Consider the following 201,897-nt stretch of genomic DNA (forward strand, 5'->3'; position numbering starts at 1 on the left):
CACACCTCAAGAACAAAACTCACGGAACACTCTCTTATAAAAAATAACGCAATAGATCAAATTGCCTGCCCCACTTCTTTTTCCCGGGTATCGAAGTTTGGTAGGTAGAAATCTGAAATCACACGGAACAACAAAACACGCATGCGCAAGTGGTATTATGAAAAACGGACGTTTCATGTCACGCCGTTTGCGTATTTTTGTTGTCATCATATATAGCTACTTAAAGCTATAATGATATTTGCATCGTAATATATTACTTCCTTGACGGCTAAACAAGTAATCAAACACTTGCCAGTAATTGGTATTTGATTCTATATTCTAAAGAAAATCAACGCCAATATAGATATTTACTCTGGCTTTACTCTGATTTTCTTTTCTTTTGTTTTCTTTAAAGTTGTGTTGAAGTAATAACGGAAGTTATTATCTTGAAAACTTCCAACGAGCTGTTTATCTAATGACATATGCAGGCTTAATGTGCAACTGGCTAATAGCCTTATGACCATTCGACCAACAAACTATCAAGTTCCTGTGGTCTGTATAGGTTCAGTTGTCATATGTAGGCGACAAAAAAAAAGTTGGTTTGTGTTTGATTGAATCTACTCCCCTTGTTAACTGAAACCGATATTCCAGTATCTGACAATGACTAATTAATAGCAACAAAAATACCGGAAATTTTCTGCATCTATTGGTCAAACCCACATCCTTATAGCATATTTTATGGTGAAGATATGATTTTTTTTCTTCAATTTTGGTAGTATTTCGTGATTTCATCTGGCAACAGCAGTGTGAATGATGTCATCGCAGTAATTCAGTTGAAAATGATTTTGTAGTTCATTATAATATTTATCTAACTTATACGTGAAAAGTCAATTTTATGAACACTTTCGAGCATAGCTTTAAATCTATACAGCCAAATCTACACGGCCAATTTGATACATACAGTGAAAAGAAAACATCAATTTATATATTTCTGGGGTAATTTCATGAATTATTATGTGCACCCATTTACCGGGATTATGTAATCAACTTTAACGCATGCAAAATTGGATGATCCGTATATTTCTTTATATTTATTGTTGGCTGCAACCTATGGTGAGTCCCCTTGGGACAGGGCCGGATTTACCAATGGGCAACGTGGGCAGCTGCCCACGGGTCTCCACAACAAGGGGCCTCCACATACTTCATGAAAAAATATATATATAAGGGGAAATTTGAAGGAAAAAAAATTAAATGTAGGCTGACAAACATCATCAATCAAAATCATATTGCGCGCGGCTTACGCCATGCATATATACGCTTGAAGTCATATTCAATTTTAATTGTATCTCTTTGTGAATGGTAGAAACAGCTAAGTGGTTGTTTTCCCGTTATTACAAATCACACGTCGGCAGACAAACATGATTGGCCTAATATGTATGTATGTATGTATGTATGTATGTATGTATATGTGATCTTCCCGCAAGCAGGAACTCGCGAAAGAAGCCATGGAGGCTTATAGACTCGCAAGCTGACCGAAGCCAATCTCTCGGCACACATTCATTTAACGTCCATGTCAGGAAGTTGTTATTGAACAACACCATTGCCAGACGACACACATTGCTGTCGGCGGGGAATCGAACCGGGGATCTCATGACTGGGAGACGCCGGCGTTAACCACTAGGCTATACACTCCGCCTTATATCCAAAGTCATCAATCTCAACGTCTATTTTCTTTAGAACTAGGTTAATGGTTTTGGTTGAAACATTTCAGTACACCCTGACAGTGCGAGCTGATCGGCATAGCCAAGACTACACTCCGCAAGTGCAAGTACCTCCGAAGCCCACACCTCTCCGTTGCGACTAAGCTTCTCGTCATCAGAGCCCTAGTAATGTCTAGGTTGACCTATGGCTCTACTACATGGTCGATTAAGAATTCGGATGCAGCCAAACTGGATGCTTTTGGTCGTACCGTCTGGAGATGGCTGCTAGGTGTCAATTGGAGCGACCACGTTACCAACGAGTCACTTATGCGAATGATAGACGGTAGATGGCTATTCACCTATGACACTATTGTGCAGAGAAAAATGGACTGGTTCAGCCACCTCGCCCGTCAACAGGGTCTCCAGTGGGACCTCTTGTCAGGTGCCGTTCTGGGCACAGTGAGTAGTCGTGGGCGGCGTCGGATGACCTGGTATGATAACATCAGAGCCTCAACCGGTCTCACCTTGGAGGAAGCAAAACAGCAGGCTCTTTCCCGGATTCATCTGCGGATACGTGGTCACCAACCAGCTCCACTTCGCCGGTCATCTCGCATCGCTTTGAGACAGTTAGAGCAGACGACGTCGGCCTGTATCGGGTTGTTATGTTATATTGGATTTCGTTTTGTATTGCACTATCGTGGGTTAGGGTTAGGGTTAACCCTAACCCTAAGAACAGACTCCGTACTGCAATGGGTCATGATAGGCTCAGTCATCTGACCTTGATGAGTATTGAATATGACATTCTCAGAGAGACTGACTTCGACAAATTGATCCAAGATTTTGCAAGGGTCAAGTCTCGAAAAAATGCCTGGTCTGTAAATATACGTATTGTAAGTATTATATCAAGGTTTATATGATTGATCATGATTGCTCGTTCGTACTGAGAGTGAGAGAGGTTGTAGCAACCTTTTTACTTGTACTGAAAATTTTGCAGGCAAACAGGCCTACATACCGTAATGAAAATTCTTCAGAAATCACAAAATTTACTTCAGAAATCACAAAATACTGCACCATTTCGCATCCAAGAACCCTTAATTATTGGAAAAAATATACCCCTCCCCTTACACACCTCCCACAGGACGGCGATCACTGGAGGGGGGGGCCTCCACCACTGAAGGTTGCCCACGGGCCTCCACATGTCTAAATCCGGCCCGGCCTTGGGAGTTTACCTACGGAGGCAGGGACTTGGAGTATACTCAGATATAGTTGGCGAATATCCTACTTAGATGATTTATCACCATCCGCCCCACCTCCACCCTCCCAACCACCAGTCCCCCACCCCCTCCCCAATGAAGATAGAGATGGAGTAGTACTGCGCCTGAATACGTGTATATAAGCACAGGGTAACCGAGGGCCAACTGTATGAACCGATAAAGGGATTCCATTGTTCTTCTTGTTTCCCAAACCGACAGACATACGCAATAGCTCGGCTAGCATACAGTTTTATTGTTATTTTATTATTTTTATTTTTACTGTTATTGGTAAATGTTTTTATTTGGGTGTTCAGGAATTTTGTTTAGACTTTTTGGCACTTTCTCATCTGCTCAATCCGCATAGACCGTCATACACTAATGGTGACCTCAATGCGGCTAAGGCCAAAATACTCTTGAAAAAAAGAAAGAAAGAAAGAAAGAAAGATTTGAAATATTACGGAGCAACATCGACATAAACATAATTTATTACTTTATTTTGCTTTATGAAGAGAGGGAGAGAGAGAGGTGAAGAGAGTGAGTGAGTGAGTGAGTCGTAAACAGTTGGTCGACCTCGGTTATATGTTGCTTCGCGTCCTTTTTCATGTTTCTTCTAAAGAATGATTTCAGAGAGATCTTTAGTATATGTTGATATGCTAAAGTGACACAAAGAGATGGAAACGTTGAGTGTTAATGAAAATGTTGATATAGCTACTTTCAAACTATATGAAATATATTTAAATTAGGACATCGATTTCTAAGTTCTGGTCTAGATGTTTATTTTCAACGCATTGTTTATTTTCATAGAAATCAAATAACTCAATGAATAATGTGATGAATATAATCATCTCATCGTCATCGCCATCGTTATAATCATAGGCATCATCACCGAACAGCGAATTGAGTCGTCATGCTCATCGGCACCTTCTTTGTCAGCGTCATCCTTGGCGACACCACCGAACACCGATTGGAGTCGACATACCCATCGGCACCTTCCTTGTCATCGTCATCCTTGGCGACACCACCGAACACCGATTGGAGTCGACATGCTCATCGGCACCTTCCTTGTTATCGTCATCCTTGGCAACACCACCGAACACCGATTGGAGTCGACATGCTCATTGGCACCCTCCTTGTTATCGTCATCCTTCGCGACACCACCGAACACCGATTGAAGCCGTCTTCTTCACCTTGATAGTCATCTACATCATCTTCGCTGCCGTCCTGTCCAGATTCATCGCCTTTGTTATCGTCGTCACCACCGAACACCGATTAGAGTCGTCATGGTCATCGGACACCTTCCTTATCATCGTCATCGTCATCCTCGGCCGCAATCATGACATTTTCGAAAATACCTTCCTCGAAGTTTTGTCGCTCCTTATCATTCTCAATTCAATTAGACAGATACAACCGCAAATTTCTTGGAGTGGCTCGCCTTAAAATGGTTGTTGAAGCTTGACCATAGGTGACCATGTTTCCCATACTTTCTATCATATTTTAGGTCAATGCTGAAGACAGTGAAGACAGAAAGACAAATGGATTTGACCAGCCTTAAATGATATATAACTTGTGTCTTGAATTGCCTTGAACAATACTTGTGACTTCGGTGCATTTTAACCCTTTTCCATTTGTATGTATGTATGTGTGTATGTATGTATGTATTTTAGATCCTCCTCAGTGCAAGCAGGAACTCGCGAAGACTCATTGGCTTATCAAAGCCGCAAGCTGACCGAAGTCAGTCTCTTAGATTCACATTTAACGTCCATGATTATGAATTGTCGTTAACCACTGAGCTAACACTCCTTGTTTCGGATGGCGGGGGGGGGGGGGGGGGGGCTGGTGGGTGGGTGGATAATATGGTATCGCCCTGAATATATATATGCCGCCAAGTGGCTATAGTTTAATTCGAACGGTGGCCCCAGATTTCTGATCAAGTTATATAGCATGACAGTTTTAACAAGTAAGCCTACAGCAGTTTTCCCTAACTTAGCATCAAGTGTGGTTGTGTCGACCATTAGACTTTCGGACGGATACCACACCGGCTTCCCAAGGCCATGATGATAGAGCTAATCTTACCGCTGATTTCCTTCCTGACCAGCAAATGATATGATGTTTCACATGTTATCAATACTTCACGGTTGCCTCTGAACTTTTACTACTACCGCTTCGCTGTGTGAATCACTTGGAAATCACATGCATGCGAAAATATAGTACTTGGTAAGCTGTTTGCAAACCTGCACAAAGTCTATTCAGCCTTATACAACATGCCCTTCACTGCGAACAGTTTTTGCAGGTACTTTTCTAAGAGAGCCTTGTACTCATACGTACTCATTCCAAAGGGAATTATGCTTGTATTCGTATACTCACCGGTTCGTACTCATACTGGTACTCCATACACTTTTAGAAATCTAGTATTGATATTAGTGTACGATTATGTACTCGTACACCGCTACGAGAGCCTTGTACTCATATGTACTCATACCAAAGGAAATTCTACTTGTATTCGTATTCACGGATTTGTACTCGCATTGGCACTCCATACACTTTTAGAAATATAGTATTGATATTAGTGTACGATTCAGTACTCTAAACCGTTAATAGAGCCGTGTACTTATACGTACTCATACCAAATAGAATTCTATTTGTACTCATATTCATGATGCTATGATAGTACTCGCACTGAATGATGGAAAGTCCCATGACAGATAGACAAGGCATGGCTAGTATCATATTTTATAAGTCATTCATTCTTAACTAATTTGGTCCCACAAAATTGAACTTTGAACTTCTTCTCAATTTAACGAAAGACGTAACGCCGCGGAACAATTAATAAAACCACTCGATGAAAAGTTGGCCCCCGATTCCAATCAAACCGTTTTCCCCTTTTCTCTTTCAGATATTAAAAGGATAAGAACAACGGTCAAAGATTTGAAGGAGGGGTTGAAAGATCTACAAATGAACCCTTTTGATGGAAATAAAAAAACCCAGAAGATACGAATTAGTAGCGTCCTGCTGATCGACTGATTTAATTTACTATAAGGTACCTTTTTCGACGGAATTGTTTTTAAGGTCAAATATACTGTCGCGAGGTGTGTCTGTGTGAACTGTACGTGTCCGTGTGTGTATATGCAGTCCCTCCATGCAAACGCATATATAACACGTTATACAATGATTTGGTATGGGGAAAACTGCATGATAGATATAGTGGTACTCAGGGTAATACACTGCTAGTACATGTATCTATTAAGTATTAGGTACATATGTGTAACATTTGTATGATAAAGTGGTTGGAATACACCGATTCACACAATAGATTACAGTAACTATACTGTAAATCTTAAAGCTTTGTATACCACACTAAAAACTGGATCGTGCTGATCAATATGATAAATCGGTAACATGTGCTATTAGGTTTACAGTAAGAACTGAGGATATGTGTAATCCCAACAAATGCATCAAACTGGATTTGTTGGAGTTAAACATAGCCTATCCTCAGTTCTTACTGTAATCCTAATAGCACATATGCTACCGATTTATAGCACGAATCCAGCTTTTTTTTTTCTTCGGCACAAAACTTTAAGATTTACAGTAGTTTACATGCATGACGTTCTCTGTGTGGATCGGGTGTTTGAATACTTATGGATGTTATTGCTATATTTCAAAGTTTAAATGTGAAATGTCAAAACGAAATTAAACTTAATAGGTTGCATTGTTTAATGTCATTACGGTTTTGGAAAGCAAATCATCCAATTAAAAAAAAAGGTTGATTAAGGATGAGGATCTTCTTTAGAATCGTTCCGTTCACTCATAAGCCTATTGTCAGAAATAGCTTGAAAACCTATTAATTTAGCTATACCTAAATATCTTAATATATATATATTTATATATATATATATATATATATATATATATATATATATACACATATATATATATATATATTATATATATTATATATATATATATATATATATATATATATATATATATATATATATATATATATATATATATATATATATATACTTTCTGCAGTTTAATTTAAACCACCCCATGTAGTGATACAAATTAAATCTTCAACATTTTCTAAGAAATTAATCATGTGGGAATATCCATCACTTAATGTAATAATGTCAAATTCAAGAGTCACTGAGAGCACCTTTAGGAATGTGTTCTTTTTTCCCCTCCACCCCCCCCCCCGTGCCTATTCCTTTTTCCCTGAGGCTGTACCGTATCACCTGGGTCTATAACATTGGTCCAACAAATATGGCCTTTGCCAGACTAGCTTGAAGGATAGCGTCATACTTATTGGCACTTCTTTCCGCTAAAAAAAACGAAGAGAAAGAAGAGGAACCTTTTTGTACGAATTAATTGAACTTATCGCACCCTGTCGACCTCAATTCGACATCGTAACCATGAGAAATATATGTCGTCTCTCGGTTTAGGGGCCAAAAAAAATGGAATTTTAACTCATAACAAAGTCAGTTGCATCAAACTTGAAATGGAATCGACATATTCTTGGAATATATATATAGGCTATTTCAAAGGTTGCCTTACATTTTTTTCTGATTTACTATGATGCAGGTTATAATAAAATATTATACAAACCACATGTTACCACTTACACCACAATCTCACACCAAATGTAACCTGCAAACAGTTCGATAGCAGTACCCAGGACTACGAGGAACAAAAGGGCCGATCAATTTCCGCCCTCTATAGAGCAGACGATTATACCTCGACCCCCCCCTCCTTCCATCAGTTCCACCATCAAGTGTTAAAAGAAAAGAAATCGTTATAAAGTGATAAGAAACGATCCTTGCCCCCCCCCCACCCCCGCTCCTAAACATTGTGAATGCTCCTTCATGAATTCGTGATGCTCCTTCATAAATCTTGTTAATCCCCCAGGCCTCCACAAATCAGTTGGTGCCCCTCCATCTTACAGTTTCTTGGCTAAGGGCCTGCCCGCACTTAGCCTACTGTTGCATAAAATAATCAAATAGTTGTAAATATTCTACGCTCTGCAGCACAGACAATCTAAACCAAGGTCTAGCGCTAACGTAACAATCCGATGAAGTTGGCCTCTGAAAAAGATATCGCGACAGGGGAGAAAAAGAACCTATCCCATAATAGTCTGTATAAAGCACAACGTCGCACGGCGTTGGTGCCATTATTTGGAACACTAACACGCACGCACAGACTATATATATAAATATATATATATATATAGATCTAACTGTCAGAAGTACAACCACTTTACTCTGAGATATTAACAACAATTATGATTTCTGTTTGACAATATATAATATCCATTTGAAAGAGGGAGGAAAAAGAGATACGTTTTCTGGACAGTTAAGCCGTATTTATTAAAATATCGCGGCAATGGGGGACCGCACGGTTAACCTGCATCGCTTATTGGTTGTTACCGTTGCAACATGTGTAATATTACTTTGTCTCAGTGGGACAGTTTCATCTCAGAGATCAAACCCTCTTGATGTCGATTCCGTTGTGGGAGGAAATGGCGAATCGTTGTTGTCCTTCTCCGACTATTCAGGTTAGTTCATCTTTTATCTGCCTTCTTTTCAAACTATAGTGTTGAAACATATGTAAGACGCAAGGAATGGGGGAGGGGTGAGGAGATGAAAGGGTAGGATCTGTTTTAATGAATATTTATTGCGTATAGGCAAAGCTCGTGACAAAAAAAAGCAAGAAACACGAACAAAATGAATCATTTATTCTCGTCTTACAAACATTATTCATTTGTGCGCATTCTAGCTGCTGACGGCACATGATGGTCTTTTAACGCGATGCTTGTCTTTCACACTCCCCGACCTTTCCCCATCACTGTTTTGTCTTGTCCATGCACACTCCTGTTCAAACAATTGAGATCCATTTGACAAGCTTCGTGGAGTCATTTATTGCCTCCATGATCACAAGCTAGAAGTGTAATTGAATCCAGCGGACAACAAACTTGTAGGCCCTACAACACAGAAGCTTTCATGAGGACTGAGCTACGACCCATTAGACACCCACGCAGGCTCAGAACTGATGCTCGGAGTACAAACAAACATAAAGTGTTTATTATGTATATATTATAGATAAATTTCCATAATTCTTGAATGATCAAGCGACCCACCGTAAATTGTTCGCGATCCATATTTGGGCGGCGCCCCATATATAGTCTGCGGACAGTCGCTTTAGGCAAAGTACCAACCTGAACCGTGGAACGTAAACCATGGAGAATTGTTTAGGAGAAAAAGGCAGGGAAACATGTATTAAGTATGAGGGTATATAGGGACCATGTGGACCATGCAGTTTGTACTGAGATCAGACTGAACAGAAACCACAAGTACTTAAAAACAATGGCACGTTTTCCCCAAAACTATAGATATAGCAACAGACAGTATTTAGTCTTGTGTGTCACCATAAGATAGGGTGACCATATTTTCCTGACTAGAATCGGGGACATTTATTGCGTGACTGATATGGGGGAGGGGTCTAATGGGAGGGGGTGTCCCCCTCCCCTTTGGAAAATTTTCAAGTGCCTAAGGTGCTTAGATGTAAAATGGTGATACTTAGAACCTTTTTTTAAATCAATTTTATTTTCAAAAATGTACCTTTTTTTAGATGAAATTCACTTACTTTACGTGGTTCTTTGAGAGCTTGTGAGTTGCTCATGCTCACACTATAAGTGTCGTTGTGTCGCCGTAGTTGCCAATTATACGGTCGAAAGAGTGCTAGGCTAGATCGATCTAGCATATTTTTAACAGTGCTCCACTTTACACTGCCCCACCTGTTCCGTTCGGCGCCTGCACACTTGACTAAATTTTGTTTTACAATTATTTTACTAATAATGTGGGATATTTTCAAAATTCCTGAAGATTTAGACGAGTCGGGGACATTTTCGGGGACACTTGTTCATCGGGGACAGCACACTGTAATCGAGGACTGTCCCCGAGAATCGGGGACGTCTGGTCACCTTACCATAAAACTATCCTTGATGATGGGCAAAGATTTAGAGGTTGTTCTTTCAGCATTTGTGTATATTTGATCCTTGATCGTTACTGCTTCCGGCATGGAGGGAAGATATGGGTAATAGAAAAAATCACAACAATCAACTTTTACTTTTTTTTTTACTTTTACTTCATAGCAAAGATCTTGCTACGAATTGGCTTAGGATACTAAATTTAACAGTTCCAACTTTTTTGACAGTATGAGTTTCACACCACGCGTGGAGAATCAAAAGTGATGGCGCTAAGGCAGAATAAATTTAGGATGAAATTTCATGAATGACGATCTACGTCCCTTCACTTATAAATATGGTATATGTTGCGGTATATGTTCTGCATGGCAAACATGCCCATTGTGGTAAACTGAGATAACTGGGATAGGCACCTTACAGTCACGTGACCAAATTACCATACCCCCCACCCACTTGTTCGTCCTTCGCATGTAATCCGCTCAGTGAATACGCGTACGCCGTTGGTGGGGTCCGGGTGGTTAAAAAAAATTCATCCCCCTGTTTGATCATGAATGTCTTAAACAATATCTGTGTGGTTTTGGTACATTCTCAATGCTTTTCAATGTTAAAACCATCTAACGATATAAATAATTTGTTGAAGTTTCTTTTCAATTATGCGCTTCTATCTAGGCGACGAAATGTTGAGGATCAAAGCCTGCTCATTACTTTCTCGCTGATTCATTAAGCTTCGATTTGGAAATAAATGTTTGACTTATACAGTTTGAGCAAATAGTATAATCGTAGGTTTTGGTAAACTTATGAGCAACCAAAAAGTGCTCCTTTCAGTTATTCTGTTTTGCTACTTTACATCGAAGTCGTCATGGGTTGATGTTTTCTTTCTGCCTTTTATCTAACATTTGCATATGTGTGTTTTTTTTTATTCTGTTGTTTTACAGTGTCTGCTTCATCGAGTGACATCGGCGATAGGATACCGTGTGTGTTTAGAGGCGATTTGAAATTAAATAATGACCAATGGACTATCGACTCTTGTACATTGTGTACTTGTCGCAACGGTACCACAGATTGTGACATTATCAGTTGTGGAACAGCAAAATGTGCCAATCCTGTCAAAATACCCGGAGAGTGCTGTCCACTGTGTCCTTACAGTAAGTAATATTTTCTTTACCTCCTCCTTCTTAACCCCTCCTACGTCACCAACTCCTTTTCTTTCCTTCTCCGCCATCTCCTCCTCCTCCTACGTCACCTCCTCCTACTTCATCTTCTTCTTTCTCCTCCTCCCCTTCTCCTTCTTTTCCTCCGTCAAATCTTATTACGTCACCTCCCCCTCGATCTCCTCCTTGCACTTTCTTCTCCTGCGTCACCTCCTCCTTCTCATTTTCCATCTCCTTCATTCTCCTTGCCTGCTCCTGCTACACCTCCGTCTCTCATCCGACTCTTCTCTTTCATCTCATCCGCCTGCTCACTGCCTCCTCCTTCTCCTTCTTCCTGCCTCCCCTTCTCGTTCTCCTCCCCCCCCCCCTCTTTCTTCTCCCTTCTCTCCTTACTCCTTAAATATGTCTGTGTATAAATACATACTTACTCTTGACTATTTGTTTTTTCTTTCACCCAGCAATGGAATTATATGACTTGTTCAACCAATTCACGGCAGGTACAAGGGTTACCGAGGGCAAAATAAACAAGTTCAAATTCGCGGCAGACGTAGAAATATTCAAAGGACGGACGTCAAGGAAAATTCGAGGAGAAAATATGTGGAGGATAGGCGCTTGGGTCAGTAGAAACAGCGATGGTTCTGGAGAAAAATTTTCGTATAATGCTAACGTGCTATCAGAAAAAGAGAGAGCTCATGAATTTTCAAAAGCCAAATCAGATTACGCACCTCCGGACAAGAGATGGAATTTCAAGAAACTGCGTTATTCATTTGACGCTACGGAGGGAGTTTGTGCTGACTTCAAATACTTTTGTATCAAGTTTAATATGACGGATGACCCAGAACCTAAGTTTGATTTGGATTTTACTTACACAGTTTACCGGGATGAGTACGAGAGGCAAACAAAATGCGTTCGTCTGGGGACCTGTAAAGGTAATTCAATCCAGATATCATATGTATTCGTTTGAATTTATACTGTATTTACGGTATTATTTTGATTTACGTGGATACATGTTTGTCGTATAGCTGATTTGTGTCTTAACATCAGATTTGTAAAGGAAGTTTCCCTTTCTAAATTGTGGGTTAAGGTTAAGAATGGCCGACGGCGTTGGGTGGGTGCTACAGAAAAATCCGTACTCCATTTCACACGCACATGAGATTTCGGAGGTGGACTTAATGATTTACACCAGTGAAGAAAATTCTATTAAAAAAAAACCCGATCCTGCATATGGTGACCTCAGATACATACTAAACAGTAGCCTATATACGCTGTTGCTTGAATCAGACTGGGTTCAAAACAACATATTTATAGCGCATTCTGCAATATCGTGATCAGCCATGTGTCCTACAAAATCGTAGGGTCATGTGACGTAATGACTTACGTCCTTAGATTCTTAATTCCAGAGAGTGGCATTTCAATTTTTGAGTACCTAGGACATGATCACTCTTAATAGAGGAGTGGTATTCACTCTTATAACCGAAGAGTGACGTCACGTATAGCTCTATTTGGAGCTGCATTTTAGTTGGTTTGCATTCTCAGAATGCATGATAATTTAATCCGCAAAGAAAGGCGCCATAATGGGACACTCTCAAAGAATGAAATTTCAATCTCTGCATTTCAGAGTTTAATCTTGGTCTAAATTCGTTACTAAAATTGTACATTTAACCATCCCTCGATCCAAGATATCATTTTCGTCACTACTACATTTAAAGACAATACGCCATACATGGGAAGCCCACTGATTATGGGGTTAACATTACACCCCCTACCGCCCCCCTCTTTCCCCTCACCAACGCACTCCCCACTTCAAAACCAACACAAACACACACGTACTTAATTCCTGCTAAATTTCATGGTTAAGATATGTTGCCAGCTCCTTCCGTTTGCATTAGTATTGTAAAAAAAATGTTTTACAGCGAGTCTTTTACATTGATATCAATAAAACTGTAGTATATACTTTGCATGTAAAATAATTGAGTACTGCAGGGATTTTATTCAAAGGGCTTACAACTGATTATATCCTTGTTGAGGGTGGGGTGGGGTGGGGTGGGGTGGGGTGGGAGTGGAGGGGATGGGATGGGATGGGTGGTGAATTGGGGTGGGGATGGACTGGTAGGCGTAGTGGAGGGGTTGTAAAGAACATCAGAGGAGTTATACTTGCATATACGGGTGTCCCAATCTCAGCGGAATGGACGATAGAAGGAAATTCAATATTTTAACAGAATATTCTGGAGGAATTTTGTCCATTGAACTATTGTTTACTTCAGTATCAAAAACAATAACAATAACTAAAAAAAAGCAAAAATCAGCAGAGAGAAAACCAGTTATAACATAAATGGTAAAACTTTATAGAACAGACTATTTATTTGTTTTAACGACGTTCGTCGATGTTTTTTTTTCTGTTTTTCTTTTTCGTATTTAATGAATATTGATGTTCTTTTTTGTCTCTTAAACTACAGTGCTGAGATTCGGTTACCACTGCCTTTTTCAACTGGTCCTGACCAAATATTTTAACATTGTTTTTATCCTCTTGTTACTAATGAAAGAATAATCTTAAACCGCCCACTAAGCATATTTGATGCAGTGTGTTACACATTTGTGTGTAAGGCAGTACATGTAGAGTCAAACCAATGATAATATTTGAGTGTATGTATGCGTGTATGTGTATATGTATATGTGTCAATGTGTTTGTGTGTCTTCCATTGAAAGACGTTCTATGTTTCAATACGAATGACATTCCATGTTTTTCTTTGTTTCCTTTCAAGCTGATGTTTTTTTTTCTTTGCTTATTTTCATCATTTCGATTTTCTATGTCAAACAAACTCATTTCATTTATGTGTTTATTCATTTACAAGCAAACAAACAAAACAAAACAAGAATGATATTTTCAATGTGTTTCTCTTAACAAGAAGGTGCAAATGCGATATTTGCCGGTAGCCTCGTGATCTGAAAACATTTTTCAGACTAATAGCCGGTTGGCCTCATTTTGTGTTCTTCATCTTTTGTGTGTATATGTTATAGGGCCGGTTTCCATTCACACGCGTTTTACATTGTACAAGAAACATACAATACTTAATAACATGTCATACATATATGTATATATCTTATACTATACTATAGGCATAAGCGTATATATAGCTGTTTGGTTTTAACGAAGAAAATAGAGCAAATATCTGTATAATAGCTCACGAATCTTAAGTATAGAACGAGCGAAATAGTCTTTACGTTATAGTACCCAAATCTAGACATGAAAAGGCGATTTTAAAAACGAGCAGACTATCAATAGCCGATATATAGCAGTAACATTTACGAACAACGCCTGTGTCGATATATTTGGTATGGCTTAGAAGAAAGTATTAGAAACTTTAAGTTAGTAAGTTAAACCTATCTAGGTAATAATATAGAAAGCTTTTCTCGTACTAAGTCATAACATTTAGATCAAGTGTTTTCATGCCTTGTTTTGTTTTCCAATCCCAATTTATCTCTTTTAGGAGTGTTTGCCGAGACATTCGACTGGGAACTGACTGGAGAGAATCCAATTCCAGGCCAAGAGACTCCTGTATCTATCGACATTGACGTCACATTCAGGGATGACACACGTGACCTAGAGGGTGACGATCTTTGGCGCGTATCACTCTTTGGTAGTAGCAATCCTTTGGGTGATGGTCCTCGCTTTGGAGAAGTGGCCCAAATCCTCAATGACGCGGAAGGTTCCACTGACATTACCAATGGTGACCCTCTCGATATTGATGGTATTGAGACAGAATTTGAATATGGAACTATTGGATGTATTGATGACGTGAACTACATTTGCATGGAATTCTTGAAAGGGGACGCTCCTGATCCAGAATTTACACTTATTGTGGAAGGAGGGCGTGGTGATGTTTCTCGAGATTCATTGGTGCTTTGCAAGCCACAAGAATGTCAGTCAAGTAAGTACTAGTTTAACCGATGGGGGCATGATGGGGGATGAGGGCAAGAAAAGAGGGAGTTTAAAGATGGTTCATGTGGAAAGGATCATCGGTTGGTAGAATGATGGTCGTTTTGCCACTGTATATGTCAGACATCTGTGTTTAATATATTTATACTTTTTGTAAGGGGGTAATTAAAGATATATTGTAAACAAAAGACGAGAAACAAAATCGGATCATTGTAAGCAAATTCTGAAAAATTCCAAGGATTTGGTTAGAGTTGCAAATCTCAATCTATGCTTTTCCTATCTTGTTACAGGAGTTGTCTTTACTGATCTAGAAGCAACACTGATCAGTCCTGACATTATTGTGGAGAATACCGACAACACCGACACGACAGTCAAACTGAAGGCTACCACAGATAAATTACTGACGACAACGGTAGCTGGAGAGGACTTATGGCAAGTCAAAACTTTCTTCTCTACAAACACCAACGGGAGAGGAAGACGTGTTAACGAGCAGCCACAGATCTTGACAGCTGTACAAGATGACCAAACTCTAAATACTGGTGAGAATCTCGCCTTCAAAGAGATGGACTTCCAGGTGGATTTATCTAGCCTCATCTGTGATGAGGTTCCATTCATGTGCTTCGAATTGGCGAAAAATCCTGCTTCCAGTATTGACTATACATTTGAGACACAGCCAGTACAAGATCCATTTGTGGACTGCCTTAGCATGGAAGATGTTTGCAAAGGTAAGAGTTATTTTTTGGACTTTCAACAGACCCAACCAAATTCCATTTGCGTTATTCCAACTCGCCAATGTTAGCGTACGTAAAATTGCTAAATGTGTTTCAAAAAGTGATTCCCTGTTTTCTTTTTTAAACCTATCAAATAAATGCCGGAGATCGAAAAGTGTGGAAACTTGGATATTCTGGCATGCCCATGTCATAGTTTAAAAGCACATACCGTTAGATTCTATCTTCTAATGAGATTTTACATAAAAAGATGCGTGATGATAAACAAAAGCTTAGAGTTGAAAAAAATTGCTCTTTTTTTGAAGTACGGTGACCTACTCATAAAAATGACTGCCATCACTTCTTGATTTTCTACAGTTATTGCCAAACACTTAACTGTACTTATGAATATCTTCTTCATCTTTATTTTTCCATTCAGGTGTTGTCTTCACCGAGTTAGAATGGTCTCGAGAAATCCCAGAAGATCACGTACCTGGAACTGACTCCCCTCTCTTCATTGAAGCAAGTGTTGACGTTGAACCTTACAGCCGAGAGGTGACAGGTGTAGATCTGTGGCAAGTCTCCGTATTTGCAAGCCGCGACATGTTAGGAAACGAGCGCCGTGATCCTATCTATTCCGACGTATTGACCCCCATCGACGCCGCGACCACCCTACCGCAGGGTGGACCTCTTACATTCCCCACCTTGGAGACCCCTCCCTTTGCTGTAGATAAAATGGGTTGTGGAGAATTCCGGTATCTTTGCGTAGAATTCCAAAAGGGTGATAGCCCTATCCCCGACTTCACCTATGAAACCATATCAGGTGAAGACACCATCGTAAAATGTCGTCCCGAAGATTGTGCAGGTATGTAGTCAAGTTCACGGCTAGTGCAGTGGGGGAAGACACATTGGAAGTGGCAATCCAACTAAATTAGCGATGGTATTCATGAATATTCAAAATTCTGCCAATAAAGAGCAATACAAGCCAAAACAAAATAGTGTTTGCCGATTTCTGAGGGAGGAAAGTGGGATGATTTGAAAGTAACAAGAAACTTGCAATTATAAAACAATGGAAAGAATGAAGAGAATAGAAAATGAGGTTCTTTCTGATTTGGTGGTGGGATGTTGGCAGAGACGATTGGTTAGCCCCAAAAGGAGCATATGAAAAGAATATTCAACGGGTTTTGGTACTGAGAAGTGATATGTATTTATTATAGGTAAATGCAAATAAAGTCTTTTGGAAGGGGTTAAAAGGAAATGGAAGGGCAAAAACGGGTTACGAAAACTGGAAGTTTTAAGGCTCTATTTTCATAATTATGTACCTCCGACGAGAATATGGACGAGTCCATTCAGGTATGGGTGTCATGTTTTTTTGTTTTTTTTTAGTTTACAGAGTTTAAGCTAAGTCTTTCAAATCAGTATTTAAGATAAGATAGGCTTATATTTCTATGAAATACACAACACAAATATACACACACGGATTGAAATGAAAGAGTAAATACAACAAATCCGTGCCTTTAAGAAGGAAAAATACGACAATTACAACAACAACAAAAACACCTTCCGGAACTCTGCGATTAAAGCTGAAGATGAACTCGTGACCTCGCGACGAATCCACTGTTTTGTATCGTCCTTGTATCGTCCCGTTTTTACCATTCAGTCCTTTTTTTTCTCTCTCTCGAGGCTACCGGCAGATCTAACGCATGCATTTCTTTCCCTCACATTTCATTTTCTTGTTTTGTCCAACTGTGATCAAACTGTATCGTCTTGTAACTTTTGTCTTCTGCATGATGATGCACAGATATGGCGAGTGTAGTTGCTGAATGATGATGTAACGGTGTGAAAGGTCACTGGTGCTTATGCACTGGCTTGAGTGTTGGTTTGCTGATGGGAATGAGTGACATTATCGCATAAAACAATTGCGCATTTTTCCTTTCCATTAATGAGTATATAAATCATTAATTAACTGATTTTAATATTAATTATTCAAGGTTTGCAGCTCTTTCTGTGACAGGTAAAGATTAACCAAGCTTGATGAGTATTCATAATATATGTATCCCTCAACATGTGAGTAACTCTTTCTACTTCAGTTTTATTTATTCATTGTATACTCAATCAAATATTTGCGAATTATATTAATACAAAACTGTAACTAATGGATACATGTTCACTCTATTATAAAAAAAAAATGTATAACTCACGAATAATATTATTTATTTTAAAATGCATTCTCAAATATTTGCTATTTTCACACGGCCGCTGGTTTCAATAAAAATGCATTATTGGGGTATTGGTATTATTCAAATGTTAAACGCATGATACATATGAATAACAGCTGGTACTAATACTAACACCATTAATCAACCGTTTCTTTCTTTACACATAAAAACCAAAACAATTGCTAAACGGCCAGAAACGCACGGCTGGCAGCGGGACCCGGAACAAGATATGGCGGCGCTCACAGAAGCTGTGTATATTTAATAGGTTGGTTAAGTAACAACGCGTTTCAACGCATTATATATATTCTTCCTGTTTTAATCAGTATTTTTAACAACGCTGTGATTATCTCATTTCTATTTTTCCCTTTCTTCTTTGTGCTTTACAAATCAAGTATTGTATGACTATATGTGTGCCTACGCACAAAGTCTACTCGCGTTGCATACACAAGTCAGTTCTGCGAAATGCAGAGAAACAAAAAACCGATCGCAAGCTAGTTTTTGCAAGCACATACAAAACTCTTGATAGGCTTCAAAGCCTATGATATGGCTTCAATGCCTTGATAGGCTTCAAAGCCTAGCCTCTCTATCTCTCTCTCTCTCTCTCACGTGTATTCAAAAATACAACTTTGTAAACTTATTCTTTTTTATGTATTAAGTGAGGGGAAAATACCACTGTGAACATTAAATGACGCACAGCACTTTTATTCCGCTCTTTCCTTCCGTAATATCATAATATTTGTGCAGTCAGGTCGTTATTTCATGATTTACAGCGCAGGGGGATTTGTTTTCACAGTGACGGAGGAGATCAAGATTCAACTCGAGATGGGTAGATGTACGACGAAAAAGAAGAAGAGGAACTTCCTGGGAAAGAGGAAGTTCACTTAAATTCATTTCGAACTCAGTAAGTAAGGGTCAATATCAAATGATCGGTGTTACTCCTTGTGGTTTTCTAATTAAATTAATCACAAGAAAACGAAATCGCCATTCTGTTTTGCAACTTTGTAGCTGATTTGGTTTTGCTTTTTACATTATAATATATTTTCTTCCAGATTCCACCTTTATTCACAGATACTGTTTCAAGAGAATTGTTTTTTCTCTAAGGTGTGTATGATAATTGTTTGTATTATAGCCTATACAAACCATTGTATTTGTCTGATTCTCTCTCTCTCTCCCACGTATAATATACGATATATAAACCCGCGTTTTGACGTTATCGTTTCGCGCAACCCGTACCACTCGAAAATATCAAACGAATTACTACCGGTTAAATCTTCTGGATTCTTTTTTCATTCGTTGTTTTGTTTTCTTCGTGACATTTAAAAAAAAAGGTTCTGGGAATATGACCCAATATGATGTACCAGAAGAGGTATACCTACGCCTTTCTTTAAATTTCATATTGCCACTGTAATAATTACATATCATTTCTTGCTTCCTTACCATTGATATTACTTCAGCAGACTATAGGCGATCGGCAATTAACCAAAATTGTGACGTCATGACTTGACTATTCCATTTCCTCGTGGTGAACGAAATGATGTACTCCTGTGACTGTCTCCTACACTACCAAAGCTTTCGGTACCCGAGTATTCTATGAACTACCAGAAGAAAAAGATAGATTTAATATCATTGCGCAAGCCATTTGTTTTATGTTCTACCCTCCTTCCATCCAGGCTATATCGACAAGATATAGGACCAAATCATACCTCTTCACCAACTCTCCATTCCACCTTTGGGATGCCAGTTAAAGTGCGATCGGACAAATGGGGAGAATTCTCTGGTCTGTTTACTTGTATGATGGGTCACCACCCACTGCGTGGCGCAGAAGGAACATTTTCATAACCGGGAGAAGTGTACAAAACCACTGAGAGGAAGGAACGGTTCGGGCGAGATATGTGCACAGTATGTATTTTAAGTGAAATGATAATACTCACAATATCGTTCAATGACATTGCTTTATTTACAATTATTACAGAATATACTCTTAAATGTTGAGATTTTATTGGTCGCCAAAATTTCATCATTTAATTCGAAATTGGTTAATAAAGGGAATCAAATTAAAAAGCTGTACAATACTACATACCTAGCTAGCTGGAACAATGTTGTTAGCACCACCCGACCCCCACCCAACCCCCTCATTGAGTTAGTATGTGCATGGCAGCAATATATGACGTGACGAACAACCTTGTAAACATGGTAACTCAAATAGTATAGGCATACATCTTGATTGACGTTCGTACAGGTATCGTGCACACTACAAGTTAGAGCAGTGCACATCCGACTGAGAGGTTAACCATTGCCGGAAAATAGCCCTAAAGTGACCTACTGTATTGTTTTGTTGTTGTTGTTTTTTTTTGGCATTTTCTGAGTCATCACCATTCTTTTTCATTGCTTGAATGTTAAAGAGGATGAAATAAATGGTCTAAAAATCAAGAGGATTTGAAGGTGATTTAAGGTATTTTAGAACATCTTGGTGGAGACAAGAAGATTACACAGCGACAGCTGGCAGATGGGTTATAGGGAGTACTATGATAAACTTTGAGCTCTTCTCTAACCATGGATCTGTTTTACCTCCATGTTCTAACTAAATATCTAAACGTTCATGATGCCAAAAGTGGAATGTGTTTTGATAGCCCGCGGCCTGCAGCTATCATATAGTGGGTAGGACATGTCAGTTGAATACTTCTATCTATGCTCTAGGGGCCTTGGCAAAGTGACGAGTTTAGTGTGTAAGTCAATGGGAGCAATTCATTGTGGTATGAAACCTATACATGGTATGTACAACGTCACTGTGCCTTAGTTCAACCATCGTATTGAACTCGGTGGAGGGCAACGGTAACTATAGGTGCCCAAAATGTGAATTCTTTGTGAAAAAAAGTAAAGCTTTGGTTAAGCTTCATACTTGGTATCATATAGATCCACATAAGAATGCTTTATGTTTTCTGTGCAGTTCAAGGTCATTGAGGTCAACAGAAGACAACGTCTAAAATCATTGTAAACACGCAAACTCGTGAAGTTAATCATGAATGAACTTGATAATTGATCTGTTGGTTCGGTGTTGCTGATCACTTGAAGTCAATGATGTCACCCCTTAAAATTTCTGTGTGTAGTGTTACTGTAGAAATGTTCTCAATTAAATTTCAAGGCTTTCGCTAAGCCCAAACTGGCTTTCTGTCTTTTTTCCCCAGGGATGAATCAGTAAATTCTACAATCTCTTTTGCAAGATAGGAAGACACGGGGGTGCTAGATTGCAGTAATGACATTCATTTGGTAGCTCGTCACTACGTGTTTCTTCCAATTATTCAACAACGACTAGATGCTTGTTAAGCCGAGTTTTATCCAGCAGGAAATCCGTACAGAACACAACAGATCACCATTGCAGCTATGGCACACTGGGGTAGTAGATCGCGGGCATCCTTTAGAGGTTATTTACAAAGGTGATTGGTCTTTTTTCTGTTCGAGACGTTTGCTGTTGTGTGTGCCAGGTCAATATAACATAGATTCCTAAACTGTATTGCTATAGAACAACTTGTTAAAGTAAGATTCCAAATTTCAGTTAAAATGTTGAATTGGAAGCCACCCGACGTGTAAGTTGTATTCCATAAGCCCTTGCGGGTTTCTCCCACATTTTTGGTCGCTTAAGCGTCGTAAAAATAACAACTGATTATTATTATTATTATTAAGTACATAAGGGTCCTATAAAAGAGTACAAAAAAGCCATAGTCAGGTGGCGATATGTTACTGTATGGAATAATTGGAATTTCAACCCAATATTACTACCCCATTTAGTGTTGGTATTTTTGGTCTTGATTGTGGCTATGGGTATGAACTATGAACTCAATGTGTTTGGGTTTTTTTTATTAATATAGATACATTTAATGTGAACTTAAACATATTCTTGATAAAGGCTCGATTGCATGGAAGTCAGTAGTACCTCTTAATGACTCCATCTCTTGACTGACCTCAAGGTCATATTCCAGCTCGCAGTGACTCTAGATTTCTCAATAATGGCTAATTTCATCAAATGTTTCATTTTTTATCCTACTAGGAGGATGTGGATACACGTGCCGCTCTTGCAAGCTGCTGGGTCTAGTCAAGACAATCCAAGTGTCAATGTCCTACTGGGGGAGGGGAGGGGAGGGGTGGGGTGGGGTGGGGGTGGGGTGGGGTGGGGTAAAGTTGACAGATGAACAACAGAACTTCTTATGAGTTTACCATTGGGGGTTTAACATGCAGTTTATCGAAGAAGACCAAATGATCTATTATATCTCGATGTTAAAGAATGTTTTGTAGAAGAAGCTGTATAGAATCTGATCTGGAGTCAATGAACTACTAAAACAAACTGATCAAATCACAATGATATAAAAGAAACGTAGCACAGTGTAGTGTAACATCCTCGTCATTTTTCAGTGACTGACAAGGAACAATCATTGAGGGGAGGGTTGCTTTCTCCCACTTCTCCCACCCCACCCCCATCCTGTACCATGATAACAATGAAGTTCTTAAAAGGAAACTGTCATATGCATGGGTATTTCAAGGAGAGTGTTGTGCTCCGTGGACAAGTATATTCAAGCTGCATGTTTTCATTCAATAATTTCTTTCACAAATACGCGGTTGCCAAAGTCATATTGAAAGCAGCCGATTGTATATCATTATGCTAAGTGTTATGACCCATTACCACCAGAGTTTACTACTGATTACTTCTGATGATTCAAAGTACATTTATGGAGTAATCAATTGCAACCAGATGTTACAGTGCGATATATAGCTGATCACGTAGACATGCTATATGTCCTCTGGGTAAATACTTCCTGTGGAACGCTAAATGAGCCAATTTATGGACTAATGAAATGCTGATATCTGTGGAGTCCTATAGCTGTCTACTAAGCAAACCAGAAACATTATGGATCATACTTTTGCAACATATAACAAAGAGTCAATATTAGTATTCTATATTTAGGTAGTATGAAAGAAATGACACATGGAAATGGCGAGTTCAAGTTGTTTTTCCTTTAAAATTTCAAGTTTTTAAGAAGCTGAGCCCATATAGGCCTTATTATTCACGCATTACATTGACTCCCTTTCTCCCATATTTTCAAACTCTTCAAAACGAACAAGTTGGAAACTATGAATTGAACAGTTCTGCTGGGAATTTCACTTGTTTTTGGAGGGTTTTATTTCACATGTTAAATGATATTAACAGTCACATCATTGTCAAATCCGGAAGAACAAAACCATGCCTCTAACGTTATCGATTGGAACTCCTGTTAACTCTGATATCCCGCTAGGAAGGTGCACTTCGAGTCCACATGAATGTGCTGTAGGATATGACTTCTTATTTTCCTTGGTGGTGAAGAACATCATACAAATCTGCTTACTTTTCTGACGGAAGGGGCCAAGTGGATAAAGGCGGCCATGGCATTTGAAGCAATGAGGCTTAGCAATCGGGAGGGTTCGATTCACCGGGCCGGGTCATAGTAAGGTGGGTTTTTCATCCAAGAAGCAATCTACGGTTTTCCCATCTGAAATAACTTTCTGAATTGAAAAGGATTCCAAATTTGATTTAAAATGTTGAATTGGAAGCCACCCGACATGTTAGTTATAATCCATAAGCCCTCGCGTGTTTCTCCCACATTTGTGATCGCTTGAGAGTCGTAAAATTAACTGCGTATTATTATGATGATTATTATTATTATTATTAATTTATTATGATAAGCTGCTCCCTTAATCTGTCCCCATCGGTGCAACGAACCTTTTTTTCTGAGCTGGAGGGAGCGACACATATTTTTCCAATTTAACTATAAGAAAGAAAAGTGTTAGAGAGTTGCAGAACGTACACGGGGGAAAGAAAAACCAATTATATTTTAATATATGTGAGAAAAAAAAATTCTTATTAAAAGTTTGAACTTTCATAAACTTTGGTGTCGTCATTTGTCATGTTATTTTCCGTTGCTCGTATCTCCAAATCACTTTTAAAGTGTCAAATTGTTCCGGTTGAGGCCATGGTAGTCTACCGCGGTTTGGAAAACTAAAGGTGAGTAATTTTTTTTTTTATTTTCGTAATCGCCACAAAAATTGGACCTTTATTAATACTCTCCTCAGTTATATGACATTATAATGTAACTGATGGTGGGTTAAGAACCGCCATGGTATGTACTTTAGATTGTTTGATTTTTTCTAGAAACTTTTAATATATCTCAGTCATTATTTGAAAGAAATGTTTGATGAAAAATTTCAAACTGTTTTTTGCGAAATCTATACGGGTAATCTGACATTAAGACATTACCGTACATCCTGTCAATTAAATGAAAAAGGGGAGAGGATGGGAGAGGGTGGGAGAGGAGAGAATCAAACACAATGATCTAAGCACAGATCCCATCAGATTAATATGTATAATTATGGCATGAAAATTAACCAACTGATTATTGTCATTGAAAGCTCAGCAGGTTATGAATATGCAGATATATGAAATATCATATAAGATAAGGTCTACATCAATGAAACGAGCAATGTAAGGTCAAGTTATTTTAGGCGAATTTAATATATATCTACAGAAAGACACCAAATGTGCACTGATAATCAGCACCTATAACACTCTCCTAACACCCCCCCCCCCCCTTCCTACCCCCAATTGGCTCTCATATGTTACCGGAGGACAGTTACAGAGGGAGGGCAGTTACAGAGGGAGGGAGTAATAGCTACGGAACAGCGGTAGGTTCTGAGCGTATACAGGAAGTTAGTCCAATGCCGGTGTTTGTACTTTCGTTGATCTGATGAGTAGTTAAGGTAAGAGTAAATGCAACACTTATATATGGTTTAATGAGTAAGGAGGGTCAAGATGGGTCAAATGAATATTCAGTGAGATGACATCATCGTCAAAAATCATGACGAAACTATGCATAAAAATATTTTTCTTTAAAAAATAAATAAGATACTTTAAATTTTAACATACTTATGAAATATTAAAATTCAGGTCATGTTTAAAGAACTATAGCTAAATACTATATAATAGTGCCATAAAATACCATAAAATAAGTTGTTACGGTGCCTCCCCCCCCCCCCTAAACAAGTTAAGGACTGTAATATAAGAAACAACCACTACACGTATATGGAAACGGTTACCTCCCAATGGTTAGCATATCAGCACAAGCTTAAAGGGTAATAATGATGAAGGAATTAATAGTAGGTTTTTGTGATAAAGCGTTGAATGTAGCCTGAGAAAGAGCAAAATAAAGTAACGAATTCTTTACTGTAGCATTCAGGCAGTTATAAATCGAAATACTCGATCAAAGGAAATTATATACACTAACCTTTGATAAAATGGGAAGGTTAAGGAGTCATAATGTATACGAATTAAAAGGTGAGGAGAAAAAAGACAGTTATAATTTAGCATCTGCAAAGTTGCGCTTTGTGTCAGTTATGGCCACCAAAGAGATTTTACTGTATATTAGTAAGTGTTTTAAAGTCGAGCTAGAACATGCTTAAAGGTCTGTTGTATAGACCCCAACTATAGCACGCTATCATGGTAAAGTTTCTTGAGATTACGTAATCGACCTGCCTTGGTCATAAAATGACCTCTTTTTACCAATTAGTCTGCAACGCCTGCCACATATTTTTTCTTGTATGAGGGTCTTTGTGTGAAGGCTGTATGATTAACTACACTGTAGACATGAACATGTTTCCACACAATCTTGACACAAAGAGCCGAATGGTGTTAAGAAGCTACGCAGGCTAATTGTAGAGTCAGAGGTCGATTTACGACCGTGGCAGGTCGATTACGTAATCACAAGACTATCCTAGCTATAGCGTGCTATAATTGGAGCCAATAAAGCAGATCTTTAACAAAACAAGAAGGATTAGAAACAACTAAAGCAACAAGACAAAAAGCAGAAAGAAAGGAACTATAACGTTTAGTATGAAATGTCTGTAGAAATGTCGTGGGAAATTGAATAAGTGAATTCTTTGTCAGTATAAAGATTATAAACAGGTGTACAGAAGAAATGGTAATACAGTAATCCCAGACTATAGATGATATATCGGCACAGAGTGATATATATATCATGTCCTAATGTTGAGCATGAAATATCTACAGAAAACACCGTATTATTCAATTAATGACTACAGGTTACCTTCTCTGTCTGTTTCTCTTTCCTCCAATCCAGTCCCTTCATAGAATTAAGCGGTATAGGTCCTGTGATATAATGCTTATAATGTACAGCTAGTAAATTGTTAATCTATATACAGTGACTTAGGCGGTTATGAATGTTGGTAAATTTTAACAGTGGAAATAATATGAGTCATGTAGTGGGTGTGTCTCGTGTTCAGCTTCAAAAGTAATGCATATTCATCCCCCTAATGCCGATATTCTAAGTTCACCAGACAGACACCCAAAACTAGGCTTACAATCATTTCTTCGCATTGTTGCATGTCAAAACTGTTTGAAGTTACACAAATACACGTGCAGTACCCAAACTGTATGAGCTAAACTGACATATTTTCCGTAAGTTATAAACCCTTTTAGCATGTCAACGTTTCTTGTAGATTCAGTGTGCACCGAGAGACTTTCTTAGCTAATCATTCATCAAAACCAGGGTTTCCCTAACTTTATCCCCCACGAACCCCCTGTGGATGTCAGAGTTGTCCACGAACCCCCAACTTTTCGAGACACGATCTGAGTCATTATTATGTTATAATACGCTAAACAGTGCTTCGTAAAAGATCAAGTACAAAGTGTAATATTGAAATGGAAAAAAAAAAGAAGAGATGAACAAATATTTATTTGGAAACTTCAAGATCAGATCAGCTCTTTATCTTCACGACGTACTGTCATGCGTACACCAACTTCACCAAAGTCATGCGGCCTGTGTCTGTTTCATAATTCAGTTATTTATCACATAAACGGTACGGTACAACTATATGGCAACATATGCGTATGGAACGCGAAAGAGTTTGTAAATAGGTACCGGTATACGACTTTTGTACATTACTAAATTATATGATATATCAGGTTTTAGTTCAAAAGAAGTACTCTAGTTTTGACTTTCGTCTCACGAACCCCCTGGGATGGACTCACGCAACCCCTGGGGGTTCATGCACCCCAGTTAGGGAACCCCTGATCTAAACCATATTAAAGTACTGAAATATAGTTCGATATGACCTCATTTCAAATCGTTAGGCTATATCTGTAAGTGTCAGTGTATACTATGTGATTGAAAAGCCTTTTGGGTGACAACTATATAGTACTTGTTACTTTAATCACGCGTTCTGCAAATCCTATCGTTAAGTTCAGATTGTAAATCTACTGAAATATATTTTCGTTGCTTTACAAAAGCTTACCTTACCTTACCTATATGAAAGAAGCTAAAACTATCCATTCCTTTAAATATCGCCTAAGCATAATCTTATTTGCCTATCTATTACTTGTTCGTTGTTGGTATTAACCTTTCCCTTTGCCATTCATTCCTGTTTGTCATTTTTTTCTCTTCATTTCTGAGTGACATTTTCAGTGATATTATCTAATACTTATTGTCATTGGTACACGATATCCGGCTTTAAGTTCTTTTAACTTAAATGTAACTAGTATACTTTTATAAAAAACAAAACATAAATACCTAGATATACTTTGACAATATGTATGTTTACTTTTATACATGTTATCAAAATCAATTACTGACCGTAATGACAAAATGGGGGGGGGGGGGACGCTGCTAACTCTTTTGATTTTCCCACCACAAAATGGTTCGAAAACCACATACTATACTACTCGAACAGATTTACAAAATGACTCCACCCCACCCCCTCCCCCCCCCATTCCCCAGACGCGACTTTTAAACTAGAATATCTCCCAAACGAAGCAACTATATTTTCTAGCTAATTTGGGCAGGTAGTTGTTCACTGACAAAAACTGATAGGCTATGTCATATATAACTCACCCAAAAAAGATAGTTGGTTTGTGTTCCCTTCAAGTTTCACTGCATTTCATAATTGGCAACATGTTTAATTTAATTTAACTGAATACAAGATAGCTACAAAGAGTTCTCCGTGGGTTCATCAATAAAATAATATCAACAAAGATCTATAAATTATGTGGGAAGACGGGCAAGGTTTAATAGAACAAACATTAATGTAAGGAAACCCAATGGTACAGCTTGGATCAAGTAATATTGGAACGGTCTATATCTTTGACATACTTGGTTAAAAACTTGGCGTGGCCAGAACCACATATCGTAACCTATTCACGTGAAATACGTCCTACGTCACAGTGACGTCGACAGACATTTGGGGAAGGGGGTTGCTAGCAGAATGAGGGAAGCATTTGGGGCACTGAATACCGGGAATCATGTCGGCGTGCGATCCGAGGGGACCGACGGTGGATTACTGAGGGGGGGGCGGAGGCCGTCCTCCCGGGTACCAGCCAAGGGAGGTGCCAAGCCATAGCATCCCCCGGCCCCCACAATAAAATAAGAGGAGTCGGCTTGCCCAGGTACCGTTACAAATGAGGGGGTAGCCTCTTGGAAATGGGGCTCTCGATTCTCATTATTGATAATTTTTTGGCCCAAAAATTACAGGAAAAATTTTTTTGGCTGAAATGTAGCCGTTTAGAAGTATAGTCTGTTTGGCCGTATTTTGAGCAAACAACCGGAAATATCAAGACACATTCACTAAAGAATGATAATTCCTAATAAACATAGACCCAGTTCAAAGCTTTGCCAACGATAACACCATTTTGCATCTAAGCCACCCTACATAAAAAGAATTATTTAACTTGGAGAGGATCCCCCACCTCTTAGACCCCTCCATCAGGATGGCATTTCCTACACGGGGTGACAAATGAAGGATCCGCCCGGGGTGCCAAATATTCTAGGTAAGCCCACTGGGGACCGACATAGGACCAAGTTGTGGTGGTGATGGGACAGACACAGGGCCTGAAGTTTACCGGTTGCGATCATTTCTATAAATTATATCAGCTTCAAAGTCAGCAGAAATTATGGTTATTAGAAGTCATAGATTTTTTTTGCATGCTCTTTTCTTCCATTTGGGGGCACAATGCATGACAGGGAGCACCAACCATTTATGTGGAATGTCCCCCCCCCCACCCCACCCCTTACGGTATGGTCACATGCAGATATCAACAAATTATTACCATGTAGGGATAATTTGGAGTGTCAGATCCTCCATGGAGCCTGTATTTTAGAAGGCTTTTGCATGCTAAAGTATGGAGGTACAATTCTGAAGCCCTTATAGTTTAACCTATATCCTAACTTGCTGTGAACATTTTACGATGTCAGTGTGTGACTTATTCCACTTCTCAACAATAAGCATTCAGCCGGGAAAGAACTGGACCACTGAGCCAGGGTCTACCCTCACGCCTATCCTGTAATAACCTCACAACAAGTACTAGTAGTTATTTGCAAAAACCTTGCGTTTCGGCCTAATTTGAAGTCTAAATAAGTTTTTTTTTCTTTACTTTCCTCCCCAGCATGGGAGATGGCTTTAGTGACCTCCATTCAGCCCCCATCATTTACAACATCCTTGACTCGCCTTTGATAATATTCAATATATATGTTCAGGCCTCTACCTAAATCAGTCCGGAGGATTTTAAAAATTATGTTTATTTATAAGCACAACATCCGTTTAGAGATATCTATATTTAGCTAAATTATAGTCCAAATACGTCTTAGAATGAGCCGTTTAACTTGGGGGAGGGGTGAGGGGTTAACCCCAGACCACCCATACACGGGTTTGGTTTCAAAGACCCCACGGCAGCACCCCTCCCACAACGCTTCATTCCTATCAGTCAGCTGGACGATTTTTAAAAGCGAAAATTGACAGCCTGTACTTATATGCAAGCTTTTGAGTATGTGTCTTTCTATTGGAGAGTTATCTATTTTCCTAATTAAAACTCATACCGTTTTGGAATCACTGTAGCTAATAGTAGATACACGTGTGCTAACCTCACGACATGATCATGTGTGTAATGCATAATCTACAATCAATCTGCTACCGGTAGCGTAAATACACGAGTAAACTTTGGCACAATCGACCAATGAAATTACAAGACGTGTTTAACAACATGGCGACGTCCCTAGCCGGTGTATGCTTTTTCGTTCTACAAGTTTGTGTGTTGGTGTTTGCAGGGTACGTCCATATAAGTTGCTAAGAAATACGACCTAGTAATTGATATCTGCAATTTGATTTTATAAGTTGACATAAAAATAGTATTCAATGCCCCATGAAAAAGAAACTTGCGATTTTAAAAATTCATGTGTCTTTCGTACATTGCCTAACGTGAAGTATCTACGCAAAGCAACGCTATTTGTAACGCTAGGCCTGTAGCGCTATTCCGTACACAATGTAGGCGTATACAAGTTATCATTACAAGTACTGTACTAGTCTGTAGGATAGATAGTCTATGCCTACGTTGCAAGTATATGGATACCATCCTCATAAAGTAATGATGCAAGTTTATTTAGGTCTAACCGTAAGCAGACAACCTTAAAATAAGTTCTTTGTTTCTTGAAATTTCTGGCTAGGAGTAGGACAGTGCACTGATTTGGTTTGTTTACTCATATTTCATAAGTGTCATAATATTCAAAGCATTTGCTAACTGTGACACTGTAAGTCACACTGGCGTAGGCCGCCGTTAACTTAGGCTAGCACTAAATGAAGTGGAATGACTGGATAACTTTAGTGAGTATTGTACAATCTTACTTCTTAGAAAAGATTGCTAGGCCAAGGTTCAGGGATGAAATGATGAAATACGTAGGCCAACCATATAACTTAATGCACAGTTATGAACAGAGAGTCCAATACAGATCTGCCCACCCAAGTGTCTGATTAATGTTTTCATCTCCACCAAAATAATAGCAAAGTACATACACAGTATTTAGGTTTGAATTCTCCATTTACTAAGTCTCAAAGAAAGGAGCAACATTTTTAGATGAAAAGTAAATGGTCATGATTGTGTGATTTTTACTACACAAACGTACCAAAAATGATTGTAGAGTTAGGAATCATTTTGTGCCTATAATGGACTAAATAGTGGGACTTAAATGGCCATTACATTTGTTATGGGAACTTTTCCTTTACCACATCTGTACTGCTCAACATCCAGTAATCTGTTGACCAATATTCTCCCAACTTGTGACAAATCATGATAACTAGGACATCAATCAGAAACTGTACACATCACTTACTAAGAGATTCAAGGCAACAGCTGTAACATGTCTGTATTACGTACATACATTTCACATCAGAAGGAATTGTTTAGATGTTTAAGAAGGGTTTGTGTCTAGAAAACAACATTTAATGTATACAAGTGTCTTCAAACAGAACCCTTTTCATGAGTTTGTCACTAGTTTGTGGAACATTTTACTGATGTTAACAGAGAGCCAAGTTAACCCGTCTTTTTCGTTTCTCATTCTGGGTATGAAAAATGTTGCAAATTTGCTGGTCCCACATCAGCAATAATTAACGTGTCAAAAACACTTTGTAAATAGAACAAGAGTAACCCATATTATGAGATTAATATTAAATAAATCATTGAAAACAGTATATTGTGTAATCTTATTTATTTACTCATTCTCCTTGATACGCTTGTCCCTTAGGCTTACTGTAATGACCATGAAAAATGTGTCTCTTTGATATATATATATATATTTTTTGCTATGAGAGTTCTCAATGGAACTATACCTTTCTTACTTTCCAGGAGGGATTTTTACAAGATATTGGGAGTTTCAAAAAATGCATCCAAGAGGGAAATTAAGAAAGCTTACCGAAAGCTGGCTATGCAATACCATCCCGACAAAAATCCTGGCAACCCGGAGGCGGAGGAGATGTTCAAAGATCTAGGAGCTGCATATGAGGTATATAGAGAGCTGCAGGAAAACTTAGTTGTATGTATGTATGTATTTTAGATCCTCCTGCAAGCAGGAACTCGCGAAGAAGCCTCATTGGCTTATCAAAGCTGCAAGCTGACCGAAGTCAGTCTCTTACATTTATATTTAACGTCCATGATTATGAATTGTCAATTGTCAACAACTATGTAACTGGACGACATACATTAATCTTGGAGTGACTCGAACCAGGGACTTTATGATTGGAAGGCATCGGCGTTAACCACTGAGCTAACACTCCATGAGTGTTCCTAGTTGTGTACCTCCATGAGTGTTCCTAGTGTTCCTAGTTCCTAGTTTTTCATAAGAAGTGCTATGTATTTAGGACCAACAATCTTCCTCGTAAGGAAAAAAAATATTGAAATTATGTGTCAAGGAATGCTTCCGAATTCTGCGATAGTCTGTGCCAACAATGTTGGGTAATATTTAGGACTAACAACCTTCCTGGTAACAAAGAATATTGAAATTCTGTGTCGATGAATGTTTACCAAATTCTGTGATTGCCTGTGCCAACAATGTTACATTTTGTATTCTGACATTTTTACTCTTTTTGCCCAATAACTAACTGTTAAATTGTGTGTAATGGTAATACCTTATGTTGACATGTGTGTTAGGATACACTCCCTAGCCTAGCCACCTAAAAGACCTTTAAATTCAATGAAAGCACACTTCTGGGGATATAGTATGTGAAGGTTGTGACATTCACTATTTCAGTACAGTGTGTAAAGATTACATTTCTTGCAAACTTCTATCAGCTGGTAATTAAGCTTCTCTGTTACATTTGCAGTCATAGGCGTAGGAGCCCAATTTGATTTGGGGGGGGGGGGGGCTGTAACGACTTGCCCGAAAAATATAACCAAAATTTTTCGCGTGTTCGACATCTTAATGTGCATATCATATAGGCATGCATCGGTTGTTACACCGCATAGTGCATACCAATAACATACTATCATTTGCCGGGTTATTACCCTTCCATATTGGTTAGAATTATTGGGGGAGTCGTTACAATAATAAAGATAATAATAATATCACTTTAACCATTGAAAAACACATTGCAAATTATTTTTCTTTCAGTAGGTGCCTGAAAAATTCTCAGCATATTGCCCAAATTTTCACAAAAATTTTGGGTTGGGGGGCTGCAGCTCCCCCCCCCCCCCCGCCTCCTACGCCTATTTTTGCAGTGACAATGAGAGTATATTCCGACTATTATAATTTCCACGAGTTTCCTGTGATGATATCAATGTTTTGTGATCTGTGCCAATTTCCATGATTACAGAAAATCTGTGGCCCCAAAACAATTACATGACACTGCTTCAAATCTTGAAAAGACACCAAAGGATGAACAAGTTGGTGAAGTGCAAAAAGCAAATCCCCACAGTTTAATGCAGTCTCATATTACCATTCTAAGCCATTGTCAAGGAAGATATGGAACTACAGCTCTAACATCATATTATTCATGTTTTGTTGGAAACTTCTAGTAAAAATGCCATGCCCCTTCTTCTGCTTTGTCACGATAACACAAGGTGTCTCTGCCTTTGTACTTCACAATTAAATTTTTTGTTGTCAACCAGGTCTTATCAGATGAAGATCAGAGAAAAATATACGATAGGCATGGTGAAGACGGACTGAAGGAACGTGGAGGCGGAAATCATGACCCTTTCTCTAGGTAAGATTGTAGAACTTTGCAACAAAAAGCAATGTAATGTGACACAAATTTACAATCATGCATGGTGACATATGCATAGTTTCATATATTCTATTCGTAGTTCCTTGACTTCCATTCCGGTTTTTTTTTTCCAATTTTATTGATTTCATATTTGGTGGAGGGAAGGGCCCCTCCCCTTCTATGGCTATTTGTTTTCATCTGAATAAGTGGTATAGAGTTACATTTGTCTCCATTGAATATCCATTCAGGTCATACTGTGTCAAATCATGGATGGCTGTGGCTGGACCTCTTCATAAAATTACCAAATTTATTGTGTGCTTAGACCATCATAAAAAAGCAATAGATTTTGAGCAATTTATACCAAAAAATAGCAATTTGTTCAAGGTCAAAAATACCCAAAATAAATATTTTGGCACTTTTTGACTTGACCTAAATCGTCCACAAGTATATACTTTTAAAGCCTAAAATTGTTTATTACCCATTTTATGGGATAAACTGTAATCTATGAACTTCTGGAATACGAAGGTAGTAGGATGGTTTAACTGCTGATAAGTCAGACCTCCAAAATCAAGAAAATTATTGATGCCAAAATGTCACGGTGGCAACAAAATTTCAAAGTGTGATAATTTGGCCAAGTTTGAAGCAATATAGCTCAATTTTTTTAGAATATGCTTATTTTATTATGGTCCAAGCACATATTTAATTTGGTAATTTTTAGAAGAGGTCAAACCACAAGAACATACTCCAAAATCTGCTGATTTATATGGAAATGACTCATTCATCTTCTGTCACTCACAAGAAAGCTGAATGTGATTACCTCAAGTATTACAAACAAGTTTTCTTTCTTATCCTGTCAGTTTCTTTGGGGACTTCCATTTTCCATTTGGGGGTGGCCATCAAAGAGATCCCGAAATTCCGACAGGCGATTCTATCGTCATGGACCTGTTTGTGTCTTTAGAAGAATTATATACCGGAGACTTTGTCGAGGTGAGATTCAGAAATTATAATTAAATAAAAAAATTCAAAATTAATTTAAATTTGCCTTGCTTGTTTCATAATCGACTAAATATTCTGCAGCCGTAATTTCATAGTGTAACCAAAGTCATAGGATTCGGTGTTGTTGAAAGGTGTGATATTCCAATCTTGTAGAATGCAAGAAAGTTGTTTAATTAGCTGGGAAGGGATTACAGACCGTATCAGGTTGACAAGCTATGTTGTGCTTAACATAATTAGATTAATTATCATAAATGATAAATATATATTTTATATAGTGCTTTACATAAGGGAATATCCGGAAGCAAATTACATTGAACTAGAGTAAAATCTAAAGAAGTACAAATGTAAGTAAGATACGTATCCAGAGTAATAAAAGGAATAAAGTCATTTCAAATCAAAATCAGCAACAAAAACATGTCAATCAGTCAATCAATTAATGTAGTGTTTTCTTTATTTTTCGTTATTCTTTGTGTTTTTCAAATCTTGCAGGTGGTAAGGTACCGTCCAGTGGCCAAGGAAGCACAAGGTACCAGGCAGTGTAATTGCCGCCAGGAGATGAAGACCATGCAGCTCGGTCCGGGCCGATTTCAGATGACTCAACAGCAAGTGTGTGATGAATGTCCTAACGTCCAGTGAGTACACAAACTCATCCTCAAGGTTTCCATCGCTGCTATGGTCATTTTTTTCCCCAGTCGTTTGTACAATTGAATATTTGAAATCGACATTTCAAAAATGCCAAAACATTGATTTACTGTGAAATTTCTTGAAAGTATTCATCTCATTCGTGAGGATATTGAACAATGCGATAATGGACATTTATACATTTTCTAATTGATTTCATATGAATATTCATGTTTGATATATGAATATTTCGAGTTGAAACTATCATCGATACCCAGTTATCCACGACTCTGCTTGCCAATATTCTCAACGAGTGTCGTCCTTTGTGAAATGATGTAAGCAAAGCAACCGTCTTTCGCTCGTTCATGAAAATTTGATAAACCCTTTAATTTATAACCTACTGGTAGGTCTGTGGCATCGATTTCTTGCATCGCACAATACAGTATTCTCATCTGTCACTAGCAGTTTACTACTTTTGCCATTAGGCATGGTTTGTAGCACTTCTATTCTGGATGTCGGTTGAGAGTTTTGTGAACACATAACATTATATGGCTCTTCATTTGGAACTTTGTGTTTATGGCTTCTCAATCTCTGATGACAAGGGGTGACACTGTTTCTCCTGAAATATAAACGCACCCTTTGATTCTATCATAAACAACTTCTTAAAAAATAATATCATTTGAACAGATTGAAAATTGTAAACAGTCGGGAAAGAAAAGACAGATCATGTTGAATTCATAATCATGTTTTGTTTGATTAATAAAAGCAAACATGTAGGATTGCCCTTTTGTGGTCATCAATGTAGAAATTGATAAAAAAAATTGTCAGATGTGCTGTTGCAAGTACATGATACCAAGCTGGATAGATTGCAACCAATATCAGAGGAGAAAAAAAATTGCAGTTTGTGAGGGAAACACTATATTACATTGCAACATGAAATATCACCACCAAAGTCACTATATAAGTACAATTACAACTTCCCAAGGTTTGACAAAATTTCTATTTAGAATCAAAAGTGGACATTTTCAGTGATTAATTATCCTTCGAGAAGATGAAATTATATTTGTACTAACGCCCCTTTTTTTTTATGTTGTATGCAATTTTTCAATCAGATTTGTTAATGAAGAGAAACTGTTAGAAATAGAGATTGAGCCAGGAATGAGAGATTATCAAGAATATCCGTTCATAGGAGAAGGTGAGTACGAACAGGTCACGTTTAACGATCATATTTAATCGGGGAAAAGAAAACTCACTTTTTTATCCGATTCTCCGTTAGGTTGGAACTTGAGTGACTCAAGGCATGACTTGTTGAATACAACACTGTCATAAATTTCTACATTGCTCAATAGTTGTGTGACTTGTTGCAGGGTTCATAAAACTTCCTGTTTAGCCTGTTTGGACGGTTGTAGCTGATTGGATGATACTAAGGTGCATTGCCGATGACCTCTAAGAACAATTTCTGGCAAGCCACCATCATGGTGTAAGGCCCCAGTTTTCAGTTACAGGAAAATATATGCCACAACAGTTACCTTAAATTAGAATGCCTTAGTGAACCATTTAAGCAGGAGAAGTCCCGTCCTTTGTTCCCTCTCATCTCTTCTTCAGATCAACAAAGGTGGATAGTTCACTAGTTTAGTATCTTACCTTATTGTAGTAGCATGTTTCAATAGCCCGGAAGATCATAACTAATTTTAACTTTAAAAGTATCTCTGGCTAAAATGTTGCCAAAAAAAAACAACCTTGATTTGATGTAACTATTGTCCTAATCTTCAGCGGGAGGACTAAGACACTAAAAATGGGGATATTCTTGCGGTTTTACAAAAGTCTGTGAATGCGATAGTTTTGTAACATGTTTGTATTTATGTTTATGTATTTATTGTATTAATAACCACGTATCCACTTTTGCCTTATCCGCCAGGTGAACCCCATATAGACGGTGAATCGGGAGACCTTACATTTAGGATTATAACTCAAAAGTGAGTACACTGTATTACTATAAATAGGCACAGCATCGATGAGGAAAGCTGCGGCAGCTGCAAAATGCCCTGCAGCCAGGCTGCTGAATCGATATCAAAGAGTGCTGGCGATTACCTCTGCAGGCCGACTGTGTCCCTACTGTGTGAGACTGCACAGCACAAATGATTTCAGCCTATGCAGCATGGCTGCTGAATCAATATCAAAGGGTGCTTGCGATTACCTCTGCAGGCCAACTGTGTCCCTACTGTGTGAGACTGCACAGCACAAATGATTTCACCCTATGCAGCATGGCTGCAGTCCCCTCAGCATCCTACTGTTGGGGCACAGTGCAACATTGTCAATGTCTTTCAAAGTTACCACCCATCGACATCTTCTGAGTACTTCTGCAGTACTGAGGATGGGAGGGTGGGGGGGGGGGCGGGGAGGGGCATCTACTTGCAAGCATTGTTGCCTCGCAGATTATGCTGAAATAATTTTCATATCCCTTGAGGAAAATTGGAACCATTATCTCTCCTGTACGCCTTAGTAGACAATGGTATCATATATATATAGGTGGTGTCCCAATGACCGTTTACCTCTACTATCGAAATCAGTCCGAAAGTTCTTTCTGGTGTTTTTTATTCAATGCTAAACAGCAGGGATGGCTACTACCTACCAAGATTGCATGCAGCAGTAACAGATCTGTGCTATGCAGTAGAGACAGATATAAGGAACAGATTACTGATGAGACATGAGCACAAAGTATGAGAGGGGGTGCGAGGGGGAGGGGGGAGTTAAGGGTTAAAATATGAAACTAAGTGCTGACAGTCGCAGGGATTAAGTGATATGATATTAAATGAGACAAAACAGCAGCACATTAACCTGGGACAAGGTCAGTCACTTCATGTTGGGCCAAATGTTCCTCTCCTAACCTTTTTATTCTTTTCCTTTCCATTTTGCAAAACAGACATCCTTTATTTGAGAGAAAAGGTGATGATCTTTATACCAATATAACAATAACCCTTCAGGATGCCTTGACTGGATTCGAGACAGAAATCACTCACTTGGATGGGCACAAGGTTTGTTACCACAGATCTGAATAAGTAGATCACAGGGGAGGGTGGGAGAGGGGGAGGGGTGGGAGAGGGGGAGGGTGGGAGAGGGGGGAGGGTGGGAGAGCAGGGAGGGGGATACTGTAAAGTTTGCTTCAATTTGAAAGGGTTTTTTTTTTGTCGTCATTCATGAAGATCTGTGCTCCGTAAATGCAACTGATGTAAAAAAATCGATCAGATGAGACAAGTAGATTGGCATAAAATTGCTCAAGATGCAAATGTTTTAAATGCTGTGTTGGTCATAGATGGGAGATTGGTGGCTGGAGGGGGGATGGGCAGGGAGAGACTGTTCTGTATATCAACTACATCTGATTTGGTATTTTACCAAGTAAAACCCCAGGCCATTAGATTTTTGGGCTCATGAGAAAAAGGCGTTCCTCATACAAAAATTTCTCAACAAGAATTTAGTTCCCTAAGAAGGGCAAGCGGGCATAAATTAACCCATCGTTGGTATCTGGTCGATCTGCAGGTAACCGTTATGCGAGATAAAATAACCTGGCCGGGGGCCAGAATGCGTAAAAAAGGCGAGGGCATGCCCAACTACGACAACAACCAGCAGTTAGGAACGCTTATAGTCACATTCGACGTAGAATTTCCCAAAGGAGCTCTTTCAGAAGAAGAAAAAGAAAGTAAGTACTGCTTGCCTGCCTATTTGTAATGAATGAAATTATCAGATATTGATTAAGTGCCTATATTTAATTCTATAAGCATAATTTGAGAATGAAGGAATTGTTTTTATCTGAGGTCAGTTGTTCACTTGTGGTTCTAACCAATAAGTTGTGTCCAACTTTCTTTTTTTTCTTTTCTTTTTTTTTATTAATTTTTTTTAAAATAATTTTCCAGCCAAATTATTATTTTTTTCTCATGATGATAATTTAATTTTTTTTTCAAGTACAGTGATTCCCATAATGATACAAAAATTAAAAAACAGAATTTTTTGAAACCTTCAACTGTTGTCAAGTTTGATGTGTGTGATTCTGTTGACCTTTATGTCTAGGCTTTAAAGGTGCTTTGTTTTATGCAAAAAGGACAAAGAAATTGACTGTAAAGTTTGCAAGTAATTTTAATGTTTGCAACCCGGAGGACAACCGGATAATCTGCACTAAAGGTTATCGTCAGGTCTTTTTAGTTCTGCCATCCATTCCAACAGCCAACTTCATGGCTGGGGGTGTACCAATATAATATATTAGGGTTTTCAGAGTTGCTACACAGGTTCTACATACATACAGAATTTGGGGTCGATATTTCATGTTCCATTAAAACCAAAAATATCTCGGACGGATTGTCATTGCTCTATTGGACGATCAAGATTTTTCTCTATTTTATGGAATCAATGTCTGAAAATGTTTATTTATTGATTTTGTTTGTTTATTTGTTTGTTTATTTATCTTTTCAAGTTAACTTTATTGTTTTTATTTCTTTAAGTTACCGTTTAGAGTAAGAATATTACCAGCCCCATGTTATCTCTTTATATTATTTTATCATCTTTTTTTCCTCGTCACTTTTCAGCTTACAGAAATTTATTAAAAATGGACGCGAAGCCCAAGCTTTACAACGGACTTCAGGGTTATTGATGAGAACCAGTCGTAGGTATTATTTGTATCTGTTTAGATGGTCGCGTTTATGTTTGTGAGGGCACTTTTATGCACCGGCTTTTCTCTGAAGAGGGAAAGTCTGAATGAGAGAGGCACGGCTGTGGATCTCCTGTCTGCCGACGGTGGGACCAAGCTGAACGGAATGCCCAGGTCCCAGTGGAGAGCAAGCAGTCGCCATTTAACATAGATAGATGTCACTGACTTTCGTGATAACATTTGACATGTCAGGGAGTGCAAATGGGATATCTTTATCGGTCAGCGTTTTGTATTGTGGAAGGAAAAAAAACTCTATATTAGAAAATATTTTCTTGTAAACCTACTTGTTTATCTTTCTTTGTTTCATTTTTTATCAAAATTGATAGTGAATAAATTTTAATGTTTCAAGGAGAATTTGATATACCTTGTAATTTGAATGAATGATCTTAGATACTCTAAATGGGAAATTGGGGGGGGGGGGGATGGGGATGGGGGGAGGCTGTTCTGCCAGAAGGCTATTTGCAAGCAAAGCAGTTCCTGGCAATTAATTAAATAAAGGGGGTCAAGGGTCGATTGCATCGTAGGGTGTAAATGTGTTCTTCTTGTAGGTATGGTCGGTGTTTGGGGATAAAAACCTGAGTATGAATAATCAAACAGCATGAATGACTGAATGCACGCACCTTTTAAAGTTGAAAATGTTAGCAGTAGAAATATTTTTTCCGCACTTAAATCTCTCTCATGGCAGTCGTAATTGCCATCTAAGTCGTCAAGACAAATGTCAGCCGATGTTGTGACATTTTGTCGGAGAATATGAAGTCGGAACTTGTAAGGGTTATGTTGGTTTTAATTAGTGCAGTTTTTAATATGCAGATTATTTACATTAGTGGGATTTCTTTAATTATGGATTCGATGTATGAAAACAATGGGTCGTGTGGAGTACTTACAGAAATCAAGCTTTATATCACACCACCACATTCCAGGAGGTGGCATTATTATTTTTTTTTTTCGAAAGGTGCAAAGGAAAATGTATGTCGATGGCGATGATGGCAACATGGCAGCCTACTTTGGAGTTCTGTTTTCCTTTGTTTTTCTCCCTAAGAAGCAATCAAACTCCACCCACTTCCTCCTACTCCCCCATCCCATTCCCCATACCCCTCCCTTGTTTTATGATGAGGTACTTTTTTCGTACAAGATTGTTGTCCTTTTAACACACACACACACAAAAAAAGCAAAGTGAGGTTATTTAAGTCCAAAGTATTGACACAGACCAATGGTTTAATTAAGTAATTACACCAGCTGTTTAGATTAAGACAAAAAAATATGATTTTAGGTAATTTCTTGAGCAGACAGATGGGATACTTTTCTCATGCTAAGACCACTGTATACTGTCCTCTCATGTCATGCTTCGAAGCAGTCATGCTGACAGTATGAACAGTTCCCTAACCTTGATCTAAAAAGAGACATGATACTTTGTACTGTCAGAAGAAGTGTTTTGAAGCGTGGTAGAGAAGTACCACTGCTGAATATTCATGTAATTGAGGAAACATAATTTTTAAGTAAAAACAGTTAAAAAAAAAAGTAAAAAAAAATTTTAAGTAACAAAAAAAAAGTTTGATCTAGTACTATCACAGGTTCGATCAATACATTCCATTATTGGTACGGTAGGATTTTATAAAGGAAGATGTAGTCATGAGGTTATTGATGCCACCTTATGTAGGGTGTCTGGAAGCATCCCCCCCCCCCCATCATCCGCACACCCATATAATATTAAGATAAAGAAATTGCCCAGCACCACAAATGAGGCATGCATAGTGCAAACTGGGGTCTGGGCTTGTTCGATTAAACCTAGCTTCTAAATTAAACGCCTACACATAAATTCCTTCCCTTTCTTTTACTTAATTAGATAATTATAACAAGATAAAAACAAATGGCAAGAAGTGGATAGGTCTTTCAAAATGTGTTCTTCATATTTTTTGATGACTCATAATATGGTGTCACCATATATATGTTCATAACATTTCATAACATAGCTCTTAGTATGTGTTACAATATCCTCAAACATCCTTGTCATGCAGTGAGTGGTTTAAATATTTGTCGACTTCCCCTTCTGTCTGTGATACCTTGGTCCCAAATCGTTGTATGTCAAAGTTATGTCAACCAGACAACCAACTCATAGTACTTTTAAGAAAGGTGTTAAGTTACGTGGATGTTCGCCTAACATATAAATTGTACACTGTTCACACAATATGTACATGGCTGCTATACAAGGTACAGTTTATGCTGCTTTCGTTCAACGGAGCCTTCTTGCAAGAAGTAGTTGATGAAGGGGAGAGGGGCGGGTATCAAAAGGCGAAACGTGGAAGGCCCCAGATGAAAACCCATCGACACAACCGTGCAATAATAAGTAGGTATGCGAGCCCTTAAAACTTTGATCATGCCTATGTAACGCGAAATGCGACAAAAAGTTTTTTTTTCCCTTTTCGCGTTCCATACATGCCTACCCCACATATTGCTCAATGTAAATAGGCCTACAATGGGATTATTTTGGTTCTATCTGGACTTTCACTCCATAGAACATTTTTTTTTCTGTACCTCATTAAAAAGGTGACATTCCCTGATTTAGATTTTTTCGTATCGGTTATTACCTCTAAATACATCCCTTCTCCCCCTTTTGTTGTGATAGGTTCATGGGCGTTCACCAAATATTGACCCCCCCCCTCCTTTTTTTAATCTGGAGTGATTTAACCAAGTAAAGAAGAATACTTCATATAAATGCAATTTTGCCACTAGGATGAAGTATTTAACATGACCATAGCAGGTTTCATTGAAAGTAATATCAATATTTATGAATTCGAGAAAGCCCAGCCGTTTTTACTTGTGGAATGACCTAAAATCTGGCAAAATAGTGGATAAGGTACTTGCATTCTTCGCAATACATGAAGAGTCGTTTATGCAGTTATGTGGTGGGAATAAAGGATTTGAATGGCTAGAGTAGTTATTTACCAGGCACTTGTTATTAAAGAGAAAGGGGCATAAATATGAATGTTTTATACATCTTACATTTCGAAGCGGATCTGTGGTACTGTTTTTTTAATACTAATAAAATGATAAGAATATATGACACATTGCAATCTACACTGTTCATAGTATTTATTAGTTTATTTCATGTCTATTTGAACCAAGGGCGGCGGAACCGGGGGCACAGGGGGCACGTGCCCCCCACTTTTCCTCAGATTAAAAATGTGCCCTTTCTCTACATAAAAATTTCTAAATAAAAAAGAGTTTAAAAAGCGAAACCCACGTCGAATGAAATATTTCGGGAAGTTTTAAATGTTAACTACCACAGGCGTAGGAACCCAATTTGATTTGGGGGGCTGTAACGACTTGCCCGAAAAATATTACCAAAGTTTTTCGCGCGCTAAGCGCGCGTTCAACATGCTAATGTGCATATCATATAGGCATGCGTTGGTTATTACATCGCATGCCAATAACATACAATCATTTGCCGTGTTATAACCCTTCCAAATTGGTTATAATTATTCGGAAAGTCGTTACAATAATAATGATCATAATAATATCAGTATAACCATTGAAAAACACATAGAAAATTACTTTTCTATCAGTATTTTGACATATTTCATTTGCTTTCATGCATGTATCGATCGCGTGTGCAGGGACTTGGACTTTATAATGATTTCACCTCATTTTGTCTTTTTTTCCTTGTTTCCCAATTTGCACATTAGATACTGCAGTGCTAGTATGTATTGTTTCCTTGAGGGGGGGGGGGGGGGGGGGTGGCGTTGATGGAGTGATGTGTATACGCAAATATGATAATACAATAAGAGTTATAAAGGGTACTAAATATCAGGCTGCATCAGTCCAATCGAATTTCTGCAAAGTGCCCTTCGACGTTGGTGCCCCCCCCCCCCAGATTAAAAGTGCTTCCGCCGCCCTTGATTTGAACGTTATTTCTCCACTTTCTGTAATTAATGATGGACACCTTGAAGCAAATTAGGACGAGTATAACCACTGGCGGATCCAGGGCCTTTGTTTGGGAGGGGCCAAAGTGGCATTAGAGTGATATGGGGAGGGGTCTAAGGGGAGGGGTTCCCCCTCCCCTTTGGAAAATTTTCTATTGCTGAATGCCCTCAGATGCAATTTGGTGCGACAAAAGTGTACAATGGTGATGTTAATTTACTTCTAAAAAAATGTTTCCCAGGTGTAATTTTCTAAAATATTTATCAAACAAAGTTGGGATCATCTTTCTCAAGAAATTTTATTTCTCATAGGTTATAAATTTCTTACAACCAGCCTGTAACTGCAAAATGGTGTTAAACTGTAAATCCTCATGCTCATACATTTACATAGCTCCCAACTCTTGAGAAGGCAAATGCCGGTCTATGCCACGAATCGCCGTCCTGGGGGAGGGGTATAAGGGGAGGGGGTGTCCCTCTCCCCTGTTGAATTTTTTTTGAAACCTGGTGATGCCTACATGTAAAATGGTGGCACTTAGAAAGGCTTTTGTCACACAAAATTTTCTGAGAAATATGCATAAATATGTGTGAAACATCAATAAATTGAATAGAAGGTGATAATTCATTCTTTCCCGTGGCATGAAAATGTTCGCTGCTCTCCCCAATGAAAAGAAATATAGGCTAATTTGAGGTTCAAATGATGCTGTAAAGGAGGTTTTATACTCTATCAAGGGCGGCGGAAGCACTTTTAATCTGGGGGGCACCGACATCAAAGGACACTTTGAAGAAATTCGATTGGACTGATGCAGCCTTATATTTAGTACCCTTTATAACTCTTATTGTATTAACTTATTTGCGTATACACATCACTCCATCAACGTCCCGCCCCCCCCCACCCCCCCCCCCAAGGAAAATATGCATACTAGCACTGCAATATCCAATGTGCAAATTGGGAAACAAGGAACAAGTTTTTTTTGAGACAAAATGAGGTGAAATCATGGTAGTTGCTAATGGAGGAATCTTTCGAATTAGAGTTTATTTCTTGTTAATATCTTAACAAATGATTTTCATTAGAAATAGCTTTGAGTTTGACCCACAGAAATTCATTAAAAGTCAGGGGCTTAGCCAGGATTTGCAAAGATGTATGCAGGACTATCTGAGCGGAACGCCACCATCGGTTGGCGCGGAGCTTACAAGAAAATTTTTGGTTTTACAAATCCCTCAGATGGCCGGAAACGGCCCTTCCCGAGTGTTCATTCTGGTTCCCTGGCCTCTTGCTAACTTGAGACACCTCAATTTTTATGTAGAAAAAGGGCACATTTTTAACCTGAGGAAAAGTGGGGGCACGTGCCCCCTGTGCCCCCCGGTTCGCCGCCCTTGTACTCTATTATGCTAAATGCTAAAGAAATGATAGTTGCTAAGGCAATATTTGATGCAAATTTTTTTATGTATACTTGACAATTACAATGCGGTTTTTTCGGACGCTTGTGCGGGTCAGCGGGTTTGGGTGTTAGAATGCGGGTCTAATTCCCGCGAATTGCGGGTCAGTTGGGAGCTCTGCATTTAATTTTAAACCAGAAAACGAAAAGGTTTAGACTAGTCTACCACTGCTATTCCTCTCGATTTTTTAAATTTCCAATCATATGATTTAGCGGATGTTCGGAAACACTTTTTGGCTCACTTTTGGGGGGGGGGCTATGGCCCCCTTGCCCCCCCCCCCCTTGGATCCGCCAGTGAGTACAACATGTATATAGACGTTCTCAAATGTGAACAAGGCCGTAGTTTTAACGGTCTCCGTCGCGTTTGAATAAGCGGATGTTTCCAGAAGTTGAAAACCCGAAAGCATATACGTTGACTGTACATGGCGTAGGAACAGTTGGCACAGCCCCCCCCCCCCCCCCCCGCCGCTGACTTCCAACTGTGGACAGGAGTGTGTTTCTGCCCTCACTTTTTCAACTACTAGGGGCAGAGCTGAATCCTTCCACTGGATTCTTTGTATTATCATACGGATTTCAGGCAAATAAATGGTTAATTTTTCGTTTCATGTATCTCGTAATAAACCAAATTATCCATTTTGGGTTATTTGCCATAAGTAGGGACGCGCGTAACTTATGCAGTCAAATTAGGGTGTGTGTGTGACCCTATCGCTTGTAAACACAATATCAAAATATAGGTAACCCCTGCAGTACTCATATTCGGCATGTGGATTCTCCATAATTATTACAAGAATCATATTGTTTTGGGTGGGAGGTCGTAGGTCATTTGTTGATCAACAGCGTTCAAAATGTGAAAATCTCAAAAACGAACCTAAACATAGGAGCTCATATATGGATAGCCTTACGTAGTATAAAGTTTTCACACAATTTGGTGTAGGTCAGAGTTCATCCAAGGTCACCATTGGTCAAAACTTGAAATCCTTGTAGCCACGATATATCTAGATAGGAACTTTAGTGACTCTCATATTTCACATGTGGCTTCCCTATAATGAGTACAAGATACTTACTGTTTTTGGTGGAGGTCAAAGTTCATGTGGGGTCATCATAGGTTACATTTCTGTAAAACCTTGTAAAAAAATGTATATATAACACGATATTCCAAGATAGGTTACATCACATAGCTCATGTTTGGGCACGTGTCTTTCTTGAACCCTATTATTTTGGGTGGAGGTCAAAGGTCATTGGAGTCAGCAGCAATCCGAATGTCAAAATATGAAATGGATGTGATCAGGTTAACTATATTAGAAATGCAAATTCAGCTCTTTGTTGTTCGAGTGAGCATGCAAAATAAATAACCAACAACAACAAACAATGTCCCTCTGTATTTCTTTCATCATTGTGGTATTATTGTCACAAAGTTCCCAGTCATGAAACCATGTAAGCACTGACTCAGTTTAGATTTATACTGCCCTCCATCTGCAGTATAAACTTTAGCCAGGGTTAGCTTGTAAACTACTCTTGTGCTGCATATGTAATATATTAAACATCTATATTTATAAACTCGAGAAAGACCAAAGGCAGTGTTATTGTACCCTGTGGAATGAGAATGGGAATGTGCTAAATTGTAGCAAAATAGTCGATGTGGTATCTGGTTACGTACTTAACATTCTTCGCAATGGTTGAAGAGCATTTGATGCTATGTGGTGGGAATAAACGATTGCATAGTTAGATTAAGTATTTACCACACTCTCCAATCTGTAATCCTCCAAGCTATTTTAACCACGGTAGTAGCGCCATGGCTTTAGGTGCCATGTATGTAAAACATGATCTATCAAACCTACCAATCCAGCCAATTGGGTGCTTCTGTCTACATCACGTGACCCTGACCCGGACCTGTGATACGTGCAATTGCACACGCCCAGGAAAATTTGAAAACGACGCTATAAGTTAAGTGTCAACTCAGTCGTCAGAAGCTGTGGTTTTGTTCTTCTTTAAACTGATGACACTTTGAGAATATTTTTGGAAGACAGTGCGGGTTCATTTTCTGCAATTCGAGGTTCTAATTCTTTCGTCGGTGACTGCTGTTCCGATACGTTGCGAGATGTGAAGATCTTGCGTACTAAGATGATAATGGACGAGCCTATTATGATGACCATACCAGCGACGCTTAGCAACGTAGGTTTAAACCCGAGGAAGATTATAGATAACAGGAACACTATAAAGAAGTCATTCATAGACACTAATGAAACATAAAGCGTATTTTCGACGCTTAACCCGTAACTTAGCCCAACGTAACCTAGGCAACTACAAACAGCGGCAAGAACCATACGAAACCTCCCCCACGTACAATCTGGAATCGACCATTGACCTAATGGGGTGATAGGAATAGCCAAAATTATCGCCGAAAATGTCATTGTATAGAAAAGTGTTTTCATAACGGGAACACTCGTCCTTCCCATAGCTCTTAATGTGACGATATTTAAGCTTATTGCTTGAATGCCAGCGAAGGCAACTAAAGGCGGGAATAGTCCATCAGAGGTGGCTTCAAATATTCCACTTTCAAATAGTTGAAACAAAAATGGAGGTCTGGCGATCATCAATATCCCTGTAAAAGTAAGTATGACCATTATAATGCCGAATAAACCGAAAGGCTCCTTTAATAACAAACGTCCATATAATCCAGCGAACGCAACGTACCCGTATATGATGGCGGAAGCGTCTGCGGCCGGCATGTGTTGGTACGCGTAAAACTGACAGAGCGTTGCGGCTGCTGTGAAAACGGTATTTACAGTATGGAACTTAAACTCTGCCATAGAGGATATTCTAATTCTCGTACCTTGTTGACACATCGCAATCAAACCTAGAAGAGAGGAAATTAAGGCGCGGGAGAACGCCAAAGTGATAGAGCTTATTTCGTCGGCTAGGCTCGATACTAACAGAGCCATGCATGCATAGGCGCATGCGCAACCAAATGTAGCGATAAGACCACGGTAGCGATGTATCACCATAGCAACGTTAAAGGACCATCGTTTACTGGTGACGGCCTCCGGTTTTTCACTGTTCTTCAAACTCTGCGATTCCATGATCAAAGTAAAATCGGTTTTGGTCCTTTTTCTTTAATTCTTAAATTTCTTATTGAGATAGAGCTGGGGCGTATACATGCACAGCGGAACTTGCATTACAACCTTCTCAAATTGGTAAGCAGAAATTTCTCTTGAAGGACTTATCGAAGATAAAGAGGGCGATAAACTTCCATGTTCAACTCCGCGCTTCGCATTTGAAACGTATCTTCTGACTGAACCAGAAGGTCTTAAAGTTAGTTTGTTGGTAAGATTGCCGTCTCTATCGCCATGGAGTATCCCATCATATCGACCGTACAGTCGGCTGTATCTCATTGGTATCATCTAGCTTAATCTGTGACATCAAAGTAAGTTATACCAATGACCACCAGTCACCTTCGTCATATTCTATGAAAAGGAATTAAAAGAGAAAAGCAAATGATCAATTTCAATTTACCTAAACAGTTCACGTTCACGTCTACACAATATACAGTTTTACCAGGGAGTTGTTCCATAACAACCCATTGGTTATACAGTACGTTCCGAACACTTTCTTTATAGAGATTTCATTATAAATGCAAATTGATGACATACAGAAGGAAACTACATTATGACACAACAAACTCCTTGTTAAAAACAAATCCCCCACCCCACCCTCCCCCCCCCCCTCACGCACAGACACAAACTCACTCCCTCACTATATCCAACCATTGGAACCTTAATCATTTAAGCCATAATAATTAAAGTCTATATCTTTTGGCTATGAAACGCAGAAGATCCTGTTAGTTGGACTCGTGCCAACTGTCTGCCGACAGCAAATTTCATGTAAGTTTATAAGCTATACTAACTATAACAACATCAGTTATGTACTGTGCATATATGTACGGCGCTTATAGCACTAACTATAGTACAGTACTGTGTTGTGCATATGTATGAGTTGCTATTATCATGCCAAGCACGGCGACAAATTTTCCTTCCCATATATATATATATATATATATATATATATATATATATATATATATATATATATATATATATATATATATATATATATATATATATATATATATATATATATATATATATATATATATATATATATATATATATATATATATATATATATATATATATATATATATATATATATATATATATATATATATATATATATATATATATATATATATATATATATATATATATATATATATATATATATATATATATATATATATATATATATATATATAAAATAAAACTGTTAGCAAACTGCTTGTCCACTAGAGAGCCTGTGTAATAGAATGTGTAAAAGTAAGTTGGCCTGACGTTTCGATCCTAGCAGGATCTTCTTCAGAGGCTAAATGACAAGTACAGTAACAGAAGGGACAAAAACACGCACAGAATACAGACAGGTTAATGAGCACGGTGAACACAATGAGATGGATGAAAGGGGATTGTAAGTAGACAAAGGATGGTGAGAAGAAAGCAACAGGGAAAGAGGAGAGGTAGGAGATAAACAGTGGAGGGACAAAGAGAGGATTAAAGGAACAGGGTAGGGAATATACTGGAGAGGGACAAAGACAGAAAGGTGTGGAGAAAAAAGGAGTGGAAGAGAGCTGTGGGAGGATGAGTGAAAGTGGGGGGGGGGAGGGCACAAGGGGAGAAGGAGTGGGGGACAGAAGAAAAGTTAGTCATGTCCTTCCTGAATATATATATATATATATATATATATATATATATATATATAAAATCATGCACGGTCAAAGAGTAGGCCTATATAGCCTACCGCAAGAGATAAACAGCCTTGGATACAAATCCTTCAAAACTTCAGTGTCCAACGGTGGTTTCAATAAGATTTAGTGCAAAGCTTACATGTACAAATTATACGAGCGAAGAAGAACCACTGACCTCTACCGGTCCCTACAGTGTTCACATCAATACATAGTTAGTCACAGATCGGTAAATTACGGCGGATGGCCTGCCCAGCATTCCATTGTAGGACTGAAATGTCAGTGCTATGCATCTGGCCACAGTTCAGTGCAAACTGTGCTGTTGGGCCTAGGGTTGTATTTTAGGCTTTTCAAGAAACTTCACTCAAAGACAGACCCTGGACACGAAACACCAAACAAGTTGATCCACTCTCAATAACCAGTCCCGTACATCGATATTGTCAGGCGCTATTTCTTGCCTGAAGGTAGCACACGCCTATTAAAGGTCCCATTGACTTACACACTAAATCACAAAAGTCACAATGTGGTCTCTAATTCTATACATAATTTCTAACTAGCTAAACGCTACCCATCACTGGATGACTGACAATTAGTTGGCCATTCCATCAGTAGTAAACAATGTTCGTACGCTGCTCCTAGGAGGCCTAAAGGGGTCTAAAAATTGTCTCAATTCAAATTTAAGCTGTAAATAGAATTCTTTGTTCACCTTTGGTCAACTTTAAAATTACAACCTTGTGCACGATTTCCTTCCATATTTCAGTTTGACACAGCATATATTCATTATTTACCAAATTATAAGAATGGTAAATATACCAATTAGCCTATATCGAAACATTTATCATAATAAAACAGCGAAGGGGGGGGGGGGGGTGAAGGTGAAATGATGAAAAGCTCCCTCGAAGATCTTCACATGAAGTTTCGTTAGAAATATAAATGTTAAAAGATTTACCTCGTGATAGTCAGTTAATGATAATTTCCGATCGTCCGATCCATTTAAGACAACACTGAAGTGAACTAGTAGTTGTGTGACTGCTTGCTAGATAAATGATAGTAGTCCTACACAGCAGTAACGGTATGGATTAACCATCAGCTGTGTGTACAATTAGTACCTGCATACATCTATTATGCAGTAGGCTACACTCTAGTGACCCTGAGACGAGACTCGAATATTGTATCGGTCAGTACGGTTATTGTGTATGATATAGCCAAGGTATTCGTTTGCCACGAATGAATGGACATCGATAAATGAAATAACAGATGTGTAGTAGGTACACGTATATGGTAGGCCATACGGGAAATAGTTGTCGATTTAATGTCCGTATGAACTAACATTATTACAATAGGGAGGCATACCTTGGAAGTAGAAAGTAGGTTAATTACTATATACTTGTGTATAACGTTTCTGTTGAATGTTGAGCTTGGAAAAATATTTACAACTCAAACACACCAAGATATTACTAGAACAACATAGATATATATGTTATAAATATAGTTTCAATGTCATGGTGGGATTATACACTATTTCATAATAAATCGTAAACTTACTTTGTTACAGTTCACACACCGACGTGATGAAGAACTGATTAGTAACCAAACTGCATGTTAATAATGACTTCGACGACAAGCCAATTTGACAGTGTCATTTGACATTGACATTTGAAATTGACATTGTCAACAGCCATTGTTTCATTAGATATTATAATCCGAAATAGATAGCTGTCTGCTCCAAACGCCCAATGAATAACTAATTATGCAATATAAGGTTTGATTGTAACAGATATACTATAAATGTATTATGTAGCTCTAAGAGACTAAGGATTTAATTGGACGATACAAATGTTAACATTAGTACCAAGAGACTAATGACTTATTGATCATGTTTTATCAGCATGTCGTGCAGTAGTCCTGATAATAAGCCAACGAAGAATAGAACAATCCAAAGGTTGCATTGTGAAATTAAGATAATAAAGATACCAGAAAAGGATAAGTTCAGTCAACCAAGCATGATGAACAAATAAGCGATTAAGACCTATCGTGTATATATATATATGTGATTCGCGTTTCCTTTATAGGAATATCATGTTCACATCTTAACTGTAACATTTAACGAAAATATGTTGTTAGCAGAGAAAATGATTTCCCTGCACTTGTTTCAGGAAGAAAGATAAGGCAAATAAAAACAGTTATGTTACCGTAGTCTACATAGATCGTATACCTGTGTCGATACATTGGCAATGTTGACCAACTTTAATTTCAAGGTATTATAATGTTAGTGCTTTAACGTATGCAAAGTTCGTAGATTTGATTATCATATTAAATGACTTTGTCATGTTTATACAAAACTAACAACCCGCACAATTGTTTAAAATAAATTTCCTTAGATTTGGATTTATGTACTTTCAAATCTTGAAAATTTACATTGCAAATTAAACAAACAAAAAACTGCGAAATAGAATTAATACCGGCATTAATGGAATTAATACCGGCATTAAATAGAATTAATACCGGCATTAAATAGAATTAATACCGGCATTAAATATAATTAAAACCGGCATTAAATAGAATTAATACCGCCATTAAATAGATTAATACCGGCATTAAGTAGACCAATCACATTAGCGAAGCTGTTATCATGCTCTGAGCTAGTGTTAATCCCTCTTGCTGTAGCGTGAAAGCAGCGCGCAGTTATTGCTGCTGTATAAAGCAAAGCACAACGCAAAGGCACGCATGATAGACAGAGTACAATATCTGTGTGATTTTCGTCGAGAAGCGAACGATACTTGTAGGTTATTGACAAATGTTGACTCCCAATCCCACACAATCTGATGTTTTACCAGTTCGCAATGCTTTGAACCGGTTTGTTAATCTTCGAAGAGCATTACGCCATGCAAAGCTTGGAAGACTCCTGAATGAAGACGAGTACAATGTCGCATCAGTGTCTCTGGATGAACTAACGGGGGAAGTTTCACGCCGGACACAAGAGGCTGGAAACTTGTTAATAACATTGCATACGGTAGCGCAACTTAAGTTGCAGTGCTAACTAAACAAAGATGATCTACTTAATGCCGGTATTAATTATGTTTAATACCGGCATATGAAGCTACATGGTAATTGGATGGGATTTAATGCCGGTATTAAATAGAATTATTACCGGTAATAATGTTAGTTCATACGGTAATTAAATCAGCAATTATTTCCCGTATGGTCTACCATATACACGTAGTCTAAGTTCCTCTTGCTTATATGTAACTGGAATAGCGGTACAGGTTATCATAAGTATATTCTTCTGGCTCAATTAATGCTTTTCCTCAAGATTTGAAAAAATGATAAGGGTATATAAAGCCTTACAAAATGATCATATTTGGGCCAAAAATTAGGGGCTCAAATTTGTGTCAGGATACTCATACGTATTCTTACGTCTCAATGATTGCTTTTCCTCGAGATTAAAGTGGAGATTGTGGAGTTTTAAGCGTCAATCCGCATATCAATATAGTCAAATTATGAATCATAATTATATTCAAAAGACGGTCCAATGGAAACGATTTATCACAAAATATATTCCTGATTTATAAAGAGAAGATCGCTCTACTCCATGTACATCAGTTTGGGAAGATTTGAAAAAGTCGCGATTTTGGTCAAAATTTGAAAAAATGATAGGGGTATAGCCTTGCAAGATTATCATATTTGGGCCAAAATGAAGCTTCTCAAGTTTGTGTCAGGATACTCATACGTATTCTTCCGGCTCAATTTTTGCTTTTCCTCGAGATTAAAGTGTAGATTGTGGAATTTTAAGCGTCATTCCGCATATCAATATAGTCAAATTATGAATCATAATTATATTCAAAAGACGGTCCAATGGGAACGATTTATCACCAAAGATATGCCTAATTTATAAAGAGAAGATCGCTCTACTCCATTTACATCAGTTTGGGAAGATTTGAAAAAAATCGCGATTTTGGTCAAAATTTGAAAAAATGATAGGGGTATAGCCTTGCAAGATTATCATATTTGGGCCAAAATGAAGCTTCTCAAATTTGTGTCAGGTTACTCATACGTATTCTTCCGGCTCAATTTTTGCTTTTCCTCGAGATTAAAGTGTAGATTGTGGAATTTTAAGCGTCATTCCGCATATCAATATAGTCAAATTATGAATCATAATTATATTCAAAAGACGGTCCAATGGGAACGATTTATCACCAAAGATATGCCTGATTTATAAAGAGAAGATCGCTCTACTCCATTTACATCAGTTTGGGAAGATTTGAAAAAGTCGCGATTTTGGTCAAAATTTGAAAAAATGAGAAGTGTATAGCCTTACATAATTGTCATATTTGGGTCAAAAAATGAAGCTTCTCAAAATTGGGTCAGGATACTCATACGTTTTCATCCGGCTCAATTTTTGCTTTTCCTCGAGATTTAAAGTAGAGATTGTGGAATTTTAAGCGTCAATCCGCATATCAAAATAGTCAAATTATGAATCAAAATTATATTCAAAAGACGGTCCAATGGAAACGATTTATTACCAAAGATATGCCTAATTTATAAAGAGAAGATCGCTCTACTCCATTTACATCAGTTTGGGAAGATTTGAAAAAAATCGCGATTTTGGTCAAAATTTAAAAAAATGATAAGGGTATAGCCTTACAAAATTATCATATTTGGGCCAAAAATGGAGCTTCTCAAATTTTTGTCAGGATACTCATACGTACTCTTACGGCTCAATTATTGCTTTTCCTCGAGATTAAAGTGGAGATTATGGAGTTTTAAGCGTCAATCCGCATATCAATATATATAACAGTTAACCTAGTGCAACAGACTCACTGGAATAGTTATGGATAGAGTGTATGTGTATGAATAGAGTATGTGCAGTGACCCGTGCAGTCTATAGTATACCGTACTGTAATGAATATACTCCGCTATATGCCTATATTAAACACATACATTGTAGAATACGTGTAAATTCTTGATTTCATACTTAATGACGATCACATCAAACCACTAAATATCATTTAGAGAATTGAGTTTCTGGCGGTCTCTCGTGACTCTCTGATATAATTTTAGATTGGAAGATGGTGAGTAAAGTTTCTAGAACATACCAAGTCTCGTTTTGTTTCATGTAAATATTTCGTTGAACTCAGTGATGCCTTTTTACTTGTGTTCATGTTTCTTGCTAAACGTTATTACACCGTATTGTACTCGTTTATAGCTCAATTAGATAATGCTTTTCTACCGGTACACTATGCACAACGTTGTTTTTAACTTCGGCATGTTTTATATGAAGATCATTCTTCGCCGGCATGCAGTCGGCTCCAGGCGCGTAGCCAAGGGGGGGGGGGCGAAGGGGCAGCCGCCCCTCCCCCTTGAGCATATTTAGAATTTTGTTTTAATGTTTTTATGATATCGCTAGTAATTTCAAAGAGAAAATGCTAAGATGCAACTTACAAGGTCTGGGAAGTGCTATTTCCAGCGATCTGGGAGGCATTTTCAGCCAAAATTTTCTTGTACACTTCGCGCCAATCATGGTGGCGCTACGCTTAGATAGTTTGCAATGCCGTTTCTACGGCTCTGATAGTTTGCCTACACTTTCGCCCCTCCCTTGGCTAATTCCTGGCTACGCGCCTGGTCGGCTCTACCCTATGGGGTGAGGGGGTGTTGGGTACCGTGTCACCTGGGTCCCGCCAGGCCGACCTGGTTCAGCAGATTATGCGCGACACATAGTGGTAATAGCATAAACGTCATGTTTTGTGTTTCTTGTTTTTTCCCCCGCCTGTTTCGCAGGTCGATAACATCTGGTCATCAATCAGTGGTCGGAAACTGCTATTAATATTTCTAGGAATCGGTTTGCTCTCATTTTGTGCAAATTTCCTCCTTCTGTATTATAGCAACTATACAAATATAAATTTTAGAAGTCTCGCGATCACAAGGAAATTCTTCACTGACCTGCGAGTTGTTGACGGAACTCTTAAAGAAACCGCCGAGCGAAATGAATCGAAGGAAAATAACAGCCAGCAGTATCGCATAAACTCTGGTTTCCAGGATACAGAAACTTATCTGTCGAGAGGGGAGGAACATATCAATCTCTCTCAACCAGAAATATTTGAAGCCTCGAATTCGATTTCGAAACTGAACAACTTGCAGCCAATAAGGGTCGCGTTTTATGAAGGATTTCGAGGAGACAGCTGGATTTTCGAGAGATATTTTAAGCCATTTTACTCAGAAATTAGTTGCCAATGTTCGACAGATATTTCAGAGGTCGTCATAAAGCAAATGGTTACCAAGAGATACGAAACCAAAAATTTCGATATTGTCGTCTTTCCCTATGACGTCACAGTATTACGCGGTGATAAATTATTTTGGGACAGACTTCACGAACTGCGTAGCCAGTACAGACCGAATCAGAGGTGGGTGTATGCAACAAGAGAGACTCCCATTAAGCTCAAGAGAACACTCATCCCTACACGTTTTACTAAGAATTCTTTCCACTGGTCATCGACATACAGATCAATCTCAGATTTCCCATCACCGTACGGTTATTACCGGACTCGCGGAATATCTGTCAATGAGACCAGCGTAACCAACTGGGCTCTTCTAAAGTCTGGTCTGATAGCGTGGATGTCCAGTAATAACCAAACAACTTGGCATCGGCAAAAATTTGTCACAGCTCTAAATTCTCATATAAAGATCGATATTTTTGGTAAAGCCGGAGTACCTTGTGGGAGAAACTCAACAGAATGCGAAGAAAAGATCAGAGGTTATAAATTTTATCTGGCGTTAGAAAATAGCTGCTGTGCAGAATACATCAGTGAAAAATTTTGGCGCACGTTAAGCTGGGACTGCGTGCCTATCGTGATCGGACCGTCTAAGAGAGATTATAATAGAGTAGCGCCACCGGATTCATTCATATACGTCGACGATTTCGAATCAATGGATGATTTTGTTCGCTATCTTCAAGCTGTGGATAAGAACGATACAGAGTACAACAGCTTCTTCAAATGGAAACAGAAAGGAGCCGTGGTGAATTCTTTTCCAGATGCAGGCAAAGATAAATCCGATGCAAACAATGAACCGCCAGATCAATTGTATTATTCTTGTAAGAAGGTCTGTGAAATGGCCCAGAGATACCGAATTGAAAAGAAACCCAATTCAAGAATGCACAGATACTTTAATCCTAGAGCTGGTTACTGGGACGGATCGTGTGGATCATGTGCTAATCATGCTTGGCTTCAACAATTTCAAAAAGGCGACAATTCAAATTAAAATAAAGAAGAAAAATGATATATAGTTTTAACTGTCTATCAATTTACGCTCAACTTATGCTTATTGTTGATATATAACGTGCAAGCGAACAAGAAAATGCAATACTCTTACGCAGAAATAATCTAATTTACTTCAATATCTTTCCTTATCAAAATTCCTGTTATTAAAATCCTTGATATGGAATGTGTGACCATTTGGGAAAAAATGGTACTTAGCATGCTGCCTACATCACCCCACCCCCACCCATCCCCACCCCTTGTGACACTGAATTGAAAATTGATGGGTTAATTTGGAATTTATAGAGTGAAGTCACATGCTCCACTTCCCCCACCCTCTCCACTTCGCCACACCCTCCCCCCTTCGCCACACCCTCCCCTTCCCCTTCTACACCCCTTCGTCACACCTCCCCTTCCCATTCGCCACCCCTTCCCCACCCCTCCCCCATCCCTTCCCACTCTCCTTTCATCGATAAAAACTTATTTCTGCCATCCCTGGTATATAAGACAAAGAAATGAAAGAATCAGAAACAAATTGATTTATAAAATGAAATTGTAATTTTTTCTTCTTTCACTCTGATGATCATGGACACGTATGTTACGAGAACCAAAAGGGAATAATACAACAAGTCTATACACTAATAAAAATGTAAATATACAATAAAAGATATGCAGCATTCGTGTAAAACACTCGTTTTGAAGTAATTTTACTTAATTCAAAGCCTACCATCGTCAATCATATTTATATTAGACCACATAGAGACGACACACTATAGACAAGACATATCAATGCTGACGTGTGCAAATCTTAATGAGCCTAGCTAGGCTTAGCTAAGCTAGTTAGGCTTAGCTAGGCTTAATGAGCCTAGTTAAAAACAAAAAGCTAGGTAGAAAATATATCAAATAAACTCGTGTGGGATGGGAATTTGCCAGAGACGTGACTGGCCAGCAAAAGACAGTATTAGTTCCTTTCTTCTAAAGGGGGCAGGGGGAGGCAAAGGACTTTGAGAATAACCTACGACTGATAACATAGTAACGTGATTTGATCCTACTCAGCTTTAAAGATGAAATTTAAATTAATTCTTGGTAAACATTATTTTTTATCTTCTTTTTCTGCCAAGATGATTTTGTTGAAAGAGTGATAATATTTCCTAAATTGTGTTTTTTTGCTACCAAATGTTAATCTGCTACTATTAAGCTGCAAATGTTGTCCCCCTTACCCCCCCCCCCCTCCAACATCTACTTCCTCTGTCATATTTCTCATACCATCTTCTCATCTTTGATATTTATATTGTAGTGCACAATAACAGAAATTATTAAAACGTTCCCCTCGTCACAACCAAGAACAACCAAGAAAAGCTGGAACTCAAAAAAGCCCAATAACTTTGAATAAATATGTTGTATCGCCATTAGAAAACTTCAGTTCATGGACAATGGGTGGAATCCTATAGGCAACTATTATGACTTACATCACCCCCATGTATTCAAACTTCTATACAAGATCCTAAAAACAAAAAACGATAAAACATTTTTTTCAAAAGATAATAAAAAAAATATAGCAAACCCCCAAAAACCAACGACACTTTTGTTGTTTACATAAAGTTACAAAAGTTCATAATTTTTCATTTTGTAAAACATGTTCCGTGCTTTTACATATTACATGATTTTTAAATTAAGAAGCAACCATACTCAAGTTAACAGCTGTGCGGGCAAAGCTTGGAACTTGACAGGGGTGGGGTGGGGGGGGGGAGAAGAAAAGATGGAAGAAATCATTTAAAAAAACAATGTGAATAGAATACAAAGACTCCACAAGTCCAGTCTTTGGTACAAGATACATCTATCTACATATCTAAACAAAATAATATTTAATAAAATGATTTTTTTTTTTCAAAAACATTTATACCTTCCTTTTTTTGTGGTTATTTTTGTTGTTTTTTTTTCTCTTATACTTATGGTTTCTCATGTCCGAACTTTCTGTATTATTATTTTTGCCTGGATTAAAGTTAAAATGTTATAAAAAAAAAAGAACGATTGCTTATCCGTTTATGAAAAAAGGAAATGAAACATTAATAAAAATTAATAATTTATTGATGGTGGCAGGGAATTTTATCAGCGAATCCTGATGGTACTGTTAAGTACAATACAGTCAAACACTGTTACAATATTCTATCAATATTTTATAACCAAACCTTGAATGTACATGTCCTAGTGGAAGACGAAAATGTCCAATTAAGAAATATAACAACCAATTGTTTTTCCCGCAGATTAAATCACAGGGCGGAGTAAAATTGTTCTTTCAAATAAAAATACAGTTTTGTATGAGTTTATTATCTCATATGTAATAAAAACAAGCTATGATTATAGGGTTTCCTATATCAGGAGTTTTCAAAGACCAGGCAGGCCCATGGGACATAAATCACATGCAAAGGAGTTCAATTCTGGCCAGTGAAACAGATTTTTCCAGTTGTTTTCTTGGGGGTGCGGTATGCAGGTCCTCAAGTGCTTAGGCCTGAACACCCTAGCTACCAAACCCCTTTACATTTCTCAACCTTAGTATAGTGAGAATTTGGTTATCTCTTGAACATTTGCTTCCGGCATTCGAGAACCCTTGGCTTAAGATTCTCTACTAAAATTCCTTGTTATTCTATTTCCATCAGAATGCTAAGATGTCATAAAATGTTAAGATCTTTTTCTGAAACCTTGCTACACTTCATAATTTTACTGCAAAAATGTTGACATTTGTGATGGGAGAGTAAATTTCAACATTTTGTTTGCAAAGTGTTGAAATTTACGAGATTTTCAATTCATCAATCTGTCATTTTGATAATCATTGTTGAAACGACATTTTTCTGATCGTATTAAACTCATCATTTTGTTGTCAAAATGTTGAATTGCTTAAAATATACTAAGTGATCAAGTTTGCTGAAAATTGCAATAAAGTCATAACTTTATCATTTTGTCATTTAGCAGCAATATGTTGAAATTCTACACTTATTAAATTTAACAAATTTGTCATTTTGTTGCAACCTCTTAACAGACAAACTGAACAATTTCATCATTTTGTCGAATATTGCTACAACCTTCCACCAAAAAAAATCTTAATATTTTGTCGGCACCTTAACACTTCCCCGAATATACTCGATATATATTGGAATGAGCAAAGAACCAGTACGTTCAAGAGGGTCGACTATATATTTTTTCAATAGAATGTCATAGCAACGTCTATCATATTTGACATAAATGTTAACAGATACCAAAAGTGAACATACTGCTATGAAGAAGTAAAAATAACAGACATCTGGTGTCGAGAGACCCTTCGTTCTTATTGTCTAGGCCAACCGGCCCATAATAGCACCTTAAAACAGAGCTTCCTTTGAAAGGTACAAAAGTCCTTTTGTTTTTAACTTTAAAAATGACATAATTTAAACAAATATTATTGTCCAAAACAAAGTGACAAATGAAATACTCGAACAGCCACATTTCAGCGCTCGAGGCTTGTACCAAACGACGGAACTTGGAATTGGAAACCAGACAACAGAAGACTCAGTGAGTGACTTAATTAATTAAAGATATTAAATAAATTTAATTGACACCACAATCTCATTCACAAAGGATTTCATTAGCTTCATTTGGCAATTTTCATTGAAAATGATGAAAACAGACTTCACAGCTTGCGAACATTCTCAATTTATATTTTGTGAAAGTGGGTGGGTGACAAAATTGTTGCAGAATGATCGAAATTATTGATACTTTCTAATTGTTTTAAGTTCAATTGATCACAAAACACCATCGTACGCTGTTTTTTCTCCCGATAAAATTTAACCTTCTTTCCAGGCATAAAAACAGGTTTTTATTTATGCCATTGGTGTCCAAAAATGCAGAAGGCTAATTTACCATACCATGTGTGAATTTAATCAAAAAGACCTTCTCATCTTAATGTCGGTGTTTGAATTTTATTAATCAGAAACACTTATCTTGCCACTATAGGAAACGGCAAGAACTGCACTAGGCCTTTTACAAAATGCTACCTTATCAGACAAAAACAAATTTTGGAATTTCAATAAATAATGAAAAAATGAAAACACAAACAGAGAAGGAAAACAAATTAAACGGCATGAGAGAAAGGGAGACAAATCATGAGAGAGAAACCAAATGAAAAAAAAAGAAGTATTTTTCTATTTTTTCCCTCTTTCTTCAGAAGACTTATGAAAAGTACTTGTCTGAAAGTTTTTTTGATAAAACACAAACATTTTTTTTTAAAAGATTATTACACTCTTAGTCTCGCAGCCTGAATGCAGAGAACAGCTAAAGGCTTTTTACATTTATGTTTCTTCTGTCCTAGAAGTTGATGTTGGTGGAGGTTGCTGGCCTGACCACTGGCTCGCTTGTTCCTGGTCCTCCACTCGTCGCAGTAACTGTTTGGCATTCTGGTTCCGTCCGAGTACGAGCCGTGCCAAACAAACTTTTCAGGCCTGAATTTTGTTCAAACGAAAAGAGAAAACAAAGAATATGGATGCTCCTTGCATGCGTGATGAGGCTTTTGTAAATCGATGCTAGAATTCCGCAGGGTGTGGACAATGGTTTGATAGGGGGCAGCGGGTGCACGATGCTATCCATAGTCATAGTTCATGAACTTTGAAAATCCTTGAAATTTATGGTTTGACACTAATAATTGAAAAAGTACCAAACTTTCTTTGAAGTATTAAACACTATATATGATATATGTAAAATTTACTGGTTACGTCCCATCTGTCAATTCGAACACGTTTCCCTATAAGCTTCAAGGCTACCTCTGAAGACGAAATTAAATTTTACAATTACCATTTTACCTACAGAGGGGCTGGCTGTCGGTGGTCGGGACGCAGAGTACGTCGAAGAGGTATTTACATAGACGTCTTTGCTGTCTTTAGTATGACCTTGAAGAATATCTTGCTAGGATTCAAAACGACGATAGATGCCACCCATAACGTTCCCCCACTCCCCTCCCTCCACAATACTTTCACTCTAAAGCTAAGATGTTTTTCCTAATAACCACCTGCTGTCAATAGTAACTTCCCTGACCATCAATAAGCCTTCCCTTCCCTGACCATCAATAAGCCTTCCCAACCGTACCCAATATTCATCCACATTTCTCCACCACATCCCACTCCCCCCCCCCACCCCACCAAAACACTTCAATCCAAAGTTAAGATTGTTTTCCTTACCACCTGCTGTCGGCCATGATGTCTCTACCATCGAATGAGAAGATATGTATGGTATCGTTTAGAATCAGGCCGTTGTTGTCAAAGACCTCTGACCAAGACCAATACAGGACTTCATTCTGTGAGAGCAAGAAAAGATGGGTAGCATTTTGTGTTCCTTTTAACAGCAGAGATAACAACAGTGAACACCTTGTGTTACTTATCTAATAATAATTTTATGGTACATTCTTTCGATCTTAAAATACAGATCTATAGATGTGACTGATATCCTACAATATCAATCTGATATTTTAATGATACAACATTACATGTTTCTGGTATCTTAAAATATCAATCTGATATCTTATGATACCACATTGCATGTATCTGGTATCTTAAAATATCAATCTGATATCTTATGATACCACATTGCATGTTTCTGGTATCTTAAAATATCAATCTGATATCTTATGATACCACATTGCATGTATCTGGTATCTTAAAATATCAATCTGATATCTTATGATACCACATTGCATGTCTCTGGTATCTTAAAATATCAATCTGATATCTTATGATAACACATTGCATGTATCTGGTATCTTACAATATCAATCTGATATCTTATGATACCACATTGCATGTTTCTGGTATCTTACAATATTAATCTGATATCTTATCATATCACATTGCATGTTTCTGATATCTTACAATATCAATGTACATGTTTCTGATATCCTACAATATGGATACACATGTTTCTGGTATCTTACAATATCAATCTGATATCTTATGATACCACATTGCATGTTTCTGGTATCTAACAATATTAATCTGATATCTTATCATATCACATTGCATGTTTCTGATATCTTACAATATCAATGTACATGTTTCTGATATCCTACAATATCGATACACATGTTTCTGATATCTTACAATATCAATCTGATATCTTATGATATCACATGGCATGTTTCTGATATCTTACAATATCAATCTGATATCCTATGATACCACTATGCATGTTTCTGATATCATACGTTAGCAATGTACATCTTTCTGATATCCTATGATATCCATATAGATGTTTTCTGATATCTTTCAATAACGATACACGTTTCTGATATCCGACAATATTGATACGTTTCTGATATCTTACAATATCAATCTGATATCCTATGATACCAATATGCATGTTTCTGGTATCCTACAATATCGATATGTATGTTTCTGATATCCTACAATATGTATACAAAGTTTACAAATGTTTCTGATATCTACAATATTAATCTGATATCCTATGATACCACACTGCATGTTTCTGATATCATAAGATATCAAATTTACACGTTTCTGATATCCTATGAGTGTAGCGAAATACTTTTTTTTAATATCCTACATATATTAATAAAACAAGTTTCTGGTATTCTACAATATCAATCTGATATCCTATGATATCAGTTGGCACGTTTCTGATATCATGAGATAGCAATATTCACGTTTCTGATATCCTACGATAGCGACGTACATGTTTCTCATATCCTACAATATTGATACACGTTTCTACATGTTTCTCATATCCTATTGATGATACACATATTTCTTACATGTTTCTACACAAATTTTGCAACTTACGTTATAATTCATGATAGGTAGCATCCTATCTTCCTCTCTGACGATAGATTTGACATCTTGTACCCTGGAAGAGAGGAATGCCCTAAAGGTGCCATTGAGTCCCGCCTCTTTGGACTGGCGATAACATTCGTAGTCGGCACCATTTAAGCCGTTGAGGCTCTCGGAGCCCTCTACCAAACCCTTCAGAGGATAGTTCAGGGCGTACATGTACAACTAAAGAGAGGAAAAAAGAAGGTTTTCCACCAAAAAATCAAATCAAATCAAATCAATCCTGGATGATTTTTCATTCATGAGAGATGAAGGGCCAACATTAATCAATTTTAATCTTTCTTACTTATTTTCATCATTCTTTTCTCAATCATTCTTTAATCATTCTTCTACCGTTTTGGTTTTATTTCACTACTGAGTCCCTTCTGGCTCGAATAATCCCTTCCTCTTTTTGTTTTATTTTCATTTTTATTATTATCAATTTTTCTACATTTGTTCCAAGTATTTCTGCTGACACGTTGCATCCAAATATCAAACTTCAAGAAACCAATCTGTGTACCCAACAGTTCTCTCTCTCCACTATTTCCTCTGTATGGTAATGCCAAGCAACAGTACATCTTACTTGCAATGTAAGACAGTGACCTCAGAAATTTTTGATTACTCAGAAATTTCAGGTTGGATTCAACTTTGTCTATTCGACTTGGAAATTTCACAACTAGAATATCTTTCGATATCAATAAGTAATTAAACACAGAGTAGTAATACTTCAGCCATATGGAGGAGGTAGGTAGGTATCGGAAATGCATTCTGCACAGCAAGGGGAGGGAAGGAGGACCGACCCAAAGAGTCATTTCGTTTTTCTGCAAGGGATCCAAAAAGGAGTAATAGGGCATGGTACTCCCAAATTTTCCCCCTGTCCCAACACTCCTCCTCCATATCCCCCTCCTCCTCTTCCTCAAAAAGGAAAAACAAGGCCCTGTGGAACCGTAAAAGATTCGACCGCTTACCGACGGCTGATCAGCCGGAAGTAGATCGACGCCGAGGTCAGCCTCAAAGGGACGGACGGACTGTGACGTCTGAGAAGAGGATAGGCAAATTAAAAAGTTTTACAGAAAAAACTGGAGGGATTGAGAAAGTGGATGAAAGAACCTGCACCTTTTTCAAATGAAATAAAATGGCCAACGATCTCACTCATTTACTGGTAGAACTGAGAAACGATTCCACCACATCTTTTACAGTGAGACGTTTACCTTTAATTTGTAAACGGCAGAGGAACTCAAGGTCTAATCAACAGGAGTCCAGGATTGGATCCTTATTTTTTACAAAATCTTTCCAAAATTATACTTGTCAAAATTCAGTTAAAGTTTGACCAAAACCTAGGTCAAGAAAACAGTCCAAATTGCATCCAAAATCATGATACAACTTTTTTACGGTAATTTCCATCCGTATTTTCAAGCCATTCAACGGCAATTATATTTGGCCCAATTCAGGGAGAATTTGACAAGTGAAGAACAAAACTAGGATTCTCAAAATTTAAAGAAACAAATGTTCACATTATGATGATAATTGATAATAATAAATATATATTTATAATTCATCCATCATATGAACAAAATTTTGAGTGGTTATCATTTCTTATTTCATTCCATCTATTTTAATCCAGATTGAAATATCTTCAAAATAATGTTTTTCAAAAAATTTTCCATAAAAAAGTTTTCAAAGCAAAACTCCTATCATGTCTCTAAATACTGTATTTATCATATTTAGAATTTTAAATAACCATACATGGTTGAAAGGATGATTTTTTTTTTTCGGTGACAGGATTTAGGAAATCATAACAATGTTAGTAACAACACAGAAAGTCTCGAGTTAAACAATGATATCGTGCACATGCAGTTTTGCATGGCGCAAACGATCATAACAGTTTGACAAGTTTTCACTTGGCATAACTAAACTTAACAAGCTGTCCAAAAATGGGAGATAAAACTCTGGATTTTAAAACAAATCACAAATTTCACACAACTATGCCACTTCCACGTAAATGGATTTAGATAATGCAAAAAGTAGAATTTTGTCCTTTAAATGTATACATATAGATTCATATGCATATATATGATAGGCATAGCTATTAATAGCACTGATATGAAGGCACTGTAACATCATTAATAGCAAAGATATATAGAGAGTAGTAAAAAATAATATTTTCATAGCATCTACATAAATAGATATCTGCATTGTTAATAGCTCAAAGGAGTAATAGAAGATATGTCCTTGATATTATGAATACATCAGAGAAAACACTTCAGTTCTATGTGGATTATTGGTTCACTGCAAAAATTGGTTCCAAAATAGAAACTGCAAAATGCTCACATAATCATGGAATACACAGCAAGTCAGGCCTATCATAATGCTCATGAATAAACATCAAGTCAGCCTGTTAAAATGCTCATGAATAAACATCAAGTCAGCCTGTTTAGATGCAATGCTCATGAATTAAACATCGATTGAACTTGTCAGGGCAAATTAGAAATAAAACAAAAGCTATGCAGAAAATAATAAAACGGAGAATTTTCTAATCTCTAAGATGCCAGTTCAGAACACGATGACAATAAAATCACTGCTCATCGACCTCTCTAAAAAATATTGTTATTTTTATTTTCTTTCTTTTTTCTGCATTTGGTTGTTGTTGAGACTTTCAAAAGAAAAAAAAAACATTTAAATTGATGAATAAACCTGATTGGTTCATTCAAGATCATGCATGTTTATTTATCTAACCACCCACCCCATCTTCCATCCATCCACCCATAGGGGATGTGATCCCGGCACGAAATAGCCCTAAAGGTTTGGGTGCATTCAATTTACATAAAAATAAATAAAAATATGGTGCAAATTTCTATGCAAACTCTTTTGTGCACAAGTGCATGATGATGGTTTAGAGATAAATATTTTGGGTGCAATATGACAGTGGTTGCCTAGGTGATCTCTGGTGCCATTTTTTGTTTACTGTTTTTTTTTTTTAAAGTGGCATATTTCTTACACTATAAACTGCTGTGGAGGTGGGTGATTGGGAAGTTACTTCTGTGGTTGCTAAGGAGGTAGGCGGAGCCGGTGTGGTTATCTTAGGAATGAAGACAGCCTCCGTTGTATCTTGCACTGAAGGTTTGGCCTTCTCCGTCGTCGGGACACTATGAGTGTAGCCGGGCCCTACCGTGGTTACCTTCCTACCTGACGTGGCTTCCTCGATGGTCACTTTTCCGGATGATGGTTGCACAGGGGGGCTGGGTGGGGTAGGAGGGGGTGGGGTATCCTCTAACCTAAAGATAGAACCAAGCTAAATGGGCAAAAAAAAAAAGAAGAAAACGGAAACAAAAAGAAGGCGTGCAGATGCAGTTAGTCTAGAAGCAACGATAGATAAACTGATCTGTTGCTCAAAGAACAAGTAATTCATCGGCCGAAAGAGAATAAAATAAGATCAGAAAAAGATCAGAAAAACTAGAACAAAATAAACAAAGTCACTAGATTATATCTATATTAAGACGATTAAAAAACAAAATTAGTCAAAAATGAAGGAACGTATTAAAGCAGCTACTCTCTAAAATGGGATTTTTTTTTTTTGGCCCCTCAGAATTTGTTTTTCACTTTTGCTTTTTTCATATTTGTTTTTGTCTACAACATTATATTGAAAGATAATTTCTGAATTCTTTGAAGTAATTTTAATTACAATTGTTTCTTGGGGGAAAAAATACTTCAATTGAAAAACTGAAAAAGTTCTCAAAATATTGCTAAATAATTAGACTTAGTAGGAGGAGGAGAAGAGAAAGTTCTTTTTTTCGATCGATTTGTTATAGACAAAAGGAAAAACAACTTGTCATTTGTGGTTGTGTTTCCCGACACCAGATTTTGGCCTGTTTTTGTTTTGTTTTGTTTTTTCCTTCCAAGACAAATGACCGGAAAAGTGATCAACATTAACGAGAGAAATGGAATCAGCAGGAGGGATACGAGGAAGAATTTTATGATAAAAACTGAAGGATCATAATTATAAAACAAAAAGTAAATATACAGGCAAAAAGTCACTAACATCTATACAGGTACACAGAAGATGAGCTACAGGTAATCATTAGAGTTTGTAAGAAGGATGGTAGCAACAGAAACATTTAAAAGGAAATATATATATATATTTATTAAAACAATTAAGGAAACGCTTCTCATCAAATGTTGAATATTCATAAAGATGCATGCAAAATACTCTACAGTGACAAGCAACAGTTATTAATATTCATCATTAAAATAAATATTCATAAGGGACACATTAAACTTTCAGTAAAACGAGAGATAAAATCCAGTTATTCAGATCAAAAGTTATTTGTTATTTAACTCATTAGACAGGAAATATGTAACCACATACTGGTCTACCCAAAAAATTGCAACAGGAAACAATAAAACTAGACATACATTTGCATGGAAATATTAAAAACATATTCTGGAATTTGGGACACAAATTTTCACAAAAAAACAAACGCATATGCACAGAGTACTCAACAAAAGTTATTTCTAGAACACATCAAATCAAGATTGAGTATCAATAGTGTTATGATTAATAATGAGAGACTCAAAAATTCCTCTTCTTTATGACCAACACTACAGGAGCATGACTCATTATAACTTAAAAGGCACTACTGTAAATGATTTTCCTGTTCCTGTAACCAAACAATATAACTCTAGATTTTTGCTACTCATTTGTCAAAGATTGAGTGGTTCAACATTATTAGCTTATTATCACTGGTAAAAGGACACCATGCCTCTTTTGCAACCACGGCGGTTCACCCATTTCCTTATCGGCAAACACAACATAATGTTACCACATCATCGGCAAAAGGCACTAAAGCCCTCTATTATGGACACCACACCTCATACAGATCCTAATCGGCAAAACACACACACAATAAAGTATTAGCACATCTTCAGCGGAAGGCACTCAAATGTCTCTTTATTACGAACACAACAGCTCATTTATAACCTGATCAGCAAACAATAAAAACAAAAAAATATTAGCACACCTTCAGCAGCAGGTACTAAAATGCCTCTGTATTATTACAAACACAACAGCTCACTTATATCCTGATCGGCAAACAAAAAACAAAAAATATTAGCACATCTTCAGCAGAAGGCACTAAAATGCCTCTTTATTATTACAAACACAACAGCTCATTTATATCCTGATCCGAAAACAAAACAAAAAAATATTAGCACATCTTCAGCAGAAGGCACTAAAATGCCTCTTTATTATTACAAACACAACAGCTCACTGATATCCTGATCTACAAAAAACAAAAAAAATATTAGCACACCTTCAGCAGCAGAAGGCACTAAAATGCCTCTTTATTATTACAAACACAACAGCTCATTTATATCCTGATCGGCAAACAACACAAAAAAATATTAGCACACCTTCAGCAGCAGAAGGCACTAAAATGCCTTTATTACCAACACTTCGGCTCAGGTACCTCCTTATTGACAAGTTCTACACAGTATTAGCATATGATCGGCAAAAGGCACTAAATGCCTCTTTATTACTACAGACACTACAGCTCCATTCTCTACTTATCACCAAAACGCTACATGGGTATTAGTAGTCTACCAGCAGAAGGCACTACAAATGCCTCTGATTATAAACATCTACAGCTCTATGGTCTGCCTATCACCAAACACAACATGCTATTAACAAATGATCAGAAGGGGCACTAAGTGCCTCTAAATCACTACTAAAACCCTATGGTCTGTTCATCATCGAAACAATATCAGCAGCAGCAAGGGGAATCAATGCATCTTATTAAACAGTATTTGCATTTGATTTCTTTCGATTTTAACAAAAGGACCTTAATTATGCAAATCATCGTCTAAGAGCAAAATTGTTTTGTCACTTAATAACCAATTATCTGCCATCTACCGAATAATAAATATTTTGTTTTAATTGTAGCAGAAAATCAAACACAACTTCCTTCTCCCAAATTTTTGGACAATTTGTTTTCGTTGTTTTTTTGGTCGTTTATGTTCAATTTTGAAAGAAAGGCACTTTACTTTCATATTTCCCACATTAAGAAAGATATCTTAAGGCTTTTAAATTTTCAAAAATTGTCTGAGATAATTTGACAAGGGTTAGAACCTCCAAGAAGAGTATATTTGGTTTCAGAAGACTTTAAATTTTTACAAGAAAACACAAAGATGGGATTTTTAACTCACTCCCAGACCCTTTTTTTCCCCCCAAATGTTTACAAAAATCATTTCGGAAGAGGTTGTCTAATTAACGGCATTCTCTGCCATATATATCATACATAATATTATTAAGGCCATGGGTAACTTTTTTACTACCATGAAGTTATCTCGTCTTGAACACATTTATCTCTACTTGTTGTCAAGCAAGGGTGCACTCATGCTTTATTAATACTACCTACATACTTACCATCACCTGCTGCATACCACCGTCTACCCTAAGGTAAAGTTCTTGGACGTTTTCAATGAAGATAAATGTCCCAGGACTTAGCGAGGCTGCCCCTCTCACCATGTGGCGAATCGAGGAAAACTTCACTACGCCCTGCAAAACAAAACAAATAATATTACCTTTCATATCTTTACTACTAATGTTACTGTAAGACTGTAGTTACCATTTTCAGGAAATATAAAGTTTCAAAATCAAACCAAATCAGAATACAGTTAAATTTAAATCCAATCATATAAAGCAAGTAAATCCATACTGAACAGCCTTCAATGCAAACTACTGTTTGATTTCATCAGGGATGTACAGTATCAAGGTTTAAAAACAAAAATAGCTTTACAACCAACTCACAGTTTCTTTACCATCACCAGAGGATCCGGTGGGTCCAGGCAGACCAGGAGGACCTTGTGGACCCGGTTCTCCTTGTTTACCGATGCCTGGTGGACCCTCAGGGCCCGGAAGTCCAGGCCTCCCTGGTATACTCTCTCCCGGAGGGCCCTGTTGACAATGGAAAGAAGAAGTTGTAATCTGTCTTATTTGTTACTTAACACCACTTTACCTTGTAGATGTAAGAGGAATGAAGGTCTTTTTAGCATTTTCTTCTTTTCTTTTTGTATACATTACAACCAAACAGGATGGGCTCTTGTTAGTAGATTCACTAGTAGAGTCACAACATATATAAATATATATATTCCACCTACCTTTATTAATTAATCATTATTGGCAAACTGGTAATTATACCTAGAAACTGGGTAGCAATAAATCTTTTTCTTACATAGTAGTACAAGTTACATTCTGTTCTTCAATTCCACTTGACCCCTTCCCTCATCTCTTCCCCCCTGGTCCCACCCCACCCCCACCAAACACCTCTTCATAACAGACTAATATCAAAGCACACATAAATTCTTGTCATCATACACTGGACCCTGACAGAGCATGTATGTGTGTGCTGATAGACTTTACCTTGATCCCTGAGGGTGATCTGGTGGTTGCTTACTCCTCTACGTTATTTTTCCCTCACCCATTAATTCCACTCCTGGTAACCCTTAGTACTGACTACAAGAGTGGTCGGGTTGGGAGGGGGGGGGGGGGGGGGTTGGGCATCTAAGGGCCTCAAACCTGCAAGTTTGCTTCATACCTAACATTGTAAGTTGCCAATGGACTTGCATGCTTTATTCTTGATCGATTCTCAAAAAACAAACAAAAATGCACATTTGTCCCTAAATCTTTTACATATCTTTGGTAACTACCGGTTACCGACTGACCTGTGGTCCCGGTAGACCCTGTGCGCCAACAAAGTCTTCTTTTGTTAGTAAATATTCAGCAGCATCACCCTGACAACAACAAAAAATAATCATAATATTTCAAATCTTACAATTTTTTTTTTTACAGTTTCTATTAATATATTAAGAAAGATGAAAACAATATGGAAATATTAAGATTGGATCATCCATATCACAGGCCCCATTCCCTCCCTCACCCTCCATAAATGATAAATTGTTGTTTTTTAACTTTTTTTGTAACTTTGACCAAACCATGTAACGTCTACACCGTCATTAGACAAAACATAATTAGCAACTTAAATCCCTTCATCATTAAAATATAAAAAAATTTCACCTGGATTTTGCCTTTCAATAATTTTTTTTTACTTATGAAATGATGGGTGGATACTCTACATTATCGAGAAAACAATAACGCTTTGTGTTTTATTACCTTCTGTCCTTTTTGACCGGGGGCACCAACTGGACCACTTACGCCAGGAACTCCCGCGAAGCCTTGCTGACCCTAGAGTGACCAATGTGAAAGAAAATAAAAATTAAAAATAAAATAAAAAAAGGACAGAATAGATTATTTCAATGAAATATGAAGCAACTTCCAAGGAGAAGGTGACCTTCATAATTCAGCGATGGCTCCATAACAAAGCAAAACGAGTCAATTTCTCGGACATAAACAGTCTTGAACTTGGAAACTCTGAATATTCCTTGGGGATGTTTGTAACCATTAGCAATGTCGGGAAGAAATAAGCTCCCTTCTAACATTTGAATTTTTGCAGACCTTCATCGGGCATCTTCACACCTTTAGGACATTTTCGGTGACTAGAAGGATGTTAGAACATGTAACTAACTCTCAAAACTAATTCTCCAATTCTCAAAACTATCAAATTTGATGCTGTTTTTGTGCAAAACTGAGACCTCGCACAGTCTTCCTCTAGGAAATTAATAAAGTTTTACTCCTTTAATACGAGCCCTCGACAAATACACCTGCTATTAGACATGCCACTGTCAATTAAAAACATTTGGCGTTTGAACCGCTTGAAACTAAAATATGAAACTATGCTCAACAGGTTTTTGCGATTCAAGCCTTGACTTGATACAAAACTGCAACTATTACTACAATGGGTGAGGGGAGGAGTAGAGGAGGGGGGGATTTACATTTTGGTGGGTAGAACTTCATGTCATGCTGTTAGGACAGTTTTGTAACGTTTCGTTGAAACTCCCACTTCATACATTTTCTGTATCTGTAAACTAAATTTTTTTTAACCCAAAAACAAAAGCATACCATTTTTGGGTTGTTTCATTCTACAAAATTCTATAATTCTATAAAAAAAGAACTTCAGGACTTACATCCAATCCATCTACACCATCACGTCCATCTCTACCAGGTTCACCTTTAAGACAGAGAGAGAGATGGAAATTAATCAACCAGGATATCGAAGTGTAAAATCAATGTTTTGTCTACTATAAAGGCAAAATTGAATAAAGAGGCAACTTTCATCAAAGATGTCGATTAAACCGATTCTACACAGACCATACAACTTTTGAGAAAAAAAAATTAATGCAAGATATTTCTTCTTTTAATATACAAGAATGTGACCAACAGAAAACTGGCAAGGAAAAGAAACACAAGCTGAAAATGGTTTAGAAATTTTTGGCTAGAAAGAGTTTCCATTCTACCTGAAATAAATTGTTTGCTCTTCTTAGAGTTTTATATTACTTCTTTATTACCAAACCCAGTGTAAATAAAATAAATTGAGTAGCTGTCAATTATTAAAGTGGCACTTATTCCATTTGCAATAACGCCCCAGAAATGTAAATACATTTGAGCACGAGTAAGATTGTCAAAATGTTCCGTTATGTCTTGTTTCTTCAGATAGGGCTAAAGTTCAAAAATGGGGATGCTGTGAGTGGCACGCTTAGACAATAACGGAGTGAGAATATACTAAGTTTAGGTCAGAAACAGGATTTATTCTTCCTCTATGAAATTAACCAGTTACAAGCTTAATGCCAAAGATTTCACACACAACAAGCCAAGCTGAATGCAAACTCCGATACAGAGTTAATCGTATGAGGATTAAGCCTGTGCTTGCTTCAGGACAGATCTGTAAGTAGTTAATCATTGCAAAGGCCTCTTTGCTCTCCCAACCCAACAACATTGAGTCTAATCTTACCTGGATCTCCCTGCATTCCCTTTGCGCCGATCTGATAAAACCAAAAAAAAATTTGATCAATGTCCATTCTTAATCATAAAGATATAAAACAGTTGTAAAATGTCTACCAATACGGTGGCAGATTGGCGTACACCGACTTTGCAGGTACAGAACCAAAGTGCGACTGGGTCCTAGATGCCTGCATGCCTTCACTACCAATTTTTTATTGGTATACTGGTGGCAGTTTTGTCAGAGGAACACCAATGCTGGTTTCGTGGGCTAAGCACTGCCGGTTGGATTACTAAGCCCATAGCAAGTTACAGCCCCCCCCCACCCCCACCCCTTCCACTACGTCAAAGAAATAGGCGAGAAAAAAAGTATTCCCTTGATAAACAAAGAAGGTAATTGAGACTGTTGAAATGTCACTTACCACTGATGTGGCCGCACCGCTAGGACCAGGTGGACCTTGTTCTCCTTTATCACCCTACATGGTAAAAACAAAAAGAATAAAAAGTAAAAATCTTACTTTATAATTTATCAAATGATATCATTTCTCTCCCCCTGTAAATGTTATATGTGTATTCCTTCATGTACATATTATTTCTGTAACGTTTGCATTGTAATCTTTTTTTTCAAATTGATCCACACATAAGCTATTCAAATTTTTACAGGGATTTCAATAAATTTGTGTGTGCTAATGCCTCTACATCTCCATGCTGTACAAAAAAAAAAAATCTCTCCAAAAGTTAACTTGCAGAACCCTGCAGGTATTTGAACACCAGCAGGAATTCACCGCAGAGATATAATTTATTTATTCAACCGTCAAAGTACACCAATTTTTACTATAGTGATGTTAGTACGAACGAACAGTGGTTAATCGCATTTACCTTGAAGTTTTCTGGAGCAAATCCCTGGCAAGAAATTAAAGAGGGAAAAAATATAATATTGATATTAAATATCGTTTCTAAATTACCCAGTTTTAATACATTGCTTTGCCAGAAGAACATAACGCAAAATACAAGCAGTGAACTAGAAAGAATGTGGATCTAGAATCAAACTAAAATGAAAATTAAGATTTTTTTATTTGCTTAAAATGCATTGTGATTAATAATAATTACAGGTGTTGTCTGGGTGTCAACAGCTAGAACCAGCAACTTATAACTTCCTTCCTTATTTTAAACCATTTCACAATTGATGAAGGAATCAAGTGAGCTGTTCACATAGTCTGACAAATATATAAGATACAGAATAAAGTATTGTCTTTTTTAATATACTTATTAAAGAAAAAATGAAGGCTTTCAAAAATGCACCCCCCCCGACTCACAGGGGTGAAATTATTGTCCCTGGGTCCCAAACTGACCCTAGAAACCAAAGAAGATGTCCACTCTCACATGACAAAAAGTTGGAAAAAAATGAGAATACTTTAATGCTTTATCTCATAGATTGGTGAGACTATGCGAAAAGTTTTCCTTGATTTCTTCGTCAAATGAAACTTTTTCTTTGTTCTGTGGTGCTGGAATTAAATGACAAGAGTTCGCTCTTACCTCTCCCTTTGGACCTTGCGGTCCAATCGGGCCCTCTGGTCCTGTCTCACCTGGAGGTCCCTGACGGCCCTAGGGTCACAAAAAGATGATAGTCAACAATAAGGTCATGACATTCTCACTTTAATCTACCCAGCTGCAACCAGGCATAATGTGACAAGTACTAATCAACTGGTTCCTCTCCTCCCCCTCCTCAACCCGTCCCCCCACCTCCCCTCCTCTTGCACTCCCCCCCCCAACAACAACTCCTTTTCCTCTTCAAACACAATCAGTGATGACCATTCTCTGCAGAGTTTACTTGATATATTTTCTGCAAAAACTGAATTTCTTAATACAGGGAAACATTTCACGAGATAATCATGAAACAAATAATGCACACAAAATATTCATGCAAAGGAAAAGAAAAAAGCAGAAAACTTGCTTATCCCAACCATTTGCAAATCCTTTAACCTCATTTCTCTTCTAGACAATTACTTTTTATCTGTTAAAACATGTGATGATAGAAAATGGTTGCAGGCCACTAACTTTAGTCCCAGCGTTGATAAGGGCCCATTGGAATTCTGGGCACACACTGGATTGAATTTGTTAATACGGGTAAACATTTCATGAGATAATCATGAAACATATAATGCACACAAAAATATTCATGGAAGGAAAAAGAAAAAAAACTTGCTAATCTCAGCCATTTTGCAAGATCTATAACTGGGCCTGTCGGAATGCTGGGCACACACTGGCGGTACTTACAGGGTATCCAGAGATACCAAAGTGGCCCTTTGGTCCTCTCTTGCCCCGCTTTCCTTGTTCCCCTCGGTCTCCTTTGTAGGGTATCAACTGCGACGTATCAGCGACATATAGATCTCCTTTCACACCCTAGAATTAAAAAACAACAGAAAGAGAGAGAAAAAACTCATTGAATCTGTCAAATGAATTGTTATATCGTTGACATTTTTAAATTATTTTAATATTTTATTCTGTTCTTTTATTAGTTTTAAACCTATATATAGAATTCCTTTCAATATGGAGTTGGGGCTTCTGAAGAAGTTCCTGCTAGGATAGAACAGTCAGGCCTCTCTAACTTTCAACAAATTGTTAACATGTTTATTTTCCTCAGTGGATAAACAATTTCTAGAAAAGAAAACATTTTTATTTACTAGCTCAATTGCCATCGATGACAACAACAACTCGGTTGTTTGCCAGATGCAATCATAACCATTTATGAAAAAGTTCCAATATTTGTTTCTCAATGATACAAAATGCTATTAGGACGTGGCTTTGACCTACAGATTAGAAATAACAAAAATCCCAACGATTTCGTTAAACAGATCAGATCAGCAAACTGAATATCCTGTCGCGACGCCTCTTGCCGTTTATTCAAACTCGCACACTTCGTTCCTCCAACAAACTGTATTTAACTGTTCCTAAACAACACTTGATGACCTATGGTTACAGAAGCTTTGAATACTCTGGCTCTTATCTATGGAACAAGTTACCAGATCACATTCGAACATGCTCTAAACTTTCTACTTTCAAAAGTTTTCTTTAAGACCCATCTTTTCACTTGTTCTTCTGTAAATTAATTTGCTCACTTTGTAAAGCGCCTTGAGCAGTGACTTTTGTCTACCGATTTGGCCCGATATAAGTCTCATTTATTATTATTAGCATCCTCAAGGGTTACCAAACATTCGCCCCTTGGGTAATTTTGTTAAGTACCGAGAGATGAAGGACCTGGTCACAATAACTTACTTGAGGACCCTGCGGTCCTGGTAGCCCGGGCAACCCATCTGTACCGGCCAAACCTCTGTCGCCTTTCACTCCTTTTTGACCCTATGATGACAAAATAGAATATATTTGCTTAAATAATGGAAAAACGTGGAAAGATTAGGAATTTTTGGTTCCTTTTTTCTGATATATTCAAGTGTCATACTGTATCGCAGAGATACAAACTTGAGAAATATATCGAAACAGACGTTAAAACAGCAAGCTCTTGATGACGACCAATCAAAAAAAAAAAAAAATTCAGGCAAGACTAGATATTTTTTGTAGGTATCAATTGTACAATCACTATTCTAAAACATTTTTCAAATATATTCAATTTCAAATGCATAAATTTGCTCTCTCCCCGTCCCCCAACAGCAATTTGGTCTTTAACAAAAGACTCTGACAAAAAAAAAAAAAACATTTTTTACAGTAATGTATTGTATATAATGCAAGACCAACAACAGGACTAGTTTCGACAATCTCCAGTAGAAACTTACCCGTGGACCGGGGTATCCTATTGGGCCCATGCTTCCTGTCGGCCCGGTCTTACCCCGCGGGCCTGTTTTACCATCCTTACCTGGTACGCCATCCTTGCTCTAGGGAGCGTATACGAGCAGACAGACACAGATGGGGAGGTGGGGGGGCATGATGGTACACACAGAATTGAGATGAAGGTGCAGGGAAAGGATTAAAGATAAAGAGAAGAGATGATGGTGTTTAGTGATTGGGATAAACAGGATTAAGGGATAAACAGGATTAATGAAAGAGGAGAATGCACAAAGGGAAAAAAGGAAGGGTCAGTGATAAATGAATGTTGGGAAACAACAATGATAAACTCATGACTGATAAAATAGAGAAGGGGGAAACAATCTCAGAAGGTTCTTGACGAATAAAGTGAGAAAAGAATACGTCTGAATATATCATGAGGGGCGACAGAGGTAAAGGTAGACGATAAACGATAAAAGACGTTAAGGACAATAGCTGTCTGTTTTGTCATCGATGAGTAAGTGTTAGTATTATCCTGGCTCTGAGGAAATCTCGGTAAGAAAAGAATACGTCTGAATACGTAATGAGGGGCGACAAAGGTAAGGTAGGTGATAAATGATGAAGGACGTTAACAACAATAATAGCAACGATGCATGGTACAGGAAGAAATCAGGAGGACAAAAGGGAGCGTGGAGGGTGGGAGGAGGAAAAATGATGCTTACAAATCCATGTTAACCAATATGTCATTTGTTGCCACTCTACATTCATGTATCACAGAATTTGCAAGGTGTGACAGGGCCAATAGGTCTTGTGTAGCTTCCCTCCTCCCCCCCCCAGCCCTCCCTTTCACCCCCTGTATTTGAGGTCGCATTGCATTCCAGTGAAACAGAAATCAATTGCTTAACAATATTCTCGAAAACTTGTGGACCGCTTACATTGCAACCACCTATATTTCTAATATCAGAAAGGAGTCATATTTTTAGTTTAACATTTTTTTTTTATGAAAATGTAATATTCTGAGCATCTTTTGGCTGGAATGATGATACTATTTTGCTAACTGTCCCTTCTCAGTTCTATTGAAAAAGAAAAAAGGGAGGGGATGTCGTCCCACAACCAATTGCCAAAATGTTCTGAAAAAAATCAGCAGAATTGTATCCATTAGGTCTCAAGCCCCTTAAGGTGGGAGACATTTAATAACCAAGACCAGAGATGAAGGATTTGATGAGTGCCACCAATGAAATTATGGAGAGAAGAAAAGAAAAGGGAAAATAACATGAAATTTACAAGAAAAATCCACCTTACCTGACCCGCTATTATTCCACCGGTCTGGTTGATCAAATGTTTTGCTTCGCTCACGAACTCAAAGGTCTCTTCGAGTTTCTGATAAAAGGTAGCAAAATGAAGTTACGTTTAGAGATGAATTGAACATTTATAAAAAAATTCTTAATCTCTGCTTATTACCTACGATAAAATATTTGTAGTCCTTCTGGCTCCGAGGAAATCTCATTTAACCATTTGTTTTCAAAATGATGTCATGATAGCAACTTGCCATTAACATAAAGGCAGCAAATTGTCAACCAGGACAGGATCTGAGTGAGGTGCAAAGCCAGGCTAGGCCTGGTACTTTATAATGATATGCCATTGATAGGCAATGTGAAATTATCTGGAAGAGAAAAAAACCTATTCTACATTGGTAGCTAAATATAGCCTCATCTCAATATTTTGCCACTATATCAAGATATGGGTTGTTGGAATGGAGCACATGTTTACCAGATAACCTCCCCCACCCCCTACTTCCTTACTCCAGTACATGGATTAAAACGGGTGAGTTGTCTGCGACTTCATCACATCATTTTCGCAAGCTTAACTTTCCTATTATGATGTCGTCCTTGATTTGTACTTGAAATTTGATACATTTTGAATGCTTGCTCGGTTGTCAATATTCGCTTCATTTCGAAAAATTCATCAAAATGCGAATTTGTGCCAAAGAACATATTCCTCGATGGCTAGAAGTTTTTTGGTTACGTTCTAACTAGAAACAAAGACTTTCTTGAGCGCCATTGCCACGATGACGTCATTAAATCTTGCAGTTAAATCTATAAGCTGAGAATCTGGATACGACGTAGCTTCACTAAGACAGCCTTGTGTGCCACCCACACAGTAAAAAGAATTATTATAATAATAATAGTAATATTGCAAACTGCTTTTCTTACCTGTAAAACCTCTACTGTGATATTTCCGCCTTGACCTGGTGGGCCCATGGGACCATCATTTCCCTGTATGCCTTTAAGACCTCTGGGCCCATTCAGCCCGGGGCGGCCTGGAGGTCCATTGATACTGATGCCGGGCTCACCGTTCTCTCCCTACAGGGAAAAAACAAAACAAGATGAACTTGATATGATGAGCTTGTACAGAAACCTCTAACTCTCTTTCCAAAAAAAAAAAAATTGCCTTTGAAAAACATCCTTGTAGAATGTCTTTTCTTTATGCAGACTGTGGCACATCGATGTATTGGATCTCACGAGCAAGAATAAGAGATGAAAATGTACGAAAGAGAATAACCGAGAAAAGTAGAGGGCAGCACTCACCTTAGGTCCTCTAGGCCCGTGCATACCCGTTGAACCATCAGCTCCCTAGGTAAGAAAAGAAGAATAACACATAGTTTACACCAATAGTCATAGCAGCAACTGTCAAAAAACAAAAAAAATCATCTTCTCCCAATTATAAGACTCACTTCTTTTTTTAAACTTAGCACCCCAAAAATTTTCCCATAAGTATATAGAAGGCTCGTTGCCAATTTGCACTGCCCAATTTTTCATTGAAGATTTGTGAAAAATCAATTTCAAGATTTTTTTAACATTCGAGTGATTAGCCATGTATGTAGTCAATTCATTAGGGTAAGGCAAAGGCATTCAACCATACTGCTACAGCAGGTTTCATCGAATGCTGTACATTAATTACAAATAATCAAATAATGTGACATATTAATGTTCTCTCCAATTACTGCCTCAATAACACCCCCAGCCCCCTTTTCTCTTTCTTTCTTTTGAATGTGACATGAAAAATGAGAGACTTCTTTACTTATAGCACAACAGATTGGCTATGATGAGATGACTAAAAACGAAAGAGTTTAATACTTTACAGCAGAAATTACAAATTTTCACCAAGAGAAAATAACCCAAAGATTTCTATCCTCACATTTTCATACAATGTCATACAATGGAAAGGGGCGGGGGGGGGGGGGGGGGAGGGGAGGGAATCCTGGATTTCTCCAAATTTATATTCCTGTTGAACCCAGTTTTGAAAATTCCCCTTTCCAACATGCGTGCAAACCCGATGTGTCGTTAAAGAAGCGAAATTTATTAAAAGGTAAACCGCAACTTTTGAAAGCAGTCAAAATCAAAAGACTTACCAACGTACAGGGCATGAGAACTTACTTCTACAATGTTATTTATATTACCAAATATTACTTCCTTATGACCCTCCTTTACTATCCTCTCCTTTTAAATTGATTTTCCTACGAAGGCAACTAATGGCCTTCCATTCTAGTGAGGGAGTTTACCTGCCAGGCATGACTAAAAGACATAAGATAACAAGAGCCCAAGGGCACTGTGGTTCCTTGCTTGGGGTATATGACAATACACATAATATTATCAAGCAAGATTGGGCTCAAATAGTCCAAGTAATTGTGGTCCTACATGTTCCCATAAAGTAACCAACACTATAGCCAACACTTTTGTGATCACAAAATGTGATCGGATTTTTTATCAAAAGGCACTTTTGAGATCTAAATATGGCGTCGAAAATGTAAGAAATATAAGAGACCTACAAGCGTGTCAACAGATATGATAACAATGGTGACCTCAGATGACATGACCTTTAAGTTTCAAAATGTTCCACCACCCCATTCACAACTTGTCCCAAAATATCAGCCATGTCACACCTTGGCATTGAGATTTAATTGCATTAAATGTCAAAAAATTAACTTTGAACTTGTATGTAACTTCACACACAAAGGTCACCCGGAGGTCAACCAATTGACATTTTTGATCGGTGAGACCTAAATAGAGCATGAATGTAAAAATTCAAACATTTTTTCTTAGCCCATTTTCTCCCCCCATAATACTACTTTTTTTAACATTAGCTGACCTTTGGTGACCTTGGATCACATGACGGTTAAGTTTGAAAATATTCCCCTATACCATTTGCAACTTGTCCAAAAAAATCAACCTTGTTCACCTTGGCACTGGGAGTTGTTGCATTAAATGTGTGAAAATTAACTTTGACCTCAAATAACTTCGCACACGAAGGTCACACGGGGGTCAACCCATTGACATTTATGATCAGAAGGTACCTTTAACATCTGAAAATAGAATCGAAACTGTAAAAATCCACAAAACACGAAAAGGTCACCAGAGGTCAAATTGAGGTCAAGGATTTCCCAGATGCGGGTCAACAATTGGATTACATCGAAGCAACTCCCAACCCTAACGGACAATTTGTTCTCAAGTTGTCGCAAAAATACTAGTTTTTTATCATTAATTGACCTTTGGTGACCTTGTATCACATGACCATTAAGTTTGCAAATATTCCCCTATACCATTTGCAACTACTCCAAAAATATCAACCTTGTCACACCTTGGAACTGGGAATTATTGCATTAAATGTCTGAAAATTAACTTTGAACTCATATAACTTCGCACACGAAGGTCACACGGGGGTCAACCCATTGACATTTATGATCAGAAGTTACCTTTAACATCTGAAAATAGCATCGAAACTGTAAAAATCCACAAAACACTAAAAAGGTCACCAGAGGTCAAATTGAGGTCAAGGGTCACCCAGATGCGGGTCGACAATTGGATTACATCGAAGCAACTCCCAACCCTAACGGACAATTTGTTCTCACGTTATCGCAAAAATACTAGTTTTTTATCATTAATTGACCTTTGGTGACCTCGGATCACATGACCGTTAAGTTTGAAAATATTTCCCTATACCATTTGCAACTTGTCTCAAAATATCAACTGTGTAACACCTTGACACTGGGAGTTATTACACTAAATGTCTGAAAATTAACTTTGAACTCATATAACTTAACATACAAAGGTCACCTTGGGTCAACTTATTGACATTTTTGATTGATGAGACCTAAATTAGAGCATCAAACTATAAAAATTCAAACATTTTTTTCTTTGCCCATTTTCTACCCCCAAAATACCAGTTTTTTGACATTAATTGACCTTTGGTGACCTCGGATCACATGACCGTTAAGTTTGAAAATATTCCCCTATACCATTTGCAACTTGTCCAAAAATATCAACCATGTCACACCTTGGAACTGGGAGTTGTTGCATTAAATGTCTGAAAATTAACTTTGACCTTGTATAACTTCGCACACGAAGGTCACACGGGTGTCAACCAATTGATATTTTTGATCGGAAGGTACATATGATATCCAAATCTAGCATCAAAACCAAACATTTTCTTTTTTGCTGGTTTCCTCCCAAAATAAGCACGTTTTTTCTAATGTGACCTTTGACCTTTTGACCTTGGTTTCAGATGTAGTTTAATCTCCTGATTCCAAAAAACAAAACGAAAAGTCTGTACAACCATCCTAACTCCGACCGAAAAACTTTGACCCCATATAACTTCGCACATAAAGGTCACATGGGGTCAACTTATTGACATTTATGATCAGAAGGTACCTTTGACATCTGAAAATAGCATCGAAACTGTAAAAATCCCAAAAACATTCGTTCATATCTCTGGTTTCGTGAAATGGGTGGTAATTGCGTTTGGTTCTGTTCTTTGTAACGATTTTCAAACAACTTTTGGTTGCCGTGGCTACACTATGGTGATGATGGACAAGGATGGGGAGGGGGATGTTGAATGGGGAAGGAAAGTGGTGATCTCTGGAGCATCAATTGTTGGGACAAGTTCACACAAATGCCTCCTCCTATGGCTAGGATCATCATCAGACAACAAAAATTAAAAAATTGAACAATGTAAAGTTTTAGACCGTTCTACTTACCGGAAGACCCATCAATCCTCTCATCCCTTCCAATCCTGGTTGACCCTGTACATGCAAAAGTAAAAAAATAAAATAAAAAATGTACAAAATTGCTAAATCTCACTAAAAAAAAAATTGAATAATTTACAAAACAAAGCCATGAAATGATTGAAAAAGAATGAAGAAAGCAAGAACCAAAGCTGGCTGAAAAACCTAAAACCTCCCCCCCCCCCTCCACCACTAAAAAACAGCTAAGAGCAACGAAATATTGAGCTGGACCAAGATTTGGAGCAGCAACCACAGGATTACAAGTCCTGTTCATGCCGAGCCGAGGAAAGCCGAGGCAATCCCTATGTCATATTCTTTGCGGGGGTACCTGGGATCACCACGCCAACTTCATTTGATACATCCCAGCAAAAAAGCATCGGGGAAAAGATTTCAAGAGAAAAATTCAGCTTACGTGATGTGTAAAACTCGTCAGAGACATAACCAAAGAGTCTTTAAGAGTTTGTGGATGTCAAACGGAAATAATAAAATAAATATGAAAAAAAAAGTCAACGTACCATATCTCCTTGAGGACCTTGGACTCCCCTCTCGCCCTAAAACATGAAAACAAAAATAACAATAAAAATGTAAATCAATGGTGAAAAAGACAGTGCCTAGAATTAAAACCTTTTTTTTTGTTGCTTCATGACCAGAAGTTTCATCTTCTTCATGTCCGTGATGCTCCAGTGGCCTGTGGGTTGCGTTCTACCGGGTGAAAGTACCCCCCCCCACCCCCTTCCCTTTTGAGAAACGTTTTTTATCATTAGGATGATTAGGGGTGCTCTGATGTACAATGGTGTTATATTTTGCAACATTTGAAAGATATATTTATGTCCAAGAGTTTTCCAATCAGCAGTTTCTTCCAAATACTTTGGTGACCATCTCAAAACCATTTTTGGCAACTCTAGAAAGGGTTGCAACAACCCACTTTGATATACCAGGGAACCAACTTAATATACAACACATTTGGATTTAACTTTTTACTAAGACTAAGTAAACCTCCCTTAGATAGGTCCACAGTTGCCCAATGGCATAGAGAGTTATTACTTGGGTAAATATCGAACCTCACAGGGAGGGATGGGATTTGGGTGAAGTTGTGCTTGGGAGAGAGGTGTCGGATTTTACTACCCAGAATCTGTTAATAAGTCTGCATATTGGATGAGATTCTCAAACGCGCAGGACAAATGTACATGGATAGATGGTAAATTTAGTATAGAATGGACCTTGTCATATAACATAATTTGCAAGGATATCAAATGTATGGCTTTTGAAACTCCAGCACTCTAATCAAAAACTTTATCACATTGTTTCTGCGCTCATTAAGTGGAGGGCAAGCATTTGCACACAACAAGCTAATGAACTTATTTTATGGTCTAAGGTCAAAATCTTTACATTACATTTCTTAAAAATATGTTAATAATTTGTTCTGAGAATATTTGTTACACCCTTTCTTTTTCAGGAAATGCAATACAGAACCATACGGTTAAAGGCATTGAAGACTCGCCCCAAACCACGTGCCGCGATCTGAAAAAGTTAACTTTCCGTTGCTAGCAAATGAAGTTTTCTTCTTGTCGCTACAAAATGCAGACAGTAATGAAACATGATACCTTGTTATATTTTATCTGGACCTGAGCTGTCCACGCTGCTATGTACACTGTGTTGTGGGTATTGAACGTAGCTGTTTGTATTGACGGTACACTAGTGTCTAATTACCGACGGTAGCAAGCTGTGTGTGTATTTTCTGGGATCAATGGTGGTGTCTAACACTTCTGTTACACCTCATTCCAAACTAGGTCAGATTACTGGCATCAGACATTTCTTTGAGCGCGAGTCTTCACACCCTTTAATTAACTGCAGTACAGAACCATACAAATAAGGCTATAATATCCAAATGTACCTGGACTCCTCTGGGACCCACCATCCCCATAGAACCTTTCTCTCCCCTCGGTCCTTCGGGGCCCATGGGCCCACGCGGTCCCGGCATACCGGTTTCACCATCTAGCCCAGGCAATCCATCTTGACCCGGCGGACCAGGCAAGCCTTCAACCATCTGCAGAGAAGAAGAAATAATAAATCGTCAAAAAGCAAATCAAAAGCATTTTCATCAATAAATGTCAGACAAATACAGCTTTTAAGTTTCTAAACCAATCACATCTTTCTGATTTCACTTTCAAAAACTTTTTTTTTTTTTTTTTCACAATTTTACTATGTCAGCATAAACTTTGGCAATCATTAGCCTTCCAATGTTTATTTTTTCAGATGCCTTAATATAACCTTAAAGATTACCCACTCAAAAGTGAGTCAGGTAGGAGGAGTATGTTTTATAAACATAATAACAGTACAAACAGATGCAACTCTTCTCTTGGGACGTATTAAAATAGTCCTCCATTTCAGCTTTAATATATCTGTGGTGTTTCACCGTATGATTCTAAGGATTTCTAGTTAGTACCGGACAATGTAACAGTGTGGCTGGATACAAAGGCCTCAGTAAGAACAAGTAGCAACTTTCAAAAGATCATAAATTTTAAATATTACGGATAAAACTTCTCCATCAAAGATGACAAATATATACACAAAAAAAAGAACCAAATTTGGGATGTCGCTTGTAACGTACCACAGGCATATCTTCCGTGACAAGGTCACCTCCGCTTCCACCCTATTGGGAAAACAATAGCAAAATGAAATAGTATGATTATTACAATTATCATTTTCATTCAAAAGAAAACATTAAACAGTAACTCTTTTTCCATCAGAACCTTTCCTTTAAATCAAGAGTGACATAATTTGATGTGTTCATTGTTTTCCTCCATTTTCTGACATATTTTTATTTTAAGAACCAAATTTAGCCTCTGCAGAAGATCCTGCTAGGATCGAAACGTCAGGCCAACTTACTTTCGATATTTTTAAGGATTGATATTTCACAAATGATGCAACTTAACACAAATTACCAATTTGAATTGCTTTTGATAGAAACTTTGAAGACATTTAATGCTAAATATCTTGTAACAATCTCCAGTTTTGTTCCAGAAAAGAGGTAATACTTCCAAATATTGATATATTTATTTTATCTTTCAATTTGTAATTTACAGTGCATGTCATATTTTTAAACAATTATTTAGAAAGTACCAAGTACACAAAATGTTGAATGGATTCATTAACTAGCTGATCATTAACTTTAATTAGGTCACAAAAATCTACCAGTCTGTCTGTAGTCTGATAAATAGGACTGTTCATTTGAGTAATATTTATTAGTTATTAATAAATAAATAAAAATTAATTTAATTTAAAAATTTAATTCTTTTTTAAAAATGGACAAACTGCAAAAAGCTACTGAAGTTCTTTTTGAGATAAACATCACTTTCTTTATAACAAAAGATAGAGACTAGGTAAGTACAACCAAACAGCTTGATCGACTCACAACCGCAGTCCCCCCTTACATCAAGACTGTAACTGTGATTCTTTTTTAAAATTGGACAAAATGCAAAAAGCTACTTTAAGTTCTTTTTGAGATAAAACAAAACTTTCTTAACAAAAGATAGAGGCCAGGTAAGTAAAACCAAACAGCTTGATCGACTCACAGGCCCAGTCCCCTTACATCTAGACTGTAACCGTGCGATCACAAAGGGGTTACATCAAGTGAGGTACATACATGTCCCTTCAAAGGGGAATATATACCGCAAATGATCTCAGTTCATATTACACTGATGGGTGAGCGATTTACTGTGTAATGTGTATTATAACAGATACTAAACTATTATTACTGTTATTACCAAGAGGCCAGAAAACATTCCATCTTTGATAAATTGAATGCTGTGTTTACTGAAAATAAGCAGGGAAATATATTTCCCTTCCTTTGATCGTCCTGAACGCCAGACTTGTTTGGACAAACCTAGATTCCATTTGGTGTATTGATTTATCCCAGACACTTTCCACAGAAAGAAAAAAGCAAAACAAGTTCAACTCCAGATAACCCCCAAAGCCAATGTTTTCTGCATGTAGGTTTGCACCTACAACAAAACCATATGAACTTATCCTGTTTTGAACTTAAATGCTTTTGAAACATGAAATGATGTCACGTTTTTCGACTTTTCAAACAGACACTGGGGAAAGCCTGAAGGATAGAAAGCGGATACACCCTGTTTGCTGTTAGAAGGGTAACGAACAATAGGTGTAAAACCAGATGACTAAAAAAAGGAATTCAACTAAATATCTCTCTTGATGTTACGGTGTCAGACGTCTTACGTTCCAAATCCCACCCAGATTTATATATTTTTGTATGCTTTAATATTTTTTAGGTACATTTTATATTTTTGTTCATCTTTATATTGTGAGGAGTACATTTTCATATTTTTGTACATTTTATAGGAACGTTTTCATATCTATGTATATTATTTTACCTCTTATATGTTGTTTACAATTTTTAATATTTTCAAGCTCTTGTTATCAACCAATTTCCGTTGTATTTTTAATACGATTGTTGTTTACAATTTAAAAATTGTATTTAAATTTATACGATGTTGTTTACAATTTTTAATGTTTTGAGTTCTTGATATCAACCAATTTCCATTGTAATTTTTATATGATTGGCTGAATAAATAACATATCTAAAAAAAATCAAGTCCTAGAAGAATAATCAGTCGAGAAATGAGACGAAATCAAGCAGGAAGTCTGGATTTTAATAAAAGTAAATCCTTTCAGCTGCCAGCTTACCATAAAAAGATGAGGCGGTAAGGTAGGTACTGGACCGGGAGGACCAGGCGGGCCCGGGGGACCCTGTAGGCCTCGTTCACCGTGGACGCCGTGTCTTCCATCCAGCCCAGGATGGCCCATGGGGCCCTGTTCACCCTGAATACCCTACACAGAGTAAGAAAGAGCAGGATTGAAGATGGTTCTCTAAATGTTAACACATCTTAACACAGGTGCTAAGTGATTCTTGTACATTTTCGTAAAAAAAAGTAAAACCTGAGGACAAAGAGGATCAGCAATTTTGTTCAAACATTTTAAGCTCAGCTAGAAAGGGGGGAAAGCATATGCTAAGAGTTTCTGAAAAGTAATTTACTGAAGCAGGGAACTTTCCAAATTATTCTCTGACACTGAGGAAAGTGAAATTAATCAAAAGAAAACAATGCTCTGAAGAGGGGTAGTGACAGTCAATCATTGGGGGAGGAAGGGGGAGGAAGGGGGAGGAAAGGAAGGAGGGGGGCACTGATGACCATACAAGCAAGGTAACCCTTGTTATACCAGCTACAATTCTGATAAAGTATGGTCTTTTATGCCACAATGTTTACAGTCTTACTTGCCAGTAGCACTATTGAAAGTAGAAGTTAAGTATCAAAGAGGACTTTGTAATTCCTTAATACCTATTCCCTTAGTAACCCCCCATCCATTTTATGGTTCAAATCTTCAACAAATCAATAGTTTGAAGGGAAAAAATTGAAATATTTGACTAAATCCCTTTAAAGGAGTGGTACAAACTCTTTGATGTGTTCATTGACCAAAAAGAAAAAAGTCATTTTTCAAATTAAGAAAACCTCATTTAACTAATTATGATTATGATTAATTGTTTAATAATGTAAATATTAACTGTCATGATAAATATATTAACCTTAAACAAACTTACCTGGTCGCCTTGATCACCCTTAATGCCTTGAAGTCCCTACAGATTAAAATAGACATGATAATGTAAATATGTAAATTTGTAAATATGTAAAATATGTAAATATGTAAAAATATGTAAAAATATGTAAAATATGTAGAATAAGTTCTATTTTTATTCAAATCAAGTTCAGTTGGAACTGCTACATTTTCTTTCAAAAAGCAAATGAAAGATTTACAAATATTTACAACTATTTATAGTTTGTCTGAATACTGTGGAACTTCAAAGTCCAAATGGCTGCACAATCTCTTTCAAACACACAGGGCACAAAAAAGCAACATACAAAGTAAACCTTTCCTTAAATAGTCCACCCCAAGGTATTTCTTGATTAAGACCTGTGTTTTGCAGTGTGCTGACTTTCTGTCCCTCTTCAAGCTTCCTCACCTCACCTTCCTTCCTCCCTCCCACCCCTACCCTTCCCCTCTTTCACCCCTATTTATTTTCAACAGACAAATTACATTTAGTGACTTTTGGTGACTTTTTGGGCATTTAACCAGTTTGCCAGTGACATAGCTGGGCATCTTATTCAGTGAATCCCATTCAAAAATCAAATTTACTAATTAAACCCTGAAGAATATTTCCAAATGTCTCTAGGTAGGGTTTTCACCCATTTTTCCATTTTTAGTTTTTTTCACAAATAGCTGATATATTTTCCAAAGTTATCATTATTCACCATAAATTTTCCACATCGACAAAAGTTTCAAAATCACTTTTGACATCAATTATGATTGACACTTGCTACTGAAACTTTTAATGCAGAGAAACCCTTACTGAAATGAAACGTTAAGGTTGAAACTTTTAATGTTTTCTTTGAAAAAGAATGACATTGACTATGTAGCCTGGTGTCGTCGTTGTCGTCAAGGCAACATATTTCCTGGTCGTTTATGAACCGTTTGGGAAGAAAGAAGAATATGGAAATTAATCACTGTTGTGACATGATGGATCACTTCGAAGACGATTGTCTACGCCGTGCCGACCGATGGTGGAAAAGACATTACCGTGGGGAAAAGCGACACACAAGCCTGGTGATGCATTACCAAGCGAGAACAGTCGTTAATTAATAATGAGACACGCGTAGTTATACCCACGAAGTAAGACTTGTCCCGAAGGGTACATAAAAATAGATTATAGTCATGTTGTTATGAGGAACCTCACTTTCCAAATGTGATCTTTTTTAAAGCGACAGGCTTGATATTATCATGAAAATATACATTTTCTGAAATCATAATCATCTTCCTGTGCATCTGTTTTGTAATATCACGTTCATCTCTAGCAGAGTGCTTTTAGGCCCCGAGTTTTAACCCCCAAGAAAAAAACATGATATGTGGTGTTGAGGTCCACGCTCGAGGTCAGATTTTGCATCGTAAAACACCGTTCAGAAAACACTTAATATTGGAACAAAACGATCTTCTTCTCCGTATATCAGAATCTGTCATAATTCGATATCTCAATATTTCCTTGTACAAAAATATCAACGTTATTTAAGCTAAATACTATATATTGTTAACAACATCGGCACCTTTGGGCGCTGTGCCAAGTAAGACCAAGCTGCAGCAGCAGCTGCATCCAGCTCAGCTAGGATGAATCGATATCAAAGAACAGCCTGGGTTACCTCTGCAGACCTGCAATACTGTACCTATTGACACTGTGGAGTGGAACAGAGCATGTCCTGCACAGCCCACACCTACCCCCCCACCTCCCCAGTGCTTTACTTTCGACATGGTACCTTAATAATAATAAATAATAATAATAAGCCATTTATATAGCGCCATAACTAAAATGATATTCTATGGCGCTTTACAAGGAAAAAATAAAACATACAAATGAACAAAAACAGCAACAAGACAGGAAAAGAGAAAAAAAAAGAGGATTACTGAAAGACCTCATTAAAGAGAACTGTCTTCAGAACTGTCTTGAAAGAGAGAAATGTGGATTGATTAGCAACCGAAGACGGCAAGTTGTTCCACACCTTACTGTTGTTGAGAGAACTCAGTATTAAAAAGCTCACATTTAACATGTCAAAAATATTCAAACAATGAGACATTCAGGAATAAAAAAATTGTTTATGAAAAGCAATCAATAAACGTGAAACTGGTCTAACTCACCTGCAATCCCATCTGTCCTTTGACGCCAGCGAGACCGGTGTGACCGATCGGACCCATGGGACCCTGAGAAAAATGTTGAGAAAAGGTTCAACTTATTAACTATATAAAGAACTAGATATAGATTACCATCGCATCAAACATCTCTTTTATGTTTGAAAGGGTGCACACCCTTCTCGGTGTAATTTTAAATTTGGGAAAGAAGGACGATATCAGACTTTTTTGAAAAAGATTGAAAAAAACAAAAAAACAATGACAGCTCTCAAGGCTACGAATCTTGGGGTACATCCCTTTTGGTGGCCGAGTCAGCTGTTTTATAAACGGTACTTTAAATTCGACGGGGATTGTCCCCAGGAAATGTGGGACGTGGGGTGGGGGAGGGGACCATCTATCTACCTTTAATTCAATCACATCGAACATATTAATAATTTTCAATATTTCGAAAAATCAATGTCAAAGTTCTGCTAAATTTGAGATCAATTTAGTTTCTTTCGTATAAAATTCAAGAGGAAATAAATACTAACCGGAGGTCCAGGAGGGCCCATGCTGCCGTTGAAACCGTCCCTTCCGGGTATCCCCTCGGAACAGCTGCAGTTGGTACCGTCCCTTCCAGAGGGGCCCATTGGACCTATGATACCCATGACCCCCTGGAGACCTGTTGGTCCTCTGCTTCCTCTGACTCCTTTCTGTCCTTTCATACCCTTAGGGCCGATGACACCTCTGGCTCCTTTAGCACCGGGACGTCCCTCTGGGCCCTAGACAGAAAGGTGATGAAGATTTCCAGATTTGGAACTTTTTTTGTTTTAATGTTTTCAAATTTTTTAACAAATTTAAAAAAAAATAATAATTAATTTTTTTTAAAAATTTAAATTTATAAAAAAAAATAATTTCTGTATTACGAGGACATTGCGGAGAGAGATTTCTTTGTCTCCTTTTGCACTTCTTGTTGATATGTAACTATCGATACAGATGAAAAGTTCCCCATATCTCACAAGATTCTCCCGTTTAATCAATGATATATATCACTGAAGTACACATTTTGATTATGATTGCAAATGAAAGGAAAATATGTAGTTAAGGCTATGAGACAACTGAAAAAAAAGGAGATGGAAAAATGAAAAAATAATCCACATTATTGATTTCTATTTGCCTTAATTTCAAATTCTCTTTGTGTATTCTCCCCCCCCCCACCCCCTCATCCAAACCATAGTCTGCTGCCATCAATTTTATGCAAACACGGTGCTTTCTTGTTGCCATGTGAAACTAGACCAAATGGAAATAGCAAAGCAAATTAAAATTCAAAGGGAGGGATGAAAATGACAAAAATAAATGTACATATATCTATATATAATATAGGTTTTTCCATGCCGTGGACCAAGTCGATGCAAACATGTTGTTTTCAGAAAATTGTCACGTAAAAAAATACCAAATGAAAATCTAAAGCATTACAGACTTAAACCAAGGATTGAAAAATGAAAAAAAAGAAATATATTGAACCAAAAATTCATCATTTCAACTTAATAGCGTCTAGTTCTCCCATTCTGCAGGCTACTTACTGTAAACAGACCTTCACCAGAGCCGCCCAAATCAAAGACGCTCTGTAAAATGTAAATTAGTTCATGAATATTAATGAAGCGAGAGTACATATATAGTGACCACACTGAAGCAAAGGTATATTGTTGATATATGAATGATCAATGAGGTGAGAATGTTCATTTAACATAATATATTCAGCATTCTCCGAGCCAAAAATAAATTTGGACATGCAAACATGGTGGTTACTGTCGGGGCCGGTACAATCGGCTATTTATGACTTTAGGTGCTAAGTTCTGGGTTTTCTGGCGTCAAAAGTTAATTTAGTACGTGTCTTTGACTCTTTGTTTGATGTTTTCAAACGTGCCCAGTGTTATCTGCGACAGATACTGGAAGGAATCGAGACGAGTTGCAAAAGGTGGAAACGAAAATAAAATACTGAAGGAGTACAAATTTCGTAGACAGACATCTACGTATTATTTGATCGTAGAAGACAATGTCAAGCATTGTTGTCTGTTGTATTCTCCCATTAATTAAAATATTTTCCACAATTTACTCCCATCTTTTCAATACTTTATCATTTATGAATTAAATTCCGTGACAGGGCAGAGTGGTATGGCTTCAACAGTAAAGTTCTCTTAAAATCAAACACACATCGACCCATTAAGACAGAGCTGTAAATAGTTGATAAATTATTTCATGCAAAAATTCGTTATGAGGAATGCATGCTCGAGTTAAACAAACTTTATAAGAAACAAAACATAAAATGTATTCTGCAACAATATCTAGGATGTGAAATTTTGAAACACCCAGAACATAGAAAGTAAAGTTTAATAGCATAAGAATATATTTTCCAAAAAAAAAAAAACATCAGTTAATTCTGCAAATAATCTACAAACCGTTATAGATAGGAAAGGGGGGGGGTGGGGGTATAGAAGATTTTCAACAGTATCAAGGTAGGTGGAGGAAGGTAAAAGAGGAAGGGGGAGTGGATGGGACATTTTGTGGTCAAGTCATAGTAAAACTTACAACAGCATAAAAGTATATGACATGAGACATACATACTTCAGATGGAAATGTTTTGAGTGGGTCTGTTCAGGATGAAACTTTGGTTTGGGTCCTGACTAACTTTGGGGGCGGGGAGGGAGGGAGGGAGGGAGGGAGGGAGGGAGGGAGGGAGGGAGGGAGGGAGGGAGGGAGGGAGGGAGGGAGGGAGGGAGGGAGGGAGGGAGGGAGGGAGGGAGGGAGGGAGGGAGGGAGGGAGGGAGGGAGGGAGGGAGGGAGGGAGGGAGGGAGGGAGGGAGGGAGGGAGGGAGGGAGGGAGGGAGGGAGGGAGGGAGGGAGGGAGGGAGGGAGGGAGGGAGGGAGGGAGGGAGGGAGGGAGGGAGGGAGGGAGGGAGGGAGGGAGGGAGGGAGGGAGGGAGGGAGGGAGGGAGGGAGGGAGGGAGGGAGGGAGGGAGGGAGGGAGGGAGGGAGGGAGGGAGGGAGGGAGGGAGGGAGGGAGGGAGGGAGGGAGGGAGGGAGGGAGGGAGGGAGGGAGGGAGGGAGGGAGGGAGGGAGGGAGGGAGGGAGGGAGGGAGGGAGGGAGGGAGGGAGGGAGGGAGGGAGGGAGGGAGGGAGGGAGGGAGGGAGGGAGGGAGGGAGGGAGGGAGGGAGGGAGGGAGGGAGGGAGGGAGGGAGGGAGGGAGGGAGGGAGGGAGGGAGGGAGGGAGGGAGGGAGGGAGGGACACATGCCAAGACCCCATCCCTCTGATCATGCAATTATTTCCAATACTGATCCAATGTGATTTTCTCAAGGTGTGAATGACATGCAGTTTTATGTAGGAGGTGTTACAAAGAAGGATATAGGATCGGACACACCAACGAACTAGCTTCTCTATTTTTTTTTTCTCCGATTCTTAAATCTCATTGGCTGTTGTGCATTTCTCGTATATTGTGAGTCTCCCGATACACAAGATTACAACAGAAGTTTCTATTTTGTCATTGTAAGTAAGATTGTCTAACATGAACAAAAGCCATAAAATATCACTCTCTAGTATTCAAATGATCAATTGTTGAAAATTTGTTATTTTTGGCAGAAAAAAGGGTCTTTTTGCATACTTTTCTTTCGGCCAATTTTGACATGTTATTTTTAAGTCTCCAAAGCTATATCCATCTTTAACATTGTCCTCTAGTAAAAAGCTGACAAAAATTTTTGTTTACAAAACCGGGGCTGACATGCAAACATGCAAAAAGTTAATCAAACTTGATATATATTAATGGATTCTGTATGTGTTCTTCGGGACATTGGCTGTGTCCATCCAAACTTTGACTCACAATGCCAGGCTGTCCGGGTGGACCCTCTGGCCCTTGTGGACCAACAGGACCCTCAGGACCGACAAGCACTTGAGCTGGTTCTCCCTGAAAATAAATAACAAAATAATACAATCAATAAAAATTGATGGCTACGTTCAAAAACTCTTTACCGTTGGTTCTAAATGTTGAAGGCAAGCTTTCTGGAAATAACCAGAATCAAACAGTTTAATTCCTTGTTTCAGAGACCCTGAACAGATTACAATTTTAAGTATGTTATGTATATCCCATTTATCCCATTTATCTCAAATTACATAGATGATATTTTCTTGTTATGGAAAAATATCAATCTCCCTGTCAAAAAAAAATTGAAAAAAATTTGAAACCAAGGTCAAATCACTGATCAGATTATTATTAAAATAAAGTATTCCAAAAAAATTATGATATTTTTTTTTAAATCAATTTGAATCATATATTAAAATGTATTATAAAATAAAATAAACTGTTAGCAAACTCCTTATCCACTAGAGAGCCTGTGTAAGTTGGCCTGATGTTTCGATCCTAGTAGGATCTTCTTCGAAGGCTACATTTTACACAGCAGTACACTAATCCTTTATTTCGTCTTGTTTCTGTTTATCTAACAGAAAGTTTTCGACTTTGTTATTTGACCTTCAAGAACGAACGAACGAAACTGATATGAGATGAGATGAATGAACCTTTTCTCCCTTGATTCCTTGTTCTCCTTGTTCGCCTCGTTTCCCTGGCAACCCTCTGGGTCCATCAGGTCCCTGAATAAGGGTTAAAACACAAATATAAATATATGAGAGCAAAAAAGCTAAGGTGAAATTAAATATCTCTAAATGCAACTCTTAAACAATTCTACACTTACCATTTTACAGTCCTAGGCAGGGAATCGTTGTGGTCAAGTGGTCAAATTGCTATATAAGTTCGCAGATGAATAGCAGGGTGTTTTGTTTTCCTTTAACATAGGAACTTAACATTAACATAACTTAACACTGGAATATATCATTTTTTTTTCCTTCTAAATTATATTTCACTGTATGATGTGAAAAATGGATTAGCCAAGCTTAGGAACTAAATTATTTTTGGGGTTAAATTATATCAACCAGCATCGAATATCATTTTTTTTTGGGGTGGGGGGGCAAAATCAACTAAAAACAAGGTGCATTTACTCATTAATGCCTTTGCATCAACATCATTCTTCTCTTTAATTCTTTCCTCATTCACTTAGGCCTTCACTTACCGTACCTTTAACAGACAAATATAATGATATTACCAAATAACAGAATGTTTTACTTTCAACTTCAAACAGAACCCTGCAAACATATATAAGATGAACTCAACAAGATTAAAACATGGAAATATTTAAAGAAGTTTAAAAAACTTTGTAATTCGGTTAAAAAATTCCCATGTTAATTTAGCGAAATACGACGATACAAAACGAGCCACACTGTAACCAAGTGTCACTACGAAGAGACAGTATCGATGTTATAAGAGGCAGCTGCACCCTAATAAGACCCTTCGACAAAAAAGTCGCCAGTCGACGACAAGATCTGAACTAACTTTCCCGAAGAGTTGATTAATGTTACTGTTTGTTTAAAGAGAGGAGGATGTTATTCGTTAACCCAGACGACGGCTCGTAAAATTCAGAAAACTCGTGAATCAACTTCCGTCTTGGAAAAAAACATAATCGAGAGGGAAAAAAATATATATTAACAAATGGTTAAAGGCTCAGTTGTCCTAGCAGTCTAGCTGAAGATCAAAATTAAGAGGTTGGCAGCGATGTTATTATTAGCTGATAGAATTTACAAAGAGGAAAAAAAAAAAGTAGAAAAATATATTGACTATAAACAACTCTCATCTTTTCTTGGATATCGTTAAATCGTCATCGAGGAATTGTTTAGATTAAATATATAACCCTTTAGAAGATGGAAGACTTCTGCCTCCCTTAACAAAATGTATCAAAGTTTGGGCAGTACTTTGAAAATAAATCTGGATCCCCTCCTAATCCCCCTCCCTTCCCCCTTCCCCTCATATTGCTAAATAAAGGCTTCATTCACAAGTTTTAAACAAAGGCCACATCCATCATCATTATTATGGATACAGTACTTACAGTAAATCTCTCCCTCCCTCCCCCCACCCATATCCCCTTCCACCCCTCTCCCCCCCCTCTCCCTCTGCCCTCAGCTACTAAAGAAAGAAGTTAAAGCAACCGCCATATCTACGGCAAGGATTTTAAACTTGTGGCATAGAAAGCACCGTCTGTCGCAAGAAGAGAAAGACCCTACAGAGAAAGCAGTAGCATATTAAAAGCCAGCTGTAATAAGACCAGTCTTCCCGCTAATCCCAAAAGTCGCTGGTTTAGACTACAGAGATCGTGAGGGTGCCGAATAGGCTGTGTCCGCCGCACACCGCGCATACCAAACTGACCCAACCACTAATCCCTGGCCCCTATATACCATCAAGATAATTAATGCCCATGCCCTTACAATTAGGCACCATGTCAAAAAGCTGGTAGGGTGTGGATCTAGCTGCAGCCCAGGCTTTCATTGTACAACATACTCTTTGTGTGCTTGACATTTTCACACAATGGACACAATATGTAATCTAGATTGTTTTGATATTCGTTCAGCCTAGCTGCAGGATACATTGCAGCTGCCTGTTCTTTATGACAAGGTGTTGTAGCTACTATCAAACTTTATCATAACTACTAAACTGACCCACCACCAGGAAGGTCAATAATAACATTGACCGTACAAACATATCCCATTAACACCCCCTCCTGGGATCCTTGTTTAAACGCCAGGACGATCGGACAACATTTTGAGATTTTAAACTGACCCCGATTCTTAGCATGATTATATCCTCAAAGTGATCTTGTGCCTCAACTGTGTGGTGTCCGTTTCAGATACAACTCTTAAGAGATCATATTCACACTTCACCAGAGCTAATAGTGCGAACAGGGCCCTCCCCCCCCCCCCACCCAGACATCAGGGAAGCCTGGAAGGGCTCTGGTTCTCCCTTCCACAACCCCAATCCCTCCAATAAATTTCAACACATATATATGTAGTATAATATGATAATGTAAAAGTAGATTTATGTCAGGCATAATGAAAATATATCAATCACAGCAAACTCTCGATTATACAGCACAGTGATATCATGTATCCCAATGAGGACATTTATAATCATATATAAACTTGCAAACAATTGATTTACATGCAGCCATGAGAGTGTAATAATGACTGCAGAGATTGAAATTATATGTGAATTCATGAAAATAAGGGTCAAAACATCCACAGAAAGAGGTCACAATTACCACATGATCGTTACCTTTCCTTAACCGATTTAAAGGTCAAATGTCTACCATTCCCCAACCCACTAATCTCTCACACCCTTCCCCTTACCCCCACACCAAACTTTGAGCTTGCAAGATTTTGCTAAAATCTTCCCAGAACATTAAAACAGGATCCAAATACACAAATTTATTCCTATGAAAGCAGAATGAAATGAATTTTGGGTGGTGTAAAAATTTCACCAGAGAGTGACTGCTCCTTTTTTTTCTTTTTTTTTAACACTTTCTTGCATTAACAAAGAAATAATTTCTCTGAGTCACTTCATAGCAGTATATAGTCATACACTACATCCAGTGACATGAATGTTCGAATAATTTCTTTCCAGACTGTTGTCTATGACATTTCAAATGACTCATGAATTGGGGCACGCTGATTAATTTCGCAGCTACGAACATTTAATGAATTTTCAGGGCGCAGGCATTCACGGAGTGTATCCTTGATGGATTGGTCGGTAAACAGCATGTAGCACAAAGTTTATGTACAGAGGAATCATTTTATTTGACTACTCCATCAAAATGCCAAATAAATTGTCGTAGACCCTCAAACTAGCCACCAACCCCCCCCCCCCAGTACTTGAAGCTAGCTACCCTATTTCAAACATGCTCCTGCATATTTTGAGTTCCCTGTACACACATCCAATTTCGAGACGCCCGCCCGCCCGCACAACAATGTTGAAACAGCTTTTGATTGATTCATGACATCGTTTCACACAATTTTTTTCCCTATGCTGAACTGCCAAAAAAAGCAATACATATTGGGTCATGTTGGCGAAGCTTTTTCTGAATGACACTTTTTTTCTTGGTAATAATATTTGTTTTATTCACAGAGTTAACAAAAAAACTTCATTTCACTTTGTTAAACTAAAATAAAGAAATGACAAGAGGAGTGATCAAAAATACTTTTTGGCAGGAAATTGAAGAAACTCTCTGAACGTTATAATCAATGACTTTAAGTACAGTAGTGTTCACATTCAGACAGTTAAATGTCTCAATGAGGGTCTTATGGGATGGGGTGGGGGGTGGGGAGGGAACTATGGGTGGCAGTAAATTGCTTATTGCAATTTGAGAACATTAGTGAACATTATGGGGCTTTTTAGAAAAATATTGCAGTAGCTACATAAATGACAATTTCCAACTTCTTTAAGGAAAACCAAGCTAGCAATGTGAACTCCCATGGGGTGAGGAGGAGGGGAAGGGGATTACATTCTTCTTTTATATGTTACTTTCATAACTTTTATATCAACTATACCTTTCCAATGTTTCGATTCAGCCTGTGACTGTATTTATTGAAACAGGACGCTGATTATTAAAGTACAGTGGGTTAGTATTACCGAACTTTGTAAAAACATGTTTAACTACAGAATTCTCATCTGAGGGGTTAAACTAGCTATCTATCAATAGCACTTACCAATTAATTTTAAAAAATCTATCTAGGTTAGGTTTATTGAAGTAGGATGGATGACTCAGGAAGTGTCAATTTTTTGCTATAGGGAAATGAGAACAATTGAATGATAAAATACAGAAAAGGTAAAATAAGCAAAGCGCATGAATGTAGGACATTAGGACATGCAAAGCGGGGGTGGGGTTCGGCCTTTTCATTTAAACAAACAATCCAAATGAATTGTAGGTCAGAAGTTGCTTTTTGTTTTTATTATTATTATTATTATTTTCGATACTGTAGGTCAACGATAAAGGGTTAGGCTAGATGGAGGGGAAAGTGAAACAAACTTACAACTGGAGTGTCAGTGGTAAATATTGTCTATATGATATTAATTATGAGTTTACTGTAGACACTGGCTTTTTGTTTAAATCTATTGAAAATTTGCTTTCATGTATTTGTAATAAATTTCGATAAAACTTCTGTCTTGAGGAAACGAACATTCGTGTGCAACTTGAAATGCCTTTTGGAAATACCTATGACGACAATACTGTTTTCTGTTGAAGATTTTTTGGATGTCTATCTTGACATTGAAGAAGGTTTAGCTATGGATTACAGTTTTACTGTCAAAGCAAAAAACAAAAACTATGTATATATCTCTTTCTTTGGCATTGCATGAAATATTCCACACAAAAAAAGACATGCAACATTTTCAGAAATGATTGTTTAATAAAATATTCTGTTAATCTATGGAAGTATCTTTCAACATTTTCAACCCCCCCCCCCATTGTTTCCTTTTCTTTTTCAAAATAGGCAACATCATTTGTTTCCATGGTTACTTAATGCAAAACACCAAACACACCACCAAGATCATCCATGTGTGATAGAGCTATATACAATTGGCAATGAACCACATCCCTAATGGTCCACATGTGCTGCCAAAAGTTTGTCACAAACTTAGATACAATTATCATTAATTTGAGATAAAAGTGAATACATATTTCCTCTATTTTTTCTGTCAAGAATTATGGATATCTTGCGAAGGTCCAGAGCTGAACCCAAACATATACTGTTAACGAATAGGCCAGCTACACTGTAAGAAATGTTTTTTTCTCAAAAAGAGAGTTAGAAAATTGAAGATGGCTCTATTTGTAAGTTGCAAAGCAGACATTTGAACGAGAAAGACAAAAACGGTAGGGGATAGAGAAAAGCTGAATTTATGCATATTCATAGCTCCAACAGAATTCATCTGCATACATGTGGTAAAGCCTTTTTGTGTCGGTGACCAAAAATGCTCGCCCAAAGCATGATTTGGATATCAGGCCATATGTATATATATCGTAACTGAACAGATATTGATTATTACAATATCAACTTCGCAAACCATGTGCAAAACAAACATGCAAAATACATGAATGAAAAGCTCATTTAATTAGCTCCCAGAGAAACAGAATACGAATATTCAGTGGGATGGCAAAACTTTCATAATTTTACACTGCAGGTGTGTGTCGGATGCCGAATAAAAATGGTGGATTTTATGATGGTGGGTATTTCGGTAGGTATACCATGATGTAAATGTTCATATGAATATAAAATCACGACACATAAAAGCAAAGCATACAAGAGGCTATATAAACTTTGCTGCGGAACGTTTCATATGAATAACTGAATATGCAAAACTCATGAATATGTAAACATTGGAAATGACCACGAGGAAAAAAAAATGAATAGGATTAGGAAGATGTCATTGGTTATATTATAAACAAAGGAAATGTGAAACACGTTTCTTTGTTATGCATGGACCTGTTTCTTACCTCAGGGCCAAATTTTCCACGGTCACCTTTCTCACCCTGCAAGATAATTGGGGGGTGTATGTGACAAAGACAGAACCCTAAGACATGCAAAAAAAAAACACATGCACTGTTCGACTACTTTCCCTATTAAATATGTATCTATATCTGCTACAAACAAACTAAAAACAAAACAAAACAAAAACAAACAAAAATAAGAAACTTTTAAAGGGGGCTACGGCAAAACAAGATTTAAATTAATTTACAAATTTGAAGCGGGATCAACCTTTCCCATCATATGGCTCACTTTACCAAAATTCAACAACAATAATAACAAACATTCTTTTTTCATTTTTTTTTTTTATCTTCTTTGTTAAATTTGTAATTTGGCTATTTTTTTTTTTTTAATTATGCCATAATCACAACTTTTTTGGTTTGGAACTTTTGCGTACAAAGTTAAGGAGGAAGCAGATATTACGTCACTCAATTTTCAGTGAACACAAAAGCTGCTGCATTCATTCAAAAGAACAGTTGCTCTTTGAGGAACAATCAGCAGACAAATTATTAACTCTAAAGGTATTTGGAAGGGAAGGAATGGGGGGGGCGAGGTTAGGACAGGGGTGAGAACAAGGGGACTTCTATCGAAGAGTCCTTTATGCTGGCAGAATTTATCATTATTAAGAAACAGTATTAAACATGAAAGCTTTCAAACAAAATGTCCAAGATACACTGAGGGGACCATCAGCAATTAAGTTTACGGACTTTGAGATCTACAAACATTTTCTCTGCTGAATATTCATGAATAACAATTTCAAAGTCAATGGTTTGACGATTTTTTGCAGAAAAAGACCATGAATCCTTTGTTTAGTTTTTTATTAGTTATGAGAAGTTTTTTCAATTTTCTATCCATAAACACTGAGTTTGTCAGTCAACAGGAGGTGGGGAGGGGAGGGGGGGCAGCCACAGAATATTTGGGATAATGAAATATTTATGGTGATCTTTTGGGATAATTTTACAGCATTTTTGTGAGAGTTTTTCTACTCTTATCCTGTTTTACCTCTAAGAAGGATGAGGAATCTATAACTAGCAGCGGTAAATGATATACACATCTACACTAGGGGTCTATCTCTACCCTGTTATAAATATTCAAAAACTTATATAAGTGAAAGGTTTCTTGGAAATTTAGTGATTTAGTTTTTTTTTCCTACTTCACGTTCCTCTTTCTTTCTTTTTCTTCTGCTTAGAATATTGAAACTCATTGTGTGACATTTTTTTTTTTTTTCAGTTTTTGGAAAAAAAAATTATTATTATATTTTTTATTAAACCTTATGACCATTCCTACATTACTTACATGTGACTTTAGATAGCAACAAAATAATTTAAAAAATAAAGAAAAAATAAACAAAAGCAACACAAAAACACTTGCCAAGCAGATAATTAAGCTGGTTAACCCACTTTTTGCAATGGACTACAAACCAGCAATTCTTCTACGACAAAACAAAAAACAACTAGCTTCATCTATTTCACATATCCCAGCTGTATGATAAAATGAACTAAAGGCTAATGATTTGATGAGAGTAATTAACCTTCTATGCAAATGGATGTCCCAATCAACAAATTTTAGCCCCATGTTAAATGATTTCTCTTATAACAACATGAAAACAAGTTTTGGGACGTACAGAACGAGCAAAAAAAGAGTGAAATTCCTTTTGGTATTTTACAGCAACTATGGAATTATTCAACAAAATATTTGACCTTTGCCGACCTTGAAATATCAAACCATTTTCATCCGAGCAATTCAAGATTGTCTTTTACAAAAAGACCCTTCAAAAGTGACCTTATTCTGACAATTGGGTATCACCAAAAAAAAAAAAAAAAACAACGATAAAATTGGTCGACAAAAGGCCGAAAGATACCTCCAGGGCGTAATTCCATATATGGGTTCACATTTTCATGTTATGTTATTTATATGACAAGATATATGGCCTGGAGTATAATCCTACTGAAAGGGTTCTCAATTTTAACCTAAATCTTTAATCAAAATATTCACTTTCGTCTCTGAAATGCTCAAACAAGATGAACCGAATCTTGACATACAGTACACCACCAGAGTATTTATAGCATCATCCTTATCAATGTCAAAAGAAATATTAAAAAAAAAATCTCTCTCTCCTTCTTTGGGAATTTTAATTTTGTAAGCTACTTCTGAGGTGAAAAACTTGCTCTTTACTTATACAAAATGAAAAACTTAACTCAAATCACATTCAGAGGATAATCTATGCTAATCAATTAATTTTATTTCAAATCAAAACATCTGTCTTTCCCTTACTGGGGATCATTCCAAGTTTTTTTTATGGAAATAAAAGCAAGCAGTCTTAAACTGACAAGTTTTATGTGAAGGAGAGGAAAACATAGCCTGTCTCCGTATCTTACCTTTGTTCCCTGAGGTCCTACCAGGTCCTCGGGGTTAAATGTCGGACGTGGCCCGGGAGGTCCAGGAAAGCCCTCGCCGGTGTCACCCTGAGAGGAGAGACAGAAAGCAAGATGATGGAATCTTTTAGCTCAATGAACCTGTAGTGGTTTGTACAACCCTGAATGGAACCACATACAATTCACATTAGTTGTGTACAGCAATGGTTCTACTTTTAAAATGCTGTTGTCCTATACAACATTGTTAATCTAAGTGGAAGCTTGTCCATGTCAACACCCTATTTCTTTGGGAAAAGAAACAGTTGCAAAGAGTTTGGCATTAGCTCCGCTTTGAAGAGAAAAAGACCCATGGCCTCAAATTCACACCTTCACATTATGTCAGACAACTGTGACATGACATAAACATTCACCCTGTGACCTCTAACCAAACTGACCTACTTTTTTCTTCATTCTTCATTGTACCCCCACCCACCCACCCCCCCCCCCCCTTTCAATGCCAAGATGTGTTTGAGATCTGCAGAAGAAATATGTCAGCCATGCAGGAAGATTTTTTTTAATTTTTTGATCGTTTTAAAAGAAGGAAATTATAAATTACTCTAGGAGTGATCACTTCACTACCTTCACTTTCTTTCTATCTTTTTTCTTTCTTTCCAGAACATTCAGATCATCTGTACACCACCTTTGGAATTTCTTAGTAAATAAACAACCTGAAGCTGACAGAAAAATTATAAACAAATTTGAAAATAGCAGAGACAAATATTTGTTTTGGCTAGTACTTAAACTGAAACCAGTGATCACAGGAATTAGAAGTCTTTGTCCCCTACCAGGTGATATGTCCAGTCCTTTGGAAATGTGAAGTATAATGATTTGCTATTAGCATATATGTGGTTTTACAAAATCATATCATATCTGTATATTTCTTTTCCATTAACCACCTTGTGAGAGTGCACAATTTTGAATGCAATATTCCAATATCAGATTTTTAATTTTTTTTATTATCATCATTTTTTATTATTATTATTATTATTATTTATTTTATTTATCATTTTTTTTATCATTACTTTTTATTGCCAGACTTTCTTACCTTATCCCCCTGATCCCCGGGATCACCTTTGTCACCCTGATCCCCCTTGATACCCGTATCTCCAGGTGGTCCGGCAACCCCTGGTAGGCCCTCCTCTCCTTCATCACCTTTGCTACCTGGAAGACCCCCATCACCTGTAAAGAGTAATAACAAAAACAAACTTAAAGAAAACTTTTCCAGAGATGTCATCCAATTTTTCCTGAAGATGTCCAGGGAAGAAACCCAAACAGTCCAAATTCCCAATCAAGAGCGAGAAAAGAGCCGAACGAAAAAGTTGAAAACATTGGAAATTCCAGAGAGGTGAAACTGGATATAACTTTATTCAAACGGACAGAAATAAATGCAATTTCATGATTTTAAAACCAAGAGTGGGCAAGAGATATTATTATTATTATTACACCGGTGCTTATATAGCGCAAAAATCCCAGGGTGCAATGCGCTTAACAAAACAAATACAAAATAAGATAATGCAGTTGTTGAAGCATTCGAAAGAATAGATTCATGACTCGGTCCAAAAAACACCTGCTTGATTACACCAATAGCCCCAAAACCCTATGACGGTGAAATTATACAAAAAACTTATCTGGAAAAAAAATAATATTTTTTTCATGATTACAAGATAAAGAAAAATGATAATTAAAACGTGGAGACAAATGTGACAATGTAAGAAACCAATTTTACTTCTCAGAGGCCACAAATGCTTCTAAAGAAAAAATGATAGTGAAAGTCAAAATGAACATTATCTTCACTTTGGGGGGTGATGTTTGCATGGGGGGAGGCAGGGGATTGTTTTAGTATTATATTTATGAACAATAAAATTCAATATTAAATCACATTTGTGTAGTGCTTGGTGAGTTTGACTACTGAAAAGAATACATTGACAGGCCTTGTCATGTGATTCCCTTAAGAAACTTTCAAAGTTCAAAACTTCAACACACATCGCATCACGCCCTAAACTGTTCACTGAAACTCATCACAATGGTGGCAGCGGTGGGAATTTTGGCTGAGGTAAGAGATGCACGAGAGAATGCACGATGGTGTCATTAGTCGAGTAAGATGTACACCACTGCTACTCAACTCCAACATTAACAGATGCACGAAATTTATTTCAATATAGAGTGACAGAGTGCATTGTAATCATTATTAATTAACGTCATAAACAAACCATGTGCAATAGTCACTATACAAACACATATTTTTACATTTTTATCACCTCTATAAGTAAGTTTCACCTTTAAATAAGTATTATCCACTGGTCTGAGGGAAAATCATCCATAATTCTTCAGATTTGTAATTGCGGGTATATTTTGCCATGTATGGGGTTTTGGCAGTAATAACAAGCGATGAAAAGTCCTTCCTAATATTCTGCACTATATATACCTCATTCAATATTTCTCCCCAATCCCAGGCTTTAGCCAACTTACAAATTAATCAACCATATTATCAATAATCGTTCATTCATTGACAGTAGTACTTCACACCCTTCCCCTCTAAACTCATCTACACACCCCCCCTCGCATCCCCCCCTCCAACCACGAAATACACACTTTACTCAGAATCTCAAACAGTTTAGCTTATAAAGTTCACTCCTTGCTTCGATAAATAAACTGCAATGGGGAAAACACCGACTGCATTAATGTTTCGGTAACTCGACAAAAAGAGAAAACCAACCTGACCTTTCGAAACAATTCTTGGTTCAATCCAAATACATTTCTTTTACATAATTCGAGTCAATAAGAAATTATTTTGGCTCGATTTTAATTGATTCTTTCCTGTGTTGTAAAGACCAAGTATATACTTACCAGCTAATGTTGTTTGTCCCAAACAGGCATTAAACATCCAATCGGTTACCAAGAGTAAAACACAAAATTTATAAATCCAATTAAATCCCATCGTGGCCTTTGAACTGTCTCATAAATCTATCAGTCCTGAAAAGTAAAAGTTTCACACGCTGACTGAATCCACTTTTCTGATTATTTCTCGATAAAGGATTTCGGAACCACAAAACAAAAGCCAGTCTGAAAGACTTTTTAACTCTGATACATCATTCTAGCTCCTCCACGCAAGGACAGAATAAAAACTTCATGCTGGGTCTATGAAATATGTAAAATTGTCAATTCACAAGAGTTACCGAACGACTAGATTAGACGTGAGAACCGAACGTACAGTTCTTCGAACGAGAAAGTCGACTCCTAAGTCCACTGAAAATCACTCTCCTTCTCTCTCTCTCTTTCTCTATCCCTGTGGTGGATCAAACAAGATGCTGAGATTTGCTGGAAGTTCTTAATTTGATCAATTATATTTATATATCCATCACATCTCATTTGACTACACTGACTTTGAAGGCAGAACCAGTGCTAATAGAGAGAGGTCAGCTCACAACATAACCTTATGTCAGAAAGAACACCAATAAAAAGACACCCACAGGCTCCGGGTGCGTATTACAAACAAATATAAGCAGGACCCTTAAATCTCGATGGCAATGGCTCAACGTTAACAGAGAATACAGGCCTACTTGACAGGCTTAGCAGTCGGCATATTGAAATACCAAACTGAAATACAGGACACAGATATCAATAATTACTGGAGGAGACACAAGCGACAATGCCTGAGACAAAAAAAAAGATCGGAGCATTTGGTCGGAACCTGCAGCTAAAAGCACATGTTACATTTTGACAAATGTCAAGACATTTTTTTTTTTCGTTCTCTTCTTGGATAATGACAGACTTGAATGAATGTGATCACTGCAGGCAGAGTCATTCATGTAACCTTATACCAATGTAGTGGAGAAAGAAAAAAAAATTCCATCTGATATGGCAAAAAAATGCTACATAAAATGATCGACTTACTGTACACTTACAGGCATGTAAATATGTTTAGCAGTTAGAATTGTACCTTCCAGATTGAACCATTTTATAAGGAAAAGAATCATGCCGAAAACCTCAAAATTGCTGCTGAAAAATTGACCACTAAAGTATGTTCCCATGTAAGATTTCAATGTAATGGCAGATTTCAACGTGTGACGTGAATATTATTGACAGAGCCCCTTCCCCCCAAACCCCCCACCCCATCCTCTTCCCTCTATGTTAACGACAGAATGTTCATATTCCTAGTAATATCATAACCGGTTGAAATCATTTACATATTTAGGCTATTTAGCTACTGTACACTAGGATTTGCAATCTTTCATAACTGCAATGGATCTACTAAAATTCCTTTATGGACTTTTTAAGATTGACAAAAGTCACCAACAGCCATCTAATGTTGGTCACAGATTTTGTGCCTAAATTTTGTGCACAAATTTTTTCAGATTTAAAAAAAAAAATTAATTTCTTTAATTTTTCCAGATTTTAACAATTTTTTTCAAATTTATTTTCTCGAGCAATAATAGCCTGGAAAATGTTCTCCCCAATGTCGAGAAGGATGAAACGATTACCAGGGATATTTTCTAAATGAAAAGAACAAACTGAATGAAACAACATTTCTAGCGTATTTCGGAGTTGACTAGAATGCTCCTTTACAAGAGATGATGACATCACTTCCTCAGTACTGCCTTTTAATTGTTAATGTTAATCCATTGTTTCGTAAATAAATAAACACACAAACGTGTTCTTTTGGAACTTCATATACGACAGACCACCCTTGTATGTCATTTGACACCATTTGTCCTCGACAAATTTGTCATGTATGGTAAACATACCATCAAATTTTTTGGGGGGTTGCATTCCGAGAAACTGGCCAAATAGTCTGCGCACTAGACTTAACAGTCCAGTCGCTTTGATCAACGACCTTCACTTAATGTTGAGAGGGTCGTTTCTCAAAACTTAAAATTGTTCGGATAGAAATCCAACCTGTGAGTGATAGTAATGTGTTTTAATGGTGTACACAACACTTAATTTAATTAATTTAATTTCGTGCCTATGAGTCATCCTTTAAGGTTAATTGAATCGTACCACATGTGACACAGGGATGGGGGGGGAGGGCGAGGGGGGTTGGAAGTCATTCGTCTCGCATCATCTCTACGACCGTACGGTGTGATATTAATGAGTCGCGCATGTATGCTCATGTCATTAATGATCTCTATGTCATTCAGTTACATCTTTAGCTCTAAGGTTGTATATACACATTAGCTATTACAGCGGCGATGCGTAGGGGAAGATAACATCGAACCATAATAAACAAGACCTCGGAAAACGAGCTTAACATCTGGAAAAATCGTTTTGTAAGGAAACGTCGATGGGAGGTGGGGGGGGGGGACAAACCTTGTCGTTGTTGACAAAAAGAGTTAAACCGATGCAGCGGCGACTAAACATCAAAGTAACAAATTTATACTCCAGTGCACGGATGATTTAGTGTGTACCTCGCAAAACAACGCAGGTATTCGAAACATTTCCGGAGGTACTGTAAGTAGGTGCCGCGTTAGAAAACTGTCGACTATGTGAGCAGACGACGTCATTTTAAATTATTAATGTATGCTAGGTGTAACTCAACTTTGGTTCTCTTTCTAAGAGTGGTATATTTTTATTCCTTCTTCATTCTTTGCATTCTTTTTCGATTTCTGCTTTGAATTTGAACAAAGAATGATCGAAAGTTTTCCAATGTATAGATAATTGTAAAATCTAGCATAAATATAGAGAGAATTTAATTAGGTCTGTTAATTAAAAAAAAAATAATTAAGATAATTACCGTTTACAAAGACATTACTGTACAAGAATCTTCCCTTCTTAAATAAACCCTTCTTAAATAAATCTTTCAACCACAAAACCAAAAACTTTGAAGATCGAAGATCAAAGAAAAGTAGTCTGTTACTATGGAAACCTTATTCCCTCTAAATTAACACAATTACCTACCGAGGGGCTTTTCCGCGGTAGCTTAAACAGTTTCTTAACAGGTTGTTCTTTCTCCAACAAGTTACATACCAACCATATATGTATACTTATTTGTCAAATGATGGGCTCGACAAAGAGCAAACTCCCATCAAGTAAACAAAAACAAACAAACAAACAGGACAAATAAGTGGCTCCGTATGTCTAACCGTCTAACAGAATGACTTTTGTTGATGAGAGAGGCAAAGAGAGATATCCAAACTGATATCAAGGTAAATTCCTTGTAATCAGCTGCAATATCCATTATTCCTTCTTACTACAATTTAATTGGTTGTGTTCCTCCTGACTTGAATAAACAACAACATCAACCACAACCACAACAAAAACAACAACAAACATTGACTGGTTGAAGAGAAGATTGTAATCCAACTGAAACAGCCAAAAAATCACCCCAAACAGCTCCAGATATTCCGGCAAGAAATGTCAAGATCAACTATAAATGATTTTGACAAAAAAGTTGGCATTTACAGATTCACCATATATATACAACAAAACTAAGACTGTTGTTAACCAGTCTCACTATCATTATACTTCCTGATACTTCCAGACCCTGCCAAACACAGAGTGACTGTTTTATAGCCCGGGTCTCACCCCTTCAGGCAACAGTAACTACCACCCTTTTTTTTTTGCAACTGCTGCTGGTCCTGACAAAAGATCCCTGTTTTTTGGGATAATCAAAGAAAACAATCAACACTGCAGCTATGAATCACACTTATATGAAACCAGGACCTCAGCCGAGCCTCTACTGGTAAACAACGGATGTAGAGAGACACTATCAGTTTCATATTTCTACCCCGAGAGTTCACATACCTTGTTTACGAACATGCACAGACATTTCTCTGACGCAGACCAAAAACAACAGTGACAAGTGACAATGGAGGGAAGAATGTAAACAAATGTTGGGGGAAAGTGCAGAGTGAATCTATAGCCAGAACAGAGTCAAATTGGCAATGTCAGGAATATGGTAAAGTCGTAAGGTTTTGCCAGTTGACAATTCAAAAGGGCAATTCATTGCAAGGGGTGGGGGTATGGGGGGTCAGTTTGTCAAAGTAATTGCAAACTTGTATTACCACAAATTATCCAACAAATTTAATTTCAAAAGAATCAGACTGGATTACATCATTTTATTTTTCATTAAAAAGTTGAAACTGTGCTGAAAACATATACACAGATAACAAACTGGTGGGAATTTATTAACTGTGGGCACAGTGATTTCAAAGTCATTACACCAATCCTATGGTGAGAGAGTGAGGGGCGGGGGGGGGGGGGATTGTTAAAAGTCTTATTTATGGGTCTACTTATTGGCAGTGAAGGGGATAGAGGTACTAGGTGGGACATGTAACTTTTTGGATCCAAACGGGTATAAGGTTTATTCCTTTTACCAATATTACATTATATACCTTAAATTATTACAAAGATGGTCCTTAATGGGAGGGGGGGCTGGAGGGCCATGGCTACCCAAATATTATTTAGAACAATAATATTACACACTGGCTTGATACAATCATAGCAGGCACTTCCCAACACTACTGAAGACTGTCTAACTCTTGGCCCCATCCCCCGCCCCCTCCCCCACCCTCCTCCGCATTCCTTCCCCTCCTGTCCTCCATTCCAAAAATTGGGCCTGGGGTCACCACTGCTAAGGCACATAGTGGGCAAATAAAAATTTAGGGAAAAGGGGGTCGGGTGTGGAGGGGGAAATGCTAGAAAGGCGGTGCTGGAGAAATCTTCCGCCTCAAAATGATGGGGGTGGGGAGCTAGAATTCTGTTGCTGAAAGTTTGTCGAATGACATTGGCTTTAAACTGAAAAACTTGAATTGATTAAAACCCACAAAAGTAGGTGCAATAGCATGATACATAGTTATCTTCCCAAACTTAAAAAATACAGACTAAACTTTAATAAGGGACAGTTGCTTGAAAAGTCGCTACAAGCCCTCAGGGTCTACAGAACTTGTATGGCTTTCATCATCTCTGTGATATAAAAGCCACTTCACTTTACAATGAGATTAGCTGTTCACCCTTTTATTCGCATGAACTATTTTCCACAATTCAAACCCTCTAACCATTCCCAAGTCTCCTGCATTTAACAAACCAGGTTTACATCCCCCTGACATGCAGAGATTTAACGGGTACGCTCAGAAAACAAAAGCAGTCTCGTAATACAAAGTCACCGTTTTGGGCATATATAGTTTTTAACACCTCCTGGCCATTACAATGTCAATATATGCCTGCACCTCTTATATATTAAAATCAATAAATAAATCCGTCCACCCACATTAAGGGTAAGCCTTTAGTGTTTCAGTAGCAATTTGACAAAAGCAAACAACACAATTACAATTTGATACAAATTCCGACACAGAATTTACGAAGAAAGAGAATAGATTATCGAAACCTTTGAAAGTTGTGCCTACGTGGTGGGCTGTCTTTTTTTTTCTTCTTCTTTGGAATAAACTCAGCCATAAAAGGACCTATTAAACAGAACTTTTGCAGGTCTTTATTTTTAACGGTCATATCAGTACTTTGTTTATATAAGTAATTGATTCAAAGCTTTGACAATATGACAGAGAGTATCCACATATATTTTCCCACACAATTTTTTTTTTAAATTCTTGTGTGATTGTCGGGGTCATATCCTAAAAGCAACTCATATTCTCTTGGTAAGAGGGACATTATTTGGGGCATTCACACCCTTCCCATTTCCCCCTTCTGTCCATTCTGGAATTTCTTCAAAAATTTTCTGCAGATAATTTTCTCGATCTTAGAGCGTAATTAAGTCGTACTTTCACTGACCGTATTACTAAGCTAAATATACTCCTTTAAGATGTCTGTCAACTTCATAAAGCTACATCTTGTGTTCGAATTTGCAACAAATCTGGTTTATAATACTGAACTTTGGAAAGACTATAATAGCACCATGTATGGTGATACTAGACATAACATACATAAATGCATATGCAACAAAACAATTGATTCACTTAGGTTTTGGGAGTTGGCATCTGAAGACACGCGGATAAAACCCTCCCGCTCTCTAACCTTTAGATCATTTACCTACAAAGGCCTTTTTTCAGTATATAAGTAGTAAAAATTGTGATTAGTTTTCTCCTTCCTGATTATGTGGGATATAAACTTGCAATGTCAATTCTTTATTTGGAGGGGGAATTAAATTTGTTAGTAAATAGAGAGTGTGGTGCCTACAGCATATATGAAATAAAATGTTAAAAACTTGCTTTTCTATCGATTATCTCCATTTTTCTTAAAATCGGTACAATTTGTATCATTTTACATACTATGCGTTTAACAGTCTCGAAGCAAGAGGACTGGGGTTGAGAGAGGATAATTAAAGCTGTTTGGTATTTTTTCTGCCCACAGGCTCTCAATCTTGGCTGACTCTACTTTAAAATCTACATTGTATCAGCTTTGTATTATAACATATTGATAAAATGACTGATAAAATGATTGATACAATTGACGTTGACAATAAAATATGAAACATGAAAGAAAATGGAACATAGAATGGTCGATATCCAGATATGGGCGAATATTTACGTGCCTTGGTCAGAATGCCACAAGGTAACTACACGATACACTATACATATCAGTGGCGGAGCATCCATACAGTCAGGGGGGTGGAGGCCCCCCCCCCTGACGGACTCAAAGGACTGCTGGCGCCCTTTTCAGCTCTTTACCACTTTTTACTTATTTACGATTGACTTTTTTATTGCGCTCTCATCTACCTATTGACATTTGTCCCATTTTGTTTGTGTAATTTGGCGATGACACCTATTTATTCTCCGTTTATCTGCAAATTAGCCAGGCCCGGAAATGGTTATTTCCGGCGATCTAGGGAGTACCTTTACTCAAAAAATTTCTGTACACTACGCGCCAACCTGTGGTGGCGCTCCGCCAAGATAGTGTCGAAAGCGCCCCTACAGACCATTCTCGCCCCTCCTGACCAATATCCCTAGCTCCACCACTGATACATAAACAGGTCTTTTAAAGATCAACTCGGAGATTATTTACTGCTTTGACCAAAATTCTTTGCCTTAAAAATTACTACCTGAACCCCGTTAATAGAAAAGATTGTCAACAAGAATACAGTGACTTGACATATGCGTAGGTGTTTGAAATGATTGCACAATTGAAACTTGATTGCACTCAAGACCTCGTAAACTGCAAAAGGTTAGTTTTATAGTCAAATCTCAGTTTGAGTAGTGCAGATTCAGTTTTTTTTTTTTTTTTTTGGTACATGTTTTTTGACGGTAAACGGTTTTTCAATTTCTGAACGTAAAAACAGAAAAGCGGGTGAAAACTGACTGTACTTTACAAGGAAACTGTACAGCAAATGCAAATTAAAACCAGAAAGTCAAATGACTAAGGGATTCCTGGCCAATATGAGAAGAAACTTTTGATACAAGGTTTTTTAACAATCAGAATTGATTAAAGCGTAACCTATGCAAAGAGGGTCGAAGGTCAAACAACCTTCACTTCTGCATTATCAGACTTATTCAGACTGTAACCTGCAATTGACCTTAAACGACCTTTGACCTCCATGAAAAACAATAGCGATCATCAGCTCACCAAGGGCTACCAACATACCAAGTTTAAATTTCAAGCAACTATTTAGTTCTAAAGATATCTAGAAAAGAGGTGAAAACTGATTGTACTTTAAAAGGAGATTGTACAGAAACAGTAAAACATAAAAAATTAGCAAATTATCTCTTTGTGGTACTTTGCCTCAGAATGTGGGTAATAGAGATTATGCTGTGACATTTGTCCAGGTGATCAAAGCAAACTTCATTCAATTTGTGGAGAGAAAAAAAAAGTATTTTAGGAGTGTGTGTCATAGTGCGATGATCAATATTGACATCATTAAAATCATTATTAGTTATCAAACAGAGAACCATGGGAAACTTTCAACAGGTGTCTGACTCAAAAGTTTAACATTTTTTAAAACATTTGGGGGGGGGGGGATTTGACTAAGTTTCATCTAACCCACCTTAAATGGTCCTTGGCCTTTTCACATTACCATCCTTATAAATATTTTATTAAAAATATCAATTAATGGAACAATACCAGCCCAACTGAGTTTCATCTCCTGCTGTGAATACCCACAAAAAACTTTCTTTCATTGGGCTATGGTGTTTGAAGCCATACTATCAACAACAAAAATTTCTACTTTTGTGAAGGTTTTGACATGATTTAGTATTTACTTGACATTTTACACAATATGAATTTAGGATCAGGTGAGAAAGGGTCAAAATGTTTATAGTTCAAAGCCTCCCATACTTTCTCATAGACTCAACCATGGACTAACTGACATCATGAATATTAGATATCATATTATAGAGTGTAGTACCATGGGATTTTGGAGATGGAGAGATACTTTGGGGGGGGGGGGAGAAGGGGGAGGCAGGTTGAGATGAGGGGTAGGGGTGGTGTGGGAAAGGTGTCGGGGTGGTGTGAGGGATGGGTCAAAAGGATATGGGTAGACTGTGGGGAGCAATAATTTGAGGGTGAACAGGCCTGTAGGGGTAATGAAAGGCTGCGGGGGAGGCAAAGGTTGAGAGGAATGGATAGGATTATAGGTTCGGGGATAAATTAATGGAGAAGCATAGGACGGAGGGAGAGGTAGGTTGAGGGAGGGGTAGGTTGAGGGAGGGGTAGGTTGAGGGAGGGGTAGGTTGAGGGGGAGGACAAGGGAGTAATCTCTAGTACTATTGTAGACCTCCTTCCTGTCTACTATTAAAATAGCTGTTACGGTGTAAGAGCAGCCGACAGGGACCAGTCGCCTGTTTTGGGGTTACTATAGTTACGGACCAATAGAGCTTAAAATTATCGAAAGCATATATTGCTATAAGATCAGACCATGCAGGGAGCTGCAACTAGGTGGCACCTGCCTGATGGTACTAAGACACACACAAATGTAGACAAATCATGAGAACCATTCATGACCAACAACAGAGTTAGACTGCCCACACACTACAAGCAGAGTGCAAATTATGAAATCAACAAGAATTTCTGACCAACTTTCTAGATAAATTTGGAAAATATTTTTGAACCATTTATAGTAATAAGCTGTATTTGTTACTGTAATTTGTCATTCAGCCTCTGAAGAAGATCCTGCTAGGATCGAAACGTCAGGCCCTCTTACTTTTACATAAGCTGTATTTTAATAAGAATAAAGGTATGAACCTAATCTTCAGAATTCAGGGCTAAAATACAAATAGCTTTTCTCTGTAAACAATAAAACAACACTCCCTCCTCTCCCCCCCCCCACCCAAAAAAAAAAGAAAATTCCTTACCATATTAAATTGTTTACAGACAATGCAGTGTTTACATTAACATTGTGGAGGTGGGGGGGGGTGGGGTGGGTGAGGGTGGGGTGGGGGTGGGTTGGGATGGGTAGATACAGATTAACTGAATTTAGTCCTAGAAATAAACCAAACAGTTCTTTGAAACGCTTCCCACTGAACGTGAGAATCCTGACAATCTCCAGATCATGTAAAAACAAAGCAAACTTTCACAGCCATTGTTATTGAAGGTTCCCAACTGAAACACTTCCCTTTTTGTTATTATCCAGGTAAAAAGAACAAACCAAATTTTGTAGTCTTCCAAACAACACTTCCTACTATAAAAAATTCTCCCGACGAAATATTACATCACAAATAGGGATACGTTCCTTTCTCACTAACAAAATAAACCACCGAGTTTCTGCCACACAACCATGCACCGTTCTTCAAAATGAACTGACCGAGGTAAAAGCTTTAAACCCCTTCGACTAAAATGACGATTCTGGGGAGCGAGCTGGCCGATACCGTCCAACGGCCCCTGGCGAACTATTTCAAAAGAGCTTTTCACACTTCCTGTATCTCAAAATCCTTGAGTTGTCTAAACATTCTTTGATGATGACCAAATGTGTAAGTCATCCACAATGACATCCCACACAGATGTATCTTTTAGAAATTAGAAATTGTCCTTGAAAGACTTAAAAGCCTATCTCCACATATCCCAGGTCTCTCTGCCTTTTTTAGAAATGTCGAAATTTCGTTTCGTTTCACGCAAGTACCAAAAACCTCATTCAAGAGTTTCAATGGACAAAACATGTTATTATACGGTGGTAAACTAAGGCAGTCAGTATTAAAAGATATCTTCTGTTTTTTGTTTTTTTTGGGTAATCTTGTTTAAAGCTGATCGGCTTTGGCGTCTGGACGACCTTAAAAGACAGACTCCAGATTCTCCGATTGGAGAATGACGCACAGACTTTACCAAAGTTTTATCCTGTAACCTACAATAGGTCTTCCTTTATGCTATGGATTATCCGTACGAAAAATCTAGCATAACTTAGCAGGGCGGAACTAAGCGCGGCTACACAAAAGGGGACATGAAAAAATCAGAAAAAGAGAAGCTTACATTGGGAATGAATGTTAGGGTCCCTATAACTATCTTCTATTGTCAAAAGTATTATATAACAGATGAAGCATATCTTTGCAATCTCTGGCAACATACTTACATACTCTAAAATTAAACCGAGAAACCTTGGCAACACTTTAGTGCAGACACAAAAAAAAACATGTTTCCGGAGGATTTGAAGCAGTAGTGATCAAGAAGACAAAAAGGTTTATAGAAATCATTTTCAAACCACAAAACTGTTACTTAATAGTTTGGCTAATTGTCCCATACCACAATTTGAAGCATGAAGCACAGAGATAGAGAGAGAGACCACAGAGCTACACTTTTTATTCTTTCCTGTTTTTCGCCCTACAAGGTAAGGAGTACTCTTCACAGGTTTATAACAAATCCAACATTAGAAAACAAACCTTAAAAATGTAAGCTAAAACCACAAGATGCTTTTGCAATTCAAAAATATTTGTTTCGTTTTGGGGGGTTTTGTCAGACATACCGCAAACTTAGGACACAAAATTAACTTTTCTAATATAAACCCTTTCTTTTAAAACAGATTCACACATTCATATACTAATAATAATGATGTTTGATTTATATAGCGCTTTATACCAGCAATAGGTCTCAGAGTCCTTTACAGACGTTATATTACCACTGGTCAATGATAACCTGTCCCAGAGACAGTCCCTCCAGGCGACTGCAGTTATATACTGCGCCCAATGACAAGTTACCTCACAGGTACCCATTTAACCCCCTCCCCCCAGTTGGAGAGAGGCAATTGAGATAAAGAATCTTGCCATAGGACACAAAGTAATGAACTATAGGCAGAGAATCGAACCAGCAACCCTTGGATCAAGAGTCCTACGCCTTAGCCAGTTGGCCACCACACTCCCATTACTAGGTATGTTGTGCTTGTCAAAAGTTAGTTATTCTAATAATGCCAACTAAAAGAATTTATTTGCCCAAATATTTGTAACTGTATGACCTTTCAGGTGAGCATGAAGTAGAACAATAAAATAATACACGAGCTTTAGCTTATAACTATTTTACTTTATGTTTCACCAACTCTTTCTTGATAACAAATACATTCTTAAAATACCATTTCATTGGATAGCCTTTATTTTCCCCATAATGCTAAAACGTTTGCGATAGTCCAATAACATAAGTTTTTCAGCATACCATAGAAAGGCAATGGTAGTCCCAAGATTCTGCTAAATTCTGCTAGAATGGTCATCACATGTTTCTCCCTTGTTGACCACCTATATGCATCCCTATCGATATCTTAGCCATTCACACAAATACTACTGTCCAAAGAAAAATCATCCATATCAGAAAGTGGAGAAACACAATTGCATAATGATATTTGACAACTGATAAAAGAGAAAGTTACTGAAATTATTGAACGGAAGGGAGAGAGAGAAAGTCACAAATTCTGGAGAAAGAGCTATTAGGTCAACTAGCCATTGTAGAGTCCATCTTACAACAGTTGTACATAGACTAATTATACTGAGACACACTGAGAATGCCATAGGCATTCACACAAAAAAATTCCATAAGTAACAGTACTGGGCAGTCATTAATGCACGCGAGTACCGTGGACCGCCAATACACCAAAAAATAAACGTTAAAACAGAGCAAAACCCCATTGTATAAGCCAAACCTCTCTCTATGGAGGGAAAATAATTCCAAGAAGACTTCTTTTTTTCACCAAAGACAAACTTCTTTACCGACGACGACCACAAAGCAAGAGCTTTCCAACAGTATAGCCACGACCACGTAAGAAAACAAATGTGTGTGTATATATATACTGACAGTGCCAAAAAATCCCAAAACAGAAAAAGTCACAAATCGCTGACAGAGATGTAGGTCAACTTGTTGTTTGGAGCAGAGACACAAATAAATTCTAGATGAATGTCCTAGGAGGACGAGATGAATTTCCTAGGAGGACTACAAGAATGTCTCCTGAGCTTCTGCGAATCTCTCCGTCAAACTGTAATCAATTCTACTTCTGGGAGAAATTTTTCGGCCGGTCCATGACAAGCAGGTGATAATCCAACTGTGAATGTCCACCAAGTTTTTTTTTTCTTTTTTACGATGTCCATTGATCTGGTATTTAGCTCACACTGACCCTTCTGTGTAGAATAGTACAAATCCTTGTAAGCGTGACAAATTAGGGTTTTATCTAAAACCGGCTTCTTTTTTAAAATAGCAAGCACGGTCCATTGGTTGGCTTAATGGGGTTAGACACTTTCACTGTCAGAGAAATTAAGTGGGGATGGAAAGAGAGGGGGGGGGGGTTATAGAATAAAACTTAATAATCATATGTAAACCATTATTCCAGTATCAGTGTACTACCAGAGAGCTCTCTATAATAATCCAGATCTTCTGATTAATTTTACAGGCTTTTTGTGAGTCTTTCATTGGGTGTTAGCTGTTCGGGAAGACTAACTGAAGTGGAAAAGGAAGGAAATTAATAGAATGAAAAAGAAAAAGAGTTGATGAAAGGAAAACTTAAGCAGGGCTGCAAAGGGAAACCTCAAGGGACTACAATCGTTAAAAATGACCTCACATGGTCTTCAATCCAAACTAACTTGATGTTCTTAGGGAGGTCATTGTTTTGTAATCCATGGGGAAGGAAGACAGAAAAAATGGTTGGCAGGTTTGAAGATAATCTCAGGCTTCTGGTGAAGCATAAAGGTGTCCAAAATGCGTTGGTCTGGGGGGGTGGGAGGAGGAAATATTATATATAAATATATATATTTGCACTGCTGGTCTGCTAAGATAATCTCTACTGCTTGATATTGATTCACCCTTGCTGCAGTAGGGGGTGGGGGTTTATAATTTCATCATTCTTTTCAAAGATCTAAAGACTAGTATTATGAAAGTAATTAATATCCAACGGCTCGTTCTACTACTTGCTTGAATAAAGTCGTCAATTTCACATGTTTTTCTCTTGGAATATAAAACCAAACAGTATAGACACCGGCGTCTCGGTTTGACCTGACATGAAGGTTCCCTTGGGGGTTTTTTTAAAAACAATTTGTGACTTCCTCTAATCCAAAATGAGGCTTCAAGTCAACAAGCAGGAAAAAGAATTAGATGCCAGAGTGTTTATTTCCTATTACATTGATCCTGTTTTTAAGATGCATGGATAACTCTGAAAATAAACAAAGGCTATTCTAATTGGTACTGGCGATTATTAGTATACACAACGTACTAACCTGACCTAACACTGTCGTAGCCCTAGAAGCAAACATGCTGACTTCGTCCGACCTCACGTTTAAATTTTTTCAAATATTTTCTTTAGCTTTCTTGAGATTCATCTCGCAAATGTTAAGTCGCAGTGATAATAATCATACCGGGGATGAAACTTAAGATTACAAAATTGTAGGATTTCATTATTATTCTTGTTGCATCTTTCAATCGATCGAGGGGGGTGAGGGGAGGGTTGGGAGGGGAAGAAGGGACCTTACAAATCCCTTACCAAAAGAGCAAAGTGGTTCATTCAAGCCCCTCAAAATAATTATTAAGGAAGAAAACAAATACGAAAAAAACATTTAGTTTACACCAAAAAAAAGAAGGAAAAAAAGAAAGAAATTACAACAAATATCTCACCAATTTCACAGCATGTACAGAAATTTCTTGGAACATGCCAAACCTATTGTAATATAGTATTAGGTCTTAAAGCAACAACTTTTACATACATTATCACTGTGTGATGTCATTTCTCCAGAAATCTTCAAGATTGTATCGCCCGTCACCAACACCGAAACATTCAAACATGCAACTAACAACAACGACAAACAACAACAACAACCATATATAGTAATAGATGTAGTAAAAAGTATGAAAGAAACAAATATGGAGAGATTAAAGTAATACTTAATGATGTGTATTACAAATAAAGTGAAGAAAAAATCAAAACAACTGGATTAATTACCTCTCGTCCCACACCTGAGACGATGGCAAGCGGTTAGTAGAAAGGAGAAAGATGACAGACAGGTTAGTGTTAAAAAGAGAGAAAATAATGATAATAATCATCATAAATGAGACTTATAAAGCGCCAAATCAGTAGTCACTGCTCAAGGTGCTTTACAAAGAAAGCAGATTAATTTACAAAAGAACAAGTGAAAATATGGGTCTAAATTAAACTTTTCAAAGTAGAAAGTTACACAACAACGTGAGAGATATCAAAAGTTCCCATAACAGTCTCAGAATCAAGAATTTTGAATAACTGAATTTTGACGGTGTTATATTAACGAATGAAATTGTCAGGCGGAAAGTTAAGTTTTGACAATTAAGAGACCCCTTTAAATATAATATATTACATTCTACTGAGCAGATTGGTTTCTCTATCCCAATTTTCTTGGGTTAGCCATTTTACAATTTTGTATTTAGTTGTAAAATTTTTTTTAGAGAAATCTTGAGAAATTTCTGCAAGAACGAGTATGTTTCTTTACAAGTCAATCAATTAAAAACAATCTAAATTTTTTTTTCATAATTATTCATATCCTATTGTTGATTAATTAAATAAGCTATCATTTCTATCATTTTCATGGAGAAAGTATAGCCAGATTAAGTTTGATGAGGGCGCTATGCATCTTCTGTGTAACTTCAAAAGCTCCAAAATAGTTGATAGAGACAAGCATTTCTTAGACAAGGATAACCTAATTGGTTATTATTCAAATTAGAAATTATGCACAAATTTGCTAGTAACTTATCATATCCAGATTTAATATTTTGCATCAAAGCACCACCAAATTTACCAAAAAAAGGAAGGGAGACACCCATACCCTTACACACATTAGCCCCCCCCCCTTTCCCCCTAGTGCAAAAATGGGGCATACACCCCTGCTCAAGGGTATGTAACACATCACTTGGTATTTGATATTTCTTAGAAATCTAAGATTCTATGATCTCTGTAAAAAGTAAGCCGGGCTGACGTAACTGCCAATTTACAATATTACAGACCTTGAATTTCGTAAGACTTTTCTGGGCAATAAAACAGCATAGCCACCATGTTTTCTTAGACAGACACATTCAAAATGTTTTGATAACAGAACAAGACTCTTTTTTTTCATTTTTCTAAAAGAAATAATTCAAGAGAGCATGGGTATGAGATTTTCAAATTTATGACTTTCAAGTACATAACATGAAAATCTATAACATTGTTTATTGAAAACTGGCAACAGGTCAAGTAAAACTACCCCTACTCTTGCTTTGTGTAAAGATAAAGAACACTGAAAAGGAATGACTTTTCATAGAGCAGCCAAAGATAAGAGTGCCAGAGGGGAGAGTATTTTTTTTTTTATAACTGTTAACAGATTCCCTCCCCCCCACCCCATAATACAGCACACTCTGATTGTGTTTTACTGCAAACTTCCCCTTCCCCTCCCCCCCCACAATACCGCACACTATTATTGTGGTTTACGGAAAAATCCCCCCCCCCCCAAATACAGCACACTCTGATTGTGTTTTACTGCAAAAATGAGTCTTATCCTATATCTCTCTTTTTCACAATTTGGACAACTGGTAGTATTGTTCTAGGGTATTTCCATGTGTGAAAAATATCTATTTGTAATATATATATATATAGTATATATGCTGATGACTGGTACTCACATATTTACTACACATTTATGCTGGTTTGCAAATGTTTCATTTCAGTTTCCAAACACGGCAATATCTTTCAGTCTGTGGCTGGCCCAAGACCTCCCAAAGACAATTTCACCTTTCGAGTACAAGCTGAGACTGTAAACGCATACATTTCACGTACAAATTGCGTGCAAATCTCATCCTACCACTGAGTGACCTATGTTAGTATGCACATCAGTCACATACCATATATTTAGTATACTCTTGTCATTTAGCCTCTGAAGAAGATCCTGCTAGGTTCAAAATGTCAGGCCAACTTATGTTCACACATTCTCTTACACAAGCTCTCTAGTGGATAAGCAGTTTGCTAACAGTTTTATTTTATTTTTATTTTATTTAATAAACTCAACATGCTTTTCCAATTATGGGCAAAATCAGTGAGACAAATGATTGTATTTGGTGAGAATTTTTTTGGGTGGGTGTTCTATGGCTCACTAAAATGTTTTAAGAAAAAGGCTGTAAATTGATACATTTCACTAAATATCATGTCGATATAAGCTGGACTATCCAAACTTTTATTTTCCAGATCCTGGACTAGGCTATATGGATCCCTCATTCATCTGTTTATATATAGTTTTTATTTTATTTGACATGCTTCTGACCTTTTAAAAACCTTATTGAAGGGGAAAAAGTCAATGCACTGTCACATTCCACTCTGAGACACACAGTACAACCATTACAAAAAGTAAACTAAAAATTGGATAGGAAACCTGATATATCCACAGCTTTCAGGGATGCTGAAGGCTAGATCGAGCCCTGCTGACAATTAAATTACCAGCCTTCCTCATTGAAAGTCTTGGCTTTCCCTTAAGAAATATATGGAATATTGAGCACGCATTATTCTTTATCCAATATTTCCCTGGGCCCAACTAATGGACCCTGGGCCTTGAGACTGCAGTCCCCCTCCCCCTGAACCCCTACACACCCCTTCTTGCTGATCGGGACAACCTGCCGGCAGGGCTAGTACAGATAATCCAATATCTACTGTAGATGTCTACCGCAGAGATGTCTACCGTATATGTCTACTACAGATGTCTACCGCAGATGTCTACCGCAGATGTCTACCCAGATGTCTATCTCAGGTGTGTACCGCAGATGTCTAATGTAAATGTCTACCGTACATGTCTATTGCACATGTCTACCGTAGATGTTTACCGTAGATGTATATCCAGATGTCTACCGTTGATGTATACCCAGATGTCTACCGCAGATTTCTACCATAGATGTCTACAGCAGATGTCTACCGTAGATATCTACCGCATATGTCTAATGTAGATGTCTACCGCAGATGTCTACCCAGATGTCTACCGTAGATGTCTACCGTAGATGTCTACCGTAGATCTCTACGCAGATGGTCTACCGCAGATGTCTACTGCAGATGTCTATCTCAGGTGTGTACCGCAGATGTCTAATGTAAATGTCTACCGTACATGTCTATTGCACATGTCTACCGTAGATGTTTACCGTAGATGTATATCCAGATGTCTACCGTTGATGTATACCCAGATGTCTACCGCAGATTTCTACCATAGATGTCTACAGCAGATGTCTACCGTAGATATCTACCGCATATGTCTAATGTAGATGTCTACCACAGATGTCTACCCAGATGTCTACCGTAGATGTCTACCGTAGATGTCTACCGTAGATCTCTACGCAGATGGTCTACCGCAGATGTCTACTGCAGATGTCTATCTCAGGTGTGTACCGCAGATGTCTAATGTAAATGTCTACTGTATATGTCTACTATATGTCTACTGTATATGCCTACGCAGCCTACACAAAAGAGAAATCATTTTGACCATGGGAATATTTACCAGCCTACCGTCCTGCCTCTGCCATTTTAAGACCAGATCATATCATGTCGATTTCGATGAACATTTAATAGTGATAAAAGGTTAACAAACTTAAAGCAAGTCTCAAGACACATACCTTTATCTCCCTTGGGTCCATCTGCTCCATCCAGTCCGGGTGATCCAGTCCCTCCTGTCAATGAGAGGATAATAAACGGATTAAAACAGAGTCACCGCCATGAAAAGTGTCATCGGTCATAATTATCCAACAAGCATTAGACAAATCAGCTGTGCCCCTTGCCATGACTTTCAGACCAACTGAGATATGCAATAATGTTCTCACACTGACCATTATTGCACTGTCCAAGTCAAGATACTCAAAATAGCTTCTTGAATTTTGATTGAAAAGTTCAAGGCAATTTTATAAAAACTTTTATCAAAACTATAACCAACCAGAAAGCCAGTGGGCTTATTGTGATTCCTTGCCAATTGAGATTATAATCCCAAGCTTTCGTCATTGTTGATTAAATTTTGATTGAAAAGTTCTGGGCAATTTTACCAAACTTTCATCAAAACTATTACCAAAATACCAAACATTATCTACATATTACATATCACACATGCTTAATTTTTTTTTCAATTTTTTTTATGTAATTATTTTTTACGATGATTAGTGTCTTTATTGGAGATGGGTCTTGCAAATGCTGAATCTAACATATTCAAAACTCTTAATATGACCTAAAAATAATGTTATTGGTTTCAGTGTCAGCAAAGTTAACATTTTACCATGAATATATGGAAATAGAAACAAAGAGAAATTAAAAGTTTGAGGTCCAAGTGGCACTATGACATCACAGATTTATAACATGAAAGCTCCCAGTCACAGCCTGCAAACAACAATATCTCATACAAGGAACAAGATTTATTCTTAACGATTTTAGGAGGGGTTACTCTTTACAAAGATGTCTGTCACGTAAAGATAATGATGATGGCTGAGTTTGTGTCCTCTTTAAGGAACATTAGTCACAATTAGACGTCCAAATCTCAACCAGGCTACTTCTTTTTACCAATTGTCAAAGTATTTAAAGACTGCCATTTTATGCCACAAATTTTGTTGTACATTGACATTTTTATATTAGCATAATATATACATATATGCAAATGAGCAAATTGAAGTTATTCCAATTATTCTTCTCTTTCTTCATTTCCTGATACAGAACTTGCAACCAGTCACGTTTTGCTAGGCAAACTGATTCTCAAAAAGTGACTATTTAATCAAATGTGTGTAAAAATGTTTTCTTATACATACATAGAGTATTGTACCCTCAAATTTGGGATAAAAAATATTAAAACTTATATTTGCATTTTTTGAGTTTATTGTTGCTATATAGTCTCACGTATGCTACAAAGCATATATATATATACAAAAAATTTAAACAAAATTTAAAGTGACAAATTTGACCATAGAAGTGAAACAACAGAATACAGAAAACAAATTCCACTCAGTTCTGGCATGGCTCGCTCTTTGTCAACGTTTACAAGACTGTGAATCCAAACAAGTCTAAGTCACAAATATCAATGAAAATAAATGATAATAACATTCCAAAAACTGAAAGAAAATGCTGAATATTAGTTTTTTGAGGCACTCTGCCAATTTTCACAAAACCAAAGAACTTGGAGAGTCACAATCTTTCCTTTCATCATAAAAAACTATTCTTCTGTATCTTCAATGGAGAAATATTTTCTTTTCTATTTAACTTGTCCTTCTTTTTTTTACTGTTTGAAAAAAGCAGGTTGTTTCAAATAGAGACCAACTGCTAAATTAAATATTGATGCAAACATTTTTAAACTCAGACACCATTCTACCTGAAGCAATCTCAATGATAGAAACTATGCTGGGAATTACAAACCAGCATAACATCAGAGCAGTGGGATTGGGGAGTGCTACAGAATACTTGGCAGTGTGTTTGGCAGTATGTCCTTATTAAACATACCTTCCAATTTGATAATATTTCTGAATGAGTGAGCTACTAAGCTCTTCACATACTGCAATGTTTTTGTTTTTCTTGTTTTGTATTTTTGGTGGGGTACTTCAGGTATTGAAGACTTGAGAGGTCATCATCAAGGGACCTTAAACAATCAGGAAACACTTGAGACGCTGAAACCCTTTCTCTTGATATTTTAACAACAAAGGGGAAAATAACAAACTCAATAAGGATACTACTGACTGTTTAATTTAACAAAATGTTGCTGGTTAACAGATAATTTACTTCAGACTTTATCTTCCTCTCTTGACTGAAACACTTAACACTTAAACTAATTCTGACAGTTTTTCATCAAGATTATCTATGGAGTACTTTTCTCTGATGATTGCAATAGTCCATAGCATTGGAGTAGAGTTCCTACACTTACAAGTGGATTGTGTATTCAGATAAAGAATTAAATAATTGACTATCACCAATGTCCTACCACAGAATGAGAGAGTTAGTTACATTTGACACGATTTTGGGTAGTAACTGTGTTGGAACAGACCAATGAAATTTTCACAATGGTGAAGACTAGAAACTCAGTGCATGTATGTAAGTATGGTGAATTCACAAATGGACTTTGGTGTGTGGGGCATGTGCGTGTGGGTGGAAGGCGGGGGAAGGGAGGAGGGAGGGAGAGAGGGCACTAGAAACACACTTGAATCAACTTGTACAAATGTATATATGCTTCTTGACCATTTTGCTGTCATAACATCTGTTGATGACAGGATATAAATCCAAGAGTATTTATTAATTTCTGTTTAGTTGGGTCCTGCCCCTCCACACCCTCCTCCCCTCCCTGCCAAGTGGTCTCTCCCTGTGGTACTAGCTGTCAGGCTGCTTCCAGAGAACCAAAGGGTTTTCACGAAGCATACTTCTATTCTGTGTGGGGTAGATGTACGATGTAAATCGGCATGAAAATAGTATGTAAACAGTTTTCTTCAGAGCATGGTCTTTTTTTACATCAGGTAAGGGGAGGGGGGGGGGGGTATTAGAGGGGAGGGTAAGGAGGAGGCAGATATGAGATCTAACACTCCAGCAGCAATCTTATTCCTTCTAAAATGATGTTCTCATCTTAATGGATCAAATCCAAAAAGCACTGTTTCATGCCAACTGGATTACCTAGCAAAATATCTGCAGGCTAACGACCCTTTCACAATATTAACTGAGGGAACAGCAGTTTATGATTCGATAGGTCAAAATATCTTATTCCAAACCACCTATTAACTTTACCCTGTTGGATGACCAACTTGTAGCGCAGTTATCACATGGATGTAGTGGGAGGGGGGGGGGAGGGTGGTGGGGGCCACATTGTAACAGATCTCAATAACTTTCACAGCAATGCAGGTGTAGTGCTGCCAATCAGCATTGGTCAGACCCTCCCACATCCTCTTTCCTGATCCCCCTCTCCCATTCCACCTCCCCACCTCCCCAACATCCACCTCCCCCACCTTCCACAATCCTCCACCTCCCAACATCTATCTCCCACCACCTTCCACATGTCCCCAATCCCACCACCTCCCCACATCCAACTCCCACATCCTACCCGCCCCCATCACCCTCCCCATCCCAAGAAATTCAGATGTCGTTTAGCATCAATGAGTTAGAACAGTAGCTGTTATTAAACATCCATTTGCATTGGAAATATGTGTCATTCTCTATTTGTCACCAAACAACACCAAAAAAAAAATATTTTCATTAACTTTTCAGTTTTCTTCATCGCCTTAACCCCCAACCTCTCCCTCTATGCAAATCCATTTCAGAACATTGTTTTTTTTACTAAAGGTTCTTGTACCTGACACAATGACCAATAAAACACCTAAAGGTTATGCAAACTAATATCTCACTGTGATATTCACTATGAAATGATAGTTTCAATAAGTGCTACACTTGCTTGTGATCACATGACTATAGTCCTGATTTAAGGTAGGAAGGGGGGGGGGGTTGAACAGGGCCTAAGAGTGTAGTGGTCTTGTCATGCTCATGTTCTCCTTTTGACTGCTATATTTCAAATAATTTCTTTGGCAAAACACAATCAACCGCTCGCTATTTACTACTGGAGGAAAGTCAACAAATGTACACACCCAATAGTGTACACAGCAACGAAAATGTAAACATATTACCCACACCTACTCACAAAACAAGCCTTTTTTTATTTCCCAGCCCCTCTCTAACTTAGCAGTCTGCTTTCCACCACCAGATAAAATCTAGAAAAGGGTATTGCACAGGTTCACACATTATCCAAGACAATGGACATTCATTCCCTCCTAGCTACCTCACGCCCACGACCCACCACCCGGCATCCTTTTATCTTGTCCTGGCAGTAACTTAATTGAAGGGCAAACAAAACAGTGATAGGAATGCTATTGAACACCAAAAGAAACCCAATTTTTTCTCCCGTTTTTTTTTTTTTTGTTTTTGTTTTTTTGGTACGACCTACATTATCTGTTTTATAAATCGGTTCATAACCGTATGAAATCGAAGACTGTGTCTGGTGAGAGTGATTTCAAAAAAACAAAATGCTTAACTGTGGCTATAAACTAAAATCCTATTCCCTTAAAACATTTTACTTCATAGAATGATTCATTGTTCTTGATTAAAACCTGCTGATGGTAGCCTACTTAACATGGAAAAAAACTTTTAAAACGAAGAAAATGTAGAACTTGAGGAGTTTGTTTTTAATATAATGAAACCCTACAAATTACTGAGGTCCAGTGTGCCGGAAAAAAACGCTTATACGTTTTTCCTTCATGAGGCGAGCAAGTTGGGCCGTCTCATTTAGCTTATGCTTTTACCTGATAAATTTATTCAGTGATTTGTGAAAAAGTGCTACAATTAAACAGAGGTCACACTGGTCATTCATGGTCACATGGTCATTGCAGCATGTTGACTTGGCAAGACTATGAATTCCTAACTTCGCACGGATATGCTGTTTGGGGCCTTGCTCTATGTCATTGGTATCATTATTATATTGATTAAATTAAGCATCTATTAGCATTGATTATGGTCAATTTTCAAAACTTATATTATATAAAATTTATATTAGATTTCTACAATCTTGTAACGTTAAAAGTCTGCTAGCCCTGAATAGTCAAGTTTTGTTCCTAAATAACAAATTAAAGTTTTGAAGATGTTAGAGCATCTTTTCAGCGTGTGGTTCTTGTGATATAGAAAAATAGTGCCAAAAGTTTTATGGATTACAGAGAGTGGGGGATAGGTTTAATTTGGTAAGAAAGAATATTGTTCCAATCTGGTCTCACTTTTTCAAAGAAGAAGAAATATTTCTTTTCACTGTACCAACTTGAGTACTATTCAAAAGTGTTTAAATCCAACATGCAAAACTGTCTGCCAACCTTCCCCCAACCCCTCCCCTCCTCCCCCCCCCGATCCCACCTCCATTTTGCTATAATGTTTGATTGTTACATATATGCAAACCTCCATTGATACGCCTTACTTCATTATAACGTATACTTTAAAAGGCGCTTCGTTTTTAATGCATTGCAAACCTGTCATTTGAGGCCATGCAAAGTCATATGATTTCCTAGAAAGAATTCTGTATTTCTTCAGAGGAGTTGACCTACTAGTTTTGACCTAGATTGTCTGCAAATTGGAAAGTGATTATAGCGATATGACCGGGACAGATGGGGTGTTTTTAATCAATATACAACATATCAAGATATATTTTTTGATATTTTGATTTTGATATTGACGAAAAGGAAACCGGCCATTTTCAACGTCAGTGTTGACAATTACATACCTGTCATACCCTTAGGACCATCTCCACCCTGGTCACCTTTCATTCCCTTTTCACCTGGTACTCCTGGTTCCCCTGGTGAACCAGTGACACCGGCATCTCCCTTGGGTCCAGGAACTCCTCCCACCACCTCTCTTGTTGTATCAATGTACGGTGGTGTCGGCGAGGGAGGAAGAGGCGGGAGCTGTTTGGAGGAGGAAAAGAAGAGGATTGAGTTATCTTGGGTTTCTATGAATCTGATATTTTTTCTAGATACATGTCAATTCTTTTCTAAGACTTCCGAATACTTACTACTATTATTGTTGTTGTTTAATCCTCCATTTTATTCTAATTTCATTAACGAAGCTTTTTTCTGTCTCCTCGAAAAAAAAGGATATTACGAGATATCTTCATCCCATCGCTGTAAAGTTTCTGCATTTTTCGGTGAAAGCTACCCTTCTCATAACATTTTGTATTAAAGGCAGAGACATGATTTTTTTTTATATAAATTTGGATATATTTCATGATTGCATTTGGCAACATCTGAGCATAGTCACCATAAATCATGTCATTTTGGCAGTTCAGCTGGAAGTTATTTTTGATTTTTCATTATGATAATTAAATCTTTTCATCCACAAAGAAAATCTAGAAATTTTACAGAAAAGTTGCAATTTTCAATGAAATTCTAACTACAGAGAACAAAGACAGCTTTTAAAGGAAACAATCAAATGTTTAACACATTGCAAGGAGCCATCAACAACAATATTATATTAGGAGAGTAAAGCTCTTTACAGAACACCTACCCATATGACATGACAGACCACCACCCCCATCTCCCCCCTCCCCCCCTTCCATGTGTGATCTAACTTCCTGCAATAGTTGAAGGGACATTTAGCCAATCAAAATAGGTTACATTCAATCACTCCTGTCTCAAGTTATGAATAAGATATTAAGGTGGTACTTTTCATTGAACAGCATAAAATATTTTTCTCTTCCATGCAAGTGTCACATTGTTCGCCAACAGAATATCCCTTAAAACGCTACATATGATTAATGTTTTAACGACATCCTTACAGTCTCCCCATTCTCATTCTTCAACAATAAATTTCACCCTGTTTTCTCTATCATTAAATGAATGTCTGTATGAGACACTTTTTTGAGGTGATTTTCAGAAAAAGTTTAAGCATAATTAAACAAATGCAAGATACTAAAAGCATTTCCAATTTATTTTTAGGGTTTGAATCTCTTTCTGTTCAGACTGACTTTTATACATCTTTTGTACTTTGCATAGAGGTCTCCAAATTCCAGTGCACACATTGCATCTTTCTCTACTTTTGTAAAATCTTTCCTTTTGCAACTTTTTACACGAAATTCTTTACATTTTAAAAGGCATTTGCATTTGGTACCTTAACTTTCTTCAGTATGTAGCAAGCGACCAAAGCTGTAGTGGACAGGCTTTAAGATGAATTTTAAACGAACACAAGAACACTAAAGGCAATGTTGACTATTTTTAAATTTTTGTGGTTTGCATCTCACCCTTGTTGCCGTGGTCCTTATCTTGGTGGGATGAGTGGTCCTTGGGAGGAACGTCTCTGTTTCACCGGAGGATACAAACGCCGGTTCACCTGAAGTGGTTACTGATGTGACGGGGACCGTGGGACTGACCGACAGGTCATCCGGTAAGGTGGTCCCTGTTGTCAGGATGGGATCGGTCTCACCGGACGATACAGATAACGGGTCACCGGAGGTTCCAAAGAGGGTGGTGGTGCTACCTTCCTCCGTGAAGACAGAGGATGCCTCAACAGGGGCTGTCGAACTACTCGCACGTCCGTCGTGCCGGGTGGTCTCTGCTCTGCCTGTGACGTCTGGACCGGTGGGGGTTGGTACGATCACCGGTGACGAGGGTATCACTTCGGGGGACGTGGCACCGCCTTGTTCTATGTCTGGCGTGGAGGTGGAGGTGGAGGAGGAGGCAGGTGCATCTGGCGCCAAAGTGGTGGCTTTTTCTGGTTTGGTGGTGGTTGAGTCAATGGGTGAGGTGAACATGGGTGATGAAGGAGGCGGAGGTGGTGTTGGGGTTAACTGTGATGAAAGGTAAAGTAATCTCCTTTATTTCATTTTTGTGAGAATTGCATTTACTCAATTTGGAGACAAGGTCACAGTTATCATCCTTTGACTTTACGTGCAATGTTATATACATGTATATATATATATATATATATATATTTAAATACTTTATACAATGTATATGGCACACTGGCAACATGAGTGAATCTGACAGTGAGAAGTGGTTTATGTTATTATTACAAATGAAATGCAACCTGCTACTTTTAATTTCATACAATGTGAAGTGAAATTTGCACCATGTGATACCAACTTTCCCATTTTATTCAAATCGGAGAGAATTTGAGACACCTTGACAACTTTCCTCTGCGATCGAAGCACTTTCAAAATCGCCTCAAAACTTCACCTATGATGGCTGACACTGTCACAATACAGAAAGCTGGATTGTGACAGCAAATGACAATGTGTCCTGTGTCACTCCACCGTCAGGATACCCAGTGACAACTTTTTGACTACTTAATATGTTCTCGAGTACCCACTGTAATTGGTGGCACAGCAATCTTACCCTAAGGCTACCAAAGCTGTGCGGGACAAGCCATGGCTGACAGTTTTTGTGTTAGAATTGAAGATATGTTTGGTTACTTCCATATCTTGAGAGTATATATACACTGACAGTTTGCCAGAACTACAAGATCAATTTATGAAAATTATAAGGCAGCAGACTCCATAATAATGAGTCGTTTTGAATTTGGTCAAAACAACAAAAAGCAACAGTTGTTTAGACATATTGCACCAACCAAGTAACAATTTAAGATTTTTTTTTTCTTTCTTCTTTTCAACATCATTTGAATTTATGAATAGTTTGTGGTGTAAAAAATTCATGCAACTCAGCATTATGGACCTTTTTTTTGGCACTTTTGTGGGAAATTGAAAGAATTTTGATCAGATTCAGTGAATGTGACGTCGTCAATGGGGGAAGTTATATGCAGTGTGCTACCTGATGCTCCTCCTACACAGGGTTTACCCCGATATCATGAAAACATCAATCAGGAGGATAGTGAGCTTTCCTCTGACATCACTCCATAAAGGGGAGTCATCCTATTAGAAATCCGAAATAAATTTGGTATTTAGCCCCTATTGTGGCTGAATCCAATCCTTCAACAGAGATCGGAATCTGTGTGCAAAATGTACCTAATTTGATGATCATACGCAACATGTAGGACAAGTGGCTTCCCAGTAAATGAGAACAAGGTTCCTATTGTTTTTGGTGGAGACAAAGGTCACTTGAGGTCAGCAATATGTTAAGATCTCAAAAGCCCTCTATGTGAAGAACTGTAACTTTTGGACAATTTCTATATTTCTTCATGGAGGGATAAAGTTCATTTGAGGTCGACAGAATCTGTAAAACTTGTAAGCCAAGATACCTGGAAACGTCAGAAATTGACAGTTGCTATACTCAACACGCGGCTTCCCCCACAATGAGTAACAGTTTTCCCCAAATTTTTTCTGGGGTGGGATCAAAGGTCATTTGAGGTCAATATATGGCAATTGATACTTAAACAAAAAGAAGTTGACACAAACCGGTAGTTTTGGCTTTGAAGTGGATTTCAGAGGGCCTGAGGAAGTAGGTGTCACTGTGGCCCTTCTCGTCGTGGAGGGCGTGGTATGGGTATCTACTTCCGTCTGGGAGGTAAGCTTCACTGTTGAACTTCCTGCTGGTTGATTGGGATCAAACTGGTCGATAGGTGGGCCAACAGTCTGTCAAAAGACAAAAGAAAGCACAGACAATAAAAAAAACTAATTGGCCATCTAAATTTAACTATTTTAACCATTTTAATTAGTTTTACCCAAAGAACTGTGGACTCGATATCTTCCTTTTTGAACCAAACAAGAGACACATGGCTTAAATAAATAAACAACAGAAGGCCTAAGGAAGTTGTCCCTGTCTCCGTGTTTCCACCTAACAAACTATCGTTTGGGATCAATGTTTGTAATTCTAAGACAATACTAGGAAAGGAACTCCTCCCACTCTTTCCTCAGTGCAATGTAGTACAATGGTGAAGGTCCATTGACTTTGCCAAAACCTATAAACACTTAGGCCTGTGTATGACTTCTTCCCTACAGGATATAGCATGGATGGATTAGGTCGGTTCCATTTCTAGGGGTTGGTTTTTGGCAACTTTTCATTCTGAAAGATCTAATGAGACCAATTCTGTCCATGGTTTAAATAAATTATGAAAAATAATAACGTTGAAAAAAAAATTATTCATTCTACACTCAAGATATCACATGATTGAAATAAAAATCAAGTCATATGATTTTAAGTGGAATGTTGTTTATTTAAGGGGGGGCAGATTTTTCAGGAATTTTTTGGGGAGAAAATCAAGAGAACTATAAGAGCATAAAACTAGAACCAATGTAGACACTCTCTTAGAAGTAAATCTGAATATCTATCACTTCCAGATTATTTCTGCTATTTGCAACTTTTGAAAACAAAAGAAACAGTAATTCACTTTGTCTTTTTTTTTAACTCAATTTCTTCGCCAAAATTTCTTCTGCTCTTAAAGCAGCCACAAATATGAATTTCTATCGTTAACACATATGCTTAAAATATTTAATACTTGAACGCAAATCCTCGCCCGTTATTATTTCCAGTGCCAGTCTTTGCTTTCTGTATTACTTTAACCTTTGACCCTGAAAATCAGACACCTACATATGCAGTTGGGAGTCCTTAAAAGAATAGTCCAGGTCAAAATTTATTTTTGATATGTTACAGAGGAACAGTATCTAAGCATTCTAGTGAAATTTGCATTCAATTCCTATGTACTGTTTTTGAGATATTGACAGTTGAAGTTATCTGATGTTCTACCAAAAGTGAACTTGAAGCAAACAAGTGTGATGTCATAGTTGCACACTGACAAATAATGTTTTGTTTTTTCCTTATTTTTCAGTCTATTGATTTGACATTGGATTGGATTGGGTTACTAGTTTGTCTAAAGGGGTTGTGAAGTTTATAAAATACCAATACCTATGGTACATTCATGTTATGGATGCATCAAATTGTGGAGTACAAAATTAGATGTAAATATCAAAGGAAAAAAAAACATTATTTATCAGTGTGCAACAATGACGTCACACCTGTTTGCTCCAAGTTCACTTTTGGTAGAATATCAGATAACTTCAACTGTCAATATCTCAAAAACGGTACATAGGAATTGCATGCAAATTTCACCACAATGCTTAGGTTATGTTCCTCTTTAACATATCAAAGAGAAATTTTGACCTGGACTATTCTTTTAAGGACTACCAACTGCATATATATATATATGTACTCGTCTGATTTTCTGGACTACTCTTTTAACCGGCTTCTCAAGGTTGTATCCATTACACAGCTACACACACAGCAGAACGGTTTCCAGTAAAGAGAAACAGATGTGGACTACAGGATAACTCTACAGGTCAAATCTACAGGTAAAATGACTTGAGCAAACAAGACGACCTTTAAAACAGAATGATGCCCCCCATCTTTGAAGTAGCATCACCTTGAAAGGGTGATTAACACAGACGATTAACTCTGAAACAGCTGGTAGAGTTCCTTCCTCTTTGCCTAGTACACAAGAGTTCATCCCTGGATTGAATAACACTATACCATTGACACGACACTATAGATTTTTAAGGATCTATTTACTGTTACTGAGACTGATTTTGTTGAAACTTAGACACCTTTTTTTCATGAATTCTCATCGGGCACGAAAATGTTTCTTGCAAGATTGAGAACCCGAGATGTGATTTATTCAAAGGATTGGTTCTGGCTTTGCATTTTGGAGTTGCCTGAGATCGATAAAACATTCTATGGAGACGTTTCCCTCGCTTCATCCTCGTCGATGCAACCCACGGGAAAGAGCGAAAAGGGAATTGATGTGATGGTATGTCGAGTTGCTAAAATCCAACGAATGAATGAGACGCATTCTTTGCGAGCCTTGGCGAACAAACAAAAGATGTATATCATATTACAGGAGTGTTAGCTCAGTGGTTAACGCCAGTGCCTTTCAATCATAAGGTCCCTAGTTCGAGTCACTCCAAGATTATTGTATGTCGTCCAGTTACAGAGTTGTTGAAAATTGACAATGCATAATCATGGACATTAGATATGAATCTAAGAGACTGACTTCTGTCTGCTTGCGGCTTTGATAAGCCAATGATGGCTTCTTCGCGAGTTCCTGCTTGCAATAGGATCTAAAATACATACATACATACATACATACATACATACATACATACATACATACATACATACATACATACATACATACATACATACATACATACATACATACATACATACATACATACATATTACAAAACCTAAATGTTCGCATAAATATTTCATTCAAAGTATTGTATCATTTCTTGAAGATCAAACCCACCACAGACTCTGTCCGTATGACTGGGGACACTGCCACACCGGCATCGCTGACCCCCAGGGGTAATGTCCCTGCCTTCCCCTGGGTAGGGGTCACAGCCAGGTCCTCGGTACCTGATCCTCCCTTCTTGTCTGGTAAGTCTGTATAGGCATAGTCACCGCTGCCTTCCCCCGAGCCGAAGAACTGAAAAGTGATATCAAAACCTTTTGTATGTTAATTTTAATACTTTTCAGGGATGAAAGTAAAAAAAAAAACTTTTTTAAGTCATTTTCTGGATTTTTTTGGGTATTAAAATATAATAACTAAAGACTCATAGGTCCGACATGTTAACTGTGCAGTCCATTTGCTTTACAAACAAGTCCCAAAAATTCAGGTTTGAACAGTTTTGAGTTTCTGTTTGGAAATGTTTTTTCACTAATCACTTCAGGATAAAACAAAACAGTTCCTGAATGCAAAAAGCATTCTAGATCTTGTCAGGGCTTGAAACCCACAACTTTCCAGATGCAATTTTTTTTTTGTCACTTCTAATTGCCACTGCCTTTAATCTGTCCACCATATAGAGCACTAGCTACAACCTGAGACAGGTATGAGACTCATAAACATGACCAGCTCATCAAGTTCAAATAAACTAGATGAACGGGGATGTCTCTGATCAGCCACGCACTGAAACCATTTCTACTTATGTCACTATATGTTACTGTCCCATTCTTTCACTTAGACTATAATGTTTTTTCTCCTCCTCCTCCACCCTCCCCTCCCCTCCTCCTTCATCCCACCCTCATTCTTCCTTCCAGATCTACTTGGATCAAAATCCTGTCAATGCTATTTTCCCAATAGTCACTTTTTCGAGTCAACATTGAACGAATTCACAAGCTCTAAAACATATAAACCTTAATTGCTGGGCACATTTAACGAGTTGAGCTGGATATTGGCTATCGTGATTAGCACATGTCTGCTATATATACATACCGAACTATTAAAGACAAGACATCTATCTATTCCGTTCTCAAATGAATTGTAAATAAAATCAATAATTTTAAAATAAACATCGGAATTGAAACGTAAAATTTATTATTAAAGATAAACTGAGATGGTTCACCGTATACTCACCCTCGTATAAATTAGGATTGACATGACAAATTCATAACAGAATGCATTAATACATTCATGTTTCACAAACCTGTGTATGTATCGACGTCAATCCTGTTAGCATTTAATTAAGGGTTTACTTTACTCGGGGAAAAATTATTAAGGATTATCTCTCTGGTTGAACTACCGAGTATAAAAACTTGCCCCATTTTCTACATCACTAGCTCACCGAATATTTCAATGAGTATCTACCAAATAGACAATTTAAACAAGCTTTTCTCACATCTACATAGGAAATGGATTTACATGAACCAAAGGCATTACAACCTAATCTAGCACTCTACTCGTTATCCAGGTTCATGCAATTTCTGCTCTCGTTACTGTTGTGACGCTACACCGGTCATCTCTACGAGCCTCTGTGCTGGAAAGGACGGAGGTCAATTTCAACTTCCACATGCAATTGAGAAAATTCTCTTTTTTTTAATGTTAGCCTACAATACTAATATCTACGTCTCTGACATGCATTTAATTCGTTTAGTAATTAAAAAAACTATTCTCTAAGGTTTTTAATCAAAGTACATTCACACATTTACATTGATCATGCATATTCATAAGGAGATGTTGAGGATTCATTTGTATTACATGCATATTCATCAGGGATTGTGTTTTCTGCAGCATGCAAGGAAGTGAATGGCAAACACACATGCTACTTGTCGACTATCATGCAGAATGTTTTCACCGATAACGTTCTCAGTACATACCCAAAATTTTAGTCACATGACCATGTGAAAGAAAGAGGGCTTTGGGAGGGTGGGATGAGGTGAAGCTAAGTGGGGTGGGGTGGGGTGGGGGAGGTTAGATGGGTGCAGCAAGGCCTGGTGCTGTTGTTGATGATACACACAACGTCAAGGATTAGAGGGAGACACTACATTTTGAATGGAGTCTATCACTATTCCTAATCACTATTTATTCTTTTTATGTAAAGTGCTACATAAATATTTATTTACTATTATGATTGTTATTCAACAAAGCAAGTCATCCTTGCTTATAAAGAGTCAAAATTTTGAAAATTTTTTCACTATTTTATAGCTCTCGTTTCCATTAATACACTAAGAATATATCTTACTCCAACAGTCAAGCAATCTAATGCAGCAGCCTTTCTTTCCTGTTTTTGAGGTAACTGTATACGGTATGGTCAAGTGAGAAATCCAAAAGCAATGCACATTTCAAATTTAAATCTCATTTTTTTACCAGGGGCGAAATAATTCATGCATAGGCTACTAGAGATGTGTCAAAAACCTTTATTAGAAAGAAAATATCAGCTATGTGCTTGTTTAAATCAGTCCTTTCGGTGAAAGCTACCATATAGAAATGAATCTATCATTTTAAAAGCTACGAGCAGTGCAATCAAGTCAATTGCAGAAGACTACTACAAAAGAGGAGCATAGACAACTAATAAAGAGGACATCACAGTTGAGGGCAGCAAACAAATTTGTAAAGCACGAACAACGCAGTCTCATGATATGGTTTTCTCAAAGCCTCAAAATAACTCAAAATAGAACAATTTTTGAATTACACTTTTTACCGCTCTTTTCAGCTTTACAAATTTGTTTGTCTGCCAAACACAGTAAAACTATCTATGAAAGAAGTGCTCGAGAAGAGGGAGGGGGTCGGAGAAGGGGAGTTTTACTCCTTAGAGGGGGGTAAACTTACGGCACCGTCTCTTGGCTCGTCGTCGGCGTAGTCCCTTAAATCGCCTGTGTTAGCGTCCTTTCCGGATCCCTAGGGTTGCAGAGAGCAAGGTGAAGGAGAGGCAGAATAGAAGAGGCAGAGGGCGCAACAATGGTTAAATGACGGCGGTAAGAGTAAAAAGCGATAAACAAGGATGAAAGAGAGAGAGAGAGATTCAGAGGCAAATAGTAACGTGAAGAAAAAAACTGGGAACTAAAGTAGAAAATGTAATTTAGAAATGAAATTTATATTGTCATAAACTTAATCCCCAATTCGCAAAACTCGACTATTTTCTAAAACCGGCAGAACAAACTACAAAGAAAGCTTTCTGTTTTATTTCTTTTCTTGTTTTCCCGTTTTGGATTTAATTTTTAAGTTTATGCGATTTTATCAGTCGATGCAAAATCAAATTCGGGCTTCAAATAAACCTTTTGAGTCATATGTATGTGGCTTTCATAATATTTGTTCCTATGGTCAAAGTATTTCGATAGCATTTAGTGGGTTTTCATGTCCAAGGAGAGAACAAATTTAGAAAATGTTTATCACTTTAATGACAACTGTTCAGTGTCGTAGAGATATTTTCAGATATGAAATGTACCAGACAAACGGTCCATCACTCTCTTGGTAGGACTTGAAGTGTCCACCAAATCACCGCAGCATAGTAGGTTGGTAACCACCCTTTCAACTCACGTTCATTTTCTCTTTTAATAAATTCTCTTTTACCTACTTTGTAATCACATACTTTAGTAAAGTATATAATAATTGCTGTATTTTGATATGAAACAAATTTGATTACTTAAAATATTGTAAAAAATACTACATTAGTGGAATAAGAAAGAAAACTGTTTAACCCATTTCAAAAATGGTGGGCTGAAATAATGATATGATAATTCAGTCATACATATTCATGATGTAACCAAGATAACATAGGGTTATGAATATGCATAAAATACACCAGTTAGTCGGACAACTATATTATTTATTATTTCGATTTAGTATTGTAATTGTATATTAATCAGAGTTAGGTATCAACTGAAGGATATATCTGAAGGAAAATCCGTTTCCATGTACACCAAAAAAATATGTTTTTCCTCCGCATACATCATTAACAAACAAACAACATTATTGTTAGCGAAGATGAGGATCATTGGGTGAGTTCGATTATCATTCAGTGGAACAAATCAAATTTTGAAAATTAAAATCAAAATTTTTAAAAAGTTACTTCATGCTTGATTTGGCCTTAACTCTCAAAACTATCCCACTATTACCCTCCCCCACCACCCCCCCCCCCTCGGGTCCCACCCTCTTATCCTTGCAGTTTTAGATGAACACAGTTTTTCCTTTGTTATTATTTTTTCTTTATTTCTCCTTGCTTTGTTGCTTCCTTTAAAATGGTGTTCTTTATTTAATTCTAATTCTGCGAGATCATCACGTCACGTAGAGATAAACACAAACAACAGTTCTGTGGGTCTCTCTCATTAACCCAAAAGTTTTCTATTAATGTAATTTCTGACTTAGAATTACTCTATATGCTATGAAAATAATTGCAATATAGAAATAATTTCTATTGTAAACTGAATAAAATTGATACATGATCACATGTTTACTCCCTTTAATGAAATGATAATAAAAGGACAGATAAGGAACACCAAGGGGTATATCAAGCCACCATGATTTTGTTTTTCAAATTTTAACTTCTTCCAACAGATGTTAACTGCTAATCTTAAAAAGGTTATCTAATGTCTAGCCAAAAGAAGGTCAGGCCTTTTTCTGGGGACCAATTATCCATAAATTCATAAACAAGGCTGTTAATGTTTCGTGGTATTTCTAAAAACAAAGGGAAAAACCCATGACATGTAGGTCACAGGTTGATCCCTTTTATCCTTTTTTTTAATCCTCGCTTTTCCTTCTGCCCTTTTCCAAGCATCCTGCAGCTAAATATGTTTTTTCAAGGTAATGTTGTGACAAACTTTGTAAATTATGTAAATACTTTTATGTTAACATACAATGCCATTGGAGCACACAGTACAGTATGTAGGGCAATATAGGCAAAAGTGAATTGTAATAGTGTAAGAAGAGGGAATTCTATTCCTTAAAAATTAGGAGTTTGAAAAGTTTTAAGATAACTGGGACCGAAATCGGTTATTAAAGAGGACCAAAACCCATTATATATGTGGAATTCCCCTTGTCACGGAGATTCAAAACAAGATAATGTTCCTTCCCTATAGCTATGTGCCTTTAACGACACATGAATGTCACCAACCATTTGAACAATAATATGAGAATGCCCTTCAGGGTTGTTTACCTATGTTTGGTTTTCATTATTTTGAGAAGTTATTATTCAAGTTCTTCTACTTGCTCCTTGTAAATAAAAAATTCACCATTATTAAATTATGCATAAATTATTCATGAAAGTGTAGGTAATTTTGATTTCATTTTTTATTTTTATTTTTCGGTACCATTCAGAGCTACCATGTGATCGACTGCTTTCACACGGGTACATTATTATGAGAGAATGCAATTGACGTTAGGTTTACGATGAATTTTCCATCTACTTCTAAATCACAGCAGTGTTCTGTACCAACAATATTCGGTATACTGGCCATAGAGGCCAAGCACTATCTGGTCACACAATTCTACAAATTCAACAAATCGGTTCGGTTCTAGTGTTTGATCCGGTAGAAATCTTCAAACGTCAGGAGAGTGAGGTGCAACAACCGAAAAAAGGATATATATAAAAGCAATAAAATTTGAGAAAATAATTTGACTATACTTAAGGGACACTAGGGAAGATTGAAGGAACCGTAGCGAAACAGCTGATTAGGATCGTTGCCAACTTTATAGGGCTGGACGACTCGGTTGATGGAGCACAACTAATTTTTGGTTACCGACTCAACCTACCCCAGTTAAAGTTGTATTCAATTGAATTTTATAGTCAAATTGTTCCTCGTTCAGAATTAATCAATTTTGTTAAATCAGTCGTCACCAAGTTCCTTTTTTTACCTCTATGTACAGGAACTTATCTTTCTTTACCATCGAAGAGCTTTTTCAATTATGAATGGTCTGTATCACCAAATACCCCCCCCCCCCCCCTCAGTTTGTTGATTAAAATCTGCCACAATACTTGATGAGGGTTTATTTGTAACAGTTTTTGACTTTATCCGAATAATGGGTAAGAGACAATGATATCAGAAATAACTATCTTTACAGTAGTCATTATAAAATGAAATATCATATTGCATTGCAATGCATTGTTTATTTTTGTATTGTATTGTACTGTATTGTATTGTTTTGTGTCCTATTGTATTGTATGGAGTAAACTTTTAACTCTAGAAAGAGGTTATAAAAATACAGAGTGAACTATACAGCAAACACCCTGGTTAAAAATAAAAATATACTATGAAATATCTTTAATAATAATAATAGCAATAATAATATAATGACAACGGAAAAGGTTAGTAGCAGGATTAGCGAGGTTAGTAGTAATCGCATCTTTCAAGGTATGAATGGAAGTATATAATAATAGTTTATACAACAATAGGATTAATATATAACAATAGAGTATATGACAATAGGATTCATATATAACAATAGAGTATATGACAATAGGGTAAATAACCAGTTGCAACATCTGGAAACAACAAAAGACAACTTTTAATCATGTTTCCTCGTCCCTTTTAAAAAACTGTAAATCTTGTACCAGATCACGTACGACACATTGCGCCAAATTTAAACAACACCGAGATCATGTTGGCACTGTAAATGCCATTCAGATCTGGTTTCCGAGTCGAAGATTATAAATAGAGCAGTGCTAGTTTGTGTCATATATTGAGCATTAGAACAAGTCTGCAATGCAAATTTTTCCTTTTTCAACTTTCTTTCTTTTCTTGGGGGGGGGGGGGTGGAGGGGTCATATTTTCCAGTAATCCCACCATTCAAAACCATGCTAAAACATTCCTATCTTTGAAATCTTTAATAAATTCAAATGCTATTTAGTAGGCGCCGAGGCAATAAAGCTGACAATCTCATTTTAAAGAGATTAAAGCTGCAGTATGTTCCTTCTATAAAATCAAGTAATTTCATTGGATATAATTATAATTTTAATGTCTGATACTTTCATGATTGTGTTTGTTCCTTCCATATTATTATTGTCTTACAGTTTCAAACTTTCGTGATAAAAACCATCGTATTTACTTCAAACGTCACTTTTAAAGGTCTGCTGTATTGGCCCTCAACTATAGCATGCTATCATGGCAAAGTTTCTTGAGATTACGTAATCGACTTGCCTCGGTCGTAAAATTACCTCTACCAATTACTCTGCAATGCCTGCCACATATATTTTCTTGTATGAGGGTCTTTGTGTGAATGCTGTATGATTAACTACACTGTAGCCATGAACATATTTCCACACAGTATTTGCACAAAGAGCCTAATGGTGTTAAGAAGCTATGCAGGCTAATTGTACAGCCTGATGTCGATTTATGATTGTGGCAGGGATTACATAATCACAAAAACTTTCCTAGTTAACAATGACATTCCTCCACAGCTAGTTTTTTAATTTCTTGCAATAGTATTTTTTTTTCATTCTTTTCTTTTTTAGTTGGCCTGACCAAGATTTCCATCTTCCAAATGGTTAGGCTTTACTTTACTAACATACATTTTACCTGTACAATAACATACCTCAAAACTTGGACAGTACTCTTCCGCTGCAGAGGCTCGGTTGGTGATCAAAATCTCTTGAATTAAACCCTAGATTCGTCAAACCAAAACAAAAGGAAGAAAACAAAATACAGTTACTGACATGAGATTGACAAAAAAAAATCATTTTGCAGCAGAAAACAACGATATTATGTTTTACTTGGTGCACTTTACATTATGTTATTGAAAGGATTTTCTGGTAGCTGAGGGTTGATTGCTTTATAGAACAATTGCACAATATTTTCTGCATCTTTAGTCAAAACTTTGCATTTTGCAAACAATTTTTCTGGGTGTGTTTTCAAATTTGGATACATTTTGTAAATGAATCTGCATGGCAACAACAGAGTAAGTGATGTAGCTCAGAGCAATTCAACTGAAAATGTCCTGTTTTTCTTCATCATATTTCAATCAGTTATCCACTGGGGAAAATATTTCTACAAAAAAATAGTTCCATTTTGTCCATTTAATTGACAAAATTATAACTACAGAGAAAATTTGACAGAATGAATTTGTCTTCGCACCTGATAACGAATATCTGGTTGCTTTGCGTAACCAAGGTAACCAACCAAGATGGCGCCATTGGAAGGTACCGTGAGGTGCCAACCCAGGTGCTTGTAGAATACTTGTGTATCGTAAATTCCAGAACAGTTGAAGTAGAACCTGACAACGTTGTGTTTCACGCTGAACGCAAACTGCGTCCATTTGTCTTTGAGGGCAGGGACGATGAACGCTGCCACCTCTTGCGTGACGTCGTTGAATTTATAGTCCGTTAGAAACAGCGAGATTCTGTTGTAGTGAGAGTTCACCTCGGTGATGTTAATACCCATTATGATGATGCCCTGCAGGTAATCAGTGACTGCAAACACTGGCCCCACGTGCCTGGTGGCGGGCTTTAATGTCACTTGTATTGAAAAGTCTGGATAGTACAGGCTGAACGCCTCGGGGAAGAGGGTGTTGGCCATGCGGCCCACGATATATTGCCCCTGGAATTTGAACGACGGCCCCTGGATGCCCGTGGCGAAGCTGATGCCCTCCGCTAATGGGAACCCTATCGTTTGGAGAATGTCCATCGAGTAAGAGTCTGAAATGAAAAGAAGGGGAACTTTGTTTAATTACCGTCAATACGGTTCAAAGCAGGACGGAGGATATATTTACTCAAATAATAATGTAAATGATGATACTAAGGAATGTTTGCCAAAAATAAAATCGACCAAAATGGCTGTAACGAGGAGAATAATTAACAACGATCCCTCTTGATTTAAAAAAGTAATTTAAACTTTTTTTGTAATATTGTCAATTTTACACAAACAGCAAATCTGAAAATTTGAATTAAATTCATTCTGTCTTTGTCCTCTACATTCTACTATAAAACTGGTTTAGACTGTAAAGAATATTGTTAAATGTTGAAACCATTTGTATCAAAACAGTATCAAAATTTTACTAGAAAATCAACTGGGGCATTATGAGTCATATCGTTAATCCATCTAAGTTCCCTGGAAAAATGGCAAAAAAGGGAAACGATTGTCGCAAAAACATTTGGTAGGAAGACTGTGGTTTGTGCTGTTTTATCATTTCAATCTTGATTCCTAGATACATCCTACCAATAATGAAAACATATGATGTCTGGACAGTCTACCTACTATAAAACATGATTATTAAAACTTTCACATGTGTGATAGCCACAGGTGTCCTTTAGTGTAAACCCTCCATATGCCAGGTTTTTATGTGGTAATTATATTAAATCCCAGGAGGCAAAAAGAAGACTTGAGTCATATTCTCCGTCTATATCCCTTTATACAACAAAGGACACATCTTTCAGTGGTTTTGCAAAACTTTGAAACTGACAGCAACATTTACAGAGAAAGATAATTATATCAGAACTGAGACAGACAATAAAAAACCTTAATTATTTCAAAATATTTCTTTTTTTCTTCTTTTTTTTTTTCCTTTTTTTCTCTTTTTTTTCTCTTTTTTTGTGGTCTGTTTTAACAAATCTGAAGATTTTTTAAATTGCACATGTGCATATAATTCTAAACACATTTTATTCTATCATCTGATTGGTTACAACTTCCGACTGTGAACGCATGGCTAACTTAATCAAGTTGAACTTGAATTTGCATAGTTTATCAAAGTGCAATCTATTTCATTTGACATTTAAGACATGTCATGCAGTAAAAGAGCTCCCTTCTAACCGCAACAGCATATCTATTGCTCACAATACCAAACTAGGTTTGAAGCTAAATAAAATATTTGAGCTGCTGAAGATGAAACCCTGAATGGACTCTTTTAGACTGATCAGAAAAAACCGTGCTACTTGAAGTTGCTGCTGCTAGCCAACAACTTGTGGGAAATAAACCTACAGACCTTGAATTGATAATTCTATTGTAATAACTACTTCCTAAATACCAACAACTCGTTTGATCGTCTTCAAAAATTTCCCACATATATGACAAACACAGAAAATTGCAAAGATTTATAATCAAAACTGGTAGTAGCTTATGATGTGTTTGTACGGTGACATCCCTATGTTCCGACGTCTCTTTTTTCCGACGTCTCTATGTTCCGACGTCTCTATGTTCCGACGTCTCTATGTTCCGACGTCTCTATGTTCCGACAAATTGTTTGGACTCTATTTTTTTTGACCAAATTTTAGTCGGACCCCATTTGTGACCCAATTTTTTTTCGGACCCAATTTTTTGGACCAAACTTTTTTGGGACCCAATTTTTTTTTGGACCCCATTTTTTTGGACCAAACTTTTTTGTGACCCAATTTTTTTTTGGACCCCATTTTTTGGACCAAACTTTTTTGGGACCCAATTTTTTGGGACCAATTTGTCGGAACATAGAGACGTCGGAACATAGAGACGTCGGAACATAGAGACGTTGGAACATAGAGATGTAACCGTTTGTACATATATACATGTGTGGTAGAGGAAGGGAACAAATCGGGGTGGGGAATCAGATTCAGTTGCAATCTCCAACCAATTGGAAGTGGGGTGGGGATGTGGGACAAATGCAAGTAACATTTTGGGGGGGGGGGGGCATATAGGATGCGGGTAATTCAAGCTGGTGCCTTGAGTGGAGAGCACAAAGCTCTGTAATGTGGGATCTAGGGGCCCACCAAAGGATTTCTTTGGATGGAGGGGGGGACTGCACTGTGTTTCAAACCAGTGACTTCAATGATCCTTGGTTGCATGCTTTGAGAACATTCTGACTATTGCCAGTGCTAGAGATCACCACTAACCATTAAAAGCTGTAATTTATTCATTTATTCATTTGGTAGAGGGTAAAGCTCATTTACCCTGAGGTCCTGTTGCATCCAACCCTGTTGTAATCATTGTTCACTTGACCAAGACAGCATGCACCCAACCAAAATCACAGCCTAATAATTCATTTCCCTCCCCCACCCCCCTCCCAACCCCTCATTTGTATATATACTATACCTATCTCAAGATCTTACACTAACACACTAACTACTCTATACATATATGTATACATATCACCAGGCAAGATCTGTGGTGATCGAATAACCCTTCCATATTAAAAGACATTTTCATCTTGACAACAGTTCTGGTAAAACTAGGTACATGCTAATTGAGGTACTTCGACAGCAATTTAAACAGTAGGAAGCATTTTAGACTATTTACATCTCTGATGACAACGCAACTGACCTCTCGGTGAGAAATAAAAACTTCCAACAGCTTTTGTATTGAGGAAGTGACAGATGAGCAAATGTTTTTAATATCACAAAAGATTACATTACGTTAAGTTTATAGTCATAGCTTTAAGATAAAAAATCTGACACTTGGTTCCTTTTATCTTATGTATAGAGTACAAATTATGACAACAAGAAGAAGCCATCCTGTATGGAGGGTCCCTCGAATGATTACAAAAATTCGATTTGTAGAATTCGCTCAAAAACCGGAGGACTTTTGTTTTCGACGACGACATTGTTTTCCACTCAAAATAGTTCCCACATGGAGAGGGCTCGAGATCATGTGATGCCAAATTGGATGAAGCGATCCCACAGATCGTGTGAGAACTCTTGAACACGAAAGAACATGATCTGAATCGAGAGTTTGATGAATGTGGTAACGCTCTCCAGATCACAAATCAATTTAGAAATGTACTTTTTAGTGTAACCATGGTAACGATCCCATATGTGCAATGAAACATGCAATCGTCACAATGTGGAACAGAACGCTAACTATTTTTACCCTTCTTTTCCGTCTTTTTTCTTCTTTTTTTTGCAGTTTTTTTGCATTTTTCTCGAACTGCTAAACTATGTATAACTAATTTTAAAATGACCTGAAAAACACATCCATGTCAGGACTAAAAGTGATGACAGTTTGGTATTTCATAGCCTCAGAGATCTTTGCATGCCCATCCATCACTCAAAGTTATGCCCCTAGAAGATAAACTAATTGTCTATGTCTGGTTGTCAGAGACTGACAAGAAGTGACCATGTTCCTGACAGAAAGGTACAAATTTATCTGCCAAAAAAAGTCTTATAGATCAGAATAATAACTCTCTTGTGGAAATTGGAATATTTATAGGGCCCCTTAGAATTCTCAAGGGGGAAGGAGGCATCAATCTTATTTAGAAAGGTTTAAGAATATGCCTGATACTACTACTGCATCAGCTTGGAACTGGAGACAATTTGTGGTAAACATTCAGGACAAATTACTAAATATTTGTAAAAAATTCCTCATTATTAAAGGAAGGTATAGGTAAAAAAAAACTGAAACTAGGGCATGATCACCAGTAACATGGTACCCAAGGTGATGTGGCTTCTGACTGGAGCCCCCCCCCCCTTCTGACTGGCGCCCCCAGCATAGAAGTGGCTCTAATAGGAATCACCACCAACTAATATAAATATAAATAATAAATGTGTTTGCTTTTCTTCCAAAATATTATATATAGGTAATAGAAGTAAAATACCTCCCCCAACCTTCCCCCAACTCCCCCCCCCCCACAAAATGTATGTTTTACCTTTTTACTGTGAAAGTCATTATGGATACTTATTGTAGTAATATACACCCAAAGAATAGTTTTAAATGTCTATTTTTCTTCTCCGTTTCTTGCTTTGATGCTAAAATTTAACTTTAAAAAAAAAATCTTTAATGGGGAATGGAAAAAACTGCCCGGCTCATCTACTCTTTGGTTATCAGCAGACTATACATCTATCCCAACGACGACGATTAAAGAGAGTAAGAAAAGAAAATACAGATCGACAGGACGGAGCTGACGTCTATTCTTTTTTTCTTTTCTTGCAGAGGCAATTAAAACAATCGTTTGCCTTTGTTCACAGTACTTGGGGAGCTGATAATTACCTTCGATTGTTTCCTTTGAGGAAGTTTCACATTACACCAATTGCATGACCGTACATGAATCAATGGCAATGTAGATGTCAGAAAAAGACCAATTGATGTTTAAGAAACAAACTTTGAGCAAGTCTACTGTATATATATACACCTGTCCATGCAAGTATATCGGGTATGTGCGTGACTGTCTAACTGGACTGGAAATCTGGTTCATGATCGACGAAAAGATCAGATTGCAAGGCCGTTTGCCTATTTCGCGTTGAGGTATTATTCGATCACAGGAGTTTGAATTTATTTGCAGAAATGTGGATGGGTCAAACAGTGGATGGGTCACTGATTGGTTAGAATTAAAGCTAAAGCTGCTATAAATAACAATGAAAACACACACACACGGTTTAAAAATTCTCTTTTCTTCGTAGCAACTTATTTAAAGAAACGAAACAGAAAAAGAAACTTGAAAATTCTGTGTGTTTACATGGGTTACATTACTTTGAAATTTTGTTAAGTAAAAGATTAATTTAGGTGAAGGACTACGACAGGGGTACAGAGAGCCATGCCCCCTCCCCCTTCTCTCCCCTCTCCCATCCCTCCTCTCCACCCCCCTCCACCATCAATAAGTTTCACAAACATCATTTTCACATGGGCATGTGACGGCCAGTTTCAAACACCATGGAACATTGGCCTGATTCCTGCTACCCACCGCCACCAACCCTCTCTCCCCCCCCGAACAACCCTTTCCACCCCCTCCCCCACCAATCTCAAACCTGTGTCATGGTCCCTGGGATGTACCAGTGGGAAGGTGGGCCTACTACTGGACAAAATTAAGATAAGTGATTAAAGAGAGAGCTACAAGGCATATGTGTAAAACATCAAATAGTGCCTTCAAAGTTTAGGATTTCAAACAAAAATTACAAACATTTTAAAAAGAAGGCGAACCAAATTTCCTTGGACAAAGGAACCATGTCCAAAAACATGATGGTCCACCTCTGTTTAATAACCATTATACATTAATAAAAAAAAATAGTGATTTCCTGGCTCTTACAAAGCATGACAAAATCAAATCCACCACGCCATATTACAGATTGTTTCTGGAAGTGTTTTTAGAAATCACAAGGGTGACATTTCTCTACCCACATTTGGATCCCAATCTTCTACGTTACCATGGAAACACAGTCAACAGTTTGGCAAGTTATATATATAGTCTGAAAAGGCAATAGTTTATTACATCATACTGAAAGGTCTTAAATTTCAAGCGGTGAAAAAGAACATGTGGGAAGACACAAAAAAAGTCTGAAATAGGTCTGTTCGGTTTCCCTGGGGAACGGGGGGGGGTGGGAGTCAATCCTGTTCTTTATTCATACTAAAAGTGTCATCTATACCATGGTATGGTTTGGCTCCATTCAAGCAAAAACTTTTTCACTCTCCCAGTCACTGAATCCAGAGAGCCTTGATCTTGGTGCCATTTCATTGATTGCCGGTCAATGGGATGACACTGTAGGTCAAATGCAGAACAACGGCTAGATCAATACAGTCGTTTCACTTGAGCGGTCCTCGATCGCTTTCCAAAGTCTCGTCCAAAGAAAACTGGCTTAGTAGCCCTAATTATCGATCTGCACCCTGACAGTACTAAAAAGTCGGTTTGATCAATTGATCCTTTGAAGTGTCAAGAATAACTTTTGAGAATCCTCACAAGTGGAGTATAGCAATACTATGAGACCAATACAAAACGTTTAAAAGAGTTGGCTGGGCTACAGCTGACATGCTAAAAGGAACCCCACCCACCTAAAAGGATATTAAATTGAAATATGCAGAATTTGAGGGTTTGTAATAGTTTACAGAGGAAATACAGGGGATTATGCAAAGAATAATTTTATCCGGTCTCACATCACAAAATGCTATGCAAACTGTACAAGTGTATAAAAATGTTTACATAGCAGTTTACTACACAGAAACTGTATAGTATTCATATGCCAGAGAAAGAAAGTTACAACCTTCGAAAAGTGCTACACAAACTTTGAACACTGCATAAACTAGTCCCTGCTATGAGAGATGATACAGCCAAGAGTTGGTGGCGCCATATAAGTCTAATTTATTATTTTTATGATTATTATTGCTGGACTTTAATATTTACTTCACCTCTCTCCACCTCGTACATGTCTCCTCTTTACAGAGACACTTTGATATTATCCACCAAGCTCATTATAACCAAACAGCAACAACAAAAAGTAGCAAGGGGGATGTAAATAAATTTATACTTCACCTTCTCTCCCCAACCCCCCTCCCATCCTCTGCCCCCCCCTTCCCACCCAACCTCTCGTTTTGACAAACACACTTTTGCATAAATGTGTAAAGTGTAGACCAGGGTTGTCCAACCTTTTGCAGAGGAGGGCCACATGGAATGATTATGATGAAGGAGGGGGCCGCATGAACCCTACGCTCGATTTTTCGATTTTTTGCCCGAAGCCCAAGGCAACAAAATGTGAGCGCTGCGCGCGGAGCCTACTGATTTATTTTCCTTCCTGATAGAACAGATGAATAAAGTCCAGCTGCCCCCCCCCCCCCCCCGCTGAAAGAGTCTCACACAAACTGACCTGTATGCAGTTTTTTGGACCCAGAAGGTTCGAATGATTGATTATATAACTTCAAATTGTTATCAATAAATCTGCTCACTAAAATTTCGCACCGTAGAGCATCTCTGGCGGGCCGGACGCAACCCTGCGGCGGGCCGGACTGTGGCCCGCGGGCCGTAGGTTGGACAACCCTGGTGTAGACCTACAACTGACTCAGGCGCATAGGCAGGTGACCGCCCTTGAGCATATTTTTTGTATTTTCTTATGATATCGCTAGTAATTTCAAAAAAGAAAATGCTTAGATGCAACTAACAAGGCCTGGGAAGTGCCATTTCCAGCGATCTGGGAGGCATTTTCGGCCAAAATTTTCTTAAACGCTTCGCGCCAACTCATGGTGGTGCTACGCTTAGATACTTTGCCTACAAGCTTCACCCCTCCCTTGTCAAATTCGTCGCTACGTGCCTGAACTGACTATATGCTAATTTTTTTAAATTTGACTAGATGCAGGAAGATATATCATCTATCCTTGATAGCACCATGAATAAAAGGCAATATAGGAGTGGCTTCGCAAGTAAGGATCACCACTAAGGGCTCCATGGAAAGCTAAGATATCTGAAGTCACTGGTTCAAATCCTATTCTACCCACAAATTTCTTTCACTCAATTCATTTCTTTTTTTGCTTTTATTATGTCCCAGTCAGTTTTCTGTTATCATTTTACTTATCTTTTACAACTTTGAACAAGTGAATGTATATGTCTGTAGACAAGGGACAAGTACTCACAAAAATTCATTTCACCCTCTGAAGGAGCCCAGTCAATAAACTGACAGATATCTCCCCCCCCCCACCCCCTCCATCCTCTTTTCCTTTCCCTCGCCTTTCTCCAGTTCCATATTTATTTCCTTTGATACAATGACTCTCTTAGCCAGTGACTTTTATCGAAGATTTATTACTCCTGGGTATAAGTATGACTATTCTATTGATATATTTAAATCCATATTTCTGTATTCTTGACAATGTCTCCGTCACCCACGCTTTAAATATAGGAAATTTATGGCACATCCAGGTCATAACACAGACATTTACATCCTTGGCAATATGAATAAACAGTGGCTGAGTTCTAGTTTTTTTTTCTTCCTTTTTTTCTTAACTTGCCACACATAAAACCGCAATGACTCATGGAAGTCAGTCCTTGTAATGGGACAGTAAAACCTTAGCAGGATTAACTAGCTGGAGGCAGGCCTCAACGTATACACCCACCACTAGGCTAGTAGGATTTTTAGGACTTTGCCAAAATCGAATATCTCATCATTCTTGCAGCCTCGTGCGATACAATGTAGTCTACCAGATTTATCATTTTCAGTTCTAATCAAAGGTCGAAGAACTGCAAGGCCAACCCTAACTATTTCTGAGCATACATGGCTGGAACATTGATGGATTTAGCCAAATAAGCTAATCAAGCTACAGCTTAGGGCCTCACAATCTACAGGGGCCTCAAAACATTTCAATTTCAGCATGGTTTTTTTAGGGGGGGTGAGCTTTTTTATATCTATTTATTTATTTATTTATTTATTATGTAGACTGATATCTTAGCTTGCTGTTTTGTGATGAATACTTGTAAACAAACTTAATGGCCATGTCAAAAGGGTGGGAAAACGGCGACGAAATGCAAAAAGTTGCTTTAACTACTGTAATGTGGACATGTACTGTACCTTGAGGCCACTTTTCACGACTGCAGTCTCACAACATAATCTTTGATAATATGAACAAAATGGCAACAAATGACAGAGTCAACCCTGACTACTTTTGGAGCACAAGTTTGCCCGGAAGCCATTTTGTAATGTCTGATCACAGTTGCAGACTCAAATGACAATGTAGTCTATCATAAATAGAAGATGTCAAAAGTTACACAGATATTTATGGAAATCCTACTTAATATCAACTCCCCTCTTTTGACCTTTTGTTGTTATCACACATAACTTTATACAGAAGCTATTTTACAAAATTAACTGTTACCATAGATGTGAGAGTTTTGTTTATTCGTTCTGCCCAAATCTTCACCCTACAACTTAAATATTAGTCATAACCTTGGGATATATTAAAGGTGAAAAAGGGGGAGAGAGAGAATGAATTGTGACTTTAATCAGTTTGATCTTTGAGTCCTAAAATGAATAAAACATGCATTTGCTTGTCATGTCACACATTTCAACATTACAACTCTCAGGAATGTGCTTTTATTTCCGTGCTGGGAGCATAAATCCATCAGTTTAGTTGGTTCCTGAAGAAAAACTGCACACCATGATATAGCTGGATATGATGGCTGTTGTCATAGAAACATGCTGTATAGTCTCAAAGCAAACAATTAGAAAAGACATATACATGTACAGTACATATTATCTTCAACGTGTAAGTTTCCGTCTTATCAAAATCTTTCCCATCCCAGATTTTTGGTCCGCAAGTTACCAAAAACATACCAAGTCAGAATTATGAGACTCGAACCCCGGGGATTCGGTCAGTGGAATGGGGGGGGCAAACAATAATATCTACAACAATGATTGTCACGTGGGAGGGCATGGTACTGACATAGGTGACATTTTCAGTACCACTCCACATTTGTCTGACTCCTGACTCCTAATTCACGCCTGCGTCTGGGTCCCTACAAGTATCACTCAAACACAGGACAAACTAAGATATATTTCATATTTTTGTGCTGTACCAAAATTGACAAAAATTACAAAGTAAGCTGACCACTGCTTCCACACCTAAGATCTTTCTTCTGTTCTAGCAGTTAATCTCACAAGATGAGTGAATCACAAATTACCTACTTTTTGGCCATTTTTCCTTCGTCAGTTTAATATCATAATCATAATAATAATAGTCAGCAGTTTTTTTTTTACGACGCTTAAGCGACCACAAATGTGGGAGAAACCCACAAGGGCTTATGGATTACAACTTACACATCAGGTGGCTTCCAATTCAACATTTCAACTCAAATTTGGAATCTTGTCAATTGAGATTGTCATTTCATATGGGAGAATCGTAGATTGCTCTTGGATGAAAATCCCACGGTCATACTATGACCAGACCGGGTATCGAACCAGGAACCACTCGATTGCTAAGCCTCATTGCTTCAAATACCACCGCCTTTATCCACTCGGCTACAGCATAGGTAATATCAAACAGTATATATACATGAATGTTTACTGCGGAGCAAATTTCTGTAGTAGAAAATCAGAGTTTTCTTGAATGCCAGGTGGTATTGCAAAGTTTCAAAACCACATGACCTTCTAAATATAAACCAAAACCCTCCATCCAGGCTAGCTGTTTACCAATCTGTCTCCCATGGAACAGCTCTTGAAGACATGGCCTAAAGAATTTCTGCAAGTCTGCAAAAAAGTCATGTGGGTCAGTCAGAGATAGTTTTAATCAAAAATGTGGTCACCTTTCCGCAGAAAAATGACAGAGGCCTTCCACCCTCAAAACTGGGACCTGCCAAAAAAACTTGGTAACAATATACACTTGGGGCTATTTAACCACAAGGGTTTTTTTTTTATTCTGGAAAACTGCCTTGCCAGTTCACCAAATTATACATAAAAGAGTGTTTGGTGATAGGCTATATGCCAATAGTCAAGGTAAGTGAAGGCATTAAAAGGTGTTTACTTTTCCCTCCATCTCTATAAATAAATGTGTGAAATTTAAAACCAAACTTGGTACTTGAACCCTAATGAACCGATCTTGAAATGCAAACAAATCGGTCTATTCAGCAAACACAGTGTTTATCGTGGAAATACTTTACACACTTGTACTGATATCATACCTCCACTGGTGTACGATACAGTGCTCATATATGGTAGTAATGGGGAGCAGTTATTTGCAATTTAATTACTGTTAGTAGATAAATTATAGATTCCACAGATATATAAAAAATAAAATAAAATATTAATTCTCTTTCTTTCTAGGTTGTATCAAGTGAAACTGGGATGTGATCTGGTCTATCTCAGCTTTGCACAGTACGAGGGGTACTGTGGCTTCTGGCTGGACCCAACCCAACCCGCCCACCCCCCCCTCTTACTTTCACACCCCGTAAGCCACCTCCCAACGAGACCAGCTTCGGGCTAGATGAACAACGGCACAGGGCTTGTAACTCTGCAGTAACTTGTTCAACTTCGTTCTAGCCTTAGAATATTTCTTTGTTCTTTTTAAAGGAAGACTCGCCCCAAACTATGTGCTGCCATCTTAGTTAACTTTCCGTTGCATGCAAGTGACGTTTTGTTCGTGTCGCTACAAAATGCAGACAGTAATGAAATCTGATACCTTGTTATCTTGAGCTGGACCTGAGATGTCCATCGCTGTATCGTTTGTACACTGTGCTGTGGGTATTGACTGCAGCTGTATGTATTGACTGTACACTAGTGTCTTATTACCGATGGTAGCAAGCTGTGTGTGTGTATTTTCTGGGATCGATGATGGTGTCAAACACTTCTGTTAGACCTCATTAGAAACTAGGTCAGATTATCGGCATTAGACATTTCTTTTTGCGCGAGTCTTAAGACCCTTTAATGTTATTTGTAACTTCCCTGTCATGTTCTCATTACTTATTTACCTTTTGTTTTCTTCCACCTTTCAATTAAACAATACGCACAGTAATTAGACTAAATGAGCTTCTTTTAACGAGACCCAGCCAGGTTGTAATAATAAGCTTAAAATCATGAAACAGGGACCTTCCGGGGGTTATTCAACTCGACGTATCGACATATGTCAAAAGTTAAAATACCTAGTAATTCTACTACAGATGTCTTCTCGTTATCATTCCGAGAGGTCAAATATGCTCGCTTTAATTAGTGAGACTGATTAAAAATACTGTTAACACCTGGGAATAAGCTGGACATCTAAATAAACCTACCCTCTTAACAAGCTGTATAACGACTGGACTTACTACTGATTTAAATTTGAACTCTCAGAGACGTACACACCTCACCCGAAATTTACTGGACTGTCGAGGGCCATAAAACGGGGCGATATTACATGGGGCTCATGATGGGGGTAATTCAATAAATTATTAAAGGTAGTCCAATTAGTGGCAGATTTTTGGTCTCCTTATTAGTTATTACCCTAAGAAATCTCAAAGACACTTTTTGATGCTTCAATTATAGTGCCTTTTATTAGTACGGAAAGAGGTTAAGGGTAAAAGTATGTTTATGGTTGAATTACACAAACTTGAAACAATTATGTATTTTCTCCAGTTTTGTGTTATTTTACGTTTGTACATTTATCTCACACTGAGGTATGTGAAATCAATGAAACTACTTTCAGCTATGCATATGGCGCAAATTAAAAGCAGATGGCTCATTTCTCAATAACCATCCCTTCAATTCCTTTTGATCAGAAATGAATTGAAAACATTAGCATGCTGATTATGCAAATTAATAGAAAATACTTTTCATAAGTGAGGATGTTTGTTGAATTCAAAATTAAGCGAGTCACAAAATTTCTCCCATCCAACCAGCCCCTTCTATCCTTTTGATATCACCCCCTTCATCTAATCATTTCCTGACTTCTTCTAACACATATAATTCCTTTGCCTTCTGCAAAAGCCCATCATGTTCCCCTTTCTGACACCCACGTCCGACCACAGTGTCACTACATCTGCCATTTAGTCCAAGAGGAAAGAAATATAACCATTGACGACCTTATCTCTGCGTATCAATATAGGCCAAGCTAATTTCATTCCTTTATATATCCATATAGGGTTTATTGACACAACCAAATTTACTCAATTAACAGAGAGATGTTTATCTTACACAAAGTTTGACGATTTAATTCACAGCTGATAATATCTCTAAACAGCTAGATACTTCCCATCGACAAACAGTGTGTGAAAGGAAATTGTTTTGTATCAAAATTAATACAGGTCCATGGGAGGAGGTGTTTACAATGGAGAAGGGCCAGGCTACGTACCAACAAGATTGAGGAATACAGAACGTACACTGAGATTTCCAAGTAATCGAAAATCATGATCTCTGACATAATATGGAGGAGCTGTTGTCTGATCCAACCCGTCACTCAAACTTTCCCACTTTTGCGCTCTCCACTCCACCTCCCCCCCCCCCCCTTCTCCACTCCCTTCCCCTCTTGCTCAGATCTATAAATGTTTGACTGAGAACATTCATGCTCCCAATACCCTCCATATGGGAGTTCTATTCCCTATTTGAAATTTTGTTCGGGGAGTTGAATTCCTTCTATCCAGTTTTGTTCATATAAGCCGATCAGATACTTGTAAATCTCCTCGGAGATCGACGCCATCTTTCACGCACACGGTAACTTTGCTATCCCTCAGCAGTGATGATAACCTTAGATCATCGGGAGAGCAGTAACCCAAGGAGAAAATATTCTTAGACCTACCGTGTGATGTCATTCAGTGATTAAAATAGTTTCCGAGAGATTGATACAAGACCAGACGAGTGAGGCCGGTAGAATTCAACCACGATTATATATCTGGTTCTTATTTCAAAGCCTTCCGGGCGGCTGCGTTCATTCATAAACAATCTTTACGTAACCGTAACGTATTGAGTACCCTTTGACAACATCATTTAAACCGGTAGTCACCTAGGTGAAATGTACCATGGATATGACTGTTGCAAGAGCCATTTCATTGCAAGACCAAAGATATTAACGAAATTCAAGTTGAAAGAATACCAAACCTTTCACTAGGGTGACCGATCGAGGTTAAAAGGAAGCATTTGGTGAGAGAGCTCTACCATTAAAAAAAAGTTAGTTTGAGGAAAGAAAACCTACTTATTTTAAATACGATATTACCAAACTTTGTCGATGGGTAAATAAACAGGACGCAGCTTTTCTATGCTAGAGAGCGGCTTATCAGAAACATTAGACTGACAGAATGATCACGCCCGGGATTGCATAAAAGTTCTAGCAGACCATGTGACCATGCAACATTGTCGAATCGAACAAAAAATACTTTGCATGGTAGCGATTAATTTACTACTTTGGTTTATTTTATGCAATTTATCACTCACCTGTCTCTTCACTAGAAATGAATTTCGATCTACCTTGCTTGCAAAACTTGGTAATATTTTAGTAAGAGAGGAAAAGAGTCAATTTTAAAAATAGCTAGAAATTGGGGCTTGTCCAATAATGTGATATTATTAAACAGTTTCATTAGAAATGACAACATAAAGATGCTTTTCCATAGGCCAAGACAATATAGATCCCCCAAGACGAAATAGCCATATTATAGCATCTGGGACTCCCAGATGCTATAAGAAGGCTATTTTGTCTTGGGGATCTACAGTATACCTGATTTCCGAAATCAGTGTTCCGTTTTGTGCAACACTGTCGGTTACAGTACTCTTGCAAACCGGGCATGTGTTGGCTGAAAATCTGGATACCAGGGGCAGTTCTATATTCACTGTCCTGTGGCTACGTTTAATCTACTCACAGTGGGAGGTTTTAAGTCTCAGCACACTCCCGAGGAATTAGAAAGCCCTGGTACAAGGCTCAATACCATAACCTGCTATCAAACCACAGAAATCAGACTGTGAAATGAACAGTACAGTACAAGAGAAACTTGGTTTGCAGAAACGACAAGCAGTATAGAGCTATTAGATACTGGAGGAAAATTTCTGCGGTCAAGTTCTAGATTTGCCGGAAACTTACAGACATCATAAAAGTGTTTAATTTCTTTGACCAACTGTGCGCCGAGTTTTAAGGCTTTCGGACATAGGTAGGTCACTGGTATTGGCTCCACATTTTCAGGGAATAATTTTCAGTGTTGAAATTTTGGGCAGCAGGTTTGAGGGTTCTCAATTTTGTCTCTAATGAAATACTAATGTTCCTGTGTAAAAGAAAATGATAAATAAACCTGCTCCCCCACTCTCGTCCGTCGGATGGGGATGTTAAATGGCGGTCCCGGGAGCAGGAATGGGAGCGAATTCACACCCCTGCCTCGTTATCCTCTGAACACTTATCGACAGAGAAGGCTTGGAAGAAGCCGGTGTTCATTCACGATCTAACTCAGATAAAGTCTCAAATAAGATACTGTAAGGCTTCCTGATCCTTGGGTCTCTAAACTAAACTAAAATGCTTTGATGGTTGGCTGTAAATATTTTTTTTTTTTCTTTGGGTACACTAACATTTTAAAATAATATTTTCTGATTACGTACAGTACTCACTTTTGATGTCCTGTTTATAAATATTTATATTTATACTGGAAATAAATAAATGAAAATAAAATGTGGGTTGAAATCTGAGCAAAAGTGACCATTACTTGACCATCTAGCATAGCCTATTTGGGGTTAATGATGATGAACATTTACGCAACTATTCACTCTTATTATCACAAGATTATTAAAAAAAAGGCAAAAGTAAATTATGCCAAACAAGCAGCATAATATCAAAGAAGATACAAAATCTGAAGAAAAAAAATATTTCTTTTCTGATAAAAACCACCCAAGTTGAAACATCCACGGTTTCGCCTGTAAGAGTGGCTACAGGAAATAATTGCAGTGTACAGACCATAACATAAACTCCTCAATTTTCCCACACAAAACAACAGGAAATTTATGTAAATGTCTTTTGTGGTCATCTCAGATCAATTGCTTCCAATCCATTCACGAAATTGAGCCAGTCAAATATTACCACAATAACTTTTTTTCAAATACCGTGAGACCTTATATAAATATAACCTATATAATACCCGGTTAAGTTCTATAGCAAAGCCAATCCTTTGTGAACATAACTTATACAAAGAAGAGAATATTAGTTAGAAAACACATGTCTACAATATTGATGGTGACAAATTCCTAAGACAAAATTTATTAAAAAGAGCAGTTTCTATGCACCAACTACATAACTTAAAATAATTGCAAGACAAGACAGAACTATAGCAAGTTTATTTAGAATGTCTGATGGTACCGGGATGGGGTGGGGTGGGATTGCTGTGGGATGGGGTGGGGTTGGAGTAGGGTTGAGGTGGGAGAGCGGAAGTAAAAAAAATCTTAAATTTGCTCTTTCAGAGACTAAATAATAAATGAGCAATAAAGTAAAATATCCCTACAAATATATCCCACAGGTTACTGAACCACATTATTCTGACCATTTCTTTTGTTTGACCGCCTTATCTGTGTAGCATCCCAAATATGCCAATATAATTTCTACTTCAGCTGAATCAAAAAAGTAACCATCACACCCACCACCCACCCAGTCAGGGGTTGTCACCTTCTAATCCAGGTCATGACCTCCCTGAGATCATTCTGTCTAATATGTCCAACCTCCAACAGATCAGTCAGAATGTCCCTGAAAATAGTTTCATCAACTAGTCAGCAGCCAGCCCCTGGATCAACTAGCCAGCCAGCCCCTGGATCCTGCCATGACAGATATCTATAGATACTGTATGCTGGCATATATATAAACTGCATCTCTCTATATAATATACTGTATGCGCATAACTATACTGTACGGAAGTATTACAGACATGTAGGGGTAAATAAAAATAATCCCTGGGTTAAAACGGATGACAAAAGGTTGATAAAATTGTTTTATCATATCAAAGTTATGAACATGACATCATCACCGCAATCAGATTCTGTTCATAGATATAAGTGACAGAAATCTAAAGATGGCTGTCTGCCACACATCACTGCATATATACTACAGTGTATACATTTTGCACACAAATGGAAGCTTTAATATTATACAACCACACTGTTAGAGGCCAAGTCTTGACTAGAAATCCTCTGACTTTTGCATTCGTGGTTCAGTGAATCTACGAAAGTGGATACTTCATCATAGTTATAGTTACATGGTATGTAAGCCTCCTGTACTGTAGCTTCTCAATTTCGATGGGATTTCCTATTCTTCCCCCCCCCTGTTTCCCCCTCCCTTGGTCCTTATCCCATCTCCCTTGGCCCAGCAAGGAAAAAGTATACCAATTAGCACAACATCAGACTTATGGTAAACTTAAGGATCTTCTTCACAGGCAAAATTAGAACATCTTAGGTTGTCTCTGACAAATCTTTCCTGCTAGGATTATGAGAAAGTCAGGTGCCCACCAGTATAAAATTTACATACTTACCCTGTAAATTTAACATACGTACCCTGTAAAATTTACATACATACGTACAGTACCCTGTAAAATTTACATACATACGTTCCCTGTCAAATTTACATACGTACCCTGTAAAATTTACATACGTACCCTATAAAATTTACATACGTACCCTGTAAAATTTACATATGTACCCTGGCTACTTCCCGTAGATGAGCAATTAATTAGCATCTCTTTTCTTTTTTCTCCTTTTTTAAGATTACATAACCACTTTGTATCAAAAACCGATCAACAACAAAAAAACTATCAAAAAATTAATTCAAACCACCAGCCCAATTTTACCATGACATAGAGTGTGTGACTGAAGGAAAGTTGACAATTTACTTATTCAAACAATCATATTACCACACAGTCAAGTCCAAGGCCACAATAACACTCAAAACTTTAATTTATAAGGGTGACCTAAAAATTTGAACAGCTCCAATGGCAACATTTTAAGAAATAGCCTGTCTGGAAAAACTGTGGAAATTGGTTCCAAAGTGAGTCTGCTAGACTAGAGCTGTAATATGAATAAATACAAACTTAAAGTTTTTTGGGGATTTTTTTTCAAGATATTGAGAGCCAAGGCCACTGAGCTAATTTAATATTTTAAAGGGCTTAAATTGTCATCAGTGCTGGCTCCAAAATATTGTGAATTAAAATATACTATGCTAAAAACAACTTTCACGAGTAATTTGCCAAAATTTTTGCAATTCCTCTAAAGATGATATGAGTCTGAAGGATAAGAAAAGTTGGTCAAAAAGGAGGATGAAATCGCTAAATCTTTTGTAATTCTTTCAATTCTCGATCCTCCCGGTGGAAATTAACACTGGTAGCTGGGATGCCTCGGTTTGGCAATCGTAAAATAACTCGGCAGGTTTTGACAGACTTGCCAACCAATGGCAGACAGCTGCTTTAAAACGTAATTAGCAGAATTACCACCTGTAAAATGAACGATGTGAAACTACCATGAAATTAAAACTTGGATCGTACGGCACAGGGTCTTTAGTTCATCCTGAGGTTGTTCGAAAGTATGTATGTAAATATATATACACATGTATCATTACCATGAGTTGTGGAGGAAGTAGTAAAATAAAGTCACAAATAGTACATTACGACCTAAGTAACCCCTATCAATGACTGAGGTCACGATTGTACACCGTCAAAACGAATTTGATCTCTAAACCAGAAATTTTTCTGATGACTGCATACATGCTTTATTACCGTTTTTTTTTTATCCTGTAATGTGATTAAAATACCGTACATTAAAAATGGCTATAGGTCATATATCAGGGTCGCAGACTGAGATATAGTATCTGGAATACACATAAAGTGTTTAAAAACACAATTACGTGCTCACTCACCCCTAAAAGAGAATTTTTATTCCACTAAACTCTTGGTCTGAAGTGCTCAAGCCCATTTATCTACAGGACGCATCAATGAAAAATTAAATCAAGAATGACATCACCCGCTGTATTCGCAAAAATTAATTTTGATATACTGTATCTATAAATCAACAAATATTGCTAGGCTATAGTTTGTTTCCCAAACCCACTTCCATCTTTGCAGAAATAACCATTCACAGATCGAATGCTCATTGATAAAAGGTGACTGGACAACTTTAGATTAGAACGCAGACCACTGGATCAGCGAACTCAAACGGGAATGTCAGAAAACTCACCCTTTAAATGGTATGAGAATTTTTTTGGGGGAAATTGACCCTCTCGGCCTTGGTACATACATATTCTTGCCCATATACCTACCTCAGGAACAAACGTTGACATGACAACATAAACCACATCAGAAAAGCCTTATTTAACTAAAACTGTCCAGCAATAGTATGGTACACTGTATATCTAACTAACTAATCAAACTAAATAGGTATTGTTTCAACAACAAAAACCATTAATTGAAATGTCCTTTCTATGACTTCCTGAATATTAAAGCAATTTAGCAAATCCAACAATGACATTCCAAGAATTCATATAAACTTGCAAAGAGAGTTAAATATTTTCCATGTGTGATTCTATATTAATAAAGTTTAATTGCATGCATGGCTCCAGAAGCCAAGCAAAGAACTATCACATGATCCCTGCACATTCATTATAAATTTGGTGGGCCGGGCTGGGCTAAGCTGGGGTGCTGATCAAGGGCCAAGGACCCCAATAACTTTCACGGTAATGATTTCTCTCAGGTGGGCATGGTAGTAATTTCCACATCAGTGAACATTGTCTGTCACCCAATTCTCAAACCTCTCTCTGGGTCCCTGAAAATAGGTACTACTATGACAGAACCGTATGTAAAAGTACAGAACAAATATATTTGACAAGTTTTCAAGCAAAATTTCACCTGTCCACCAGCCAATCACATGTAGTCAGACTACACTTTTAGACAAGCTTGTCATTGTCTTCTTCAAAAACCTTGTGCTATAAAAATCACATAGCTTTGACATTTCCAGTCAGTTTTATTTAGTAAAGTATAAGATGGGTACATAAAATGGCCTCACTGGGGTAGGGATGGGGTGGGGGAGGGGGTCCAGACGTTTGATTCAGTGGGACGATCATGCGACCATTAACAAAAGAGGATTGTATGTATACCACTAATTCCTACACTTCTTCTTTTTGTTTCACCAACGAGCTGATCTAGCAAGATTTGAGTTAATTCTGCACTAAATCTCTACCGGATGGCATCAGCAATAAACCCGGATTAATGGCTTTCCCATCCAAAGAATCTGTTAAGTCTCCGCCACTATTTAAGGATACAATTAAGTAAAGACATATCTGTTTTGGTCATTTCGGGGTTCATTGGGCCCATTACTTACAGCATTTGACCTTTATTCATTAATTCCCATAAACTTGCTATGTATTCCTTAAAAACCACAACAGGTGAGCTTCGTCTACAAGCAGACACCTGTACAACTGTCTCCTGATATTTATTGGAAACATATACGATCGGTGAAACATGTTACCGGAGAATCTTTCGCATCCTTGAGATTGATGGTTAATCGTGGTACGAGGGATCGGGATGTTAGCACCACCGAAGAACTTGGATCACGTCGTTCTTGACCTCTACCCTTTCAGTGATTATAACCCTAAAATTCAACGAGACCTGAAGTTGATGTCTGATCAGGACACCCGAGATTTAAGTCTGACCGACACATATCACCGATAGAGGGTTTACATGACAAATATAATCGCATCAATATACAACTGAGGTACGAAAGCCGTAGTTTGCATAGGCTAGAAAATATACTGCTATTGATCGATTTCATGAATATACCAGAGAGCAGCTGAGGATAAACCCATTTAGAACATGTGTTATGTAAAAGCTAACACTGTCGAAGAACCGTAAATATTTTTGGCACAAGTACGTCATTGGTGGTACTGATTTAGCTGGTCGATGGGGGCTCTCCGGGGTTTCAACGGAGAGGGCAGTCACGCTGATCCTGATGTGTGGGATCTGTACCGTTCGCGCGATCTCTTCATTGATGTATAACAGGACCGTGTTATATGGGTGGATCTGTGTGTGTTAATGTATAACACAACCGTGTTATATGTGCGGGATCTGTGTGTGTTAATGTATATTACACAACTGTGTGAAATCACCCACGAGCTGCAAACGGGCCAGACGAACTCGCATACCGACTCGCCGTGTGATTTGGCTAGTTCGTGGTTCCACTTATGCAAGAAAAACAGGCTGAAGAAAACACCAAAAAGTTACGGTGCTCAAAACAGTTAGCTCTACTTTAAACTTTTAAAAAAAAATGTTTCCAAAGATCTCTTTGTCAAATAATTACGACCAAACTTTGAGTACACTTCTAGCGATCAACCCATATGAAACCCGCATGATCTGCAGTAATAGACTGCACCTTGCCACGATCCGAGGACAAGAAAGAACCTATATGATGGCGCCCTCTGTTGACTTTGGACGTGGCTGTAGAGCCCTGTTGTGCAAACTCGTGTAATTCCGTACTGTAGTGTGTGTGATGGGGAGGTAGAATGGCTGCATTGTGAAACACTGTGGCACGATTTGAATGGTAAGAATTACGAGAAACACTTTCAACTCGTCATGATTGCACGGTATGCTACCATGCACCCATATACAACGGGGTGAACCGTGCAGGTTTGGTATACTGTACGTCCAAAGCATACATGGTAACGGCTGATAACAACAGAAAATAGCCCTCTCGATTGAAAATTTAGCAAAAAAAAGAATTTCCCATATCATACTGTACGTCTCGTTTGATATCGGTTATTTCAATCTGTAAAACTTCCAAATATTAGAACAATGCCACCTATGGGCTTCATTGTCTGGCCAAAATATCATCTCATTATTCCATCTGAACTCTCAAAACAAAGGAAACATTCTTACTCCAACCTTTGAAACAATGAAACACTGTTGTTTTTTACATCGAAGAGTTTCCTTTCTTATTAATCTGAAAGGGAGGAAGAGCCATTTCTTTTGTAACTCATAATACCACCCACTTTGTTAAATCCGGAATCAATGCGGCACCTTTAAACATGGATGATTCATGCCTTCCTGACGACAAGCTCTATCCTTGTACTTCATTGTTCGCGACGGGTACGGCCGGAAATGTTCCATTTTGGCATTTTTTTTTTCCCTGGATGACATGCATTTGGTGGAAGTACCTGTTACTGAATTGTGCCTGTTAATGTCTTGATGCAAGACTGGGCCGGGACTCGCTGTTTGTTACAGATCTAACGCAATCATCCACCTCTGCTAACTTGACTTCACTTTCACAAATCCAATTAAATCTAATTTCCTGGACAAACCATTTCTTCTCTCGTTTTAAACAAGCCTTCCTCCTGACTGGCATGCATGCACAAACTGTCTGGTGATAATAATTTGCCCTCCTTTAACCTTTCTTTGCATTTGAAAGTGTTTTGCATCGAGGGGGGGTGGTTTAAACTTTGCATCGATCATTATGATTCAGAGCTAGGTGGTTTACCATTTACCGAACAAAACTGGTTGTCGTTCGATCTAACAAAATCTGTGTCCTTTACGATTGTTTGGGTGCCCTTAATTAGCAGGTTATTTAAGATTAAACCAAAATCAAGAAAATTTTGGCATTTTCACACAATTTAATTAATACAGTGCCATTATATTAATCAAACAGTCTTTCATTAAAATAGCAAATTCCTTCAAACCTGATGTAAAACTTTATTGGATCCCATGGTGCACATCGTGAGGACTAAAAGTGAAAAACAGTTGTACACTAAATTTCAGGTACCCTGTCTATCAACCCATTTCCCACAAACGGTGACAAATTCACCCAAAAATGTTGTTTGAAGGTCATCGCGTACACATGCAGTACTGTAGCTGGTCCGAATAGCCTGACAAAACCAGTCAAAGGTCTTTACAATTGCTTTCCAGCCATTTTTCACCATTATTCTTAGGATAAGTTCATTTTGAACTCCTCGCATTTTACATTTATAGGCCCAGTGTTTGGGTATCAGCCCTCCCACTCGAGATCAATGAACTGGAAATTGATGTTTTTTTTACTATATAAAAGAAAAAACAACATGCAAAATCATAAGCCATGTGATGTACAGATTTGATGTTCATATCAACTAAACTGTCAATTTATTTAACAGACAATATGAAACACACCAATTTGAATATTCTAATGTCTAAAAAATCGGCTCCAAGATTGTTTCTTGAGACCCCCTCGTCTGTTTCTTGTCGCCCGAAGGATCGAAAACACATTCTGTATCTTTTTTGTTTCGTATTTATGCTACTAACTTTGGCTGTAATTGGAAGCAAAATCAAAACACTTCTGAAGAAGTTCTCCTATTGCTCCGGTTTCCATCCTATAAACCGAGAAACCAGTTCAAATTGTGGACGAACGGTATGAGGTCTTTCGCACAGCTGCGACACATGATGGAAAACTTGACGCAAGCTATTATATTTAATTCAAAGCTGATGCTGGCCACAGAAGGGGGTGGAGTGCCTCACCTGAGGCAAATACATATAAATATATATATAGGTAACATGTTGACCAGATGTGAAAACCATTTCCAGCCGAAAAAGTCTATCGCTGAGTTTTTGTTAACTTCAAAAACATGCAGTTCTTTCAAATAAATTTATGTTTTCCCCGCATGAAGATTTTCTACAAAATCAAATTTTCACTTGTAGAACACACTTCTTATTCTATATTACCCAGAACCACTTGTCAATCACCTACACTTCCGATCCTAATCCTCATCCTACCCCCCCCCCAACCCCTTCCTAGTCCACCCCACTACCTCATTACTATTCCAAACGTTTTGGAAATCTTAGGGATTATCTTCTGGTTAGCCTCCTTTGAGGGTCATCAACAAAGCACATGAGATGTCAATTAACAATTAGACATTCACTCCACTCTAAGACAATTCCTGTTTGTAATTGTTTTGGACTAGTTCTAAGGGACATACCCTGGTTAGCATCTTTGAGGTAATCAACCAAGGGAAGTTAGAATTAAGAACATTTACTATTTAAAACTGTTTAAAGCAGCATTTTGCGTTTGGTCGCCGTTTTCAACTTTTTTGACATGTCCATCGAGTTTTTTACATATATCAATCACAAAACAGCAAACTAAGATATTAGCCAAGTTTTTCCCTGCCAACAACGTTAATTGGCGAGTAATTAAGGATATTTGCAGATAATTAGAAAAGTGTCCACGACAAATTCCACATATAAAATTAATCGCATACACTTCCCCCAAACCCACTAGTTTGAATTCAACCAATCAGATATGCAGGTTTAGTTATGAGTCGTTGCTAAAAATAGATTCAAGACTACGTTGGTACAACCAGGGAGTTGTTATGGAACTCCTTGGTACAACTGCCATATAGACTGTACACAAATCAAGGATGGTGTTGTATTATGTACTGGTCAATGTAGTTCGTAGTGTTTAAATATTCATATTATGGGCAAGGTTTATTGGGATCCCAACGGAAAATATCTTGGAGAAAAACAAAGTTGAAAGTTGCAAATTTTTCGACTTTTATGCCACCATTTGAAGTAAGATTTAAAGAGATAAGCTAGTTATGTATCGTTATGGCATAGTGGAGTCAGTGAGGTTGAGAAAAATCATAGAAAAGGACGCAAAATGCTGCTTTAAATCAAGGTCATGTTGCAAATGACATAGCAAATGCAGTACATACATAGAAAGGATTAAATGAGTTATATATTTGAAGTTAATACATGCCAGCAAAACTCCAGGTAGATTGTTTAGGTAAGTCTATTTTTTTTATTTTTTTTATTGATTTTAATAAAAGAAAACTAATTTTGTAATAATTTTATTTCTGTACAGAGGGGGGGGGTGCCTCTACAGCCAACTATGTGTTTGCTCTGGCATTTCAGCAAAAAAGCAATCTAACAATGAAAACACTTTGATCCTCTTACAGTATCTCAGGGTTCTGAATTGATATTCTGCAAGGTACTTAGATACAGGAAGGGAGGACACACCTACTGAGATCTAGAATAGTACACCCAGGTAGAGTGATGAGTCACAGAAAATTCTCGTGGACTGGCGGAATAAAAACTCATCACAGGGCTTGACGTAAAAAAAATCTCATGATGTGAAAAGGATTAATTCCGGAGGATTAAATAAGACTGAATGGGTTTGATAATAACTTAAAAACATATACACAGTGATTGTCCCAGGTTTTCAGTTCTTTCTATATATAGGTCATCCTTTCCTCCCCTTATCCCATTACTCCCCTCCCTCCCCCCTTCACCACACTCCCATTTCTCCTTGCCCCAACCCAATTGTTACCTCTCCATAGCGATGCATGGCTTACTTTACAGAGGGGCAAGAGCCATGTTGCAGGCTGACTGCAATTATCAACAGAATATTGCAGATAAACCATATTGTAGCCAACACAAAATAACACACTACTGTAAGTGCCAAACAAAGTGTCACCAAGTGTCACACCAGATATTGGCATGCATGCAAATTTGGCTGCTGTCTTAAGTTTCTGTTTGACATTGTTCCAATATTAAAGTGTATCACACTTTCATATTAAGGAGAAAAAACTAGGACGAACCAGTGTCACCCGCGGAATTCAAGGCTCTGATATATATATTATACAAAATAAATTTTGTCTTAACTTATAGATCTGAGTCTGACCAATCAGAAGGCCTGGGACATCTGTCAGTCCCAGTTAAGATGGATACACAATTTGCAATTCTAGCATTTCAACAACATTAGGTGGCACTGAGGCAATGAGAGCCCCTACCCAGCTCAAACAAACTCATATCTCCATGCTACAAACTAGGAAGGCCAATCTAGTAAATAAACTACACGGTTATTGACAAAGCAAAGCCCAGCAAATATGCTAATCCTTTGCAATAGGCAAATAAAAATATTGACAATCCTAAGGTGATGAAGACCCCAGTTATCTTTCGAGATGTGTGGGAACTAAAAAAATTAGTGCTTAGCCTCAAATGTACACATGCAACCAATTAAAGGTTAAGTAGAATTTCATTACTTGGGGGGAGGGGGGGTGGGTTCAAAGTTCAGCACCTAGGTACAGCATTGAATGAAGATTTTTTTTTAAAAACATTACCAGGGAAGTTTTCAATTTCTGTTGACTTTGAGGTCATACTCTGGTGTTTCTATCCTCAATCATTAACCGAAGTTAAAGTTACTCATTAGGTATTCACATGCAGCATAGCATTATACTATGTTGTACAAATTGTGATTTTAAATCCCATTCTTCCCCTCACTCACTCCCCCCCCTTCACCCCACCCCCACTCCTGCACCCTCCTCACTGGATAACTATGATCAAATATATGATGATAAAAACCAAAGACATTTTCTGCTCAAGGTCCAAGGTCTACACATTTATGAAATAAATGTCACCAAATTTAAAATTTGTACATATATCCACAGTACCATTGGACATGCTGTTAGGAATTTCTGCTGTCGACCAGCAAAAAATTCACTGCAAATTTGCAAATTTTGTCAAAGGATAAACTTCCTGCTGCTGGGCCCTTTCAAACTGGGGTGGGCAACCTATGGCCCACGGGCCACATGCGACCCGCCAGTGATATTTTTGCGGCCTGTGAGATGTCTCAAGAAAGAGAGAAAAAAAATCAATCTATTTTACATCATCACAAAAAACGAGCAAGCTGCTTAGAATTTATCGGCACTAATGATGCTGTCAGGTAGGCCTATTATCCCCATTAATTATCAACTGTACTGTATTGACATTATGTTTTTGTGAATACAGATTAAGTATACACACACCCATTGCTTGAAAGTCCTCGGAATCAAAGGTTTGAAATCAACAGCAGGTCGTCGGTTAGGTGCGGCCCAGTCAATTTTTCATTCCTTATATCTGGCCCATTCAGTCAAAACGGTCGCCCACCCCTGCTCTAAAATGTTCATAAACTAACTACTGTAAGGGGTGACAGATTTACCAATCACAGAGATAAAAGAGTCTGGACCTTCTCTACCCAAAGTAAACCATTTAGATCAAGAGGACCAAAGGAAAAGTGTCCAAACAAGAGTGGATTACACTTCTATTTATCCTTTACTCCAGAGAGACACAGAATCTACTGTAATCCCTCCTCCTGACAATATCTTTATCCCTTAAATAAACCACACACCAGTTGACTCAAAAGGATTTTGTTTTCAAAGTTCAAACAGCTCCTCCTTCTGTACAAGTAAGTAACTAACCAGGTATATAACCCAGTCAAAAGAATGAAGCTCTAACAGTTTTGTATCCGCTGAGGAATTTAAAAGTTGGCTTTAGAAAGAAAATGTTGCCATGAGATTAGGATAGCAAAAATTTCCAACCGATATAGAGATCATTTTCTTTCGCTTGCATTTACAGGGTTTCCCAAACAATGGGGGCCACGGCGACCTCTTCCCCCACTATCTTCAAAGCAAGAATATTCAATCAAGTCCCAAAAAAATGGAAAGAAATGTACCCACGTTTCTAAAACAAGCATACAGGCAACTTCAAACAAGTAGTGGAGTGTCCATACAGTCAGGGGTAGTGGATCCCCCCCCCCGATGGACTCTAATGGACTGCTGGCGCCCTTTTCACTTTTTATCACTTTTTACTTATTCGCAGTTATTGACCTTTTTATTGCGCTCTCATCTACCTATTGACATGACACCTATTTATTCTTCGTTTATCTTCAAATTAGCAAGGCCCGGAAAGGGTCATCTCCGGGGATCTAGGGAGTATCTTTACTCAAAAAATTTCTGTACGCTCTCCCTACAGACCGTTCTCGCACCCCTGACTAATACCCCTAGCTCCGACACTGCTTCAAAACTTACACCAACAGGTCTTTGAAAGCAGCTGAAATATCTTCCACTAAGAAGACTGCAGGTAAACAACCACTTTTGTCATGTTAAATCTCAACGACTTCCTCTTAATACTCAATTAAATTACGGTTTCTTCTTCCCAAATAATAGCCATCCGGTTATTATGCGGTTCATCACCTCATGGCTTTTGAGTTCTACGGTCTCGCAAATTACTTTCCCAGGCAGTAAAATAGTCAATGGCAACCAACGAAAGGTCTGGGTGATTTAAGACAAGGATTCTTTTTTTTTTCTTTTTTTTGGTAATTAGCAATGTCACTAAAATGAGAAAATGTTTGTGTACACATATATAATCATTCGTAAAAACTAGGAAAAATGACATATACACTACAACAGCAGCGACAACAAGGCTACATACGTACCTAAGAAAATAAGTATTGGGGAAAAGGAAAGAATGCTGTCATGTTCAACGTGCACCTAATATTACCTGCACTAAAACAAGCAAGTTTTCACCTAACCTATATGAAACAATGTTTGCATGTGTACTTTGGCATTACCATGGGAAAGTCAGATGTCTGGATGTCACAAATCACTAATGTAACATTCACTTCTCCATATAATAGTCTTTTTAACCCATAAATCATGTTCAAGTTTTAGATTTATGGGCATCATGGATACAAAAACATGGAACTGCTTGGTTTTATTAGTCAGATGCTCTGAGTCACACTATACAGTTCATTGTGCATTTCTTCACCCTTGCTCATAATATTGTTTTATCATTTCCTTTCTTCAAAGAAATGTGAGAACAAGTATTAAAGCCATCCTCACTTTTCTCTTTGATGAATACAGGACCTAAGGTTGAAAATGTAAAAATAGCAAAATACATAAATTTTGTACTGTTTCACTATCTGTCAAGATTTTCTATTCTCTTGGAAGGAACAACATGTATCCAGTCAGATACACATTTATAACAAAATTGTACCATAACATTTCAAGGTCCGCCCTCTCTCCCCCCTCGCACCTCCCCCCCCTCCCTTATTAAAAACAACAGCACATTCTAACAACTCTAATCTCTCAATGCAGGGGGGAGTAATTTAGTGTAAAAAAAACTGCATTCTAGCACTTTTGAAAGGCTTTGAATTTTGCCTTATATAAAAATACTATATGGTTCTATGCACAAAGGACTGCTACTGTACCATGCAGCTTTGCTATTCTAGAACAATGTACCAAGTCTGCATAGCATTTTTGCAATGCGATCTACCGGATATATTTACTCACTGCAATGTACCTGCAGTGAGTGCTCTGTATTTAAACTTTCGACGCCCTAGAGAGAGAGAGAGGCCGGGACCACACGCCAGGGGGAGAGGCAGTGATCTCACTGGAATGCTTGGTGTGCTCCTCTGATAAAGACTCCATCTTATCTTTCTTCTCTATAGTTGATTTCATCTTTTATCTACTGCATCCCATTGACCTAGATTAGCTTCTAATTATGGAAAGTCAAGTCTGGCATTTGTCTGCTGTTTCACCTCAGACATTATATACTGTATATAGTTTAACTGTACACATATGTACACAAACATAGTAGTACTCGGACCAATTTGTAGTGACCTTTGGTTGCGATTGACTGGTTTTATTCAGCACCCACAGTACAGCTATTGCTTGTTTCTGATTTGATGCTATATAAATCCAAGTGCTATATTTTGATCATTATTATTACTATTATTTTTTTTTTTTATTATTATTATTATTATCATTATTATGATAATATTTATTAATATAGTATATAAACCAGTTTTTTAATGAAATATGATTTTAATCAATTCAACTCCAATCAGTAAGGAATACGAGCGAACATAGAATGGGGTTTAACTTCCCTCCCCCAGCAAACCCACCTACCATCCCTATTTCTATAAATGTTCCCCATTACCCCATTTCAATGCTTCCGGCAACAAGTTTCTGGGAAGGTGGAGTGAGATAAAAAACCACCTTTAGGTATCTTTGATTTAATGTTACCACAAGAAGAAAGAAAGAAAGGAAAAAAAAAAGATGTACTTTGTTTGCTTCATGGGTTCATCCCTTTATACCATTAATTGATGTTTTAGTTTCACTCAATAACGTACCCTTCAATTAACTCTGGGGAAGTTTTAAGTAGTTGAAACCTTGACAATAAATTTGAACTACCTCTCTACATATACTATGCAGATTGAAACTGAGTGTAGCCTAGTTATACTGTAAGTTGATCTTGTAGTTTTAAAAAAAAAAAATCAATTTTTGTTTTACAAAGAAACCTCGCATCTACAAAATTCAGTTCCCACTGCCAGAGAAATTATTAATCTTGTTCATTCTGCACTGATGGGTAGGTTTTGTCTGATTTCTTTTCATTTTTTTCCATTTTTTATTTCATTTTTGTTTCATTTTTTTTCCATTTTTTTTTCATTTTTTCCTTTTTTCTTTCTCCTAAAACTGGTGGGAAAACTGGTTTCAGTTTCCATTTGCTGTCATCTCAAGGTTATGAAGGATTATTTTCATGATATACACAAAAAAAAAGAAGTTAAACTTTAAGACTTTAATAAAGCTCACTCCATTGATGGGAAATTCACAATAGCAATTTAACCGACCGAACGGATGGTATATATGGGCAAACGTACACAATATCTCTTGCATATTTGCTATGCTAATAAATTCAGGCCAGCAAGTGTGATAACCTTAGTCATTAGACAAAGATATTAATTGATAAGCACAGCCCGAACCCTTAGAAATCACCATTCCGTCTTTGTAACTGTACAAATGTATGAAATGAAATTTCAGGTGAAAAGATATCAATTATGTTACTATTTATAAGTCTGTTACGATTAAACAAAGGAGTAAAAACTGGGTTATTTTTTATCATCAAGACACCTCTATATCGTCAGTTTTACGAGAAAATAGAAAGAAAAAAAATTCCCATTCCGGGACCCCAACACAAAATTGAGAGTGGGAGTGGGAAGAGATAATTTCTAACTTATGATATTTCTGACTCGGTACCTTTATCCACCGACCCAACCCTCCAACCGTCAGGCACATCCCTCATCAATACAACTTGAGTCCCAAGTTGTTCTCCCTTATCCCTCCTCTCCCCCCCCCCCCCCCCCATCCCTACTGAACAGTTTTGAAAAAGTCAAGACAGTATAACATGCATGCACTGCGTTAAAAACACGCAATGTTTCTGTCCACATGGCGCTTAGTCACTGGCCATCAACTTAACTCCATCCAGCACAAAACCACAAGATTGCTAATTTTATTTATCCTGTTTAATGTACAGTCAAGCCAAGGACTTCTTTCATCCCTACCAAACAAACTTTTGAAAAGATACTATTTTGTTCTCTTTTAACAGTTCCTTTACTACTTTGTAGCTTAATCCTCAAGAGGGGGACAAGGCTAATCCTTTGCTGGATCAATATCAGGGCAGCAGGGAGGAAGGGAGATGTAAGCAAAAGTCTATCAAAAGTCTCAAACCACAAAACTTATGAATGTACAGGAATCTTGTTTCTTTCTCAGCAAGTGTCAAAAGAATAGTTTATAACTGCAATCTGGCATTCCTGAGGTTGCTATGCAAGCGACAATTAACCGGCCTCTAAGATTTGCTGACCATTCTCAAGTCTCATACATACTGTGAATCCAATGTCACTCAACACAGTTTGTGGGGAGAATTACACCCAGAGATGGACAAAAGGACCGACGTTTAGCCCTGAACTTCCAAGCATCTGAGGGACAGGAGAACCGGATGATTACGGTCTAATATAGGCTACTCTCCAAATCAAAATGTTATAAACTTACTGATGAAAACCACCAGTAGACCCCCCACCCCCCCCCCCCAATATTAAGTGCAAGATGTGGACCCTTTATTTTGGTTGCATGATTGACATATTTCACAAGTACTTTCTTCAATTTTCAATCTTTTTTTTTTGTCAAGAAATGTTAGACTATTTATTATGTTCAAGAAACACATCTTGTAGCACCCAGAGGAAATGAGGTGAAACCGATCTTGATTCAGTAGACTCAATTGGCCATTTCACTTCTAAGTTAAATTTCATGCACAAACCGACCTCACATGAGAAACCGTGGGAGCTTCCCCTTAATACAAACTACAACTTTGATCCCAGTTCAAAGAAGTTTACCTGTTTTGAAAACGTCTTTGAAGCAACGTCATATTCGTTTGCAGATAATTTGGCACTGAAAATGAAGATAATGTTTTACTGATCACATTGACCCTATCTTAAATTGGAAATTATCCAGAAACAATATTTGGCACAAAAAGGCCAATTTTTCTTCTTCTCATTACACTTATTCTTTGCAGTGACTATTGGACTTTCCTTTCAAACTAAGTTAACTAACTGTGTGAAATAATAGAACTTTGCAGCATAGAGGAGCATAGACATTTCATTCTCAATTAATTCTGAATTTCATCTGCTGTTTGATTAAATTATTTTGTCTCCATAATTTATCTTTCTTGCCATATCTGGATTTCCAAATAATCATCGAAAAAATTATGGTGGATACTTTAGAAATTAATAATCCATCCAATGGAATAAATAAATCTGGTTTGCTATTGATAATTAACCAAACCACCATCGTTCAAGTTCATCAATTTAAGTTTTAAATGTGTGACATTTTGGACACGGTGTCGAAAAGAAAAGCTGCACAATCCCCTACAGCAAAGGCTGAACCAATGTCTGAGATTTTTCTTGACGGACCAGCAGTGCCTGTTATATGAAACTATACAGCACAAAGATGACACATAACGCAGCTTGGCTGCAGAATGCTGCAGCCTGAAGATAGCTAGAGCACATAAGATGACATCTTTATGCAGCCTGGCTGTAGAATGCTGCAGCCTGAAGATAGCTAGAGCACATAAGATGACATCTTTATGCAGCCTGGCTGTAGAATGCTGAGCCTGAAGATAGATCTAGAGCACATAAGATGACATCTTTATGCAGCCTGGCTGTAGAATGCTGCAGCCTGAAGATATAGAGCACATATGATGACACCTTAAATGCAGCCTGGCTGTAGAATGCTGGAGCCCACACAGCATCCTACTTCTGACACAGTGCCTTCTGGGGGTTAATCTGCTTAGTTCAGAACAATATACAATTAAAAGAGTAAAAACTAGTCCACCAGTTCACGGTTATGAGGAACAATTAAACAGTACTTACGCATTAACATGCTACCAACAATGTGGCCTTCACCTTCGTGCCAATTTTGGTATTGGCAACCACGTTTAGAACCCTCGCATTTTTAACACCCACCCTGTCACTGAAGCTGCTACTGTCCCCAACGAGCAATTGCACTTTCTACTCAAAACAAATACATTGACAAATGATTTCCTTTCCATAACATTGACCATAAAAACTCACACGGAATAAAAGAATAAAATAAATAAAATCAAAAACAATGAGTTGCATTGAACTTTCCGGATTTGCTAGCAAAGTCATTGGGCTTGAAAAGTATCTCATCTAGATTCAATAATTGTCTGAGACGAAAAGATGAATTTTTCAAACAAAATTAATAAGGAACACAAAAGTACAAGATCATTTCTGAGGCAACTTGGAATTTACTATGGATTTTCATTTGAAATGGCAGAATACCACAACAATATTCACTTTTTGCGTACATAGTACATATGTGTACATAGTACTGTAAATGTGTTAAACACACACTTTAAGGGTTGCCATATATATTTGTTAAAGTACAGCTCTATATAAGTATTTTAAATTTATACACGATGAAACAAAAAGATACTTTCCATTGCCATCTTTGGCGAGGTAATGCAAAACATTTTCTTCATTCTGCCCGAAATCGAAAAATAGGTCATAATTTTCTAAAGAATTTTGTAACCGATATAAAGACCTTTTACCATGACATTCATTTTGAAAACAGAACCAGGATACGAAGCTGTGACTTTTAGTGGATTTCCCAACACCTACTATACCCTCACTGCCATCAGAGAGGTCAAATCTACCCTGTGGCAATTGTCGTTTTCGTACCAAAGACAGTTTGCGTGTTTATAAGGTAACCTACCATACATTGACACTTTAAGCTTGTTATACATATCAGCATTGATGGCAATTCCCAGCACTGCTAAATTTTGCATAGATAATGAACCCCACCACCTGTCATAGTACAAACTTAGAAAATGGTCTCGTTCTCCTACTGACCCTGAAAAAAATGAAAATGTTATTAGTAAGTTCCTGTTTGTGAGACATTGAGTACTCTTACACTGATACATACTTCTAATGTTATTTAAGCTACAGCAGAGTGAAAAATCTCCCTTAGGTCCTGTCCAGAGACCATCTCGCACAGGGGTGCCCTCTTTAGAAGTCGTAACTATCTTTTAAAGGGACTAGTTATGTGAAATAGTGTCATAAACATAATTTGTTAGATATGCTAAAAAGTTTCAACGACTTAAAACACAGTGTTCTTTAATTAATCATACAATTTTGGAATAGGTATTTGCACAGCATTCCTAAATTTTTGGACAATCTTAACTGCATCCAAATTCAACAAGTTTCCATGGTGACGTAAAACTGAACATTTGCGAGTCACCCCTGAATTTTTGGAACCGGACTAGCAAGGACCGTTCCTCTTTAAGGTCTATTTTTAACTAGGTAAACATTACTAAATGAAAAGCAAACAAGCACTACACCATAATTTCTATCAAATATCCCCGGGATTTTTTTTTTTTCTCTTCAATTTTTTTAAACCTACCAGAAATTGCTTTCTACGCTAGACAGGAAAAGAAGAAGGTGCCGGTAGTCTACTATTAAATCCATGTAATAATATTTCAAATCTCCCAAGTCCTCGCCGCCTTAAGTCCTGTTGATTTAGTACATGAGCACCTGCTTAGCGGTTCTTTTGACATGAATGTTAACCCCAAGGGGTAAGCCCACCCTCATGCTCTCTATGGAGTCATATCTGTCTGGTTGGTACATTACAGTAGTTGATAGAAGATAGCATATGATGAAAAGACTGTTGAAGTTTTAATAGTACAGTATCTCCAGTCCTGTGGATGGATTCCTTTACCAGCGGAACGAAATTATGCGATGTTCCCAAGACAGGGGAACATACAGTAATATCTCTACGAAGGGAATCATAAACGTCCCCCGAGAAAAAGTATAAGTATAAGACAAAGATAAATACTGGGGTAAAGACCGCCCTCCCTTTAGTAATTAATTAACTAAAAGAAAGCAAATCTAAAAATGATTCATACATTACTTAGCGACAAAAGCAATTAGATTTGTGGTACTCGCTTTGACAACGGCCGTCTGTATTACCGGGTGGGGGGGTTGGGGGAGGAGTAACAGACATACATACGACCAAATTCCCACCGCCGTTGCAACTTACCGACAGATGGAGGGATACATGCACTAGGCAAGCAACACATTTTCACACGTATACTGTGCCGCACAGGTGCTTCGTTTAGAATACTAATTTATTAAGAGATATTTTTAAAACTTATTTCCGCTTCCGGTATGTGAGTTTTATACTTAACTTCATGTAAGTCCAAATTTTGTCATCCTTAAGAGTGCATATAGGACTTTCAAAATTAACTTACTCCCATATTCCATAAACAATATTCAAGGACAAATTCAGTGCAATGTTAAATCAGTGCCGTGGTGATAGTGATTCTAGTTGGTATCAACGAACAATTTTATTTTTCCAAATGCATTGCGCGGCCAGCATCGCAGAAAAGCTTCTTTGAACTTCAAAGCATCACTTTCTTTATACAGTACCACTCAGTTCAAAAACTGATGTTGCGGAGGGGGGGGGTATTTTTACCAGTGTCCCTGTTTATGGGGGAGGAGGGTGTTGGGGCTGGGTGAGGTGAGGTATAAAATTGATAAAGTATATATCTTAATGAATAGATAAGTATCCGAAGCCATATAGGGGATGACCCTCAAAGTCAGTATTTAGAGATTATTATGTGAAACCAACGGAAAACTTCGGAAAGCGTCAGAATTAGTCTCAAAACAGTGGCCATTCGTCAGGGGTTTTCAACGAGGAGGGGACTGATAACTGTACTTTACTTACCCCTCTGTTGGCTGTTGACCGCTATGGATGATAAGCATAAGATCAAGAATGCACTCTGAGTGATCGATGACCAACTCATTTTGACTCTGAGAGGACCTGCTTTGTACCCCATCTTCAGCCAGCAACTGAAAATAACCAGAAGAAATTTAAAAAAAAACATTAAGTTTTCATAAATTAACACCTGAAGAGATGATTAGGTCACTGAAAAATTCAAAATGTACCCTGTACTTGCAATGGAGATCTTTCACAACATCTGGCATCCTGACACAGGTACATATGAGATTAGGCGAAGGGGAGGCCGAGGAGAAGTGGAGGGGGGAGGGGAGGGGGAGGGGGAGGGTGAAGCATGAGGAAAAAAGGAGACAGAAGGAGTCATACCAATTTCAGTGGCGTTGTAATTGCCATCTATAACAGTGCTAACTATGCATGCATACAGTAAAATCCTTGCTGTGAAAGTACTGGGGAAAAGAAACATGGTCCCTCGCCCATCACCCATCACCACTCACCCATCACCACTCACCCATCACCACTCACCCATCACCACTCACCCACCCCCACCCTAAGTAACATGAAATATCTTCACCATTTTGAAGTTGACAGAATAATTGCAGAATTAAACATTTTACAAGTTAATTATAAATTTAACAAATTATATTGTAAACTGTACAACTGTTAAACACAATATCCATTTGCACCGTATAGTCAATTTCAAACAATCTGATTCTCGTCCCTTATAACTATATATTGCAAAAATATACTCAATGAAAGGCATTCCACATATATATTGCCAACAATAAAATAGGTCTAGTACTACACAAATTGCTATTTAAATTATCTTGTCGAGGGATTATGAAGCCCATAGAATTACAACTGATCAGTAGAACGCCGACAACGTCGGCCCTTGTGGCTTTATCGAAGACGCGTGCGTGCGAGTAAAATTAACGCAAACACACAATGGGGGTAAAAAAACCACAAGCAAATCACAATCAAAACCAACCAAAATCATGATGAAACCCAATGAAAATGGAATGATACAACAGAAGTGTCTTAGGCTATTATTGAACGGCTAATTTCAAAACTTTACATATATCTGCTAAGTATATACATCACACCTCAGTGGAATACAGTAGGCTACTATGGCCATTAGTTGTGGTTTACAGAATGGTGGTACTCTAAACAAAAAATAGTAATTGAACTCGACAGTGGTTCAAAAGAGTTGATGCAAAAAACAAATTACTAAGGATTATCATGGTCATAAGGTATAAAATAGATTTTTTTTTTAAATATCTGCGGACGCTGAGAGGATCAAACAGAGTGCCGCATAATACAAAAGAACGGACTACGATCTGCTGGAAAATTTATTATTACTTAATGTCTAAATTAAAACAAACATTTCTCTAGGCTTTGCGTGTTACGAATGACAGATATTTGTCCGTGTTCGATCAACGTTACATGTATGCGTTTCACTCTTTCTAAAACTACATGAGTAGGTAACATTTCAGCACTGCGCTCCCTCTTACCCATTTCCCCTTCCTTCTAAATCTACCATTCTGAAGTGGACCTAACACCTGTGTATTTTGGGACAATTTTTACAACGATTTTGGTATATTGTAGTGCATACATTGGTTGGAGACAGGTATGGGAAGGATAAAGAGTGAACTTTTTATTTTCATGTTGAGCTCCTTTTGCTCGGAAAAAAACAAATACAGGCATTTGGTCACCCTTATATGCTAGACAGGCTTGTGAAGTACATTACTGCCAAGTATGTATAATTTACAGGTAGTATGCACCATTGACTGTGACCTAGTTACAGGTTCCTTGTTAAATTTAATGCAAACATTCACCTATCCTCTACCCCCAATGCCAACCCCAACCCCCTCTCCCTCTCCTCCCCCCTTCATCCTTCCCCAAATAATGAAATGGACACAGCAGTCCTTCCTAAATCATGTCCACACAAAGGTACAGTTCCATCTTTCTTGCAAATCTTTTCATTTTGAACAAAAGTTTAACAGAATTAAACATGGCTTTGACAGTGAACCCCACAGGCCCTCAGCTAATTAGAAACCAAATATTGATGTTTCCTATCTGGTGTCCAAAATGTTATTGACCCCTTTATATACAGTATGAATTACAAACAACAAAAAACCTTAAACCTGTCAAAAAACTTTGTAGATTAACTAAGAAACAAAACTTTTTTTTTTTGCTTCCGTTGAAAATCTGGTGTAAAACAACCAGAGATCATCATGGAATACCACAGAGACTAGCAGTATAAAGTAACCTAAACACTTTCCGAAAAAGGTTCAGACTTAACACCTGTCACAACTCTCCCTTGAAAAGGTATCAAGACACACGGTAACTATGGTAACAGCTATAAAAAAAAAAAAATTTGGACCACTTTGACCATCTGTCTCCTGTACCGTCCATATAAATAATAAATCTGAGAAACAAATCCCGCAAATTGTATTTTCCTCCTTTTTCAGTTCACTACAGAGAGATCGCTTTTTTTGCTTGTTTTATTAAAAACCGAATTATTACCTTACTCCTGTCAAAACAAAAATATAAGTAAGTTTTCCGTTTGACGGGGAAGTTACTTACAGAGTTGTACTCATGTAATAACATCTTGACTTCAAGTTTAACAATTATATCCAAATGAAGGTTGCCATCGATTCAATTTTATTTCAATCAATCGATCGATCGATCGTAACAATCAAACGTTACAAAAATGTTAAGGTTAGAACCTAACAGTGAGAACAGCAAGCTTGGTCAATGAATTAACATGAGTAAATTGCAAACTTTAAGGCCCACGACCCAGGACCTTCCATGAGGACCGGGCCATGGCCCACTAGATCTCCACCCCTCATAAAAGATGCTTTGAAACGAAGATCTGCATCGATATCTATATTTTTAATGACATAAAATCGTTCAATTTTCGATGTCTGACGGGAAAAAAATGATGCCACCAAAAAATAAAAATATTTTTTATGACCCACCCACCCCTCAGACTTGACGCTGACAAAATGATTGAAAACAAGCTTGGACTGTGTGCGTGATGCTAAAAACACTTATTGACTGTCAATGGCTGTAGATTTTACAGTCTGAAAAACTCCTGGGACCTACCAAACTTATTTTGTGACCCACTTTTGGGATCCGAGGCCCCATAGTTTGCATACCGTCACTCTCAATCATACCAAAAATTTTACCAACATCTGTATGTAGATCTGAGAAAGGTGGTTTCAGATCAGCCTACCTTGGACAAGCTTCTCTAACCTGTCCTTTCAATTATCATTGTTCAAACGAGGAAACCAATGGACAGACAGTCACTGACCCTACAGTACCGTTAGAACTTTACAATTAAATTTATCAATTTACGGAAAGTTTGAACTTTGATACCCTGTGGGAGAACTTGTAGCTACATGTTCAAACAAAACAGTTTTAGAAAGACAGCATTTACCATATTCCAGTAATTGTAGAAGATACTATGCAGCGCTTAAAGAATCTAGTAGTTTAGTGGTCTGATGAGCACAGCCCCCCCCCCACCCCGTTTTTGTTTCATTTTTTTAAACAAATTGTGAACACTATTAGCAAGAATTTAAATTTCAATGGTTCCATTTCACTATAATTCTGCAAGTTGCTACCAACCGGCCCAAAAAGAGAAAAACAATCTAAAAACTCGAACCAAGGTGCTTGAAAATATCGTATTACTGATTGATCGATGTGTGCAATACTCTGGACTTAAAAATGTTGCATAATACAAGATTACTTCAGCAGAGAATAACACTTTTGTGAATTCTGTTTTATTTTTTAAAAAAAAATCCCACTCCTGGAATGTGACTTTCCATACATATAATTACCCTAACTGCTCCTCTCATCATTAACTAGAACCAGGTTCCAATTTGGTAAACAATTCCAATATTACACGATGTTTATCCCGCACAGGTTCTTCTTTTTAGTAGCGACCAGTTCAGTACTTGTAAACAGAATTAGGTATGGTCTAGACAGACGCCAGACATTCTTTCTTTAATTCAAGGTGATACATTTCTGGTCCTATTTACAACAAACAATCCTTGAGCCCTTTCCTTGCCTTGCTTCCAAATTCCAATCTTGTCCCTTTTTTTTCGAACATTACAGATGTGTATCCCACACGGGTTCTACTTTACAATAGTGACCAGTTAAAAGTACGAACAGAATGAGGTATATGGTCTAGACAGACGCCAGACATTCTTTCTTTAATTCAAGGTGATACATTTTCTGTCCTTATTTTCAACAACAAATCCTTGAGCCCTTTCCTTGCCTTGCTTCCAAATTCCAATCTTGTCTCTTTTTGAAGATCTGTGCATTGTTGAATATCCCTGGAAGAGAAAAATGAGGTTTGTTTTCATCATTTTCCTTCCTCCCCCTTTTCATCCTCTGTATTGCTTTAACAATCCTAGAGTGTGGGCTCTTTGTAAGGAATCCTATGTATAGAAAGTGTTAACAATGGGGATCTCCCATCAGCTGGTCCACTCTGACCTCACTTTCCAAACAATCTTCTGTTCAACAGTACTCACAATTTGTGAACAGTTTATCCAAAGTCTACATTTATTTAAGCTTCTCGGCCTTTTGGCTAAGATCATTTGTAGTATCTGTTCCCTTTCGAGGGAAATCGTGATACACACCCGACGATGATCACACAGTCACAGTCCCGATGCAAGGGGACTGGAGTTAAGAGCGGATCGGTCGTTTGGTTGTTTGCTTTTTGTGCCTAGGTTCTTTCCTGAGTGAATTTTCTTAAAAAGTATTTATAAGCAGACTTCCACATCACAGAGGATACAATCTAAAGTACACTCTGAGGTCAAGTTTTTCCTCAGGTTTTTCAGAGTTTTGGATTCTAGGGTACATCAAAGTATTATTTAAGTATGATCATAGCTAATTAAAGACTGGAAAACCACTTCAGAAAGCAAATGATGAGGATAAACCATGTACATGTAAGAACCAGCAGATGAAAATGAGGTTGGGTACACTTTGATCAAAGGAAGACTGAATTAGAGAAAAAACATATTGTAAAATGAAAAAGTACTACTATGCAAGTATCATATCACACATATATTATGCTGAAGGGGCTGCAGCCCCTTGCAGCCAGACTGCACAGGACATAATCTGTTGCCCTCCACAGGTTTACACAATAGGCAGCTGTAGGTCAGACTAAGAGATAATCCCTATTGTTTGACACTGACTCATCCTAGCTGAGCTAGATCTTTCAGCTGTTGACAGCGTTTCCTTTTGACAAGCTGCCTCAACGAAATACTATGAAGTTTAATTTCTTACTCAATTTATAAAGTTTAACGTTTGCAAAACTTCACCACATAGTTCATTTATGGAGACTCCACAAGACCATATATTGATATAAATATGGATCGTAAAATACAAGTGTGTTCAAAATTCAAATGCTGTGGCAGGTGGGACTATAAAATTAAAGCGATTGTGGTCCTAACAAAAACACTGACAATGCTTTGGTATTCATCACATTATTGGTTTTATTGAATAAATTAGAATAGTTGCCTCCTTAAATATCAACAATGAGTTTCAAATGTTGAACTAAGGTATTTAAAACCACAAAATTACAAGGATGAATGGCTGGCTATACAAGTCTTTACAACCTGTGTGAGAACACACGATCATATAGACATCAAGCATTTATTGAAAACTGAACATGTGCTTAAACACAGCACGTTTTTGACTTTCTTTTTTTGTTGTTAAATTGCTCTGAACCCTATCAGCATGATATTGCATTCTAGCACGATGTCAAAAGTGATATTTTCACATATCATCTCACACTGAATAGGGTGGCTGTAAACACGTCGCTAGCCTTCCATACATGCAGTCAATGGCCTTGCGTAAGTTTCGGCCAAAAAGCAACATCTAATATACACATACAAATATATCTCTAGGCAAATGACCTCACTGGTACAAGGGAAGCCGGTTTCACATCAACCCACCTGCCCAAACCCCTGGTGAGACAAGATGTCTAGCGGGTCACTTCTAGGGACGTCTGACTGAGAAATCAAGCCGTTCTGTAGCCGGCTCACCTCAATGGACGACGGTTATCTGCATTTTATGTCATCATCTGCCACGTTTTAAGTTTTGTTAAATACTTGACAGTTCCCGCAATTGAGACCAACTCAGTGCATTGGAAGGGACTTATAGTACAAATAAAAAAAGGGAAGGAAAAAGTGATATGATCTACTGAATTTACTGAAATAAAAAAATGTTTCACAAATCTGCAGAGACTCAAAACTGAGTCATTAGATGATGCACATATATCCGAAACAAACAAGGTGAAATTTATCATCATCGAATATACAGTAGAAGAATATGCCAGCCTTGCAAAAGAAGCATGTTTTGGGTTTTCTATACCCTTTACAGTATCAGTGTTTAGCACACGTTCTCTCAAAATTCGACACAAACGTGACTGAAAGTTCCGCGTCGACCTTCCCCCCTTCCTGCCCTCTTTGTGCGAGCCGCTGGTACGACAGAGGGGGGTAGGACACGCATGCAGGTTAGGTCGAGGTTCATTACAATTATTTCTCATAAAGCATATAAATACATCATGTATGTAAATGAAAATGTAGTCTGACTGTATCACATATATAATAAGATAGGGGACACATGTTATAGTATGTGTGCTCCATGACTTCTGGCTTAATTTCTATACCACGATAAGAGTTGTACCTCAAGACACCTGCCAGTAATTTCATATCTTGATATACTGTCTCTTTTTATATGTCAGAAAACCTTTATCAACTTTATTATAGTTATAGTCGTGACTAACTTTTAAGGCAGTAAGAACAGATATTGCAATATGTATGTGCATGGGTACTTCCACACAAAACACACAAAAAACACACAAAAATGCACAAAGTATGGAATTTCGATTCACGGTGTATTGTAGCACATGGTGGTGCAAAAGTTGGAAAATTGCATTTGAATTGTGTTACCGAATTCAGCGGATGACATGTATTCAAACAAAAAGGTTAAACTTGTAAAGGAGAGCTAGAAAGCTCAATCCCATGGACAACTGTTTAGATAGCCTTGTTATAATGCCATTGTACTAACACAATAATACATTCATAGACTGAATTCAATGAGCCATTAGTATATAGTTCGGAAGAAGAACAGTTCACGCCGACAGACACCGTGAATGACCAGCGGGCGGCTCTGTTCCCAGTTCAATCAATGCAGACTAACACAGAAACGGTGCTTATAAATGCTGCACCCTGTGTCTTGCCACCTATACAGTACTACTACTGAATAGTACAAAATGCCTGTAGCTAAAGGCAGGTCAAAGGTGAAACAGTGTGGCGATTTTAACCAATTTTATTAGTAACTGTCTTTTTAGAATTAATTAATTAAAATATGAGTAGTATGTATATATCTTCCACTCTACAGTATGTTGTGTACTATTGTATGTTTGTATTTTGCCAGCTGCACTTGTCGATTGTCTTTACAGCGACTCAATATTGTCACTATGACGATGCTCGTATATTCTTCTACAAATTGGCTAGTTTTGAAAGGGGTTTCAGATTGGATATCAAACATTGCAAAAACACAGCTACCAGTGGCTTTCAGAACCTTCAAGTACCACAAAGTCCAAACACATAGATCGAAGATTACTGAATGAGATGAGTGGGTTCAAAGAAGACAGCAAGCAAGCCACTTTCCACATTCTATTCAATGGCAGCCAGATTACCAGACTGCATATATTACAATATTTACCATGTGGAAAACAAGATTTCATTACCAGGTATACCACCTGACAGACACCATCCCTTCCCAACCCCATCATGACCCATTCATCACACACCCCTAGATCAACCTATTTAGCACTCAAGAAACCAGTACACTGTTTCAATCAAATGACAATACACAAGGTGGGTGAGAGGCGGGGGAAGAAGCATGCGCTGCTCTACGACTGTAGAGAGAGAGTTGATCCAGCACTGATCCAAGCAGATGTGACAAGAATTGGTACATGCTGTGCATTCTGGTTTACCGTATGCCTACTTTAAAAGCTAAGAATTTGATATTTGTTGACAAAAGTAGCTCAGCATTTATCCAACATCTGTTGTTACACTTATTCAACAAACTCACATTTTACTTTGCATTCAATATTACAACTGGTAGCTTATTTGCCAGCAAGTGTGAATGCAACATGGTCTTGCAGACACACAACAGGAGTACTAAAGGAACCGACAGACTTGTCAATTCGCTCTGCCTTTAATCTCCTGTACAACTGAAACATGTCCAAGGGACATTTTGACCCCAAGTGACACATTAAGAAATGACTCATCATGACTGGGATTTACCTTCAGGTAGGTCTCCGGCTATGAAAAGGGCCTCTGATAACCCTTCAAAAGGAAATCCCCCCACTTTGGAAACCTCTTTAAGAGTTTGTTTGCTCAGTTTAATAATACTATACCCTCTTTCTCTTTTCATGACTGGCAGCATTAGCAAGAGCTGTGGTTTAATATGTTTACATATTTCTACCAAGTCTCAATGAATCATATCAAAAGTTTGAAGATAAGAGATTGGTTAAAATACTCCCCCCCTTAGGACAGTCATAATATTAATACCCTGGAAAGGGTGAGTATAGCATGGCAGGTCTTTGTTGTTTGGGGTATTGGGGTTTATCACAAAGAGAGTGGTTAGAGCCCAAGAAATATTAGTTTTGTTTTCTATGAGTAATGAGGGTAAGATAACCTGTAATGTTAGATGTTATGACTTTCACTTATGAAAGGAATTATAAACAAACAATAGATAAGGAGGGTTAATAGAAATTCTGACTGATAAAGAACATTTGTGGAGGGTGGGCGGAGGATGGGGGTTAAGATTATAAAGAATGAAGTTGGTGAGTATAGCTAAGTACTGTACTTTGTGCATGTCATATCAAACCAAAGAGTACGTACAAGTAAAATTGCCCTTAAAATGAGTGTGAGGAACACATGCAAAGGCTACTCAATACAGTTGGAGCCTCAGTATTTGACAACAGCATCGATACAGAAATTTGAATTTCCAAAATTCATGTCAAAAGTCAAAGGTACAAACTATAATGGTGTGTAGGCTGTAGGGATATCAGGGTTTTTTGGGGAATGTTTACTCTATTAGAGGGTTACTTTAAAATGATAATCTGGCAATATATAGATGCTACATTTTCGATTTGCCTCAATTACGAGAATAAATCCATGAGGGCCTGTAACAAGCGGGTGTGTATGGGGGGGGGGGGGGGGCAAACAGAATCATTACAATTAAGTCTACAAAAAGTCTACAAAATTTCAAACAGAAGCATCCTTTGAGAACTGAACTTGACCAAAATTCTGAGAAGACTGCCAAGGATAGCATAGCAAATAAATATCCCCTTCCTCATTCATAAATGTCTGATTTAAAATGATATTCTCAAGAGAGGTCTTACTAATAAAGTGCTTGGTAAATTTATGAGGAGAGATTGTTTTACCTGATGGTCTTTGAAGAATGATCTGTTTTTGATTCTGTTTTATAATGTCACGGGTGGCTCTGGGCATCATATAGTATGTATGTACCAGCTGGAGGTTTACTGTGTCAGCAAGCAGTCTGAGAATAGATTCCCATAAGTTACTGCATCAGTCCCCTAAGCTATGAAGATAACTGTGTAACATCTTGGGTGGTATTGGGAGATGTACAACACTTCAGAGACCTACAGTACAGCTGAAGGGAATGTGTGCAACGACTCCAAAACTAAATATGCTAAAATGGCTGTATTGCGTTAAATGTTATTAGTGCACTCTGAGCACATATTTCTTGATGTTGCATATATATGCATAATATGCATTTATCATGTATCATATCCATAGCGGTGCATATTTTCATGACACTCAGAGAGAATCTTTGTGTTCTAAAACTTGGAGAAAAAAAATGACACACGATAAGCAACTGCATTTATTACTCAACGCTTCATTTTGTAGTCCCTAATTTAATGGGACACAAAAATTGCTAAGTTCGCCAAATTGGCCTCAAAATTGCCGGTCCAGTTTCAAAAACCTTGCACCATTTCGACTGGGAAGAAAAGTGTCCAATTTGATCAAAAATTTATGAAAAAGGTTCTGACATTATTGGAGCTGAAATTAACTGAATAATGAGACACACCATAAAAAGCAGGGGGGAGGGGGAAGGTCACAAGCTTTAAAGATTAAAAATTCAAGCATGTTGCTAAAAATATGAAAAATGTTCTGACAATATTGGAGCTGACAGTAACTGATATATTCATGATGTGACAAACCATAAATAGCAAGGGGGTGGGGGGGTGGGAGGAGGTCACAAGCTTTAAAGATAAAAACTTCAACCATGTTGCTTTAAATATGATATCTTAAAAAATATAACTGAGTCTGACATATTTTCAATCTGCATCGATCACTCTTCGCGTCATATATCAAAATGGTAAGCCTCATTTTGCTCCTACAGTAAGGCCTTAGGACACAAATCACATCAAACTGGACCACCACATTCCTAATTTGGTAAAGAATGTTCTCTCATCTAAGAAAAAAAAAAGTTAAAAGAAAAACCCTCAATTCCCTGGACAGCAGAGATGGTTTTCACAGACAAAGCTGTCATCAATTTTGAGGAAATGTTTCTGTTTTTGATATCTTGGTGAATACCGAATGATGACAACATCCATGTCTACGATTTCATCTTAGGGTTGTTTTTTTTTCCTCTTTTTTTTCTTTTTTTTTTTCATTTAAATGCAGTTTCTTAGATGAAAGACACAGAATAATAAACCTCTTGTGTGTTTTGTAGATATGACCAGACATACATGCTTGTGGATAAGTGTGGTAATAATTGGGTGTAAATTTCATGATTTGAGATGAATCACCAGCATTTACAAGCATTCATTCCTCAAAGTTCTGAGAATCAGAGGCAGCCATTTTAGAATTGAGGGTCTCAAGAATTTGCCAGGAAAGGGATTTACTCTATGTTAATTCCACATTACGTGACGTTAATAAGAAAGCATATTAAAGGTCTGCTATATAGACCCAACTATAGCACGCTATCATGGAAGTTTCTTGAGATTACGTAATCGATCTGGATTGGTTGTATAATGACCTCTATTTACTAATAAGTCTGCAACACCTGCCACATATTTTTTTCTTGTATGAGGGTCTTTGTGTGAACGCTGTATGATTTATATACACTAAAGACATGAACATATTTCCAAACAGTGTTACGCAAAGAGCCTAATGGTGTTAAGAAGCTATGCAATTGTCAAGCCTTAGGTCGATTTATGACCCATGGCAGGTCGATTACGTAATCACAAAACTTTCCTAGCTATAGTGTGCTATAATTAGAGCCAATAAAGCAGATCTTTAAGGGGGTAGCGGAGGGAGGAGTAGGGATTTATATAGAGAGGGGACCATACTATCCACCATGTAATTTCTTTTCGTCTAGAGCCATGAAATGCCAGCGTGAGGCATTCACAAACAAAGACGAATGGGTAACAATAGAGGCAATACAGTATGCAGGTGAATCCCCCTCCCCCCCGCCTCCCTCTCCTTGCCCTACTGTACCTCCACGCCTTACCCTACTGTACCTCCACCCCTTACCCTACCTCCACCCCTAACCCTCCCTCCTCCCATTATCCTGCCTCCACCACTAACCCTCCCTCCTCCCATTATCCCACCACCACCCCTAACCCTACCTCTACCCCTTACCCTACCTCTACCCTTTATCCTACCTCCACTCTTACACTACCTCCACCCATTCTTCTACCTCCACCCCTTATCCTACCTCCACCGCTAACCCTACCTCCTCCCCCTTACCCTACCTCCACTCCTTATCCTACACACCCACCCCTTATCCTACCGACCTACCTCCACCCCTAACCCTACCTCCACACCACTTCCTTTCCCTTCTTCTTCAACTCACCAACATAAAATAGGAGCTGTCTGAGAGAAAAATGTCCAAATGTAAGAAAGTTCATAATTAGACTGTTTAATTAGATTTTTGTAATAACTTTGAAGGATACTGAGGCTAGGCCACTTTTCAGGCCATGAAGCAGAAAATTAATGTTTCCTTATTCCGTCATTCACTCCCACAGATTAATGTCACACCTAGTTGTGCACTAAAGACTACGGGTGAGGAGTTCAAATAGTTGGTGACCTTGCATTATCAACCAATACTCCAATTCTCAACGGATCCAGCGAAAGCCATACTTGAGGAAATTGTTCCGTAGGATATCTTTTGGCCAAAAAGTCAAAATTGACCAGTTTAAGTCAGCCCCAGTGGTTTAACAAGAATGTCATAAATTCAGCCCCTACTGTTATGCAGAGTAGGCTTGGCTACTCTAAGTTCCCCCCTGCTAGCAAAATATTGCACTGCAGGTGTAAAATCCAGTGTAAATTATGCTTTTTTGAAAGTTCAACAGACTTTTGATAAGATTTTACTCATCTGCCATGATATTAAATTTGACAACCTACTGTAAATAATTTTTCCGGTACTGCATCGCAAATTGCTATGCAAACTTGGCTAACTGCTATACAAGTGTAAAGAGACATAGCAGTTTTTCGTACACAGGTACCATAATATTTTGTAAGGCGAATGAACCTTCAACACTGCTATACAAAATTCAAACCTGTAGGATACGCTCAAGCCACCTGACAGCAATATCAACACCACTTAACACTAGGCCTACCTCCTATCCCTTCCCATCCTCTCCCCCTCCTCTCTCCCTCCTCCCCCCCCCATATCTTCTCTCAAAACTATGTCAGGGTCGTTGCAGATGCAATCATGCTGTTTAAATTACTTTGATATCTCTGGCATCTTATAAACAGATATATTGAAGCATGCAGATTTAATCCAAAATGTCAGAAAAGGGAGACTTACTTTATATTGTATCCATGGTTACCATATATCACTAAAATGCCACCCCACAAATTTATCAAGAATTATTTACATTTCCTTCCAACTTTAGATAAAGGCTATGACATGGAAAGATGACTCACTTTGACTCTTGCTCATTTTTGGTTTCTCAAAAGGGAAAACTATGGTGTCACTCTTACCGATCGAAATTGTGAAATTATGAGGGGGGACCGCGGATTGCAAAAGTCGGCAATGCCTTTAACATAGATCTCAAAGTTGCTTATTACTATTATGGTTAGATTTGTCCAACACGGCATCATACAGAAATGCTGCACTCAAAGCCGAAGTGAATTAATCGAGTCACATATCCGTAGTCTATGCATGCTAGAAGTTCTTCAATGCCGCCCTCACTCCCTTTTGGGATACATTTCAGACTGTAGTTTTGATATTCAGTTTCATCATAATAAACCACAGCAATCTGAGAGATTCTGGAGCAAGTCCAGAAAATAATTTTGAAAGGGTTTTTCTCTTAAAAATTCTTTGAAAATTGATGGGATTTAAATACAAATGACCTTTTAAACTGTCTACAAAATAATTAATCTTAACGAGATGAACAGTAAACCGAGGATGGATTGGAGAAACAGGTTCAACTCTCAAAGTTTGGTGGCAAATTTCACCAATTTATCAGAGTAATACCCCAAAAAGCTTGCAATAAATATTTGCTCAAAATAAGGAATACTTTATTGCTGCTTCCACCAAGTTAGTAAATTGACTTTGCAACAGAAGTACTTGTATTACTTTCCATGTCCTTAAATATTGTTTGTTAAGACACTTTGTACAGTATCGTTAGAGTTCAATTCAAATTTTTGACTTAAATTTCATCATAATTTGAAATCAAATTTACTAGATTACTAAAGCTTCTTATAAGATTATCGCATATAATCCAACATCAAAGCAAAAAAGAAGAAAACAACTCTTTTTCATTATTTGAAATAAATTTACCAGATTACTAAACCTATATCAACAGCTTTGTTATGAGATTATCACATATAATCCAACATCAAAGCCAAAAAAAAAAAAAAAAATTCCTGCTTAAATCGCCCAGACAGTGGCAGACACCAACAACTTTAACACTACAACTCAACTTTTGACTTTTTCATTATTTGAAATGAAATTCTGCTAATACGAAACCTATCAACAGCTTTGTTACGAGATTACCGAAGATAATCCCAAAGAAAAACTGATGTAAAAGCAGCTCTCTGAATACAGTCGACAATTAAATTAAATGGGATTGCATCGTCCAATAGAATCAAACCAAAATTGATCAAAGTCTGTAGCAAAGGAGCTCCTTTAACAAATATATTAGATCTAGCCAAGTGAAACAGTTAGTCAAGGTTGATGGCCTTACTAATGGTTACTGTCTTGGAAGGAAACTAGTCCAACTGGATTACCCCTCTCTGTCAGAAATAGACACCAAGGCCTGCCAAGAAAAGAACTTTAACGAGATCGCCCAACTTTGACATTTAAATAACCCCCGATGATGTGTTTCACTGGTTTCCGTTTGTCTACTGTAATGTAGAGAAGTGATTAAACCTCAAGTTACAAAAGTGTTACTAAACAGAGGGGTCATTCATTTTGTTTAAGTGTAAAAACTTTTAGGATATCAATATCTCTTCCAGTCCCCCCCTCACCCACTTTCCCCCCCCCCATTCTGCTCCTGAAAGAAAATAGGACACATCCAATACACAAGTGTGATATTGTCCAGGAACATTTTAATATTCTGGATAGTGTGAGCTCCCCATTTTAGAACCGACAGTGTGTTCAGCTTGAGGTTTTTTCATCTAGCAATTCTTTTACCCCCGAAAATGCTCATTTTTTTTTCTTCTTTTCGATTCTGAAGAAAAAATGCCCATACATGTCTTCAACATGGTTCCACTACAGAAAACATTGTCCAAGAATATACATACATTGGATCCGATACTATCAACTGTATTATAATACCAGTTCTTTTAGAGAAATCATAGATTGCTTTTTAAAAGTAAAATATTTTTACAGGTCTGGAGCCCTCTTTTTTCGTTTTCTTTGATAGAAGAACGACCCACAAAGACAGACTCGCAATTTTGCTCTCCAAATGAGAAGACATTTCATGATTGTAACTACTGTAGGTGATGTATACACTGTCTGCTACAGTAGTTTAAAATCACACAGACTGCTGCCATATCTCTAAATTGAATTTCATGCGATTTATTACTCATGACACTGACCCGATTTCCGCCGATATAATATGTGCCCAAAAAAGAGAAGACCCAGAATGCACTTTGAGTGGAGAGAGTTTAAAGTTACTTGGTAACTGGAGCTCATTGTCAGATCCCTTTAGAGGTTGAGACTTTGGTTCACATTTCTTATCAAAACCTTGTGAGCAAGAATTCCCAATCAAGTATCACCCACTATCCATATCAAAGCTTGAACTTTTTCTGGAGAAAATAAAATTAGAACACAGTCATCATCTGGAGACAGATCACGTACAGTATCAAGACTGATTTCTTAAGAGACAAAAATTACTTCTTTTGTCGCTCATTCGGAAGCGAAATCCAGGTCCTTGGGAAGTCGGGTCGAAAACAGCAAAGTTGCCGCTCCGACAAAGGTTAAATGCAAATTTATAAGGGACAGAAACTTGAGTGAGCACTCTTAAAGAAAGTAGGTGGATTTAGAGGAGGGAACCACCATCAAGTTGATGGGGTTTTCAAAGTTTTCCCCGTTTAACCATCACACATACCCAGCTGCCATTTTATGACACAAGTTGTATTTTTATATTTCATTACTTAATACCACAGTATACAACTTGTTCTATAGTACAGTATGACCACCAAGCAGAAATTAAACAGAGAGGAATTTAAAGTTGGTGATCATGGTCACAAACATGCAATGCCTCTCAGTGTTTAAGAAAAAAAAAGGCTAGTTTTGAATGAAAAACATAGATACGCGAAGAAGAAAAAGTGTGAACTTTTAATGACCATAAATATTACCTGATCAATATTTTAGCATGCCAAGAAATTGCTGCAACTTTTTGGAAGTAACTGAATTCCAAGCGATTCTTTGCCCTCCAAACTTCCAAACTAGAGGAAACTGTTCCCTGTCAATAAAGAGTTATTTCAGTTTGAACAATGTTAACCAGTATTTTACATTCTGGCATATTTCTTCTTCTTTGGTTGGAGGTTTTTTTGGGGGGGAGAGGGTTGGGAGTGGGGTGGGGAGGGTGATCATGAAGCCCTTACTGGATAAACCTTTACACGGAAATAGCATGACTTTCAACTTGGACATAATTTGTACGTTATAGTCAATATATTGTGGTTATACAGGGAAGGGGAGTATGTATGTGTGGAGGAATTGAATAAACAGTTGAGCACTCCTTCAAGGCCCTTGTGCACACCCAAAACTGTTGCATAATGGGACATTAACCTCACCATACATTCACCAAGGACATTTCAATCAGGGTTATTACACAAGATACAGATCATCACTTGTACTGTGCAAGGAATCATGTAAAAACAAAGACAGTTAGAGGACTGTTGGAAAGTTTAGCATACAGAATAGGGTTGCTATGGTAACATCCCATACCTCTACAGGTATAACTACACTAGGGACTACTCCAATGAGAACACAACAGATAACAACCTAATATTATTGATACCAACTGGAACAACAATCAAAAAAAAAATCTCTCTTTCTTTCTTTTGAGGTAAGTTTTGTCCAGAAAAACAAGGTTTATCTATGCATGTATGACAAATTTGATTACATAGTTATAGGAAATGAAAGATGAGGACCTATGATCTGTAAGGTCAAACCATGCCAGCTGACGAAACTTGTGTCCTAACTCTTCAATTTACACTTTATTAGTCAGGTATGCAGACAGGTAATGTAATATAATATTTAAAGCAAAGTACAACCAGAGCAAAAACAACAGGTAGTACAGACAGACAGACAGACAGACAACCCATGAACAGCTAGTATTAACACATGTCAGTTCAGGGGCACAGAATGTCAGTTTGGAAGCATAAAAGTATTTAATCTTCATACAAACTATGTCAATATCTCAGCAACCACACTGCAATCGATTTCACGACCCTGAAACAGATCCAATGTCTTCGCCCTGTGAATGACACAGGTCTAGGTAAAATGATTTAGAGAGGTAACAGGTTTGTAATATGGAAGTAATGTAGGAGTGAATTATTGCATCTAAATGTCAAGTTAATCTGTTAAATACATTTTTGCGACCAGTGCCATGGTATTGAAATTTGTGTAACAGACTGTCTAGGTGAAAAAAGTTGAGTTTCCCTTCACATGTATATATGGTATTGTAAGACATACTACACTGGCCCCCCATATGTTATAATAATGGTGATATCTAATACTAATGTTAATCATATGGTATGGACAAGATCAATGCACCTTACAAGGTTTGTACATGGTTATTACTGACAGTCTTTTCCAGAACATCAATTATGACTTTGATGACATCTTTTTTTTCTTTTTTTTCTTTTTTTTCTTTTTTTTTCACCACTTTTCTTGTTTTAATTCATCTTTGTACAAGTGGTAACCATACATACAGTATAAGTCAACTAGTTTTCTGAATATAACCGGCACTAAAGAGAAAACAGACGGATGTGCTTGTTGAGAATGTGAATAAATGGCTTTTCAGCTTTAAAGGCTAAGTACTTGCCAACTATGATGGCAAGTCAGTTCAATATCGTGTTTCTTTCACTTTGGAAGCAATTAAAGATTAACTATAATTACATTGATTTACTTAAATGCAAGGATTACTCTCAAATGCCATTACCTAAAATGCAACGGAGTTAATAACCTTTAAGTAACTACTGTAAGTTCATAGAGATAACTCTGGAGCCAGAGCTCAAAGCCACTCTCTAAAAGGTTTCACTGTTTTGCTTGTTACTTTTAATGATGGAACCCCTCCCCCCCCCCCCCTCCACCTCTTACACCATAGCACAACTTACTGTAATGACTCCGCTAACTGTACAGTACTTAACACAAGTGCTAGTATTGACAACATTGACAAAATTTGGATAAGAATTCAATTTCTTGCTCCTTGCGATAGTAATTTAGGTTTGCTTGTTTTTTATTTTTATTTAGTTGGGGGGTTTTTTGGTCATAGGTCTGGTCCTTCCATTGGTATGTATTTGCTTTTGGTTTTATAACTTAAACATTTAACTATTAGGTAAAGGCTTAGAAATCATTGAATGATTATGCTACAGGTATATGTCATTCCTTACATAAACTGCAAGCCATGAACCCAGACATGCTATGGCCCCGGAAAATTGAACATAAATTCCCTTTACGAGTAAAATCATTTTGGTGTCACACATGTATGCATATATCATTAAACATACAAGTTGACATTCTAACCTCAATACTTCAGATGCATTGCTAGGTCAATGTGTTAATATAAAAATGAATGCTTCAATGCTATTAAAAGTTATTGAGTCAAGTTTAGAGCTAGTTAACTCTCTAGGGTAACCTGACAAAGTTTGTTAATAATTTCTCCATCTGTTTTTCCCTCAAACACTTTTCAAAATAATAATGACTAAAAAGTTTATCAAAGTTTAATTTCAATTATAAATATTTATAATTTTACATGCTCCGTGGATGAAGATCTGATCTAAAGATTCTCATGTTCACCATTAATTTGTACAAGCCAACCTGTCACTTGTGAAGACTGTCACTTTTACGATTAACGAAGTATGGTTTAGGCGTATAGGTCCTTGGCCTACCAGTACCAGGCCTAGGCTTGGGCCTAACTTTACAAAACCTAACTTAACGTAGCTGACAGGAACTATAACTTCCTAAACCTAACTACGTAGGCCTTAGTTTATTACTATGAAGTATTATTTATGTTATCATGTTAAATAAGTAGTATAAATCCTTCACGTGGACGTGAGATACGTGAACGTTCGTTCCTACTGCACACTGAATAACATAGGCTACATGCACAAGTATAACTGTTACAAGTCAAACAACATCGAGATGTACTAAAACTAAAAGACAGAATCCGCCGTTCAAGACATAAACACAAGTAAGCCAATAAGTAATTTTTAATTGCTTTGTACACAAACATGTGCTTACCTGGCTGTCTTTCCCGTTGATATCCGAACAGAAAACGACGGTAAATCCTTCCTAATACGGATATTTGAGGCTTATGTGCAACTAACCATTCAGGTCAAGTGGTAATCTACTGGCGATCAATCGTGCATGTGTGATCGAGCCGCCGGGTTTGCTTTTCGCGGTTTACATTACAAGTTCCGTAGACAATCAAAGAGGCCTTGAAAATGTCTAGGCAACTAAATTAACTTTGGCTTCGGCTTTATATTCAACTGACGACTTCACACGGCGTAATCTTAGTATGAACAAACATTAGTATTACATTTACATCCGTGTTATGAAAAGCAAGGCAGACGCCCCCAGTTAAATCCCTGACTTGCCTGTCACCGGGAACAGTCCCCAGTAAGTCTCACACCAATGTTTAACATTTGACTGAATTGTACCCCCACTCCATCTTAAAAACCGGTGTCGGGTTCCCTGTGGTATAGCTAAGAAGTGGGGGGGGGGGGATGTAAGGTGGAGAACAACAAACATATTGGGATAGCAACGTATTTATGCAAGAAAAAACGAAGACTCGCCTAGTTAGTGGTTACATCACGGATTGTAGTCTGTGTGAGGGGATGCGGAGATGGGCTGGTCAACTAAGCCCAGATACGATACGAGAGATATTGGACATCTTCAAATGATGCGACGTGAATTTCGCCATTTACCGCCGCGTGGCGATCGAGATTCATTTACATCTGAAAGAATTCTAGAGAAAAAATCCCTCATTTCTTTGGCCTGGGCGTAGCCAAGGGGAGGGGGAAGGGGTGACGGCACTCCACCCCCCCCCTTGAGCATATTGTTTGTATTTTTTTATGATATCGCTAGTAATTTCAAAATAGAAAATGCTTAGTTGCAAGGCTTACATGGCCTGGGAAGTGCCATTTCAAGCGATCTGGGAGGTGTTTTTTGCCAAAAGGGTGGTAAACTTACTGAGAAAAAGTCAAGGGTCATAAAAGAAGGATCCGCCGTCGAAATATATGCGAGTCCATTCCGAAAAGAACACAAACACAGTGTAGTTGTTAAATAGAACTTTCCTGCGTGGGAAATTGTTGGAACGGGGCGCTATGCGGTTATAGCTTTCGATCGCGCCTATACGGTAGCAAACTTGGAACCCGGGAGTAAAAAACCCTTCCGCCCACCCACCCCTCTCGTTTTCACCCCCTCAAAATACAAAATTAAAAGTCGTTACTTTAGCACAAAATTGGATGTAGACCGAATTAGAAACATTAGTTATAGACTTTATATAGCCTACATATGCCTCGGAATGAACAACTTACGTCAGAAAAAAAATGTTCTGGTGAAACCCCACAAACACCGCGTACACATGTCATGAGTAGGCTTCAACGACCTCAGAGCCACATCCAGTTCTGGATCCGCCCATATGTAATAGTTTGATTAAAACATATAAGTTGTAGCTCAGTAAATACTGTGCATGCATGCATGGTGTATGTTTCGCTAAACTAAACCTAGAAATTAAAAATGTATGTAATTGTCGGTGGGGGAGGGGATGGGGAGGGCGCGGGAGGGCGTTGGGAGGCCGTATGGGGAGGGGACATGCATGTGCTCACGGATAGGCACCACGATGCTGAAAAAAATGCATTTCTAACTTTAGAGCGATCAAATTTATC

At 37.7% G+C, this 201,897-nt stretch overlaps 5 protein-coding genes across 12 annotated transcripts; 3 read left to right on the forward strand and 2 right to left on the reverse strand.

Annotated features, from left to right (window-relative positions):
* Positions 1–8,098: 8,098 nt before the first annotated feature.
* On the forward strand, positions 8,099–18,095 carry LOC139964656 (uncharacterized). The gene is made up of 6 exons (XM_071966446.1): positions 8,099–8,483; positions 10,847–11,056; positions 11,521–11,991; positions 14,551–14,991; positions 15,290–15,724; positions 16,146–18,095. Exons 1-6 carry the CDS (start codon positions 8,312–8,314, stop codon positions 16,577–16,579), a joined length of 2,163 nt encoding a protein of 720 aa, XP_071822547.1. The 5' UTR covers positions 8,099–8,311; the 3' UTR covers positions 16,580–18,095.
* An 11,808-nt stretch (positions 18,096–29,903) lies between these two features.
* On the forward strand, positions 29,904–40,158 carry LOC139964745 (dnaJ homolog subfamily B member 11-like). Its single transcript, XM_071966676.1, has 10 exons — positions 29,904–30,060; positions 31,631–31,787; positions 33,389–33,483; positions 34,341–34,470; positions 34,969–35,111; positions 36,213–36,295; positions 37,019–37,076; positions 38,024–38,135; positions 38,638–38,797; positions 39,678–40,158. The coding sequence occupies exons 1-10, from the start codon at positions 29,969–29,971 to the stop codon at positions 39,740–39,742; spliced, it is 1,095 nt and encodes a 364-aa protein (XP_071822777.1). The 5' UTR covers positions 29,904–29,968; the 3' UTR covers positions 39,743–40,158.
* Positions 40,159–43,515: 3,357 nt separating this feature from the next.
* On the reverse strand, positions 43,516–51,601 carry LOC139964746 (solute carrier family 35 member G1-like). 3 transcript variants are annotated; one of them, XM_071966678.1, is made up of 2 exons: positions 51,490–51,601; positions 43,516–48,616 (listed from the first exon to the last, which is right to left on the reverse strand). In XM_071966678.1, the coding sequence occupies exon 2, from the start codon at positions 48,230–48,232 to the stop codon at positions 47,141–47,143; it is 1,092 nt and encodes a 363-aa protein (XP_071822779.1). In that variant the 5' UTR covers positions 48,233–48,616; positions 51,490–51,601; the 3' UTR covers positions 43,516–47,140. The 3 variants fall into 3 exon arrangements, with proteins under 3 accessions (XP_071822779.1, XP_071822778.1, XP_071822780.1); XM_071966677.1 differs by lacking the exon at positions 51,490–51,601 and adding an exon at positions 50,894–51,261; XM_071966679.1 differs by lacking the exon at positions 51,490–51,601 and adding an exon at positions 50,123–50,444.
* Positions 51,602–54,848: 3,247 nt separating this feature from the next.
* LOC139964729 (4-galactosyl-N-acetylglucosaminide 3-alpha-L-fucosyltransferase 9-like) lies at positions 54,849–57,216 on the forward strand. The gene is made up of 2 exons (XM_071966594.1): positions 54,849–55,016; positions 55,723–57,216. Exons 1-2 carry the CDS (start codon positions 55,014–55,016, stop codon positions 57,199–57,201), a joined length of 1,482 nt encoding a protein of 493 aa, XP_071822695.1. The 5' UTR covers positions 54,849–55,013; the 3' UTR covers positions 57,202–57,216.
* Positions 57,217–59,176: 1,960 nt separating this feature from the next.
* LOC139964502 (uncharacterized) lies at positions 59,177–200,420 on the reverse strand. Of its 6 annotated transcripts, XM_071966097.1 has the most exons (44): positions 200,249–200,419; positions 181,253–181,377; positions 145,430–145,989; positions 144,891–144,959; positions 140,193–140,261; positions 137,394–137,573; positions 134,548–134,724; positions 132,439–132,984; positions 130,927–131,107; positions 125,282–125,335; positions 105,408–105,541; positions 104,327–104,413; positions 101,918–101,953; positions 96,066–96,137; positions 95,374–95,457; positions 93,081–93,122; positions 92,049–92,279; positions 91,528–91,590; positions 89,387–89,422; positions 88,477–88,620; positions 86,381–86,422; positions 85,664–85,816; positions 84,285–84,320; positions 83,743–83,787; positions 80,297–80,341; positions 79,922–80,071; positions 79,011–79,088; positions 77,720–77,818; positions 77,208–77,288; positions 76,209–76,334; positions 75,468–75,536; positions 74,811–74,834; positions 74,354–74,407; positions 73,945–73,975; positions 73,121–73,164; positions 72,210–72,281; positions 71,762–71,830; positions 70,848–70,994; positions 70,464–70,595; positions 67,041–67,334; positions 65,011–65,079; positions 64,016–64,228; positions 62,402–62,517; positions 59,177–61,669 (listed from the first exon to the last, which is right to left on the reverse strand). In XM_071966097.1, the coding sequence occupies exons 2-44, from the start codon at positions 181,362–181,364 to the stop codon at positions 61,465–61,467; spliced, it is 5,271 nt and encodes a 1,756-aa protein (XP_071822198.1). In that variant the 5' UTR covers positions 181,365–181,377; positions 200,249–200,419; the 3' UTR covers positions 59,177–61,464. The 6 variants fall into 6 exon arrangements, with proteins under 6 accessions (XP_071822198.1, XP_071822203.1, XP_071822201.1 ...); XM_071966102.1 differs by lacking the exon at positions 67,041–67,334 and having other exon boundaries at positions 200,249–200,420; XM_071966100.1 differs by lacking the exon at positions 140,193–140,261.
* Positions 200,421–201,897: the final 1,477 nt, after the last annotated feature.

This window comes from Apostichopus japonicus, chromosome 23 (genome assembly GCF_037975245.1).
Source record: "Apostichopus japonicus isolate 1M-3 chromosome 23, ASM3797524v1, whole genome shotgun sequence".
In the NCBI taxonomy this organism is placed as follows: Eukaryota; Metazoa; Echinodermata; class Holothuroidea; order Aspidochirotida; family Stichopodidae; genus Apostichopus; species Apostichopus japonicus.

Excerpts from the sequence above, each read along its gene's own strand:
- LOC139964656 (XM_071966446.1), top strand. The coding sequence starts at position 8,312 with ATGGGGGACCGCACGGTTAACCTGCATCGCTTATTGGTTGTTACCGTT. Across the intron at positions 11,057-11,520 it reads CTGTCCACTGTGTCCTTACA|CAATGGAATTATATGACTTG; the intron begins GTAAGTAATATT and ends TCTTTCACCCAG. Across the intron at positions 14,992-15,289 it reads GCCACAAGAATGTCAGTCAA|GAGTTGTCTTTACTGATCTA; the intron begins GTAAGTACTAGT and ends ATCTTGTTACAG.
- LOC139964745 (XM_071966676.1), top strand. The coding sequence starts at position 29,969 with ATGAAATTACAAGACGTGTTTAACAACATGGCGACGTCCCTAGCCGGT. Across the intron at positions 30,061-31,630 it reads TGTGTGTTGGTGTTTGCAGG|GAGGGATTTTTACAAGATAT; the intron begins GTACGTCCATAT and ends CTTACTTTCCAG. Across the intron at positions 31,788-33,388 it reads ATCTAGGAGCTGCATATGAG|GTCTTATCAGATGAAGATCA; the intron begins GTATATAGAGAG and ends GTTGTCAACCAG.
- LOC139964746 (XM_071966678.1), bottom strand. The coding sequence starts at position 48,232 with ATGGAATCGCAGAGTTTGAAGAACAGTGAAAAACCGGAGGCCGTCACC.
- LOC139964502 (XM_071966097.1), bottom strand. The coding sequence starts at position 181,364 with ATGGGGTACAAAGCAGGTCCTCTCAGAGTCAAAATGAGTTGGTCATCG. Across the intron at positions 105,542-125,281 it reads TGGACCCAAGGGAGATAAAG|GTGATGGGGGTCTTCCAGGT; the intron begins GTATGTGTCTTG and ends TACTCTTTACAG. Across the intron at positions 95,458-96,065 it reads AAGGAATCAAGGGAGAAAAG|GGAGAACCAGCTCAAGTGCT; the intron begins GTTCATTCATCT and ends ATTTATTTTCAG.